Raw genomic sequence first — 243,859 nt, 5'->3', positions numbered from 1 at the left:
TGGCTTCAACGTGGGATCGGAATGAATCAGTGACTGAGTAGACCGACATGGGATAAGGATTTGGGCCTAGTCATTCCTACATCCCTGGGGGAGGAAGTAGGCAATAGAGGCATCGCCATGTTAACAATTATGAAAGAAGTCCACAAACGTAGGTATAAGAGAACAGCGTAAATTGTACACGCATCCGTGGCTCTGTGTCTTAGAGCCTAATGCAGGTTTCTTAGACCTGCTACCGCTGTCTAATAACACAGCTAGCAAATTCCCAACATTTACTGTCAAGTGTTGCTGTTGCCTTCACTTTCCTCTCAACATTCCTCTTAAGGTGCTCATGAGTTAAAAGTTAGGACTTGCCCACATACAGGTTAATTTTCTATTCTAGCTCACATCAGCCACATATAGTCACTGTCTTTCCAGAAGCCGTGAGTGTTCTTCATAGCTATCTCAAAAACAGCTGGTATGAAGGGAAAAACTCATAGAGCAAAATTATATTCCAGCTTAACCTCTACGCTCCCTGTATTCTCTCGTAAAAGCAGTGACTTGGTCTTGCATCCAAAGCACTTAGTTTGTTCCCATTAGTGAATTTTAGGACACTGCCTCTTATCTCTCAGATGTGGCCAACAAAAAGATTACTATGTGCCTCCAATAACCTCTAGTGATCAGAACAACCAAAGGAAATTTGTATCTTTAACTTGAATCTTGTATTAGTTTCCTGAGATTGCTGTAATTACCAAAAATCTGATTAATTAAAACAACAGAAACTTTTACTGTTCTGGAGCCAGAAATCGAAAATCAAGATGTCAGCAGGGACATCGTGTTCCCGCTGAAGGCTCTTCCAACTTCAGTGGCTCCAGGTTTTCTTGGCTTGTGGTAGCATCACTCCAGGCTCTACTATCATAGTCTCATTGCCTCCTCTTTTACTTAAAAAACAAAACAACCCCCCCCCCAAGAACAAACAAACAAAAAACCCTCCACAGACACAAGTTTATAAAGTAACAGAGCCTGTCCAGAAAACCATTAAAATTGGACTTTTTCCAGATTTTGTCTTAGATACGTATAAATAATATTTTCCCACAAAAATGGGTATAAAATATAAACAAAGCCTAAGCCCATTTTATTACCTCCTCCTCTTCTGTCTCAAAACTCCCCCTGCCTTTCTCTTACAAAGCATGTGATTGCACTCATGGCCCACCATCCAAACAATCCAAACAATCCAAGATAAATTCATCAAGATCTTTAACTTAGCCCTGACTGGTGTGGCTCAGTGGATTGAGTGCAGGCCTGCGAACCAAAGGGTCACCGGTTCAAGTGCCAGTCAAGCCACTATCTGGGTTGCAGGCCAGGTTCCCAGTTGGGGGTGCACAAGAGGCAACCACACATTGATGTTTCTCTCCTCCTCTTTCTTTCTCCCTTCCCCTCTCTTTAAAAATGAATAAAATCTTTTTTTTAAAAAAAAGCTTCTGTCATTTTCACCATCTAACAAAATTAGTAAGAATTTGGTAATACCATCTAATAATCAGTTCATATTAAAATTTCCCTGATTGTTTCAAAAGTAAATTTGTTTATAGTCTTCTAATCTGGATACACAATGGGCTGAATGGTGGCCTCCAAGAACTAAGTCCATATCAATCACTGGAACTTGTCATATGATTTTCTGTGGCTAAGGATGAATGCTAATTTCTATGGCAAGCAGTGTGATTAAGTTAAAGATCTTTTATTTTTTAATAGTATATTTTCTTAAGATTTTTAATTTATTTTTACCAGAGACCTAGCCCACAACCCAGGCATGTACCCTGACTGGGAATCAAACCACTGACCCTTTGGTTCTCAGGCTAGCACTCAACCACTGAGCCACACCAACCAGAGCTAACAAAGGTTTTTTAAAAGTTATTATTAGGGAAACATTCTTAAGTATTCAGGTACAATGACATGTCAGGGCTTTGCTTTATATACTCCAGACCTGGACTTCTGGTCAAGATGGTGGCTTAGGTAAACTCACCTTGCCTCCTCAAACAACCACATCAAGATTACAACTAAATATAGAACCATCACTCAGAACTGTCAGAAATCAAGTTGAATGGAAGTCCAACTACTATGAAATGAAAGAAACTATATCCATCCAGACTATTAGGGGAGCAGAGACATGGGACAGACTGGTCCCAGACCCACGTATGGTGGATAAAAATTTGGGAGGGAGAGCTTGGGAGCAAGGAGTCTCAGCTAGACACCAGGGTTCCAGTGCCAGGAAGATCAGTTCCCTAAACTTCAGGCTGCAAAAGCCAGCAAGGATTGAGTCAGTGGAAGAAACTTCTGGAGTCCCAAGGGGTTTCCCTTAAAGAACCTACACATGGACTTACTCAGACTCACTTCTAATATCCAGCATCAGAGTAGCTGCTTCAAAGGCACCAGTGTCATACAAGGAGAAGCTGAAATGTCTGGCATCAAGGTGAGAGCTGGGGGAGAGCTTTCTCCCAGACAAAAGGCAGGCAGAGGCCAATGTCCCTTTCCTTAACCCACCCCCCACAGAGCCACAGAGCTGGCAGGCAGGTGCCATATCTGAGACTCCATCAACCTGCCTAACACTGCCCCACCCTGGAGATCCCCAGAGACTCCCCCAGGTCCCACCCAACAGCTCACCGAAGCTGTTTTTCCATGTGAATGGCTGGTCTTGGCTCATACTTCACAAGTTCTTAAATCCTCTCAAACAAGCAACAGCTGGCCTCAGTGAGCCCCCAGCACCCTGCCCCCCCATCCCCTGTACCCTCTTGCTAATTGATCTGGGCCTGGCATTGCAGCAGCCAGCCTAGAGTCACAGCTTGGCTTCACCTGGGAATCTCCAAGCTCAGCACAAGTAGCAGCCTTCTCAGATTGTTTTATAGCCAAGGCAGGGTGGCCCCAGGCAAAACACAGGTGAGGGCTGACTTTGGCCTGCACCACCCAGGAAATCCCAGAGCCTTTGCACCCAGTGGACAGCTACAAACACGTTTGAGCACCTTCATCCTGCCCCTGCACATTGATCCTCCACAGAGGGCAGAGATTGGTGGTCACTGGTCACAGCCAGTCTTTCCAGCTGACTGGCCTGGACTGACCTGCCGACAGCAATGAAAGCTCAACTACAAGAGGAGGGTGCACTCAGCCCACACAAAGACTAGCTTGAGTAGCCAGCTTGGGTGATAGGGGAGGCTGTGCCACTGGATCCTACAGGACACCTACTACATTAGACCACACTAACAAGACACGGAGTCAAAGCAGTTCTACCTAATACATAGAAACAAACACAGGAAGGCTGCCAAAATGAGGAGACAAACATGGCCCAGCCTTTGGCTGGTGTGGCTCAGTGAATTGAGCACCAGCTTGCGAACCAAAGGGTCACAGGTTTGATTCTGAGTCAGGGTGCATGCCTGGGTTGCAGGCCAGGTCCCCAGTTCGGGGCCCATGAGAGGCAGCTACACATTGATGATTCCCTATCTCAATCCCTTCCTCTCTCTCTAAAAGTAAATAAATAAAATCTTTAAAAATTATATACATATTAAAAAAAAGAAACATGGCCCAAATGAAAGTACAGATCAAAACTCCAGAAAAAGAGCTAAAGGAAATGGAGATAAGCAATCTATCAGATGCAGAGTTCAAAACACTGGTTACAAGGATGCTCAAGGAACTTAGTGAGGACCTCAGCAGCATAAAAAAGATTCAGTCAAAAAGGAAGGATACATTAATTGAAATAAAGAACAATTTACAGGGAAACAACAGTAGAGTGGACGAAGCCGAGAGTCAAATAAATGATTTGGAACATAAGGAAGCAAAATACAACCAATCAGAACAAGAAAAAAGAAACAACAACAAAAAAACAAGGATAGTATAAGCAACCTGTGTGACAACTTCAAGCATTTCAATTTGCATCATAGGGATGCCAGAAAAGAACAAGAAATTGGAAATGTCTCTGAAAAAAAAAATGAAAGAAAAATTCCCTAATTTGGTGAAGGAAATAAACATACAAGTCCAGGAAGCACAGTGAGTCCCAAATGAGATGAATGCAAAGAGGCCCACTCCAAGACTCGTCATAATAAAATGCCAAAGGTTAAAGATAAAGAGAGAATCTTAAAGGCAGCAAAAGGAAAGCATTAGTTACCTACCGGGGGGTTCCCATAAGACTGTCAGCTGATTTCTCAAAAGAAACTTTGCAGGCTAGAAGGATTGGCAATAAACATTCAATGTCATGAAAAGCAGATACCTACGGCTAAGATTGCTGTACCCAGCAAAGCTATCATTTAGCATCAAAGTGCAGGCAGATCTTCCCAGACAAGAAAAAGCTAAAGGAGTTCATCCTCACCAAACCATTATTAAAAGAAATGTTAAAGGGGCTTATGTAAGAAAAGATCAAAACTATGAATAATAAAATGGCAATAAATATATACCTGTCAACATTTGAACCTAGAAAACAAACTAAGCAAACAAGAACAGAGACAGAATCATGGATAGTGAGAGTGCTTTGATGCTTGCCAGATGGGAGGCAGGTGTGGGGAAATGGTTGAAGAGGTGAGGGGATTAAGAAGTACAAATAGGTAGTTACTGAATAGCCATGGGGATGTTAAGATTAGTATAGGAAATGGAGTAGCCAAAGAACCTACATGCATTGTGGGGGAGCTTTGTCCAGCAGAGCACCCCCATCTCCCAAGGATGAGAAAAAGTCTACCAAGACATGATCTGCTTGGGGAGGAAAGGTGGCCCGATCTCTCAAAGTAGAAGGGCCAGGAGCCTGGTCCTCCATGGGTTTTTATTGGGTTCCATTTGCACAGGAATACAGGTAAAGCTCATCAATCATTGTCAGGCAGTAAGGATCAAACAACAGACAACATACAAAGAACTATGAGGGCTTATTCTGAGTCAGGGTCAGTTAGCTCAAGGGCCTTAAAACTTTGGGAAACAAACTCATTTCATGCTTGGACCCTTATCAGAAAATTGAGGACATTCTTAGCAAAGCAGGTTTCACAGGATTTTATACATTCTTTCTTAGGCCTGATCGCCCAGGGGAACCTCCTGTTCCTGCCCAGGGCTGCACCACCCTATGTCATTGTTTCAGGCTTAAGTCAGGGAGGGAAAGTAAAGGAACCAAAAGATTAGGAGACTTCTCACAGAGTGAGGACTCAGGCAATTCAAAGCCGATGGGTGAGGGTCCATCACCCCCTTTTTGCTAGCTCCCCAAGTCCTTCCCTGAGGGCCCTGCTTCACGACTATGCCTCTTTTAGGTCATCCCTCCCTTGAGGGATCTTTCCCATCATTGGCTAACCAGCCATCCGCCCGGGGCCAAACAGAATGAAGTAAAAGGCGCCCCTACCAGGAAGATAAGCTTTGTCTCCTTAGTGGCTTATGGTCCCAAGGTCTCTTTACTCAGCCTTAGCCATGGGGGATTACAGCTTCTGCAACCAGGCAGGGCGGTTCCCAACAATGCATGACTCATGGACACGAACAATGGTGTGGGATTGCCTGTGGGAGTGGGGGGACACTGGGTGGAGAGGGACAAAGGGGGGGAAATCAGGACAACTGTAATAGCATAATCAGTAACATATAATTAAAAAATAAAATACTCCAGACCTTCTCCTCCCCTCTGAAAAAAATGGTGAATCGAGGTGACCCGCATTTAGCCCTGACTGGTTAGGCATCATCCTCAAAGTGAAAGGTCACCAGTCGGCACACACACCTGGGTTGCAGGTTAGGTCAGCAGTCCAGGTTTCTTGGGAACAAGAAGCAAGTGATTGATGTTTCTCTCCCTTTTTCCCTCCCTTCCAATTAAAAAAAAAAAAAAAAAAGGAAGAAGAGCCACATTTAGACCTTGCCACGTAGCCTAGATGGTTGGGCATTGACCCTGATATGCTAAGGTTGTGAGTTCAATCCCCAGTCAGGGCACATACAGGAATCAACCACTGAATGCATAAATAAGTGGAACAACAAAATTGATGTTTCTCCCTTTCTACAATCAATACATACAAAAAAATTTTTAAAAAGATGAGCCACATTTAGTAACTGTTGAAAGAGGGTGACAACTGGGTTATAAAACTTCTTGTGCCCAAAGAAATGTCAAAATGTCAATGATTATTGTCCCTGATTTTTTTGTTATACATAACTTTAACTCAGAAATTTTAATTATAAGAATTCTCCTAAGTGAATAACCCAAACATTGTGCAGGATGGTATTTCCAACAGTACCAGGATGGTACTGTACTAAGTTAATGTTATAATCATTTGCTGGAACACTATGCTGCAATTAAAATGTCAATATTTAGACTTCTGGTAAATCACTTCTTGGCCTTTTGGCTAAGATTGTGTAGACTTCTGGTCAAGATGGAGGCGTAGGTAGACATGCTTCACCTCCTTGTGCAACCATTAAGGATCACAACCTCAAAACAACACCCAGAACTGCCACAAAATCGATCTGTATGGAAGTCTGACAACCAAGGATTTAAAGCAGCTGCATTCATCCAGATGGGTAGGAGGGGCAAATATGAGAAGCTGGGGCTGAGAGGACATGACGTGGTGGTGGTGAGGTGGTGGTCAGCAGAACGGGCGACCCCATATTCACGTGTGGTGGATAAAAATTGGGAGGGATACCTTAGGAGCAAGCCATCCTAGCCCCAGTCCAGACCATGCAGTCCAGTGTTCCAGGGCCTGGAAAACAAAGCCTCCTAAATTCTGGCTGTAAAAACCAGTTGGGGTGTAGTGGAAGAAGACACTTCTGGTCTCTCAGTAGAATCCACTTAAAGGGCCCAAATGGTTCTAAAACGTACCTAAACCCACTCACTCCAGGAACAACCACCAGGGCAACACCTAGAAGGTGGAATGGATGGGAAGTGAAGTGAGTGGAAATGGGGCAAGTGCTGATCATGCCTCCAGCAACCAGGCAGCAGCACTGTCACCTCACCGATCCCTCCCCCACATAGAGAGCCACAAAAAAGCAGGTTGCCCCACCTTGGTGAATACCAAAGACTCCTCCCCATACAACTTAACAGGTGCACTGAGACAGGCAGTCAAAGCAGCTCTGCTTAATACACAGAAACAAACAAAGGGAGGCTGCCAAATCGAGGACACAAAGAAATATGGCCCAGATGAAAGAATAGAACAAAACCCCAGAAAAAAATACTAAACAGAGATAGCCAACCTATCAGATGCAGAGTTCAAAACACTGGTGATAAGGATGCTCAGAGAACTCTGAGTACGGCAAAAGCATAAGGGAAGAAATGAAGGCTACAGTAGGTGAAATAAAGAAAAATCTGCAGGGAACCAACAATGAAGGGAAGGAAGCCAGGGTTCAAATTAACAATTTGGGGCAGAAGGAAGAAATAAACTTTCAACCAGAACAGAATGAAGAAACAAGAATTCAAACAAAACAAAAGAAAAAACGGAAAAAGAATAAAATTAGACTCTGGGACATCTTCAAAAGTGTCAACATCTGAATCACAGGGGTGCCAGAAGGTGAAGAGGAAAAGCAAGAAATTGAAAACTTATTTGAAAAAATAATGAAAAAATTTTCCTAACTTGGCAAGGGAAATAGACATACAAGTCCAGGAGGCACAGAGAATCCCAAACAAATTGGACTCAAAGAGGACCACACCAAGATACATCACAACTAAAGTGATAAATGTTCAAGATAAAGAATCTTAAAGCAAGAAGAGAAAAAGGCAGAGTTACCTACAAAGGAGTTCCCATGAGACAAGCAGCTGATTTCTCAAAAGATACTTTGCAGGCAAGAAGGGGCTAGCAAGCAGTACTCAAAATGATGAAAAGCCAGGACCTATAACCAAGATTACTCTATCCAGAAAAGCTATCATTTAGAATGGAAGGGCAGATAAAGTGCTTCACAGACAAGGTAAAGCTAAAGGAGCTCATCATCACAAAGCCATTACTATATGAATTGTTAAAGGCACTTAAATTAAGGAAAAGAAGATCCAAACTATGAACATTAAAATGACAGCAAACTCACAACTATCAACAACTGAATCTAAAAAAACAAAAACAAACTAAGCAAACAACTAGAACAGGAATGGAATCATAGATATGGAGATCATTTGGAGGGTTACCAGCTGGGAGGGGGAAAATGGGGAAAATGTACAGGGAATAAGTAGCATAAATGGTAGGTACAAAATAGACAGGGCGAGGTTAATAGTATAGGAAGTGGAGGGGCCAAAGAACTTATATGTATGACCCACGGACATGAACTAAGGGAGGGGAATGCTGGAGGGAATGAGGGTGCCAGGCGGAGGGTGGCAAAGGGAGAAAAATTGGGAGAACTGTAATAGCATAATCAATAAAATATACTTTAAAAAATGTCAATATTTATTGACATTAAATTATAGTCAAGATAAATTAAGTGGAAAGGATTATATAGCCATATATACATATCAGTCCATATTAATAATATACATGCTCAAGCATACACAACACACACTCATACACATATGAAGGAGTACATATCAAAGACCAGGATTTATACCAAATTATCAGTAAGTTATTAACTCTGGGTGGTGAGTTTATAAAATTCTTATTCTGTACCTTTTAGCAGTATTTTATTTTTCTACTATAAACACCTATTATAGGTAGAATTAAAGAAAATGTGGGTGAGTGGGGCAGGGGAGAGCAACAGGGAAAACTGGGAGAACTCTAATAAAACAATTTTAAAAATTTACAAAGAAAATGTAAGTGGGAACCGCAGACTTGAGTATTACCACGTGATCTTAAGGAGGCAGTACGCGTGCATGGTGGTGGGGTAAAGGAGGGTGCTCCCCCGGTACGTGTTTGAAGTGCATGCTTCCAAGAATTCTGTGTTGCTTCTCCTGACATTTTCTAAAGTGCTTCCATATAACAGCTCCACAGGTGTCACAGAGAAGGGCTTAATGTCCAAGTTTCAGAACTGCTAGAGTGACATGAATACATTGTGTTTACTACACATCACCTGGTACACACATTCATTGGGTCACAGAACCCTGTTTTATGTCTTACAGAGAAATATAATGGGACTTTTACTTAATGTACTTTAGGAAATGCCAGTGTAAAACCCTGAAAGATAAGGATTTTATACCACATATTTCCACCGAGCTTTGGGCTTATTTTCCTGGATTGATCATCTCAAAACAGCCCCTCATTTATCATATCTTTGTAGTCTCGAGCTTTAGTTTTGAACATAATTTGCACCTTGCTGTCAGTTCACTTAGAGCAGTGTTTTTCAAACTAGATTTCTACCCTCTAGTGGTTAGAAATCAATGTGGTCACAATGTACTTTATTTTAAATACCAAAATAAAATTCAGAGGGGAAGAAGTAATGCTTTTGTGCACATTATTTGTATGCCTGCATTGGTCACAGTACAAAATGCATTTATTACTGAGTCACAATCAAAAAAAAATTGAAAGCCACTTAATTAAAGAGATGGATTTATTGATAGATAAAATTGACACCTATTTCCAACACCCAAACCCTTTCCTTGTATATATTAAGAAAATTTAAAGAAAAAATATCAAAGCAATACAGCCAACTAGATCCCCAACGTACAAACAAGTACCAAACGTTTGTTTAATGGGTCCTTAGAGGTTTTCTCAAAGACACTATCATAAAGAAATTAGGCTGCCAATTAGTTCACAGAAGCCAATTTAAACGATGTGGATGAACTACAGTACTGAGTTACTAAATCTCTACTTCTTCATTCATATCACAGCTTCAGTGTGTCTCAAGCACACACTCCCCCCACACCCACAACCTTGGTCCCAGCACCAAGCAACCCCTCGCAGTGCTGGCAGCCACCCACCACTGGACAGGGCCGCCCCACGCTGTGCTTCGGGTTTCGGAGGAGGAAAGGCCAGAGGCTCTACCGGCCGTAGGTAGCTGAGGTAGAATACAGGGCTCTCCAGAGCATCTTCGCAAAGCCTGAGTCTGTTTCCCCGCCATCCGCATCCCGACTCCGGCACAAGGTCAAACATGACAAAGACATTTGCTCACCAGTGGTCTCTTTTTTCCACTTTAGTCCATCTTTAGGAGAGATTGCCTACTAAAGAAGATCAATGGTTCACTCCACCTTTTTTCAGAACCTCCAAACTACTATAAAATACAGGGTTATGGCAGAAGCAAGGCCTGCTTGAGTGGTCGGTAGGGTAATAATATGGGTGTGATAATTTAGTTTTAATTTGAACATTTCGCCTAAAATGTCATATGGTATGTTTGAGCGTGATATTGTTTAAACAATTACATGCTTAGGATTTTGTCATTTAAAAAGGGCGTTATTTGTGCCAGACCCTGTATTATGTCTCACCGGCTTTAATGTTGATGATTTCAATATTGCTATATACTGATACATAATGTTGATAGTCAATACCTGTTTTAAATTATGTGACTACTTTTCTCATAAACTGTTTAGATATAAAAATTCTATTAGTAACAAGTTTCTCTGCACCAGGAGACACACGCCTAGAGAAGCAGCACAGCCTAAACAAACTCAGGGTTAAGTAGAGTGCCATTTCTAACTCAACTCCCTGTTCTCATCAATGCCATCATGTCCCGGGAGATGGTGAAGAGCTACGCTGAAGAGTACGCATTAGGGGAACGCTCGGTGAGAGCTGCTCTACGAAGCCCCTCAAATGCAGTACAAATACCTTAACCCCCCGCCTCACCCACACGGCAGAACACAAACGGCCATTCCTGACAGGATTCCCCCCACGTGGAACAAACGTTAGCCAAGGCGCTAACATTCTCAGGTGAAACCTACTACTGCCCGGTGGGAACCAGGTTTTTAGTATGACTGCTGGCCCAGTAAGCCTCTTTTGGCTGCCTGGTCCCAGCATTCTCTGGCCCCACCCCAGCAGCCCCAGAAAAGGAACAGAAGCTGCAGGAAGGGTTCTCTGTGCAGCCTAACCCTGAGGGAGATGTACTACCACTGGCTCATTCTTCAATCATCACCCAGGCACATGTCCTCTGGTTTGGCCATCGAATAGGGACAGCAGTTTCAATCTGCATCACAGGCCCCAGGGCCCACACCATGTCTCAGGGAAAACTGGCCGCAAGGCACGCCTCTGTGGCCAGCAGCCTGGGCCCTCCAGATGGCAGACATGTTGATTCATAGCGAACACATGCCCAGTTTCTCCGGTCCTACCTCTTGCTTTTGTGTACCAGGCAGGACAGGTTCAGGAGTTTATTTCGGGAAAGGGTTAGAAATCATTTCAGCATATAGTTTTCAGGTTCTGCCAGGCAACCTTTTATTACGTTGGAAAAGCAACACTAGGCACTAGATCTTGCAAAATATGTTCTGACGAACTCTAAACTTTCTGAAATTAAAAATGCATAACCACTGTAAAGTTTTTAATGAACAAAAATGTTAAATACAAACTTTCATATGCAAAATAGATTATCGTATAACTGGTAACCTCAGAGCCAAGTACTAAATTTTCTTCCACAAATTTCAGTAGGGGTGGAGTGGGGGGGGTGCGGTAAATCCTAATGAGTACAAAACTTAATTTTAGCTTTCTATATAGAAAAAAAAAAAAACTTTGAGGAAAAATAGCTTTAAATTGAATAGCATCTTTTGAAATAAAACAGCTCAGGCCAGCCCTTACAATTCTGAGGTTGGTACTCTACCAGATCTGGGATGAAAATGAAAATTTAGGGTTTACGGTTATTTCAAATCCAGTTTCGAGAGTAGTCATCTCATTTCCAGAAAGGAAAGTCTCTGAAGGATGACCACGACACTCTTCTGAAGATGCCTGGATAGCCAGAGTTCCTTGGCCAGTTCCACTTTTCCATGACACAGTGCCAATGCCGCGTCTCAGGCTTCCTCTGAAAAGCAGTCAGAGCCCTACACCACGGCGTTTCTCCCCACATTTTCAAGCCTCAAAAAAAGACCTCGAGCTTCAAGTTGGCAGTTACTGCTCCAGCAATAGAGAAGTTAATTAACACTTCCTTCCTCCCTTCCTCCCCCCACTGAGTTCCCGCCCCATCTTCAATCAGGGAGTGGAAGCTTGATTAACATTCTTTTCAGAAATAAATAGTTCAAACAAGTAATTCCAAGTTAACTGTAAAAGAGCAGCAGAACAGTCACTGCCCATTATGTTTGCAAATGAGTCAGAGAATGAATACACGTGAACAAACACAGAAAAAAAACAACTCATAGAATAAATCCTGCATTTTACACATTCACAGGGGGAAAAATTCTTTAAAATAAAGTATTAATTAGTGTTTGTTCCTATGTGGGTTGAAGAGTCCAGGGCTCTGAGCAAGCATATCCTTTCAAACACGGTTGCAAGCAGCCCTCTGCATACCAAGTCAGGGCACTAGGGTGCAGGGCCTTCATGCTTGTCAGTACCTGTGACAGACCAGGCGATGCAGGGACTTTTTAACCCACAATGCATGAGGTATATGAAAATGTCCCTCCGAGAAAGAACCACCAGCAGCTAAGGGACTGGGTCGGGTGTTCTCACAGCAACTGCTGATGAAGGATTTCCCACACCATCTTCTTCCGGAAGAGAGGCATCTGGTGCTGCAAAGAATCCACCAACAACATAGACGTTACATTTCCTTGCACAGCCTCAGCAACCTCTAGGTGCAGTCATGTAAATACAGCAGGGCGCTCATATCCTTTAGGTAAGCCTTGACTTTTTACATCCTGGTACAGACTTGTGAAGCCATAAAAAAGGGTTATAGTGTTTCTTAGTGTGTACATTAGTATTTTTATATGTTAAGGAAACTAAAAGCAGGGTACAGAATTATATAATAGAGTCCAACAACCTGATAACAAAAACATATACTGAAAATGGGAATATCCAAGTGGTAGCACAATAGATATCTTTTCTACTTAAATCATGAATTCTATTTGAGTAAAGAAAAGAACACAAATCCACAGATTTCTTTCCGCCCTACGAAATGTGGCACACTGCCAGCACTGTTGGAGCAGCAACTTCTCCCCTTCACATATCAAGTCATTAGGTTCAGAAAAAATAACTGACTGTTAATGAGATGCTTTGCTTAATGTTTTTCTGCTTTAACTGATAATCACTATAGGGGCAATTTCAAAGCAGCAAACATACATGATAACTCCAAATTCACCTGTAGTTCAACTAGTCCTCTTTTTGATGAAACCAGAAGTTTGCACCTTTGAGGTTGTCCTGGTGTCTCATTATAAACAGCTGGACACACCTTCCTACAAAGTGATTTCCTACCTGAAGGGACCAGAAAGTCTTCATATGTGGATTTGTGCATTTTAAATAGCTCAAAACATGAAGTAAAAAACTGTACTCATTCTGAAACTAACCAATAGGAAGTGCCCTTTTTTAGACTGGTATTGTATTCATGCAGCGAGGGAGCCCTAGGTATTTCATGTTGCCCTGAAGCTCAGAAGGGGGTTACCAGTCCCTTTATTCAGTAAGTAGAATTTGGTAGACATCTATAAAATGAGGTCTTTTTAAGAAACATATTTTTAAAGGGGATTGTCCTCAGTTGTAAAACTGTTGAGAATCCACTATTACAAACATAAATTCTCAAGAGTTCCCAACATATTTCAATGTTCACTCAAATACAGAGCAATGGAAAACCAATAATAACTAGAACAGAAGGGAAAAGCAGTATTCATAGTTACATCTTACACTTGTGGCTTAAGTTCTCACAAAGCCTAATTTCCCCTTGCTGTTACATATTCTGACATGCCTCCTTCAGAAAAAACATCAGTAACACTCGGACAAACCAATGCACACTGGAGCTGAAAGACAGCAAATTGTCCCAATAGCACGAACGATTAGGGAGGATAAACCTGAGAGCAGGTGCAGTGACAAACCCTCACACCGGTGGGAGTGGGGCGACGGCCAAGGTTTATGGCAGCGGCTACTGCCATAAGCTACCATTATTAGGGTCTTCACATGTGCCAGGCCCTGTAACATGCTCTGAGTTTATCTTGTTTAGTAACAAGTGGATGAGGAAGGGTCTCCACTCACCTGAGTAAATGTGATAGGTTTGTCCCTAGACATATAATCTGCATATTTACAAGTAAACATTCCACAATCACTCCCATTCAACTGTTGAGGAATCTCCTGAAATTACAAAAAAAGATGAGAAGAAGAGGTAAAATTTCAACAAATGCAAACAAACTACTTTGACTTTTTCTAAATATTACTGTGGATCAACAATATTATAAGGTAAATGTTAATGTGGCAGTACACAATTAGTCTTTATGTGGCATTAAAAATCCTAACTATGACACAGAGTGTGTGACCCCACAGAAAATGTTTTTCAGAAGGAGAGACGAGAGTTTAACCCCTCCTCCCTAGCCAGAACAAGACCACCGCTTTGGACACACCCAGAGCACAAGCAGGAGAAAGACTGAAAAGCTTCTCGATAGGCTTTAACCTTTTTAGGATATCTTGCCTTGATTGCTCAGTTCTGTCCTGAGGCAAAAGTGCACCAAGAGCCAAAGCCAGTGGATTGCAAATGCACACATTCCCCAGGCCCAAGGCACTAATCTGTGCCAGCCCCTCACACACTTTGGCTCTCAGTTCCCATGAGCACAAGGTACTGAGAGTATAAGGTAGTTTGATTCCATGGCTGGAAACATACTCAATTTTTATTAAAAAAAAAAATTACTGATGATTTTTATGAAAAAAGATTGTTTAAACATGCACACTACCCATACATATGGTAGGTACTTCTTACTTTGTCCAAGCCCAGCATCTCTTACATGTGGGAGAGAAGTACAGACACCAATAGAAATATAAAAAGAATTTCGTTTTTTTCTTTTTAAAAAAATACAACCCAGCCTGGGCCCTGACCAGGAATGGGACGGGTGACCTTCTGGTCCATAGACTGGTGCTCAATCCACTGAGCCACACCAGCCAGGGCTATTTTCTTTGTTACATTTCCTAGAACACAGTATTCATCCTAGCAGACTCTCCTTTTTTTGTTTTTTTAAATATTTTTACGTATTTATATTTAGAGAGAAGAGAAGAGAGTGGGAGTGAGGGGGAGACAAACACCGATGGACTGCCTCTTGCACTCCACAATCCACGTACGTGCCCTGGCTGGGAATCAAACCAGAAACCCTTTGCGTTGCGGGATGATGCTAAACCAACTGAGCCACACCAGCCAGGGCCTAGCACACTCTTCCTGTGTCTGTGCTCTCCTCAGAAAATTCCAAAGTTTACATGTCTAATTATTCCACTTAGAAACAAAAATGCTTTTGGCTAGATGGACACAGGTTAGGGCTAAAACTGATTCATGTAGTTACTGTAAAAAGAAGCCATTAGGACTCAAAGATGCATGCATTTTTCAACCCTGAATGAGATTCAGACCTGGCCAGATCCAAAGCAGTCACAAACAGCATGCTTGACCCTTGAGGATGCATGGCATGGGACCCTTAAGAGATAAATACGGACTTCTGGTCGAGATGGAGGCATAGACATGCTTTGCCTCCTTGCACAACAGTAGACAGAATTACAACCAGATCTCAAAATCAAGTAACACCCAGAACCATCAGAAAATCAAACTGTATGGAAGTCTGACAAAAAAAGGATTTAAAGAAGCCACATTCATCCGGATGGGTAGGAGGGGCAAAAAGGTGGTGTGGCATGGAGAGGCGGTGGCAAAGGCAACACGCAGCATGGATGGTCTCACATTCACACATGGTGGATGAAAGTCAGGAGGGGTACCTTTGGGAGTGCACAATCCCCACCCCAGGCCAGACTACACAGCCCAGGGTTCCAGCTCTGGGTAGATAAACCCCCATTACCTCTGGCTGTAAAAACCAGTGGGGCTTGGGGAGGCAAAAGAAACTGATGATTTTCGCCATTTAAAGGGCCCACATGGACTTAGAATGTACCTTACTCAAACAACACAGGAGCAGCTGGAAAGGCGCCAGTTGCATACGGGAGGTGGGTGAGGTGACTAGAAGCCAGGTGAGTGCTACACAGGCTTCCAGAAGCCAGGCAGCAGCAATGTCCCCTCTCTGGGCCATCCCTCCCCTACACAGAGCCACTAAGCAGTGAAGTGGGTTGCCCCACCTTGGCAAATACCTAAGGCTCCACCCCACACAATTTACAGGTGCCTTTTCTACATAGGCCACACTACTAACACAAGGAGTAAAAGCATTTCTACCTAATACACTGAAACAAACACAGGGAGGCTGCCAAATTGAGGAGGCTAAGAAATATGGTTATAAGAACAGAACAAAACCCCAGAAAAAGAAATAAATGAAATGGAGATAAGCAATCTATCAGAGTTCAAAACATTGGTGATAAGAATGAAGGCAACAAAATAAAGGAAGAAATGAAGGTTACAATAAGTGAAATAAAGGAAAATATACAGGGAACCAACAGTGAAGGGGAGAAAGCCAGGATTAAAATCAAGGATTTGGAACAAAAGGAAGAAATAAACATTCAACCAGAACAGAATGAAGAAACAAGAATTCAAAAAAATGAGAGGCTTAGGAACCTCCGGGACAACTTTAAACGTTCTAACATCTGAATCATAGGGTTGACAGAAGGAGAAGAGGAAGAGCAAGAAATTGAAAACTGACTTGAACAAATAATGAAGGAGAACTTCCCCAATCTGCTGAAGGAAATAGACTTCCAGGAAGTCCAGGAAGCTCAGAGTCCCAAAGAGGTTGGACCTAAGGAAGCACATACCAAGGCACACCATAATTACATTACTCAAGATTAAAGATAAGGAGAGAATCTTAAAAGCAGCAAGAAAAAAGAAGATAGTTACCTACAAAGGAGTTCCCATAAGACTAGCAGCTGATTTCTCAAGAGAAACTTTGCAGGCAATAAGGGGCTAGCAAGAAGTACTCAAAATGATGAAAAGCAAGGTCCTATAACCAAGATTACTCTATCTAGCAAAGTTATCATTTAGAATGGGAGGGCAGATAAAGTGCTTCTCAGATAAGGTAAAGCTAAAGGAGTTCATCATCACAAAGCCATTATTACATGAAATGTTAAAGGGACTTAAGAAAAAGAAGATCAAAAGTATGAACATTAAAATGACAACGAACTCTCAACCAGCAACAACTGAACCTAAAAAACAAAAACAAACTAAGCAAACTAAACAACCAACTAGAACAGGAACAGAATCATAGATATAGAGATTATCTGGAGTAGTATCAGCTGGGAGGGGGAAGGGGAAGAATGGGGGAAAGGTGCAGGGATTAAGTACACACTAGTAGGCACAAAACAGACAGGGGCATGTTAAGAATAGTATAGGAAATGGAAGAGCCAAAGAACTCTTATCTGTGACCCATGGATGTGGACTAAGGCAGGGGATTGTTGGAGGAAGGGGGGTACCAGGAAGAGGGTGGCAAAGGGGGAAAAAATGGGACAACTGTAATAGCATAATCAATAAATTATACTTTATAAAAAAGAGCTAAATATACAAAATTTCCAGGTAAGTTTTTTTTTTCTCCTACCCTCTGTCCTCCCTAGATAAATATTGAACAAGAATTTCAAATTTTCATTACGGCCAACCAAGAAAAGTAGCTGACATGAACCTACTGAGTTTTTTAACATTTACAATTTAATGAATAAGATAAAAGCTAAGAAACAAACATCTTGGTTAAAAGAGTGAGAAGTGGATCATTCTTAAGATGTACATACAATGCACTTCAGGAGAACGTATGCCTAAGGGTGAATGTGTGAGGGAGGGAGGAAGGAAGGCGAGTCTAAGTAGTATCCCTCCGACAATGAATGCAACAAAGTGTCTGAAACATAGATGATCGCCACTTACATGTGGCTTCATGCTGTAGTCCGTCCACTCTGAGAGATTCAGATCAATATTTCTTTTGGTCTTACTTTCATCCTGTAAATACTGACTGAAAAAAACAACAAAGAATATAGTGATGAACCCCTGTGAAGACATTAAAATTAAACAGAACTTTGTGATGTTTAACATATGCCATTCTTAAATTCATCTCCATAAGTTTTGGTTTTAAATTTTAATTTTCAGTGTTTTTTTTTTTGCTTATAGAAATTACACACGATTTTTTAAAAATTAAAACATATAAATATAAAATGCAAAAGACCTCATAACAATCACCCTAGAATTAATTAACAGTAATATTTTGCTGTATATTCCTCTATTTCTCTACTCCACTCCTGTATATACAATTTAAAAACATATTTTGTTCTATAAAAAAAGGACTTCATTTACAACTTTTTTCTCACTTAAAAACATATAAAACAAGACAAGTGGCTTAGACTCTTAAAAAAAGAAAAAAGCTGTTACCATGAAAAACACAGAAAAGCAGGAAGACTATTCTAAATGAAAGGAGACTGAAGACATAAAATACATGCACGAACCCTGACTGGCTTCCTAGGTAAGAAAATAAATCAGAACATGAACCATAAGAGCCACACATTACGTATCGCTGATTACTAATTTTCTTAAGTGTGATAGTGACGTCGTGGTTACTTAATTTCCTCATTCTCATACTTAGGTATCGGGTGATTAATTTTATCAAATCTCCAGGGGGGTTTCAGATTTAACCCTGACATCTCAGTGCATACCCTAACCTGCACAGAAGGTAAACCTGCTTTATAGGTGGGCATGCACTTTCAATGGGAGCAGCAACATCACCCCCAGGGGTGAAAACGGGATCTCGGAAGGGAAAAATCAGGTATTTCCATGGCTTGTAGGTTTCTAAGCTCAAGTCAACAAACAAAAGTTCTCATTCCTTAATATTATTTTCTCCTGTAATGGAGAAACTAAATTTTTCTTGGGGTGGGAACAGGATGGGGTAGGGAGATAATAATCAAGTACAAAGTTGAGAAAAGCTGGAATGGGGTTATCAGAAAAGGAAGTGGGTTTCAGATATATCTATAGGAGTCAAACTCTTCATACTCTGAAAAATATTCAAGCCCTGCCTGGTGTGCCTCAGTGTGCTGGGCATCGTCCAGCAGACCGAAAGGTCACCAGTTCGATTCCCAGTCAGGGCACATATCTGGGTTGCAGGCCAGGTCCCTGGTTGGGGGTGTGCAAGAAGCAATAGGTAGATGTTTGTCTTGCACATGGATGTTTCTCTCCTTCTCTTTCTCCCTCCTTTCCCCCCTCTCTAAAAATAAATAAATAAAACTTTTTAAAAATTTCAGAAGTATAAATGTCATAGAAGTATGGGTTTTTAAATACCCTGTGATAAGCACTATACCAAACTTGCTGTATTATCCCCATGAGAACATTTCTGTGCATGTAATATATGTATATGTGCACACATAGGTATGTACATCACTGCTTTATAAACAACTTGGTGTATTTTAGGATTTAAAAAATTTTCTCTAATTTTCATTCAAGATAAACACCTATAAATGAAAACAGTAATTAAAACATTATTGAAAAAGAAAGAATTGAACTAATTAGTAACTTTTCTTCTTATCATTCATTTAACAAGTTCCTTACCAAAGTATCCTTATTAAAATTATCTTAGTATCCTTACTAAAATTAAAAAGAGTAACCTGCATTGGCTTCCAGTGAACAGCAGAGGTTCAAAACAGACTTGTCTTATGGATTTGCTGCCTCACTGTGAAATTCATGTCACCACTTTACACAGCTATGCTTTGAAGCCAGGTTTCTAGCAATTACTATTTGAAATAGTTGCCTACAAACGATATACTCTAACTTAAAAATTATCTCTGGGTTCTAAGAGATAAACTCAACCATCATAGAAAGCAGACAGACAGGAGTGGGTTTAAGAATTCAGAGAAACTGCCCTGGCTGGTGCAGCTCAGTGGATTGAGCACAGGCTGCAAGCCAAAGGGTCATCGGTTTGATTCCCAGTCAGGGCACATGCTTGGGTTGCAGGTCAGGTCCCCAGTGGGGGCCACCTGAGAGGCAACCACACATTGCTATTTCTCTCCCTCTGTTTCTCACTCCCTTCCCCTCTCTCTGAAAATAAATAAAATCTTAAAAAGAATTCAGAGAAATAATACTCCCCAGCTAAGAGTTCTAGAACATTCAGAATAATGTGTCAATCCCTAAGAAACCTAAATAAGACATATTTTACAGGATTCTAATAAGACGTATTTTACCTTATAACATATGACAAACTTGCTTTCAATGATGCTACTAGACAAGACTTCTCAGTTAAGATGAGTTACTAGGTTATTTTTAAACAAAAAGATGGATTCAAGTCAAGTCCTGAACAACTGGAAAGACAGTCTTCACCACATAGTAGACCACCACGACTAGACAGAAGGCCAGTCACCTAACAAGGGTTTAATGAGGTAACAGTGAAGTTTTTTAACCTTTACTTACAGGAGAATCTCACAGATCCTGCTGCCCTTTTGTCCCATAGAATCCAGATATTTAAGACACTTTTTTCTTAGGTCTATCACCTATAATGGAAAAATACAACATCTAGAAACAATCACAACAGGAGTGAGATTTTATATCTAAAAAGGAAAACCATCTTTGAAAAAAAATCAATACATGTATCAACATGAATGGATTTCAAAGACACAGTTTTCATAAAGTATCACAAATGATATGACCTTTATTTCTATAAAATGTATACCTGTATACTCTCATTCCTTCAGAAAGGTTTAGAAACTCAATCCCCAAATCATCAGGGGTCCTCTCAGAGTAATGAGATTTCTTTTTTCTTTTTTCTTTTTACTTTTACTTCTCTACAAGTAACCTGTACTATCTTATAAACAAAACTTATAAATAACCCATGTGTACTAAAACTCTTTCCTGTTAAAAATGAAAAGTCCTCAACACTAGCAACTCTCTATCTAAGTTGTTTGACTCGAGAACTAAGGGACTCTGTGGAGTAAGTATGCCTTTAACATTTAGTATGGACTTTCAATGGACAGAATAGGGTAGCCTTTGTTTAAGAAAATGGTCATTATCCAGGCCCTGGCTGGTGTGGCTCAGTGCACTGAGCACCAGCCTGCAAACCAAAGGGTCACTGGTTCAATTCCCAAGTCAGGGCACATGCTTGGGTTGCAGGCCAGGTTTCCAGTAGGGAGCATTTGAGAGGCAACCACACACTGATGTTTCTCCCCCTCTCTCTCACCCTTCCCCTCTCTTTAAAAATAAATAAATAAAATCTTTAAAAAAAGAAAGAAAGAAAATGGTCATTATCCAAACTCCAAAAATTAACCCTCTCAACTCACCACCAGGCTCCAGTGTACCTTCCGATGAATAGGCACCAGAATTAGTTCCTGTTCAAAGAGATTGACCCCTTTGGTCCATCTTTTCACTGCTTGGTAACCTCCAGACTTTAATTTGGGATAGAAGAAAGTACTGAATGCATGAAGTACTGGATAGCCTTGTTTTTTATTTCTTTCTACCAGAAGATTCATGTAAAAATTAATGACCTGTAATACCAAGAGAGTAAACATTGGAACATGGTGAGTACATTACCAAAACTGAATTTTTAACCTGAATGATTTAGGATTCATTAGATGATAAGAAGCCTAAAGAAGGGAAGGTACTGAAGAAGGGGATAAGAGGACGCTATGGTGGAAGATGGAAAATAAAAATGACCAGTACAAAATAGGAGGGATTAAGAAGGAATGAAATTGTCCTTTTGAAGCTTATGAGTAAGAGTCAAGCAAAGGAACTGAAGGAGGAAGTCTGCAATAATGAAAAGGTGGATGTAACCCTCCAGACACAAAAAATGCAGAAATAGTAACTGGAAGTAAATTTTACTATATATGAACTATACCTCAATTAAAAAATATTAACTGGAAGGACTATACCAAAACATTAATATTTTATTAATTCAATGGTAGCACTTTTGAACCATTCTTTACCTTTTCCTGTACTCTCTAAGTTTTATGTAATAGATATATTACACTTCCATACTAGTTTTATAAGAACGTGTTTATATGCCGCTAGTCATGGGGGCGGGGAGCAGGAAGGAAGGCAAAGAAAGAAAATGCAGCAACTGAGCAGGTGGCTAAAGGACCAACTGGAAAACTGGCAAGAACTAAAAGCTAGCTTTAGCTAAATATGTAAGGATATAAGATGACGGGCAAATTTTTGCAATTATCACTCAAATGAAATAAACAAAAAGATATATAGTAAATATATGTATATAGTGATTAATATATCCCTTTATTGTAAATAATAAAATGGCTTCTACAAGAATTCATCTAAAACAAATTGCTGCTTTCTTCCATTCATCACCTGCATCCAGGGTTTACAAAAATGTCATCGAAGATTAGTAAATGAAGTGGTGGATGAAATGAAGCAAAGATGCAAAGGAGGGAAACAATGCTAAGTAAAGGCAGCAAATAATCAGACAGCCTTTCTAAGGTTCAGATGCTTTGTTTTTAGATGTAACAAAAGCTGCTTTACTAACCCTTATGGTTAAATATCACTTTGGTTATGGACAGTAAATGGTAGCACAATGACATTAAAGGCGGGGAGAGACAACTTACTTCATCATTCAGCCAGTGATAGTTCCTCAAGGTCTGGATGTCTCCTCGAGTGATTCGCAATTTGAAAGCACTACTTAGGATCTCATCCTGTGGGCCATGACCTAACGCATTACTGATTTCCTTTTCCATGTCCTGAATTAGAAAATCCAGAGGTTGCTACTTTAATATAAAACCACTATCAGACACTAAAAGTCTGAGACTGTAAAAAGCCAATTTCACCTCTGTAACACCTGACCCCTTGAGAAAAATACATTATCAAAGATCTACTGGATTAAAGTATGAAAAGATTTAAACTTAGACTACAAAGCAGTCTTACTAAGGGTTATTAAAAATGCTAAATTATTAGTTTCTGAAAATAATTTGGTAATAATATTTATATTTAAGGTATAGTCTCAATTATCCCGCTAGCATTTACTGACCACTATGAGCCAAACATGGTGCCAGATGCCTGAAGCACATCACTGATCCCTGCTTGTGGGGAAAATATCACGATTTTACAGAAGAGGTAACAGAGAATTTAGGTTACATGCTCAAAGTCATAAGTTGCTACAAGACAGAGCTAAGACTTGAACCTAGGAGTGGCTAACTTATTAGCCTTTGCTCCTTTCAAAATACTTTATCAAAAGTATCTTCATACTTTCCTTATTTTCCTCCCACACTTTTCATTAAACACATCAAAGTAATAAATGACACTGAAGAGATCATACTGTCCATTTTGAACATGAAGTGAGTCAGTAAACAGGCAGTTAACTGGTAAACTAGGCAGCAAGCAGTCTAACACCTGAGTCCTTACTGAATAGACAGCTTCATCTAAAGAATTATGCAGATAAATGCATTTTTAAGCCAGCAGACTGAATCTATAAACCCAAAAGAAATTATTTCAGCCAAATTTTAATATTGCTTCCTCCCAACTGCACACAATTTTGTAATTTTATGGCTTTCTCTCTCCAACTGCATGCCCAATGTAGAACAAGTGCTCAAGAGATATTCCCTGGTGCTGGCCAGGTAGCTCAGTTGGTTAGAGCATCCTTCCAATATGCCAGGGTTGTGGGTTTGATCTCCAGTCAGGGCATCTATAAGAATCAACCAACGAATGCATAAATAAATGGAACAACAAACTGATGTTCCTCTCCCTCTCTCGCAAATCAATAAACAAACAAAACAAAACAAAAAGACAGCCCTGACTGGTCTGACTCAGTTGACTGAGCATCATCCCATAAAGTGTAAGGTTTGATTTCTTTCTGGTCAGGGCACATGCCTGGGTTGCAGCCAGGTCCCTGGATGGAGCACATGCAAGAGGCCACCGCCTTTTCTCCTTCCCTTCCCCTCTCTCTAAAAATAAATAAATAAAAACTTTTTTAAAAAAGAGAGATTCACTAAACAGGACTGACTACCACCTACTAAGACAACAATGAAAAAGGAGCCAAGATGTGGGCTCACCTTTAAAATGAGTTTTCAACTACTTCATTTTCTTGTTTTCTATAAGTTTTTACTATTTTCAAATGCAATAATCAACAGAAGGGGAATTTTAGTAAACCATAATCACTCAGAACTGCAATGAATTCATTCCTCATGCCAAACCCATCCTATGTATACAAAACATTTTAAGGTTAGAAAAAGACTATGATTTCTAAGAAGAATTCATTATATTCCGAGATACATGACAAGTCGTCTAGCCACATCTGTCAAACAGCAGTAACCTGACCCCTCAGGCCACCTTCACAGACCACAGTGATCAATGTAGCCAGGGATTGAACAGCCCGGAGGCCTGATTTCCTTCCTACACGTATCCTTAGCCTGGAGAAACTCTTCAAAACTGCCGCTCAAGTCTTGAATAACTGAGGTTATTTAAAAACGTATCTCTTATTCTGATCAACAGAAGAAATAATACCTCTGTAAGTTCAAGAAGGTCATCCATTTTTTTATCCCTCTCTTTGCTTGAGTAATTTTTTTCTTTTGTCTCAAGTATTGACATTTTCCTCCTGAATAAGCCATTACTTCCACTGCCCAGGCGGAGTCGGGCTGACACTTCTTCGGACAGGTCAGGTTCCAGCTGGTGTCCCCTCCTCTGATCAAAAAAGTTTCCACATTCTATTGGCTTGTTCAATGACTGTACATGTAAACATATATAATACATGAAATATAAAACAGTGACATTATCTTGAAAGAATAGAGAATTAGCAAATCCTCAAATGAGTAGATTTAGCATATTTGTTCCTACAAGAGGGACCAAAAAGTGTTCAAGAAATTAAGACTCACAGAACACCTCGGTTACAAAGCCACGAAAACAACACACATCATTTTCCCTGAAGGTAAAACAAGCAAAGTATTTTCAGTTCTCTTGGCTAAATTTTTAAAGCTTTGGTTAAAAAAAAAGTTATTAAAGTTTTAAAATAGCAAAAAATGTAACCCAAATCCCATCACTCAGAATAAACCACTGCTATCCTTATACTATGTAAACTTTTCTATTTCATCTTTTTTAAAAAAAATGTAATTATAAACTATAGAAAAATGCACAAAATATAAATTACAAAATTAACACCAATGTAATCACCATTCAGGTCAACAAGTAGAATTGTGCCAGCATCCCAGAAACTTTGATAAGATTCTTCCTTTTCATGACCCTATGTAACCCATAATACTGAATGAATCTGGTAGGCAAACTATTTTAAAATTAGGAAATTTATTTAGAAATAAAGCTTTGGACTAGTACCACACTCTCCACACACTTAGCCAATACTTTTCCCTCTAGCTAACTGCCAAATACACCAGTCCTAGGAAACCAGTAGCTGCTGGCCCTTCCCCCGGTCACAGACAGTAAAGCCTTCAGGCTTAGCAGAGCTAGAAGCAGGACGCAGTCTTCAGCCAGGTAGCACATTAGTACAGCCACCACCACCACCACCACCCCCCCATCAATCCTCTCTCAAGACTTAGTCACCCCCGCTTCTTTCAGTTTCTGTTCCACAGCCAATAAAATGATAATTAAACACAAAAGGCTTCACTCTGAGTCACTGGAAATGGGGAAATTACAGAAGGTAGTGTTCTAAGACGTATGACTTAAGACCATGGCTTAAGACTATGACTTACCCTTAAGACTAATTGTTATGAAGAAATCTAATGGGAGAAGAGAAATTTGATCAAACTGGTATAGTACACTTAACACAAAGTCCCCTACACTTCGGTATTTGTATGTAGCTAAGATATGAAATAATCTAAAACTTCAAGTTTACATTTAATTTAGCAATGTATTTCTTTCGGATATGCCATTATTGTTAAAGATGTTGGTATTGCTATGGAAATCTTTGGAACACTTCTTTTAAAAGATTTTATTTATTTATTATTTTAGAAAGAGGGGAAGAGAGGGAGAAAGAGAGGGAGAGAAACATTGATCAGTTGCTCCTCACTTGCCACCAATCGAGGACCTGACCCAAAACCCAGGCACGTGACCTTTCAGTATGCAGGACAAAGCCCAAACCACTAAGCTACACCAGTCACAGCTGGGACACTTATTATTCTAATACTTAATAGAAAAAAACCTAATTAAGCATAAGATTGATACTATTTTCAAGTAAATCTAAAATCCTGACTCTGAAAAATAAAGTCTTGAGCATCTCTCTCTCTTAGAGATGTATGGTCTTAAAGTGTTCTCTACAAGAAGCCAGGCAGCACATGTAAGGGCAGAGATGGAGGCAAACTGATCTCTCCTACAAACTAAGGTGATGCAGAGATAAAAATCTAGCAACTCAGAAGGAAGCTAAAGTTGTTTCTCTTCAATGCCTGCTTTTTCAAAGAAAACAGAATTAGGAATCAAATTAACATATCATCTTTCTTATTTTTCCTGGGCACCAAAATATTATTAGTAAGTCAGGTGAAAGAGTAAAAAGATATAAAATTTAGCTAGGGTTTCTACTTACACCTTCATTTTCAAGTCTGATTCCAACTGTCTTCTCTGTATCCAAAATTTTCCCCTTTGAATACCTAAGGGAAAAAAATATAGAGATTACAGACTGGATGATTTTAACCTGGTATGTGTCAGACTAGTTGTAGAAATAACGTATAATAATTTGCAAACAAAAATTGTCTTAAGTTTAATATAGTCCTCTAAACCAAGGGTCAGCAAAAATTTTCCAAAAAGGATTAGCTAGTATGCATGTCCTGTAGTTTGTTAAATATTTTCAACTTCCGTTAAGAGTTTAAAAGCAGCCATGAACAATAAGCAAATGAATGGGCACAACTGTGTTGTGATAAAACCTTAGTTAAAAAAAAACAGACAGGTGGACCAGATTTGGCCCATGGGCCATACATACTTTACCAACCAACCTATGCTATAAATGAACTATGATCCTAAAGCACGTAGAACTGCCTTCACTGTTCACATACTAGAGATGTCCACCACACCCACACTTGTCTAAATGGCACCTGCATCTCCCAACCCCAATGCCTAGGAGACAAAGGCGTTTCCCAAGTTACAGTGGGCATCTGACACAAAAGCTACCTATGTACCCATATATGCTGACCAGCTCCAGAGGTGAGGACAGTTCACAATTCCTTAGACATGGTTACTCATAAACAGCGTATAAAGTAAGAAAATAACGTCAAAAGAAAACTTAGAATAAACTGAACCAAGTACCTCTTTTCACTCCTTATTGGACATAGAGGCCCCCTTGTTTCAACAACTCTATCTGTGAGGACAGTAAAGAAAAAATAAAGTCTCTTCTTTATTAATCAATTTATAGCTAGAATTTCAACTTAGTTTCTAAAGTATCAAGACATTGACTTACATTGAAATGTTAGAATAATTTCCAAACAGTAGCCTCCTTACAAATCAAGTTGCTTAAAAATGCATAAATTGCTTTCTTCTTTAAATATAATCTTTAGGGTAAACTGACTGATATCTGCTCATTAGGTAAACTACCATTTAGTGGACAGCAAGTGGATAAATACAAGGAAATTAATATAAGGAATATAAAGAAATTAATTTTAGGCATATAAAATATGTACTACTACTATATATAGAAGCTAGGAATAATAACCAAGAGGTATTCTATAAATCTGCTTCATCTTAAAGTAGCTTTTTTACTAACCTACTGGTACTGGGGAAATTAGCGCCCGGGGTCTGATAAAGTTAAGGTCTGGTATACCATCTTTCACAAGCATGTCGCTTTTCAATTTCATATGCACATGAACCAAGTCCAGTATATTAAGATAGGGCTAAATCGGGAAACTCACATTGTTTTGGAACAAACTGAGTCGTCCTGACTCCATGACTCTGATCTTCCCCCCAGCCTTTGGTCTTTAATGTATCCATGTGACATCGTTGAGAACTTGGAAACACAAAAGTGAAGACAGTCAGATACAAAAGAAAAACCTACCATGAATACTCATTAGCTCTGACAAGTTTCTCCAAACAGGAGTTACTGATTATCCTGAATCATCAAATTACAAGAGGATGCCCCTGACCGTGGATTGGGCGCCGATGTTTCTCACACATTGATGTTTCTTGCCCTCTCTTTCTCCCTCCCTTCCCCTCTCTCTAAAATAAAAATAAATAAAACCTTTAAACAAAATTATGAGAGGATGCAACACTGCACCAACTGAGACTAGGGTAAAAGGACTCTAGTACTGATTCTAATATTTCAGCCAAGTTACCAACCTCCAGTTCTATCTGTAAAACTACATGTTCTCAATCCCCAGCAACACCTTGACTGAAAAATCTTTTGAGATAAAACTCAGGTTGAAAGATGGAAAATTTTACATAATACACTGAAATGGATCCTTAAACAACACATTAGAAGCAGGAATGTTAGAAACAAAATAGGCTGACACGACAAAACCAATAGTTCATGAAGTACTCCGCTGCTTTCAATAGTGGCTATTCAAAATGGAAAAAATATTAGCATTCTGACTGACAGAAGTTCACAACCAAAATTAAAATTCCCAGATAAATATTCCTTTGTTATTTCTGCAGTCAACAAGCTAGACAGTCTTGTGAATTTTTCACCTTCAACTTGCTGTTACATAATTTCTGGGACACCACTCTGTGTATTCTTATGTGTTAAAATAATCAAGTGTACCGCAATCCTGACCTCGCATATTCTTTGTCCCCTTTTTACAAGTGAATATAAGGCCAAACATCAACTCCTCTGTCATTCTCATCATTTGCTCAAATCATTAGAGTATTTAATTAACAAGGAGTCTTTTTTTTTTTTTAAATATATTTATTGATTATGCTATTACAGTTGTCCCATTCCCCCCCCACTCCACTCCATCCTGCCCAACCCCCTCCCTCCCACATTCCCCCCCCCATAGTTCATGTCCATGGGTCATACTTATAAGTTCTTTGGCTTCTACATTTCCTACACTATTTTTACCCTCCCCTGTCTATTTTCCACCTATCATCTATGCTACTTATTCTCTGTACCTTTACCCCCCTCTCCCCCTCCCACTCCCTTATTGACAACCCTCATGTTCTAGTTGTTTGCCTAGTTTGCTCTCGTTTTTGTTTTATGTGTGGTCGTTAATAACTGTGAGTTTGCTGTCATTTTTACTGTTCCTATTTTTGATCTTTTTCTTAGGTAACTCCCTTTAACATTTCATATAATAAGGGCTTGGTGATGATGAGCCTCTTCAACTTGACCTTATCTGAGAAGCACTTTATCCTCCCTTCCATTCTAAATGATAGCTTTGCTGGATACAGTAATCTTGGACGTAGGTCCTTGCGTTTAATCTTGGGTAATGTAATTATGATGTGTCTTGTTGTGTTCCTCCTTGGGTCCAGCTTCTTTGGGACTCTCTGAGCTTCCTGGACTTCCCGGAAGTCTATTTCCTTTGCCAGATCGGGGAAGTTCTCCATTATTTGTTCAAATAAGTTTTCAATTTTTTGTTCTTCCTCTTCTCCTTCTGGCACCCCTATAATTCGGATGTTGGAACGTTTCAAGGTGTCCTGGAGGTTCCTAAGCCTCTCCTCATTTTTCCAAGTTCTTGTTTCTTCATTCTTTTCTGGTTGAATGTTTGTTTCTTCCTTCTGGTCCATACCATTGATTTGAGTCCCAGTTTCCTTCTCATCACTATTGGTTCCCTGTACATTTTCCTTTGTTTCTCTTAGCATAGGCTTCATTTTTTCATCTGTTTTTCGAATAGATTCAACCAAGTCTGTGAGCATATTGATAACCAGTGCTTTGAACTGTGCATCCGATAGGTTGGCTATCTCTTCGTCGCTTAGTTGTATTTTTTCTGGAGCTTTGAAGTGTTCTGTCATTTGGGCCATTTTTTTTGTTTGTTTGTCTTGGCGCCTCTGTTACTTTAAGGGGCGGAGCCTTAGGTGTTCACCGGGGCGGGGTAATGCTGGTCTCTGTGCTGTGACGCTGTACGTGGGGGCGGGGCCGAGAGGGAGCAATGGCGCCCGCTTCACTCTCCTCCGGATTTCAGTCTTTCACTCCGCTACCCACAATCAAACTGGGCCCCTCTGGTGCTGGTTCCCGAGTAAGTGGGCCTGTGCACACTCTAGGCCCCTGTGGGTCTCTCCAACAACCTCTCCTGTGAGGCTGGGAGTCTCTCCTGCCGCCCCAACCCCCAGGGGCGCTTTCAATCAGAGGTTTGAGGCTTTATTTCCCCGAGCTGGAGCCCTGGGTTGCACGGTCTGCTTCTCTGCCCGCCCTTCGTCCGGTTTATCTGTGGGCGAATGTGGTGCCGCAATGTGCTATCCGCCACTCTGCCTGCCCCACTCTCCGCCACTCTGAGTCCGGCCCTCTGGGTTTATCTGTGCAAATGTGGGGCCGCAGGGTCTGCTAGTGCTCAGACTGCCTGCGCCATTTGTCCCACACTCCGCCAGTCTCAGTCCCGCCACAGCCACGCGAGTCCTCTCCACCCCAGTGCCGTCTCCGCCCCTCCTACCAGTCTGGATGAATGATTATTTTTTGTTTCCTTGGTGTTGGTCCCCCTTGCTGTTCGATTCTCTGTCAGTTCTGGTTGTGCGAGGAGGCGCAGTGTGTCTACCTACGCCGCCATCTTGGTTCTCCACCAACAAGGAGTCTTTTAAGAAAAACTTCTTATGACCTGGACGACTTTAATCTTATCTCTAAAGTGGAAGGTTTCCAATTGTGCTTAAGATGCATCCACTAAGATGACTCAGGAACTTTGTGTACATAGGAGAAGGGGGAAGAAGGGGAGGGAAGGAGGGAGGAGCAAGCAGGAAAGGAGAAAAGGGAGAAAGAGGCAGAGAGACAGAGATTATGGGAAATATGTATATTGTGGAGGTTGAAAAAACTCTGCTTCCTGATTTCAACTAGTGATTTCACTTTTCTATATCAGAGTTTCAAGTAAGAGTACACTTGAATAAAGAATTCGAAAGCTAACAGAAAATTGTATTTGCATAACCACTATTCTATATGATCCATTAGTAGATATAATTCGTTCAGACAAATTACAGGGCTAGTTCTCTCAATGTTAATTTTTCCCCCCCCAAACCCTTCCTACCAATTTCTTCTCCAAAAACAAGAGAAAAGACGTCTGGCAAAGCACTGCTCTTGTCAGCTCATCTTTACCTGTGATGAGGTGACGCTACAGGAGGAACAGGGTTTCCATGAACACCTTCTTTAAGTCGTTCCAATAACCTTCGGTATTTCTCTCTTTCCTCTTTTAGAACACCCTAAGTAAAAGAAAGCATGTTGGATAACTTCTAGCACATTAAACATATAATTAAATCATAAGCAAAGACTTAATAGGTCATAGGTATGTTTCAATTCTCAGCAGTGCTTTTTAAATTTCTTTAAATTAATTACTAACTTTATAAATTGAAAAGAAAATTCCAAAAATCTGGCCTCTTTTGAAAAACTAAATCAACAGTCTAGAGCTGGGTAGGGCTATTCCTTCAGATGGGCCACTCACTCCAGCTGGCATCACTCATTTACATTATCTCCTAGACCTTGAATGTATCTGAGTTTCTGACAGCAGAACTAGGTTAACCATAAAACAACTCAGTGGAATGATCAACTTGCATATCCAGAACATTCATTCAGCTTCCAAAATGTAACTGGTCTCACCAAAGTCACTGATGATGTTGTATGGCCAGATGCAACAGATACTTTCTCAGCCTTTGTATTACTTGACCTCTCTCTTCAGCATCTCGCCCTGGTGACTGCTCCTTGCCTTCCTGGACAATACACTCTTCTGATTTCTTCTTACCTTCTCAGTCTCCACTACAGATTGTTTCTTCTTCTGCCTGCCCAAAATGACAATGGTCCTGCCCATGATCTCTTCTTACACTACACACTCTCCCTGAATAATATCTCAGCTCCCTTGATTTATATAATACCAATAAGCAGAAGATTCAGGAATGTTCCTCTAACCCTGCCTTCCTCTCAAGACTCCATGGGCCAGGTCACTGTGCATGTTCCACAGGCACTTTAAACAATATCCCAAACTGAAGTCACTAACTTCCCCCTAGACATCCAGGGTTCTCTCGGTCAGTGGCACACAGGGTTGAGATCTGGGCCTCGGGCTCTTCCTGCTAACTTTATATTATGCTTAAACAATGAGTATGTCCTTGCTAATGTCACCTTTTAATATTTCAAGAATATATCCTGTGTATATATACCCTTTATGTCTCGGTCTCATCTCTTATTTCTCATCTAAGAGGCACTGAAGCCTACTTTATGATACCTCTCCTTAAACCCCTTCCATTCCTCTCTGCCTACCTCTGCTTGTTCAGTACAACTGTTTACGTGTAATATCCTAGAGGACAGAACCATATTTTATTCAATTCAAACTGCTGACCACGGGCACCCAAACAAGCGTTTCTAAGATGAGCAAAACCAAGTGGCCAAGAACACCACAGGTGATGGTCCCGGGGAATGCCAGATACAGGAATAATTCTAAATGCTCCTGGACTAAGTGAAGACTTCAAGAGGAAAGTGAAGAGAAGCTCGTTGATGAAGATATGCTAAGTGCCCTGAAAAGGGAAGGAAAGAGCAGACACGTACACCATTTGACTTCTCTTAGTCAGTTATTACAGCGTACAAAAGAAACCAGTTAGAACAATTCAGGCACCCAAATAGAATCTATAGTCTTATCTCTTCCTAACATGACTCCTTTTTATTTCTTATAGTGAAAATATTCTGGAAATCGACTAAATCACATATATATAGAATATCTCTAGAAGGATACATACAAGTTTCAGAGTCAAACAGGGTGGAGGGGCCAGGTACAGAAGGGAGATTGTGAAATTTATGGTCACTGTACATCCTTTTATACCTTTTAGATTTTGTACCACGGTACATACATTACTTACCCCCCAGAAATTCATAAAATAGTTTTCAAAAGAAACTGGGCCAGAAAGGCTTACCTCCTCCACAGTACAATGGGGACGCCTCAGACCCTTGCCACCCTCTTCAGTAATCATGTCTGTTGTGACCTGCTCCTGAGGTTTCCACGCTAAGGAACTCTCTGGATTGCTTCTGCTATGGCGGCGGCCACCTGGTCTTCTATTATAGCCTTCTGAGTTCAAAGTAAAACTGGGAGACAGAAAAGAATTTTTTATTTACCACCAAACTGCTTAAATTGCTGGAATCGAAGCTTCAGACCATTCTGTGATTAGGCTTCCCAGATTAAGCTTGCTCCTGGCAAATCAGACAACTGGCATTCACCAAAGTTAGATGCCTCTCTAGAGTAGAGGGCCCCCCAGAGCTGCACTGAGGAACATCTACTTCCGGGCACCAGGGCTGCCACTTAGAAGTCTCTGCCTTCTTCCTCAGGTTCCATTTTCTACCCCCAGCTCTGGAATTAGCTCCCCTACTACACATTCCCTCCTCTAGTACTCCACTTATCCTTCATTCACTAGGAATTATTGGTGTGATTAATGTCTATATCCCACACCCAACCTTAAATTCCATGAAGACAGGAAGTATATATCCTTTTATCACTGTATCCTAGAACATGACCTAAGAGGAAATAGCACTCAATATCTGCTGAATGCCAAGTTAATGAATGTAAATTAATGAGTGCTGAGCCCCAACCTAGTCAGTATTACTGGTGAAAGAGCCTGTCTCTCCTGCCATTACCAATAATGGGACAAATTGACATCATATCTTCTGGATTGATGTTTTAAAAAGGATATGCCATGTATATAATATTTTTACAAAAGGAGTTGCATAATCTAGCCCTGGCTGGTGTGGCTCAGTGGACTGAGCAGAGCCTGTGAATTGAAAGGTTACTGGTTCGATTCCCACTCAGGGTACATGCCTGGGTTTCCAGCCAGGTCCACAGTAGGAGGCAGGTGGAGGTAACCAATTGATTGATGTTTCTCTCACACATCGATGCTTCTCTCCCTCTCTTCCTCCCTCCCTCCCCCTCTCTCTAAAAATAAATAAAAATCTTAAAAAAAGAAAAAGTTGTATAATCTAAAACAAATAATGAATAAACATCAGACAAAATTGAAGAACATTCTACAAATGTTTTATGCAGGGTGGGGGCAAAAGTAGATTTATAGTTTGAGTATGTGAAACAGAGTTTATTCTTGTATAATTATTTATTAATTTAATTACTGTATTATTTTCCATAGGGACAGCTGTACACCTACTTTTGCCCCATCCTGTACCCTTTAAAAATATCCATGCTATCAAAGATAAAGGAAGTCTGAGGAGTTGCTCCAGATTAAAGGACATTAACAAGACATGAAAATTAAATGTAATACATGATCCTGCACTGAATTGTGGACCAGCAAAAAACAGTAATTACTACTATGGATAAATTTGAATAAGATTATAAAATAGCATTATTATTAAATTTTCTGAATTTTGTAATCTATGATTATGTAAGCAAATATCCTTTCTTTTTTAAAAATTTCATTTATTTATTTTTAGAGAGAGGGGAAAGAGAAGGAGAAAAACATCAATGTGTGGTTGCCCCTCACATGCCCCTAACAGGGGACCCAGCCCACAACCCAGGAACGTGCCCCAACTGGGAATTGAACTAGTGACCCCTTGGTTCGCAAGTCAGCACCCAATCCACCGAACCACACCACCCAAGGTTAAATATCCTCATTCTTAAGAAATAAGCACAAACACACTCAAGTACTTATAATTAAAATGTCTTAAATCTAAGACTCTCAAATGGTTCAGAAAAAATATTATGTATGTATGACAGAAAATAATAAAGAAATCAGCAAAATGATAATAACAACTGGTGAATCTGGGTCAAGTGAAGACAAAATATATGAAGCAGACCCTGATACAACTGGGCAAAAAAATAAACAAGTCCACAATTACAGTAGGAAACATCAATACTCCTTGTTCATTAATCAATAAAAAAGTAGACAGAAAACCAGTAGGACCTGTAAAATATCGAAAACTTGAGCTGACATTTATAACACTCCACTCAGCAAAAGCAAAATACACATTCTTTTCAAGTGCACACCGGGCATGACCCACATAGACCATATTCTAAGCCATGAAACATATTATAATTTAAAAGAACCAAAACCATACCAAGTATACTCTCTGACCATAATGGAATTGAATTAAATAACAGAAAGATTATTTAGTTTAATTAGTTTAACTCTCTGGAAAGTCCCAAATATCTGGATATCAAACAACAGACTTCTATACTTCTGAATCACTGTTTAAAGAAGTAGTAAAACAGAAATTAGAAAATATTTTTAAATTGCATAAAAATTAAAACCAATTATTTCAAATTGTGTGGGATGCAGCTAAAGCAATGCTTATAGAAAACAATTATCGCATTAAATGCTTAGAGAAGTTCACCTCCAAATATTTAAATATGTATCTCCCCAAAACAAGGACTTCTTTTATATAACCACAATATAATCATCAAATCCAGGCACGTTAGCAATCATGCAACATGTGACATGTAGGACATATTTAAATTTCCCTGAAGACATTAAAAATATCCTCCACCGCGCAATTTTCCCTATTCTGAATGCAGTGCAGGAGCCCATGTTGCATTTGGTTGCCAGGTATCTTTAGTCTCCTTTGAACTGAAACTGGTTTTCAGCCTTTCCTCATCATTATAATGAGGAATACAGGCCTTAATCAGCTTTCTCATTCTTAGATTCCTATTACTGACTTTGCAGGAATATGAATTAACTGATGATGTCCTTCTCAGTGCAATACATCTGGAGGCCATGATGTCCGTTTGTCTCGTTGTGGGTTGCCTTCAACATTGTTCCTTTGGTTAAGGTGGTATCAAGCAAGTTTCTTTAAAGTTACTATCTTTCCCTTTGTAATTAACAAGTAATTTGTGAGACATTTTGGGTTTATGTAAATACCGCATACTTCATCAAACTTTTACTTACTAACTTGAGCTCAATTAATTCCTGTATTTGTCATTTACTACTATGATAATTACAAAATGGTAACTAGTTCTAATTCTATCACCCCCCTCTACACTTACTAGTGGCACCCTACCATAAAGATCTTTCCCTCCCATGGTACACACTTATTAGCACCTGTATTCCTGTCTTTATTCATTTTAATGCTTAAATTGTCCCCAATTTGGCCAGTGGAAGCCCCTTCAAGTTTCCTCCTGTGTCGTGTTGACATGACCCCAGGTTCTGAGCACTCCTTTAATTTGTGGCACAGGATGTTCCAAATGCATTTTGCATTTTCTTTTCTAGTTGTAAAATCAACCATTTATCCAACTCCAGAGAGCTCCAGAGAGTTGTCAGTAAGTGTCCCATCCTCAAATATGAGTGGACGGCCAAGGATTACCAGGTATTTGAATAAAGACTCTAATATGAAAGTTAAGACCAAAAATAAACCAAAGTGGGGAGGGAATTCAGAGGAAGCAGACAAAGTAGAGAAGAAATTTTAAAATAATTAACAGCTTCAGACAAATAATAAAACATAGTGCATCCCTACAGTAAGAACAAGATGCCCGGAGAAAGAAAAACCATGGGGAGTAGGGGGTAGGAGGATGCTTACAACTTATAAACTATGAAGCACCTCCCTGACAAAAAAAAAAAAAATCAGTAAAAGATTTTTTTTTAAGGGCAAGGACAACAACAAAAAGAGAATATGCTTAAACATTATATCAATCCAAAAGGTCTAATATGCAAGCAGCAGAAATTCTATAAAGTGAAAACACAAGGAGGAGAAGAAAATTACTAATAAAAGAACAGTTCAGTGTATGAAAATTCATCAGGCTGGACTAGACACATGATTTCTGCACATTTCTGCATGCATACTATACTTTTTAAAAACTTCAGAAGTTAATGACAATTGTTTTTCAAAAGGTTTTCAAAATCAGATGCTATGGGCATATAAAATGGCAGAAAAGTAACAAGTTCAAGTTTCTCACTAGCTATATGATATTCGGTAAGCCACTAACCTCAGAGTACTTACTTAATGAGATTACATAATAGAGTAAGAGTAAGAATGCCTTGCTAGCGGGAGTGAGCCCCTAATAAGTGCCAAGTTCCCATTTAAAGAAGGCAGAGTGTAACACTTACCCAAAGGAAGGCAGGACTCTGCGAGGCTGATCGCGAGTTACTGTCACTCTGATCTTTGGATAGTCACTTATTCCATTGGGAGATTTATTACCTATTTTGAAAATTCATTTGTAATTGTAAAAAAGTAAATAAAACAAAACACTTATGAACAGCCTGCATTAGAAAAAAAACTGTGTGATCAGTCTACATTGTAGAACTCCATGTCGTATTTTTTCAGATTATATTACTATACAGCCCAGAGGTCCAGCGCAAACTTCGTAAAGTCAAAGGAAAAGCAATAGTGCTTAGTTTGTCTTTGATCTCAGATAAACAGTAACAATCACACGCAAACTTCTCTAAGTTTTGCTTGCTGGGACCGATAAGAGGCATGAAGAACTCAATGATTACAACACCCCCCCATAATCTAATCAAATTGAGTAAATTTGTCTAATTATTTCTTCTTCCCAAGAAAACAAGTATTTTTAAGTGAAAACCTGCCATATGTTACTACATTTCGCCGGAAGCTTCTAATACTTGTCAGATGGCTACCATACTTCAAAAAATGGTAACCAAATTTTCATCGGCCACATTTTCTGCTGGAGCCATTTACAGGGGCTTGGAGTTCCTGGGGACTCCAAAATGCAACAGAAAAACACTGAAAGTTTTTTCATAAGTCAATAGCAGCAAAACCTAAACTAACCTGAATTCATTTGTTTGCAAAACCTGAGTAGAGCCAATGTTTAATCCCAATGGGTATTTTTAAATAATATTCAATAAACACAATATATCTAAAATAGGATAAATTCAAAACCCCAAACACATTTCTAAGGGTTTCGTATTAGAGACTGTGGACTTCTTTCTGTAAGAAACCTGCCCTAGCAGTAATGCGCTTCTCTGACTAGGCTGTACAAACTTAGAGGAACACAGTGCCGGCACCTCCAGGCACAAGAGAAATCCACCATCCCTTCCCTATGGTAAATAACTTTAAACATTTATATATTCAAACAATGTGAATAGATTATGAAATTTAATTTGTATTAACTTTTAAAATAAGATTAAAGGCTTCAAAGAAGTATCATCTTTGTCCCAGGTCCCTTCGGAACTAGATTCTCGGACTCAGAGGTGCACAGTTACTCTCCTTCTCTCTTCTCTGCCACCAGCGGTACTTTACTTTAAAAAGTTTGTTTGAGAAGCACTGCTTGAAGGTTTTTATCACTTCCTTAGCTTCCTCCACTTCCGACTTCTGAACCCGCAACTTCCCTAAAAGCCCTTTTCCCCCTTCCTCTCAAACTTTACAAACCCACCTGCCTGGCAGAGATCACACCATTTTCAGGACTCTGACTTCTTCCTATTCCCCCACCACAGCATTGTGTGCGGTGTATTCAACAATGACATTGACATTCCGGGGCACGGGTGACACAGAGGTTCCTAATCCATAGAACTGTGAGAACTGGGAACCTCAGGTTTCTCCTCAATCACATGATGTCCCTCAGGCAGAGTTTTACTATTTTTATTATTGCTATTTGTCTTGTTATTAAAGGTTTTATTATTTTATTATTCCTGATAACCTAGCACAGTGCCTGACACTGAGTAAACTCTCAGGAAATGTTTATGTTTTTTGTTTTGTTTTGTTTTGTTTTAGAATGAATGAAACTTGATCTAAGTCACATTAAGGACACTGATAATACAAATAGAAAACACAGTAAATTCAAAGACAATTCCAAAGGAAAGCTGTTTGTTTTTAGAATGATGGACAAAATGTCTGTGTTCTCATCCCAACCCAAATCAGTGTTCTCCTTTCATTTTCTCAAAACCCAGAAAAAAGGGGCAGGAGGAGATGGGGAAACAGCAGTACTGTTGACCGCCTCACCCAGTTTCAGCATGTTGTTCCAGGATCCGGACCCTGTCAGTTCACAAGATGAAGAGTTCGAAAATACCTTAAAATCAAACAGAATGATCTCTGTAGTACATAATTTTAAAATTTAAGTTTCTAATAGAAAACAAACCATTCTATTGATTATTTAGCTAGCTCACAGAAGAAATATCATCAATAAGACCAGACGTTTAATTTGCAAAGACTCACAAATGATGTATAAAAATAACAATTCCAGGGTCTTCGAACATACTTATTATTTAGTAATTAGGCTCTTTATACGTATTTTTTAAGTATGTAATTTCTTAACTTCTAATATTTTTCCCTTTATATCAAGACCAATAAAGACATGAACATTTCTGGAAACAAGTCATTCTACACATTAATTGCTAAAATGAGAGCATTTCCCAAATTTAATTTCAATGATTAAGTACAAAACTCAGTAACCCCAGCAAAGCCCTAGCCCCACTGACCTCTCCTGAAGGGGCTGCATTCCGTGTTCCGTTCCAAGCAGAAGTTACCATGGGCTTTGTGGTCAGCTGGAGTGGGAATCCAAGTAAGCTGGCAGCATTATAGAGACTGTTTTTCACTTGGTGAATAAAGCAATCTGGAAAGTGTAATATAGATAATGTACAGATTAATATAAGTACAAAGTATTAAACTTCTGGCAAAACAGTAAGACTGTATCTTTAAAAAGGTCTTTCAATTTTTATTAGGAGTCCTATTTTCAATCATTGAAATAAAAAGGTATCTGTAAAAAAGTTTTTCTCTTGCCTGAATAACTGGAATTCCAGCACTGTGATTTTTTAAAGGATTTTATTTATTTATTTTAAGAGAGAGGAAGGGAAGGAGAAAGACAGGGAGGGAAATATCAATGTGTGGTTGCCTCTCAAGCCCCCCCCCACTGGGGACCCAACCTGCAACCCAGGCATGTGCCCTGACTGGGAATCAAATCAGTGACCCTCTGGTTCACAGGCCAGCACTCAATCCACTGAGCCAGGGCCCGGCACTGTGATTTTTGGGGTTTTTTTTAGTAAAATATCTGTGAAGCTACAAAAACATGAAACCATCAGTTTAACAAATCACACACTGATTCACACACAGAAAAGTCCTGAAACAAAAACTTTCAAGCAGTGAGTTCTCCTGGATATACAAAAAGAAATCTATATCCAAGAGACAGGGGCATAACTTAATAATGTGAAGCTTATAGTCACTATGTATGGCAGACTCCTGCAGGAAATACCATTTTGCTCACTGGTCTCTCCTTACTTCCTGGGCAAGTAACAATATAGTTGTCCTAAACAACTACTTACTAAGTGCCTACTGCATCTTGGCTACACCCAGGGTAAACATTAGTTAAGTATATCAAGATATGCAATTCTTAAACATCAATGATAAAACAAAGCTATCTCTCTACTGCAGATGTGTTGGAAGATCTCAGACTCACCCCTCCCTGCCAATCAAACACAAAGTTTACAAAATAAGTAAATAGCCCTGGATGCTGTGGCTCAGTGGATTGAGCATTGGCCCACAAACCAAAAGGCTGCCAGTTCAATTTCCAGCCAGGGACATGCCTGAGTTGTGGGCCAGGTTCCCAGTTGGGGGCGTGTGAGAGGCAACCGATGGATGTATCCCTCACACATCGACGTTTCTCTCTCTTTTTCCCTCCCTTACCCTCTCTCTAAAGTAAATAAAATCTTAAAAAAAAAATAAGGAAATAAACATGGGGGAGGGGTCCAACTTCCTCCTTTTCTCACTGTCCCTTTCTTAACTTCCTCCATTGATCATTTATTTTCTACAATTTCCTTTCTATGTCCTACTTAAGGGCATTCTAAAGCACCAGTTGAAAAGATCATCACTTCAGCCACATTCTGCTTTAGAGAAAAATAGTCTGAAGTTAAAATGATGGCTTTTAAGCAACAAGCACTCCAGAACATATAACACAAAATACTTTACAGAAAGGGAAATAACTTAAACAGCAGGGAAGACGTGATAGCTGGGTAAAGCAGAATCCAATTTGAAGTAATCTGTAACTAGAGAATAGTTGAAAGGATGACAGTTTACAAATAACCTGTTTCTTATTTTAGGAATTAGAAAGAGTTCCAGGTTATCCCTCTAACAATGTTGAATTTCACAGGGGAGAAAGAGAGCTTTCAAGACTGATGCTTAACCCACAGACAGTCATCCAAACCCAGAGGAAAAGAGGCACTCCTCTTAACAACGTAGTTCAATAGTGGACACTACAAAGTAATGTATTATTTATTTTCCTATAAATTTTGTCAAAATCTGAGTATGCCCAAGATTATGTCAAAAGTTCTCATTGAATGGGAAAAAAGGCAGGGGGCAGGGGGGTTACCTCATCTGTAAAGTGGGGATAAGACCACTTATTTTCCTGAGACTAAACTAAGTGGATCTCGTAAAACCCCTTTCTTCTACAAATCACGAGCCTGAAATTCTAAGGCCCTCCTTTTCTTTTACCCTTCCTGAAAAGCAACCAGGAGTTGTACTGCTTGTCATAGGAGCCAGCAGCCAAATGTAAGCTACCTAAATTTCAAGTTAACTAAAATTAAATTCAGTTCCTTAGTCACACTAACCCACTTCAAGTGCTTAGAAGCCATCACGGCACACAGCTCTGTTGGAGAGCACTGCTATACACCTTTACAAATCCTGCCAGTAAGAATTACCTCTGCTACTCACTGCTTCCCCCTGGGCTTAGGTTCCCCTCTAGTTTTCTACTCAGGGAAATCACGGAGGACGAGACCCTTAACACAGACGTCTATAAAGTGGATGATTGCCAAAATTGTTTCAGAAGACTCTAATTTCACTGTCAACGTTATTCTTTTTTTAACACATACTGTTATTTATTTATACTTTTCTGTAAAATTGACTTTTTTTGGCTAAACAGATGTATTTGAAAGGTAACTTTTTTAAAGTTTCAATTACAGTTTACATTCGGTATCATTCTGGATTAGTTTCACATGTACAGCATAGTGGTTATAAAAGTGTGCAGTTTACAGAGTTAATAACTGGCCCCACACAGTTATTAAGATACATACTCCTTATGCTATAATTTAATTTATATCTCTGTGACTATTCTGTAAGTACCAATTTGTACTTGCTTAGAGAGGGGAAGGGAAGGACAGAGGTAGGGAGAGAAACATCACTCAGTTGCCTCTGGCATGCACCCATCTGGGGACCAAACCTGCAACCCAGTCTTGTGCCCTCGGCCTACAGGACACTGATCCAACCAACTGAGCCACACTGGCCAGGGTCAATTTGTTCTCAATCCCTTTGCCTTTTTCACCCAGTCCCCTAATCTCCCTCCCCTCTGGCAACAGTCTCTTCTCTGTATCTATGAGCCTGTTTCTACTTTGTTTATTTTGTTCTTTAGAGTCCATGTAAGTGAAACCATACAGTATTTGTCTTTCTCTGTCTGACTTATTTCACTTAGTGTAACACCCTCTAGGTCCATCCATGCTGTCACAAATGATAAGATTTCATTCTTTTTTATGGCCAAGTAGTATTCCATTGTATAAATGTACCAAACCGTTTTTTATCCACTTGTTTACTGATGGACACTTGGGCTACTTCTGTATCTTGGCTACTATAAATAATGCTGCAATGAACAAGGGAGTGTGTATATTCTTTTGAGTTAGTACTTTGGGTTTCTTTGGATATTGAAAGATAATTTTATATTACTACTGTGAACGTAAAACAACATTATTTGCCTGGAAAACACTGCCCTAGCCCATGTGGCTCAGTTGGTTGGAGCGTCATCCCATAAACCAAAAGGTTGTGGGTTTGATTCCAGGTCAGGGCACATACCTAGGTTGCAGTTCAGTCCCCTGGTCAGGACACAAGCAAGAGGCAACCGACCAAAGTTTCTCTCTCACATCAATGTTCCTCTCCCTCTGTCTCCCTCTTTCACCCTCTCTCTCTAAAAGCAATGAAAAAAATGTGCCCTGGCTGATGTGGCTCAGTGGACTGAGCGGCAGCCTGCAAACCAGGGGGTCACGGGTTCAATTCCTGGTAGGGGCACATGCCTGGGTTGCAGGCCAGGTCCCCAGTGGGGGTGGGGTGGGGCGCAGGGGCAGAGACACATGAGGCAACCACACATTGATGTTTTTCTCCCTCTCTTTCTCCCTCCCTTCCCCTCTCTGAAAATAAAATATTTTTAAAAACTAAAAATAAAAGCAATGAAAAAATGTTCTCAGGTGAAGAATAAAAAAAGAAGAAATGAAAACACAACAGATTACGTTCTAGTTGACCCCTGAATAACAAAGGTTTGAACTGCGTAGGTCCACTTACACTCAGATTTTTTCAATACTGTAAATGTATTTTCCTCATGATTTTCTTTTCTTTAGCTTACCTTATTGTAAGAATACAGCATGTAATATATATTATAAAATAAATGTTAATCGACTATTTATCAGTAAGACTTCCAATCAACGTAAGTGGTTAAATTATTTTGGGGAAGTCCAGAGTTATATGTGGATTTGACTTTCTGGGGCAGTCAATTCCTCTAACCCCATGCTGTTCAAAGGTGAACTGTGTTAGACAAGTATGGAAGTCCAACTAAGCATTCAATCAAGATTTTCTCCTTAAAATAATCAGAAATTTAAAACAACTGAAAAGATTACAACTTTTTTAGTACATAATTCAAATGTTACTTAACATTATGAACACTGTACCTCCTACATCATTTCCTAACTGGTATTTATCCTGTGCTTCGGGAGGTATCATCCTAATGAATTTGGATATTCCTGGCATTCAAAGTGTTCCACAATTTGACCTTTCTCTTGCTAACTTTTCCCCCTAAGTTCTCTTCACTAGTGCCTGAACAGCACAACTTTCTAATCCTTTCCCCTCTCCCTGGAAAGCTTTTCCTTCCTATTGCTCTCTGCTGACATCCTATTCATCCTTCAAGATCCATCTCACCACATTCTAGCTCCTTCATCGAATATCCACTGAAACTATTAACTAGCTGAAAATTGGACAGTATTTTGTTACTACCTTTCTTATCTCATTATCACAGCCTCATTGGCATTGGTATTATTTATGTGCTTATTTTATATTCCCCACTATACAATCCTATACCCTTATAACTGTAAGGTTTTTAAAATAGAGATCCTGTCTTCTCATTTGTGTATTTCCTGTAGAACCAAAGTCAGCACTTAGCAGGAAGACATGCTCAGTAAGTACTCATCAGATTTAAATGAAATCTTAACACAGACTTGTCGACTCTTCACTACCACATCTGGAGGTACATCCAAATTCACATGCATTTTTGAAAAGAGGAAAATATTATTATAGTATCCCACTGTGCCTTTCCCCTTTACTATAATTTTATTCTCTTCTATCAAATGATGTCTAGCTCTTCAGATTATAAGGAAGAAGGAAGTAAACAATTTGGGGCAACACATTAATTAGATTGGTTCACTCAGCTATCCGAACCAGATGACAGTTTGAAGTAGTTTTTATAATGATTTCTCCTCAAATTTAAAAAGAAACTTTTCTTTATAGGAAGATTTAGAATTTTAGAATGTACATTTTTTAAAAAAGCTTTAAGAAAATGTATATTCAACCTATAAGGCTTATCTATCTAGAAAGACACTTAATCCCCTGGTAAAAGTGGTTACATCCAGAAAAGATAACTGAGTAGAAAAAGAACAGAAAGAGACTTTTCACTTCATATACTTTTTACCTTTTGAACTCTATTACATGCATATAGTTCTCTTATTAAAATACTAAGTTTTATGTGGGGACGAGGTGGCAAGTGGTTAAGGTAATGGACTGCTGCTAAAACACTAATTTTTAAAATTAATATTCAATACCTAATCTTGGTCTTTTGGCTGGTATTTCATCAGTGTCCACTGTAGATAACGAAGTGCTAAAAAAAGAGAAGAGATAAAAAAATGTATATATAGATATATATATACGCACGCATATACATGCCCATTTCTGTAAGCAAGCTTAGTGTTTATATGACACACCTCCACCTCCTTCTACCTACTTGGCCATAAAATGAGATCAAACTGAGGTTTTAGAAGAGAATGCTACTCCATAGTAGGACTTAACCCTATCGTTTCAACTATTTGAGAAAGCCCAAAACTCCCTACTATACAGTCATCTGTAATCTGGCTAAAGTACCAACTTGAAACTGGCCAGAAATCACTTCACTTAGTAAGTGAACAGAGGTAAGGGCACAGGTTCTTCTCTAAGGCAATGACTTAAAAACAACAAATAATTTCCCTTTGAAAGGTGACACCCCCGAACCCTGGTGGAGTAGCCCAGTTGGTTAGAGCATCATCCTGATGTACCAAGGTTGTGGGTTCAATCCCCAATCAGTGCACATATCAACCAATGAATGCGTAAGTAAGTGGAACAATAAATTGATGCCTCTCTCTCTCTCTAAAAATCAATAAATTAAAAAAAAGTTTTTTAAAAAGATGACACCTTGAAAATAGTGCTTAGCCAGAAAAGCTGTTATATATTTAACTGCATTTTTTGGAAATAGTGGTAACGAAGAATTTGAAAATTCAGAAAAGTTATTGGACCTATACCTCAACAATGTCAAAGGTTCATGGTACACTAATAATCACCTTTTTTATTTTTATTTTTTTACTGATGCTATTACAGATGTCCTCGTTTGCCCATCTCCTCCCATGATCACCTTTCTAAAGATGATTGTGATTGATCTTATTTACAAAAAATGAACAGAATAAATCCCAGGAATATACCACTCAGGTCATTATTTTAAACATCCCAACAAGACCTCCTGGCTTCATTTTGACTGAAAAATGGCTTACCTTGAGAAGAGTTGTTTTTGATTAAGGATGTGTGGTAAGAACAGGGTTTTTATCTCCAAACTAAAGTTTCCCTGGCTAGCAGGGAATTCAAAGCAAAAAGAGAGAGGACAGGGGAGAGCAAACTCACATTCCTTTATTTAACAAATATGTATCAAGTATGTATCATGCACCAACCTCTGCACAAGGCCCTCTAAATACTACCCGCATATATAGTAACCATTATTCTATTACAAGATGTCCTCAAATGATCATGGTATCAACCTTACAGAGAGGTAGAAAGGAAGACTAAATTGAAACCTTGCTCTCTCTGGAACACATCAACAGTCTATTTCTTTTTTTTATCCTCACTGGAGGATATATTGATTTTAGAGGGAGAGGAAGAAAGAGAAGGAGGGAGAGAGAAAGAGACCCCACTGGGAATGGAACCCACCACCTTTTTTCTATTTTAAAAAAAAAGAAAGTAAATTTGATCTAAAAGCTTGGGGGACGTATACGGAATTGGTATGGTATTTTATTCTCTCAATTCTTAAGGAAGGGGGCTCACACTATAAATAATGGGACAAACCAAGGAATAAATGCTAAGAACGAACAGCTTTTGGTTTCCCCAAAATTTTAACTTCAAATATAGAATAGTGATCTTTTTAAAGGAATGAAGTACCTTTTTTTCCCCCTCATACACTAATTCTAAAGCAAAGAACCACTCTCCCTACCTCTCTCCCCAAATACACACACAACACTGTTGGACAGCTGTTTCAGAACAAGACAGCTACTGTCTCGGTGCTAAGAGAACGGTATTTGCAGCCAAAACGGCTTTGGACAAGCTAGCAATCTAATTTCCCTTAACTGCAGTTATTGCCCAGATGACATTTGGGAGTGTGCTTTGTAAGCAGTGAGCCAAAACAAATTTTTAGTTCTCAACCTAAGAGCAGCAAAGTATGATAAAGCCCCATTTATTGACAGGAAGCAGCATGGGCTCCGAGAAAATAAAAAAATCCTAATCATTATCTGCCACTCCAAAGACAACTAGCTCCTTCCATCATCAGGGGCAGCATCCGCACAGGATGAAGGAAGCTACTACGTCACCAGGACACCCGCGACCAGCACCTCTACCACCCCGGCCCAGCTACGCATTTGGGCTGGGTTTAGGCTGAGCCGGGCCTGCCTGGCTGGATCAGCGCTATCGGCGGAGCCTGGGGTGGGGGAGGGGGACGGGGACAAACAGGCCCACACTCAGCCCTCTCCCCGCTCACCTGTTCGAGCGCCGCCTCTTCAGGAGGGCCCGGGCAGCGGGCACCGGCCGATCACAGAAGCGAAAAATGGTGCCGAGAATCCTAACCAGCCATTTGTACATACCAAGCCCAAGCAGCAGCGGCGGCCGACACACCCCGAGACACAAACCCCAGAGCTGTCGCCGCCGCTGCCGCTGCCGCCGCCTTCGCCGTCTCAGCCAACACAGCCAAGGTTCAGTCGCCGATTTGTGACGCGATCTGAAGGCCCACAGATATAACGTCCCCAGGGCTACGGGAGGACCCCGCCTGCCACCATCTTGACGTCACCGCCTCCCGCCCCACCGGAAGACATCTTCCTCCTCAATCTACGCACGCGCAACCTACGACTCACCTCCTGCAGGATGTCCCCAGCCCAATCATTGAAGAGACGGAAAGTGATGTGGGCGGGGTTTTCCCTTTGGCGGAGCCAATCCTGAGACGGCTCCCGGGACAAGGCCCACCATCTGCAGGTGAGGCTTCTACATTAGGGAGGGAGCGCTCCGAGGGCCTGAAATATAGTAGGTACCGAGTAAATGTTTGAATACGCAAAATAAAGGTAGGTCAGGATAATTGACAAATGTTTCCCGTGCTAGGAGTTCTCTATTTTGATTATACCTTGTACTTGAGGTGAACTGTAACCTTCATTTCTCTCAGCAACTGCAGGCAATGGAGAGTCTTGTGCCCATTTTTAATTAATAAGGAAATCGAGGCATAGAGCGGTTAAGTAATTTGCCTAAAGTCACAAAGCTACTAGCTAGTGGCTTAGCTGGAATTTGAACCGGGGTCTGAGAACCAGCGCCAATCACCCGCCCTAGAGGTCTACTGGTAGAGACAAGATTACAAATTACAAGACAATTGGCTGCTGTGATAAAGGTGTATAAAAAGTGCAGTAGGCGCCAGAGAAAGGAAAACCACACGCAGGGGAAAAGGGAAGGGCCAAACTCCAGGAAGGCTTCACAGAAGCTTAAGAATTAAAAGGTACCCGTGGCCTACAGGTAGCTACTAGTCCCCTCCCCTGGGCTGGCAGGGAGTGCTGTTAATTACTCTCTAGTATCTAGAAGTCACATTTCTGGTTAATTATCAACAACAGTAAAAGTACCACCCTACTCAGTGATTTAAAAAAATCTAATCCCCACCCCCAGTGCTGGGAATCTTCACAGATTTTCATACCAAAGTCCCTCCCAGATTGTGCTTGATCCTTACCTGTGATTCAGTTAAAGGCCAGACTTCGAGACTTGCTTTAACTTCAACACAGGCACTCCCCATTAATGCCTCGCCCTTTGTTCAATAATCAGTGTTCTGGAATTCTGCTGTAAGCCACCCCCCCTAGAGCCCTAGCTACCCACCTGTGGCTACTACCACTCTGTCTTGGGGGCAGGAGGCAGTTCCTACAGGATGGAAGCAAATCCTAAATGTGGACATAGGCCCACTCCCTTAATTCCCCAAAACACAGCTAACATCAAGATGTTGCTGAAAGTTTGAGATTATTATAATAGGATTACAAAGTCTAGAAGATTTACAAGTGGCTATCGCAAGTACAGACCTATAGCCCATTGGCTCCCAAGAGGACTCTCCTTCCCAAAGTCATCTCTCCACTCTTCTCAGCATCTTTTACAAACCACTAATATAAAAGAATGTCCCCTCCACATCCATCCCAACCCATTTCAGGCAGGGCCACCAGTTAACTTAAGACTAACGTTGGTATTATTACGCAGAGCAGTTTAGCTAGTTTAGCTGTGTGCCAAATGTCCATTCCATTTTAAGAGTTGGTCTTTGCTTTTGCTGAACTAAGACCACCACTCAAGCATTGGGAAGAGATTCCCCAAAACAAAACAGCAGTTTTCATTCAAAAAATAAATCAGAAAACTACAAGCTGCTTTAGAATAGCAGATTCTCCCACATTCTGACCACGAAGATTTTAAAAATACGAGCATCAAGTCTCAGAGCACTCTTGTACAACACAACACATTTTTTCTTCTTTTTCTGCCTCATCAGTAGCACCTGCACATGCCCAATACTGAAATGTGGGTCACCCACCATGAAAGGTGGAAACCTCAGTCTAAATCCCTGTGGCTAATCAGCAAACAGTTCCTAAGTGTGCCAGCCCCTACCTCAGAAAACGTTCACCCGCTCTGTGTCCTCTTAATGTCTCTAGTTGACCTTAGAAACAGAAAAGAAGGGGACTCAGCCTTACCATTGCTGCTGCCTGGGACTTGTCTGTTGGTTGATGCCTTTGCTGTCCTGTCGTCCATAATAGGGACATAAGCCACTGTCCATCCATTGGTCAAGGAATGAGATTATCCTTAACCCCAAACCCACCACTGCCACCACCATTCCTGGACCCAGAAACTCTTTAGCTGGGGGCCATAGAAGAATCCCAAAGCCATGTGAAATAACAAGAACAATGAGATTTCTGCCCTTGGTTTGGATAATTTGCACTCTTGTACTGCCAGAAGGACATAAGCTCATTACTTAAGTTTCCGTTGGGTATCCTAAAAGGTTAACCCAGTTTTCGAAAAAGATGTTTGTCTTGCTCTGGCTGAGATCTTCAGCTTCAAGCCTTTGCAAACCCCAGCCCCCTCCGTCTTCCTCAAACCCTCCCCCTCCTCTGCAGAACAATGTAGACCCAGCCCTCCAATCCAGTCTTTAGTCTTGCAAATTTTCCCTTTGTCATTATTATCAGGGTATTAAAAGATTTCCTCTCAACTTTGTTTTTGCTGACCCCTGTTAGAATGGAGTTGTGGGCCATTTGATAGAGTGGGGAAGGAGGCCCCAGATGAGATGTTGGTTTCATCCTAATGTCTCTAAAATCTAACATAGTTCACTAACCTTAAGATTCATTTCCTTCTGGAAACCAACTTCTCTGCCACTCAAGAAAAACATGTCCTTATAACACCACTTTGATCTTATTCAATCTGTCGTAATAATAACCTTGGCCTTACTATGCAAAAGCAAGTGCAGTTCTTTCTTGTCCTAGATTATATTATCAAATTTGCTCACGTTGACTACAAATGACTTGGCCTGCCTCATGTGGAGAAATAATAGCTAGCATCAGGCCCTACCTAAGCTTATTCAAACCTGCTTCTCAAATCTATGGGCTGATTAAATGTGTTTATATATGTGAAGGCCCAGCATAGCTAAGTGCTTAATGTTTTTCTTACCCCACCTCCCTTCTAATAAATCATTTAACTTGCCAATTCTGCATCCTACATTTTCCTCAGACCAGTCCTTTCCCCTCTGCAAACCCAAAGAGCTGCATTCATTCAGGGCCTGATCATTTCTCACACCATCGCAATAGCCATCTCCTTTTCTACCCTGCCCTCTTCTATGCTATTTTCAAGATGATTGTTCTTTGTTTCCTGGGGTGTTTTTTTTGTTTTTGTTTTTGCTGTTTTGTTGCCTTTTGTTGTTAAGGAAGGCAAATTTATATTGTTCTTATTTAGTAAGGACAGTAAATTATTTCTGTTATCACTGAATCACTAAAATTGGCTGGGTTGATTTACACCAAATTCCAGAGATTTGTTTGGGGTAGTGAAACTTAGGGTCCTTATAACTTTGATTAAGTTTAGGTTTAAATTTTAGCTCTAGAAATCATATCCTGTCTCTTTCTATATCCCTCAAAGACTGAGCCTTTCCCCTCGATAATCAGAAACCCCCGGGGCAGCAGAACACAGTAGTTGAGACCTCACTGTTGGTTACAAGGTCTGGGCATCTGGCAGGCTGAAGAAAACATCTCGACCTAAGTTATTTCAGTTCCCTCTGGCTACTTTCTCCTGAGGCCAGACCGAAGGATGCCTGAAAAGACCTCAGAGCTGTCTTCAAGACCTGAAGACATGATTTATTACCCTTACTTCACCTCTGACCAATCAGTTCCCAGCAGTACCGCAAACCCCAATAACCCACGGTATTTCATGATTTTGCCCTGTATAATCTGTAACCTACACACTACTGGGGAGTTGGGTCTTTAGCACATTAGGTTCCCATCTCCGAAATGGCCAATTTGAATATAAAACTTTTTTTTCTATACTGCAAACTCCTTGTGCATTCTTTTGGGCCACTGCGTGCAGACAGGCAGGCCCAAGGCAAAATTTTGGGTTTCTAGTAACAGTGGTCTGACTTAAATATGGGCAACCCTAAATTTTTCTTGGATAGTCCTAGTGAGAACTTCAAAAAGAGAAACAAGTAGCTCCAGGAGCATCTGAAAAGGTACAGCCAGAAGAGGAAAGAAAGACCCTGCTGAGTTAGCAGGAACCCCTCTTGGGGCTAAATATATCTATATACCTTTCCCCTTTGCACTCTTTAGATCGTCCCCTTCTAAATTCTTCTGGCTGGGCTAATAATCAAATTACCAGAGACGGATGAACAGAACAAAATCCAATTTTTAATACATGCACATGGGAAATTCACATAAGCATTAAAATTCCAAAGCCAGAGAGGTAAAATTGTGTATATATAATTTGGGACAAAAGATAAAAGTGGGGGATAGGTGTCTGAGATTTCAAAAGTGGGAATGGGAGATTCACAGGTAGCTGAGGAAGAACTGAAAGTGTGTGTTCACGGCAGGTAAATTTTTGCAAAGCAACAGAAACAATGAGATGGGGTAATCTAGTAAACAGGCCCCTGTTTGACACCCTCCCATTCACCATAATAATTCAAATTAGGCTGCTAAAACGAACATCCTAAGAATTTCTCCCCGGGGTAGGTGAGTCTCTCAGGCAGGAAAGAGGGGAGTGTCAAAGATTCTTTCTGAGTCTTTTCTTTTCATTTTGTTTTTTTTTAAATAATTGCAGCAAACCTGGCTGGTGTAGCTCAATGGATTGCGCATGGGCCTATGAACCAAAGGGTCGCTGGTTCAATTCCCAGTCAGGGCACATGCCTGGATTTAGGGCCAGGTCCCCAGTAGGGGGCATGCAAGAGGCAACCACATGTTGATGTTTCTCTCCCTCTCTTTCTCCCTCCCTTCCCCTCTCTCTAAAAATAAATAAATAAAATATTTAAAAAAAAAAAAGACCTGTGGGTAAGATGAACTTCCTGTTTGATAATCCCAGAACTACAAAAGATTTAAAATAATAATAATAATAATTGCAACAATGTTTTAAATTTTTTTAATTGATTGATGTTAGAGAGAGAGAAGGGAGATATGTATATATATATATAGAGAGAGAGAGAGAGAAACATCGATTTGTTGCTCCCCTTATTTATATATCCCTTGGTGGCTATTTGTATGTGCCCTGATTGGGGATCTAATCTGCAACCTTGGCTTTTGGGATGACGCTGTAACCAACTGAGCTAACTGGTCAGGGCCACTCTGAATCTTTTCTTAATAACCACCTTAAAAATCAATGTCCCGACATCCAGCACAATGTAGGTAGATACACTCTGCCTCCTCCCACAACCAAAAGAAGGGCAATAAGAAATTTAAAAACAAAAAACAATAAGAATTGCCATAAAATTGAACTCTATGGAAGTCTGACAACCAAGGAGTTAAAGAAGAAACATTCATCCAGACCGGTAGGAGGGGCGGAGATGGGCAGGCGGGGTGGAGAGTACTTGCAGCAAGGTGGTGGTGGGCAGACAGGACTAGGCAGTACCTTGCGGACCCAGCAAGGCAGTGGCTGGTGGAGCGGATGGTCCCACATTTGTGTGTGGATAAGCCGGGAGGAACAACTGGGAAGCGAGAAAGACCACACAACCCAGGGTTCCAGCCTGGGGAAATAAAGCCTCAAAAGCTCTGACTGAAAAAACCTGTGGGTGTTGCAGCAGCGGGAGAAACTCCAAACCTCACAGGAGAGTTCATTAGGACCCTAGACCCTTTCTAGGGTCCTAGAAAGTACACAAACCCACCCACTGGGAATCAGCACCAGAAGGGCCCAATGGGCTAGTGGGTAGCAGAGGAAGTGACTGAAAGCTGGCAAAGAGCCCAGTATGGGGCAATGTTCCCTCTCAGACCCCTCCCACACACACACAGCACCACAGCCACAACGTAATGGTTGAGTATGATTGCAAAATAGAGGAAAAAGTGAAGGCTATGAAAAATGAAATAAAGGAAAATGCACAGGGAACCAACAGTGACAGGAAGAAAACCGGGACTCGAATAAACAGTTTAGAGCAGAAAGAAGAAATAAACATTCAATTAGAACAGAATGAAGAAACAAGAATTCAAAAAAATGAGGAGAGGCTTAGGAACCTCTGGGACAATTTTAAACATTTCAACATCTGAATAATAGGGGTGCCAGAAGGAGAAGAGGAAGAACAAACAATCGAAAACTTATTTAAAAACATAATGAAGGAGAACTTCCCCAATCTGGCAAAGGAAATAGACTTCCAGGAAGTCCAGGAAGCTCAGAGAGTCCCGAAGAAGTTGGACCCAAGGAAGCACACACCAAGGCCCATCATAATTACATTAGCCAAGATTAAAGATAAGGAGAGAATATTAGAAGCAGCAGGAGAAAAGGACACAGTTACCTACAAAGGGGTTCCCATAAGACTGTCAGCTGATTTCTCAAAAGAGACCTTACAGGCAAGAAGGGGCTGGCAAGAAGTATTCCAAGTCATGAAAGGCAAGGGCCTACATCCAAGATTACTGTATCCAGCAAAGCTATCATTTAGAATGGAAGGGAAGATAAAGTGCTTCTCAGATAAGGTCAAATTAAAGGAGTTCATCATCACCAAGCCATTATTATATGAAATGTTAAAGGGACTTATCTAAGAAAAAGAAGATAAAAAATATGAACAGTAAAAATGACAGCAAACTCACAGTTATTAACAACCACACCTAAAAACAAAACAAAAGAAAACTAAGCAAACAACTAGAACAGAAACAGAACCACAGAAATGGAGATAACATGGAGGGTTATCAATAGGGGATTGGGAGGGGGAGAGAGGGGGGAAAGGTACAGAGAATAAGTAGCATAAATGATAGGTGGAAAATAGACAGGGGGAGGGTAAGAATAGTGTAGGAAATGTAGAAGCCAAAGAACTTATAAGTATGACCCATGGACATGAAATAAAGGGGGGAAATGTGGGAGGGAGGGGGTGGGCAGGATGGAGTGGAGTGAAGGGGGGGAAATGGGACAACTGTAATAGCATAATCAATAAAATATATTGAAATAAAAAAGAAAAAATACCAATATTCCAAAAGGTAAAACTTTTGGTCTTCTTCATCCCCAAATGGTTCACTATGGTTGGCTCCAAATGGGGGCCCAAGGCAGAAGTCATAAGGATAGACCTTCCAAATTACAGGGGTGGATTTTTCCATATTGTTGCTGCTCTGTGTGTACTCCAGGGAACCATTGTCTAATTCAGGTACAGAATTCTGCATTAGAAACCAGCAAAGTTAAAGTAAAAGCAGAAGTCTTGTTCTAATAACTATTTTAAAACAACAGCTTAAGACCCAAATAAATGTAAAATACATCATACTGATGGACATTAAATATTGCTCATTGCCCCCAAATTTTTGTTGACTTTTTTATAATGCAAGAGCAGAGCAAACTTTTTGGACTCCTTTGACAATTGAATATGGAATCACTGCTAGCCATGTCAGTTGTGTCAAATGCTATGTCAAGACTGAGGTAATCGAGTAATCGGGTATAATGGGAACGAATGTGTGGGAGGCCAAAACTCCCAAAACCACAAGTCTAGACATTTGGTTAAAGACTCCATTTGGACACCAATGTGAGCGAGACCTCCACCTCTTGTAGGCTGTAAAAACTCATTGCTCGCACCACCCAATGTGCAAGCTTGGCTCTACCACAGGTCACTCTCAGAGCCCTGCTGGACTTTTATTCCACCAGACATGTGCCACCACTATAACCGGTCTTGAGACTCAGGCCCACCTCGCCACCTGCAGACCCTGCCAGTGACCAGGACTTCGCCCCAGATGCTCTCTCTGCTCCCTTCTTTCACCTAAGCTCCCTCTCTCTATGTGTAACCTGCCTGCGACTCCATGGGCTTATTAAAGAGGAAGTCTCCCCTAATAAACCTGCCATTGTGGAAAGACACAATGTGGGTGAGTGACTCCTTTCAAGGATGCTCCCTTGCTCACAACAATTGTTTTTTTTAGGACTTGTAGTAAGTAAAACAATTTTGCTTTTGTCTCGCCAGTGTGCATACTGGCCTTGAGAAGGCCGTCTCTCTTTGAAACGTTCTGCGCGGCACTCTGAATATAAGCAGTTACCGAAAGCACTAGACCTGCCTCGATGTTGTGTAATACAGTGTGTGTAAGGAAGTCATGGTCTCTGGAACAAAGTAGTTCTCTTCCATGAAAAATATTTCCTGCTCTGGCTGGGTAGCTCAGTTGGTCAGAGCATCATCCTGATACGCCAAGGTTGCCATTCTATCCCCAGCCAGGGCACATAGAAGAATCAACCAATGAATGCATAAATTAGTGGAAAAAATAATCGATGCTTTTTTTCTCTCTCCCCCTCTCTCTAAAAATCAATAAGTAAAAACATTTTTAAAAACATGCTAAACATTAAAAAAAATACTTCTTGGGCCCCAAAACTAGTATGCTGACATTTTCCCTCTTGTTTTGTAATAAACTACCCTCATAAATTATTCACATAGTAATGTTAAGTTAATATAAGTATACTTATCTTATATATTTATGTTATTTATTATATATTATACATTATTTATTATATGCATTTTTATTATTGCATAATAGTAATACACTGACATATTAGTAAGTGAACAAGAAAAAAGTTAGGTTCCCACTCCCTTGAAGGTAAAATCCAACATCCTAGGAGCAACATACCAAGTTCTTTACAGCCTGTCTTCAAATTACTTTATCATTTCCTATTTCCACATGCCGAACTCTCAGTCCACACTTCTTTTGTGCTTCTAGGTCTGTTTCTTCTGCCTGGAATGCTTTTCCTCTACCTTCTTCACCTCACAGGCTCCTACCTAGTCTTTGGAACCCATATCAAAAGGTACCTCCTATGTGAAGCTTTTTCAATGGCATCTCTCTAAATTAACGTGTCTGTGTCCTTGAGGGAAGGAGCCGTCTCCTATTTTTCCCTTATTATTATTATTATTGGTTAGGTTTTATTTATTTATTTTTAGAGAGAGAGGAAGGGAGGGAGAAAGAGAGGGAGAGAAACATTGATGTGTGGTTGCCTCTCTCATGCCAGCCAGGGCTCCCTTATTATTTTTTAAAATGGAAGCTCAAAAAAAGTTCGATAAGTGATAGAATGAAGAATAAAACAAATATATGGATTTGGAGAAAGTTACCCTGATCTCCTTGTAGAATATTAATCAAGGAAACAGGCTTATCTTTCTCAGCTTGGATCACAAGTGAGAGGTGGCAGGCTCACTTAGTATGGATGAGAAGTTAAAGGGATGTTATAGTGAATCATATACTAGCTTGGAACCCTAGGTCAGGGCATGAGGGGACATAGGTCACCTTTCATGACTGTTGAAGCCAATGAGAATTATAAAACCACCTCCCTGCAGTTCCATACCTGTTTTTCCTGCTCTTGGAAACTTGCCTACTTCCTCTACCCTCCTCTCTGTAGCAAGTGATTTTTAGGTTTTTAAAGAAGTCTAGCCCTGGCTGTTGTTACTCAGTGGATTGAGTGCTGGCCTGCTAACGCAAGTGTCACAAGTTTGGTTCCCAGTCAGGGCACATGCCTGGGTTGCAGGCCAGGTCCCCAGTAGGGGTGTGCGAGAGGCAACCACACATTGATGTCTCTCTCCTTCTCCCTCCCTTCCTCTCTCTTGAAAAATAAATAAATAAAAATCTTTTGTTAAAAAAAGATATGTAGTACATAACAGTAGATTGGAAATGAGGAAAATTGTGATATTCTTGATCTGTGGTCATTTATCAGGGTCTGAGTATTGAGGAAATTGACCATTATTCACTCTTGACACCTTTGACAAAATGTTAACATTCAAGTTGGCCATCATCCGGAAAAGTTTTTTTTTAATTTTATTTATTTATTTTTAGAGAGAGAGGAAGGGAGGGAGAAAGAGAGGGAGAGAAACATCAATGTGCGGTTACCTCTCACACAACCCTCACTGGGGACCTGGCCTGCAAACCAGGCACATGCCCTGACTGGGAATCGAACTGGTGACCCTTTGGTTTGCAGGCCAGCGCTGGATCCACTGAACCACACCAGCCAGGGCAGAAAACTTTTATTTGGAAATAAATATAGGTTCACAGGAAGCTGCAAAAATTGTACAGGGATTTCCCATGTAGCCTTACCAAGTTTCCTCCAATTTCAACGTGTAACTAGGATGCACTTTCAAAACCAGAAAATTGACTTTGGTACAATCCACATACCTTATTTAGATTTTACCGGTTTTACATGCACTCATTTGTGTGTGTGTGTGTGCGTGTGTGTGTCTATGTGATCTTAATCATAGGTGTAGATTCTCGTAACCACCACCACAATTAAGAGATGGAATTACTCCACTTCTCAAAGATTCCTTTGCACTACCTCTTTGTAATCACACCCATTTTCAGGTCTTCCCTTCCCTTCCCTTCCCTTCCCTTCAGGTCTCCCATCCTTTTAAATGTTTATTCATTTTTTTATATCTGGTATTTCTCACTAACCCCCAAAAAGGAGACGGGTTTTCCTATTGATTCTTGTGCTGTTTTAAATGCTGGAAATAGAAAGGAGCATGGGTCTCGGAAACTAAGGGAGACTTCTGTGCCCACCAGTGGGAAAATCATTAATAGTAACCCAAAGATGTTGAAAGTAACACAAAGCCTACTCACAGAAATGATTTTTATTCCTGTAATTGGTTAGTTTCCAGGAAAATGTACATTGGCTCTGTGTAGATAAAACACAGGTACTAAAACTGGTAAGTGTTCAGCAAATATTTATCAGACAAGTACACTGATCCAACAGGGAGCAAAGCATTCCACAACCAGTTCCTCAGAGAGCATGAGGCAACTCTCCATTTGTTCCAGGGGGCGGTTGCTTTCAAATTAGTAAAGCTTTTTTGCAAATGGAACAGTAAAAAGCTAGCAGGTCACCTATTTGCTTTTCCTATTTATGTATCCCTGATTACTTCTCCAAGCAGCAGACAAAACACAAAAATAGACCTAAAGTACAGACTAAAGCCATTAACCTGAAACATCACGCTGTAAACTGCTTTCCATTCCTAAAATTTCAAAGATTCTCCACCAGGTCCCTCTGCTCAGTATTGTGTAGCCCACCTTTTAGGGGCAGGAAAGGTGCAGATCAGCTGGATAATAGCAATAGTTACCAAGAGGTGGGTGCACTTACCTTGGTAGTCAGCACAATGGTGAGAACTTCGATTTAATCCATAAAATAACCCTGTGAGATGCGTGGTTATTATCTCCATTTTACAGTTGAGAACACTAAGACTTAGAGAACTTAAATATTTTCCTTAAAGCCGCACAACTAGCGACTAAAGTGGTGGGATTGGAAACCAGGTCCGTCGGCCAGTGCCAGAAAGTCTTGGCATTCATTAGATCTGAGGCATGACACAGAAATATATACAGAATGCTGTTTACAGCCATCCCCCTCGTCCTTCCCCCGCCCCAGCCCCAGTAATTCTGATACACTGATTCCTTGGGATGCATTGCTAGAATCTACTTCCTATAAGGAATTCCCTGCAAATTGGGGTGCTGAAAACTTACAAACTTAGACCAGAGATGCTTTTACTTCATAAACGTGTGCTTCAGATAGACGATGCTAAGTGACTAGTGGCCTTTGCCTGCTGCTTTGGGTGAAAATCTGTTCTTAAATTGTTTGTGTCTTTACTCACTATTTTCAAGCTCATCAGACCCCCAGAAGTCTAAATGCTGCAAGCACTCCACCAGAAAGGGGATTACGGTAAATGACCTTGTAGCTATGGAGCGCAAGTTTAGTTACTTACTGCAGTGAGGTGGGTGGATTCTGACACAGTTCTCTAAAGTCTTTGCGTTTACTTTTCCTTTAAAAGAAGGAAGAAAGGGGAGGAGGAGAACTAATAGCTAGATGGTAACTCTGGATAAGAAGAAATAAAAATAAAGATATGTAATACCACAAAAAGGTTTCCTTTAATCTGAAGCATATTTTGGCAAATGTAGATATGGTTAGACTGAATATGGTTAGAATGAAATGTTCTTAATAAAATCTAAAGATTGCTCTATGAGGAATAAAAGTGTGAATTAACATAAAAAGTAGTTTTGTATACACAGGCCAAGAGAACACTAACTGAACTTGTTTCATTCACAAGAACATGTGAGGAAAGTATCTCAAATCACACTTGATTTCAACACACAAGCCAAAGGACTAATAAACCGCCCACAAAGAATGAACCTATTTTGAACTCGTCATTCTGCAAATATGTACTATTATATTAAGATATGCTTAAAATTGCGTAAGGTGGAGATGTACCTGACCTTTTATTGAAAAGAGGAGGAGTCAAGTATCCTGAAAGGGCTGGGACCTGCCTTCAGTCCCTCCGGAACTTCCTGTTGTCACCACACCTCTGGATTAGTTATCTGACCTGTCTCAGGGCAAAGCTCTCAGCAGAAACTCCAAGGCTCTGTGAAAGAAGTCACTCTTGTGAGTGTGACACGCAGTCTCTCCAGTTTCCACATGCTGGGATTGTGCTTCTTCATCGGCTTGTTGTGCCTGGCGAGATCAGGTAAGTCATCTATTGAATGGTTTCCTTCATTGTTCAAAAAACATTACTAGTATTAATGTCATTTTGCATGTTATCATCCCAGTTTCTTAATGTAGTTTTAAGTTTCATCCAGTCATTTTTAAGAAAGAAGATAGGGATTAAATAAATTTCCTAATTCTGAAAAAAACATTATTTTTTTCTCAGTAATAAAAGAAGCTCTTATTCCTTTGAATTAATTTGTTCTTCTGAGGTATAAAAATTTAATATGTTGAAAAATTTAGAATGATGTTCTTCATAGTTAAAATTTCTCTGTCTTTCCACCTCTGTGAAATAAGATTATTTATTTTCTGGAAATTTAAAATTTTATTTTATTTGAAGATCTAATATATAGAGGGTAGGTTTTCATAGCACTTGTGCATTAAGGATTTATTTAAATTGTTCTTACAGAAAAACATAATTTTTATATATGTAAACCCCTTAGAATGGTACTTGGCATATAGATAGCTTAAAATTATTAATCATAATTAAATAAAAATTAAAAAGTAACAAAAATAAAGTGAAAAGTTTTTAAAAAACTCAACACCTCTCAGTATTTTTAGGAATCCAGTTCTTTTTCACATAGTTATGATAATGTAGTACAATTTTTTTGAAGGAAAATATATATTAGGATCCATAAAAATGTTCCTGCCCTTTGAAGTAGTAAAACAACTTTTAAAAAAGAAAGAACTTATATACTAAGATGATTCTGTTATTTATAATACCTTGAAACTACATACAGCAGAAGTGTACCTACATACAGGAATGTGTTAAGTAAAACTAAAATTTTAACAATGTTAAAATCATGTATGTATACATGTAAATAAAGTTTAGATGGGAAGTAGAAAAGTTAAAGTAGTTGTATTAGAACTTCAGGCTTAGAAATAAATGTGTTTTTTGCTCATTCCCTGCACCCCTCCAAACCCAGCCTCCCAATCTATTCCCCTTCCCTCCACCTGTCAGCCTGCTTTCTCTGAGTCTGTTTCTATTTTGCTTGTTAGTTCATTTTGTTAATCAACTTTCACATATGAATGAAATCATATGGTACTTGTCCCTCTGACTGGCTTATTCCACTTAGCACGATGCTCCCTGTCACAAACGGTAAGATTTCCTTATTTTTTACAGATGAGTAGTATTCCATTGTGTAAATGTATCACAGGTGTTGTATCTGCTCATCTACTGATGGGCACTTGGGCTGCTTCCAAATCTTGGCTATTGTAAAAAATGCTGTAAAGAACACATGGGTGCGTATATTCTTTGGAAAGAGCATTTCAGGTTTCTTCGGATATATTGTGGAATCACTGGGTCAAGAAATAAATATTTCTTACTTTGTGCTTTTGAAGTTGATTTAACAGTAAGTTAAAATTTTACTAGTATGATATTTTTAACTGAGAATAAACATTTTAAAATGTGTTTATCATTTTTTTAATTTTAAAAATGAATATAAATTTAAGGGTAGCTTAAGGGGAGAGGGAGTTAACCATAACACAAAAGCCTGATGATAATTTGTGGTTACTTCTTCCAGTCTCCCATCATATATCTCTATTTACAAAGTAGGAATTTGATTTTTTTGTGACCTTTCTTTTTACTCAATTACTGCGTTAGTAAAGTCTTGTTTTAAATAGGTTTCAGAAGACTCATGGCTGCATGATAGAATCTCTGCAGACAGTGATACACAATACACTTCTGTAGTGAAGGAAAAGGTATAGTTATAGCTGTAAGGAAAACAAGGAAAAGGTACAGTTACAGCTGTAAGCTAAATCTGGACTTCTCAGTATCTGCAAAACTGTGAACTTGGAAATTCCATGAGGGAGGGAAGTGAATAATATGCATCCGATAGCAGAAACTATTAGTCACTTTTTGCTTTTGCTTTATTTGCCTTGCAGACCAAAAATTAGCAAGTGTTAGGATGTGATCAGAAAGCCCAAGGATACAAGTCATTCACTTTGGGAGATTTGTGCTTTGTTATTCTAGCCTCTATAAAACCATCAGGAGAATGTTGGCCATAACCTTACTAGTGTGCATGGCAAACTCTAGAGTGCACCAGAAATGCCTGGGAAATTAGTTAGAAAAGCAGAGACTCTCCCCCAAGAAATCCAGGCTCAGGGGGTCTGGTGTGAGACCCTAAAATATGCATCTTTAATAAACCCTCAAGGTTTTTCAACTACAGGTGGCCCAAAGAATACGGCTGATAATACTGTTTTAAATTAAGACTATTGTCCTAAATATTTTTTAAAGTTACTATGTTATCAATCTTTGGCTTATGGTAACTTGTATAAAACTAAGTAGATATTTTCCTAGAGAAAATAGCTTAGTGCTAAACATAGAGAATATTTCCTAGGATACTGGAAATCCTTTCCAAAGTGATTCATAATTCCATGTGTGTGATTCACCCTTCTCAAACACAAGATCATAGGTGAGTGAGGGGGTGGGGTGTGAATGCACATACTTTGCATATGATTAAGAGATGAGAGTGAAGAAACCTGGCATCTGATTTGTTTTCTAAATTGTATCCTAAAGAAATATAAGCCAGGGGTTAAAAGTCGAGCTATCATTCCAATCAAGAGGGCATTTTGCCCATAAGCTTCTTGCCTGCCTGCCCGTCCCCCTCTCCGCCCCCGCCGTGGGGATTGGGAAGGGGCACAGGGGAGGAAGAGAAACAACTGATATTTCCTGGCCAGCAATGAATGCTTCACATTCTAGCTCAGGACAGGTCTTTAATGCCAGATTCAGGTGGTCCTCTGCACAAAAATATACACTGAGTTACTTTTTTTTTAAACTTTATTTTTAAAGAGAGGGAAAGGGAGGGGGAAAGAGAGAGAGAGAAACATTGATGTGTGAGAGACACATCGATCAGTTGCCTTTCACATGCTCCCAACTGGAGACCCAGCCCACAAACCCAGGCATGTGCTATGACTGGGAATCAAACCAGCTACACTTACAGGTTTGCAGGCCCACACTCAATCCACTGAGCCACACCAGCCAGGGCTTCTTTTCATATTCAAAAAATCAAGTAGAATTTCATGGCAGTGACATGTCACCTCCCCGTTCTAATTTCTCTTAAAAAAAGGAGTCCAACTTTCTAATTTCTCCAAGGCAAACTTTCTGGCCTAAAGAGATTTTTATTTCTGAGACTTTTAGAAATTCCTTCAGAAAAGTGTTTTCAGGCAGCATAAGAGTATGCTCAGTGTGGGTTACTGGAAACATCTCGCCTCCATCAATTAACATTGGTGAGCAGTGTCCTAAACACTGACTGGCATTCATTGCCCAGCATGTAGAATACTAGACAAAGCATCTCTTAATCTTGGTCTGAATCTCAGTAAATATTTTCAGGCAGCATTGAGCTGGTCTACCTGACCTTGGACTTCTGTTCTAAAGAAGGTATTAACACACATCTGCGTCATATTAGGGGATGGTGGGAAACAATAGCTAGCTCGAGTACACCTTGGAACCCAAAACTTGAACCAAGAAAGTGTGAGCCAGAGCCATCTTGCTTTACTTCCTGTCTGGATACCATGCCTCAAGGTTACATTAGGTGGAATTTCACGGCTGTCACTTGGGTTTGGAAGTTAGTGGACTAAAGGTTACCGACTGTGGGTCTGAGAGAAACTGACACTTGGAATTTCAATAACTTAACTCAGCCACTTGAGCGGTATAATATGAACCTACCTTTGCTTATTGACTCTCATAGAATGTCAGAACTTTCTCCCTTCTTGCACATACTCAACACTTGCTTCATCAGTGGTATTTCTGTCCGCAACTCCATCATCTTCCTGGATGTGAATGAGGTGTTTCCTCTTTCTGTAGAAGTTTTCCCCCAATCAGAAATGTGGGGAATGTTATCAGTTCCTCCAAAAGCAGGTAGAAATGAAAAGGCCGAGACTGAGTGTGACACCAAGATAGCACGTGAGGCTTTATTCAGTGTCAGGGCAGGCAGTGTGTCTCGTGAAGACAGAGCAAAGGCTCCTTTGGAAGTTCCATCCAGGGTTGTCAGTGCTTAGTCTTATCTCAGGGACTGTCTGTCCAACTGGGACTCATGAAATAAATCAATCTCGGGAAACAGTGTCTCTTTTCTGGGCTGTCTTCTAGAGAAATATAGCTGGTGGTTAAAAGTGGAGACGTCTGCCTAAGTAAGAGGGCATTTTGTCCATCCAACCCAATTTTCTCTGGCAAAGAGAGAACAAAATAACAATTTTATTTAGTCCTTAAGCCTGAGAATAAGAGTAGTAGTTTATTTTTGCATGAATAGGTACAAACCTTCCCCCGCCCCCAAAACAGAGTGACCATGGTGTGGTGCTTTATTTAACCTTCCAGTGACAGAAATGGAAGTCCATTAACCTCAATCTCCATAGGGAAAGAAAACAAATTAGAAAATTGAGAGTCTGTTGTGATTTGGACAGAAAAAGTAAAATTTTTGCCCAGTCACTTTCAAAAGACTTTTAATTTTTTCACCCTGATCTTTCCATGAAAGTATGAAATTATAGGAACCTTCTTTTGTTTGTTTTTATTGAGCTATAATTCACATAACTTGCAATTCACCCATTTAAAATGTACAATTCAGTGGGGTTTTTATTGTATATTCACATCACCAATTTTAGAACATTTTTATAACTTCGAAAAGGAACCCAGTACCCTTAACTATTGCACCCTAATCTTCCTATCTCTTCCCATACCCCAGCCCTATGCAACTACTAGTTTGCTTCTTGTCTCTGTAGATTTAACTGTTCTGAACATGTCATATGAATGGAATTGCATATATGTGCTTTGTGTGTTTTTGTGTGTATGAGACTGGCTTTCACTTATCAAATTGTTTTCAAGATTTAACCTTCTTGGCCCTGGCTGGTGTAGCTGGATTGAGTGCTAACCTGTGGACCAAAGGGTCACTGGTTCGATTTCTGGTTAGGGCACATGCCTGGGTTGCAGGCCGAGTCCCCAGTAGGGAGCATGCAAGAGGCAACCACACATTGATGTTCCTTCCCTCTCTTTCTCCCTCCTTTACCCTCTCTCTAAAAATAAATGAATAAAATCTTTAAAAAAAAAAGATTTATCCTTCTTGTTGCATATGGAGCCATATTCATTAACTAAAGAATAGCAAAAAAAAAAAAAAAAAAAAAAAAAAGTCCTGCTTGAAATAACCATGTCAAAACACCTGTCTGGTCAACAATTCTAATTACAAGACAAAGAATGGTTCTTCTCAGGTCATTTAATTGAAATTAAAAGAAATTTTAATTTCTTCCTGTATTTATTTTTTTAGATTTGGGTTGTCTTTGCTTATAAGACAACCAAATTGGAAATTTGTTTTCCTGACTAGACACCTGTTATCTCTTCCAATCGGCTAGCTTGCAGATCTTAGAATTTTGTGTCCAAAAGGAATGCTTGAGCTTAGCTAAGTCTCTAAGGAATGAGGAACCAACCTCTCATTTTAATATGAGAAAACTGATGGCTCAAGCAGGCTGTTTGTTTTACCTTGTTCACGACAGAGCCAGAACCAGATCCAGTTCCATGGCCAGGCTGAAGCACTGCCATCTGTATACTGGCCAATACAATTCCCCTTTTTCCAAAATCCTTCCATAATGATGAAAGAAAGGGATTAATACTTACTGAGCACTTGCTTTATATCAAATCTCATACTAAGCGATTTTACTTATATTATTTCATTTAGTCTTCATAACCCTATGAGGATCAATACTATTGATAACCCAACTTATTGTTAACATCATCCACAATTACTAATTTTTTAGCATTTTCTATGTTCCAGGTAAGGCTTTAGCTAATTCATAGACATCTCCAACTCTCACAGAGGTCCTGCAGGAGTGTGAGTTAGACGGCCTGGGGTTAGTGTGAGGTGAGTGAGGCACTCACAGGGTGTAAAATTTAAGAGGAAGGGACAGCAAGATAAGTTATGTATATTTATAATTTTAATGAAGTAAAATGATATTTTATTCTCATGATATTTTAAAGTAATATTTAAATGATACCTTTAAAATAATTTATTGATTGATTTTTAGTGAGAGAGAAAAACATCAACTTGTTCCACTTATTTATGCATTCACTGATTGATTGTTTTTATTTTTTTTTAATTTTTATTGTTATTCAGTTACAGTTGTATGCCTTTTCTCCCCATCCCTCCACCCCACCCTGATTGATTGTTTTTAAATTTATTTTTTAATCCTCACCTGAGGACATACTTATTGATTTGAGAGAGAGAGAGAGGAAGGGAGGGAGGAAGAGAGGGATACCTAGGTATGTGGCCTGACCAGGAGTGGAAACTGCGACCTTTCGGTTTACGGGACAATGCTGCAAGCAACTGAGCCACACCAGCTGCAGCCATTGATTGATTTTTGTATGTGCCCTGATAGGGGATGGGACCCACCACCTTAGCTACCAAAGGCTCTAACCTACTAAGCTACCCGGGCAGGACCTAAATGATACTTTAATATAATTTAATACTTTAATGTAAATGATAATATGCATATTAATAATAAGGCATATTAAAATGCATTGTTCTAATAATGCATAAGTTATATGCATAAATAATATTCTAACATAATATTTTTATCTATTTACTTATTTCCCAGCTGAGGATTTATTGGCATAAATGTAACCATATAAAAATATGTTATGAGAAACAGTTGCCATGTGGCCTCCCCACAATCTCCCCATCCCGGGCCCAGGCCCCTAAGACTGTTTTCTAAGGCAGGAAGAGCAAAGGGGAGCCCCGAAACCTCCTAAGAAGGCCACAGCCCCCAGGTCTGTGTAGGGCCCACCTGGCTGGGGTGGGAGAAACCAGGCCTGGTCTCAGCACGTCTGGTAGTTGGTGGAGCAGGATAGCTCATACAGCTGGCCCTTGAAATCCAGGTCAGTGGTGAAATCCAGGCCCTGGTTATTGGCACTGGGCCGCATGCCAGTGGTGCCAAAGATCTCCTCGCTGGTCTTCACTGTCAGGTAGTCCTCCGTGTAGAACACCGTCTGCTTCCAGTGCGTGTATGGGGACTCGGGGCTGGTGGAGAAGCCGGGCCTCTTGTGGCAGCGGGTGAACTCCATGTTGAAGTGGGTCACCAGGGCATGCACATAGTCGTTCCACTTCACTTGCAGGGAGAAGGGAGAGGTGTAGGTTAGGTCTTCCACCTTCACAGTGTAAATGTCCAACTCCTTTATGAGGGAGGCATTGATAACCAGGTGTCTGGGGTCCACCACATTTACTGGGGGCTCCTTGATGGCCACGTCTTTGATGCAAGACATGTCAAAGCTGTACATGTTCTCCTACCAGTGTATCTTTTTTTTTTAATTTATTTTTTTATTTTATTTTTTTTTAGAGAGAGGGGAAGGGAAGGAGAAAGAGAGGGAGAGAAACATCAGTGTGTGGTTGCCTCTCGTGCATCCCAAACTGAGGACCTGGCCTGCAATCCAGGCATGTGCCCTGACTGGGAATTGAACTGGTGACCCTTTGGTTCGCAGGCCTGCACTCAGTCCACTGAGCTATACCAGCCTTGGCCTACCAGTGGATCTTGAATTCTTTGTATTGCTAGTCCTTGATGGCCCTCATGTACACTGTTCTACAGCGTGGCTCCATCTGGGAAGATGAGGCCATTGGGTGACAGCCTTTTGTCTTGGGCATAGAGCATGGTGTTGAGCATTGATGGGTAGAAGAGACAGAGGCCCATCCACTTGCTGATGATGATGTCAACCTTCTCCACCGGAGGCTCCACCTCCTCTACCTTCCCCTTGATAATGGTCACCACATGGTCTAACCTGTCAGCTTTGACGATCTTCATCGCATAATCAGAGGTACTGGAAAGCTCGATCCAGATGACTTGTAGACCTTGCCTTGGTAGCAAAAGTACAGAGAACCCATGTCTGAGCCCACATTCTTGTCCTTGAAGAGGTGCCGGTTATGAAACATGGAGTTGCAGTAGGTGAGGGTGTGTACCTTGTCTTTCAGCATCTCCTTGTGGGCATTGAGTCAAAGTAGTAATCTTTGGATGTCACATCTTCGGCGTTGGGCTTCTTGCTGCTTTCTGCTTGGCCAGGTGAGACCTCCGTGATGCAGCTGGTGGCCTCCGCTGCTGTCATCTTCACCTGCACCTACTCCTCGAGCCACCGAGACCACCCCCACCCCAATGCAACATTTTTAAAAGATGAAAATCAATGCAAATAAGTCCATGATGGACAAAATATCAAAATTCTAAATAAAGATAGACTGTTTTACAACTTTGTGTTATTATGCATTAGGAAAAGCACTTTCTAATCAGCAGCCGAATAATCCTGAGCCCATGCCACCTTCATTTCCTTGCTGGATGGTTTATGGGAGTTGACAATGCTGTGTGGACAGATTGAATGGTGGGAGGAGTATATCTATAGTTTTTATTTATTTATTTTAGAGCTTTTATAAAATTTCACACTTGGTTGAAAACATAGGAGGATATATATATGTGTATATATATATAGTGTTCTTTTGCTTCAGACTCAGTTTTCCTCTGGAAGCGCTGTGTAACAGATTGTCATTGTTATGATTTCACACATGGGAAAGTGAAGCCCAGACAGGTTAGGTAATTTAATGACTAGAGGTCACACAGCTAGTGGGGAATGCAGTTGGACCTCAGACCTAGATCTGACTCCAAAACCCGTGCTCCTTCTAAAATCATGTTGCATTTTTGTTTAAGACATTAGGCCATTTTTCTGTAAGTAGGAAAATAGTAACTATTTTCAGCTTTGTGGGCCATTAGTCCCTCAGCTCTGCCTAAGAGTAAGGAAGCAGCCAAAGACAGTACATAAATGGGCATAGCTGGGATGTGGCCCATGGGTGACCATGCATTTGATTGTAACAAAATATCTCAGGCACAAATATGTTATCTTTGAAGATGTTATGGCCAAGTTTCCCTTATATCCTAACTTGGATATGTTTCATTTAATGTAAAAGAGGGAAGACAATAAATGCTAATCAGGCCTGATCTACATAGGAGTCTGAATTCCTCATTGGATGGGAGACATCACTTATCCCATTGTAATTTTCCACTTGTCAACAGGAAATGGCATTTCAGAGAAACTGAATTTCAAAGTAGTCTGAAAAGGAAAGGCAAAGTTTCTCCTGTTTCACATAAACTCTGACAGAGAGGTGAAGCTTTAGAAACCAGTTTAACACGTTCTGTGTTTACTCGGGTTGGCTCTGTTGATGCTAACTCTTAGCAAACTGACTTTAACAAAACAAAAAAATAACCAAAAAGAGGTTTGCTTTCTAAAGGCATACAAATAGTTAATCATTTTAGTAATACCAACATAAAGTAGAACTTAAAAACTGTATTTATGAGGGTGAAGCAATTTAACAAATTTGCTATTCTCAAATATTTAGTTCTTGCATGCTCTCCAAATTACCTGAGATTTTAGGATTCAACAACAAGACAAGTTCCTATGTGCTGGGTACACTGGACAAAAAAATTATGCAGTGCCTGCCCTCAAGGAGCTTAAGCTAATTTGTAACAGGCCCAAAATAAGGTAAATTTCATGTTTCCTTAAAATGTTATTCTGAGACGAAAAGGGTTAATAATCCTAGGCAATTTTAAACTAAGAGCCGCAGAAATAGGATGCATAACCCATTTTTGTTTGCATGTTATTTTCCAAGCCTTGTCATCTGCAGATACATATTTTTGGCAGATATATTTTCATGTACTTTGTCATAATGCACATGTCATTTCATATCCATTTATTTTATTTAATTTATTTTTTGTAAAGATTTTATTTAGTTCGTTTTAAAGAGAAGGGAACGGAGGGAGAAAGAGAGGGAGAGAAACATCAATGTGTGGTTGCATCTCATGCGACCCCCCACTGGGGCCTGGCCCACAACCAAGACATGTGCCCTGACTGGGAATTGAACTGGTGACCCCTTATTTGCAGGCCAGCACTCAATCCACTGAGCCACACCAGCCAGAGCCACTTATTTTATAAATATCACATCATACATGGTTTTTAGTATTCATATGGATCATTGTGAATGGCTAAATACGTTAACAAGTTGATATTTATTCAGGAAACATTTATTAATGCCAACTCTGAGCCAGGACCCGTTCTTGGCAACACAACAATGGATAAACAGACAAATAGATCATTTATCTTGGAGCTTCTGTGCTAGAGGGAGAAATTATTTTAGAATGAGGAAAGAATGCTTCAGGTATGTGGTATGAGAAAAGCAAGTAACATTTAAGGTGAAACTCTCAAGTGTAATTCAATACAAGAAGAAAGTAGAATAATGCCCATAAATCCTGGGGGAAAGAATATTGTTCAATGTCAGGTCATCATTTAGGCTGAGGAATTCATTTACAGATATGAATGAACTTAGGAAATATATTATTCATTATTAGCTCTTCTTGAAAGGAGAGCAAGAACTTTTCACCCAGGAGCAAATGGAGAAGCCTAGGAAAGGGACTCACTGTAAGCAATGATTGTGTACATTACAGTAAAACTGTATAACTGGGGAACTATGTATGATTCCTGAAGATAATTTTTGTACACAGTGCATTCTCATTATTCATGGTAGTTATGTTCTATAAATTCTCTGTAAACCCTGGATTAGGGAATACTGGACCATGGTTCCTAGGGGAAATACAGGGCTATCTTCCCAGGAGCCTCTGGTTATGTTTTTGTTGACTGATCAATACATAACCTTATTTTATGTGCTTTTCTGTTTAAAGACACCTAATTTAATATATATTGTGATTCATAAACATTGATCTCACAGCCAACAACACTATAACTCATGCTTGAACAAAACTTATCTAACTTGTATTTTCTCTATAAGGCACATCATAGCCTTCTTGAGTTTAAGAACACCACACCAAAAAAATAAACAAACAAACATTAGACAGCATGTAAGGATTAGGCTTGGGGGCCATTTTAAACCGAAAAGTCAGCCCTGGCTGGCGTGGCTCAGTAGAAGGAGTGCCGGCCTGCGAACCGAGAGGTCACCAGTTTGATTCCCAGTCAGGGCACAAGCCTGGGTTGTGGGCCAAGGTTGCCGGTTGGGGGTGTGGTCAGAATTGTGCCAGAGACAACTGGCCAGTGTGTATCTCACACGCTGATATTTCTATCCCTCTCTCCCTCCCCTACCCTCTTTCTAAAAGTAAATAAATAAAATCTTGAAAAAGAAAAATCAGTCAGAAAAAGCACAAGAAGCAAAAAAACGTGGCAGTAAACAGACAGTGGAAAAGGTGTTTTTTTATGAGAGTTGAAATAAGAAGGCGGAGTGTTGTCATGTTTGACCTCAGTTGAGAGTGGATGTACGGGGCAACTGCAAGTTTTGCCACTCTGCAAATGTCTGTGAGTAACCACGGAAGCACCTCAAGTACTGATTTGGGGGGCAGGGGGGTATAAGTAAATTTCAGTGATAGGTACATTCGTAAATATGAAACCCACAGAGGGTTGACTGTATTTTGACAATGGGAAGAAAAAGCATACGTGTGAGTGTGTGTATGGCTGGAAGGTGTCAAGGAGATTACGAGACAGGGTAAGTGCCTTAATTTTCTCATCTTTCTTGGTAGGAATAAGGAAATACAACAGATTCAGTAAATACAACAGGTACTCTCTGTGATTGATACACCATTATAGAGGCTTAAATATCATTAAACTAAAAAAGGAATTGCTAGGTGAGCTAAAAATAATTTTACAACTAATAAAAGTCAGGAGGTGGAAGTCAGGTCAGTGGCGACAAGTACTGAGTGTGCTAATGCCCTCATCATGCATAACCAGGAATGCAAACCAGTTTTCAGAATCACTAGATACGGTTTCAAGTTACTAAAGCAAGGACTGGAGCAGAGTCGAGGAAATAAAGTGTTTTGACAAAGGTCAGCAGCAGGACGCATGGCAGAAGTCAGCAATATGCTCTACAACAGTCTGGGACAGTTTCCTGATGCCCCACAAATCGTTGCTAGGGGTTCACATTGGTGGATAATTAAGTCAGAATAAATATACCTAAGTTCGGAGCAGTTCTGCATAGTCTACTTGTGGCTTACAGTCCACCCATTTACATCCAATGAAATTGAAATTAAAAAATTTCATACAAAGTTATAAAGGTTAATACCAAAAGAATTAAAGCAGGCTATACACTTCCCAGTATGAGAAATAATACATAAATGAAACCGGCAATCCATACAGCAGAAGATAGCTACAGAAACCAAGGAAGCACTAAAATGAAAAAATATAGCATTACAGTGTTAAATCTAGTTGTGTCAGTTTGGGTCCTCCAGGAAGCAGACACCAAGATGAAATAGGACATGAGAAGGATTTACTGTAGGAAATGCACATGAAGGTTAAAGGAGGGGGCTGGAAGGAGGGGGCAGAGAGAGACTTCCCACCATGATACAGGTCTGACATCGGGGGCGGGGAAGGAGGGGTTGAGTAGGATGAGCGTCAGCACAGTTCTGAGATTATTTCAACTAGGCAATGGGGAGTTCCTGAGCCAAAGTCACCTGTTACTGGAATCCTACATGAGGCAGGAATGGCCTGCCTGGCCTGGCTCCAATACTCCACGGTGGCCAGTCACTGGCTGGGAGCAGCCCCGGGTAGTGATGGCTTCCGTGTGAATGTGGAGCATCCTGGAGGCACAGTCAAGTTCACTGCGCTCCCTGAAGGAGTTTCTCTTGAAGGCAGAGCTAAGTGAGGCCCTTCTGAGGGCTTCACCCCAGCTATATCTGGTATGCCAATAAATGTGAATTCCTCTATTTTTTTAAAAAAAGGCTCTCAGATTGGGTCATAAAATAAAACCTAGCTAGATGCTATATGTAAGACCTCTTAAAGGGACTCAAAGGTTTTAAAAGGATAAAAACATGCTAGGCAAACGCTAACAAAAAGGAAAAGCCAAGTTATGGCTGTACTGTCATTTGGTGGAATTCAAGGCAAATAAAACACATAATGAAAAAGGATATAATTCCAGAAACATTATGTGTAGGTAATAAAAGTAAAAACCTATGAAACTGAAATGTAATAGTTCGGGGAACTTGACTTTGCTCCTCAGTGTGACGTTATACTTTGCAAAAGAAATGCCCCATTGTTGGAATTTAGATGCATTACTTCCGGGTGATAAGGGAACAACATTCCTGATTCCCAGACCAGGCCATACTCCCTATTTAAATTCTCATTTTACACCATATCTCTCTTACATGGCTTAGATCAGAGGTTGCAGTTTTATATTTATTTGTATGTTTTATTTCATTAATGCCTGAGTCTCCCTTGGGAATGCCACCTGACACAGAACTTAGCATAGAGCAGACTCGTGTTGAGTGAACTGTACACGTCCCCTGAGGATGGGAGATCATACATGCAAAGCTGCTGTAACAATTAGCACTGAAGAGAGGAACTAGGAAAATCTTTTTTACACAGTACTTGGCAATGGACTTTTCCAGAGCACGATGCCATTGTAATAATAACTAGGACATTTAAAAATAGATGAAATCTGAATGGTTCTATCAAATGAAAAATAAAAATTGATTTGCACTGCTCTCTGTGTTTCACTAACTTTGCATTTTTAAGGACTTCTAATAAAGACTCAGCAAGTCAAGGAGGTTGGTTGAGCCATTCCATAGACGTGAAAGCTGGCAGCTGCTGCTGGTAAATAGCTCAGGCCCAAACTTCACAAGTCTTCTCTGAGTCTTCCAAGGACTCAGATATGTGCCTTTAGACACATTGGCTCATATTGCTCATTCACCTCAAAATAAACAGACACAATAAACAGCTCCCTTCTCTGGAATGGAATCTCTATTTTCCCCAGTAAGAACCCACTCGTAATTATCTCCACAGCATTCCTCTCTTGGGCAGGTAGACAATAAGTGAAAGATGACATAATTCCCCCAGGCTACCTGGTGAGTCAGTCCCACAACCAGGAATGAAACCAGTTTTACTGATGGCGAAGACCGAGAGGCTCAGCCCTACCTTCTCTGTGACCCCTCCTGTTCAATAAAGTGACTACATGGTCAATTATTTACTCTGGGTCTTGCTCTATAAGCACCACACATTTCAGTCTATGCTCTCCGGGAGCATGCAGTCCATAGGAAGAGCATGAAAGGGGCCGGCAGATGGAGAACTTATTCATATAGATGGATAAGTTCTGACATCTAATACCCAGGATAGTACCTGTAGTTAACAATACTGTATTGTATACTTGAACTTTGCTAAGAGAGTAGATCTTAACTGTTATCACCACACATACACACACACATACAAAGGTAAATGTGTGAGGTGAAGGATGTAAAGGTCCTGTCCCCTTTAATTTAAGCTTTTTATTTGGAAATAATTTTAAACTTGCAGAAAAGCTACAAGAGTAAATACACAGAACACCAATAATTCTTTATGCAGATTCACCTATTGTTAATATTTTACAAAAAACCGTAATGTGGTAATCATTTCACTATCTATATGATATATATATCAAATCATCACGCTGTATACCTTAAAGTTACACAATGTTATTTGTCAATTATATGTTAATGAAGCTTTGGGGGCAGATAAGGATATAGTATATTGTGAGCATGCCTCACTGCACATGCTACTTGACATTGTAGGGTAAAAGGAGGAATGTGTGAGTTTGGGGCTATTTTCTGGGGTCAGGAATCTCCAAGCTTCCTTAATTTTTAACCTTCTGTTTGAGTTTTAGCTCATTCTATTTTGGAACTTCACTGACTCCTGAGTACCAGAGCCTTTGCAAGAAGTTTCTAATAAAAGTGTACGTGAATGGGTCCAGGCAATTAAGAAAGGTATAGACCCCAGGACAAGGGCCACTCTGAGGCTTAGAATCAGGGGGCAGCAATTTCTGGGCAAGTGTAGCTCCCCTGAGAATAGGGGCGCAAGGCGAATGGTTTCTGAATTCCTGTTGGAGGAAGTCAGAACAGGTGTTTCCCAAGGCACTCTTGTCTTCTGTTGGTCAGTTGCAAGTCAACAGTCTTCCCCTCCTGTTCCCTCCCCCGAGAATGGCCATCGCAGGCCTTTGTCCACTCTCCCGAATGTCCTGAAGGACCATCTCCAGCTTACTTCACCTCCTACTTGGCTGTTTTCTCTCAGCCAAGCAGCATGTGGGAAAGTAGGTCACAACACAGTTCAAAGTAATTCTTACAATTAAAAATACAATATAGCCTTTCCAATCATTATATTGCTGTTATTACCAATGTTGAGCAGAGGTTTATTTTTAACTGTTATATGACCATGGTTCCTGACCAACGCCTTATATAAGGTTTCAATAGTAACACTCTGTCTCATTACCTACAGACTCCAAAGCCCTTCCTTCTACCACCTCTTTTGTTTTGCAAGGTGACCTTTAATTTATTTCTAACTCCTTATTCCCTTTCAAGCAGATGTCTTTAGCATTCTTATCTACTTTTGTTTTCTGGTATCAGAACTCAGAGTCTCCCTCTTGCTTTATATGAATATATGTGTCACTGATATGGTCCTGTCCCTTTTAATTTGAGCTTTTTATTTGGAAATAATTTTTAACTTGCAGAAAAGCTACAAGAGTAAATACACAGAACACCAATAATGCTTTGTGCAGATCCACCTATTGTTAATATTTTTCTACATGTGCTTTATCATTTGTTATCTCTCCACCCCCAATGTATTTTTCTGAACTATTTGAGACTAAGTTGGACATTTACTTATAAATACTTCAGTTGTATTTCCTAAGAATTAGAAGTTTTCTCTTACCCAACCATATATGATTGTCAACCTCAGTTAATTTAACATTATACCAAACTTTTATCTAATTTAGTGTCCATATCCCAATTTTGTCAACGATCCAATAATTTCTTTTATAGTATTTTTCTCTTCCATTACAGGATGTAGTCTAAGGCCAGCTATTACATTTATTTATCCCGTCTCTTTAGTCTTCGTGAATCTAGAACATTACCCCGGCCTTTGTTTGTCATTCATGATATTGACCTTTTTTAATAAATAGAATATTCCTTGTTTTGTGTTTGTCTGGTTTTCCCTAGTGGTTAGATTGAGGTTGTGCACCCCCCGCTGACACAGTGCACAGGTGAGGCCATGTCCTTCTCCGTGCATTATAGCTAGAGGTGCATGCTGTCCATCCGCCCCTCGCTGGTGGTACTCGTTTGGACAACCTACTCAAGCTGTTGTTCAGTTTCTCTACCATATGCTACTGCTTTTTCCCTAATCACTGACGAGCAATCTGTGGGAGACTGTTTAAGCCCATACACATACGCTCCTCCTCAGAACTCACCCCCTTTTGGTTCAGTATCCATTGATGATTCTTGCCTAACCAATCATTTTTTTTTAAAGAAAGTTTTAAAGAATGTTCTCCACTGCCACCTTAGGCAGGTGCATTGGACAAGCAGAGAGGCACTTAGACCACGTAGTTTCAATTGCTGAGTCCTGTACTGTGTGCTGGGATCAGTGAGGGGGACAGTTTGTAAGACACCATTCCAAGGAGACTGTGGTCTAGCAGGATAGACACATATGTACCTAAATACTCATGGTACCCCCCTGAAAGTATTTTCACCGTGCTGTCAGTGAGGCCTGGAAAGAGGTTTGGGGAGCCTAGGGATGAGGGACAGTTCTTAAAGCTGGGAGAAGGCTTCACTGAGGTGACTTTTGGGGTTAGACCTTGAAAGAGGTAGAATTTGGAAAGATGGTTTTCCTGGTGAAAAAGTCACTAAGTATGAACTCTGAACCGGGTATGACTTTGCAACTTCATGCAACTAGATCTTGCCGCTCACTAGGTGCTGTGAGTAAGGCACATGGAACTCCAGTGGGTATAGGACTTGACGCCCAGCTCAGGAAAGAACTGTCATGATGCCATCTAATTTTTGTTTTCAGATACAGATGAAACATGTCCTTCATTCACCAAACTGAGCTTTCACAGTGCAGTGGTTGGTACAGGACTAAATGTGAAGTTGATGCTCTACACAAGGAGAAACCTGACCTGCGCACAAATCGTCAACTCCGCATTTTTGGGGAACTTGAACGTGACCAGGAAAACCACCTTCATTGTCCATGGATTCAGGCCAACAGGCTCTGCTCCAGTTTGGATAGAGGACTTAGTAGAGGGTTTACTCTCTGTAGAAGACATGAACGTGGTCGTTGTCGATTGGAATCGAGGAGCTACAACTGTAATATACAACCATGCTTCTAGTAAGACCAAAAAAGTAGCAGCAGTCTTGAAGGAATTTATCGACCAAATGTTGGTAAGGGAGAATTCTCTTAGATGATTCAGGGCTCGATTGAAACTGGTCCATTGTCTGAAGAGTTAAAGCCAAGACATATCTGTAGTGAACTGGGGGGCCATTTTGCAGATCCACGTAAGCCCCAGGGAAGGTGGAGGGAAGTGCTGGAGGGACCTCCCACGAGTGTAGTTGTGCAGGTCGTTCCCTGCACCAGGCACCTGTCTAAGGGAGCATTATTGTCACTGTAGACATTGTAGATTTACATGTTTACTAAGATAATTTTCTAGCAAATGACAGCAAAGTGCCCTGAGGAAGGGGCATATTTTTCTAACTCACTAAAGGTGTCTTGTCCTATGGGTGGGAGAGGTTCTAAGGGTTTCCTGGCTTCAATGACTAGAGCTTCCTTAACTTCTGTAGCTGTTCCTTTTCCTCAAAACAGCAAAGTTTAGTGACCATGTTGTCTGAAACCAAAACTGATATGCATGGCCTGATGAGCAATTTTTGTGTATACATGATTTATGCCTTTAGAAGACTTACAAAGATTAAATAAATCTTAAATTTTACTTAGTGATCTCATGAATTGCCACTTTTATTTTTTTAAAAAGTGACTTCATATCACGACTATTTCACAGAGAGTCACTGTGGCCAGCAGTGACATAAGTTTTACAAGAGCTCCCCACCTAAGCCACAGCCCTGGAAAAGTAAATTTTTAAAAGACTTTATTTATTTATTTTTAGAGAGAGGGGAAGGGAAGGAGAAAGAGAGGGGGAGAAACAACAATGTCCAGGAGATGATCAATTGCCACTCACACTCCCCCAGCTGGGGACCTGGTCTGCAACCCAGGCATGTGCCCTGACTGGGAATAGAACCGGCAACCCTTTTGGTCTGCAGGCTGGCGCTCAATCCACCGAACCATACCAGCCAGGGCTGGAAAAATAAATATTAAAATGACTCATGACAGGCTATCTCAGCAGACTGTGGTCAATGTGATCCATTCCCACCCTACTTTCTTTCCTCCTTTCCTTCCCTCTCCATGGTGAATTTATATAACTGAGCCATCATGAAGATTAAAAAAAGTTCATCAAAATATTTTGTTGCCTTTCTTCCTAATTGAGAAGGTTTTAAAGATGTCTTGGCTTGGTTTCTAGAAGAAGCATGAAACGGAGACACTGTGGCCTAGAGGTTAAGGCATAGGTTTGGAGGTGGGCAGACTGGTATGAACCCTATTCTGACCTCTCCCCACGGCCTAACCTTGGGCAGATCACTTCAACTCTGGGCTTCAGTTTCTTCATCTGAGGAAATCTGTATAATCAAAAGAATAGTTTTGTATAATAGATCTGTATAATCAAAAGAATAGTTTTAACTTCGTAAGGGTATTGTGACATTTAAGTGAGATAATGGATATGAGGTGGTTAGAAACGGTTCCCCAAAATCAACAGATAAGACATTTCTCCAAATGTTGTTAATTCCTTGACCCCCGCAATTTATAATGATGAACTTCTTGAAATTCCAGAGAGAAGGAGCTTCTCTTGACAACATTTACATGATTGGAGTAAGTCTAGGAGCCCACATATCCGGGTTTGTCGGAAAGGAGTACAGTGGGCAGCTGGGGAGAATTACAGGTAAGGCTTCCTGTGAATGGGCAGGGGATGGTCAGCCTGGGCAGGGTGTTCACTGGCGGAGCATGATGCGGGCAATGCAAGTCCTTGGGTTGGAAGCCAGCTATTCCGGTTATGTAATGTCTCTGAGCTTGTGTCCTCTTGTGCAAAAGGAACACCATACTAACGTTGACCTCAGGTTATTTAATAAGATACATTCAAAGCACTTTGTAAATTGTATATGCTGTAGAAAAGGTTGGTGATGACTTTATTTCTCTTATGGTCTATGGGGATTTGATCTGTGTGCCTCAAGCAGATACCTTTCTTCCTTTTATTTTTTTCAGAATGGCTTGAACTACATACCTAATAAGTTTCTGTCCCCAGGCACAGCTGGAGTTTCATCATAGGAAATTGAGATGGGAATTTTGATGGCTGGGGCTTACTCTCTGAATATCAGCTTTCAAGCTAAAACCAAATAAAAACACTCAGCAACACAACAGGTCAAATCCCAAACAAACCCGTGCTGGGTTCTCTTGCCTAAAGTCCCAGTAACTTTCCTTTGCTGCAAATGGACTCGGAGAGGCTTTCTCTTTCCGAGACTTAAGCCTTCTTCCATTCATATCTTTCCCAGAATCCATCTTCATGTGGAAAGAGCTATTTTAATTCTAGGGAATCTGGAAGGTAGAAGAAGGAAGGAGGGAAGAGGTAAACAATGCAGACCAACTACATTTGGGAGATAAGCTTTTAGGGCTACAGGTCTGAATATGTTGCTTAACTGGACAGATAGCCCAGGGCAAATCATTCTCATTTTCTCTCTCTGTCTCTCTCTCACACACACCATTTGTTGGTGCTTGAGGTCACATTCTTTTTCCTGGCTGCTTTTTTCTCAATTTCATCCCAAAGGCCAAGCCTGCCCTCATATTCTTATTTACCTGCTTTCCTTAAAATTAGTGTTATGTTTTAGAAAGCAACATGTTTGTACTTTAAAAACAATTTCCTTTTCCCTTATGGGTACAAAGGACAGATAGCTTCGATTTGTTTGTGTCCCTTAAAAAGAAGGGAGGAAGCAAAAGCCCTGATGTGTAGTGTTTGCTGATTTCCATGGTATATACACACCCTACTGTGGCTGAATTCAAGCTAGCAATCTGACATCACTGACCACAAAGTTTGGGGAGGGATGAGCAAATCTGCTCTCCAGTACTAGTTCCAGACCACCACTTTCTTGTTCTACTTAACACTCCCTCCACCCAACCTGTTTTGTTCTTCAGCCTCCCAGCAAACCGGTTCCACAACTACTTTGAATGTGAATCCAATGTAACCTGGTCTCTGACTATGGAAATTTCCCCAACCAGCCTTCCTCCCACTCCCAGGCCCACGTGGCCTGATCTGTGAGCTAGATTCAGCCATTGGTTCACAGCTCAACTTTCTTTCTCCACTGACTCCCCCAAATTCTCCTGATTCCTCATCCTCTCTGAGCCCCAAGTTCAATCTCGGGTTGTAACCTAACGCAGGACTGGCTGGCTGCCTGCTGCTACGCAAGCCAATACTCAGGTGCTGAAAAGAAAATGGTTTATTTGCAGATGCTGGCCATCTAGAAGATGGTGGACTCCTGTCTCAAAGCCCATCTCCTCATCTCAGCGGAGGCAGAGGTTTTTGTAAGGAGGGAGAGAGGGACAGAACAAAGAGATTAAGGGAGGGGGTTGAAAGTTCTCTTCGTATGGATGAGTATGGATGAGCATCATCCATTCTGATGAGGCAAGTGCTGGTCTGGTGTGCAGAATCCTGGTTTAATCATCCTGACCTACATCATCCCGGCTTCATGTCATCCTGGCTCCATGGATGAAGGTCAGCAGATCTCCCAGAGCTGGGATGCCTCTATCTTTTGAAACTAGTTCCTAGGATTCTTAATATAAACATGCTGTTCCTCTACAAGCTTCGTATTAGTCAGAGCCAGCACTTACAGAAACAATGTCAAAAGAATAGTGGGGTGGGTTACGATTTCCCACCATTACAATTTTCCTCTGTGACAAGCTGTCCCTGAGAGCAGTTTCAGGGGTCAAGCATTTATTTCTCTTCTCTACTCACCTCCCACTGCCTTGCCAGAGTGGGCTCACTGGATTATGAGGTGGGAATTTGGCCCGCTCCCCAAAGGACACAATTCACTCCCACCTCCCTAGTATTGGATGGTTCTGCTTCTTAATTATCTAGGCTTGAATGGCTGCTTCGTCTCTTCCATGTCTCTCTCTTTCTCCTGCTCTTCCCTTTGCTTTTCCTGTCCAGGCACAGCTCCTGGATTTACTTTTCATTCACTTCTTCAACAGAAGATGGCAGAGAATGAACAGATTTTAAAATATCTCAAGTCTCTACATCATTTGATAATACATTAAATTTAATTCTCAACTTTAATGTGTGTGAAAATTACCTTGGGGTGCTGATACAACACCAGCTTGCTGAATTGGAATCTCTGGAGTTGGGGTCCAGGAGTCTATACTTTCTTGTTTTCATTTTTTTAAACACTGATTTATTGTTCCACTTATTTATGCATTCATTAGTTGCTTCTTGTATGTGCCCTGACTGGGGATCAAACCCGAAGCCTTGGTGTATTGGGACAACACTCCAACCGACTGAACTACCTGGCCAGGACAGGAGTGTATTCTTTTAATCAACAGATGCAGGTGGTCTGAACGTTACATCTTGAAAAAAACGACCACAGAGCTGGGCTGTCCCATACAGTAGTCACCAGCCACATGTGGCTGTTGATCTCTTGAAATGTTGCTAATGGAAATTGGGAGGCGCTGTAAGTGCAAAATACACACTGGATATTGAAGACTAAGTGCAAAAAATGTTTAAAAATGTCAAATTTTTAATGTTGATTACATGGCTAAATAGTAGTTTAGATATATTGGGTTAAATAGAATGCATTATTAAAATTAATTTTCCTTGTTTGATTTTTCCTTTTTGTTTTAAATGGCTGCTTGAAACTTAAATTATATATGTGGCTCCCATTCTATTTTTCTTGGCCAGCACTGCCTTAGAGAGTTCCTTGTGACCCTGGGGGGGGGGGGGGAGGAAGAGGCTCCAGAAACTGCACGCGACATGTTTGATGTCATCAAATTCTCAAACCAGTTAACGCTGCAGCAGAAGACAGGGGTCACTAGACACTTTTCTGGTGATCTTAGAGCAACAAGAAAAGCTCCATTTTTTTTTCATTTTGTTCCTAATCTATAATAATCTCAAAATGTTCTGAATTCAGATCTAGGAGTCCTTTTTTAAATCCTCTGAGGTAGCTATTAATTCTATCTCCATTTTGCAGATAAAGAAACTGAGGTTCAGAGAAATATAGTAACCTGCCTAAGGTCACACAGCTGGCTGGTGTTGGGTTTGGGGCTCCATATCACACCTATTTGACACAGCTTTTTAGGGCAACTTAACTAGGATTTCTGGCTGACATTATAAACTGATCATTTACTATGGCTTATCCCTAAGTAGATCATTATGTCCAAGGGTACTGTAACAGTCCCCATTTGCGCCTTCGTCCTGGTATAATTATTAATAGCACCCGCGTCACTCTTAAAATTGCCCTGGTTTGAACTTTATATAGTAATCCAGTCTACCCACCATGGATCTGGGGGCTGCTGTGAACTGGGCTCTCACTGTTTCTCTGTTCGTTTTCTTCACCAGAAGGGGTGCTGTCTCATGTGCAGAGGAGGCTTCTCCAGCAAAAACTCTTTCCAAAGTTATGAGTTGCTTTCTTTTGTTGTTGTTGTTGAGAATATCTTGTGAACTTGGTTGCCTGGGTGTTCATCCATCTCCTCCCACATCAGTTTCAGTGGGGAGCAGACAGAGGAATAAGAAAAGCTCCCGGTGTTGGGGGAGGAAGGAGATAAGGAAATGAAGCAGAGAAAGACAAGCCTCGGGGAAGCTAGAATGTTGGGAGAAGAGAAATGAGAGATTGAGGCTAGAACCAGGAATGTGGCGGCAAAGATGCTATCTTGGGTTTTGTACAGACACCAGGAATAGGGAGGTGTTATTTAAAATGAAATTCACAGATAAAATCTTCAATGTGTCCCTTGAAACCTTCCCTTAGGTTTCTAGTGAGCAGGGCCCATTTGAACCTCCCGTGTTTTGTTTTTATTTTTTAGTTTAAAGTTTTTATTTTGTGGTTACAGCATCATGGGAGCTGCCTTCTTGTTTTTACAGCTGTTTCACAACGATGGGGAGGAACGCCCAGCTAGCATTGACCAAGGGCAAGAAATCAGTTCAGGCATTTATGGGCTGGGTCAACTCCATGGGAACTGACACCCACTTTATTTTCCTCTTCAATACCTGGTCTGACCAGAGAGTTTCACTCTTTGCTGCTGAGCTTACCACGCTCAGTGGTGATTGCAGGGTGAGTCTGTGGCTCTGGTTAAGACATGTGATCTCCCTGCACCTCAGTTCATTCAACTGTAAAATGGGAATGATAATAGCTACCCTGCTTCCCTCAGGCTTGTGATGTGGAGCTTATGAGCTAGTACATATGAATAAAAATGGAAACTATTAAAACGGGATAAAGATAAGTATAGCATCTGTTTTTTACACGCACCCTTAGGTGCTTTTTCCTGAGGAACCAGTTTATCTCCACACCCCTGCTCCCCACATGTCTGCGAACCCTCTGCTGTTGAGCTGAGCACCACAGATATGCCTCCGGAGGGAGTTGGGACGCTGTTCTCAGCAGTCACTGCCAGGGAACTATCTCTACTGTGGGAAAAGGCTACAGGGCTGAGGCAAGTAGCCTGATGGAGCAGGATGGGAATGTGAGCGCTTGCCCACCTGAGGGTGCCCTGCAGCCTGTGAGCCATCCTCAAGAGGGCGGGGATCAAACGCTCAGCTGCAGGTGACTCAAGGCGTGGGGCTGCCAGACCCACTCTGTTTTCCTTCCAGGTCTCGACCCTGCTGGCCCTTTATTCAACGGGAGACCGCCTGAGGACAGATTAGATCCCAGTGATGCACAGTTCGTTGACGTCATCCATTCCGACATTGACGGTAACATTCCTGTCCTAGTGTGTCAGTGACCTCCCAGACTCCCATGGGGTCTGCTCCTGGGGGGGGGGGGGAGGGGGGAGGGGAGGGGGGCAGGGGGCAGGGGGCTGTCATGCAGGGGCAGATCAGGTTCCTCCAGATTCCTCCTTTTGGGGCAGGGTTCCAAATCCACAGAAATTTTGACGGGAAGCTGGCTTAATGCAGACTGATCGCTGCACCCAGGATCTCTTGCTGGAGTGGCGGTGCTTCCCCACGGCCTCTTCTTGTTTTTGCAGTGACCATCCTGGCCAGTCGAGCACAGGCTGGTTTGCACACTTTGTGGACAGGTGTTTCCATATGTACAACTGGATCCTGATGCATGATTTTCTGTTTTTGTTGGTTCTTTCTCATTCTTTCCTAAAGCAGAAATACATGGTCAAGGGCTGCATCTCACTACGGGGAGTGATTGATTCTGAGCTGCCACCTCCCTGTGGATCTTCCTGGCCGTTCTGGCTCTCTTGGTGCTGGTTTTCCTATCTGGAATTGGGTACACATCCTGGGGTTTGGGGTGGTGTTGAGGATAGGTCTTTATATCCAGATGTCTGGGAGAAGAGCTGGAGTAGGAACTTGGGGAGGGCTGAGGGGACAGAGCAGAGCGATCATTTAATTGTATACCCATTTTGTGATACAACCACCTAAAAAGAAAAAAACCAAACCCTTGACCACCTGTCTTGGGTACTCTGGTGTGGTATTCAGCAATTGTTTGCCTTAGAAAAATGTCCCTGAGAAACAGCTGAATTCTTAATGTGTTGTTGCAAAGTCTTATCTTACTTAAGTGCACTAAGTACCTCACTGACATTTTAATGCTTGATGGAATAGAGCAGTGTATTTTTTATTCTTGGAGAGAAAGTAAACTTTGAAGGAAAGTTTATAAACTTTTTTTTTAAAGATCTTATTTATCTTTTAGAGAGGGGGGAAGGGAGGGAGAAAGAGAGGGAGAGAAACATTGATCAGTTGCCTCTCCAACATCGCCAACTGGGCCAAACCAGCAACCTTTCAATTCACAGGCTGGTGCTCAACCCACAGAGCCGCACCAGCCAGGATAGAAAGTACTGACATATAAACTTTGTAGTAGGCAGAGATGGACTCAAGTCCCTGATTTTTTGTGTATTCTTTCTAGTGGGTTGTGTTTGTTCCTAAAGTCCTCTGAGCCTCAGTGTTTTCTCAGTTACTTCATCTCAGTTTACCAGTGTCTACTTTGCAGACATTGTGAAATTAGAAGGCGTGTAAAACACCTAGCATCATGCTCACAAATGTGTATAGGTTCTCAATATATAAAAACTATTATTATTACAATGATATATAAACTAAGTATACAAGGGGGACCCCCAAAATGGAATTTATTTACAAAAAACTGTGTATTTACTCTTACATGTTTAAACTTCAGTCACCTTTTTTTCAGTTTTTGAAATATATTTTATTGATTATGCTATTAAGTTGTCCTCTTTTTTCTCCTCTTTATCCCCCTCCACCCTGTACCTCCTCCCTCTAGCATTCTCCCCACCTTAGTTTATGTCCATGAGTCATACATATAAGTTCTTGGCTTCTCCATTTCCTATACTATCCTTAACCTCCCCCTGTCTATCTTGTACCTACCATTTATGCTTCATATTCCCTGTACTTTCTCCCCCATTCTTCTCCTTCCCCCTCCCCACTAATCTTCCTCTATGTAATCTCCTTTTCTGTGATTCTGTTCATTTTCTAGTTGTTTGCTTAGTTTCTTTTTGTTTTGTTTCTTATGTTCAGTTGTTGATAGTTTTGAGTTTATTGTCATTTTACTGTTCATAGTTTTGATCTTCTTCTTTTTCTTAGGTAAGTCCCTTTAACATTTCATGTAATAAGGGCTTGGTGATGATGAATTCCTTTAACTTGACCTTATCTGGGAAGCACTTTATCGGCCCTTCCATTCTAAATGATAGCTTTGGATAGAGCAATCTTGGATGTAGGTCCTTGCCTTTCATGACTTTGAATACTTCTTTCCAGCCCCTTCTTGCCTGTAAGGTGTCCTTTGAGAAATCAGCTGATAGTCTCATGGGAACTCCTTTGTAGGTAACTGTCTCCTTTTCTCTTGCTGCTTTTAAGATTCTCTCCTTATCTTTAATCTTGGGTAATTTAATTATGATGAGTCCTGTTGTGTACTTCCCTGGGACCAACTTCTTTGGGACTCTCTGAGCTTCCTGGACTTCCTGGAAGTCTATTTCCTTCACCAGATTGGGGAAGTTTTCCTTCATTATTTGTTCAAATAAGTTTTCAATTTCTTGCTCTTCCTCTTCTCCTTCTGTCAACCCTATGATTTGGATGTTGAAATGTTTTACGTTGTCCCAGAGATTGTCCCAGAGATTCCCAAGTCTTTCCTTATTTTTTTAAATTCTTGTTTTTTCATTCTGTTCTGGCTGAATGTTTATTTCATCCTTCTGCTCCAAACCATTGATTTGAGTCCCCGTTTCCTTCCCTTCACTGTTGGTTCCCCATATACATATTTTTTATTTCACTTTGTACAGCCCTCACTTCTTCCTTTATTTTGCAGACATACTCAATCATTTCTGTGAGCATCCTGATTACCAGTGGTTTGACCTCTGCATCTGATAGGTTGTCTATCTCCTTATCACTTAGTTCTTTTTCTGGAGTTTTGATTCGTTTTTTCATCTCTGCCATATTTCTTTGTCTTGGTGCACCTGTTACGTATAAGGGGTGGAGTGTTAGATATTCTCCAGGTGGGGCAACCCATGTCTCTGCGTTTGGTGCTATATGTAGGGGAGGGGTCAGAAAGGGAATGATGCTGCTTGCTTGGCTCTTGCCCTGCTTTCAGTTACTTCCCTCACTACCCACAAGCGAATTGGGCCCTTCTGGTGCTGATTCCCAGGTGGGTGGATTTCTGTATGTTCTAGGACCGTGTGGGTCCCTTCAATGAACTCTCTTGTGAGGCTGGGAGTTTCTCCTGCTGCCGCAACACCCACAGATTTTTTCAGTCAGAGGTTTTGAGGCTTTATTTCCCTGAGCTGGATCCCTGGGTTGTTTGGTCTGTCTTGCTCCCCCATTGTTCCTCCTGGTTTTATCTGCACAGAAATGTGGGACCACCCGGTCTGCCAGCCACTGCCTCACCCACCCAGTCTGCCAGTTGCAGTGGAGCCACACCTCTTCTCCGCCCCAGCTGCCCATCTCCATCCCTCCTACCAGTCTGGATGAATGTTTCTTCTTTAACTCCTTGGTTGTCGGACTTCCATATAGTTCAATTTTCTGGCAGTTCTGGTTGGTTTTGGTTTTTAAACTGGTTGTTGCCTTTCTTTTGTTTGTGTGAGGAAGCAAAGCCTCAATCTTGGCCAGAAGTTCCTAAACTTCAGTCACCTTCGAAGTACTCTCAACTTGATGCAATACACCTAACAAGACATTTTTTCAAAAAGTTTTTGAACTTGTCGATTTTAATGCCTGTTAGTGCTTCTGCCTTCTTTTGTTTGTTTGTTTTACCTCTTCTGTGGCAAACATTTCCCTTGGAGAACTTTTTTTCATGTGGGGAAACAAAAAATAGTCACTCAGGTGAGATCAGGTGACTAAGGAGGGTGGGACATGGAGGTCATGCCGTTTTTGGTCAAATACTGCTGAATACTCATTGCGGTGTGGGCAGGTAGGTGCGCTGGTAAATCACCCATCACGACATGGGCAAACATGTTGAAAGAGTCTCTAAAACAAGTTCACTGAAGCCAAGTGCAGTCTCTCACAATAACGCCAGCTGGTACACTGATACAGATGGGTTCCTAGAACACTCACCTAGCCGGGGAGCCTGTACTATAAGGTGCCTGCCTTCCAGAAGCTAATTCTGTTTTTTGGGGGTACCCCATTGTACATATATAAATAATCTTTTTAATCAAGCATTTTACTGATTATTTGGGGTTGCAAGGGTAAAGAGAATAGGCAATTATTAAATCTATCTATAGTTTTTTAGGTCCCTGTTTTCTAGAAAATTTTCCAATCTCTTTACCATACTAGATCCCAAAGTTTTAAAGTTTTTTTCTACTAAGTAAAAGTTTATTCTTCCCTGTTTCTTATTCATTAAAGATTTACACAGATGCAAGTAGAGGCTCAGGAAGCACCCAGAGAATAGAGGGCTCCAGAGAAATGTAATGAAGAAAACTATCTGCTTATCAGCCTTGCAGTGAATGAGTGACCAAACTCTCTTAGGTCTTCAGAAATACCAAAAATAAACTCCAAAGTCTCCTAGTTATTGTGTGCATATGTGTGTACAGCAATAATATTCTCTAAATAGCTGGGTAACTTTGGAAAAAAGTATTTAAACAAATAATAATAATAATAATAATAATAATAATAATAATAATACAACCCCTGTCCAAATCCTGCAGGCAAATGAGCTATGAGATGTGAACAGTTCAAAGCAGTCTAAAGCAGGTGTACTCTCTTTTAGCATTGGGCTACCGGGAACCATTAGGAAACATAGACTTCTACCCAAATGGAGGAGTGGATCAACCTGGTTGTCCCAAAACAATCTTTGGAGGTAAGTGCAAATACTTTATATTTTTTGTCTTTAAAAAGGCATATTTAAAAAACTTTGATATTCTGTGTGAGATAGTTTTTAATAACAAATATTCCTGAGCTCTGGCTGGTGTGGCTCAGTGGATTGAGTGCCAGCCTGTGAACCAAAGGGTTGCCAGTTCAATTCCCAGTCAGGTCACATCCCTCATTGCAGGCCAGATCCCCAGTGGGGGGTGCTCGAGAGACAACCACACACTGATGTTTCTCTCCCTCTCTTTCTCCCTCCATTCCTTTCTCTAAAAATAAATAAATAAAATCTTTAAAAAATATTCCTGAGAAGGTGGAGGTGGTATAAATATAAATTATAAATTAAAAACTGTTATTTATATACTTTTTTAAATAAAGATTTTATTTATTTTTAGAGAGAAGGGAAGGGAGGGAGAAAGAGAGGGTGAGAAACATTGATCGGGACCAAGGACCGAACCCACAACCTAGGTGTGTGCCCTCACTGAGAATGAAACCAGTGACCTTTTGCTTTGCAGGATGATGCCTAACCTGGTCAGGGTTCAAATATACTACTTTTAATAACCATAACTAAATAATTAAAAGCTATTATGAATTATTTGTCTCTCTTGGGAAGGTGTGTCTTTGACCTAGAAATTTCACATCTGGAAATTTCTTCTAGAGAAATAATAGGAAATATAGACAAAAATTAGAGGGGAAGGTGTTTAACACAGTGTCATTTATAATACAGGGTCTGGCAGAAGTAATGCCTGCTTAAATGTGGTTGGTAGGATAAGCACATGTCTCACATGAGATGGGCAGCAATTTGAACATTCCATCTAAAATGTCATATGGTGTGCTTGAGTGTGATATTACTACATTACAGAATTACATGCTTATGATTTTGTAATAAAATATTTTGTAATAAAAAAGGGGTATTATTTGTGCCATACCCTGTAGTTAGATTTTTAGAAGTAATCTAAATGTCCAACATAGGAAAATTATTAAATTAATGTGGTATACCCACAAAAAGGAATATAACTGTTAAAAATCTTATTTTCAGAGATTAATGAAAATGCTTAGTGTGATAGTAAGGGAAAAAGATACAAACTACACAGTATGATCCCCACTTATTTTTAAGTGTGAATTTATATATGTGTAAGTATAGAAAAGAAGACTAAATATAAGTGCTCCAAACAATTACAAGGGGATCTATGGATATTAGACTTCTATGTGATTTTTGCATCATTATTTTCTATTATTTTATGTTTTCTTAATGAGCATACGAGGTCTGTCCAGAAGGTGTCCAGCCATGTAATATGAAAGATAGAGACATTTAGTGAAGACAATATAAGATACCAGAAACATTGTACATAGGACAATGATGCCTCAGTTGCCTTCAAAGTAGGCACCTTGGGATCTCACACAGCTCTCCCAATCACCATCAGCTGCCCTGACATATTTTCCTGAATCTCACTGATGGTCTGAAATTTCTTCTCTTTCATAGTTGATTTTAGTTTTGGGAATAGCCAGAAGTTGCGGGGCGCCAAATCTGGGCTGTAGGAGGGCTGAATCACCTGGGTGATTTGATGTTTCTCAAAAAAACTTTGCATGAGACGTGATGCATGAGCAGATGCCTTGTTGTGATGAATCTGCCAATCACCAGTTGCCCATAGCTGTGGCCTTCAGAATCATCCGAATAGTTTCCATGGAGAAATGTTCAAGCTTAATGCAAAATTTGATGCAGAATTGTTGCTCTACTGCTCAGTCATTTTGAATGCGATGGCCACATAGTACTCATGCTCACTCACTGGTGTTTACCGCCCCCACTGACTAGTACAGTGAAGTTGTCATTGTTCACACATGCACATGAACACTCTCCTTGGCTGCCAGGTTACCTTGATGTTGTGCAAACTATTCTCATTATATTAACAATGGCTGGACTTTTTCTGGACAGACCTCACATATTACTTTATAATGAGAAAAAAAACTCACAAAATAAAAGTTGATGGTTGGCCCTGGGCATTGTAGCTCAGTTGGTTGGAGCAGCATCCTATAAACTGAATGGTTGCCAGTTTGATTCCTAGTCAGGGCACATGCCTGGATTGCAGGTTTGATCCCTGGTCAGGGCATATACAGGAGGAACTAATTGATGTTTCTCTTTCTCTCCCTTCTTCTCTAAAAGCAATGGAAAAATGTCTTCAGGTGAGGATAAAGAAAATGGATAATTGGAAAACAACATAAAAGGGGGGTTGGGGACCAAATTAAAAACCCATTCCTAAGTGCTCTAAATTTGTACTTCACCATTGCTAGAGAAAGTTAAACGGTCCTGGAAATAATTCTAGAAAAAGGTGATCTTGTTACAAAATGATAGCTTATATGGCCTCATGGGAAGGATGTGCTGTTTGAAAATGACTCCAATGAAATGGCACAATAGGGCCAACTGTATGGTACTGTAAATGGTAAGCAATCCACGAGCAGACAAAGATAGCATGCTCTGCTTATAAAGGACATCTCTGTATTGTTATTCATTGTTTTTGCAAGTGGAAGACCCAGAAACAGTAAATAAATATTGGCTTCTTAAGTGGGCCTAAGTGGAAACTTTGAAGAAAGAACATTGATCTGACTCCAGCATCCAGAGCTGTCCAAACCACTCGCTCACAGACATGGCTCCTCCATTCATTGGGTTCCCTGTTTCCTATTCAGATCCTTACCTCCACTGATTACTCATCTTTGGAACCTTGTCTGAGTAACTTCATCTGGACCCAGGATGGCGTCTCCCACCATCCTTTTTCAAAGCTATCTCCTCTGCTTGCCCTCCTTGGGGATCTTCCTCAACCAACCTCCCCCTCCCCTGCCATGGCTTCTTTTTTTGAGGTCTTCATTTAAATGTACTGGTCTTCTGCTGAAAAACTCTGGGGAATCTCTGACTACCATTGAATTTTTCTCCTCTGTTTCACTTGACAAAGGAAGGAATCTACCACATACTAGCTTGGCCAAGTCATTTAACCTCTCTGAGTCTCAGTGTCCTGCTAGGTCAAATGGGGACAGTCATGCCTATCTTCTTTTTCCCTCCTGTCACTCGCCAGCCTGACTCCTGATCTATGGGTTTTTATAAGGATTAAATGGAATAGAATATGTCAAAGCTGTTAGTAACAGTGCCTGGTATATAGGAGACATGATAAATTGTGTGGGTGTGCATATCATATGTAATATACTATTATTAAACACTACAGCTGCTCTATTCTTTTATTTTTGTTTTTATTTATTGATTTTAGAAAGAGAGAGATAGGAGAGAGAAAGACAGACAAATATCGATTTGTTTTTCCAACTTATTTATACATTCATTGGTTGATTCTCGTATGTGCCCTGATGGGGGATCAAACCTGCAACCTTGGCATATCCGTGCAACACTCTAACCAGCTGAGCTGCCCAGCCAAGGCGACTGCTCCCTTCTTTAACCATTCCTTTTACAACCCAGGATTTCAGTATTTTAAGTGTGACCACCAGAGGTCTGTGTACCTGTACCTCTCCTCTCTGAGAGAGGACTGTGCGGTCACCGCGTATCCCTGCGACTCCTACCGGGACTATAGGAACGGCAAGTGTGTCAGCTGTGGTGCCCTGCAGCAGGAGCCCTGTCCCGTTCCAGGTGAGTCCCACGAGCAGTCTCCCCTCTGGTTAACAAGGAGCAAGTCTTTGGTAGGAACCCCAGCATCATTTTAATATCTAGAACTGAGCCTCAAAATTGTGTGCTTTTTGAAAATTTACCTGGTCAGCCTTTCCTAGCCAGTTAGTTGCGTGAAGTCCTCTGGGGTCTCCTAACCAGTGTCAGAAAAGCCGTCTGTATCGGATTTCATCCAGTAGGCAGTGCAACCTCTCTGGACACTCTAGTCTAGGATGAAAAAGAAGGTTCCAGAAGACTTTCTAAGCCCATCCAGGACATGGTCACCTTATATAGCCTGCCCCCATGGGGACAGGAACACCCTCTCCTTGCACACAACCTCTCTGTTGGGGGAAAGTCACCGTGACCCCGTCTGTCAAATGAGCCTTGCAGAATGATCCCTTCCAACAAGTTGCGTCTGTAAGTGCCTTCGTGCCGTACTCTGGCTCTTGTGTGCATTGTGTGGGGGTGGGGTGCCGTGATAGATACTGTGGAGGCTGATTGGATGTTTGCTCAGGGGTAATAGAAACAGTTCAGGTGGTGAGGACTTTGGAACCAGATGGTCATAAGGATTTTCTAATTGCTCCCAAAGGAAAAACCTAAGCTAACATCCGGGCATGCTATAGACAAGGGTTTCTTAATCTCGGTTACGCATTGCAATCACCCAGAGAGCTTTTTAAAATTACTGATGCCTAGGTCCCACCCCCAATCATTTAAGTCAGAAGGCAGAGGCCATTTGCTAGGAGTGGGGACAGAGGAGAGAGAGGGGGACCCCATTTGTTTCTGCAGGCCCAGACATGAAGGAGGACCTTTATCTGCTTAGTGACATAGTCACATGGCAAACCCAGGTTCTGTGCAACTTAGAGGCCCATTTATAGTTCCACAAAGCAGGGGCCGAATGTAGTTCAAGAAAGCACATTGCTTTGCATGAGTGATGCTATTCTAGGTATAAACCTGAATCTGTTTTAACCATAAAATGAATGTATTACTGAAAAATATCAGTGCTATTTTTAGGCTGCTCCAGTTCCCCACCTCCGCTACCGAGAACCAGGGTTGGATGATATAATGTCAATAGAAAGAGGGGAAAGGCACTGTAGGGCCCTTTCTTCACGCCCCTGCTCTAAGGAACAGGAAACGGAGCAGGGTGTGGCGGGTGCTGGGTAGGCACTACCTGGAGGCTCTCTGGGTCCTCAGCGTGAGGGGGTGTGAGGGAGACTATCTCAGTGATGACAGTGGGGTAACTCGCTGTCCTCTGTACCGCCCCAGCTGCTCTTATATTTCCATAATACATGTGAGCATTACGCTTTTCCTGCTTGTTTTATAGGGTATTATGCTGATAACTGGAAAGACTATCTGAGGGAGAAGGACCCTCCTATGACTAAAGCATTCTTTGACACAGCTGAGGAGAAACCATTCTGCAGTGAGTGGTGAACGTGGTGGTTTGCTTTTTCCCAATCCTTTTATTTTCGGAATGGCTGAGTCTCAGCTCCTGGCTACTTTATAGCAAATGAAGGCCTTGGTGAAGCCTGGGCTTTGGCACTGGAAAGGCCTAGGTGTAATCCTGACTCTACCACATACTAGCTGTGTGGCCTTGGTTAAGACACTTGACTTCTCTGAATCTCAATGTCCTGATAGGTGAAATGGGGATAAAAAATGCCTATCTTCTGGGTTAGAAGGGTTAAAATCTCAACAAATCATAGTGGTTAGCTTCATCTTCCAGAAAATTCCTTGATCCTCAAGAGACATGAGATTGGGGCTAGGGAAAATCAGGTGGCGGCCACATTGATGGGTCAGTTCCAGCTCCAGCGCAGCCATGATGACCTGCTAAAGGCATTGAGAGGCTGAGTATTGCAGATGGGAGCTAAATGGGGTAGCAGATAATGATGCCCTGGGGAGCCAGCAGGGGTTTTCCTGGGCAGGTATATGTCTTGTAATCTTGCCTCCCATTTCACTTTTCTTGGAGGCAACCCTTGTACAAGAGGCCACAGATCCCTGGGTTTCCCTCCTTCTTTAGAGTCATGTGGCGTAGCCTAGGGGTTTGTGTCTGCCAGGTCCAAATGGGGCGAGCCCTTGAGCAATAATGGGTCATGAAATGGCAACTCCAGAGCTTACCTCACTCCCTTGTGGGACAGCCATCTCCCTGAGCCTTTCCCTTTCTCTGCAACTCTGACCAAGAGATAGTAAATCTGAGTATCATGGTGGGATCCCCATTTTCCCAAAGCATCCTTGACCTTAGGGAGCAAAGAGCAGAGAGGAAGAAGAGTTCTCTGAACACATCGTGTACTCTCATTTATCTGAACGGGACTTTAGTGGGTGCCTATAATGTGTTACTGCTGAAATGACAAAGAGGAGTAATCATCCCTTTACTCTTCCCCAGTTATTGCTGTAGTACATTTACCTTTTTTTGGTAACCCCATAAGACAGCATTCAGGCAATATTTGTATGGATGTATCCATTCATTGACCATTTTTTTGATTATCATTTTTTCTGACTTTTTGCAAATAAAGTGTGCTAATGATAGGAGAATCCCACATCTGACTTAGTCTGAGGGTCGATGAAGACCTCCTGGAGGAAATGACGTTAAACTGAAACCTGATAGATGAGTTGGCAAAGGCAGCAAAGTAAGAATGTTCAGGTCCAAGGGGTCTCTGGTTCGATTTCCAGGCAGGGCACATGCTTGGGTTGCGGGCCAGGTCCCCAGTGGGGGTCATGTGAGAGGCAACCACACACTAATGTTTCTCTCCCTCTTTTTCTCACTCCCTTCCCCTCTGTCTAAACATAAATAAATAAAATCTTTTTAAAAAATTAAAAACAAAAGAGAGAATGTTCAGGTGAGGGGAAGACCCAGGAGCAAGAGGGAGCTTGGCAGTGCAGGTGGTGTGGCATGACTGAGAAGTGACGAGGGAGGCTGGATGGGCTGGTGGACACGGCCCAGGCTGTGGAGGACCTTGCCAGCTGTGGAGGGTCTCTACATAGCCACCTTGCTGGTTTATTCCAAAATGGGCAGGGATTGGAGTGAACCGGTCATGGTCAGCAGTAGGCCACAAGACCGTGGTCAGTAAGGTGGGAACACTGATTCAACGGTGCTGCCTAAACATGGCGACTGGATACCACTGAATTCTGCTGTCACTCAAGCCATCTTTACCAAAGAGAATAGAAGGGAGTATTAGAAAATTCAGCCCTGGATATTTGCAGAGAAACTAGAAAGGAATTAAAAAAGAGACTCAGTTATTAGGGAGGTTGGGATTTTAGGAACTGACCCTTTAGGGGAGCAGTTGGGAATATTTCTCTCTTACCGTGTTTTCTCCTGGTTTTGCAGTATATCATTACTTTGTGGATATTATAACCTGGAACAAGAACATAAGAAGAGGGTCCATTATAATCAAATTGAGAGACAAAGCTGGAAACACCACAGAATCCAAAATCAATCAGTAAGTTGCGTCGGGTTAGTTTGTAGTTTGCTATTTTTCTTTTTGCTCAGAGAAATTAAATCCCAAATATACCTATTATTTTTATGTCAGTACTTTTCTTTGTTCTACAAAAGGTAGAAGAGGACATATTGTGTAATTGCTTCCCGTGGCTGTTTATCTCCCAGGTTTTTTACAAATGGAATTGGTGCAAGGATGACTCTGCCGTCCTTCCTTCTTCCTTCCCTACCCTCTTCCCCCTTCCCCCTTCCTTCTCTCACCCTCTCTCTTTCCCTTCCTTACTTTTCTCCCTCACCTCCTTCCTTCCTTTGTTTAAACATTTAATTACAAAAGTGATCTTCACTTGCTGTAAAAGACTTAAACAGTAAAGGACTATGTAAAACAAAAGTGCAACTTCTTGGGCCATCCCAACAATCCCACCCTGGCAGACACCCACCCCCATACATATATGTTTCTATTGTTTTATGAGCTCACTACACACACACACACGTATATACATATATATACATCCACATGTGTATGTTTGTGAAACTCAGAGAATGGAACTTGCAATAGAAAACTGGAAACTCCCTAAAAATCCCATAATGAGGAAATGGTTATTTAAAATATTCCCATATAATAGAATACTATTTATACATTAAGGTTTTTAGGAAACATTAAAAAAATGCTTATAATATGCTAAGTGAAAAGCTTCAGGATATAAAGTTATATTAAGTATAAAACTTAACAATGTATTCTCTATATATGAAGTTTTAGCTTAGCAAAATTCAAAAAGTGAAACAGAAACATGACAAAATATTAGATTTCCCTTTGGGTGGTAGAAATATGAGTGCTTTTTTCAGCTTCTCTTTACTTTTTCAATTTTTTATATATTGTGTGTATTATATATTTATATATGTTTTTTAAAAATTAATAATTTTTCATCTATACTTCTACATTTGAGAAAAAGAAAAAAAATACTGTAAACTCTTTACTTTAAGCAAAGGAACTTGAGGCTCATTTTATTCATTTACTCAGGAATTGTTTCCTGGGCCCTGTTGACTACGAGGCATTTGGGTTGTCTCTCGGCCTCACCCATAGAGGACCAAGTAGAATGTCATCTGAAACTGGCAAGCACCTTGTGGGTTCCCTGTGCAGGTCTAGAAAGTGTGGGTGGGTGGTTTAGAGGTAACTTTTTAAAATGCACCCTTGGATAATAATAATAATAGGCTTTGTTTATTGAAGTAAGCATGTTACACACATTGGCTAATGAAACTCTCACTAGAACCCTGTGAGGTAGTATTACCACCTCTATTTTATATATGAGGAAACTGAAGCTCAGAGAGGTCAAGCGATCTGGCCAATATCACACAGCTGGCTGATCAGGGCGAATTAGGTAAAACCAGAGGCAGGTCTGCCTAACCCCAAAGCCCATAGCTTTAATCACTACATTACATTCCTCCCACTGAGTGGCATTGCTCCCTCCGCCCACCACACTTACGGTTGTGAGTGGTGCATTTTTATTTTATTTTTTAGGGTTCTTCATGGCTCTGCTTCATAAACCTTCCTACAGTGTCAATGTCCTCAAACCCACAGTGGGGCAGCATTTTCAGGGAGAGCACCACTAGGGATAGCACACTTTGAGGAATCGGCCTCAGGCAGTTTGTGCTGTGACCTTCAGTGAGGAAGCTAGGCAGAGACCTCAGCTGGAGAGTCTAAGGAATAGCAAGGGAGATTGTGCAATTATGTAATGAGAAGCGTTCACCTAGCAAAATTTGAGGGTTCATGCCAGTAATTGCTTTACATGTCTTAAAAGTTTTAATTTTACATAGTAAATTTCTTCCAACTATGAACTCCTAAATTTGTTTGGAGGTTTTTTCCTTGAATATGATAGAGACCTTAACACGCTTATTTTAGTCCTGGTTAGTCATTCTCATTTTCGTCATGCTTGTGAGAAGGTCATCACCAATCAGAGAGTATATGGGAGAAAAAGGAAATACATGTTCTGTTTAATGGGAGATAATGGCTACTTCTTTTTTCAAGGCAAACTTTAACATTTTAGTGTTATTTTCACAATTTAAGGTAAAGGAAATGATAGTACGTACTTTGAGTTTATCCAGTCTTACCAGATTATGGGTACAAATGGAGTCTCATTCAAGGTCTGCCTGATGACTCTCTCTATATCCACGCTTTAGATGTATTTCTTTTTTTAACCTTTAAAAATACTGAGATATAATTCACATATGATAAAATTCATCCTTTTTCTTTCTTTTTTTAAAAGATTTTACCTATTGCCCTGGCTGGTGTGGCTCAGTGGATTGAGTGCCAGCCTGCAAACCAAAGGGTTGCTGGTTTGATTCCCAGTCAGGGCAAGTGCCTGGGTTGTGGGTGGGTCCCCAGCTGGGGGCGCATGAGGGACAACCACACATTGATGTTTCTCTCCTTCTCTTTCTCTAAAAATAAATAAAATCTTTAAAAAAAAGATTTTAACTATTTATTTTTAGCATGAGGGGAAGGGATGTAGAGAGAGGGAGAGAAACATCTATGCATGAGAGATCAATCAACTGCCTCTTGCTACGCCCCCAACCGGGGACCTGGCCCACAACCCAGGCATGGGCCCTGACCAGGAATCAAATCAACAGCCTTCAGGTTCACAGGCCAGCATTCAATCCACTGAGACACACCAGCCAGGGCTAAAATTTAACCTTTAAAAGCATCTGTTTCCTTGTCCTTAAAATCAAGATAATACTACTCACCTAGCAGAAGTTTTCAGGGGATTGGAGATATGTGTCAAGAGTTGATGCAGCCTGGAATATAGTAGGCAGCACACACATTTCTGAAGTCATAGCATTTCATCAGTCCTGGGGGCAGCAGCTTCACTTACACAGTCCTTTGGAATCCAGTGAACTTTGCCCACAATCATCGGCCATTGCAGGCTGTGGACTCAAGAGTTACTGCTCACTTGTGATTTGTAAGCTTCAAAAGTGTATTCTTTCACTGGTAATCTATGTTCACTTAAAAAATATTATTTCTTCCTTCTAGTGAACCTGCAACATTTCAGAAATACCACCAAGTGAGTTTGCTTGCAAGATTTAATCAAGATCTGGAGAAAGTGGCAGCCATTTCCTTGGTCTTCTCTACAGGATCTGTAGTAGGCCCGACGTACAAGCTCAGGATTCTCCGAATGAAGTTAAGGTCACTTGCCCATCCAGAGAGGTGAGCCATACATAGATAGGCTGGGATTGACAAGCTCCTGATTTCCAAAGATGCTGTAGGTTTTGGTCCAGTCTGCTTGGTCTAATGCTATAATTTGACTTCATCAATCACAATGAAGGAAATGAAGGGTTTTCTAAGAATAGGCCTTTTTTTTTAAGTATATTTTGATTATACTATTATAGTTGTCCCATTTTTCTCCCCCTTTGTCCTCCTCCACCTGGTGCCCCCATTCCATCCAGCATCCCCTACCTTAGTTCATGTCCATGGGTTGTACATATAAGTTCTTTGGCTTCTCCATTCCCTATATTATTCTTAACCTCCCCCTGTCTATTTTGTATCTACCAATTATGCTTCTTATTCCCTGTACCTTTTCCCCAATTCTCCCCCCTCCCAATCCCCACTGATCACCCTCCATGTGATTTCCATTTCTGTGGTTCTGTTCCTGTTATAGTTGTTTGCTTAGTTTGCTTTTGTTTTTGTTTTAGGTGTGGTTGTTAATAACTGTGAGTTTGCTGTCATTTTTACTGTTCATAATTTTTATCTTCTTTTTCTTAGATAAGACCCTTTAACATTTGATACAATAGTGGATTGGTGATGATAAACTCCTTAAACTTGGCCTTATCTGGGAAGCACTTATCTGCCCTTCCATTCTAAATGATAGCTTTGCTGGATAGAGCAATCTTGGATGGAGGTCCTTGCCTTTCATGACTTTGAATACTTCTTGCCAGCCCCTTCTTGCCTGCAAGGTCTCTTTTGAGAAATCAGCTGATAGTCTTATGGGAACTCCTTTGTAGGTAACTGTCTCCTTTTCTTTTGCTGCTTCTAAGATTCTCTCCTTCTGTTTAATCTTGGCTAATGTAATTATGATGTGCCTTGGTGTGTTTTTCCTTGGGTCCAACTTCTTTGCGACTCTGTGCTTCCTGGACTTGCATGTCTATTTCCTTCACCAGACTGGGGACGTTCTCCTTATGTTTTCAAATAAGTTTTCAATTTTTTGCTCTTCCTCTTCTCCTTCTGGCACCCCTATGATTTGGATGTTGGAACGTTTAAAGTTGTCCTGGAGGTTCCTAAGCTTCTCCTCATTTTTTCGAATTCTTGTTTCTTCATTCTGTTCTAGTTGAATGTTTGTTTGTAACTTTTGTTCCAAATTGTTGATTTGAGTCCCAGTTTCTTTCCTTTCACTGTTGGTTCACTGTTTATTTTTCTTTATGTCACTTTGCATAGCTTTCACTCCTTCCTTTATTTTGTGTCCGTACTCAACCATTTCTGTGAGCATCCTGATTATCACTGTTTTGAATTCTGCATCTGGTAGGTTGGCTATGTCTTCATTGCTTAGTTCTTTTTCTGGGGTTTTGATCTGTTCTTTCATCTCGGACATATTTCTTTGTTGGTACACCTGTTACATTATAAGGGGTGGAGCCTTAGGTATTTGCCACAGTGGGGCAACTGACTTCTCTGAGTTGTGGTGCTGTATGTGGGGGAGAGGTCCGAGAGGGAATGATGCCACTTGCTTGGCTCTCTCTCTGCTTTCAGTCACTTCCCCCACTTCCCACAAGTAATTGTGCCCTTTCAGGTGCCACCCTGGTGCTGATTCCCAGGTGGGTGGGCTTGTGCACATTCTAGGACCCCATGTGCCCCTCCCATGGAATCTCCTGTGATTGAGACAGGCAGTTTCTCCTGCCACTGCAACCCCCACAGGTTTTTACAGCCAGAGATTCTGAGGCTTTATTTTCCCACGCTGGAACCCTGGGCTACTTGGTCTGTCTTGCTCCCCAGTTGCTCCTCCTGGCTTATCCGCATGCAAATATGGGACTGCCTGGTCCACCAGCCACCACCTTGCTGCATATCCTCTCTGCCTGGGCTGTCCATCTCCACCCCTCCTACCAGTCTGGATGAATGTTTCTTCTTTAATTCCTTGGTTGTCAGACTTCCATACGGTTTGACTTTCTGGCAGCTCTGGTTGTTTTTGTTTTTTAAATTGGTTGTTATCCTTCTTTTGGTTGTGCAAGGAAGTGCAGTGTATCTATGTATGCCTCCATCTTGTCTGGAAGCCCTAGAGTTATTCCAAGAATAGTCTTGATAAAAACAAGTAGTCTAGTAATCCAAGAGAATTTTACTGTTATATACTTAAGGATAAATGACCTATTAATCTAAGGAAATAATATTCTTATGTTTAGAGTTATACAGTTCCTCCCTAACCACTCTAACCACATTGTTTTGCAAGCTGATAATTTGCTGTGAAAAAGAAAGCCTCATATAATTTGGCAAACTGATAGAACAGGGAGTTGTACCATAAAAAATGGTACAGAAAAATTGGAACATTGTATTCCATTGATACAGTATGAAAGTACCATATCAGTGTTAACTTTGAGAATTGCATTGAGAATATTGTTGTTCTTAGGAAATATACACTAAAGAATTAGGTGGTAAATGACCTATTCTCAGTTGGTTCAAAAAAAGTAAACAACTGTGTGTGTGTGTGTGTGTGTGTGTGTAGAGAGAGAGAGAGAGAGAGACAGCAACAAAGGAGAGAAGACAAGGCTATGATGGTATGTATGTTTTGTTACTAATGCCACATACGGTCCTAGTGTCTAGTCCATGGATGGAGAGAGTCAGGAAGTGATGTGAACAGTTAGTACTTTATAAATTCCTTTTTCCTGAAGGTTTAGACTACCCTAAAACATTTAATAATACAAGTTTCTCCTAAGAGAAGAGTCATTACATCCTAAAATTATAAGACTTCTTAATACTTTTTTCCATGATTACCAAAGGAATACATGTTCCTTTAAAAAATTGGGAAGTACAAAAAGTGTTGGGAAGCAGAGAAACATCCCACATAATGTCATTATGCAGAGGTAACCACTGTTAATATTTTTGGTTATTTCTTTCTAATCTGCTTTCTATCACTGGTTTTAAACATAGTTGAAGTTATGTGTCAAATAAAATTTTACATCCTGCTTTCTTCTCGTTGTTGGTGTTTATGGTGGTATTTACCATAAGCACGTTCCTATAACATTAGAAATATTGCTAACTCATTTTATATGCTAAGGATGTAATACAATTTATTTTGCTAGGTGAGGGTATTTGTATTATTTTATTGACAAGAATGTGTTATCCCCTTTTCACAGGCCCCAGCTGTGTCGGTACGATCTTGTACTGATGGAAAACATTGAAACAGTCTTCCAGCCTATTCTCTGCCCAAAGTTGCAGATGTAAATGTTGTCAGGACCCGTGAGCACCAGTAACATCAAGAAAGCTACGACAAGCTTTTTAAAAGCTTCACCACACCTTTTCCTCAAGGCACAAAAAGTACGGAAAAACCAGGGATTTTTCCGGTAGTGTCCTATGGATGTCACATTGCAAAATGTCACATGGCTTTGGATTATAGAGCGGTCCTGGGAAGGGAGCCCTTAAGTAGGGCAAGTCAGAAATAGCCAGGCTCCAGGGAGCCCAGTGGCCTTGTCTGGCTGTGTCCTGGGGCCTCGTTTGTTCCGCCCTGTGATTCTGCTGCCTCTCACTCGGGCAGTTCAGCCAGGCAAGCATCTCAAAGGGAAGGACTGCCTAGAGACCTCCCTTTGGGCTCGACTCCACTTTCCCTGTGCCAAATTCCTCCAGGTCCCCACATACGGAAGGGAATGGAGACTGACTTACCTCACAGGGCTGTTGCGTGGGTCTGGGGGGCAAGTGTGTAAAGGGTTCTTTGAAACCCCATGGGTGCCACATCCATGAGTGGTTTGATAAATGTGAATGTGCTTTTATTTATTTTGATATGGCTTATCTAATATGCAGTAAGAGAGCTATTCTTTATCAACAGCAGTTTCTCTCGGGCTGTGTGCTCTGGGAAGGCAAGAAAGCCACACCCCTGGCTTCCCACCTTCTCTAAAGTGGGAAAAATGTTTATTTCTCCTTATTACTAATGTGACCCATGATTATTAAAGGAAATTTAGAAAATGCATAGATGCAAAATGAATATATGCTATACACAATCCCACCTGTTAGGGGTAATTAATGTTAACCTTTTGGAATAACGCTAAATAACTTGTGTTGCTAACATGTGAATTCAAAGCATAAACTGTTTTTTTCTTGGAGCACTGGAAGCGTCCAGTTGGAGGAATTCTTAGGCTTTCCTGGAACTGTGTACGACCCATGAATCTGGAATGATTATAGCAGCCAAGCCAAGAGGCCCAGGGGGCCAAGGACAGAGAGGCCAGAACCAGGGAAGGGCCATCTGTGGGGCCAGATGCCCAGCACAGGGACAGAGACAAAGGGGTGGGCATCACATGTCCCACAGCTGTGGCCCTGTAGGAAGTTCTGTGATTCCTGAGTATCACAGGCCTGGTGACTTCCTCATCCAAGTGATTGTCCTGCTGCTTTCTGTGAGAACAGCCCGTATTGTAAAGAAATTGACTCTCTATTCCACAAATTATAGAATTTTGTAAATATATTTCCATGTGGCACATTTTTATATATGTAATACAGAGTTTTTCACTGAAGTGAGGGATGCCGGCAGTGAATGACTGAGCTGTGAAAGAAAGAAGTCTCAGTGACGGTCCTGCCCACTCGGACGTTTTATCACCCCTCCTCGTCCTTCCTACTTTGCCTCAGCCATTGTGGCTGGAGAGAGAAATACTCTATAGGCCCGGATTTGTTTTAGTTCTGCATTTCGTTGCTTAGCACAGTCACTTCTCCATCTTTCTTCCCTTGCCTGGTAGACAACAGGTCAAAAACAATAGCAAGAAATTATCAAGAATAGCATTTCTATCATTTATAAACTCCTCGGGCCAGTGGGTCTCCCTCAGCTTCGGCTGGTGTCTCCCACTTGGCAACTTGCCCACTGGGGATCGGTTGGATGGATGAATGAGTGGGTAAATGAATAAAGGAAGGAGGGGAGTTTGTTCACTGGAATGAAGATGACTTTCAGTGAGTTTCATAAAACAGTCCCAGGTGTGACCACTCTTCTCAGCATCTTTCTCCTAAGGCTCCTGGAACTTTGGATTCTGTCTCTTGTTATCCTTGCCCCTCTCCTCCTTTCTCTTTGTCAGTGTATCTGTCAGAATCCCAAATCCAAGCTACCCACTTCCCAACTATATTCACCAATTTTCTTCTACTTCGGGTGGGTCTTAGCTCAGTTGTCACTTTTTCAGGGGAAGTCTGCTCGGACCTCATTTCCCAGACAGCACAATGGACTTCTTCACAGCACCTTTTTAAGTTGTATTTTTGTACATTATTTGTGTGATTATTTGTTTAATACCTACTTTTCTTCGCTAGATCGCTCTGCGAGGCAGGAGCTGTGTGCCAGAGTGGTGCCTGAACTCAGGACACTGTGATTAAATGCACACTCTCCATTATCTCGTGAGCCTGTGGAACCAAATTCAGTTGTAAGTCAAGGCCTCCTCTCCTGCAGCCAGAGGGCATGCCGCTGGAGGCACCCACCTTCTCTTCCTTTGACTTCTCCCCCAGGCACTTTTGTTATTATTGTCTTCATTATCTCTGGAGACCCTTAGCCCTCTTCCCAGGCTCCCTGAGAAAAAGAGAGATAGGCTTGTTTTCCCACTCCTCTTTGAACCTTCCAAATGTTCCCAACGCCATTCTTGAGCATGCCTACAAGCCTGAAGCATGGGAGATTTTGCTCTCCCCGATTTTAGTGCCTTGGCTAAAACCCTCCAGGGCCCTTCAGCATTCCTGGATGACTCCAAGCTGTGGTTCAAAGACAGCCTTGCTTGCTTTCCCACAACGCCCTTCCCCCCCTTCTTTTCCACCGACTTTGTATGTGTGTTCTTTACCATCTTTATTATGCTGTGTCTGTGCCCCCTCTGGGACTGTGAGTGTCCCAAGAGCAGTGGCTATTCATTTTTCTTGGCCGCCCCAGCACCTAGCACCATGTCAGGCACAAGGCAGGTGCTCATTAAATGTTTGTTGAACAGAACGGAGTGGACTCAACCTTAGGACTTGACGGAGCCCCTCCACTGTGATTTAGACATTGACACACAACCATTATGCCCAAAACACTAAACTTAGAAGCTCCCGCCTTTGCACTCCTGCCCTGTGCTCTCAGTCCTGCGAAAGCCTATCTCAGCCAAGGAGATCTCGGATGCCAGCTACAGAAATCCACCTGTACTAACCCAAGTTTATTAAAGAGATTACTTGTAGAAACCCAGGAAGAGCTGAACCATCAGACCTCAGCAAGGGCAGGGATGGGGGCAGCTCCTAGCCTTCAGCAGCAAGAGTTCATTAGCCTTTGTTAACCCTAGTGCCCTGCCATGAGTCTCTCTGACTCAGCTTGGCTCTCACCACAGGGCAGCTGGACCACGGGGTCCTCAGCCACTCATTAGGTGGCCAAATCCCAAAGTTCAGGGAGAGGAACCAGCCGCTGGATTCTCTTGGGGAAGGTGGCCTTCCTGTTCCCAGCAGTTACCAGTTGGAGTGGGGTGGGGAAGCAAAATCATGTGGTCTTCAGAGCTGCTCCTTTCAATTGCTCTGTGCAGAGCTAATTAAGCCAGAAAAGGAGGTTGAGTGCTATTGACAAAGAGCCATGGTAAGTGCCTGGCTAATTCACTCTCACTGGAACCTCTTGCTTTTTCTTCCCTTCTATTTCCCTGAGCCATCCTGCTTCCCAGTCTAGCATGTGTCCCTCGTGGGGGGTGAAGCTGTCCTTTGTCATGCTGCCTGGGCATGTACTGTAAACGAATGGCCTTGATGGAGGCTGGTGCAGCCTGCAGGTGGTGCACTGGCTGGTTAGAGCTGGCTCTGCAGGTGTTGGGTTGAGGCCAGGAGAAATGGGGAGACTGAGTTTAGAGTGGAGGTGGATTGGGAGTGGGGAGCACAATCCAGGGCTTCTTTCCCAAGCAGACAAGTTGAGTAGGAGGAATCAGAACAGGAGTTGGGGTGAGGGGTGGTAAGTCAGGGGCAGCAAGCAGAGGCTTGGGTAGTGAGCCTGTAGGGAATTTTGCATTTCCCAAAATAGCTCTGTCAAAGGTTCTTTACCACCTCCTGTTGGCCGAATCCCACAACCTTCAGGTCTCCTTGCTGGATTTTTCCATGGGCTCTGACACTGAGCACTGGTCCTTTTTCTAACAGTCTTGCTTGGGCCCTCAGGGCACCTCTCCAGCCACCTCCATTTCTCACCCAACATCCCTGAATGAACCGCCTGGTTCTCTTTCACTGGTGCTACTATTTCCTAACCTGGCTTCTGACTCAGTCTTCTCTCACAAAGGTACAGGAGGGTAAGAGACTAGATGCTGTCTTTGCTGATGTTTGACCTCTGCTGACTTAACTCTTCCTAAGCTCCCATTTCCTGGACTATAAAGTGGGGGCTGTTAAGAGTCCCTGCTTCATACTATACAGAATAAACACATGTTTGCATGTAAAATGCTTACTGTGAGGTCTTGAGTGTGTTAAGTACTCAGTGAATGTCAGCTGCCACTACTTCTCCCCTCCCCTCATTTCAGCTCTCTCCTCTAGAGGCAGCTGATGTCCAAATCTGATGTTCAGCCTGAGCTCCGAATTTTCACCCGCTTGTTGAGAGGCAGCACAGGGCAGAGAGAAGTGCATGGGCTCAGGAGGGGCAGACAAGGGCTGAGCCCTGTTCAGCACTCCCAGCTCTGGACTCACAAAGTGACTTCATCTGAACACCTGTTCACCGACTCATCTATGAGTGGGATAACGATACTTGCTTCTCTGAAGTGGAATAAGCTTTGGTATGTCTATTTCCTCCATGGCACTTACCATGTTCTATAATTATATCTTTCTCCATGCCTCCCCCAACCAAGGGAAAGTAAAATCCCTAAGAGTAGGAGCCTTGCCTTCCCGTTCACTATTCTGTTCCTTGCTCCAGCACACTGCCGACACAAGCTCAGTAACACTGGTTTCTCATTCACTTTCTATATTCCGTTGACTTCTCAAAACCAACATGTATCAAACAACTAGTCATTTCCTTGCCAACTTACCACACTGGATGGAGCCCCTGCTTCTACACTGGCTGCGATTGGTTGGTGTTACAGCTGGCTGTGGACAAGGCTGTCTTGACCACTAGACTGCAAGCGCGCTGTGGGACGGGCTCGTGATTTGCCCCTGGATCTCCCAGCGCCTGGCAGAGAGCCTACAAATAACTGGAGAAAGAAACAGAAATAAACGTTTTTTTTTAAAAAAAAAAAGAGGGCTAAAGAAGGACATATACACAGGGAGAGGGGCCAGAAGAAAGGTTTCCTCTGGAATCTCCGCCCAGGGGCAGGGGGCGGAGCTTGCCTGGGTGGGGAGGGGCCTCGGTCTGGGGCGGGGCTTGGCGCGGGTCCGCCCCGGTCCGTCTGAGAACACCGTCCCCTGGCTCCGTCCGCGTGCGGTGTGGTCCTAAGGGCTGGCTCCAGGGTTCTCCGCGGCCTGGCGGGTCCGGGGGCGGGCATCGAAATGCGCTCCCTCCTCTGCCTATTCCTGGTCTTCGTTGGCTGTACCTTCACCTTGTACCTGCTGTCCACTCGACTGCCCCGCGTACCCACACGGGGCTCTGCCGAGGAGACTGAAGGCAGGTGAGTGGCGGGGACCGGGATTCGGGTCACAGGACAGGAGCCAGTTTCGAGGATGGGGTTTGGGAATCGGAGCTACGGATTCCCGGATGGGGGTGGCGGGGCCGAGAATTGGGGTTCAGTTTTAGGACAGGCAATAAGGGTCTGGAGCCCGCGGCCGGTTCCTTTCGGGTGGTGATTTGCGTAGGGAAACGCGGCACTTTATGGCAGGCAGAGGCTGGTCGCGCGGTGGCTTCAGCTGCCCATTGCGTTCCCATCGCTTTCCCAGGCTCCACCCAAACCCTTATTTGCAGGCGACCCTCGCCCCTGTTTGGACCTGCAGCCCCTTCTTCACGACTGCTGTCAGCTTCCCTCCATCGTCCTCTCTACCCCACCTCACTTAGGTCTGCCCTTGGGACTTCAAGGCAGTCGGTCTTCAGGTGAAACATTTCATGGACAACTTTAAATTATTCAGGAATTAATTTTAGGATCTGCCTGTCTTCCTGGCTGTCTCTACCTTTCCCCTTATTATTACCGACTGGGTGAGGCAGGAGGCCGTGTAATACCTACCAGGCTGGTTTGTCGTGAGTGCTCTGCTGTTTGTAAAGTTCATGGGAGTATGCCTGGCACAGAATTGCGTCAAGGATGTTACTGATATTTGAATATTATGACAATTGTTTCAATTACTGTATTTTTAAAAATTAAAAAATAATTTTTTGCTCTAGCTGAGAAGGCTTTGCTGTGGGTGTCAGATATGCTAAGAGAAACATTTTGATGAGAACTAGGAGGGTTTGCCCATATTTGATCACGGATGGATTCAAGGGTTCAGAGAGCAGAGACAAAGTGGCCTTTACACTGCAACCCTTGTACAGGACTCAGAGTACACTGAGGACCGGATAAAGAGCAGGGTGAAAAAGCAGGCTATTGGAAAGGGTTAGTTTCAAGCTTCACATATTATCAAGAGGTATGTTTATGATGCTGGACAAATATACTTTCCTGGAGAACTTTTAATTTTTTTTGTTACTATCTGGTAAAACAGCCATTTTACCTAGAAACTCAAGAGCAGGGTGAAATTTGAATTGTCCTTGGCCTAAAGTTTGTGGGGGAGGGGTGCTCCTTGAAAGGAAGGCAATTTAGGACATTTAGGACTTGCCTGGTAATTAACCATTTGCTTCTTAAGAGTAGATCATAAAACCTGAGAGCTGAATGGGACCCTAGTGATTATCCACCACCAGCACTCATTTTTCAGAGAAGGAGACTGAGGCCCAGGCACTAGGCCAAGATCGCATGGCTGGTAGTAGCAGAGTTCAGATGCTAACCCCGGTCTCTCGCTTCCAAACCAGGACCCCTCTGTCTGCTTTGCTGTGTTGTATCAGGTCGCCCATCACCTGGGGCACCCATTATGTGTATATTTTCAGAAGACCAGATGATGAGCTCATTTGTACACCTACTTTGGAAAGACACCACCACAAGTGATTTTCATAGGTACTAGGTTGATGTGGACTCAAGTTTCTATCTGCTTTTCCAAATCCCCAGGTCACTGTGGTTCCCCTCTGACCTGGCCGAGTTGCGGGAGCTCTCCGAGGTCCTTCGAGACTACCGGAAGGAGCACCAGGCCTACGTGTTCCTGCTCTTCTGCAGTGCCTACCTCTACAAACAGTGCTTTGCCATCCCTGGCTCCAGCTTCCTGGTCAGTGCCCCGTCCTCCATCTGTGCCTGTCAGGAAGCCACCTTCTATCTTTGTAGAGAGTCCCTTAGACTGCAAATCACGCAGTTCAGAGAACAGACTACTGGGACTACCATTGTTTGACAGCTTCCCTAGTGGTAGGCATTGCCCTAGTTGTTTTAGCTGCATGACCTTATTTAATGCTCCCAACAGCCTTATAATGTGGGGAGAGGTTGAGTAACTGTCCAAGGGGACAAGGTGAGGAGGGGTGGGGCTGGGGTCAGAGCCCACTGCCACCCAGCCCCAGAGCCTGCCTTTCCTCTCAGCTATGCTGCGTTTGTTTCTAAGGCGTTGAGAGCTGTGGAGCACTGTTCTTCAGAGAAACACACATGTACCCTGCACTGGGTCAGCTCTTCCCCGTCAGAGCTCCTGTGATATTGTGCGTTTTGGCACTGTTTTAGATGAAGAAGCAAATGCATTAAAGGAACAGCCAGGAAAAAACAAACCTGTTTTTAGGGAGCCCAGGTCCTTCTGATTGAAGCCCCCCCCCCAAAAAAAATCTGCTTTCTCCATTAGTTTGTGGGTTCTTGAGTTCCTTGAGGGTAGGGCCTGTTTGTTATTCTTAGTCCTTGTATTCCTTTGCCTGGCACAGCGAGGTGCCTTCATAAGTGTTTGATGAACAAATGCAAGTGGTAGTGTTAGGCTGTGGAGGATCGAGAAGTTTCCCTGGTGTGGAGAGAACAAGTCATTCTGATTTTCCAGGTGGCCCCTCTGGAGCCAAGTGTCCGACCTTAGCTTGTTCTCTGGCTGTTGGATGCTACTCATCCATTGCCATTGCAGGTTACACAGAATAATCTGTGCTCTCCTCCCAGCACCATTGCAAACTGGTTCACGTAAATGCGCGAGGATGTGTATGCTAGGGCATGGGGTGGGTTTGAACCCCAGCTGTGTAACCATGGGCAGGCCTTTTAACTTCTCCAACCCTGTTTCCTCGTATGGAACCCTCTAGGGTTGTTGTGTAGGACAATTAAATGAAACTGGGTGTCGAGTGGCTGGCATGGTGACAGTGCCTGGCACACAATGGTCCTCAAGCACTTGTTGAATGATTGAATAAGGAACGGGACATGATGGAACAGGAAATCCTGCTTCTGTCTCCTGCGCCAGCATCTTTTCCCTACTGCAGGCTTAGGCTGGATCTGCTTAAGCAGTTTCTTTGTTGGAAACTGAAAGAGAAGCAAATGTGGCCATGCCAAGAGAGACGGGGTGTGTGTGGGGTTTGAGGTCAGAGGCTGACTCCTTGGGTGCCTGCCTTCCCACCTGAGCTGATCCCTCTTTAGAGCAAACAGCCAGCTGCCTAGAGGTGAGTCTCGTCTCTGCCTAGTGTGATCTTGGGCACGATACTTAATCTCTCACGTATCTCTCACTGTGGAATGGGGTAAGGGTGGTATGTGACACAGGGTCATGGAGAGGATTGAATAAGGGTCCCACCTTTGGCAGAATGATGTTAACCAGCCAAATTGCATTTAGGAATTATTGGCTCACTTTGTCATTTTGGTTAGTCTAAGACTTTTTTGCATGTCACCTAGATCTCTGGTCAACATGAAACCCTCATCATTGGCATATCACATAGATGTAATTCCAGCAAAAAGCAAAGAAAGAAGATGTTTTATTTATTTATTTTTAAAGATTGTATTTGTTTATTTTTAGTGAGGGAAAGGAGGGGAGAAAGGAAGAGAAACATTGATGTGAGAGAGAAACATCAAAGGGTTGCTTCTTGTGTGTAACCTGGTCTCCAACTGGGGACTGAACCCACACCCCAGGCATGTGCCCGAACCAGGAATTGAACTGGTGACCTTAGCTTTGTGGAATGATGCCCAAGCAAGTGAACCACACCGGTCAGGGCAGAAACGAGACATTTTATATATAGTTTGTGTGATCTTACTGAAGGAAAATTCATGGTTTGTGTTCATTGAAAATGGTAAAAATAACTCATAAATTTCAGTTCTGCCTTCTTGGACACCCGAGTTTGCAGGACCTACCACAGCCCACGTGGCAAGCTGGGTGCTGTGTATTCCTATGTTCTCACTTAATTCTCTCCTGCCCTCTGAGCTTTTAATCCTCATCCCTGTTTTACAGGTGAAGAGAGCAAAGCCAGGGTTGTCGTTCTCAGCTCTTGGAATACCTGTCATTCTTTAAAATGGGAATTGGGTTTTGGCCAGGAGGGTAGAGGGAACCTATAGCTCTATTTTTTTTTAATCCTCACCCAGAGGTATGTTTATTGATTTTAGAGAGGGAGAGAGGGAGAGAGAGAAAGAGAGAGAGAAACATTGGCGTGAGAGAGAAACATTGATTGGCTGCCTCCCACATGGGGATCAAACCCGCAACCTAGGTATGTGCCTTGACCAGGGATTGAACCCACAACCTTTTGGTGTACAGAACAACGTTCCAGCCAACTGAGCAACCTGGCCAGGTTTGTTTTTTTAATTGAATTTATTGGAGTGACATTGGTTAATAAAATAAACAGGTTTCAAGCGCACAGTTCTGCAGCACATCATCTGCGTGTTGCCTTGTGTGTTCACACCCCAAGTCAAGTCTCCTTCCATCACCATTTACCCCTCTGGAACTTGTGACTCTTGACTTTCGGGATGAGGTGTCTGGCAGCTGCCAGATGTTCTCGGGACTGAGGGTTTGTTTTCTTTGCAGAACGTTTTAGCCGGTGCTTTGTTTGGGCCGTGGCTAGGGCTTCTGATGTGCTGTGTGTTGACATCGGTGGGTGCCACGTGCTGCTACCTGCTTTCCAGTATGTTTGGCAAACAACTGGTGGTCTCCTACTTTCCTGATAAAGTCGCCCCACTGCAGAGGAAGGTAAGAAGAAGTGGTACCTCTGAGAGCTGGACTCCCATAGAGTCACCTCATGGCCCTGAAGGGGGTGAGGGGCAGGGATTTCCCAGTGTTCCTCCTCTCTGCTTCTAGAAGCTCTAGGGGTTATTTTAATGGCTCCAAGAGGCACAGAGGTGGGATCAAATCCCAGTTCCATCATTACCAGTTCTGTGACTTTAGGCGAGTTCCAGATATCTCTGAGCCTTAGGTATCTCTGTTTTAAAAATGAGAAAAACAGTCTCTGCCCTGGAGGGCTGGTGGGAGGTTCAGGAACAGAATGTGTAAAGTGTCTAGAACGGTGCCCGGCACCGGCACATTTTCAGAGACACTTTCTGCTTCCTAATGGCCTTGTCTTCTTTGACTACAGGTGGAGGAGAACAGAAACAGCTTGTTTTTTTTCCTACTGTTTTTGAGACTTTTCCCTATGACACCAAACTGGTTCTTGAACCTCTCGGCCCCGATTCTGAACATCCCCATTGGGCAGTTCTTCTTCTCAGTCCTTATCGGTAAGAAGCTGATGGAGTACGTTTGAGTCTTTGAGTGGTCGGTCATGCTGGGGGACTGCCCTGGGCTCCCAGCCACGCGGCACTTGCCTGCCTCTGAGAGCAGCAGCTCAGGAGGAGCATCTTCAAACCTTACTGGCTAAAATCCTGATTTCAAGTCTAGTCAGGCTTCAACAAGAAACCTTATCAAAATACTTTCAGAAAAAATAGGACCGTTTATTCCACCACGCTGTTAGTACCTACTGTGTACCAGGCACTGTGCTAGGTACTGGGATTAGGGGAGCAATCTGAAGCATAGGACTTGGCCCATGGTAGGTGCTCAGCAAACACTAGCAGGAACTCAGGGTTGGAATAAGGGCATGTGGACAGAAGAAATGGCGGAGACAAAAGAAAGGAACAGAGCGAAGGACTTCCTGTCTGGCTTTGGCCCCTCTTTTAATTAAGATCTGCCTTAGGGAGAGCTGGCAACACTGAAATTCCTCTTACCTTCTGACAGTTGTGTGACCTTCAGCACACCACTTACCCTCAGTGGGCCACTTGGCCAGATGAGGGGCTAGCATGGAGGGGAAGAATAATCAGGGCTTTGATGTCAAACATAACCAATCTGTGGTCGAGCCGCTGCTGTTAATAGGGGATTTTGAGAAAAATTGAGATCTTAAAAAGAAGCAAAGTCTACCACAGTTGAGTCTGGTCATATCAGGTTTCATACAAAGTGCCTCAGTTAGCAGCCTGTAGTGACCTGGGTGGCACAAAGCTCGGAAAGCCCCCGGACACCAGAGTTCCAGGCCCCCGCTGGCAAGCTGTGCAGCACTGAGTGGTCAGTGATCTTGAGGCATCACCTGTGGGAGAGGGGTGGATTGCCGGGGGGTCCCAATCCAATCAGAGTGGGCTGGGGAGAGGCTTTTAAAATGCAGGTTCCTGTGAGAGGGTCTTCTTTAAGAAGATGAAGAATGAGAATCAAAAATATGAACAATAAAATGGCAATAGACACATATCTGTCAACAATTGAATCGAAAACAAATAAATGAACAAGCAGAACAGAAACGGACTCAGAGGTATGAGAACGATTTGATAGTTGCCAGATGGGAGGGGGGTTGGGGGCTGGGAGGATTAAGAAGGACAAATGGGTCATTGCAGAATAGCCATGGGGACGTAAAGTACAGCACAGGGACTGGGGTAAATAATATTCTAGTAACTGTATGGTGCCCACTGGGTGCGGGATTTACCGGGATGATCACTCAGTGAGTTATGTAATATCTAATCATTGGTATGTATACCTGAAACTAATATAATAATGTATGTTAACTATAATTGAAAATAAAACATGATAAATTTTAAAAAAAGGAAAAAAATGCAGGTCCCTGATGCTCTACTAGACCCGGGTGACCAGAGTCTGGGGTGGAGCCGGAGGACGAGTTCTCTGGCACTCACCAGAGGGCGGCCACGCCCCCAGCCTGTCTGGCCGCCCCTCATTCTTCTGAGATCCAGTGGGTCTGACGGCCTCTTAGAGACAGCACCGAACACAGGAAGTCGTTCTTCTGCGGAAGCCGTTGGTTTTTACGTGAGGCGTGCTGTGAATCTCACAATGCTGGAGGTCCTCCTCACTTGGCTCTTGGGTGCTCAAGCAAGTTTGGGACCTGCCTCTCCCAAATGGATGAACCTTATGTGTTTTTGTCCTAACTGTACTTCCTTATTTTATTCTTCACTCCTTTTGTTTTCCCTGTTAAGATCTTTTTAACCTTACTGTAGTGTATATATTTTTGTAAACCATCTCAAAGCAGGTGTATATGGAAAGTGAAGAAAGGAGGGGAAAAGTGGAGGAGACAGAGAAAGGGGTAATAGGTTTAGGGGTCAGGAGCTGGGGAGAAAGCCAGACCTGGGGGCCCTGCTGTGAATTCCTGGTGACATTTCTGAAGGGTCACTGTTCTTCCTCTTCCCGCCCCTCCAGTAACCAGCTGTTTCCTTTCCCTCCTTCCAGGTTTGATCCCCTACAACTTCCTCTGCGTGCAAACAGGCTCCATCCTGTCAACCCTCACCTCTCTGGATGCTCTTTTCTCCTGGGAAACTGTCTTCAAGCTGTTGGCCATCGCCCTGGTGGCTTTAGTTCCTGGAACCCTCATTAAAAAATTTAGTCAGAAAGACCTGCATTTGAATGAAGCAAGCAACACCAATCATCTAAGTCGCAGAAAGGGCATGTGATCCGGGGTTTTGGTTGCCTGTACGTGTAGCGGGTGCCGTCCTCGACAGCCCGGCACTGTTTTTTCATCGCCCGCAGCAGGGGGTGTGGACACTGTTCATCTGTGTGCAGTGTCTTGTCATAAAGGACACTGCTCGAGAAGGTGAATTGTATCAGGCAAGAGGACACTCTGTCAAATGGATAGCCTCTTAGAAAATGCAGTTTATGTTTTACTGGCTAACAAGGGACTCGGGGTGGTCGGCTGTATTTGCCTCTTGCCAAGCCCTGAGCTGCCTTGGGGGAGCATGCTGACCCTCCCTGTCCAGAGTGCCTCTTTTGCCATGTGATAGGCTGTTGTGACAGGTGTTCTGTGAAGTCCCTGGTGTTTGTTATTGGTGTAAATGATGGCCTGTGAACCCATGTCGCCGACCTCACTCTTCATCTCCTTAGTGCCGTGAAGAGTGTTTCTTCTGCACTTTTTTGCTGATGACCTACCTCTTCCGTAAACCAAGGGGAAGATGCTGCCAAACTGCTTAGCACTTCTGAGTGCAGCTCAAGTGCAGCGACTTCTGTAACGCCCTTTGTGTTCAGACACTGGTGTCCCCATGTGTGTCGCATTTCCCCTCGGTGGCCTGTCCTGACAATCCAGGTGGTTGCAGGCAATCCAGGTGGCTGCAGTATATCTCACAGTATACTAAAGAGCAGAGGCAGAATCACTAGGTTTCCAAGTATGTTCAATTTTGGACAATTTAGTTCCAGACTATTAAATGTGAGTGGAGCAAACTCTGTATTTTATGGGTATGTTCGGGAGAAATTCCTGGCCACCTGGACAGTGCAGGGCCCTCGACTCACCCGGACCAAGTGACCATCAGTACATTTTCTAATCTGTCCTTTTGGGGCGGCAGGCCCTTCTCCACCCTGCCGGGGGAATGTTTTCAGTACACTCAGATATTAGCCAGTGTACCCTCTGAGTGTTTTTCAGTTTGTCCTTTGCCAAGAATAACTTGAGGAATAATTATATTTTATCTTTTCATTCTAAGAGGAAAACTTGGTTTGGGGTCACTTTGTTCTGTAGTATTTCAATTACCTGTAGCCATCGTTGCTTCCTGTAGCAGCAGTATCGAATTGGTACAGACCTGGGTTAATACTTCCCAGGGCAGAAGGACCTCCGCACCTAAACTGACCAGCTCTGGGGTCCTGTCCCCTACAGGAATAGCTCAGTTCTCACCAGAACTGTTGCCCTTGGGCATGATCTGCTGGGGTTTTGATTTGGCTTGGCCAAGAGTCTTGCCAAGGCTTTAATCTAGGCCACATGTTCAACGTGAATGCTTGAGAATGAATTCCCACGTCGTGCTTTGGACTCGTATGATCCGAAACAACAAAAACCACAACAAAGAAGTGTTGCTTTAAAAGAAGTTTGATAGCAAGGGTGGGGTTGAAGAGGAGGCTAGCGGGACTTTGGAATCCGTGGCTGTGTGTTCCCGGAGTGGGGAAAGGGAGGGAGAAACAAGGAAGCTTTCCACACTTCTCCCTTTCCTGGGATCCTTAGATTGGTCTCTTTCCCTCACCCCCCATAATCCTGCAACAATGTGCCTTAGCAGTTGTGTTTACAGGCAAAGCAATTTCCCAAATAAATGGATGTAAATGTTCTGTGTAGTATGTGTTTGTACACGTTGCCAACTTTCAGTTCCCCTTGCCAGTGGGAATCAGGATTGGCTGAAAATCAGACACTCCAAAATGGTGTTTTAGCTCTCCCAGGCTAAATATTATTTTTCGGAAGCTAAATTTTCACTTCAGCCTTTTCCCTCTCTATGCTCACTTTATAGCAGGGTTGCTAATAATGCTTAAGAGCTGTAAGATGGGCAGCGGGAAAGCCGTAGGGAAAGAGCAGAGCGCCTACCTGGGCCATGCCCGAATAATCGGGAAGAGACTAAAACAAAACAATGGCGGTCTCTTCCTTTGTGGGTGTGTCTAATGAAAGAGCCACAGGAACGGCTTTCCCAGCACCTATTTTTTCCTGGCTGCAGGAAACCCAGGCATGTAAAGTCTTCCTTTCCCTAAAGTCCTGATAAATGCTGAGATTTGTGAAGGCAGCTCCCAGGACACAACTAGTGCCTTTAAGAAAAGATGAACATCCCTGGCTGGTGTGGCTCAGTGGATTGAGAGCGGGCCTGTGAAATGAAGGGTCGCAGGTTCGATTCCCAGTCACGGCACATGCCTGGGTTGTAGGCCAGGTCCCCCCAGTGTAGGGCGTGTGAGAGGCAACCCCACATTGATGTTTCTCTCCCTCTCTTCTCCCTCCCTCCCTCTCTGTCTAAAAATAAAATCTTTTTTAAAAAAGATGAACAAAGAAAACAGCAAAGTACACCTGTCATTGAATTCCATGAGTTCGCTTTGGTAGTCGCTCCGGCTTCCCTTGCTGTGCAGTCGTTGGACAACGAGAGTGGGCATCAGAGACCAACACAGTGCAGGGGAACTGTCAGTACCGGGGACCACAGGACCCAGATGAGGGAGGGCATTTTGAGACTTTACCACAAAAATGAAGTTAATGTGCTCCAAATTGATAGGGAACTCAAATTATTGCAATAAAGAATCGATCGAAGTGAGTCTTCCCATTTCCGGAGCCTGAGAAATGGTCACTAAGAGCTCCCCAGGTGATACGGTCAATGAGGGGCGTCTTCCTTGTAGCCTGCACGTTCTGACTGGGGTTTCCTTCGGAGGGGCAACCACCGGAGGACCCCGTCTGCCTGGTCACGCGGCAGCAGCCAGGAGCCAGCATTCCCCTGCGTGCTGTGAAATGGCTCTTGGGAGTAGGTCTGATTCTGCCAGAAGTTTCTGTACAGATGCCTTGCCATTTGCTTGGGGGTTGGCTCTGTGTGAAATCCTGCCATGTTGCTCTGGACACACGACAGTTCATCAAAGCCAGAGCTCCTTTGGAGTAACCCTCTTCCTCAGAGCTCCCCTCTTCTGCCACCTGTCCCTCAGAAGTGTTCCAAGTTCCGCGGGGTCCTCTACTCGGGTGCCCGGAGTACTGGCTGTAGCATGCAAACAAGCAGACCAGTGGATTCTCGTGTGCTAGTGTGTGAGGTTGGGAACACGGGGGGTGTGAATATGCTAGGACGTTTATTCGATGAAATCAGCAAAGAAAATCTTGCTGCCTGGCAAGTCACTGAATTCACACTGACAGTACAAGTCATGGTCTTAAAAAAAGAATGTTGCATTGTTTCAGTACATTAGTCTCACAGAGTCAAAGGAAAAAGCAAGTAACTGGGACTCAACATACTGTATTAACTTTCTGTTTATAGAAGGTGAGGGAGGAACATGCTTCTTTAACAATGAAATGATGTAAACGAAGAGACACATTTTGGAATTTAATTTGTCAGTGATTGGAGATAATTCAATTGGAATTGTAGTCCAAAAACGCAGTGGGTGAGTCAAGTGGTGCTGCCCCCTGAGAGCCAGAGGGTGGGGGATCCATAAGGAGAACTCGGGTGTGATCCTGCCGTTTTCCACCAGGGCGGACTCCAGATCTCCAGCCACCTTCTGGAAGTTAATTATGAGCACCCCAGTTCTAGTCTGTGGTAGCTGTGGCTTCCTGCACTGTGTTGTGAGAGGTTCTGAGGCTGTGCCCAGGCTCAGTGGGAAAGAATATGGTGATCAGAAAGTAACACTGGTCTTGGGTGTTGAGAATACAGGTTGCTAATGGTTGTATATGGTGGCATTTTGGTTTCTGGCTTAGTGGCAAAATATATATATAAAATCTCACAGTATACTGAAGAGCAGAGGCAGAATCACTAGGTTTCCAAGTATGTTCAATTTTGGAGAATTTAGTTCCAGGAACTTCAAGTAGGAACATTTTAAGGGGAAAACAGATGTGGGGGATGGGGAAAAAAGAGTAAATCATTTGACCAATAAGGACGCATTTACACCGAAAGGATGTCTGTGCTCCATGCCGGGGGAGGGCATTTAAAATTGGGTTGTTGCCAAGAAAACCCAAAGCCATCGAATCTATTACTTTGGGTATGAGGGAAATTTAGCACAAAGAGGCCCGGAAATGGATGTCTAGTACTTATTGAATTCTACTAAAAATATCCTTCATTCTTGAGGGATGGATTTGTTGATGCTAAAGTTTCAAACTATCTGAACCTCAAGCGGGCCAGACCAGATCATCTTACAACAGAGCCAGTATCCTCACCTTTAGCGGAGGTGCTCCCCACCGTCTTGCAAACTCTAAGCTCCGCTATAATTTCAAGTGGATGCAGGCTTCTCAGTGTGTCTGCTAAGCAATTTTTAAGAGGAATTGTTATTCAGCGCACATGATCGAGAAATAGATGGAATTCAGAAACAAAGGCCTACCTGCAACACAAATTGAAACTCATTATCTTGTAGTCAGTCACAAACATGCTAAATGAATGTGGACATTCATCCCAAGGGGGTTAAACTTCCGGCCAGCAATGAAGCTGAAAACCACAGTCCCATGGGGTTCCTTAAAGCGCTGGGGCTCAGTCATCAGGACTGAAGAATTAGCTCCTAAATTCCCTGAACTCCTGATTCAATGCTTTTCGGGTGACTGTGGAGTCCTCAAAGAAACACACCAATTCACTACCATCCTGGTAACCTCAGGCAGGCAGGGAAGGGCAGGGCTGGATAGAGAGGGCCTTTCTCTTTTTAACCTAAAGACACTGTTCTTCCCTGAAGCCTCTAGTCACTTCTGCTAAAAAGCAACTAAAAATGTTTAGTGTGGAACTTTATTCAACTCTCGATGATACGGTGAATGAGTAAAGATTCAACGCTGTATACTACTACCCTAGCATGCTCACAACAGTATATCCAGATAGGTATACGGCATTACCATAAGAATAGTGAAGATGGGAAATCAAGAAACGTATCAAAAGTTTGAGGTGTCAGGTGGGGTTTTCTAGGAAGGCCACGACTGAAAGGTGTAGGACAGACATTGACCGGCAGGATTCTCTTTTGCCAGCGTAGGTGGGCAAGACCCGGACCGGCTGAAGTGTCAGTGTGTCATATGGGACGGAAAGAGGGCACAGAGCTTCAGCCTCTCTGTTCCCAGCAGCACTGAACCAGAGAGGCTCACGGTGTCGTGTGCTCTGAAAATAGGGCTCTGATTCAGGGTGGCACCTTTCCAGCCCTATGAGCTTCTACCTAAGTGGCCAAGCCTCTCTAAAATGTCTCTAGTCTTGTTACAGGATGACGTCAATATATATGTATGTATTTTCTTTTTAGTTTCCTTGCTACCCCCAACTAGGAGAAAACAGGTTGGTTTTGTGGAATCTGGCAGGAACAAGATGACGAACTCTGCTAGCAGGTGTCGGAACTACCTAGCCCACGGGCCCCATGCGGAAATTCTCCAGGTCTGTTCCTCATAGGGCGTTAAATAACTCTATTTTGACTTCTAGTGTAGTCTCATCATTTTATTTCTTAAGAAACTTGAAGAAGGTTACAGCTTTTGAACTATTTGTCCATCCACTCAGGCATCTGCCCGCCCAGGTGTTGTCAGGCCAAGTCAGAATCCCCAAGTACCAACTGGGCTCTGGGGCAGAACTCGAGTCCTCAGGCGATTGTTGCTGAACACAGAGGATGAGGGGTGCACCTAAGGTGAGCACGGGAGAGCTCCCAAGGGGCAGTTCCATTTTCATAAAAATCATAAAAATTCGTGATAACTCATGGTTAGCAATAAACACAATCATTGTGCTACATTGTAAACCACACCTTCTGATCGACAGAAAATGAGAATAATTATTATAAAATAAAATAACAATGATAATAATGCCATAACTTAAGATCTTTCATGTAGTCCAGCTACAGAATTTATACAAAATGGAATAATTTAATGCAAACAATACTGCTCTCTGTATAAGTTACACATTTTTCCTTCATCTTACCTAAGATCTATAAATTATAGACACTAAATTTTAAATTAATTATCTCAACATAAATTGTAAACAAAAGGAGGGGTCAAATAAGCAAAAGGAACTGCTCTGAGTTCCCTCCTGCCGTTCCTGTTTGGCTGATGCCGTCAGCGACACCGGGGAGGGCAGTGTTTCCATGCGCGGTGGAAACGGTCTGACCCCTGTGTGTGCGAGTCTCTCCTAAGTGTGACTGTGCTGCTGTGTCAGAGTGGGGCCGCCTTCTGCAGATCTTGGGCCTGGAGACATTGTTTGACAGAGACAGGAACTAGGCCAGCATCTGTTTCTGTGTAAAATTCTATGGAAAAATTAGCTTAAAGCTAAGGTACCATGGAGTACTTTGGGATGCTTCTCAGAGCCCATGACCCTGGACAGAAAGGACCTCATGCCTTGGGCCAGGGAAAATCTTCCCAATTGCTGCTCAGCATCAGCTGTTCTTCCCACAAACTGCCAAATCCAATTATTAAAAACTGCACTGACCCAAAGAGAAGGAAAATACATTTTACAAACAGCACTGAACAAAAAATGCTATTGTGGTGGGGGGTTGCTGCCTTTTGCAAGTTGCTTGTTTTGCCTTTATTCTGACAGTGGCAGCCAGGCACGAAAGCTTACAGGATAGAATGAGTTGATGAATAAAACTAGGGCATGGTTTGGGATTAGACGTCGGGGAGACTCACACACGTCCTAGCTGCCTTCAGAGTCTGTTTTCCTGTTTGAATCAATATGATTCTACTAGACAAGCAACCTGGCTCCAGAGAGGGGCGATTCCAGCTTCCCCTGAAGTGGAACCCAGGCCGCCGGGCAACGCCCTCGTACAGACCCCGCACGTGCTTCTCTAACACTGCTGTCGGCTTCCGTCTTCTCTCACCCTCCCCTCCTCCGCAGCCCCCGCCTTCCTAAAGTCGAAGTGGTCAGCGGGTGGAAAGGAGATGGCTACAAGAAAATGGCACATTGGTCAAGGTAACACGTTTGTCAGGGCAATGACAATGACAGCCTGTAAAAGGTAAATATTTGTCGAGGAAGGTTTGACTCTATCCGTAAGTCTCGCAGCCAAATGCTGCTTAAAAGTGTAAAAGAATGAAACCAGTTCTCACATACTCAGTTTTCTTTTCAACCTAGAGGCAGCATGTGGCCTCAAAGACTTTGGGTGCAAGTATCTGGTCACCAAACTTTTCTAGGTCATTTCCATCACCCACTGGATAAGCTGGTTGAACCTACTGTGGTCTGTTCACAAGTTACCTGGGATGGCTTTTCCTTTGCTGTTCTTTGTTTCCTAAAATGCTCAACATGTCTTGCTCTGGCTCTTCTTCAGTCACTCTGGTCAAAAGAACTGGTCCCCTGTTCGAGTAGCAATAATACATCTTGGCCCCACAAATTTCCAAGAATGTAGCTCCTAAATTTCACTTCTTTCTTTTGGCCTTTCTTTCTCTCTCTTTTTTGCAAGAAATTATTGTGTCTCTTTCTATATATCATATATAGTTCAATCTTTACAGTACAAAGTGTTAAAATGTCAAACAAAAATAAATATCAATGTTACAGTAGCTAGAATATTCAATAAAATAGATCCCTGCCATTCTTGATTGAAATGTTCAGTGAGACTTAATCTCATTTGGATATTTTTTTCCAGAGATTTGCGAAGTCTCATGTTTCTGTTATTGCAGCTCGTTTCTAGGGATAAGAAAGGTGGGGCAGCTCTGTTCCCAGACCGAAAAAGCAGGGAGAGAGCGGGAGAATCGGGGGCGGGGTGGATTCGCAACGCCAGGGCGGTCATGGCGTCTTCAGGGCGGGTGCTCCCTCACTACCACGTAGCAGAGCTGTAGTGCTTGCTGGTCCTCACTGTGGCGTCAGAACACTCCCCATCTGAAGAGTCGCAGTCCGATTCTTCAAACTGCATAGGATTCTGTGAAGTCAAGACAGAATAAAGCCTTAACTCATTTCTGCAGTTGCTCAGCAAACATATATATGGAACACCTCCCACGTGACAGGCACTGACTGGGCTGGCGTGGTGGGGAAGGGGACTACACAGACGGAAGAGACCAAGTCCTGTCCTTGTGGGGCTTAGGGAGAAAAGAGATCTAAAGATGGCGATCGTGACAAAGACAATGACGATGACAGTTATAGCGGTGCCGCCCCAGCCCCATCGTATGGAGTTTACTCTGTTCCAGGCAGTGCTGTAAGTGCTTGACACCTATTAGTCCATTTACTCCTGACAGCACCCCTATGAGACAGGCGCTGTTATCAGGCCCAGTTTCCAGATGAGCGAACTGGCCGCGGAAAAGCTGAGTGGCTTGCCCAACCTCACGCAGTAAGGAGGTGAAGGCTGGGGTTTGCATCTAGGCAGTCAGATCCAGGGACACAATTTCAAGCACAGCGTTATCCTGCCTCTGGAAAGGCAGAACTGGGTACGAGCTGAAGTGTTGCACGGGCTCTGATGGCATCAGCAAGGGACAGTGGGGACACGGAGGGGGAGGCTCATGCCCTTAACCCGACTGGGAGGCGGGGTCAGGAGGAGGTGCTGTTTGAGTTAAATCTTGGAAAGAAGGGTTCCTGAGGAGTTCAACGTTTGTGCCTCATTTGGGGGAACTACCCTCATTCTGGGGAGCTCTGTTGGTCTGCGAACTTTCACTTACTTCATGGGGGCAGCTGCTGTATCACATACTAAATGATGTTTGTAAAGGGCCGAGGGACTTGAGCATATTGTAACTCGGAAGAGCGACAGGAGGGGAACCATGATGAGAGGAGAAGGGAGGAGAGGCCCCCACCTCATAGCCACGTTCCTCCACACACAGCTTGCCCAGGGACATCTGCGTCTTCACGCGGCGCACGGCACACTCCTTGTCAGAGAGCCCATCTGAATGCGAGGATATCTCAATGGGAATCTCTGGCGTCTGGGACAGCAGGTCATCTAGCTTCTCTGCCAGGCGGTCTTCCAGTTTATCAGCTAACTCATCGGGACTGTTTGAGTGGTCACTGGTATTTCCCTCCTCTCCATCAGACACTGAGAAATTCTCAGAGCTAAAGGTCGAATACGACTGGCAGCTTCTGATACAGCGGTGGGGCCTGGAACCGAAGAACCAGAGGAACTCAGTCACTGGAACAACTACTTTCTTTGCTGTGTCTGTGGATCTTAGTGCTGGTGGGAGGGCACCTAATTTTTTTTCTGCCCTTCAGGGAAATTCAAATTCAGATAGGTTGAAACTATTTAATTTTAAAGCAACCGAGAGGGAAATTAGTATGTTTATGTGGCTAAACGCCAAAGCCGATGGCTACCACTGGCCTAGAAAAAAGTCAGCCTTTCTAATCATACTGTGTATACCTGTGCGTGGCATGGAAATGTTCACATGAATTCTGCTTCTTATTCACAGAATCCCAGATTCCCACAGGTGAAAGAGACTTTGGAGATTTTCCGGTCTAACTCATTCCCCAGACCAGAAAACTAGAGCCAGAGAAGCGAAGTGACTTGTTCAAGGCCACACCATCAGCCAAGGCAGAGCTGCGGCTTGGGTGGGTCTGTTCACACCCACTCAGTGTCCTTCTCCACCTCACTCCGCCCCAGCTGCACTGCCCACTGGACATGGCAGTCCTGGAAAGACGGCCTTCACCGCCCTGTCAACCCAACAGAAATGAGCTGGAAGGGACGCTTGCTCTGCAGCCGTGGGCAACGCCCAGCCCTTCAGGGACTCATTGCAGTCAACTTCTGGGTTTTGCTCTGACAAGGCAAAGTTTGGGGTTGGGGCGGGGGGGGGAGAGGATTTGTAAAAGTTCCTCACACTTATACTGGTTTAAAAACAAAGCAGAACAAATAATAAAAGAAGACTGCCTTTTCTCTCTGGCATTGTCTGATCTTTCTGTATTTCTTAGTACAAAGTGATTTCAATGGCACATGATCTGAGCCGGGTTGATGACAGGCCAGGTGGTGGGCTGGGGGTGGGGGGTCAAGGTCACAGGAGAAGAGCCAATGTGGGAACGGGAAGTGGAGGTAAGACTCACACAGCTCCTCAAGGCTGGTAATCCAGAAGGGAGGCAGGGAGAAGAATGTTATAATATAAAAAGCAAAACCATGTGGTAAAAGCATACATATAATTTGCATCCCAGCCAATAAAGAAAGGTGGGAAGCCAGTAGTGGGCTGAGTTCATCGTGAGTCATGGGAACAAAAGCTGGCAGTAACATCATTGCGATGACAGTAGAACGAGTTCATTTTACTCAGGCTCAGTCCGGATGCGTAGGAGAAACCAGTGTCCAAGGGGACAACAGCACAGCAAGAGCTTCACGACAGGAGTAGCTCTGGAGATGAGAACAGATTTAGATTTTGTGCACTGCGTGGGGACCCAGAATACAATTTGCCAGAGGGTCAGGAGTCCCTTGCCCTCTGTTTCCTGTTTCCGGGCAGGTACATAAACCTTCCTAGAGCTTTACTCTTAAAGAACAAAATGCTCACTAACGGAAAAGGCCTCTTGGGAGGAAAACTACCTTCCCTCCTCCTACATAGGATTAGCTCTTTAATCCTACAAGAAAATTATTATTGCTGGTTAAGCAGGGAGTGCCTTCCAAGGCTAGTTGAAGGAGGACTCGACTCATCTAATCTAACTATAATTAATTTGAGGTGTAAAGTCCAAGGCCAGTCAGGTATAGAGTACCAGGGACTGACCTGTATACCCCCGCCCCAATTCATATGTTGAATCCCTAGGCTCCAATGTGACTAAATCTGCAGATAGGGTCTTTAGGAGGTAATTAAGGTTGAGATCACATAGCGAGGCCCTAATCCTAGGATCTGGCCTTAAAAAAAGAAGAGGGACAAGACAAGATGGAGGTGTAGACAGACATGTCTCACCTCTTTGCATAACCACATTAAAATTATAACTAAAATATAGAACAATCATGACTCAGGACCATCAGAAACCAAGCTGAATGGAAGTCTGACAACTACGGAATTAAACACATCCACCCAGACTGATAGGAAGGGCACAGACACAGAATGGGCTGGTCCCACACCCACGTGGATAAAAATTTGGGAGGGATATCTCAGGAGCAAGGAGTCCCAGCCCCATACCAGGCCCCCCAGCCCACGGTTCCAGTGCCAGGAAGATACGTCCCCATAACTTCTGGCTGCAAAAACCAGCAGGGATTGAGTGGGTGGAAGAAACTGCTAATGCCCCAAGCAGTTCCTCTTAAAGAACCCACACATGGACTGACCTACTCAGACTTACTCCCTCTGAGCTCTAGCACCAGAGTAGCAGCTTGAAAGGCACCAGTGGTATACAGGGAGAAACTGAAGTGTCTGCCATCAAGCAACTGCCACTCTGGGCAAAAGTCACTGCCCCTTTGCTCAACCCTCCCTGCACAGAGCTGGTAAGGTAGTGCCATATCTGAGACTCCATCAACCTGGCTAACACTGTGTGAATCACCTTGGAGATCCACAGAGGCTCTGCCCCACCCAACTTATGGTCCCACACAAGCTGCTTTTCCACAAGAATGGCTGGTTTGGGCTCCTAAAATCCTATCAAACAAGCAACAGCTGGCTTTAGTGAGCCCTAGCGGCAGCCACATAGATTCACAGCTTGGCTTTGCTTGTCAATCTCCAAGTCCAGAACAAGTAGCAGCCATCTCAGATTGCTTTAAGCCCAGGCAAAACAAAGGTGGGGGTGGACCTTGGTGTCCAACAACTGGGAAATTTCAGGGCCAGCACACCCAGTAGGCAGCTACAGACCACATCAGTGCACCACCACCCTGCCCCTGCATAGCTGATCCTCCATGGAGGGCAGAGGTTGGTGGTAAGTGGTCACAGCCAGTCTTTACAGCTGACTGGCCCGGGTAAATCCCTCCCACTGACCTGCCAAAAGCCCAACTACAAGAAGAGGGTGTACTCAGCCCACACAAAGGGCACACCTCCAGTATGCAGCTTGGATGGTAGTGGAGGCTGTGTGCCACTGGACCCTACAGGACACCTACTACATTAGGCCACACTACCAAGACACGGAGTCAAAGCAGCTCTACCTAATACATAGGAAAAAAAAAACACAGGGAGGCTGCCAAAATGAGGAGATAAAGAAACATGGCCCAAATGAAAGAACAGATCAAAACTCCAGAAAAAGAGCTAAAGGAAATGGAGATAAGCAATCTATCAGATGCAGAGTTCAAAACACTGGTTACAAGGATGCTCAAGGAACTTAGTGAGGACCTCAGCAGCATAAAAAAGACCCAGTCAGAAATGAAGGATACACTAACTGAAATAAAAAACAATTTACAGGGAAACAACAGTGGAGTGGATGAAGCTGAGAATCAAATTAATGATTTTGAACATAAGGAAGCAAAAAACAGCTAATCAGAATAACAAGAAGAAAAAAGAATAAAAAAAAAACGAGGATAGTATGAACAGCCCTGGGACAACTTCAAGAGGTCCAACATTCACATCATAGGGCTGCCAGAAGGAGAAGAGAAAGAGCAAGAAATCGGAAGTCTATCTGAAGAAATAGTGAAAGAAAACATCTGTAACTTGGCAAAGGAAATAGACAAGTCTGGGAAACACAGAGAGTCCCAAGTACGATGAATGCAAAGAGGACCATTCCAAGACACACCAAAATTAAAGGGCCAAAGGTTAAAGTTAAAGAGAGACTCTTAAAAGTAGCAAGAAAATGACTTAGTTACCAGATGGTTAACAGACAGGGGGTGGGGTGGGGGTGGGGAGAATGGGTGAAGAGGCGAGGGGATTAAGAAGTACAAATAGGTAGTTACAGAATAGCCATGGGGATATAAAGTTCAGTATAGGACATGGAGCAGCCAAACAACTCATACTGGTGACTCATGGACATGAACAATGGTGTAGAGCTTGCCTGAGGGAGTAGGGGGCGCTGGGAGGAGAGGGGCAAAGGGGAAAAAATCAGGACAACTGTAATAGCATAATCAATACAATATAATTAAAAAAAGAAGAAGATATCTCTTTGTTTCCTCCTCATCCGCTCCCAGCCCCCCACCCAAACATGTGAGGACACATTAAGAAGACTGTTGTCTGCAAGCCAGGAAGAGGGTTCTCACCAGCAACCTTGGGACTCCCCAGCCTCCAGAACTGTGAGAAATAAATTTGCATTGTTTAAGCCACCTAGTCTATGGTAGTTTGTTATGGCAGCCTGAGCAAATTAATTCAGAGAGGCACATTAGAAACCAATAAAATTATCCATAAAACACATGGCCATCCCTCATAAAGTGCCCACTATATTCTCAGTTGTAACCATGAATCTGTATTTGTGCTCATCTTGAAATGCCCATGGAGCGAATTCTGATAAACTGGGCCTGGCTGTGCATAGCCAGTTGTCAAATGTGGCAATGGGAAACCATAGACACGGTGAGTTCAAGTTTCCTTACAAGGTGGCTGTTAGAAAGCGACATGCAATTGAACAGGAAGTGGGGCGAACTGGGTTTCCCCGATTACACTGAAAGCAATCACATGTGTTTGATGGTTTTACCTCTGTCTTCGTGGGAATTCAACTTCACTATCCACTTCCCCTTCTTCCTCTTCTGAGGACTCATCTCCACTCTAAGGAAAACAGGAGAAAGAGTTTCATTTCTCTCTCTCTCTCTCTCTCTCACATACACACAGTCCTTGCAAAGATGTAATCATCAAAAGGCATTGAGTAGTGGCTTGCCGAGTGTCATCTTTAAACTCATACATCTTCACTCGTTCTTTTAGCAACTTTTCCTGGGTGTCCATGATGACAGACCCTGCACGAGATGCTGGAAGACATATAGAACTGAAATAAACATTATCTTTGCCCTCAGGGAGGTGAGTGATAGGGAGGGGAGGCGGGAGAAGAGGTCTTGGGTATTGGGGCAGTCTCACGTAACCATTGTCACTAGTGGTTCCAGGCTTTGTCGTAGAAACTCCACCAAGAACTGATCTTTCAATTGTTCAAATTGTTTTATGTACCAATCACTCTTTCACTGATACAGATATTATGCTCATCTCCATCTCCATACCATCTCTACTACTGAGACTACATCATTTGAGAGTCAGCCTATACCTTGTTGTATTGTACGCTTCACTCCACCATTAATACAACGCTGCATACGAAGTGGGTGTTAGGGCATTATTGAGTCAGCATGTTGGCAGGACAAGGGGCATCTGAGGCCTTGTGATTGTCAGGCTCTATGGTTGATCTGGAAGGCTGGGTAAGTGTCCTGGCTGAGCAGATGATCTGCCTTCACAGGGAAGGTTCCGTTTTTCTTCAAGTGCCTAGGAGCAGCCACATTAAGACCAACCGTCCCTAGCCACAGCATCATGGTGCGCTGGGTTGCTACAATCTCTTGAGAGGTGGGTAATCAGGTCCAAGTGACTGTAGCGAAGACTGAGGATAATTTACTTTGAAAGTCAGTTCTAAAATACCTTCACTCTTACCTACTTTGTACTCTGACATGCTTTCTGAGTAGGAACGACAGGGACAGAGATACCCTGGCTGCTGAGATGAGCCCCTTACCCCAGAAGTACACGTGGGAGTACAGGCCAGCGGAGAGAAGGTGCCCTGCTCTCTGGGAGGACAGGTCTAATGGCACCAAATGTGTAAGGTGTGTGCTCCGTGGCCTGCGGACCCACAGGTGGCATCCGACTGGAATCAGAATGGTTCAAAGATACATGTTACTTGGGAGGGGACCAGGGAATGGGTGACTGCTAAAGGGTGCAGGCTTTCTTTCTGGGGTGACAAAAATCCTCTAAAATTAGTTGTGGTAATGGTTGTACAAATCTGAATAAAGAGAACTGAGTTGTATAATTTAATGGAAGAACTGTTTGGTATGTGAATTATATCTCAATGACATTGTTACCGAAAAAATACATGTTACCAGTCACATGGGTGGGGGAGCGAGACTGGATTAGCCCAAACCCACTGCACCACCCAGAACACAATGTAACTTCTGGGACTATTCAGTCAGCGGCAGCACTCCCTGGGGCTGAGGAAATACAGCTCTGAGACAGTAGCCTTCAGCTTCAACATCTTTTTTTATTGAACGTCTAGTTGACCAAAACATTCTCAATTACATTTTAAACCCTTTCATTCCTTCAACTAAACTCCTGCTGAATAATGATGGTGATATGAAGCAATAATTGGAATTGTGTGGATATCTACCGTGTTTTAAATACTTTTCATACACAATCTTATTTTTAACTCATTAGCAAGATGAGCTCACATTTTTTAGAAGTTCGCTATGTACCAGGCCCTGTTCTAAATGCTTTGTATTTATTAACTCATTTAACCCTCCATCAACCAGAGAGGCAGGGCCCACTGTTATTAGCCCCATTTTAGAGACAAGGACACCAATGTTTACAGAGTATTAAGTGGGAGAGCCTGGCTTTGAACTCAGGTCTGTCTGACTCCCAAGCTGGTGCTGGTAACCATGGTGATACACTGCCCCCCCCCCCCCCCCCCCCAGCTAACAGGCCCCAGGCAGCCAGTGGGCAAGCAGCCAGGAAACAGATTTCAGTGACTGAGAACCTGCTAGCTCCTGATGGTTATTAATTAAGGCAATGTTTTCCAAAATACATTGTGAAGACAGTTAGTTCCATTGGGGGTGGGGGGGTTAATAGATATCTTTAAAAGGCAGTACGGTCAAATAGGTGAGGGAGTTGCTGGATTAAACAAGGTTACTACAGGATTCCTCAAATCTAGGATTTGTTAGTGTACACTAGGAACCGCCCAGAAGGGACAGAGAGTACTGTGTTAACCAAACCTGTTTTATGATGGGATCCTTTCTTCCTGCAACATCCCTCAGGACTAGGTCAGAATAGTGGTTTTCAAACTATTTTGATTACATATTCCTATTATGTGGTTATTTATCTACTTATAAATTATGCACATTTCAATCAATCCATTGGTTCAGTAGTTCTCAAAAGGTATTCATAAGTCCATCACTTAAGCACTATGAAAAGAAAAGTATTTGAAATAAAAGAAGCTTCTGTTTAAGCTTTTGTTAGCTCGTCCTTTTACGAACTGTGCACTTCCTATGTGTGTTTGATAAAGCACATCGCACAATAGGCTCGGACACCCCACGAAGGTGGTGACACACGCAGCTGGCATGACTGCCTACCTTTTGAAGGGGCCTTGCTTTTCGAGGTAGCACTGGCGGGGTGATGTGATGAGGGACGCCAAGGGACGAAGCAGACCTGCAGCTGTTGAATTCATTTTCTTCCATTTTCTCAGAACCCTGGGCATTTTCTGAGAGGAGATTGTGTGCTGGTGACTTGAAAAGGTCAGGGCTCCGCCCCACTGGCTCAGCAAAGGGAACGTCTGAGGACCCACACTGTTCTGGCCTGCACTGTGAGCAGGGGTCGTAAGGGTCAGCCTGACAGCAGCCCCAGGGGCTGGCCTGGCCCTTGTCCGGCTCAGAGCTTCTCCAGCAATCTGCGGCCATGGCGGTAGAGATGAGGTCAGGGCTAGAGCCAGGCATCTGTCTTTGAGCATGGTTGCTGAGGGGGCTCCGCAAGGCTGCCGCGGGGCCAAAATACCTCAGGTTGTTGGCGCAGGTTGCGATGTCCTGTCCGTGCGTGTTGAGCCTGGGCTGGTGGCTCTGAGACGTGGCGGGAGGGGGTTGCTGGTAGTGCTGCTGCAGAGAAGGGAACTGGGATTGAGCTTGGTGCAGATGAGTGGGGTGGGGTGAGTTCTCCTGGGCTGGCTGGTTTTTCAAGATTGCTGCAAAGTCATTATGGCTGCCTCTGCTACTCCCTCGGCGGTGGCGTGGTTTGCTCCGGTATCGGCTCTTGCTGCTTGAGGTGGACGTTTTGGGGCTTCCAGACAGAGGGGATGCAGTGGGAGCCATTTCCATGCTGGGGATACCTTCAGATTTCAACAGATCTGGCCTGAGAGAACAGACAGGTTTAGTTTTAAACGCACAAAAACATGTTAAAGTTTGGAGAACTGTGTATGAGCCTTAAAATACACACACCACTTCAATCTGCAGTCACATACAGGGACTTATCCAATAGAGATAATGGATGTCCACAAAAATCTGTGAAGACATTGTGTTAATGTATCGCTTAAAACGGCAGAAATTTAAACAACCGAGAAGTCCACTGATGGAGGATTCCCTCATGCCGTCTGGATTTTATTCTGTGCCCCACTGGCCGAGGTACTGAATCCCCTTGAAATTCTAATTCTGCCCTGCAGTCTTCTTGATCTCTTCCTTGTAGTATCAGCTCTTAGCTTGGTGCCAATAAGCCAGTACGGTCAGAAGTCTGTCTGATGATGGAACCGGATTCAAGGCATCACAAAGGAAGGAATTTGGGGTAGACATAGTCTTCTTGAGGGCTGGGACTATGTCATATTCATCTTTGTATGTGAAGGACACTAACAAGGAGTCTTGGTCACATAAGGGACTCGGTGTTTCAGGAACGGGGAGACATGGGGGTGGGGCCAGAGGACAGGAAAATAGTAGAGAGCCCAGGGCACTGAGCAGAGCCGGCAAGAGAAGGTCTCAGGAAGAGTGACCCCAGCATTGTCCTGTGCTCCTAAAGCACAGGTGGCAAACACAAGGCCCGTGGGCTGAATTCGGCCCCCCACCTTGTTTTATGCAGCCTGGTACCTTGTTTTTACCCTGCGGCAGCATGGAGCTCTTGCTTAACTGTTAAGGAGTAGTTACATTTATACAGTCCTAAAATTACATCCGGCCTTTTGAAGGCAACTGCCAGGCTGACATGGCCCCTGGTGAGAATGAGTTTGATACCCGTGCCCTATGCAGTATACAAAGCACTTGTTTCCTACTACACAATATCCATTTTACAGAGAAAGGCATCAAAGGATCAGAGAGGTTGGTTGTCTTGTGTCCACCACAAAGCAAGTCAAGGGCGGAACTCATAAACTGACCCTGCGTCTTAAGACACCAAGGAACAGTTCTTTCCCCATTCCAAGCTTCTCCTTCTTATGAGGGATTTAGTCCATCTTGCTGGACCCTACTCAGTTGTGACAGGTTTGCTGGACTGATAGTTGAACTCTGACTATCTTCTTTCTAGTACTTAACCAAACACACACTGCAGTATAGGCTAGGGGATGGCGGATGGTTTCTCCTCTCTGATCTCCCCAGAGGACACTGGACTTCTGATGTAGGGGCATTTCTTTCCTTTACATTAATTCAACTAGGAGAGGGTCACCTGTCCATTACCACAGAGGAATGAGGCTCTAGCAGAACTTGGTAATGACTGGAAGAGCATTTAAGGTTAAACTACTACAGGGTTTTAGATTTGTGGTGGGGAATCCGAGTTTTCCGTGGGCTGAATTAGGTTGCACATGGATTTCCCACTGAGCAGGTGGTCGGCACCCCTAATCTCCATGTTGTTCAAGGGGCAACTGTGTAAGGAAAATGTGTTATAATTAGGGAAAAAGGCAATCTTCAAAAAGAAGTATTAAAACCCCCCACTTCTTGAGCATTTTATTAGGTGATTTCACATACTGTTTTATTTAAAGCTCACACGAGTCCCATGCAAGGGTGGAATGAGGGGAACCGTATATATGGGTCGGCATCAAAGTCCTGGCTTTGGCGCTCGCTTCGCGGCGTGCACGCTAAAATTGGAACAGCACAGAGACGCGCACGGCTCCTGCGCGAGGATGACATGCAAATTTGCGAAGCAGAAAGAAAACAAAAACAAAAAACGAAACAAAAAAACTCCAAAGTCTCTGCTTTCCTTTTCGGTGGTGGATTTATAGGCACATTATTAAAAAGAACTAAATGAATAAATAAAAGTGGGTCATTTGTGAACCTTTTATGTGTTACATAAATCACGAATAATAACCCAATTCTGTGCATTAGGGGTTAAAAAAAGAAAAAAGAAATCTCATGTGCTACACTTATACCATTTTACTCACGGGGTGGAAAGAGGGCAAGTGACAGGAATCACACAGCTCATCACCAGCAGAGCCAGGATTTAAACCCAGGTCTGCTGGCTCCTGGTTTCTCTTTCACTACTCCATGCTAAGGTAATAAATGTCTATGCCTCAGATAGTAAAACAGGGATTCCTAGGGGCCATGACACACTTTCTCTCACCTTCCCACTCTGTTTTATCTGGAGTGCTCAGGACGAGGCAGAGCGGCCACACCCACTGTCATCTGATTATGAGCTTTTAGGGGGGTGTTTTTCCCATTTATCGGAGTATTAAGGTCAGCACCAGTGTCTCACCGTTTGGTCTGCATCCCCGGTTTGTGAGGCACACCTTTCCTTTTCATGAGCTTCTCCATGGCATTGGGGTGGATTATTGGACGGACAGGGTGCCGTTTGTAGGTCCCAGGATACTTCTTTTCCACGGCTTGCTCACGCCTGCGGAGTCAGAGAAAAAGGCCATCTCAGTCACCGCAGCCAGAAAAGAGGGGCAGACTGTTTCAGAGGCTGATTCCACCCACAGACTGTGGCCACACTTACCAGACGCAGGCTATTTGAATAACAGGCTGCGATCCAGGTTAAAAAGGGAAAAAAAGATAATGAACTCGCACTAATCTGACTGCATTGCTCCCTGAAGCTCACAGATGCACTCAGAGACTGGCTCCCCTCCCCGACACGTCACCTGAGCAGCACGATGCAGCTACTTATTTCAGTAGCTGCTGTTTTGGTCAAGACCCCGTGATTTTCTTGCCATTCTCAGGAATATCTTAAACCACTTGCAGAAGCCACCTCACTTCCCCAGGGGGAGTTAGCCCCCAAGCACCTACATCAAGCTGTTCATGAAATGAGGACCCCTTCTCTGAGCCATTCAGCAGGGTGAAGCTGCAAATATCTTTCAAGTGATGTTCCCCTAGACCCAGCTCTGTGGCAACTCCCCTCAACCGTAAACCTCCCCAGGGGTGGGGACGTGTGCACAGCACATCCCCGGAGGAATGTGGGTGAATGAATAAAACATCTGCCAGTTCTGAGCAGCAGCAACATGGAGGAGTAGTACGTTTCTGCTGACGGAGCGACTAAATCAATACGGGCCGACGGTGGTCTGGATACATACTTGATGAGCTCCTTCTCCCGCATTTCCAGCTGCAGCATGATGGCGCTCAGCTCCATGTATAAATTATTAGCCCGCTCAAGTTTTCTCTCATAGTGTTCGCGAATATCCAAGGCATGCCTAGCAAAGAAAACACAGGATCAGCAAAACCGACTAAAGTCAGCTCTAATGAAATGAGAACCAGGATGGCTTATCTCAAAAGCATTTGCCCAAGGGCCCTCTAGGTTAAAGTCTCCCTTGTCCAATGCAATGACTCAGCCAAGGTGCAGTGGGAGACGGAAAATTTAAGCTTTCCATCTGGTTTATCCTTACAGGCCATATCCAGTCATACAGAATAGCCAGGAGGGCCACAGATAAAACGTGACTATGATTTGAGTATAATTTGTAGCCTTTGTGTGGTGTTGGCAATGCCTTAAGAAGAATGCAGGATAACTCACTGTTCACAGAAATACGAGGTTAGAGCTGACACCGCGATCACTCCTTTATCCTCCTGCACGGAACAGACCCTGTGTAGTTACAGTGCTTATCTATGGACATGTCTGTAGCCCTTAATGGATTAAAAGCATCTTGAGACCAGGGACTACATCTTATCCGTTTCTGGCCCCCTGTGTCACCTCAGACAGGGCCCAAATGAACAAACAGCATTGTTCCGGGAATCTCTGTTACAGAGATATAATAAGAGGATGACAGAGTTGTGGGGAGAGGGTAAGACAGTAATACAAAAGAGGGCTAAATTTCAGGGCAAATTTTAAAGAGAATAAGGATGAACGGCACAGTGAAAGGGGTGTGGGAAGTGAGATGGTGATTCGCGAAGACAGCTCCTGATGATATCAGGACCTGGGCAAGAGGAGAGGTGGGGGAGAGATCAGCTGACCTGAGCTCTTCTCTGCGCCTTCTAATCAGCTCTTCATCTAATCGGTGTATGCAAGTTCCTTCACTTTTGATCTTCTCAAAGTGTTTCTTCACTTCGTCTCTCCATTCAGCCTGGGAGAGCATAAATCAGACTTTGTTAATATTCTAGGAGTTTCAATCCCTGGTACAGCCACAGGACCATGCATGAGATTTCTTTTTCCTGAATGCTTTTCCTGAAGAACTTTCTAGAATAGATGTTCTATTAATATTAGTTGATAGCAAAATATCTCATGAAGATGTATCTGCACACCCCACCCCACCCCATTTTCTGTATTGGCTCCGACATGGGATGCTGCCTCTTTTCCAGTTTTCTTGCAGTACAGGCTACCAGAAACCTCACAGCCAGCGCACCAGCTGTCACCTCTGGAGGTCAGGCCGGTAGCTGAGAATGCTTAGCCAGAAAGAACAGCTCTGATACCCATGTGGTACCAGTATGCACCAGTGAGAGTATGGCGTCTTTACAACTGATTCCTCTTAGGTTTTGTATATGAAAATGAAGAAATCTTTAGAGTAGAAGACCCCAAGGGGCATGTACAGCAGGTGATGGAAATAAAGATTCAGGGAATTATACAGGGATTTGGGAATGAGGGAATGAACACAAAAAGAGAAGAAGGAGGAGGAAGAAAACTAGTACAGCTGAATAACTGCGGAGGCTGACAAAATTCTTGGGACAGAAAAGATGTCTACTATGTGATTTAAGTTGTTCAAAATGTAAGACTCTTCCGATTTCCTAAAGCTTTCGTAACGTCTCTTGACATCCACTCTGACTTCGGGTGAATGTGTTTGCTTTCTTAGAAATCAAGGAAAGGTGCCAAACTGCATGTTTGGGTCAACGGCAGGACACGGGTAAAGGGACAACCACAGCACAGCAGGGTCAGGGGCCAAGAACCTGAGGAAGGCAGAGCCAGAGTGGAATTCCAAAACTGCAGGAATTCACAGGAGTGTTAGGGCACTGGACTTGCCACAGGGCGTGGAATTTCAAGAAGAATTTTATCTAAATTTTAGGGGGCAGGAAAACCTCTGCTGGAAGGTAGTCTATACAGGTAGTTTCTAGAAGAAAAGCTACAGGATATGTTTCCTCAAATTATGTATAGACTACCAACCCAGGAAGCTAATGAGATTAATACAGTTTCCAGAGAAGGCTAGATCTGTCATTAAATGTTTCTAATTGTATAATCTTCCTCGAGAGCTATTCTATTATGTTTAGATTCCTGTTGAAAATGATCTCTCTAGATCATGGAAGAAGTTACTCTTAGGTAATTGTGAAATTACAGAAGGTTTCTCTCCAAATTTGCCATTTCTCATTTATTTTTAAGTTTTATTTATTTACTTTTAGAGAGAGAGGAAGGAAGGGAGAAAGAAAGGGAGAAAACCATCAATGTGCTTCTCTCACGACACCCCCGACAGGGGACCTGGTTTGTAAGCCAGGCATGTGCTCTGACCAGGAACCGAACTGGTGACCTTTTGATTTGCAGGCTGGCACTCAATCCACTGAGCCACACCAGCCATGGCCATTTCTCATTTATTTCCGTAGAGGAAATTATAGTTATTTAGAAAGTGATTATCCTGCTTATCCATTTACACATATATATCTGTTGCTTGACCACGGGAGAAAGATTTTTGTCGTCAGCTGACTTTTGGGCACCAACTCTGCCAAACAAGGCATCAGAGAGCAGGGATCGGAATGTGCTGCCCGTTGTTTGGTCTGTGACAGTGTCTGAGCCTCTGAGCCCCAGGTACTGCTGCTCTCTCAATCATTAGATCAAAGTCATGAAGAAGGAAGAGTTATTGAGCTTTAAGAGGTCAAAGATTGACAAGAGTTGTTAGACTAAAAAAGAATAAGGGGAAGGGTCAAATTTGGGTCTTAAAGTGTCCTCTTTTGCACAAAAAACCCTCAGTGGATTCCAGGGCAATATTTATGGGAATCAGGAAAAGGCATACCTCCCTCTGGTGGTGAGGAATCAGATATCACGGATTTTTTTTCTGTTGTTGTTCAATTCTGGAGGAAATAACCCTCCTAATATTTAGCTTACAGGTTTGGGAAACTCAAAGAGAGCCTTCTGACGATTGAAACCTATTAAGAAAATGAATTTCTAAAAAGAAGTTCCCTCCTGTGATGAGGGAACAGGATGTGTGGGAAAACAGCAGGTACTGATTAATAATGTTTTCCCTAAAGGTATCATGTTACTGGTAGATGTTAATTTTGGAGTTCCAACACATACACTTAGAATCTTTATGTAACAGGAGTCCCAACTGGCACTTAATCTGCAATTCAGACATGTGTGGGCACATCTGAAGACAATTTGCTCAGAGACTGAAGAGCATCTGGGAGAACACAGTCATGCAGGAAGGAGTCGTCCCGCATGAACTTGGCCCTCATCGGAGAGGAGGGGCATTTTCCATTGTTTCACTAAAATACCTGTAACACAGGGGTGTCAAACTCATTTTCACCAGGGGCCACATCAGCCTGGAGGTTGCCTTCAAAGGGCCAAATGTAATTTTAAGACTGTATAAATGTAACTCCTCCTTAACAGTTAAGCGAGAGCTCAGTGCTGCCGCTGGTGGAAACAGGGTGCCTGGCCGGATAGAACAGGGTGGAGGACCGGATTCCGCCTGAGGGCCTTGTGTTTGCCACCTGTGCTGTGACACATTGCCACAAGCAGCGCTGCTCTGTTACTTTAACAAAGTGTTAACTCAACGGGGAAAGGAAGAGTTCATTGTGCCAACAGAACAATCGTACAGCTTTGGAATCTCATGAAGTCCAGAGCTTCAGTTACAGCAGGAAATGACAGCTCTCAGCAGGTGCCTTAAGGACAGTGACTTAAGGACAGGCAACACCCAGTGGATGACAGCTGGGGACTACAGGCTTTTAGAAGACAGTGCTATTCAATAATGTAACACCCAGCAGATGCTAGGCGGGAGACTGCTGTGTCTAGCCAGAGCCAGTGGAAAGCAGAGCAGATGTTGTTAATTTGAGGCTATTTGAGACCCTACTCTTTATGGGGATTTCCCCAAAAATGCATGTGGGGAGGGGAAGGAGGAAATAGGGGTACTTTCACAAGGAACTTACGTCCTGTGTAAGCAGGTACGGGAAAAACCCAGTGAAACTTGAGTTATCATTAATGAGATCCTCTTTAAGTCCCAGGTAAGGACTGGGAAAGGCCATAACATTTAGGTTTTTGTCTTCTCCAGCCTTCCAGTTATTCAGTCAGTAGAACTGAAGCTTTTGCACCCAAACCTCGCTTCTTTTTTCTCCCATAATATAGGTGTCAATGTGAGCTCTGGCTGGTGTAGCTCAGTGGACTGAGCACGGGCTGAGAATCAAAGGGTCACTGGTTCGATTCCCAGTCAGGGCACATATCTGGCCCCCTAGAGGGGGCTACGTGAGAGTCAACCACACATTGATGTTTCTCTCCCTATCTCCCTCCCTTCCCCTCTCTCTAAAAAGAAATAAATAAAATTAAAAATATATATACAGGTGTCATTAAATTAACAGAAGAATGAATAAACACAATGTGAGGATATCCACTCAACAGAATAGTATTCAGTCATATGAAGTCATAGAGGCAGAAGAGATTACCAGGAACTGCGGGGAGGAGAGAATGAGAAGTTACTGCTTAATGGGCTGATGAAAAAAATTTAAATATAGAAAAAAAATTAAATATAGTGTAGTTTCACAACATTGTGAATGTAATTAATGCTACTGAATTGTACACTTAAAATGGTTAAATGGCAAATTTTATATTACATACATTTTACTTTTTAAAAAGTAAAAAAAAAAAAGAGTGAGTTCCAGCCTTGCTTGAGGAAAAAGCTCAGTTTGGGGGGCTAAGTTGCAGGAAATCATAGGTTCTGAGTCAGAAAAGATCGATGTTGTAAGGCCGACTCTTGATTGGCAGAGTCCTGGTTCCTGCCTCACAGGCAAGTGCCCGGCCCCTGCCTGAGACCTACCTGCTCATGACCAGGTTCTCCTGAGGCAGCACAGTCCATCCGCACAATGAGCTTAGTGTCTGCGACTGCCCCGAGTTTCTGGGTGGTCATAGAGGCTCTCAAAAGGGAACTAGAGTGATGCACAGGCACGTGACCCACCTAGCAGCTGGGGTCTGGGACCAAGCCAAAATGGTTTCCATTTTCTTTTTTCCTGTTTATGCTCAGTCCCTCCACTCCCAAAGGAAAAAGGACTCAAGGACATGGACAACAGTGTGGTGATTGCTGAGGGGTAGGGGGCGGTGAGAGGGGTACAAGGGGACTACATGGTAATGGAAAAAAACACAATAAAGATAAAAAAATAAAATGGTTTCTAAAGACTTGTATCAATGTAATTAATATCAGGAGCGATAATTGCCTACTGGGAGAAGCGGGTATTGTTTAAGAACGAAGCAATAGCTGTGGCAGAATCTAACGTTGTACTGAAATTGGTTGCTTTGTTCATCTGTGCTATATATGCTGCATCTTTATACATGCGCTGAGACACAGATGAGTGAAGCTTCTCTCTTAGGCTGGGCTTGGGCAGCTCTCTTGACTGACAGTTTTGGTGGGAGGTGGAGGCCAGTGACCAGCAAACATTGATTGATAGCTGGTGCTGACAAGATTTTGTCAGCAGGCAGGAGGAGGCGAGAGAGGCCTCAGATATAAGACTGCTGTAGCAAAGCAAAACCAGTGCTTAATAACCAGTTCTTTCCCTATTGGGTGGCATGAAGTCAAAACACAATGATTAGGAGTTACTCCCTAGCTGTCATGTTGTCCATCTCAGGAGTTCACCAGAAAAAGCACCTAGAATGTAACAACCCAAAGGAAGCTTAAAAACAATATTTTTTAAAAATTTATTTACTTTTAGAGAGAGGGGAAGGGAGGGAGAAAGAGAGTGAGAGAAACATCGATGCGTGGTTGCCTCTTGCACGCCCCCTACTGAGGACCTGGCCTGTAACCCAGGCATATGTCCTGACTGGGAACTGAACCAGAGACCCTTGGATCACAGGCTGGTGCTCAATCCACTCAGCCACACTAGCCAGGGCCAAAGGCAGCTTAATTTTTGTAGCTTTATGGGAAGTTCTCTACAGTTTACAATACACTTGCATTTTTTAAATTGATTACTGTATTTTTCGGACTATAAGACGCACCCCCAAATTTGGGAGGAAAAGGGGGGTGCGTCTTATAGTCTGAATGTAGCTTACCTGGCTCTCTGGGGCGGTGGAGTGAGTTTTTTTTTCTATTTTCCTCCTCTAAAACCTAGGTGCATCTTATGGTCTGAAAAATATGGCGTGCTATTACAGTTGTCCCAATTTTTCCCCCTTTGCCCTCTTCCACCCAGCACCCTCGACTCCCTCCAGGGATCCCCCCTCCTATGTTCATGTCCATGGGTTGTGCATGTAAGTTCTTTGGCAACTCCATTTCCTACACTTGTTCTTAACATGCCCCTGCCTATTCTGTAACTACCAATTTGTACTTCTTAATCCCTTCACCTTTTCCCCCATTTCCCCAGACCCCCCTACACTGGCTACCACCCCAATGTTCTCCATGTCTATGATTCTGTTTCTCTTCTGCTTATTTGCTTATTTTGTTTTTTAGATTCAGTTGTTGATAGTTATATGTTTACTGCATTTTAATGTTCATAGTTTTGATCTTCTTTTTCTTATATAATTTCCTTTAACTATTCATGTACTAATGGTTTGGTGATGATGAACTCCTTTAGCTTTACCTTGTCTGGGAAGCACTTTATCTGCCCTTTAATTTTAAATGATACTTTTTTGGATAGAGTAAGCTAGGTTGTACGTTCTTGCTTTTCATCACTTTGAATACTTCTTGCCAGTCCCTTATAGCCTGCAAAGTTTCTTTTGAGAAATCAGCTGAGAGTCTTATGGGAACTCCTTTGTAGATAATGATCTGTTTTTCTCTTGTTGCTTTTAAGATTCTGTCTTTATCTTTAACCTATGGCATTTTAATTGTGATGTGTCTTGGTGTGGTCTTCTTTGGGTCCAGCTTGTTTGGGACTCTCTATGGATCCTGGACTTGCATGTCTATTTCCTTCACCAAATTAGGGAAGTTTTCTTTTATTGTTTTTTTCACATAGATTTCCAATTTCTTGCTCTTTCTCTTCTCCTGGCACCCAATGATGTGAGGGTTGGAATGTTTGAAGTTGTCCTAGAGGCTCCTTACATTATCCTCGATTTTTTGGATTCTTTTTTCTTCTTGCTGTACTGATTGGATGTCTTTCTCTTCCTCATGTTCCAAATCATTGATTTGATTCTTGGCTTCATCCACTCCACTGTTGATTCCCTAATTGTAAATTGTTCTTTATTTCTTTTTAAAAAAGATTTTATATATTTATTTTTAGAGAGAGGGGAGGGGAAGGAGAAAGACGGGGAGAGAAACATCAATGTGTGGTTGCCTCCGGTGCACCCCCACTTGGGGACCTGGCCTGCAACCCGGGCATGTGCTTTGACTGGGAATCGAACCATGACCCTTTGGTTCGCAGGCCTGCACTCAATCCACTGAACCACAGCCAGGGCTGTTCTTTATTTCAATTAGTATATACTTCATTTCTGTCTGGGTCTCTTTATGCTGTTGAAGTATTCATTGAGTTCCTTGAGTATCCTTATAACCAGTGTTTTGAACTCTGTATCTGATGGATTGCTTATCTCCATTTTGTTTAGTTCTTCTTATGGAGTTTTGTTCTGTTCTTCCATCTGGGCCATGTTACTCTGTCTCCTCATTTTGGCAGTCTCCCTGTGTTTGTTTCTGTGTATTAGGTAGAGCTGCTTTGACTCCGTGTCTTGGTAGTGCAGCCTAATGTAGTAGGTGTCCTGTAGGGTCCAGTGGCACAGCTTCCCCTATCTCCCAAGTTGTGTACTCTAGGTACACCCTCCATGTGGTCTGAATACTCTCTCCTCTTGTAGATGAGTCTTGATTGCTGTCAGCAGTTCGATGGGAGGGATTTACCCGGTACAGACATCTGTAGGATTGACTCTGATGCCTGGCCAGCAACCACTTCCCTCCATGGCTTGTGGAGGTGATTGAGTGATGCTCCAATGTGGTCTGTAAATGCCCACTGCAGGTGCAGGCTCTGGAGTTTCCTGGGTGGTGCAGGCCAAGGCCAGCTTCCACCTGTGTTCTGTCTGGGGCCCTTTGGCATAAGTTATAAAGTGATCTGCAGATAGCTTCTAGTCCTGGGCCTGGGGCTACTCAGCAAGAGGTATGGGGGCTTGGCTCAGCTATTGCTTGTTTGAGTGGATTTAGGAATGTCTGAAGCCTATTTCTACCCCAAACCTTCATATGGAAAAGGACTGTTACCAGCTTGAGTAGGCCTATAAGTTGGATGGGGCAGACCCTTAGGTAATAGGGTGGGGCTTACCATGGGAGCTAGGTTGATGGAGAGTCAGATATGGTCTGCAGTACTGTGGCTCTGTGTGGGGGAGGGCTCAGAAAAGGTACGGTGGCTACTGTCTGCAGTTCTGTCTGGGAGGAAGCTGTCCCTCAGCCCTTGCCCTGATGCCAGACACGTTAGTTCCTCCGCATATGCCACTGGTGTCCTTCAATGTGCTGCCCCAGTGCTGCAGCCCAGAGGGAGGGAGTCTGAGTATGTCTGTATGCAGTGAAAGGCTCTTTAAGAGGAGAGGCCCGAGAATCTTGCAGTTTCTTCCACTGACTCAACCCCCACTGGTTTTTATAGCAAGAAGTTTTGGGGACTTATCTTCTTGGCAATGAAACCCTGGGCTGGTTGGTCTGGTGTGGGGCTGGGATCTCTTGCTCCCAAGATATCCCTCTGTTTTATATCCACCACAGGAGGGTTTGTGATCAGCTGGTCCCGCATCTCCGATCTCCACCCCCTCCGTCCCTTCGTCCCTATACCTGTCTGCATGAATGTGGTTTCTTTAATTCCTTTGTTGTTGGACTTCCATACACCTTGATTTTCTTACAGTTCTGAGTGATATTTGCTCTGTAACTTAGCTGTGTGTGCGAGGAGCCGAGTTGCGTTTACCTTCTTCTTGACTGGAAGTTGCATTCACACTTGCATTTGTACTGCCTCACTTGATCCATAAGGAAGGAAATATATGATTGTCTTCATTGTTTAGATGAGTAAGCTGAGGTTTAGAGAATTTTGTGTTATCCAACATCATAGGACAGGGGTTTCAACTCAAGGCCTAATTCTAGGAACTATCAAAGATAGCAGATTTGGGGCTACTTAAGGAGGGGTGAAATTTTATGTTGGGAGAAAAATGTGGAAAAATTAATGAATACCAAAAGATGTCCAATGTACTAAATGTTTCCTCTCTCTTCCTTCCCTTCCCCTCCCTTTCCTCTCCCTTTCATATTCTTCCTCCGAAAGAACCTTTTCTGAGTTCAGTTTCAGCACCGCTTGGGTTGGTAAAAGTGAGCGTGTACAAGGGACGATACCGGTGGTGTGTGCTCAGTTGCACTATTCCGTGCTTTGTGTATGGTGGGGGCTCAGGACTTGTTGCACTGGCTAAGAAGTGATATTCTGGGAGCACTCAAGTAAAATCTGCTTACAACTTCAGTTTTCTAAGTATATATAGTTATACTGTCTCAATAGCTGTGACCTAGCATGCTCACAAAAACTGCTTTTCAAAATCGTGATATGTATATTTTATTGTAAAGGAAGCAAAGCTGTGATTGTAGCCACATCCTACAGTTCGAAAGATTTCCTAGAGAGTATTCACTATTCTTCTCTCTCATTTCACAAACGAACCTAGGTTTTTTCTGAATACTAACAGAAGTTATTTGAGATTTCTTCTCCTGTGCCACACCTACATGTATTTGAATGGATAAGCAATAGTTTTAATAGTTCAAAGGGAGTTTATCTGAATGCAAATCAAAGAACATAGGAAATGGTATGAAGTTAGCCCCCTACATCCTCTTATTTCCTCTAAGATCAAACACTTTACTTACATAGTAATTCCTCAGAAACACTAAAAAACTATAGGGGCAAGTCTGACTAAATATTTAAAGGCACAGCTGGGGGGAGAGATAAGGTTGTGCTCCCAGAAAGCATGCTGGAACTTTGGGCGACAGGGTGACAGTCTCTGATACATCATTCTCCAGACACTGCCAAAGGCCGGGCGGTTTTACTAAGATATTCCCAGTGTCTGATGGGCAGAGTGTCTCAGTGTTTATCAGACACCTGTGAGGCCTGTACTCTGCGCCTTGGGCTGAGACAGGTACTAAAGTGTATTGGAGGACTTGTTTAACTCCCAGGACGATGCCCTTCCCATCCAGTACTCTTCCCAACACAGACTTTCCTGGTAGGTAAAAAGTCATCACCAACCGCACGCAGATGGGGGGCTGGAGGGTAGACTGAAACACCAATTGGTGACAAAATATCTTCTCTGAGGGTTAATCTTTAAAGTGGTATGGGAAAATAATGTGGAGATGGAATTCACCTTACAAAAATTCATTTAGAAGCGCAGTAACATGAGCGAGACAAGCTATGTGGTGAGCAATTAGGTAATACTGTTGTGGAATCCTGCAGGTGTAAAGCTATAATTTAGGATCATCACATTTACTTCAAAAGCCATAGTTTCATCCCATTTACCTCCTTTTGCTGTTGCCTGTGTCCGGCAGGGATAAGGGTACACCTACCTCCAACTACCTATCCATATTGATGTTGATTGGATCACCAATCTTTTAAAAATAATTTCGAAAAAGGTGTTTATTTTATCCTCATTTCAGAAAGAGGGGAAGGAACAGAGAGAGAGAGGGAGAAATATCAGTGATGGATGTGGGAGAGAAACATTGATTGGTTGCCTCCCCACATACACCCCGACTGGGGATCAAATCCACAACCTCGGCATGTGCCCTGACCTGGAATCAAATCGGCATCCTTTCAGTTTACAGACCAACTGAGCCACACCAGCCGCGGGTGGACCACCAATCCTTATGACAGTTCACAGTATTTTAATTTAATAGTCACCTCTTCTTTCCTTCTCTGCACCCAAGCTTACAATCTGCTATGGTAGATTCTCTCATCAAGAGGTGATGTCTGTTTCTCCATCTGGGTTGGCCGGGCCACGTGGAGGAGGACGGAGGTGCTCTAGCTACCAGCCAAACAGTCACCAGACTTGTGAATGAGGCCATCTGGAACCTGACAGCCACCCAACTGACCTGGCGACTGACTGCAGACATGTGAGTGAGCCCAGAGCCAGCAGAAGAACCGTCTCGCCTGAATTCCCAACCCACTAAATTGTGAGCTCAACAAAAGCTTATTGCTTTAAGCCATAAGTTTTGGAATGGCTTGTAATGCAGTAAAAGCTAACAGATACATTAAATAGCATTTTATTTGGTACTATTAAGTGACATACAACGTTAGAGAAAAGGTTCTCTCTGGGTCTAATTGTATCATGGGCTCTTTCTGGTATTTAACTTCCCTACTCTGTACTTTAGTTTTTCTGCTTCAAAGACAGTAATGGTTTCATGAAGTTCAATAATAATTCTAATTCGAATATGTGCACATTACAGGTTTTTCATATCTTCTTTTCCTCTTTTCTCTTCAACAGTTTCACCAGAACCCACATAAAAATCAGATTCTGATACATGTCCTTTTCATATGAGATAATAATGTATGTGCTTAAAAACTCCAAAATGTCACATGTACGAGTATCATAGTTACTGTTTCACAATGAATAGAGTTATATCATTGTTATAAGAATCAGAACAGCCCTCTTCTAAGAATTACTTTTTCTCAATGAGAGCTCCCTGTCTGTCTGTTCAGTAGCACCTGGTAGAGAGTTTCCAGACCCACCTGAGACTTGAAGTAAGTTTCTTGTGGTGTGGCAAGAACATCTGCAGACGCGATGTCTAGATGCATGAGCGTCTGCCGAAAAGAAGGTCTGTTGCGAGGTTTACTTTGCCTAGAAGTAAAAAGAGGCAGCTTGTGAATTTCAGAAGTTATATCCAGGAGGAGAGAGATTTTATTCTACTTTATTTATTTTTTATTGATTTTAAAGAGAGGAACATTACTTTGTTGTTCCACTTACTCATGCATTCATTGGTTGATTTCTTGTACATGCCCTGACCGGGGATCAAACCTGCAACCTTGGTATACAGGGATGATGTTCTAACCAACTGAGCTACCCGGCCAGGGCTTTATTCTACTTCATGAAAAACATTTCTGACTCCACGCATGGCCCTATCTCAGGTAGTGTTGATGAAATGAAAATCTCCAGGATCAGTGACCTGTTTGATAATGATTCCTTAGGACTGGTAAAGCAATAATAACTATCATTTACTAAGGTCTACTATTTTGAGTTGTACTAAATTCTTTATTTATAAATAATTCCAAGGCTCCTTGTCTTTATACTACCAGGTGATCCATTCCCAATACACATTAGAGACTTCTCTACAGTTTTAGAGAAATTTCAAATATGGTTTTGAGGAAGAAAGTAAAAGAGAATATTGTGAGAAATATATTCCTTACCATGTCTGTTTCATAAGGATTTTGAATCCATCAGGGCAAGTGGAAGGAACCGGGAGGTGTAGACTGTTGCTTCCAACACCCCAAATAATGGCGGAAGAGTCTACATCTTTGTACGGGATCTCTCCTGTCAGCAGCTCCCAAAGCACCACTCCAAAGGACCTGCAGCGGTGGCACAGCAGACATTTCAGAAGGACTGACTGGTATGCTAGTTCTTTATTAATTTTTAATCAAATTACCCAGTTTTAAAATTCTATTACTGCTACACGAAAAATGGAAACAGCCAGGAAAACTCTAAAAAAGGAAGTCAGTGAGGGGTAACCAACACTACCTACCAGACAGTAAGACATTTTATAAGGCATGGTAGGTAAGTGCATGGAGAGACAGCCAGACTAACGGAATGGAACAGAAATCCAGGAATAGGCCAGATGCATCCAGGAATTGCGTATATGATAAAAGTGACGTCTCAAACCAGTGGGGGAAAATTGATTATTCAGTAAATGCTGTTGGGACAGCTGAGGAGAAACATTAAATGTATATGTCATCTTACATAAAGATGAATTCCTAATGAATCAAAGATTTAGATATAAAAAATGAAACCATAAAAATCCTGAAAAAATACATGGGAAATTAAAAAAAAAAAAACCCTAAGAGTGTTGAAGGCTTTTTGAATTATGAAATCCAGAAGGCTTAAAAGATGAGAATGATAAGCTAAACTGCATAAAAAAAATTCTGGCATAGAAAAAATCTCCACCATAAGCAAAATAACAAAATGTAAAAGGTATCTGTAATTCGAATACGCAAAAGGCTTATCTTTTCAATATAGAATATACTTTTATAATTGATAAATAAGAGTAGAGATCAGAAAGCTTAACAAAGAATAAGAATAGTTTACAAATAAGAAATTACAAATGGTTTGTAACCATGAAAAATATACAACCTTACTTTTAAGAAAAGGAATGCAAATTAAATTTCACCAAGGATACCTTTTTTTACCTACATGGTTGGCAAAAATCTAAAAGTTTAACTTTGTTGGTGAAACTGAGAAAACACTCATATGTTTCTGTTGGGAACATAAATTGGCACAATCCCTAAAGAGGGCACATTTGTAATAATGACCCAAATTACAAGTGCTCCCACATTTCTTTTTTATCTTATTTACTTTGGTGTCATATGAAATTTTAATATATGCTATTATTTTGATTTTAAGCCTAAAGATATTGGTAGTCAATTTTAAGAACGCAAGAAAAGCAAACTACAGGGAAATACACTGTTCATAGCAAATATTTGGAGGAAAAATTGATATAGATTAAAAAAGTCCAATAACAACCACCACAACAAAGCATAGCCCATGGGGCTGCTCAATGAAAGGGCAAACCGTGCTGTGCAACTCAGACAGGTCTGAAGCACATGACTCCATCACATCAGTAGGTCACTGATGCACCAGCGATGGTCTGCGTCACCAAGAACGGGTAACCTTTGCTTAAAGTACTTTATTTAAGGAGGTGGGAATTATGTAACGTATTTCAGGAAGACTTTTATACTAAATGGTTATTTAAAGTAAACTTTCTATTTTCCAGAAAGTTCAACATGGTCTCTGACGGTCCCAAACACTGATGGTTTACCGAATGGATAGTCACCCTAATTCCCATCTCAACTCTTCTCACCAGGTTATCATTACACTGGGTAGCACCTCAACTAATATGAGATTGCAATCAACCAGAAGTGAGTAACACGAAAGAATATTTGAGGGAGTAGAAATGTTGATGGAGAAAAATGCTAACAGGGTAAAAGTGGGAAGACTTTCTACTTCGCACAGATGGTGCACTCACCATATATCAACTTTTTCAGAGACGGGCTCATTTCGTATCACCTCTGGTGCCATCCATGCGACTGTGCCAGCGAAGGACATCTTGGTACTTTTATCACTGAGTTCCTTAGAGGTACCAAAATCTGAAATTTTCACTGCATCTGTGTGAGTCACTAAAACACTTTAAAAAGAAATAAGAGAACATCCAGATCATTAGTATTAATGAAAAAACATGACTCAAATTGGCAACCGAAGAGTTTGCTGCCCCTACCTTGTAGAATTCAGCTTACCAGTTCCAACATTACTGGAACATTAGCAATCCACTAGAAACATCACCATTCATACTCATGAGGCAGCATAGAATAGTGGGCTTTTCCACCTGGTTTTATCCCGCCTCCACCACTGTGTGAGCTTTGCCAACTTAATTCTTCTAAGCTAGTTTTCTCATCTATAAGATGGAGACAATTCAGTTCCTACTATCTTATCCACAATTCAAAAATGCAAAACACTCTGAAAACAGTGTATACTAATTTATATATATATATATATATATATAAAGCAAACTCACTTTATTTATCCACTTTGTGTGACCATCATAGGTTCTGCTACAGACGTACGAATGCAGCTGATTACAGGGTGTGTCCCGGTCTTCTCTGGGGGTGTGTAGGGTAAGGTACTGTTACCTTCTTGAAATCACCTGACTCCAAGAGTTTTGGATAAGGGATATGGGCCTGTAATAATGGCTTCGTAGAATTTTTGTTTAAATTAAATGAGATAAGTAAAACACCCATGCTCAATAAATATTGGTTTCCACCCTGCCAGACTTAGATAACCCCCTAGGAAAACACTTTTTTAAAAACACTGTTTAAATGATGGCCAACTGAAATCATGCATGGGGTCGTGATACTCAGGAGTCGTTACATTAAAAGGCTGATAAGTATCCTGGGATTCCACTAATGCTGATGAGGACAAGCAGGAATAGATTTAACCTTGAGTAGATTCCACACAGCTCATGTTTTAATTTTCACAGAGGTTATCTGAAATGTGACTTGGGGCAAACTGCTTTTTCTAGCTTTAAAGATGAATATACCCTAGTACCAGTCAAATCCAACAAGTTAACATCCTCACGCACCAGACTGACTTCACTTGAAACAGGCTATTTAGAACTTCAGATGTCAGTGAGTTAGGGTTTAGGAGGCTTAATGATCTAGAGACCTACTTTTAACAATAAGAAGGACTAATATTCAAATAGTATCAGAATCAAGGCAACGAGAAAATAGGAAACTTCTCAGCCTATCTCCTCCCTTCTCATTCGAACCAGAGACTTCCCTCCCCACCAATGTCAACTAGCTCTCTGTTTACCAAACAGCTCAGTGTTTACAATTGTTTTAGAACACCTTCATCCACATCCAAGTCCTGGTTTTGTACCTGATATTAAAATTCACATATTTAGGAATTTTGATTTTGATGGTGTTAGTCTTAGTGAAAATGCATGAGGATTAAAATATTATGGGCAACTTGAGATCATTGGAGAACTGATGGTATCCATAAACCATGACATTCAGAAAAGGTGATAAGCCCCTAGAGAAAAAAAAACCCACTGGAAACGGACGCTCCTGTGTCTCCTGTGCCACTCACTGTGTGACCTGTGGGAATGACAAGAGGGAGTGGACATGGGAGTGGATTAGAGGAGATACAATGTTGGAACTTTTCTGAAATCTTCTCTGAGACAAAGATCACACGGCTTAAATATTTCATGTAGGTAATAAAATCTCTCTCCACAGCAAGCCAGACTGATCTTTGTTTTTTCAAAGTTAGCTGGGAACCCAAGGAGAACCAGCCTGCCTGGGGCTCAGGCGAGTACTGATAACACAGGGAGAAGCTTACTGGGTAACCAACTTCTATTCTCTACTTGCCAGGAGTTAAAGAGAGTAGCACATGGCTTCTACATATTCTAAAATCTCCTGACGTCTTCCTCTACAATTAGTTCCCAAGGAGAATAAGGTGATTCAAAAGAAGACCATTCAAAGAGGCCTTTGGCAAGTATTTTATGTGTACGTAGTGGATGATAAAAGCAACAGGCTGGGTTAAGACCATAGACAGAAGGAATGAACGCTATATGATAAAGTTATTTGCAAATAAAGCAAGAGGGAGGCTGTTCAGTGAGCTGTTGCTTGTAATAAACATTGTTGAGAACTATGGTGACAAATAAGAACCACTGGAGTTTATAATCAGGGACCGATTTGTGCCTTCCATGGAGAAGAGGAGGGACTCCTTGCGAATCCCTCACCTTCACACGATGATGTAGGAGGCAGTGGTCTTTGGTCCAAAAGTTCTGAGTTCAACTCCTAGCTCCATGACTTTGGGCTCTGAGCTCTAGTTTCTCTTATATAAAATAAGAATAATAATACTTGCCATGCCTATTCCATACAGTTTTCACCAAGATCAAAGCAGGTGTGATAATGGATATAAAAATATGCTGTAAATCATAAAAGCACATGTAAATATATTTTGGAGAAAAGATTAATCCTTTTCTGGTTCTCCAAACCAAATGTGATGAGAAATAATAAAAATAATGTTTTCAAATGGGAGCTACACTGAAATAAACAATTTTTTAAAAGAGTTTATTTATTTACTTTTAGAGGGTAAGGGAGGGAGAAGGAGAGAGAAACACCCCCAACTGGGAACCCAGCCTGTAACTGGGCATGTACCCTGTCTGGGAATCGAACCGGTAACCTTTGGGTTCATGTTAGCACTCAATCCACTGAGCCACACCAGTCAAGGATGAAATATACCACTTTATCAACCCCTTTCTTTCCTTTATAAAATTTGAAGACCTGAATAAACACTCCTCTTAAAGTGGTTATTAGTAGCCAAGGTATCATTTTGACAACAGAGATTATTAGAAACAGCTTGCTTCTCTTAAATCATCCGTTTGTATTTTTCTTATGGACACTATGAACCATATGCGTCTTTCTTTTCTTTTCTTTTCTTTTCTTTTCTTTTCTTTTCTTTTCTTTTCTTTTCTTTCCTTTACTCTTCTCTTCCCTTCCTTCCTTCCTTCCTCCCTCCCTCCCTTCTTTCTCTCTCTCTCTCTCTCTCTCTCTCTTTGCTTAGACTCTAAAAAATTCGAAGCTATTTACTCTACCACTAACAACTATACAGAATCTTATACATTTTGTGAACAAGTTTTAGTTCTAATGTTTTTATTTTCTCTTTGCTTTTGTTTCTTATTCCTTCACTTTTATATGATTGTATTAAATACATTTCTGAAATTCAATTTTTAAAAAATGGCTTTTTTTGGAAACACATAGGAAAACAACAAATTAAGCCTTGACGCAAGGAAGTTTGGCATTAATCATTCAAAATGATAGAAGGTGAGTACTCCAGATAATGAATTGTTTCATAATTGCACAATCAAAAGGCAACAAAATGGGAAAACTAGTGTCAGGCGCCTGAACATATCTGCCATGCAGATAAGTAAGTAGGTCGCAATAATCCAAAAGGTATGTGAATAGCACCACCCATTGTGCTGATTTAAACTGAACCAAAAGTGCAATGTCTGAAAACCTCAGCTGTGGTTGATGGAATTCCTCGTTTCAAAGCAATAAAACAAAGTGGCTGAAAAATTAGCTCCATTACTCACTTGGGTGATTTGAGATCACGATGAATAATTTTGTGAAGGTGCAAATAATTCATTCCACTTGCAATTCCCGTGGACCAGTCTACTAGCAACCGAGGCGTGATCTTCCTGCCAGCCCGTAGCACCTCGTAGAGCTGCCCATGGGCGCAGTATTCCATGATGATGCAGTAGCACGGGGCCTGAGTACACACACCTCTGTCAAGGAAACACAAACATGTTTGTAAATATAGTACACACATAGAAACAAACATACATGTATATGTATTTATATTTTAGGAATATTTCATAAATTTAATCGGGACCAATTCTCTATCAAAATTACTTTTAATATATATATATAGATAATCTTTCCTGATTCTTTTGATGACACAATTTTAAATTGAATTTATTGGGATGACATTTGTTAATAAAATTATATAAGTTTAAGGTGTATAATTCTATGACACATCATCTGTATATTGTACTGTGTGTTCACTTCTGATTCTCAAATTAGCATTAAAAGCCCTTTAGTCTACAGGTTTTTCTATTATACGTATAGACAATTTTGGGTTGTTTTGCTCCCTTTAGGTATCTATATGCTATGCTGTATCTGGTGCTTTTCCTGTGGGGCCATTCCATTCTGGGGCAAAGAGCACCCTTTCACAAGGCTTTGTACGGGCTGGATATTCTGTTGTTTTAGATTGTTAAGAATAATATAAATATCCTCCTTTTAGATTAAATAGAGGATTTTAACACAGTGTGCCAAAAAATAGAATTTAAATAAAATATTACTCTTTTTTTGGTTACTCTTTATTTGTTACTCTTCATTTGTATTACTCTTTACTTGTTAACTTTTAAATTATTCAAATTTAAGACAACTAACTAGACTGAGGATCAAAGAAAGAAATTTCTATATTAGACAGGCTTTAAAAAGCGCTTGTGTTCGGAATAAAAATAACACGACACAGTGTGTGCTATATCTCTGCAGCCTGCATCTCCATCTATTCCTACATCTTGCACGAAGCCCCTCCTGATCATTCTGCTCTAAAAATGTCTTTCTCTTCTCTGAATGTCAGTGCTACATAGCAGCCATCGGGTTTTTCTATGCGATTTTTTCTCTCCTGATACAGATTCCAGGCTCCTTGAAGGGAGAGGTCTTTGCGTCCTTTTCTGTCTACCGCAAGGCCTGGATGTTCCCAGCAAGGCCCTGACAAATGGTTCTTAACTTCCCCTTAAGTTTCTTTTGCTGACAAAGCCTTCCCACACACATGTGCAGAAGCCAGGGGTAAGAGAAGGGGCAGTAACATGAAAGAACATCTGTTTGTCAGGAATATCGACATGTTTATTTGTTTTATTTGGTCTGCTCCAAACCATTGTGAGATAGATATTACCTTTTCCATTTTCACAGGTCATGTTCAGAGAGGGGCTTGTTCTACATCAGACCACTAAGAAGCGACAGAGCTGGTATTCAAATCCAGTATGTTTAACTGCAAAGCCACGTTCTTTCCACTCCGTACGCCACACCGCCTCTCTTTACCTCTTTAACATCAGTGTAGACAAGCATGTTGGGAATTCCTACATTAATATTGTTACCTTATAAAGTGGAAATAATCATATTAACTCGAATTCACAGTTCGTTTCTGAGGGTGAGCAAAGAGAAGAAAAATGGCCACGTGCAATTCTCTGTGTCCCATCCTTAATGGTGTGGATGTCTTCCTATGACACTTTCTAGAGTTGTCTACCTACAAGGCACCCAGCTGAAGTCCTCCGCCAGCTCTTACTCCATGTCCTGCATCTCTTAGGCTGCTGTATGTGATGAGCAATTCAGAGGCCATGATGGTTTGTGATCATGTGCCAGTCTAAAGAAATATAATAATTAGTCATTTTTCCTGGTTTGATATGCCTGTCAAATGTCATGAAGCTCTTTCTATTACTCTCCATCATTTTCTAAGCTACCCAGAATTCTCATCTTGGATTTTACTGAAAAACTTTTTTCCGGTTTCCATTACTTGACTTAGGAAATGTCAGTGGAGCAGGAGTGTATGGCAGCAGCACAGACAAGTTAATTTTCATCACAGAGAAACAGTGAGTAAGGCAGAAAAAATGTAATATGCTTAAGAATATAAAAAATAAATATTTGTTTGAAGCTATTCAGTATCCTGTTCTAGTATGTCTTAACTTGTCACACAAACACGGGCAGAAAGGGTCTAGCAGTGACATGTTAGGCACATTTCATCTTCCCTGACTGACGAGTGAGGAGCAATCATTCCGTCAGCCCTGTAATATGACAAGGCTTCTTACTAGCTATAAATAACAGCTCCATAATCACTTCTAATTGCTACCTTTTCTTCCCCTTGGCACTTAATTCCATTAGGAAGAGTCAGGCTGAGTTTTCTTAAAAGATTGCTTAAAAAATTGGAAAAAAAATATGGTATTCTTTCCTTGCTCTTTCCCTTTGTACATAGTTTTTACTTCAAAAGAAGCTGTAAGCACGAAAAAGCAGTATCCAGAGAGACGTACTATAATCTAATCTTGCCTGTATGTCTTCCAGACGGTCCTGAATGATTCATTGGCCAAGCAACACATGGCACAGATGGCTGCAAACATAACACTGCACAAAGCCTCAAGAGCGTGGTGTGATGGGCCAGGGACACAGGCTCACTATTGTTTCCCGTGTAGAGGTAAAAACTATTCAAGCATCGTCAGCCTAAGAGTTGGGCACCAACATGGCAATATTTGTCCAATATGCTGAAAAGTGCCTATGCAGGCAGGCAAGTCAGAGGGTGAGGTGGGGGAAAGGACTGTGAAGAAAAAGGAAGCAGCAAAAGAAAGGAAGGAAAAATAAGGCTTCTCATACCCATCCTCTGAGGACACAATTCTACCTGGGAAGCCCTCTGACCTGAGAGACAGCCTATTTCGTTTCAGGAGGCCAAAAGGCCATTCTAATCTACGGAATGTTCTGTGTCTCAAACCCAGCAGCCTAGTGATTGAAGCTGCAGTGTAATTAAATGGCCGTTAAATAGAAGGCCCTTCCTCCCATTTAGGATAGTGTAGCATACAGGGAGTGAAGATCCTCTCAGGTAAAATGAGAGAAAGCAATGTGTTTCTGGCAGTCTGCTTAAAAATAACCCTCCTATTGTCTTCTGAAATTATCATCTTTGGAAAGGTCAGAGTTGGTCTCCAGAGCATTTTGTTTTAGTCTCACATCCTCTTGGCCCAACTAGGGCAACCAGTGATAGGATCCCTACAGCAGCTGAAGCTCCATCCCACGCGCTCTGCGAGGATGTTCCTCCCACAAGGAAATGAATCCAAGCACTTTGTTTAGCCTCCCAGTTAAATGCTTCTCTTCTTTCTCTTTCCATGAGGGGTCTTGCTTAGGAATCAAAACTCAGCCTTAATACTCATTTAAACTCATTCTATAAAACCTGTACCTACGATTTCTATTCCTTACTTTGGGGATGTGGTTCCAATGAAAAATTATCACATTACAAGTTTAGCTTTATAATGAGAATTTTATTAAGAAAGGATCCCCTCTTGGGGGCTAGGAGACGTTCCTTCCAGTTTAGAGAAGGGGGATTTGTAAGTTATTCCACTTCTAACTGTAGCCTCTAATACTACACACACACACGCACACACACACAGTATTATATGTGTAGTAATACATATATATATATAAAGAAGTACCAGTTTCTACACTCTCATCTCACCTAAAGACTATCTTTCCTGTTCTTCCTTTCTCTAATGCCACTCACCATTCATTTGTTCATTTGTTCAAGCCCAGAGCAAATGTGAAGGCTGGTAAGAGAGGGAACTCACAATAGAAAAGATGACACGTATTTAGACCTCAGCGCTGCCAAACTTGGTGATTCCAAAATTTACCTTTGAGCTTTCCCCCTTTTGCTAGGGATCCCCACCAATATTGTGAAAATAATACTCTGAACTATAAAGATCTTGAAAATGACTACTTTGTGAAATAAAAATAGCACATAACTTACTATCATCAATGACTCTGTATCATTATATTTAGAAAGCTGAGTGTTTGCAATCACTTGAAAAGTGACCCAGCAAACAATGAGGCAGGGAGAAATACTCTGAAGGTACCTGTTATTACAAGCTTATATTTAAGAAGGGATGCTAACAGAACTAATAAAAAGCATATCTATGACACAGGGACTAATTGTTCTCTGATCACGTGGATGTTAGCTTTGTTTCCTTAACTGAACTTTAGGATGGTCAGGTTATCTGGAGGTGACCTTTGTCATCTTACTGGTAACCAAGGTTGATGCAGCAGATCTGACTGCTTGGCAGGAACCCACTCTCCCCCTCTCTGCCCCATCCGCATCCCTTCCAAGAAGGGCATCCTCTGGTAAAAAAGAACCTCTAGACTATAAACTCCTAAGACATGATTCTAATTTAGTAGTCCTTTGGTATCCTATCAAAGCACCTAGCACAGTACTTAGTCTATAGCATGTTCTTAACATGTCTTTCAAAGCAGGAATTTATCTGTATCTATTAAGGGAAAGAAAATCTATTTCTTAAAAAAAAAAAGCCTTGACCTACTTGAAAGCGATGATGTTAGGGTGCTTCAACTTCCTCAAATGCTTGATATCCGTCTCATTCTGCTCTCTCACTTTCTTGATGGCCACCTCCTCCGCTCGGAACTTGCCCAGGAAGACAGCTCCCTGGGCTCCACTACCCAGCCACTGCAGCTCTGAGATCTCCTCAAATGGTACTTCCCAAGTATCTAGGCACACAAGTGAGAAACAAGCTTAAAAGGGTCTTGGAGTTTGAGCAGGGATCATTCTACAAGGCCACTCTGAAGGTACCAAATTTACATCACCCAAAATGACCTCTACCCTTTGTTTCCCACCAGTAACTCATCAAAAGACAGGCCCTTTCAATGGGCCTTTGTACTGTAGATCAGATTTCCCATGTATTAGTTTGTATCAGTTTTTAGCCAGTGAAATCAAGCAGATCAGAGATCTCCACTACACTCTCCTCCAAACAAAATATACACTGACACGCCCACCTCCTCAGTTCAAGCTTGCATGTCCATTGATTCCCCTATCTGTCTCCACGCCACTATCCCCACCCCATCACCCATGGTAAGTGTTGTTTTATTTTTCTTTGCACTTGTTGTCAGATGGTCAGTTAATCCTTGCCGAATGAATCTGCAATGATACTGTCCTAAAGACCTAATTATGCATAATGCCTGCATTAGTATTTACCTTTTACTTAGTAGTTATTATGCCAGACACTAGCATAGTGCTTTACATGCCTTACAACGACCCTACAAGTTCAGCCTTACTATGGTTATTTAACGATAGAAAACCAAGAAACAGGGTGGTTGAGTTACCCAAGGCCATACAGACGGTGAGTGGCAGAACTCCAGAACTGGCTGAGTCCAGGGACAGCGCTTTCTGCACTATACCACATTGCCTCCCCTGAATTAATGGACAATGTCATTAGTCATGACACATTTACTCATACAGATCCAGTATTTTCCAGTTTCTCTTTTTCTCAGAGTTTGATTTTTTTTTCCCACCACAAACGTAACAGGTCATTTCTAAGTAGTGGTATTATTAGTGATTCATGTTGCTCTTTATCCTTTTCTGCTTAAAAAAATTTTAACTATAAGTGCATATTACTTTTCTAATGAATTACATGCTATTTAAAATAAACCACTTCAAAAATTCAATCAATATGTGCTTTGATCTTGTGAAACTTAAAAAGAAGAATATAATCCATTGATCCTTTTCCTTGTCCCCCTTTCTGCCAGCGCATTATCACTACACTGGTAACAAATGAACATCAAAGAGCCAGGAGCCCCGTGGAATGAGAAGCGGGTGATAACAATGTTAAAGGGTATGAGAAATTCTTGTTGGATCTGATCACTAAAAGGCTGCTATTTGCAGAACACTGAACAAGGTGGTGTTGAGGTAGCTTTGAAGATATTCTGGTCTTGAAAGCAAATCAACTCACCATTTACCACAGGAAGTAAGGGCAGAAAAGAGTTCATCAGTGTATAGAAGGGAACTCCATTTCCCTCTTCTCTAATTTTCTCTACTTTAAAAGAAATTCTGTAGAAGCTTCATAAAATGTGGCTTCTCATCACAATGGTTAAAACATGACCAAAATAGAACCATGTAGAGCAGAAAAAATGATATGAGGGTCATTATATCATGGGCATTCATCCTATTCAGCATTATTAAAGATTTCTGCTCTACTGGAAGGGATTATATGCTCTATAAAAGAAAATCTCTCTAAAATATAAATAACTTATAAATAAGAAATCACCAGAGGAATAAATAATATCAAGTGAGATTTGGGAGGAAGGAGTAGGGTATGGACTTGATTGCTCTCAATATCTTTATGGCTTCTAATGATGGACAAGCATTAGGTGTGTCAGGCAGTCTCGCTTTCACCCCCCTGGGCTTATTCGCGCCGCACACACGGGGCGCAGACATTGATGGCACACGCCAAGAGAGTTTACTATTCGGGGTCCAGTGAAGAACTCAACGCAGTGTCATTTTGACCATTCCGAGGGCGGTATAAGGAACTATGACAGGATATGGGGCAAGAACATAACTGGGTGGCCCTGGTCAGCACGGCTCAGTTGGTTGGACGGTGTCCCACAAACCAAGAAGTCGCAGGTTGATTGGGATACGTGCTTGGGGCGCCCCGACTGGGGGAAGGCAGAAGGCAGAAGGCAACCAATCAATGTTTCTCGCCCTCTCTTTCTTCCTCCCTTCCCCCTCTCTAAAACAAAATAAAAATTTAAGAACATAAGTAGGTAATATTTCTCTGAATAACTTCATAGAAGTCCAAGTTACCCCAACTTTTATTACAATAACTATTAAAATTACACAATCTTTGGGTGTCTTTTTTCCCCTATCTATTCAATCTTTATTTATTGTTAAATACTAGAAACATTAGAAAATATCAGAAAAACACTCATTTTATCTGATATCCCATCCCAAACTCAGTTTTATCTTCTCTTTTAGTCTTTGTTCATATGTCTACAGTTATGTAAAAGTTGCATGTGATGTATAATTTTTCTTTTTCATGCATTCTGTATTCACCATGCATTTATATGGTTTTTATTATAAGCTTTGCTAATTGTTTACTGTATCATTTTTTGGTACTTATGTGTTTGTATCTTTTTGTTTGGTAATTTAAATTTGAGATTTAAATACTTTTTCTTTCTTTATATTATTTCCTCAAACTCAGCCCTTCGGTTTAAGAGTACAGCTTCCTGGCTCTCGGTATACATCCCGCATCGCTCTCCAAAGGGCCTCGCGAGTTTTTGCTGACAGCAGCCGCGCGTGTGTGTCTCTTTTACAGCAACTTGGCCAGCCGTGAATATTGCCAATTATTCTTTGGTGCTCATTTATCCAGGTATAAAATAATGTTTTATAAGTTCGTACTACTTTAATTGCCAGTGATGACGAATATTTCCTTTACGTTTGTTTAATGCTCACACCGGCTTTGTGGGAATTGTCAAATTTATCCTTGGTCCACTTATCCAGCAGGGTCTTGTAGTTCTCATAACTTTGAAGGAGGTTCCTTGCTATTTGAAAATATGAAGAGAATTTCTTTCTTACAAAAGACTTTTTCTTTTAATTTTATTATTTTTTGAAAAAAAATGTTTTTGTGGTTGCCTGAAATTTCTTCTACTGGTTACTCTGTCTTCTATGAGTTGATCTATAGTTGATTTTTTAAAAAGTTTAACCCTTACATCCATCTTGAGCTTATTTTGGTGTAGGATGTGAGGACTGATTTAATTTTTTTCCATATTGTTAGTGATTCCAAAACAATTTGTTAAATAACCCTTTCTTTTCCTATCATTTTATAATGCTTACATTGCAGTTTATTATATTTTAAATAAACAATGCCATTTATTAAGTATTTTTATAAAATGAGAAATAAATGAATTATTAAAATACAAATTTGGCACTTGAATACCAAAGGCTGAGGATATAAGGAATGAAATAGCCCTCTGCCAATAGCAGCCCTGCCTGTGTTATTCGACCGAGTCGTAATTATCTATGGAAAACAAAGGGGATAGCACTGGTAATGCAAAAACACGGAGTATAAAATAAAGTAATCCTTCTACCACTTTGAATCAACCTTATTACTAGAACTGATTACCAGCAGTAAAGCTGATGGATGTGATTTAGTTTTCTCATCCTGTCCCAATGTCCCTGTCAATATCTAGGAAGGAGGCAAGGATCAGAAAAATGGCAGGGAAAATAAACAGCAATAAGAGTTATAAGAGCCCTGGCTGGTGTGGCTCAGTAGGCTGAGCGCTGGCCTGAGAACCAAAGAATTAGGAGAAATTGAGCCCTGGCTGGTGTGGCCCAGTGGATTGAGCACAGGCCTGAGAACCAAAGAATTATGAGAAATTGATGAATGAGATCATTAACCTCATAATAGTGACAACTGGCTGTGCTCCCTCCAGGGTTAGTCCCAGACTTTCTGCTGCTTTTACATCTGTCCCATTGGTACTCTTCCCCAGCTTTTATCTTCTCTCTGATTCATCACTGTGACTACTATCTTAATTCCAATATCCACCATGATTCTTAAGACAGCAAAAGAGCCACATGCCCACCCGTTGTAATGCGTAAGTTCTCCTTTGTTTATTCAAACATGTCTATGACAACACTTGCTTTGAGACTGGGAACTATTTGGAGATAAAGGATTTCAATTACACATAGTACTACCTTACTTGGCCTTGACTACCAACAAACTAAATGGGAGATGAAGACATCATTAAAATTTTTAAAAATCTAGTGAAATTCCTCATAAGTACCAAATGCAGGGGTACATCTGTTACATGTGCTATCCTTTGGTTGACTGTAATCCAGGATTAAAGATTATCTCCCTGATCCCAGAGCTGACAAGGAAAAATCTACACGTAGGTCCTGGAGGCTAGCAAATCTCCTTTACAGCCTACAGCAGCACCAGCCCACAACAGGACGTCTGGTCGTCTGCTGAAGAATTAGGCAGCTGCTGCATCCTGGTAAGCGTATGCTGACCAGGCCTGTTTCTTTTTTATTCTTGCAATGAGCCTTTCTGCAAGTCGCACAATCCGTTGGAAGGCAAATTAAATAGAAGTTCATAGAACAAGATAAAAATGTCAAGGCTCCTTTTCACAAACACAGAATATGTCTTTTACTCTTTTTATGTGTCTGAACCTCAACGCTGTGTTTGGATCCTGAGACCTTTAAATTACCACCAAAATAATTGACAGACTGGACAAGTTAAGATCCTAAAAACCAAATGCAGTTTATCACGTAAGCAGATATTTGTAGGTTTTGTGTCTAAGCAAAGAAGAGGGAACTTTTAAAAAAGAATTAAGGGTGGTTATCTCTGGATTGTGGGATGATAAGTCATTTTTATTTTCCTCTTTATGCTTATCTTTACTCCCAATTTAAAAAATAATATGACTGCTTAACATAGGAGTTCCCAATATTTGTGTGACAAGGAATAATTTTTTAATTTCCTTGAAGCCTTAAGATCATGGAGGGGGGAAATGTGAGATGTACAGAGTATGGGATTATGTGTGTGAAAAAGAGAGACTCAGATGGAGAGACAGACAGGCAAAGTCCAGGTACTGACAAAGAATTTCTGCATGTAGCTGGAATGGAGACTGTGGCTGACAAATCCTGAAAAGTACACCTAGAATTGGCAGATATACCAGCAAATCCCAATGCGCCTTCGGATAAGGGGTATAGGGGGAGGTGCTGGTATTCGTTTAGGGTGGGTATTTCACAAATGGGAAAAACAGAATGTATGAGAAAGTGGTTAATGGTAACCAATGTCGACTGGCTGTGGTGGAGAAGCGTGAAGAGTCCTGATGAAAAGGGATGAATATATTTTTAACGGAGGGACATAGAGTCCAACATTCAGTTATAAAATAAATAAAACAGAATCTTACTTCTGGCCCATATTTTTCCTTTCCAAAATTTAAAAATGAGAGATCTCATAACAACTGAGTCACTTACACAAGGCTACACAGATATGTATCAAAGGCCTTAAAAACAACAAACCCTTTGAACCCAAGTATCCCTCTTCTAGGAATTTACCCCAAGGGATAAGCAAAGATCTGTGCAGAAATTAAGGAACAGACAGATGTTAACTGAAGTGCGGCTTATCATCACTAAACACAGCCAACAAATTGTCGAGCAATACAAGATTCCTTAAATGAATATTGGCCTGTTCACATAATTTAATATTATGCAGCCATTACAAGTGATGCTGATGAAATATATTTGAGAATATGGGAAATACTCACATTATGAAGTGAGAAACAGTGTGACTTTTTTAAGGGCACACATACCCACACAAAGAGACTAATGTAATATTTGCCAGAAACATGAGTGGTGGTTATGCTCAGGACACTGGGGGTCACAGAGTATTTTAACTTTTTTGGAGGGACTTACCTGTAGGTCCCAAATTTCCTACATATATTACTTTTGTTTTCAGAAATAAAAGTTCTTTTAAAGAATGTAAACGAAGTTAGAAAGAACACCAGGGCCATGTGATGTTCCATTACTTCAAAATCACAATGCTTGAATTGGAATACAGAAATATACAGTTATACAATGATGGGAGTTAAAAATTTACTTTTTAAAAAGCAGTGGGACCTAAAAATAATAATGCCCCTCAAGAACTCAGGAATGGTTAGATATTTTGTCTTTCCTCAGAACGTGAGCTTTCTGTGCCTTGATTGTACAAAAAACCCCTCCTTTTCCTGCAACCCAAGGCAGGCCTGCGATCATAGGGCAGTAAGTACCATGTGGCTTCTGTCTGGTTTTGGATTAGTTTGGTGGCCATCGGAGTTTTTGATTCTATAAACTTTCAAGTAGAAAATTTTAAATCTGCAAATATTATGTGATTTATTGATAAATTAGATATCTCCTCAGGTTTATTAAAATACCAGGTTATATATATAAAATATACATGAAAATAGAAATTCAAAATGACGGTATAAAAGAAACAGAAGCTCTAACATTTTCTTCCTTACAACACCATGGATTGTTTTATCTGTATTCTACTTCGGATACCACTGGACTGGACAATCATAGAACATGGGCTTTGACCAAAACAACGCCAACCAAATGTGCATCTGTTCCACTCAGAAGGTCTATGGGAAACTGATACAGGTATGCATTTGGCACTAGGTCTTTAATTTCCCCATTAAGGTTATCAGGTCAAAGGTTATCCAGTTACTGACCACGGTGTGCTTACCCAAGAAATATCTTCAGGTTCATGCTATCGCTCACCTTGCTGCTGTAACTTGTAATCGGTGGAATACGCCTTCCCGATGATGTTCCACACAGGCTTCAAGCATCCGAACAGTCCTTCGAGGAACCCACCACTGCCGCCGCCCGAGCTGCTGAACTGAACCTTGACGTCGTCGGTTCCACTCACGCTCTCTCCACCTGCGGTGTTGCTGTTCCCCTGAGACGCGGCCACGTCTGATTCATCTTGTTCCCTCAGCTGCAGCACGCTGTTCTCAAACTGGTCCCTGGAGTCCTCGCTTACACTCGTCAGCACTGTCGTGGCCGTGGGGCTGTGCAGGCCCTCCGCTCGCTCGGTTTGCGCCGCCCCCTTCTCCTGCTGGTCCTTAGGGAGTTTGGGCGGCGGGTGGCTCCCCGCCGGGGCGAGCTCATCGCGCAGTCCCCCGAAGGTTCTGCTTTCGCTCGCGGGCCCGTGCGGGGAGGAGGAGCAGCTCAGGGGCTCCTGAGGGCCGGCCATCGTGCCATGAGTGTGCCCGCGGGCCTGAGATGGCACTCAGAGGACTATCCGAATGGAGGTCTGACGCGAGAGAGGGCTCGGAAACCTGGGGAAACAGGAGGAGGCCGTGAGAGCGCCCTTTCCTTAGCCATCGCACTTCCGCACCCCCGTTTGTAAGAATGAAACACTGAGGCGACGGCAGTGGTTAAACAGCGCTGTGCAGCAACTACAAATCATGCCGTGGGACAGTATTTACTCCCGGGAGAAAACGTCCGTCACACAGTACTATAAAAACGGGTTTGAATAATGTGTACACTATGAATTGTTTTTAAATTTGTTTTAAAAGGATACACAAACACATATGTAAGGAAAAAGACTAGAAGGATACATCTCAAGAATTAACAACAGTTAATTCTAGGTGGTTAGGTTGGGCGTGGCAGGGGGCGGGGCATTATAGTGCCATGTTTTTCAAGATATTCCAGGTGTTCTGCATTAATATGTTGCTCCAAATTGAATATTTGTGCCTCCACAAATTCATATGTTGAAACGCAATCCCCAGTGCACTGATATTTGGTGGTGGGGCCTTTGGCAGGTGATTAGGTCATGAGGGTGAAGCCCTCATGAATGGGATTAGTGCCCTTATTACAAGAGGCGGCGCAGAGCTCCCGTGTCTTCCCTGCCCTGTGAGGGCACAGTGGGAAGGCGCCTGTCTGTGAGCCAGGAAGCAGGCAGTGAAGATGAGGGGACAGAGGGGAGAGGTAGAATTGGTAAGACCTAGTGACTGATTGGACATAGAGTGGGTAAGGGGGAGGGAAAGGGGAGGAATACCTTTCAGGTAACTTACTTGGGGTAATGGATAGAGGGGCAATGTCATCAACTGAGATATGAAATATCAGAAGAAAAGCAGATTTGGAAAGAAGGTCATGAGCTCAGTTATAGACACAGAGGTTTGAAGGCCTACTGTGTGTGCTGTGCACTGAACCAGGCTTTTATTTTTATCTGATTTAAAAAAGACACTTTGTAGAAAGGGGTTTGAAGAGAGGTAAAGATGGGTATTCCTTCAGCTCTGGGGAAGAAGTATCAAAATAATACAAGGGTGAACACAAGTTAAATTAAAGATGTATCTATTAAATATGTGCGAAGAGCTGTGCCCTGCCATAGGCTAGTTTCTGGGGACACAGAACATCGCTTGTCGTCGTTACTACTTTTAACGATAATGAAGACAGCGAGCTGTACAGTTTACAGAGCCCTGTTTACACAATTCAGTGATGTGCTGGCCAGCCAGCTCCCCAGAAAAAAACCCCAACAGTCCAATTTGTGGTGTTTGTGATTTCCCTGGGGTAAATACTCCCACCATGGCAGATTTCAAGCTAATAACAGTTTAACAATCTGCTTGCAAAGTTACTAATATTTGATAACTTGCTCTGACAAATTGGTGTATAAGTCAGCTCCAGCGCTAATGATTCTTGTAAGAGTGTCTTGTCATTTTACAGGGCAGTAGGAAAAATTTCTAAGATCAGATATGGAGTAAGCAGTAGAGCAAGAATTAAAATCTAACTCAAAATTCAGATTCCTAAATTCCCTTGCCTTTTTTATAACACGAGGGTACCTCTTATGATAACCCGTTCCTTTCCTAGAGTGCTCCACAGGTTAAAAAGTACTGTTGCCTCTGATCTTGATCTAAAGGTTTGCTCCCCTGTATGTGAAGGCCAGAGCATGGAGCCATTATCCCTGTTTTTCAGAGAAGGACACCAAGGCCCGCAGACAGGCACATGCTAAACACCCCAGAGCCAGGGTCGAATGCTGGGCTATTTTTGCTCATTCCCAAAGTCTCTCCTGTACCACACAGAGTGTGTAAGACACAGCTCATTCCGCTCAATGCTTACAAACTAGTTAAGGAGTTAATAATTGCATCCAGGGCATCACCTCCTGATTGCCGTGTCCCCCCTACCCTGAGAAATGTGCCACCTTCTGTTACAAAGAGCCATAAGAAGAGAATCAATAATGGAGGGGGGAGTAGTTAACTTGGGCTGAAGGAAGGAGGCAGGACTTGAGATGAACCTTTGAAAGACAGGTATGTTTCAGACAGACAGAAGAAGGAAGTCAGGGGGGAATAATAGCTTTCATTAGCAGAAGCAGAGAGGCAGAAATAGCCAGGACATGTAAGGGGTCAGTAACTTAAATTCTGTATCAAGGAGAAATTTAGAGATGGGGCAGCTGCTTGGGAATATAAGGTTGGGGAAAAAGGGAAAGAAAGAAAGAAAAAAACCAAACTGGATTCATCTGGTACAGCAATACCTATTTGCTGAATGGACCCCCACTCCCCTGGCCCCAGCCTCCCCACTTCATCCCCTGTGTGCTTATCTCTAAGCTTTGACATTACTGATTCTCTCATTTTGCTTTCTCACTGATCTCCTGCCGCAACCTTGAGCTGTGTCTTGCCTTTGGCCTCTCCAACCTTGCTCTGCCTTTGATCTCTTTGAAGACTGCTGACATCAGACTGTCTGACCTGGCCACTGCCTCAGCAGTTCCTTCCAGTCTGCCTTTGCCGTGGGGACTCGTGGTTATCCTATACAGCACAGGGCGTCCATTATGCTCTTGGCTCACGTTAGACCTGAGGATAATGCAAATACCCAAATGTATATGTGAATTTCAGCCAAACACCTACTTGTGCAATTTGTTTCTTTGAATCAAACTGCAGGACTTTGAATTCTTGGTAAATTTCCGTTCTGTCCATTTTTATCCTGAGTTTCTCCCTGATGACATCATATTGGAATCAGCTCATGTACAAAAAGTTAGAAAAAAACGTGTTTGTTTTGTAATCTCTTCCCGTTTCTAAGAGGTGTACATGAAGTGGCCCTGTTCCCATTGGGCCTGGGAATGAGTCAAAGAAGAGAGCTTCAGCACAGTCATCACAGGCAATTTGACAGCAAAGAGATCAAGGAATAACAGGACCTTCAAGGAACACAATCCAACCTACTTGTTTTACATATAAGAAGGAAATCTCAGAGTGATTATTGACTTTCTCAATACAACAACTAATTAGTGGCAGATCTGGGATGAGTTTTCTTCCTCATCCTAAGCTCTTCCCCTAGTCTGATCATTTACTAAGATAAGATAAGCAAATAGCCCTGAAAGCTTGAGCACTGATGAGGAACACAATAGTCATTCACAGTGTTATTCTAGAACTAAAGCTCCTCCCAAGGAAGCAGAAGCACTCACCTACCCAAAGAGCTAACCCTGCCCCTGTCAACAGAGCAGTGGGAGGCCACACAGCCATTGGTGACTGAGCACTCCTCTGGAAGTGGGCAGAGGCAAGGGACCCCTCACGGTGTGTATAAAGAGGCTTGCCTCTGCTCACCAAGAGTACCAAGTCCACTCTCAACCAACAAAGGCAGGGAAATGGAGAGACATAAGAACAAAAGGAAAGAAATCATTGCCATTACTATATTCAAATATGATCAGAACTGATGCCACATTTAAGAAGAGTGTGGGAGGATAAAAATATCTCGATTTTACCTGTGTTCGGTGCACACCCACTCTGCCACTGCACAGTGAAGGAGCTGGCAGGTGGAAACCGAGGGAAGGCAAGCAGCCCCACCACCGCTGCCTCTGTCTCTGCCCTCTCAGGTCCTCTCTCCCTGCCCACATTTGGCTCAGGTACCCTCAGGGGAGCTGACTGGATCTTTTAATTCATGAGGAGTCAAAGCTAGTATTTATTAGGAGGGGACAAAAAGGGAATGAGGCAAGCTTTTTAAACATTGAGAGTCAAATGGAAAAAGATGAGGAAGAGCAGATTGGTAAAGGGGCAAGGTGGGCAGGGCTGCAGGTGAGGTGATGCTGCTGCCCCCCACAGGGGCTCTGAACCTGCCCAGAGTAGGGACTTCTGCCCTCTAGGCACACTCCCCCTGCCCTGTGACTTTCTCAGCACCAAGAGGAGGAGGAAGTGGTGTGTGCAAAATTAGTAGGCAAGAATTGGAGACAGCAGCAGCTGTGCACTTGCCAGGGCACTGCCAAATTCTGGAAATTACCTTGGCTTCATGCCAAGATGGATCGGCACAGAGAGAAAGAGGAATGGAAGAGGCAGTGTGGCCATATGGCCTTCAAATTCTTGTGTTTATCATATAACACAAATTTCCCATGTTGCTAATAGAGAATAATTTTATAATAGATCATATCAGGAACATGAGTAAATCAAAGGTATTGGAAAATTTTTTCCCATAAAGTTTTTAGTATGATTAAAATTGAATAAAATGTTAACTTAAGCATTATTGCTGAGATTTCTTGATTGATGATGAGTGCTTCCCAAGCTGTCTTCTTTTTTTTAATCCTCACCCGAGGACATATTTTTATTGCTTTTTTTTTTAGAAAGAGAGAAGGAGGGGGAGAGAGAGAGAGAGAGAGAGAGAGAGAGAGAGAAAGTCATTGATTGGTTGCCTTCTCATACATGTCCGGGTGGAGGATAGAACACACAACCTGGATGTGTGCCCTGACCAGGAATCGAACCTGTGACCCTTAGGTCTATGGGACGATGCCCCAACCAACTGAGCCACAGCAGCCAGGGCCAAGGTGTCTTCTCTTCATTTGGGGTTTTCTTGCCTTAAAATAAACACAGCCCTGCCACACTAATCTTTTGGTCGTTTCTCTGAAATTCTTACAGTAGTATTTCGGGCATGGGAAAGATTTCTGCCATTAGGGCATCACTCCCATTTTAAAACTGGGGTTAAGTTACTCGTTCATAGTAATAATACACAATGATCTTTCCAGAACTGAGTCTGTCATGAGATCTTGATTTGAATTTTGAAAAACTTAGATGGCTTTTTAATGAAATTAAATTGTAAGTACCGTATATGATTTAAAATCAGATCAAGAGAATGGCCTACAGTCACGCTTTTACTCCTAACCTGCTCTCATAACCATGAAGCATCTACTAAAACTTCTATTTGCAAGGATAAGGCCCTGGCTGGTGTGGCTCAGCGCACTGGGCACCGGCCTGCAAACCAAAGGGTCGCTGGTTGGATCTCTAGCTGGGGCACAAGCCTGGGTTGTGGGCAAAGTCCCCAGTTGGGGGCGTGTGAAAAGTACGTACATGTTTCTCTTCCTCTCTTTCTCCCTTCTCTTCTGTCTAAAATATATATAAATACAATCTTTTTTTAAAAAAAGGATAATAATAACCTCACATCAACCAAATCTACTTACCTACCTCATCTCATATTCTTTATAACATTTCACCCAACAATCATTCATTCAAAAATGTTGATTCAGTGCTTACCATATAACTATGTTTTTGGTTAAGACTATGAATGTTTAATAATACTGAAGTAAACTGGAGCCAGCAAAAACCAAAAATTATAAAAAGGCAAATATCCCTTGCTGATGGATCACTTTCTGAGTACTGATACTTATAAATACAACCATGATTAAAGTTAAAATAAGTTTAAAATGTAGGTTTTAAAATAAGTAAAGATGCTTCATTTTAAGAGTTGTAACTATAAGCTCATCAAGAAATAGAAACCTGTGGGTTTCAAATATAACTTAAGTCAAAGGCTATGCATATTTCTTGACCAAGGAAATGATTTCTCTGTAACCTCTATAAATCTACAACAAATGGTACACACAGTGGGACAAAAGTAGGTTTACAGTGGTGAGCACATGAAATACAGAGTTTATTCTTGTATTATTATTTATTAATTATTGTATTATCTCCCATAGGAACAACTGTAAACCTATTTCTGCCCCACTCTGTGTGCTATTTTTAGTGTTAATATTCCAGAACGGAATCAACATTTCCTGACCAATGTCTGACTTGCCACATGAAAAAGGTTGGTAACTAAATAAAGTCACTTAAAATGTCTTAAAAAATAAAATACAGACATATTGCATTTAAATGTACAAATATTAATAAGTATAAAAATAATTATATAACATTATAAGAAAATAGAAAAACTGTTTTAAATGGTCAACAATGGTTATTACTGTTGTTCTTTTAAATTTTCTCTATTTTTCTTAAATTTCTATTATTAGCATGTATTACTTATTTAATCAGAAATTTTTGATCCAAATCTTTATTGCTTTAAACATATATACTAATGAGCCAAATTACCTGCATTTGCATATGTCACAAATGATATGATATGTTAAGGATATTGTCAGAAAACCTAATTGTCAGTGTGTGCTGAGGTTTGCAAACATGTTTAAGAGCAATTATAAATCAAAATGAAAAGCAGATGGTAATGAGGAAACAAACATTGACTACTCCTATTTTGCTTTTCTCTTTCCCAGTGTTAAGAACCATGTTTGCGCAGGAGAAGTAGTGGAACGGTCGTGACTGAGAGAGCGAAACTCACAACAGACGAAGAGACAGAAAGTCGATCTGACCCTAGGCGCTACACCAGTGGAGACCCTGCTGCCAAAGGCAGAGACATCACGGCTAAGCCTGGAAATGCAACTGCAGAGCTGAGCCTCAGCTACTAAGAGGTCTATTTCTGGCTTCTGGATCTCTGGGTTTGGAGAGAAAACTTGAAGTCTGGTGTCTGTCATAGGCTTCCTAGCAGTTTGGTACCCATTGGACAATCCGTTCTTCTTGCCTAGGCTGAAATATGGGGGAACATTTTCCCTTCTGGATATGTAAAATACTGTTTATTACGGTTGGGTCATCCATGAGTATCAATATCATGTAATATGTTGCAAAAAAGCAGCTCAGCAATGAAAAGTAAATGCTATCCATATTATGATTACATACTGGTAGTGGAGAAGCTTGCCACACATGGCTTCTGAAAGATGGGCTTCCTCATGAGATTTGTGTGAGTATTCAATGAGCTAATGGACGTGAAAGTGCTTTTCAAGCTATGACGTAGTATCCTGATGTTAACTATTACTATTAAAATATATGCCTCCACGAGGTGATGATGCAAGCGTACTTCTTAAGTGTACTGCTTAAGAAGAATCGGGTGTCTCTGCACTGTTCATGAATCTAAGTAAATGAGAGAGCAGTGAACACACTTTTGAGTGAAGTTATATTATGGAAGTTCTCTTTTCCCATTAAATTAACTGTCAGTATTCGGACTGTAGAGTTGGACGGTAAAATATTTATGAAGTAGAGATGCGAATATAATCTATTCTGCACTTGTCTTATACTACATACATTAAAACCAAGTAACTCATCGCCAGCTTAGTATAATAGAACTACTGAAGAGCATCAGTAACAGCCTTCCAGTGATATATCTGGAATTTCCCACAAAGCTGCATATCCTAGACTGTTCCTGGGCAAGTCCTACATGTACTTCGCAAGTAAGTAGGTATCAAGGGTCCCTCGGCCATCTCGCATGGTTTTTTCAGGTGTTGCTTAGGAATGATAGAATCAGATTGTTAGAATTGGAGGGAGCAATGAGTGAGTCCTGACTTCTATATTTCAAGAGAAATAACTCATTCTCATCAGTTTATAAATTTACTAGGAGTAGAATCCAAATATTATTTCTCTGAACCTTGTCCCTCTTCTTTTCCTTCCTATCCAGCCTCTGCACCTAGTACAGGACCTGATACAATACGAAGCAATCTACTTTTTGGATGAGAGAATTTTACGTGTGGGCGCCACACACACACAGAGCAATGTGATAACACATAAATAACATAGCTAACATTCACTGAGACTATTGCCACTCACTGCCCTAAACACTTTTCTTATGTAACTTCTTTAATCCTCATATCAGTTCCTTGAGAAAGGCACTATTATTATCTCTGATAGCTGAAGAAATTGGGGCACAGAGTTTAAATAACTGGCCTACAACTCTTCAGTGGTAAAGACCAGAGTTGAACCCAGTTCTACTTCTGTTCCAGAGCCTGAGGCTGAGGACAAGTCCAGCCAAGACCCTTGGTCACAACACCCTACAGCTGGTATTATAATGGGCTTCCACTTAATTAAGAAAGGTCTAAGAAAAATATGGACTAGACTCACATCTTACCTTGAACTTCAGTTCTATACTTAGGATGAAAGGTAAAAATTCCTAGCAACAAATAAAAGTAAGTGGAGAATTCTAAAATATGCCCACTTTTTGTAGGTTTTACTTCATTCTGTTTTAACATTAAACCTCATCCCTGTACTGTCCAATATGGTAACTTTTAGTCATAGGTGACTATGTAACTTAAAATTAATTAACATTAAACAAAATAAAAAATTCAGTTTCTCAGACGCATGAGTCTGCTTCAAGTGCGCAGTAGCCATGTGCGGCTAAGGCAAGCATGCCGGGTAGTACACAGTACAACCTCTCCATCATTGGAGAAAGTTCTATTGGACTGCAGAGCTGTGCTTGCTTTATTCATATCAACACATTTTTTTTTGTTGTGAGGATTAATAAAAACTGTGGCTTCCTTTTGTACATGAGGATAAGCTAAATGCACAGAGCTCCATTGCCTCCTTTAAAATAACAAGTTTGCTACCAAATTTCAGTAATGCCTGTAGGTGAAATGATTGAAGCACAGCTCATTGTAAAGATGGTCTGTCAGGACCAAATTAAAGCAGAGACTTTTTTTTAAAGATTTTATTTATTTATTTTTAGAGAGGGGAAGGGAAGGAGAAAGAGAGGGAGAGAAACATCAATGTGCAGTTGCCTCTCTTGCACCCCCTTCTGGGGATCCAGCCCACAACCCAGGCATGTGCCCTCACTGGGAATTGAACCCGTGACCCTTTGATTCACAGGCCAGCACTCAATCCACTGAGTCACACTAGCCAGGTAAAGCAGAGATTTTTAAAAAAGGATTTTTCCAAGGGGCTATAGCCAGGTATCTAAAACTATCAGAAAGACCCAAAGGAATGATTTCAAATACCTAAGTAGTTTCAACAGTCGTTTATGGAGAATACATAAACTGCAATTCAATTTTTGCTTTTCTCATAATTACACTTCCTGGAAGCTCTTAATCACAGTACTAGTGTAGGTGAAAGGCAAAAAAACTAGGGGAAGACTAATGGAGGGAAGAAGAAATGGGACCAGAATTTTCTGCCAAATTACCAATAGTTCTTGTTATTTCCCAGAGAAGCCTATATTACAGATAACTGGGAAAAAAACTCCAGGAGGAACAAGGAACTCTAGACTCTGGATCCAATGTCCAATTATTATTTTAATTTTAATTTAATTTAATTTTTAAAATTATTGTTGTTCAACTACAGTTGTCTGCATTTTCTCCCTAACTTAATTTTTTTATTGTCATTCAAGTACAGTTGTCTGCATTTCCCCTCCATAACTCCCCCCACCCCAGTTATCCCCACCTCCCTCCCCTGATCCCATCCCCCACCCTTGCTTTTATCCAAGTGTCCTTTATAGTTGTTCCTGAAAACCCTTCCCCCTTTCCCCCCATTATTCCCTCCCACAACCCCTCCGGTTACTGTCAGTTTGTTCTTAATTTCAATGTCTCTGGTTATATTTTGCTTGAGTACAATGTCCAATTTTTATAGTGAAGTAATTAAAACCATATTAGTGAAAGACTTATTGCTTTAGACTTTTACAGTTCTCCTAAGCATTGTTCTTGCTCACAGAAGCAGTCCTAAGTTTTAATTTAAAAATAATTTTTAAATTGATTTGAGAGAGAAAGAGAGAGACACCAATTTGTTCTTCCACTTATCTATGAATTCATTGGTTGCTTCTTGTTTGTGCCCTGACAGGGAATCAAACCCACAACCTTGGCCTGTCAGGACAACGCTCTAACCAACTGAGTTACCCAGCCAGGCTCTAAGTTTTAATTTAAAAAAAAAAAATTTTATTATATTTTTCTTTTTATTCATCTTTGGAGACAGGGGAAAGGAAGGAGAAAGAGAGGGAGAGAAACAACAATGTGTGGTTGCTTCTTGCACACCCCTCACTGGGGACCTAGCCTGCAACCCAGGCACATGCCCTGACTGGGAATCGAACCAGCAAACCTTTGGTTTGCAGGCCGGCACTCAATCCACTGAGCCAAATCAACCAGGGCCCTAAGTCTTAATTCTTGAAGGTAATGACTCAATCAACATGATATTCTAGAAAACGTATGATGAACATTTTGAGTTGTACTCAGAATAGAAATTTGAAATTGACGAAGATCAATCACTTTTTCACCTCTTGTCACTGTTTTGGAATGTGAGTTTGACTTTGTGCTAGAGAGTAACCCAAACCCATTATTTAATTATTCATTGGTATAGTTTCCATTTCTACTCCCAACATATAGCTGAAATTTGCAGATTACTAAAGGATCCTTGATAAGTCCTTTCTGTCCAAGATGAGGATGACAAGGAGAACATCAATTTATATTAAATATTTATTTTAAGTGTCAAAAGTTATAAATGTACAAGACACTTCTAATAAAAAGAAAAATAAATGCAGAATAACAAACTATTTGTGATAGAAAACACTATGAGTGCCTCAATACAAAAAGATTACTCTTACGGAGGATGGAATTTAAAGACATATTTAGCTGCTTCCCTTCAGAAATTATAATTGTAACTCATTACAAGCACACATGTTTTCAGTGCATGTGTCCCTAAAGGGTTGCATATAAATCATATATTTTAAAAAGCTAACATGTAAAAATTCCCAGTGAAAGTGACTACTTGGAGTAACACTGATAAGTCTGTTTGCAAAATCTTTTTGAAATGCTAATGATTTTATTATTGCACTTGTTTAGTTAATTTGAATTTTCTTGTGTCTCAATATCTGGTATACAGCCACTAGTCAACTCATTAGCCATCACTTCTCATATCTATTAGTAAATCGGCTTGAATAATGAATTTGTCCTGGACTTGGAAACCAGAGAAGCTTGCTCAAAGGTCTTGTACAAAGGCTTGAAGAATCTTCTTATGAGTGAACTATGAGGGTGTGGTCATGGACTTTATGATGTCTACTCTGGTGATGTGAGAATGTTTTCCTCCTAATTTTCTGGTTCTGAATAACTGTTTGCAAGTTTATGTATATTATGTCTGGCTGTTTTTAAAAGCAGAGCGTGAACTGCAGTCACAATACCCTGAAAGTGAAGACAAGAAGAGACAACTATTCCTGACGAACCTACGAAATGACAGAGGCTCTTTTCGTGGTATGCTGCCTATACCATAGCTTTGGAGGCGGTGTAATTGCTTTTTGTAACTTCTACTTCCAAAAGGAATGGATATAACATAAACATCACTTGCTTCTCTTCACAATGCATTAAAGAATTATTCTTGTTTTGAACTTATATTTATATTAAACCTTAATGCCTTTATTTTATCACCAACATTTAATATTGTAAATGATCTCCGCAGCACATATGTTTCACTAGAAGAGGAGCTTGCTGACGGTAGGAACTATCTTAGTACAGTTTTTTTCCCCACATCTAGCACGGAATCTAACATTAATAGAGGCCCTATCAATTAATGAACTGAGATTTTAAAAAATGCTTTTTCAAAATTTAAAAGTAACATTTAAAAAAGTTTATTCCAGAACACTTTCAAGTTTCATCTGATGTTCTTAAAGTCTAGAACTCCAGAGTTTGTGCACAACGACTTTATATATATCAACTTTTTCCTTTAACACTGACGGGTCTTAAAAGTTCCAGGCTGCACCCTGAGGCAGGACACACATCCCTCGAAACATTCCAGTTGTTGTTGCTTATCCATCTCCAACGTCACCTCCTCTTCCCCAGAACTTTGCTGGGAATGTCACTGCTCCTTGGTTGTGGATTAAAGAGAGAAAACCCCTTCTGGCGATGCTCAGCACATTAGTGAGCTGGCCGTGCACAGCACACTGAGCAAATCTCATCAGTGAATAGCCAACCATTATGTCAAATTTCCTCCCAGAACTGTAATGAACCTGACGGTAATGAAGCTCAGTATAGTACACATAGTTGCTTCCCCATGTTGATTGCATTATGCTTATGATGTGTTGTTACAGGAAAGAATCTGGGATTTCAAGTCAGAAAGACCTCTTTGATTTGAGTCCTGATGCTGCCACTTCCCAGCTGTGAATTCTTCAACAAGTTATAAAAATACCTCATTTGTAAGCTGGAGATGACATAACACTCCCTTTTGGGGTTGTTGTGGATACAAATCAAAGTGACAGACATTTTATTGAGTGTTTACTATAAACAAGACCTCAAAATCTTCTAATGGGTTCTCTCTGTCTCGGCACCTCAAGTCTAACTTCAGCTGCAAAATTGGAAGATTTAACTCTATACTCACATTTTCTGATTTATTTCCTAAAATTATTAAATAAGATTTCTAGTTAAACGTGGTAGATTGAACATAAACATTTTATCTCGGGTTCATCTGTTCCCCCACCAAATTCCACTAAGATGACAGCAAGGCAAACGAGAATAAAAGGTTATAGTACTCAACGATATGGACGACTCTTGAAAGTGCAATGCTAGGAGAAAAACGCCAAACACAAAAGGCTACATACTGTATAATTCCATTTATATGAAATACGTTTACAGAAAAGGACACAAGGACAGAAAACAGTACAATAGGTACCACGGGCAGGGTAGGGGGACAGGGGACCTGAAGACTTGAGCTTTTCTTCCCCCATCTCCAATACTGAGATCCGCCAATGGCATTCTGAAGGCTAAGTCCCCAAGCTGTCCTGAGCCAACAGTAGAATGGCCAACAGGCTCTTTCAATACTACCAGTGTTCCAAGGACATGGATACTTTTCCTGACACTTTTACTAGGATGCCCTTGACAAAGACAAAGCCCATTGAGTTGTCTAAGTTGTGGTAAGCTTTGTTAAAATGTAATCACACTGCTTTACAGTTAAAATTTTTCATTTATGTGTACATTAGAATTCACTTTGTGTTTATAACCTTAATACCTTTTGAGCCAGAGGTACCTCTGGGTGTGTCTAAGTGAAAGTTAACAAACATGAATCTAGAGAATATTGGGTTGGCCAATAAGTCCGCTTAGCTTTTTTCATAAAATAAAAGAGACATTTTTCATTTTCACCAATAACTTTCTGATTTGTCTATTTGAGTATGCCGGTTATCTCCTGCTATTGGCTTCTAGCGGGTAGAGGCCAGGGGTGCTGCTAAACATCTTCCAATGCATAAGACAGCCCCACAGCATAGAATTATTTGGCCAAAATGTCAATAGTACCAAGAAACTTCACAAACCATTTTTGACACATTTGATCAGTCACAGTACCTTCTCCATACATTGAACAAATCTTTTTGTGTGTTTCAGTTGCATTTTTACCATTCTTGAAATAATAAAGCATAATATGCCAAAAATGCTGCTTATTTTCTTCCATCTTCAATATTAAAATGGCTACACAAAAATTCACCAATTTTGATGTTTTTTAAATGCATACTGATGTGACAGCTGTCACAATACAATCTAAAAAAATTGTTTCAAATGAAGTTAATGACACCTAAGTACTACTAGAACCACTGTACAGAAAAGAACAAACTTTTTTTTAAGGTTTAACCTACTAGTTTTTTAAGGATTTTTATTTTATTTTATTTTTAGAGAGAGGGGAAGGGAGAGAGAAAGAGAGGGAGAGAAACATCACTGTGTGGTTGCCTCTCACATACCCTGTACTGGGGACTTGGCCTCCAACCCAGGCATGTACCCTGACTGGGAACCTAACTGGCAACCCTTTGGTTCACAGGCCAGTACTCAATCTGCTGAGCCACACCAGCCAGGGCCAAACAAACTTTTTGGCCAACTCATAAAAGGAGGTAAGAGTTTAGCACAGTCAAGGTTATATGTCCTTAGAATCTAAAACCTATCTCTAGAGTTTCCCATGCCAGAAGCAGTGCTGAGTTAAAGGCGGAGGTAAAGATCCAGGGTCTGTTGGCAGAAAATGGTTAAGGAAAGAGACATTACTTGTATCCTGAGGGGTCGCAAACACATGGTCAGCTCGAGTCCTTTCTCTCACCTATTGAGGCAAATCAAAGCGTCCTTCTCATAAAATCTCTAATGTTTCTCTTATCTTTTAAAATTTTCTTTCCTTTCCAGGCATGCTTTCAGTATTAATTTTTAATCTTCATTTTACTGTATACAAACTTGTGGGAACATACCCCACTTCTCTTCTGGGATGATCCCACCCTACTCTATAATTTCCAACTTTTATTTGACAGATTTTTCTACAGAGCTCTTTTTTACTTGCCACCATAAAAACAAGTGGATTCATTAGAGTGGGTTTTGAATTGGGGCTTCCATTCGACCTCACTAGACTGACATGAATTGAGCACCAAAATTTAAAATATGAAAGTAAATCATTAATTACCTTTCAGGAATCACAGGGTCCTTATACATAGTGTACTAAGTGGTCTTCTCATATCACTGAAATGGCAATAGGACTAGGATGGTCCACCAATGGTACCAGTGACTTGTCGGAATTAGTGACTTTTTCCTTTAGCTTACATATGCTAATCCCATGGGACAAAATTAAAGGCATGATTGGCTGTGGTCACAGAGAAGTTCAAACAAAAGTCTATTTCTTAACCCCAGTAGATTCAGATTCTGATTCTGGTTTGTTCTCTGTTTTGCTCCTTCCTTACTCACACAGCCTAGGCAGGATCAAAAGCAAAGACTGAAATTCCTCAATAGCTAGCATTTAGTTTCAGAGTCAAAGTGGAAGAATACAAAATGTATTTGGAATACTCCTAAATAGGCCTACCATGCTACTGGCTTTATTTCAAACCTTTTCTTGACATGCCATTATAATTTAATTAAGGGAAGGTGCTACAAAAACAAAAATTGAGAGCTAAATTGCTGGCTCGGAATGGCTAAATTGAGAGTCAAGTGGTACCCTAGGCTTCCTGTTTTTCTGACTTCAAACTGTGTCAGGTCATTTTCTCTGACTCAACAAGGGCCCTCCAGTCTTTTTTAACTTTGCCACTACTGGACTCTCACTACTCCTTCACCCAGGATCACAACCTTATACAGTTCTAGGGGGCCTCATTCTCAGTAACAGCTTTGCTTTTATTATTTCTCTCCACAAACAATTCTCAAAGTCAGAACTATTTCCAATAAGATCAACTGATGTTAACTGGTTGTTTCCTTTTAGAGAATTACAACCAAGTTCTTTAACATACAAGATAAGTAGAGTAGTCCTCCCAATCCACTCAATGCCATTGTTGAAATGTTTGTGTCTCCCCCAAATTCATATATTGAAACCCTAACCCCCATATAGGTGATGATATTAGTAGGTGGGGTCTTTGAGAGGTACTTACGTCATGAGAAGGGAGTCCCTATAAATGGGATCAGTGCTGTCATAAAAAGAAGTTCAAGATCCCTTGCCCTTCCGCTGTGTGAATACAAGGAGAAGCCTAGGACCTAGAAGAGGGCCCATTCAACCATGGTGGCATTGTGATGTCAGACTTCCAGCTTCCAGCAGTGTGAGCAACAAATTTCTGTTGTTTATAAGCTACCCAGTCTGTGGTATTTGGTTACAGCAGCCATAATGGTCAAAGACACTCAGTAAACATGCACTGAGCACGTGCCGGATATTGTGTAACGATGCTGTGGATGGCAATCCTGCGCTCAAGGAGTATGCAACAGATATCAAGTGAGCAGAACTGCAACGCAAAGCAGAATTAAGCAAGCCTTTAAGAGCTGCATGAGCCGTGGCAGAGCAGAGATGGCAGTGACTTCCATACTTTGCCGTGTATAATACGCACCCACATTTTTGTGCGCATTATACACGGGACTATTATACCCATTATTATACCCATGTATAATGCGCATCCTTATTTTTCCCTCAAAAATTTGGGCAAAAGTGCTCATTATACACAGCAAAATGTGGTAACCGTGATTGAGAGTATCAGGGGAAAACTTCATAGAGGGAGAGACATTCAAGCAACAAAGTAGGACCTTGGAGAATGAATAAGAGTCACACCAGTGGAGAAAGAGTGGAGGGCAGTGGAGGCAAGGGTGGTATTTGGACTGAGGCATCCATATTTATACAAAATAATTTCAAAAGAAAAGAATAAAAGGCAAGAAAAAAAAGGCATCTTCCAGAAATAGCAAGCAGTCTGGGACAGTTGAAACATAAGGTGCACGGGGGGTGATGGGAAGGACAGCTATAACTGTAGGGTGGTGTCACATCATGAAAGAGTGTGAATGCTGGGCTGCGAGTCTTTTTTCCTCTGAGCAGAAGAATCTGGCTTCATAAAACTATTATTCATTACTTGTGCAATGATCAGAAAACTTTTGTTCAAGACCACAGTTATTGGAATGAGCAGAATATGTAGTTTCTGAAATCATACTATTACATTAAATCATGCATATGTACCTTATTAGCCAAATAGCATTGTTTGGGGGCATAAAATTAAGGCAGAGTTTTCCTTAATTCATTGATCAGCACACACACATTCTTCAGAGCCAACTCTAGAAATCTAACAGTATCCAGGATGAAATAAACATGCTGGCCTTTGAGCTAAAAGGGGCATGCTGCCCTGAGTGGGTGGCTTAGTTAGTTGGAAGTTGTCCTGTACACCAAAAAAACCCCCCAAAAACAAAAAACGTTGCAAGTTCGATCCCCAGTTGTATGTGTATGGGAAGCAACCAATGGATGTTTCCCTCTCCCCCTCTCCCCCTCTCTCTAACAATCACATCAATAGCCCTGGCACTGTGTCTCAGTTGGTTGGAGCATCGTCCCATACACCAAAAAGTTGGGGGTTCAATTCCCCAGTCAGGGCACACACCTAGGTTGTGGGTTGGATCCCCAGTTGGGATGCTATGGGAGGCAACCAATTTGATGTTGTTTTCTTTCTGTCTCCGATTCCCTTCCTCTCTCTTTAAAATCAATGAACATACAAAAATATTTTTTAAAAAGCCAAGAGAAGTAGTCTGCAGATATCTTTTAAAAAATCAAACCAACAAACCATATCCTCAGGTGAGGAGTGACAAAAAGGAGGGGGAATGCCACAGGAAACACTCTATGTGCGGAGACACATTGCCGGTGAGGGCAACACCGCCTAAGGGCTTATGGCAATTTTATATACTGTCAATAGGACTGGCTACAAAATGTGCAAGTCTAGTACAAAATAAAAATACAAGGTCCTTTGTTCAAGAACTATTCAGAATTTCAAGATAGAAACAGCAGAGCGTCAAACCCAACACAGGATCATGCGCAGTAGCACAGGTTACCCACCCACTAAAGTGGCTTTGTTGTCAGCTCTTTCTTCTTTTAAATTCTCACCTGAGGACATTTCTTTTTCATTGCTTTTTAGAGAGAGGGGAAGGGAGAGAGGAAGGAAGAGAGAAAATGGATGAGAGAAAAGCAACGGTTGGTTGCCTCCCGTACCATCCAGACCGGGGATTGGCGCCTGGACCAGGGATTGTGAGCATCTGGACTTGGGTTGTAGGTTCCCACAACCCCAGGATCAGGACCAGAACTGGGATCATTCAACAACCTACTTATGTGTCCTGACAACCTACATATGTGAATCAAACCCTCAACCTTTCAGTTATAGGACAATGCTCCAACCAGCTGAGCCACTCGGCTAGGGGGCCAACTCTAAGTTTTAATGATAATCCACCTCGTTTCTACAGTCTGATATGTGTAAAGCACTCCTCACATTCAAGTGTGGATTTTTCCCACCATGTTACCCCAAGAATTTAACCCATCCCTACCAGTGTGTTTCCTTTCTGCCTCCACTCACAATAGTAACAGGAGGAGAGCGCTTTTTAGAGAACTGCTACCTCTTTCACCTGTTTTCCAATGCCATTCTGCTGCTCACTGAAAATTCAGGCTCTCTCCTTAATCTTTTCTTTAAAATATACATACATATTTATTTACTTTTTTATTTACTTTTTTAATTTACTTTTAGAGAGAGGGGAAGAGAGGGAGAAAGAGAGAGAGAGAAACATCAATGTGTGGTTGCCTTTCATGTGCCCCCTACTGGGGACCTGGCCTGCAGCCCAGGCGTGTGCCCTGACTGGGAATGGAACTGGCGACTCTTTGTTTTGCAGGCCAGTGTTCAATCCACTGAGCTGCATGAGCCACGGCACCAATTATGCTTCTTAATCCCTGCACCTTTTCCTCCATTCTCCCCCTTCTCTCTCCCAACTGATAACCTTCCAAATGATCTCCATGTCTATGATTCTGTTCCTGTTCTGGTTGTTTGCTTATTTTGTTTTTTTTTTAGATTCAGTTGCTGATAGTTGTGAACTTGTTGCCATTTTAATGTTCATAGTTTTGATCGTATTTTTCTTAAAGAAGTCCCTTTAACATTTCATGTAATAATGGCTTGGTAATGATGAACTCCCTTAGCTTTACCTTGTCTGGGAAGCACTTAATCTGCCCTGCCATTCTAAGTGATAGCTTTGCTGGGAAGAGTAATATTGGTTATACATCCTTGCTTTTTGTCCCTTTGTATACTTCAGGGGTGTCAAACTCATTTTCACCGGGGGCCACATCAGCCTTGTGGTTGCCTTCAAAGGGCCAAATATAATTTCAACTCCTTAACAGTTAATGAGTAGGTACATTTATACAGTCCTAAAATTATTTCAGCCCTTTGAAGGCAACCATAAGGCTGATGTGGCTCCTGGTGAAAATGAGTTTGACACCCCTGGAACACTTCCTGCTAGTCCCTTATTGCCTACAAAGTTTCTTTTGAGAAATCTGCTGCTAGTCTTATGGGAACTCCTTTGTAGGTAACTCCTTTTCTCTTGCTGTTTTTAAGATCCTCTCTTCATCTTTAACTTTTAGCATTTTAATTATGTCTTGGTGTGGTCCTCTTTGGGTCCAACTTGTTTGGGACTCTCTGTGCCTCCTGGACTTTTATGACTATTTCCTTTGCCAAATTAGGAAAGTTTTCTTTCATTATTTTTTCAAATAAGTTTTCGATTTCTTGCTCTTCCTCTTCACCTTCTGGCGTTCCTATGATTTGGATGTCAGAACATTTGGAGATGTCCCAGAGGGTCCTTACACAACCCTCGTTTTTTTAAAATTCTTGTTTCATTTTTTCTGTTCTGGTTGAATGCTTATTTCTTCCTTATGTTCTAAGTTGTTGATTTGAATTCTGGCATCCTCCCCACCACTGATGGTGCCCTGTAGATTGTTCTTAATTTCACTCAGTGTAAACTTCATTTCTTCTTTTTGTTGTTGCCGTGCTCAGTGAGTTCTTTGAACATCTGATCACCAGTGTTTTTAACTCCGCATCTGATAGGTTGGTTATCTCCATTTTGTTTAGCTCTTTTGCTGGGGTTTTGTTCTGTTCTTTCATTTGGGCCATACTTTTTTGTCTCCTCAATTTGGCAGCCTCCCTGTGTTTGTTTCTGTGAATTAGGTAGAGCTGCTTTGACTGCCTGTCTTAGTAGCGTGGCCTATTGAAGAAAACACACCTGTAAATTGTGTAGGGTGGAGCCTTACGTAGTTGCCAGGGTGGGGCAAAATGCTTCACTGCTTTGTGGCTCTGTGTAGGGGGAGGGTTTGTAGAGGGGACTGTGCTGCTGCCTGGCTTCTAGAGGCTTGCCCAGGGCTCACCCTGTTTCCAGTCACTCCATCCACTTCCTGTATGAGATCGGCACCCTTCCAGCTGTTGCCCTGGTGGTGAATCCCAGAGTGGGTGGGTTTGTATATGTTCTAAGTCCATGCAGGCCCATTAAACGGAGTCTCCTGAAAATCTGGCAGTTTTTTCCACTGCTCCAACTCCTGCTGGTTTTTAGCTAGAATTTATGGGGATTTATCTTCCTGGCACTGGAACTCTGGGCTGTGTGGTCTGGCCTGGGGCTGGGATCACTCACTCCCAAGGTATCCCTCCTGATTTTTATCACCACATGTGAATGTGGGACCTTCTGTTCTTTTCCAGACACCAGCTCTCTGCGCCACACTCTTTTGTGTTTCTGCACCTTTCTGCCCGTCTCCACGAATCTGCCCTTCCTACCCATCTGGATGAATGTGGCTTCTTTAAATCCTTGGTTGTCAGACTTCCATACAGCTCACTTTTTTGACAGTTCTAGGTGTTATTTGTTTTGAGATCTAGTTGTAATTCTTTCTATGGTTGCATGAGGAGGCAAAGCATGTCTATCTATGCCTCCCTATTGACCACAAGTGTCTCTCCTTAGTCTTTTGTATTTAAAATCTCCCATCTGGATAGGGATGGCTGGTGGGGGGGGGCGGGGCAGGGAGTGGTGGGAAGGTAAATGTAAACAATTGTACTTGAACAACAATAAAATAATTAAAAAAATAAAATAAAATCTCCCCTCTTCCTAAAGTCTTCACAAATAGGAAATAAGTAATCAATTCTCAGTCACATCCATTATTTAATATTAAATTGATACATTATTTGGGCGGCTGCTATTTATGCAGAGTGTAAGCATAGCTGCTGTGGCCACTGCCGATATTGATGGTGACCAAGCGACTAGGTACTGTGTCGGTTTACAGTCCCGAAGACTGATCAGGGGATGCTCCCACTGCTATCTGACTTCCTGTCCTACAGGAAATAGCCCTACTTCTCATCCTATTAAAATGTTCTCCAAAGGAAAAGCAAATGAAGAAGGAAGGGAAACTCCATTTAGGTCAGACAATTTTGTTACTTGTTAATAGGCTTGGTAAGAAAAAAACTTAATGGCTTTAAAAAAACATTTAAAACAATCAATTACAGTTCCTCTATTATCTGTGCATTTAATTTATTCTCCCTGACCTTCAGTGGATAAACTGACCATTTGGCTTATCCGTGTCAATAAGTTGGCTGTCCTAGGCAATAAAATCACAGAAAAAAGACACCACACCCTTTCTGAACTGGATTTTAGTACAACACGCACATAGCCTTGTCAACAGAAAAACTGAAACAGATCACTTACTGCAGCTGTGAATGCTGCTCAATCAATTGATATGTATAGCATGCTAAGCCTTGTGCTTCATGCAATATTGAAAATGTGCATGTTTTCATATTAGTGTACCGTTGTTGCCGAAGAACTTCAGACAAGACCCTTGTGTGGCCCTGAACCTGGATTTGGTTCAGAGTGCCAGGTGGGGTTAATTTGCTTAGAGTTCACCAATTTCAGAGCAGCAGCAGACCTAAAGTCAGATACTCTCAACTGGTCCAAATTAAACTCTTAGGATTAGGTTACTCCTATTTGCCTCAGCGGAGCAGAAATTAATTTAGTCTACTACCAATTTTCAAAGTACTGTATGTGCAGCTAAGTTTGGCACGCAGTTTGTGTTTTTTTCCATTTTGCCTTTTTATTTTTAACTTGAGAAGTCTATGTACCACTATCCTGTGAATACGAGGAGAAAGGTTTTTCTTTTTATGTGAATAAGATATATCTATAAGATCTATCAGGACATTTTGCCTCTTGAGCCACAGCTTAACAGCATTAGCACACGCGGTTCAGCCAGAGGGGAACTGAACAGCAGCTGAGTCTCTCATAATTTACACTGGGGAAGCCCTTGGAATTCAGAGGCACATTGCCCAGCTGGAGAGACAAATCTAATCTCTGCTAATGATGTGCCTCCCTCTCTTTCCTGTCAGGATTGGGCTTTTTTACACATGCGCACATAATTACATATGCGCACTTGGTGTCCAGTGAAGCCAAACAACACGGCACCCAGGATTAAATTACACAGTAAGACTTCTAGGCGTCATCTGGCCTCTACATCCTGTCTAATCGATGCGTCCAGGGTTCACATTGTGGAGCTCTTAAAGATCTTAAGGGTTCAAAAACACAGCGGCATACTAGAATTTGAAAGTCATGATATAATGGTTTTATTTGAGACTGACTATACTAAGCTCAATTTCTTAAATTGATTTCATTGAACAAATACATATTAGGAGACAGACACATGGACTCTGTCCTAAAAAGCACTTGAGGCTACTGACAAAAATGCACACAGTACAATAGGTAAATAGGTAAAGGGAAAATAGGAATAAAATGCCAAAAACAAAACAAAACAAAACAAAGCAGAAAAATCCAAGGTAAAAACCAGTGGACAAAAATAATTTGCATGCTAACAACTGTTAAAGGTGGTCTACAAGTCTGGACCAGAATCCGCGTGGATCAAAAGATACGATTAATTTTCATGTAAGATAGAAACATACCCATTGCCCAGCAGAAACAGTTTTCACTCATACTAAAGCCTGAGAGGTCAGCGTCTTTCACTGAACCATAAAAAATGGTGAAATAGGCTCAACAATACCCTCCCCACAAATACAGTAGCATCTTTCCCAGGAGAGTGTTGAGAGTACCTCTCCACACAGGGTGAGATTCCCAAATATTCCAGAAAAGAAATGCTTACCGTCAGAGATTCTAAGTAAAATAATAGCTCTTTGAAAGTCTGATTTAATCCAGAAGGGCAGGGACTACATCTCCTTCAGGAAATCTGCATTGACCATTATTTATCACATTCAAGCTTTCAAAAAAAAAAAAAAAAACTGAGTAGCTAAGAATTGTTAAATCCTATCAGCAGGAGCCTGGCATGCATGTAAGATGTACATCCATAAGCTTTAACAACCAGCCAAGAAGAAGAGCATGCTGACACCCTCCTGTGAAGATTCTCCTATGAAAATACAGCAATCTGACCAGAATTTGTGCCTTAAAACCTCATTTCCACACAGAGGGAGACCAAGAAAAATAAATGTTACCATGTGTTTTTTTTTAAATAATGCATAATGTTCTTCACATTCTGATGAAACTTAATTTTTTCAATGTTTTTAATAAGTATTTTTATATAGAGCCCTTGGAAAATAGCATCAGCTATTTTAAAAAGAGGGAAGCAATTTAATAGTTAATACCTCTGCCACTTTACTAAAGTAAATAGGGAGTGGTGGGGTAGTCAGTCACCATCTGGGCTGTAAATTATAATCCTGCTCCATGGTAATGGACGGAGGGCTGATCCATGAGGCTCCCCTAGGAGAGTCCATCTATCAGTGCAGCCGTCCATAGAAGGGACTGAGGAACCGGGCAGCCCCGAGTCCAGGCAAGGGACTCTGCTCTCAGATTTTCAAAAGGGACTCTCAGGAGCAACCCTCCCCCCGCAACCCTGCATCCAAAGCCCCATAGCCAATTTCTGAACTCAGGAACTTTTAGGGAAAATTCTCACACTTTAAATATTGGCAACTAGAAGGGATGCTATGATTCAAGAAGCTCTGGGCAAAAAGAAGAAAGAACAAACAATAGGTTTAGAGCTGCTTCATCTATTCTTAATGTTTTGAAAAGTAAAAGGTGATGTTATTTACCATAGAATGAAAACCGAGACGTTAGCCTAGCAAGAAGCTGTGTGACTTGGCACGCGTGTGCTTGTATGAAATGGCACAGCCCAGACACTGCGCTAGGGGCTGCTTACTCTCCTCTGCCTCCTATTGAAAGCTTAGCTGCTTTGGGCTGCTTCCTCCAAAGGTGAGCATTGTAAGGATGGCATAACCAGGTGAAAAGGAGACAGAAGACAGGAATGATCCTATTAAGAAGGAAACAATGCAGAAAATCAAGTTTATAAAAATAATCAGAAAATTATAAGCTGAAAGGAAAATTCAGTTAGGATACTTTCTGAGGTCTTACATTAAGCATTAGTGGGCACCTGGGATTATTCTTAGAAAGAGAATACAAGTCAGAAAAGGTAAAACAATTTTTTTTTGTATGCCGCTTAAATACCTAGAGCTCAGGCCTGACACATCTTCTTAGATATTCAAAGACTTTTATAGACATTCTCACATCAGTTCCCACCACAGCCATGTGAGAAAGGCAGTCATCAGATGTGCTACTGAAATCACAAGACTAAAAAAACTCCCTTATCTGTGAGGAAGGTGGTTGCTTATCAGTATTTTCTATTCAGCTCATTCACTGATTCAATAAATGCTTCACTAATCTCCAAGGGTGCGGGCTCTGTGTTAAGCAATAAGGATGATGCAAAGATAAACAAAACAGTGGACCCCTCCCTGCTCTGGAGGAGTTCACAATCTATTAGAGGAGAAACATACAAATAAATGATTCCTGTGTATCAGAAGCTCTCTAGGGGAAATGGGCACACATTTCTGAAGTCCATGGAAGGGGAAATTGCTGTCCAGGATGGATAGGAAAGGGGTATAAGGAAGAGGAAGACCCTGCACAAATGCACAGGGGTGTAAAGGAAATCACGCGGTTCTTTGGGAAGAGGGAGAAATGTCTGCAAAGCTGGTAGGAGGTGATGAGGGATGTAAATCATTGGGCTAGAAAGGTAGATGAGAGGACTTTCTTTTCTCCTATGGGCAGAGAAGTATGGAGAGGTGAAGGGAAGTGACATGTTAGATTTGAAAGATAATTCTGTCTAAGGATAGACTATAGATGGATGGAGGACAGAAAAAAGCTACGATGCAGTGAATGGGAAGAATCCGAGAGATATTTAGAAGACAGAATTGGTCGGATATAGTCGCTGGCTGGACGTGATGGTGAGGGAGAGTTTTCCAGTGGAGATGACAAGATGCTACCACTAATCAAAGCAGGGTAGGTGCCCTCTAGGGAACCGCAGTGAGGAGGGAGCTGGCTGCGGTTTCCAGTTTCACATACACTCTATCAGGCACGGCAGTTTGGAATGGAATAAGGAAGTAGTTCAACTAAAACTGGGACAAAGGACCACATGCTGTTGGGGAGACAAACATGAGGGAAAACTTTCACTTAATTATTATACTCACATCAGGACAGTTATACATTTTACCGACTCACTTTATTCTTAGGCTGGTGATCAGTATTATTCTTAAGGGTTATATTTGTCATTTTCCTTTGTCTCTTTCACAACCCTCCTGAATCCACCACCAGGCTCCCTCCCCTCCCCCTCACCACACAAGCGCACACACACACAAATAATCTCCTCCTGTCCTTTCCCTGCCTGGACAGTGTTCCTCCCTTCCAACCCCTCCGTCTTCCACGAGCCACTTCTTGCCTCTCCTCAAAAAATCAGTCATGGCTAAAGGATGCAACAGCGGACACAGATAACAAACCCATTCTACCATTTAAAGCCACATTCACATTCCCGTTAGCTATTTATACCTTTATTTTGTTTCCTCCCTTTATTTAAAATTTAAGTCTTCTGAATAGAACACTTCACCACTTCTGAGTTCTAACACCATTAACAAGCAGAACTGTCCAATGTGGGCACCAGTGTTCCAAAGGCTTTGCAGAACAGCTACCATTTCCATGAATATGGGAGTGTATGGGCTGTGACCCCGAGAGCTTGGGCCCCCAGAAAAAACGATTCCGATTCCACATAGGCTGCCAGGGAAAGAAAGAAAGGGTGACTGCACGTGTGTAAGAAGGAGGGAAGTGAGTGCTACAATTGACAACCTTTCCTGAGTGCCTGCCGTATGCCAGGTGCTGTGCAGTGCTTCCCAGAAGCCTCATGGGAATATAAAAGCATAAAGATGGCATCCTCTTTAGCTCTGGGTATGCCTTACATATTCCATGATTTTTTTTAAAAAAGTTCCTGTTCCTTAGAACACAAGTCTAACAGGGGAGTTAGCCACAAACAGAAATGAAGACAAGCAATGATACCTGTTTATAATATAGGGAGATAGATTAATAAATAGATTGTAACAACTGATGAGGCTTTGTGCTTTTGGGAAAGGAGTTTGGTCATCTGTCTTTACGAGGGTAAGAGGCCAAAGGTCTGACATTTTGAGAGAAAATGCCTTTCTTGCTGGTGCCTCTGCTAAGCCTGAAATAAATATTTAACTAAAACTGAAAGACATGAAGCCTAGACCACTGGATCACAGGCTCAAAGCTGTGCCAGGTCCTCTTTCTAAAGCTCTTGGTTATTTCTCCGAAGAGACAGCATTGCTCGTCAGCTCTCTAGATTTCACCGTTTCCAACTCCCGGCCCCCCCTCGGTCTGTCCACACACCTCGACCCCTCTCAGAGTCGCTCGGCTTCTCCCATCATAGCCAACCAGTGTGGTGTCCTCCTCTTCACGACCCCCAACACACACACACACGCACACACGGCAAGGGGTGACCCTACAGCTTCCCACGAGTGATTTCACAGGACAAAAGGCTGCAGATTCCCTAGAAGGGCAGCCCTTCCAGAAGGCAGGCAGAGGCCAGGCGACCTTTCCAAGCCCCCCGGCATATGGGCAGGCTCTACCTCGTCTCATCTGTGCTGCCACTGACAGGCGTGGGACCAAAGCCTGACAGGAATACTAAAGAGCCTCTGGCTCCAGTCCACTCCACAGCCCTCATGTCAGGCAGAAAAGGTGTTTTTGTGTCTTTTTTGGCCACATGACTTAGATATGCTGTAAGACTCAGACTGATGACTTCTTCCTCCCCAAAAAAGAAAAGCAAAGGAAAAATGGCCTTTCTAAAGCAGGGTATTTCTCATGAAGTTTTAAGGAGCTAATTGTACATAATTTTTTTAAAAAGATTTAAATTTTCTCCATCAAAATAAAAACAAGTTCATAACACAACATAAATATTTGCTAGGCTAAAGTACACTGCACACTACAGCACTTCTACACTGCATAATAGCATCTGATACCATTCACGCACTTGACTTCAGTGATGCTGCGGTTCAGTGATTGGGAAATAAGCTCCCAGGAGGCAGCTGTGTCACAAATTGGTCGTTTGGCCTTGGACAAGTCACCTAACCTCTCTGGGCCTCAATTTCCTCATCTGCAAACTGAAGGAATTGGAGTAATGGTTTCTAAATCTCTTGTTTGTTTGTTTTTTAAAGATTTTATTTATTAATTCTTTTTAGAGAGAAGAGAAGGGAAGGAGAAAGAGGAAAAGAAACATCTCGCATTGATTTTCTTTCATTGCGAGAGGCACGCCCCCAACTGGAGACCTAAGGTCCTTTTTAATGATTAAAAAAACATTCTGTGACTATAAGGAATCAGAACAATCTAACAATAGAAAAGGATCTCTCAGAACTGATTAGCTCTCGCATTACTGAAAAAGCCCTCTCCACCAGAAAGATTATAAGGCTCCTGCTGGGGTGAAGATGATTGAACCAAATGCCCTCTGCTATGTAAGATTCCCTCATTTGACAGATTAGTTCCACAGACCATAAAACAAGTACAGAAACGAATTTAACAGTTAAAGAGGGGGAGGGCAACTCCATCTTCTAGCTAGAGCATATGTTTGCTGTTACATTAACAGGGCTATGACAGGTATAGCAAGTCACTGGGTGGCTAGTAGGGACTGTTTGTCTTGGGCCAGGTTGCTAGGTGGTGTAAATAACTCTGCAAACACAACACCCAGCAATGAAAAGGTCTGAATGCCTTTAGTCACTGCAAGTGAACATATAGGGTTTCATCGGAGAAAGCCTTATGATTGCCAGTCAGAAAAACGAACAGAAGGAGGGAAGGAATCACAATCAGCTGTTATTTGTTTGGGGGCATACAGATACTTCCTGTGTGGGGTGCTCCACTGGCCTGCGTTCTTGGGGACATACAAGAAGAGTGTAAATAACAATAATCATTGGTATCTTACATTTATATCCTGGGTTTCCAAAGTAATTCCATATATTTTAATCTCATTTGAGTCTCATAATAGCCCTGTGAGGTTGGCTGAGCAGGAATTGACTCTTCTTGGAGGAAAATTCAGATTTAACACAATTTATTAACGTTCCCTTTCCTCAACAAAGGGAAACTGATTAAGTCCTTATTGTAGCACTTTAAACTCCCTTAAATACTTTGACCACGATAGGTCTGACAGAATGTGTCTCTCCATTTATGATTTTAGCATATTTGCATATATTCCATAAATGTCAGAGGAATATAATATTGTATGGACTTTCAACAAGTTCCTTTAAAAAAGGAAAATCACAATGATGTTGAATTATAATGGCATTTTGAAGGCTGAATTAGAAATAGATGTTGAATTAGAAATGACTGTTGTACCTGAGAAGTAATAAATGGGACCTAAAAAACTATAACAAACCAAAGCCAATTGGAGTTGTAATTCAGCAATGTGATTCTGAAAATAGGTAATGGCAAAGCTTAGCATACTGAAAAGAAAGAGCAAAGCCAGTACACTGGGAAGACAGGGAGAAAAGCGAAGTACTTGAAAGAGGTGATAAACATATCAAGAAATAAAGATCTTTGTACAGAAATTATATTGAAAAAGATAAATTTAGATTGATCAAGAATTAAGCAAAAGAGCTAAGTGTTAAATATAGTCACGTCAAATAAAAGCAGATTTGGGATAAAGTGAGTGTGCAAAACCTTTAAGCCTTAGGAGAAAAAAAATGCCAGTGTCTGTTAAAGCATCAATTGTGCTTATACTTTTTTTTATGCTTCATCTCAATCAATCTTCGTACCTTCACAGAGGCGAATATTAGCATCACTTCATAGATGAGAAAGCTGAGGGTCACAGAGGTTAAATAACTTGTCCAAGTTTACACAGTTAGTAGATGGCTTGTCAGGTCCATCTAATTTCAAACTAGGTCCTTTTTGAAAGTTATCTCTCCTTCGAAAAAGTATATCTAAATTTCGCAGTTATATTTAGTTACTGGAAACATGATAAATTAAAAAAATAAAAAATACCTTTTCATCTTTCTTAATAATTGCTAGGCTGGAAATTCCACAAGGTGTTCTAAGGTAACTCACTCATCCTCGTGATGTGAGCTTTAACGTCAGAAGAATTGAGTATGAACCCTAGAATCCTTACTTTAAGCAGTTACATGATCTGGGGTAAGCCTGTGAACTCTTTTAGGCTTTAATCCAATACATTAGTCTTTCATTATGAAATATAATTACTGGATGTTATGCTAGGTATCCAAGGCACAGAGAGATACACAAGACATGGTTCTCCATCCTCAGAGTGTATTTTCTTTAAAACAATTTAGTTACATCAAAATCACCTTCTGCATTCTTAACCAACGTCATTCTTTAGGGTTTTACTCCAAGCAAGCAGATGTTAGGGGCAAGTGCACAGAGGGGCACAGGATAAATGAGGAGTTCTAACACTGGCACTATAGATCAGAGGACTACTGGGAATAATTCTTCAGACCTTGTCGCCAGCTAATCCCACCTTGCATCACACTCCTGTCCTCCTCTGTTACTGCCCACAATATAAGCATCTCTGGTTTAGCCTCCAGCCTGTATTTCCCTGTGCATCCCTTCCCTGGCCCCATCTCCTATTACTCCTCCCCTCCAAAACTTTCCCATTGTACCCTTCTGTTTCATGTTCAAAATCTTGGCTGACTGTTCCCCCAGTCTCCTTGAACAAATGGTCACAGTTGATTTTTCTCTCTCTTTTCCTCCATGCTCACCACTACTATGTCAAACCAGTCACCAAAATCCTGTGCATATTTTCTTGTCGGGGAATATTGCCAAAGACTGAAATAGGCAAAAAAGATTACTGAGTATCCTTGCCTACCACACCATTCCCACTGTGTACGAGGCTTTCCTTGTTTTTGAGATATTTGCAATTCTAAAAATTGTAGCACACTAGTAATGCAACTGATTCTTGTCCATATAAATGCAAATGAATTGTATCTGGTGAAACGCAATGAATTATTAATGCCCTGTGGACACTGGTTTTGCACATTAATTTCAGCATTCTCTGTTGCCTACACATATGTGTGTTCTCTGAATTTTTCTTATAACATTTTACTGGTTCCCTCATTAATTAATGAGTTAAATAAAATCTTTGATACCTAATTCTTTTGTGTGTATGAATTACTACTCTACCTTTAAAAAGTATCCTGTAGCATTCTGAGCACCTCTTTAATTTGCGCACTTCTCTCCATCACAATAATCCTCTCCAGCACAGTTCGTCATCTTTGTCTCCATTATTTTAACAATCCCCTATCGCTGGTCTCTCCATCCTATTCCATTCTCTCCATAGCCAGAGCGCTTTTCCTAGCATGTAATTCTGAACACACTGCTCAACTTTATAAAATCTGGTCCTAGAATGAAGTCCAGTCCTCTTTGCACACTTTGCTGCTCCAGCCTCATGTTGGCTAGGGCCCTGCAATCCAGCAATCAGAATTTTTCACTTCTCTGAATTCACTGCTCTCTCTCTCTCACCTCTGGAATTCAGCACGTGCAGTGCTCTTTGCGTGCCACACACTCTGTATAGCTCTTTCCACCCAACTCTTGCTTGCTTTTTAGGGTTCACGTCTGTAGTCACTCTCTGCGGGAAGCCTTCCTGGATCCCTCACATCTGAGTTAGATGCTCTGTTTTACATCCTCCGCTAGCTGCCTGTGCTCCTTCCCCCTCCCTAACCTGCCCTCCCCTAAGAGATTCACTGTATCACTGTATATTACAACTGTCTCTAACTGTCTCCTCTACTAGTCTGTAAATTCTGTGAGGGCAGTGCCATGACTAGGCTGTTCACCACTACACCCGGTGCACACTCCAGCACATGCTAATCGTTCCAGAACATTCTGAAAGCTGAGTTCTCTGCATGGTCCCAGGATAACAACAAAAACTTTCCTCTACAAGCCCTTCTCAAGGACCATGACCCACAGCAGCTCCTCTACCCCCCACCCCTCACGAAAGAAGCTCCAGTTATGCTCAAATAGAATGTACTTTAGTTTCTTTAGGCTTTTATGTTATAGAGTTAGAGTAAAATATTCAACTCATCTGCTCTTGAAACTGGACAGTTCCATAAAATGGCTGTTACTAGAAAGAGCATTTTGTCTCCCTGTCTCTGGGATGGGGCAAAGGGAATGGGATCAGGAAAAGCAGCAGAGAGGGAAAGAAGGCCAGCACCCTGAGACCTGGCTATGGCACACACGGTGCACACACAGCGGTCCCAGCTCCTGCCCAGAGACGTTCTCCCCTTCTTATCTCCTGCTGAGTGCTTCCTGTCCAGGGAACCGTCCGGCTCTTAGGGTAATTGCTGAAAACAGCTTTGCAATAAGGCATAGCAGCAGTTCATTATGAGTTTATGTTACTTTCTTTAAGTTCCATAGTATTGTATGTTCTTTTTCTCTTTTAATTAACTATTTCTTTAGGCCATGTGATTATGATTTATCCCTAACAAACAAAACTTGACTTCATTATTCAGCCTTAAAAAGGAAGGACATTCTGACACATAACGTGGATGAACTTTGAAGACGCTATGCTAAATGAAATAGGTCAGTCACGAAAGGACAAATGGCTAATGATTTCACTAATGTGAGGCACCTAGAGTCAAATTCACAGAGACAGAAAGTAGAATGTGAATTGAGAGTGACTGGGGGAGGGCACGGGGATCGGGGCTATATTTCTCAATGGGGACAGCAGTTCAGTTTGGGAAAATGTCCAAGTTCTGGAGGTGGATGGTGGTGATGGCTGGAAAGCCACACAGATGTACCCAGTGCCACCGAAGTATGCACTGCAACATGGTTACAATTGTAAACTATGTAATTTATGTTTTATCGCAATAAAAATGGGGGGAAATCCTGCTTGTAGCCTTGAAGCTGCATTAACTGGCAGCTACTGTTGGAACCCTGGGCAGACTGGGGTGCATAGGACGGTGTTATTGATGCAGTTGGGAGAAAGGAAAAAAATCTGAATGTAAAGTGATTTAGAAGAAACTAGTTAGTTAAAGCTGAAGGCTGTAAACTTTCCCAAGAAAAAAATCCTGCTCGATGTTTAGCAACAGGAAGTGTTCTCCCAAGATTGTCTAAAAGAACCCCTATTGCCTATCCCTTAAGAAAAACATTGTCTTCTCCATGAAATCTAACTCAGTTCCCAACTAGGAAGCAGCACAGCGGCGCAGGACAGAGGTCAGACCCGCGGCCAGACTATCTGAAATCACATGCTGGCTCCACTTTGAGGAATTCACCCTCTTTGTGGTTTGGTGTCATCTGCAAACTGGGGAAAATAATAGCACCTTCCTCATAGAGTCGTCATGAGGTTTGGGTACGTAAATCACTGCGAACAGTACCTGGCACAACAGCAGACGTTATCTGTGAGCACAATACAGAGGTTAGCGATTCTTCCTGTTTCTTCCTCACACTCACATCCAATGCAGCGGTGCTCAGTGTGTGGCCCTGCTGGGGTCCCCGGGACCTTTGAGGGGGTCTGCGAGGTCAGAGCTATTTTTGTAATAAGATGTTATGGATAAAGGGACCCTCATTCACCGCTGGTGGGAATGTAAACTGGTACGGCCACTACGGAAAAGAGGATGGACGCTCCTCGAAAAACTAAGATGAGAGTTACCCACGACTCAGCGACCCCGGAGGAGAAAACGGTGTGGTGGTTACCAGAGAGGTGGTTACCCAGAGTTGGAGTACTAGAGGGTAGAGGGGGCCAAATACATGGAGACAGAGGATGATTTGACTCTTGGTGGGGAGCGCACAATGCAATACACTGATCGTGTACCATAGAAATGTACACCAAACCTATGTGACCTTATTAACCAAAGTCACCCCAATAAATTTAATTTAAAAATCCTCTTAAAAAAATACAGAGGCACCATGTCTGGCCACAAAGGTGCCAAGAAGAAGTCCCTGAGGCAGCCCAAGGAATAAATGAGGAAGATGAGGTATTTGAGCAGAAGCAAAAAGAGGAGCAGAAGAAACTTGAGGAGCTAGAAGCGAAGGCCGCAGGGAAGGGCCCTCTGGCCATGGTGGAATTAAGAAACCTGGCAAAAAGTGAGCTGTTCCTTGTGCCTGGGGCCATGGCGATCCTTCATTCCATTCCTGTTTGAACACCCTCATTCCCTGATATACCATCTCTTGCCACCTATAGCTAGAATGAAGTGTTGTCTGGAAGCCTGTTGTACATTTAAAAACAAACTTTTGGAAAGATATTAATAATAATCATGCAGTGGCTCATCTCTTTAGTTCTTCTCACTCTGCTGTTTCACCCTTAGCCGTGAGGTCAGAGAAACCCAGTCCAGAACCCTGTCCCTGTTCTTTCCTGAATTCTGTATCGTCTGGAACTAAACAAACTCATTAAAAAAAAAAAAAGACAAAGAAATATTTTCAATCAAAAGACATTATCTTCCTTTTAATTTACACTCTCTCACAAGTACACAATGAAATTTCCCAGCAGTTACTATATGCCACTCAACACCACAATAGACGGAAGCAGAAGAGAGCTGAGACTCTAGCTATCATCTAATTTCTTGTGTCGGACACTGAAGAAACTTGCAAAGGTCTTTTCTCCTAATGCTTGTTTCCTACGAGAAGTTGGAGGTTTGGTAACTATGGTTATTCTTCATTAAAAAGTTCTTTATGTTAATGTGCAATGGTTTTGTTAAAAAATAAATCATCTTTAATTTTCCCCTCAGTTTGAATTTTGACAATGGTAAATAGAGAAGATACAACTCATAGAAACAAAAGCCCTTGGGGTGAGCCTTCAATAACTTTTTTGGTCCTAAGAGCAAAAAGTTTGAAAACCACAGCTCTGTTGTAACATTGTGGGTGTATGCATCAGTCTGTCCAAGTTGACTGGGGATGTTTGTGGACAGGAATACTATTTTTCCTTTCTCTTTTTAAAAGATTTTACTTATTTATTTTTGGAGAGGGCATTTTTTTCATTGCTTTTTAGAGAGGCAGTAAGGGAGAGAGAGAAACACATAGGTGCGAGAGAAAAACATTGACTGATCTCGTGCCAGGGACTGAGTCTTCAACCTAGGTCTATGCCCTGATCAGGAATCAAAACCTCAGCCTTTTGGTTAGGGGGAGACGTTCCTGAGCCACCCCAGCCAGGGCTGGGACAGTTACAGCTTTGATAGAGCCGACCTAATGCAGTCGTTCTTGGAGTGGCTTGTGCGTGTCTTTCAGATTCTCGCTACTTGCAAAGTGTGGTCCGAGGACCGGTAGCATCTTCACTACCTGGTAGTGAATCAGATGCTAACAAAGTTATCCCAGCCTGAGTGAATCAGAATCTGGTTTTCAACAAAATCTCAAGTGTTTCTTACGCACATTACAAGTCTAAGAAGCTCTGCTATACATCAAGCATGCTCAAACTTTCATATGCATCAGTATCACCTAGCCAGCTTGTTAGAACAGATGCTTGGGCCCTACTCTGAAACTTTCTGGGGTGAGACCTGAGAATTTGCATTTCTAACAAGTCTCCAGGTGAGGCTGGTGCTCCTGGTCCTGGGACCACACTTTGGGAACCACTGCGTAAGCTGGTCCATGGGTTAAGTCTCTTACAGAATTTATGTTTTTAAACTGCTAATGCATCTTTTTTTTTGTAGATGAGAGGGAAAAAGTAATTGAGTTATACAGTTTATCAAAAGAAGTCTTCACTGAATAGGGCCAAGTTTCGTGGAGGTGGGTTAGGTAATCAGAATTGTTGGTCCTAGTCATGGCTGGCGGAGAGAGGCCAGTAGGGATGGGTCAACTGAGAAACAAAAATGTTTTCTCTTTTCTATTTAGGAATACTTTATAAAACAATCTACCATTAAGGTATCTGAAAAAATTCTTACTGAGTAGTTTTTCATAAACATGTTATGTTTTATGAATTATATTCAAAAATAAGAGAATCTGAAGAATTGGCTTTGGTAGAAAGTGTCAAAGAAACATTTATTTATTTATTTTTTTACTTTTTCAGTTTCCTGTGATAATATACAGCAATGAAAGAATAGGTTTCAAAGACCCCAAAGCTTCGTTTCCTAGCCTTTGGCAAATCCCTGGTTATGACCACCCAGGAGTGAACCGGAGGTGATTTCTCTTAGAAGAGGAAGCCTCAAGCCTAAGTTTCCTCACCCTAAACCTTCTAGTCCAGCACTCAGTCAGTTCCAGTGCATAACTATTTTCCCGAGTGAAGACCTTTCTGACTACAAATCGTATGCATTTCAGGTAAAGCACATTACGGTTCATATCCATCAGGAACTTGGCAAATGATTTTCATAATAATAAGACATTTTCTTTTGTAGTCACCTCCTTTTCCTTACCTTAGGAGCCCTTTTGCTCTGCATTAATAATGAGGCTCTCTTGGTCATTTTTATTTTCCAGACTTGGTCCAAAGCTTTTAGAATCTGGTTGGCTAGCTGGTTTTTGTTTTTATAACTATTCCATGGCCTTTCAGATAGCAGGAAAAAGAGAAAGCCTACTTATAAAACAAGCCAAGGCAAAGGCAGTTTCACGCTAACAAAAGCCAGTATCAAAGGTATAAAATTTAGTTGAAGAAATCCTTATCAATGTAGATAACTGATCAAAGGAGAGCAGGTAATGGGGAGTGAGTACTGTTTCAATGTGTTGTGCCAGGAGCCCTGATTGGAAAAAAGATCATTACAGAAAACACAAAGGATTATGTGATTGTTTTTCTTTCTCAAAAAAAAAAAAAATCTCTGGTCTCCAAGTCTGTGAGAATATTTAAGGATGAGATTAGGGCTCCGCTTTGATAATTAACACAAGCAGTACAAAGCAAATGTTCAGTTATTTTTGATTAGACAAGCAGATGGAAGGAATTCTGTTCAAAAATGGCCAGAAATAGGCGGGGAGGCAGGCTGAGAGGAGAGGAGGGAGAACCTGGCAAAACAGTACAATTGCTTTTCAAATTGGCTCTTGACCCTAGCAGCTGCGATATCAGGTGGGTATTTCCCAGGAGCTTCTAGGCTTAGCAAAGGTTTTTAATGAGTCTGTAATTTAGATCTAGAAAGTAGTGACTAGAGCTATCCAAAGGTATGTTGCATCTGTTTCTTTTTAGTGTACATATGCATTTGAATTTCCTATATGAGAGGAAACAATTGGACAATAATTAGTGAAATGCTTAATCTCACTTTCATCAAAAGATTATTTTTCCTGGAAAAAGCAATCATGGCTTTGTATTTTGGTGGGCTTGATCTCAATTATCCATGCCTGCAGATAGCCTGATGTGTCCCATCAAAGGCAGGCAGGCCAGCTACTAGAAATGCAGGCACAGTGCCTCAGGGGTAATAAGAAGCCCAGTGGGCTTATTTTGCAAATTGAGCCCTCTTTTGTAATAGCAACTGTGACAGCCCTCCTTAGGACTCTCAAAGAGTCTTTTTCAGTCTGGGTCCCAGACCCACTTTCTTTGGTTGAAGGTGCAAACTGCCATCCTGGCTGCTGCCTGCCTGAACCCGTGAGGGCAGCCCGGCTCCCTGGGCTCCACCTCCCTTTCTTCCCAGCACCTTTCTCCAGTGCTTTGTCTTTGACTACTTCCTGAGCTCTTCGCCCTGGGAACCTAGAGTTTCACTCACATATCCTCCCAGTACTGTTCAGTTCTTCTATTATCGCCAGCCCAGGAATTCACAGTACAAATATACACACTGGAAATTACCGTCTGTCAGTGGGAAGTCCTGAATTGTTCTTCCTTAAAATTTTTCAACAGTTAAAATTGCACAGTTACTACACATTCTCTTAGGATTGCCCTGCAATACATGATTGCTTTTTGCAAGATGTTTTTACCACACTGCTACATATGTGAGTATTAATACTAAATGGAACCACTATATGAAATTATTGTAGATGTTAGGACTAGCATTAGCCCTCTTTGCTTGCCTCTTTACACAAATATAAGGAAAATTCTAGACTGATGGACACAAAAATGAAAAAGAAGTTTTCTGTTTTGTGATATTTTTCACTTATATTTTTTCTTTTATAAAATCTACGAACTCAAAACAACAATTGATCAACCAACTTGTTATTTGGAGAATTCTGAAAAGAATAATTTTCAAAAGCTAGCAACTCTCATGCAAAATTAACACAATCTTATTTTTTTCAAAGACTGGTAATACACATTTATGGATTTAATGGGTCTTCATTTTCTTATTTACTACAGTCTCTCATCCTTTGCCGTGATTCAGCCTGAGCTAGAGAATGATAGGAGTAGTGCAAGGTGGACAGAAGGAGCCAATATAGATTTTGATTCTCTTTTTTATAGCACCAATAAAAGTCATTTTTGTTGGTGCTATTAAGGAAGAGGCTACAATATACAACCAAACTGAACTTATCAGGCAGATTATCTGTTCCCACATCACATATTAGCCCAGACTCCCAATCACTCATCTAATGAAAGCTCTCTCTTGACTGCAAAGAACAATGGCCAAGACAGATGACATTTATAATGGGCATGCCCAAAGATGGCAAGGTCAGACCTCATCAGGACTCTATTTCCTGCTTAGAAGGAAGTCCCTGGGCAAATCTGAAAGTGATTTAACTTTTTTATGTCTCACCCAGTTATCTCCTGACACTTCTGACACTTTCTCCGCCTCCTTAACTAGGCAGCATCCCGTGGGACTCGAGCTTCTACAAAGGTACTATGAAAGACTGGAGTGAAGATAGATTCTAACCAAATTGTCTTAGAGATTGTCACGTGTCTACTGATCTTGGTAATAACCAGATTCCAGGAACCCTACCATGTTGGAGTTAGAAAGGACATCTGACATAACTAAAAACAATTTTTTCGGCCTTGGCTGGTATGGCTCAGTGGATTGAGTGCCGGCCTACAAACCAAAGAGTCACCAGTTCGATTACCTGTCAGGACCCATGCCTGGGTGGTGGGCCAGGTCCGCAGCTGGGGGTGTGCAAGAGGCAGCCAATTGATGTTTCCCTCCCTCTCTTTCTCTCTCCCTTTCCCTCTCTCTAAAAAAAAATAATAATAATACCTTTTAGAAAAACAATGTTTTCATCTCGTATGTTAAAACCAAAGCTGAGGATAAATTTTTAAAAAGTTGAGAAAATCGTGTTGCAGCTTGAGACTTCTACATAGTCCCTTACAGTCTTAGGCCAATTCTTTTCTCATTGCATCATAGTGCCTTACAGAAGGTAAACAGATGAGATGTAGATAAAGAAAAAAGGCAGGTAAATGTTTGCTTAATAGAACTTCATTATACTTTCACCCTTTATTAAAGGTGGCACATGTGAATCTCCTGCTAAAATGTAAAAAGCAAAAGAAATTTAAGTGTCTTCTATATCGCTTATACTGGTGGTTCTCTGCCCATTCATCTGGGAACTAGACAAATGCTCCTCATTTAACTGTCACTCACTATGCAGTGACCCTCTCAGTGGTGACATGATGAAGGACACCCCCATGGGCACACACGCATACTTAGAAAAATCTATCTGAATAGGGCAGCAAGCAGGGTTTGAAAAAGTCTCCCAAGCACTACCCCTGCCCTGCCCTCCACCCAGAGGAAAACTCACTAATCCAAAAAAAAAAAAAAGGCACCACACAATAAACAAATGTTTATGAGTGTCCGCTCTGCCAGATGTGGTATAAAGTGGTAAATAAAAAATTAATACTGAATATTAACTTGGCATTTTAGTAATTAGAAGGTACTCTACGTACCCAAAGTGCCCGACTTGGTCAACCAACCAGCCCCTCACTTACAGGGTTCCTTGTCTGTTTGAGGAATCTGTATCTGTCTAAAGACTATACAATGAAAAAGCCCCTTTCTGACTTTACCCCGCCCCCAGTACTCTCTATTCCCCTCCCACTTTTATTTTGCTCCCTAACATTTATCACTGTCTAAACATAATTTACTTATTCATTGTTTGCCTTCCCCAATAAAATAAATGCAAGAGGGCAAGAATTTTTGTCTGTTTTTTCCACTGCTGTGTACCTAGTACCTAAAACACATAGTAAATGCTCAATAAATATTTGTTGATGAAATAAATGTCAACACTTTTACACCTGCAAATTCTATTTGATATATCCTCTTTTCCATCATGGTTTCCCAACTATTCCCTTCGATCATTCTTGCATGCCTACTCTATTGGCCCTCCATCCTCTTAGAATTTTTCCTGCCAGCTGCTAGGCAGAGTATAGCCAGACTTGGATTCATGATGAGGTGTCACATGATAATCTTCTTTTACCCCCACACTCTTCCACTGTCCCTGCTGTGCCAACACTTATCCCTGTATTACCCCCACCATCAAACTTATCTTACTGTCTGTCCAGTCCAGCGCATTGCTAGAGAAGATCTAAGATTCATGCTGGCCTGGACCAATAACAATTCCTGGTAGAACTCAATGCTCAAAATCCACGGTAAACAGAAGAAAACGAATGGGATGAGGAATTAGAGCTGAATTTGAAAACCGGGCATCACGTGCACTACCCGGTATCTTTGGCTGAGTCAGACCCTTTCTGAACCTGTTTTCTCATCTGTGAAATGGGGGCAATAATTCCTACTTCATATTCATGAGGATTCTATTTTAAATGAAATAATGTACATAAAAGCTCTGAGCAGATTTATAGGCATGTAGAATGTGCTTAATAAATGTTAGCTCCTTCTCTTCCTTTAATTTAACATATTTCACTAACTTCCAGTGATGCCCTCACTCTTTGAAAATGACTAACAGCTACTTAGTAAGAAAATTCATGCTTTCTGGTGTGAATCTTAACTCTCCTCCCCTTTCATTTCCGTATCAGAGTTCTATGTCTTCACTCATCCTCTCTCTTCTTTGCTAAGACTAACCCTTTGTCTATGCCAATAGTTTTTTTAATAAGATTTTATTTACTTACTTTTAGAGAGAGGGGAATGGAGAAAGAAAGATAGGGAGAGAAACATCAGTGTGTGGTTTCCTCTCACACGCTCTCCACCAGGGACCTGGCCTGCAACCCAGGCATGTGCCCTGACTGGGAATCGAGCAGGTGACCTTTTGGTTCGCAGGCCAGTGCTCAATCCACTGAGCCCATGGCAATATATTGTTTTTAACCCTGGCTGCACATTAGAATCATCTGGGGAGCTTTAAAAATGCAGATGTCTGGGCCCATCAAAGACCAATTACATATGAATCTCTGGAGGTGGGAACACAGCACCAGTATTTTTTTAAGTTCTGTGATAGGATGACAAGACAATTCAATTGGTGGGGAGGGGAAAGAACAGTCTTTTCAACAAATACTGCTGGAACTGTGGTGGATATACTCCTTCAATGAAATTGAGCCCATGAACAAAAATGAACTCAAAATGGATCATAGACTTAAATGTAAGAGCTAAAACTATAAAACTCTTAGAAAAAACAAATAAACAAACCAGGAGTGCGTCTTCATAACCTTGGCTTAGGCAAAGCCTTCTTAGATGCGACACAAAAAGCACAAGTAACAAAAGAGCAAGATAAATTGAACTTTACCAAAATTAAAAATTTTGTGCTGCAAACAATATCAAGAAAGTGAAAAGACAACTCACAGACTAAAATAAAATATTCGCAAGCGATATATTTGGTAAAGAACTCATATCCAGATTATATAAAGTACACTTAATCTCAATAATCAAAAGATAAATAATCTAATTTTTTACATGGGCAAAAGATGTGAATGGACATTTCTTCAAAGGAGAAATACAGATGGCCAATAAATACATGAAAAGATGCTCAATGTCATCAGCCATTAGGGAAATGTAAACCCAAACCACAGGAGTTACCACTTCAAACTCACTAAGATGCCTCTAATCAAAATAATAACAATGTGTTGATGAGGATGTGGAGAAATGGAAACCCTCATTGCTTGTGGGAGTGTAAAATGGTACAGCTGGTTTTGGAAAACAGTTTGCATTTCCTGAAAAGGTTAAACATAAAGTTATCATATGACCAAGCAATTCCACTTCTAGGAATATAACCGAGAGGAATAAAAACATATCTTGACACAAAAACTTGTTCACAAATTTGCATAGCAGCATTATTCATAACAGCCAAAAGGTGAAAACAATTCAAATATCCAGCAATTGAATGGATAAATAAAATGTGGTATATTTGTACAATTTTATATGAATTAGTCAGTGATAGAGAGGAATGAAGCCCCAATATATTGTACAACATGGATGAACTTTGAAAACTTCATACTAAGTGAGGAAAGCTAGTCACACACACAAAAAACGTATCTTGCATGATTTCATTGATATGAAATGATCTGGATAGGCAAATCTTTGTATAGAGAAGGCAGATTACTGGTTGCCTAGGGCTGGGGGTGGTGAGGGGAAATGAGGGACTGCTAATGGGTACAGGGTTTCCTTCTGCAATGATGAAAACGTTCTAAAATTGATTGTGGTGAGGGCTGAACAACTCTGAACACACTAAAAACCACTGAAGAGGAGAGAGGGAAGGAGGAGAGAGAGAGAGAGAGAGAGAGAGAGAGAGAGAGAGAGAGAGAGAGAACACTAGCATCTGTTCCCCAGGTAATTCTAAAGTCTATTTACAGGCACCAGCTTCTGAACCACAACACCATTATCTTGTGTGGTGACTTACCTTCTAGAGTCCTCAGGGGTAAAGATGGCATCTTATCTCAGTCTTTCTCTCCCCCATCTCCTTAAGGAATAATACCCGACACAGAGCAGAAATGTGTTATCTTTAATTTTTTTAAGTAAAAGAGTGTTGTTGTTGGGGGAACATTGTTTATTTTAATTAAAATGTTTAGAGTCAGGCTGCCACCTGGAAGAATTGATCATCTTGTCTATCTCAATACATTTGAACTCTTCAAGTAATTAATTCAGCTGTAGCACAAGAGAGAGCGTAGGTAGACGGTACAAACCAAACGGACCGGTTCTGCCATCCAAAGCACGGCTGCTTTGTCGTATACCAGTGGATGTGGCCTCCGGCCCTTAGGAACCATTCTTTTGACAGTTCCCCAGGACATGGCTCTGGTTTGACTGACTTTGTTTACTAAATAAATTAATTCCTACTTCTGGAGCAGCTTCAATTTTTAAACAGAAAGCCATCTATTTACAGTCACTGATACACAGGATTTTATTGTTTGATATTAAACAATTAAGAGTTATTGTTTTTTCCCTACAAGTACACTATACATGAAAATAAATATAATCTAGAATACAGCCACTAGGAGTGGAGAGAGAAGGAGGTTCTATAGCCACTCTCGGTCTTAAAGGGATAGTTTTACTTTACTAAATCCATACTGCAGACTGTTTTTCTTGCAAGGAAATAAAGCTCTCTCTTGGCAAGATGTACATAAAAAAACCGAGTCTGATCAACAGTGATCTAGGAGATTTCAGTAATTTAAAATAACTGAAATTGCTACTTTCAACAAAGTCTCTGAAGATACACACAAATTTAAATAAGTCTAGGTGTTTATAAATATAGGGGACTATGTCATTTGTTTAACGCAGCACATAAAAAATAGCAAAATGTGAAACCACAGTTGTCTGAAATAGGACAAAGATCTGGTTCAGAATTAGGCAGAAGTTTTCCTTTCTATAACACTAGTGAGTTTAAATGCACTCAGAAAAAAAATGAGTGAGGGAAATGCCAAGATTTAAAACAAAAGAGAATTCTAAATCCTCAGGTAATTTTGACATGAAATGAGTTTACAGTTGGAAAATTCCTTAATAAAAACATTCAAAAGATATCAGTAGAGCCATAATTTAGAAGTCTGGTTTCATGAGAAAAGATCAGAAACATGAAATTCTCAAAAGTAAGTACTGACGATACAAGGTAAACATGACGAAGCTAGATGATGAGAAATAACAGACATTTTGCTTCCCCCTCATTCGAAAGGGCACCAGACGCACGCTACCTACAGACTAGGACACAAATTGCTGAACGTGAGGCGGTCGGAAAATGCTGCTGGGCTGTTGGGGTTGAGGAGCTGCCCAGAGGCAGGACATGTCACAATGTCACATCTCTCTTCTTCACTATCACAATTTTCACCAGAATAAACCAGAGCCTTGGAAAACAAATTCAATCACAAACACATAACTTTTGGTAAAACTCCAAACTACCAAACCAACTTAATACACTGAACATGTCAGAACTTTTCCACGTTTCCCAAACACTGCGGAATAAACTATTTTCATTACCTTAGAAAAATGGTCACGTGCTTTTCTACACAATTATGGAATGTATTAAGAAACCACGTCTTACTTTTCATTTAGGGGATATTAAAAAGTCAGAATTTAAGGATAATTCACTTTTTGCCTCTGGTGTAGGCTTTCAGGTTTTTGAAAATACAAATAAAATGTACAGAGTGACATAAAGAGCTGCAAATATATATAACTGCACCACTACAGCTCCCATAATAAAAGCTTGTGGGGACAATGGATGAATGAGTATTCATCTACCCCAAATTGCAATCCCAAGGTTTCGGCTGTCACCCAATTATGAAACAAAAGCAAGGTGAAGGGTGAGAAACAACAGAAAGGACAGCAGGAAGACAAGTGCTGGGCTGGATAAATCCTGCTCCTTCTAGCTGGCTGGGCTTCTCCCAGCACCTTTCTGGTATCAGTTCCGGGGTTTTCCTCCAAGACAATCCACATCACCTCTCAGAGAAATGAAACTCCCTTCCAGGAAAGCCAGACCAGCATCCAGGGGTAACGTGCAGAGCCGCAAAAGAAAAATGTCCACGTCTAGCAGGCAGACAAGCAAAGGAAAACCAGCTGTCAGTTCCAGAGGCTCCTAGCTGTAACGGGGTTTCAGGTTTCCGTCTGTCTGTCTCTCTCACCTTGCCTCCCTCAATAATATCAGCTTTCTAATCACCTCCAATCACAAATACATTCTCCATCTGTCCTTATGAAATACACGCTGAGGGAACAGAAAAAAAGAGTGCGATACTCACAACAATGAAGAATTCCTACACATGCCGTTCCATTTTCTTGCTTTTGAAAAGATGAAAGGTTAATTTAAAAAGCCTTGCAGGATTAGAAAAATAAAGGGGAGGGGGATTCCACCCACACAATCCAACAGCCCACCGCAAAGGAGCCCGGAGGCTTGCTGACGTCACAGATTCATGAATGGATGTAAATTGGGCTGGTTTAGGATTCCGCACAGACTTCGCTGTGGTGTGTGCCATGAAAAAGAAAGGGCGGGCCCGGGGCAATTCCGGCCAATAGGCTTCCGGCAGGCATGGCCTGCCTCCGTTTAGAAGGAATCTGGTCACAGAATAAACAGAGCCCGCCAATCAGGTGGCTGCCACAGCCTCAACACAGAGTGGCTGGCAGCTTGAGAAGAGGGTGTGTGTGTGTGTGTGTGTGTGTGTGTGCGCGCGCGCGCTGTTATAGTCGGGTGTGTTTCAAGCTGTGATAGTCACGAAAACATTATTATTGCTATTGAAATGAGGGGATCAAAACAGAATTTCAGCAGAATCAGTGCTACCAAAAATGCATACAGGAAATGACAAGCTTTTATCCGTTAGAGGTGTTTTCTTGAACGCTTTTCCTGCTGTTCAGCAATGTGCGTGATCTGATGAGATTTTTTTAAAAATCAGAGTGAGGGAAATAGTTTCCAAAACTGATGACCAGGGGACACGTTTGCCCTGCACACCAAGACTTGTCAAAGCAAAATAGTAGGGAAATAACCAAGTGATTGAGGAAATTAAAAAAAGACAATATTACATAAATGTAATTGTTTTGTAGAACAATATCATCTTATTGATCTTGTGATGATTCAAAAGTGGGTGTGGAAGAGTAATTTATTGCTACCTTTAAATATGGTAGGGCATTTCCTCATTTGTTTATTAAACTTCTGACACTGAACTAAGACACAGCTCCCAAAAAGCTCTTAATGAATCTTAGAGAAAATTTTGATTTTAGTAAGATGCCTTATTATCAACAGCAAAAACAACTGTATTAAATTCACTCAAAGAGCTCATGACATTTGTAAAAAAAACAAACTTTAACAGCTTTATTAAAGTATAATCAATACACAAAGAACTGTACATATTTACTGTGTACAGTTTGGTCAGTTTGGAGACACGGAAACATCTGGGATACTGTCACCACAGTCAAGGCAGGAGACATATCCAACATCTCCAAGAGTTTCCTTCTATTCCTCTGTGGGGTTTTTGTTGGTTTTGGTTTTGGTTTTGGTGGTAAGAACACCTAGCATGAGCTCTACTCTTTTAGCAAATTTTGAAGTACCACGCACAGCACACTACGGTACCGTTAACTACAGGCACTGTGCATACAGCATGTCTGTAGAACTTACTCACCCCGCATAACTGAAACTTTACAGCCATGGAATAACAACTCCCCACTCCCCCTTCCCCCAGCCCTTGGCAACCACTATTGTATTCTCTGTTTCTATGAGTTTGCCTGTACAATTTTTCATATAAGCAGAATCATGCAGTATTTGTCTTTTTGTGACTGGCTTATTTCACTTTACATAGTATCTTCCAGGGTCATCCATGTTGTCACAAATGGCTGAGTAATATTGCTTGGTATATGTATATCCTACATTTTCGTTATCCATTCATCTGTCATTGATACTTGGGTTATTTTCACGTCTTAGTTATTGTGAATAAGGCTTCAATGAGCGTAGGAGTACAGATATTTCTTTAAGATCCCAAATTCAACTATTTTGAATATATACCCAGAAGTGAGATAGTTGGATCACATGGCACTTGTTTTTAATTTTATGAGGACCCTCCATACTGTTTTCCATAGCTGCTACACCATTTACCTTCCCAACAACCTTGTCAGCAAGGGTGTACAAGGGTTCCAGTTTCTCCACAACCTTGCCAACATTTATCTTTTATTTTTAAATACCAGTTAACGTATGAGCTGATATCTCATTGTAGTTTTGATTTGCATTTTAAAAAATGTTTATTTATTTTTAGAGAGAGGGGAAGGGAGGGAGAAAGAGGGGGAGAGAGACACTGAAGTGAGAGAGAAACATTGATCTTTGCCTCTTGTATGCCTCTGACCGGGGACTGAACCCACAATGTGGGCACATGCCCTGACTGGGAATCAAACCAGCGACCTTTCACTTTGTGGTGAGCCACACTGGTCAGGGCTGATTTGTGTTTTCTTGATAATTAATGGTGTTGGGCATCTTTTCATATACATGTTGGCCATTTGTATGTCTTCTTTGAAGAAATGTCTATTCAACTTCTTTGCCCATCTTTCACATTGGTCTTGGCAATGATTTTTTGGATATAACACCAAAGCACAGGCAACAAAAACAAAAATATACACATATGGCTACATCAAAGTAAAAAGCTTCTGCACAGCAAAGGAAACAATCAGAATGAAAAGGGCACTACAAAGGGAGGAAATATTTGCAAACCATGTATCTGATAAGGGGTGAATTTCCAAAATGTATAAAGAAGTCCTACAACTAAATAGCACAAACACAAATAACTCAGGACATTTTTTACTATTTAAAGAAGTTCAAAGTTATACAAAAGTATATTAATAAAAGTATATTAATAAAGTATATTAATAAAAGTATATTAATATAATTTACTGCCCTTGTGTCCCATCACTTTGCTTTGCAATTAAAAATAGTTTACTAATACTGATCACAACATTTCTGGAGGTGAGAAATGGTATTAAGTCCTTCAAAATGGAACAACAGTGGTTTATATAAGGCCTCAGATGTGAAGTGTTCAGTGACCAGGAACATTCTGAACAGTGACCTGTTCACTCACTCAGATTATTTGTGCAGCTGAGGGAAGAAAAGCACTTGCCCCTTCTTCTGGCGAGTTCGAACCCTACACTAGTAACTGTTGCACACTGCTTAGCTCATTTGGAAAAAGAAAACTTTCCAGGATTACTGCACACACAGCAAACATGTTCAGTGTGCTGTTCCATATACTAAAACAATAGAATATCATTGGCAAATGGCATATTCAATAAATTTCTACAGGACCCTACTGTGGGATATTACGACAGAAAAAAATAGACCCAAGAACGTTACCCATGTAAGATGGGGGAGCTCAAGACCAGTCCAGTGCTGGTATATTCCTCACAGGCCTGAGCGCACCACGGTGGCCTATATCAATATGTCCGTGTACCCAGATTATTTTGGAACCCACAAATGAAAAGACAATGAAAACAATACATCTGTTTCTTTTAACAGCAATCAAAAGCAACCAGGACACGCTAAAAGAATCAGACTTACAAAAAACATTTTTTCTTCCAAAATAATACAGACTAACTCATAGAAGGCAGCAAGCTCTTTGTGGAACACGTCAATAATACGGCCAATCTGTTAGAGAAGCTTACATTTGCTGTAAGGTTTGATGGCAACATCCTTAGGAAGAATAAGTTCACCAGGGATCAGGGTAGTTTCTGAAGCAGTAATTCAACAAAACAGTCTATAAATGCTTCAAATATCTGCCACCTAACATTGACTCAGTATGTAATCTGGCAACAACTAAAACCTAGTTTGTTCTATGGATTTGCCATTTTAGGAAGCTGAACTCAGTCTCAGGATGCTTCCCTGTACTGCAGAAATATCACCTGTGCCAACAAAACTTTCTCCATGTCAAATATCATTGGGAAGATAAGTTGTCTCTCCAGATCACAAAAGCTGTAGAAGCAATTCTTGGAGGAAGCCATTGTTGTCTTAGGGACAGAGGAAGGCAGGGAGAGGGGGCCATGAAAGTGTACATTCCACAGCAGCACTGCTGGGAGACTCCTGTGATGATGGAAATGCTCTATCATGTGCACTGTCTACTAGAGTAGCCACATGTGGCTACTTAGCATTTGAATATCTCTAGGAACTGAATTTTAAATTTTATTTAATTTAAATTAACTTAAATTTAAAAATAAATAGGAGACAAAAATATATGGCCCAAATGAAAGAACAGATCAAAGCTCCAGAAAAAATACAACTAAGTGATGAAGAGATAGCTAATCTATCAGATGCAGAGTTAAAAATACATAGTCACGTGTGGCTGGTGGTTACTGTATGGGACACAGCAACTTGAGATATATTAAGCCAAGTCTCATCACCACAAGTCATTTTTTATTTCAGCATGTGGGCAGGCTACGTGTGGAAGAGTACAAAGTCACTATCAAGGTGACTAAGCTCTTTGAAGAACCAAACAAAACTGTTTAACTTTCAATAATGACTGGAAGATGACTGTGGTCTCACTCCAAAGAAGATACTAGAGCCCTGACCAGTGGGGCTCAGTTGGTTGGATGTTGGCCTGCAAAGCAAGGGGTTGCCGGTTAGATTCCCAGTGTGGGGCACGTGCATGGGTTGTAGGTTGGTCTCGATCACAAGAGGCAACCCATTGATGTTTCTCTCATTCTCTTTCTCCCTGCCTGCCACTCTCTCTAAAAATAAATAAAATCTTAAAGAAAAACTCATTATTAGAAAAAAAATCCCTAAGAACAGAAGTTAAGGGGCTTCTGGTCAAGATGGCGGTATAGGCAAACGTGGCTCACCTCCTCACACAACCACATCAAAATTACAACTAAATTATAGAACAGCCATCATTCAAAACCATCAGAAATTGAGTTGAATGGAGGGCTGATAACAATGGGATTAAAGAAACCATGCCCATCCAGACTGGTATGAGGGGTAGAGACACAGAACAGGCTGGTCCCACATCCACGTGTGGTGGGTAAAAGTTCAGGAGGGATATCTCAGGAGTGAGGAACCTCAGTCCCACACCAGGCTCCCCAACCCAGGGTTTCAGTGCCACGAAGATATGTTCCCATAACTTCTAGCTGCAAAAACCAGCAGAAACTGAGCCGGTGGAAGAAACTTCTGGAGTCCCAAGTAGTTCCTCTTAACAAACCCATACACAGGCTTACTCAGACTCACTGCCCCTGAATTCTACCACTGTGGTAGCAGTTTGAAAGGCACCAATAGCATACAAGGAGAAACTGAACTGTCTGGCATCAAGGCAAGAGCTGGGGGACAGCTATCTCCCAGACAGAAAGACAGGCAGAGGCCATTGTGCCTTTTCCAAACCCCCCATCCCCACTCCCCACAGAGCCACAGAGCCAGCAGGCAGGTGCCATATCTGACACTCCATCAACTGGGCCAACACTGTTTGCCCTGCCCTGAAAATCCCCTGACACTTTGTCCTACCCAACTTACCAGCCCACCCAAGCTGTCAACAGACAATTTTCCATATGAATGGCTGTTTTTGGCTCATGCTTCACAACTTCCTAAATCCTATCAAACAAGTAATGGCTGGCCTCAGTGAGACCCAAGACCCGTACTTCTTGCTAAGTGGCCCCAGGCCGGGAACTACCAGCAACCAGCCCAGATTCACAGCTTGGCTTTGCCTGGGAACCTCCAAGCCCAGCGCAAGTGGCAGCCATCTCAGATTGCTTTATGACCGAAGCAGGGAGGCCCAGAAAACAACACAGGTAGGGGCTGACCTTGGCCTGCACCACCCAGGAAACTCCAGAGTCTGCACACCCAGTGGACAGCTACAGACCACATCAGAGCACCACCACCCTGCCCCTGCACTGCTGATCCTCCACAGAGGGTGGAGGTTAGTGGTCTGTGGTCACAGCCAGTCCCTGCAGCTGGCTGGCCTAGGTAAAGCCCTCCATTGACCTGCCAACAGCAAACAAGGCTCAACTACAAGAGGAGGGTGCACTCAGCCCACACAAAGGGCATACCTCGAGTACGCACCCTGGGTGATAGGGGAGGCTGTGCCACTGGACCCCACAGTACACCTACTATATTAGACCACACTACCAAGACACAGAGTCATAGTAGCTCTGTGCAATACATAGAGACAAAGAGAGGCTGCCAAAATGAGAAGATAAAGAAACATGGCCCAATGAAAGAACGGATCAAAACTCCAGAAAAAGAGCTAAATAAAATGGAAATAAGCAATCTATCAGATGAAGAATTCAAAACACTGGTTATAAGCATGCTCCAGGAACTTAGTGGGGGTCTCAACAGCATAAAAAAGATCCAGTCAGAACAAAGCATACACTAATTGAAATAAAGAACAATTTACAGGGAAACAACAGTAGAGTGGATGAAGCTGAGAATCAAATCAATGATTTGGAACATAGGGAAGCAAAAAACAACCAATCAGAACAATGAGAAGAAATAAGAATACAAAAAAAAAATGAGGATAGTGTAAGCAGCCTCTGGGACAACTTCAAGAATTCTAACTTTCCCATCATATGGGGTGTGTGAAGGAGAAGAGAAAGAGCAAGAAATTAGAAATCTATTTGAAAAAACAATGAAAGAAAACTTCCCTAATTTGGTAAAGAAAATAGACACGCAAGTCCAGGAAACACAGAGTCCCAAACAAGATGGATGCAAAGAGGCCCACTCTAAGACTCATCATAATTAAGATGCCAAAGGTTAAAGATAAAGAGAGAATCTTAAAAGCAGAAAGAGAAAAGAAGTTAGTTACCTACAGGGGAGTTCCCATAAGACTGTTGGCTAATTTCTCAAAAGAAACTTTGCAAGCTAGAAGAGATTGACAAGAAATATTGAACATTATGAAAGGCAAGGACCTACAGCCAGGACTGCTCTACCCAGCAAAGATATCATTTAGAATTGAAGGGCAGATAAAGAGCTTCCCAGACAAGAACAAACTAAAGGAGTTCATCATCACCAAACCATTATTATATGAAATGTTAAAGGGACTTAAGAAAAGGAATAAGGTCAAAACTATGAATAAAATGGCAATAAATACATATCTATCAACAACTGAATCTAAAAAACAAACTAAGCAAACAAGAAAAACAGAGACAGAACCATGAATAAGGTGAACATTTTAATGGTTGCCAGATGCTAGGGGAGTGAGGGGAATTGGGTGAAGAGGTGAGGGGATTAAGACGTACAAACAGGTAGTTACAGAATAGCCATGGAGATGTAAAGTACAGTATAGGAAATAAAGTAGCCAAAGAACTTATACACATGACCCATGGACATGAACAATGGTGTGAGGATTGCCTGAGGAAGTGGTGGGTGTTCTGTGGAGGAAGGCAGAGGGGGAAAAATTGGGACAACTGTAATAACATAATCAATACATTTTTAAAAAGAAGTTAAAGTAAAATTATTCTGCTATAAAAATATTGACTATTCTAGATTGGGTTTTTATTTTTAGAAAAATCATGTTTTTTAAGAAAAACAACTTATTTAAAACAGAATCCAAGAGAAGTCCAAAGTATTATGACCCTGTAGCAGTTTTGTCAGAAACACTAAGATAAAGAAATAATATAATGACCTCAAATGCCAGTGCATTAAGATTCGGATTTCCTTTACAGTCATCACTGTATAGTTAAAAGCCAGTAAAGATTTGGGTTCAAATACTGATGCTACCACTTATTAGTAAGTCATATAAGTTCAAGGAAACTTGAGTTTCATTTCCTCATTATTAAAATGAGGAGTCCTGGCTGGTATGGCTCACTGGATTGAACACAGGCCTGTGAACCAAAAGGCTGCTGTTTCGATTCCCAGTCAGGGCACGTGCCTGTGCTGTGGGCCAGGTCCCCAGTGGAGGGTGCATGAGAGGCAACCGCACATTGATGTTTCTCCCCCTCTCTTTCTTCTTCCCTTCGCCCCTCTCTAAAAATAAATAAATGAAATCCTAAAAAAATGAATAAATAAAGTGAGGATAATAATGGGCTCTGCCTACTTGTGAAAGTAAAATGAAGTAACACATGTAAAGAGTCTAGCACAATACCTGCATATAGAAGATACTCTGTGAAGGATACTGGTAGCAGTTTCTGTTTTGTTGTTATTGTTCAAACACCACGTGCCCTTCTACTCTCTCAACAAGAAAAAATTCAACTGTACAGATTCAAGAATAAAAACTACAGAAAATAATACAACATCTTTGTTTTGCTTCTAATAAAGCTTTAACAGATCCTTGCAAGAAATTAAGAAAACATACATATCAGTGACACATCCTTCCAGAAAAAGCTTAGCCACATCATTTTTGGGGGGGGGGTTGGAGAGTACTCTATGAGGTTCTAAAGCAGAGTTGGGGAAACCTTCAGGAAAACCTACTTGACCGAAATCTCCCTTTATAAAAACTAAATAATCAATAAAAAAGAAAGCTAAATTTTTCTACGTAAAAATGTAGTCTATATATAATAGTATGAACTAATATAGAAAACTATCTACAACACGGGTCAGGATTTTCCACTTCCATACCAGAATATTAACCCTACCTTCCCCTGTTTTCACAGCATATGGATCCTTAGTCAATGATTTCAATATTCAACATTCAAACTTCAATATTCGAAGACCTCAGTAGACTATTACTTCAATTTTCCATTGTTCTTGCTGTCTAACTCCTATTAAATGCCTATCTGAGAAAGTGATTTTTCAGAAACATCTAAGGAAAAACATTCTTGTAAATATCACTAAAAATCTATCCTTGTATCGAGAGAGATCATCGGACAGCTGCATGCTACCTACATATTATTAGCGCAGTACCCCTTAGCAGAACCACTATCATTAAGTCAGTTACATCTTAATGTTATGGTTTGTTGTTTTCAAGAGTTATTATAAGGAACAGTCATACTGCTTCTGCGTTGTCCATTATCCCGCATGATGTCTCCCATGTAAGAAATTCCCAGGCAGAGTTCATTTTAGAACTTACTACCAGGGGAAAGATTTTTGTTCTTGAAGACTTATTAGACATCCACCTTTTTAGATGACAACAGCGGGATCCACTGAATTTCCATTGTTTTGTCCCTGCTTCTGGGAAGCTCAGAGCCAACCTTGTGCTCAAGCCAATCTATCTGTCTGTCTATCTATCTATCTATCTATCTATCTATCTATCTATCTATCGATCATCTATCTATCTATCTATCATCTATCTATCTATCATCTATCTATACTTCATTTTAGGAGTATTTATTTGGGGTATACTTAGTATATTTGTTGTTTTATCCTTGTTTGGGGTTTGATTTCCTTTTTGTTAGCCTTATTGTACAAATACTTTTTGATAAGCACTTCAAATCTCTTTTGAAAAGATGGAGTATAAATAAAAATCTATATTAAATATGTATCTATTAACTTTTTTAAAAAGGCAAGTCTCATGTTGGTAAATTCTATAATCATCCTTCATGATAAAATAAAACCCTAAAGGTACACACAATTACAGCAAGTTTTGAAGAATATCATGAGTTAAGTGGAATATTCAATTTTTTAAATCAAAGGATAATAAAACATACAGTCAGCTGGAGAAAAGCAATTGCTTAGAGATTTTTTATGCTATTTAGAATAAATCTTAATATTAAGCTTAATGAAGTTTTAGTGTGTTATCCTGTCAAAAGGATGACTAAAAATGAGGGATTTAAGAATTCTTCTCTGATCAATAATGAAAACACAAGAAATCAAAAGCAAATGGATTTCTCAATTAATAAAATATTTAACATTCCAGACATACGCCACTCATGATATAGAAATTCTGGCATGGTACCACAAACCAAACCTTTGGCAGACTAAAAATATCTTGAGTTTATAAAGGCACTTCACATATTGAAGGAATAAAAGGAAATTTTAAACATTCTTTTATTCATTCCCATAGAATTTGTACTCCTTTGAGAGGTCATGTAAAAAAACCTTAGCCATCTAATTTCTGTTCCTCTGATCCTGTTTTGATTCCCCTCTTCTTTAGCCAGAGACAACTTGACATTTCCACTTTAGCCTCATAGTGCAGGCAACATAATTGGAAGGTCAACCTTCCACTGTTGGGACTGGTGGACATCTGCCTGTTTTTCCCTTCAGTCTGCCCCTGTATCTTTTCCATCTGGGCAGGTGTCTCTCCCTAACTTTCATTCCAAGTGGTTCAGATGGTGCCAACCCCACCTGCAGCTAGGGCTCCAAGAGTGACCATTTGGCACAAGGCTGGCCAACTCACCTGCTTGGTCATATGATGAGTAAAATGATAGACACATGACACCAGCCAGCAAATGAGATTTATCCAAATCATCCCCAGAAGTTTGCTACAACTGTTGGAGGTGGGGGAGCATGTCTGTCTCATCAGGATACTCTGTATGATGTAAGCAGAGAGCTGTCAACTTTATCCATACATAAGACAGAGAAAGTCAGACTTGAGAAGTAAAGAGAAGACAGATTTCTGACAATAGTAACCGAGCACCTAATTTCAGTAATGTCTGAAGCTAGTTACTCTGCTGGAGCTCCCAACTACATAAGTCTATCAGTCCCTTCCCTCCCTCCTTTCTTTTGGGGGGAGTCAAACCAGTTTGATATAGTTATATTAACTTTCATCCAAAAGAGCCCTGTAAACTCGATGTCATTAACTGATTCTCTTCTGCCATGCTCAGGACACCCCAACTACAATCACATTGCTTGTACTATGAGAGTTCATTCTCTGACGCTAATAATTTCAATCCATTGGTAGATTGTCTTTCAAACTCTGTTTTCTAACTATCAGATACTGTTTGTACATCATTATTGTCTTTGTCATCCTCAAATGTTCAACATTCTTAAGACCCAATAACTTTCAATAGCAAGCTCTAGCTTTGGTATTTTAAAGTCAGCGACTTCTACCTATTTGTACTATATGTCAAGCATTGTGCTAAGAGCCCTATATACATATCTCATTTAACGCACACAGTGATTTGAGGTATTCCCCCTTTAAGATGAGGAATGTGAGGCACCAAAAGGCTAAACAATTCGAAGTTACAAAACCAGTTTAAACAAGGACAGCAGCCTCTAGTCTCTAGAACATAGGTTTTTACTCTGCTAGTCTGTTTGTAAGAAAAAAGATAATTTCACTGGGAGTCTTACACAAGAAATATTAAAACAATTGGATATATTTTCAGAGATATATGTATAATCATTGTTTAAAAAGTTATGCTACAGCAATTATTAAAGAGGCCATTTTAAGGGTATGATCCACAGCCTCTGCGTAACGCACGGGCCTGGCAGCATCATCTACGATAGTGGTAAGGCCACTAACAGTCAAATGAAAAAGCAACGCGTTAGGACCCATTTTATAAAGTCAATTGTTCAGGACTACCCAGGCAGACCATGCATGAGCATAGAACTCCAGGAAAAAAGGGACACCTGGAATATTCATTTTTGATAGTAAGAGATTTGATGCATTTGTTTTAAAGCATCAAAGTTGTTACTGTGGAGAAAATAAGAATTTAACAAACCTCATTATATGTATTATATACTCAGCATTGTTTTAATGGTTTTGACTAAATGTTTGGGCAAAAGGTTTTTCCCGGTGTTTGGGGTCATAAAGTTCTTAATTTAGTCTCGGGTTTTAACACATAATAATCTCATAAATTTACAGAACAAAGGCCACTGTCTCCTCTTCAGCAGGAGGTACTCCAGGCACACCATCTGCAGGAGCAAGGCAAACTAGAAGTGTGGCACTAGGAAGACAACTACCTCGTCAGTCTTTTCAAAAGAACTGCTGTCCCAGCTTCTCCTTCAACAGAAGCTGTTCAGCATAGCCAGCGTGTCTTAAAATGTTAAACATATACCTACCATATGATGTAGCCATTTCACTTCTAGATAATTTACGCAAAGGGAATGAAAGTATACACCCAAATGAAGACTTGTACACAAATGTTCATAGCAGATTGCTCTACAGTAGCCCCAAAATGAAAAACAGAAGTGAATGAATAAACAGTAAATCCATATAATGGAAATACTCCTCAGCAATAAAAAAGAACGTACTATTGATGCATGCTACAACACTGATGAATCTCAAAGAAATTATGCGAAGCGAAAAAAGCCAGACAAAAGAGTGTACACTCTATGATTCCATCTATAGAAAACACTAGGAAATAAAAACTAGTGCACTGTGACAGAAAACACTCAACAGTGGCAGCAAAGGGGCTGGTGGCAGAGAGGGAAAAGGGCCCAAAGCAGCTTTGGGGTGCTGCATATGTTCATTATCTGGATTTTGGTGATGAGTTTATGGGTGCATACTTATAGCACAACATATCAAATTATACAGTTTATATATGTGAAACTCATTGTATATACATTTCACCTTAATAAAGCTGTTTAAAATTGTTTAAAGAACAAACACATCTAAAATTTTTAATGTACTTTTAAAAATTATTGCACGATGCTTTTTGATACTTTAAGGTGCAAAGACTAAGCATTACAAACAATAATTTTCAGCGGGAGAACTAAGTATAACAAATGTGTTCCCATCCCTTTGTGTAATATACTTTTTGCATTTTAAGGTGAACAAAAATTTGACAGACTTAAAAGAATGATAGAAAATACAATCTTTAGTAGACTCTAAAGACAAAACGACTTTTAAGGAAGTGCTTTTCAAACTGCAGTTGCTACCCATTCGTGGGCTGTGAAGTTGACGTAGTGGGTCGTGACCATCGGTTACTGAATGAGGTTAAATAGAACAGAATAGAAAATAGTGTGCCCCGTGTGGTGAGGCGAAGTGGGTCATTTCAGGAAACTTGCTGTATGTGTGTAGGTAATGGGACACTATGAAAGCTGTATTTCTTACTGTGAGTCATGGTACAAAAGTTTTAAAATTCTATAATATACATATTTAACACATATCTGTTTCTTGTTGTTTTTATGTCCCATATTATATATCAGGCCTTTTGTGATAAAATGTCTTCTTTATACAGTTGTGTTCTTTTGGGATTTCAGGTATCTAAATTCCAGAAATAATAATTGGGAACAAATCTGGCTCTAGACATACTTTTATAAACAATCTCATACTTCACTTTACAATTTGCAAAGTAGCTTAAAACAGGGTAGGTGTTAGCTCCACGTTATAGGTGAGAAATCAAATTCAGGAAGACTGGTGCATCGAACCTACCTCTATGTACACTCTGTCACCCCCTCTGTCATCCACTGACTCTACAGCAGTCCTCCCTTATGCACAGGGGACGTGTTCCAAGGTGTCCTGTGGAAGTCTGAAATCACAGATACCACTGAACCCTACGTGTACCGTGTTTTTTCCTGTACACACACACACCTTTTCACTACAAGGAAGCACTTTATGATTTTTCTTTGGCATTTCTGAATTGCCAGCATCACACTCTTGTGCCAACGTTGGGGCCACGATTAAGTAAAATAATGGTCACTTGGACACGAGCACTGCAATACCGAGACAGCCAATCTGATAACCCAGGCAGCTACTAAGTGATCAGTGGGCAGACAACATACATGGTAGAGACGCTGGGCTAAGGGATGATTCACGGTCAGGGCAGCACAGAGAGCTGGACAGCAAGAAATCTCATCACACTACCCAGATTGGTGCACTATTTAAGACTTATGAACTGTTTATTTCTGAAATTTTCCATTTAATATATTCAGACCACAGTTAACTGTGGGTAACTGAAACCACAGAAAGCAAAACTGTGGATAAAGGGGAACTACTGTACTTTTAAATTCTATCCACTACCCGTGACCCTCCCCCAGTTAAAGACCTGTCTATAACCATCCAATGACTACAAATTAAAAGTGAATTTAAGAAGTGCCAACGCAAAGACGAAAAGGCCAGCTCTTGGAATCGCAGCATTGGTGAGGCGAACACAAGATGGTGAGAGTGCTAAATTAGCGAGGCGGGCGGAGTGTTTACTTGAGGCTGGAGAGAGAACTAGAAGGAAGTTAAGTGACATTTTGGGGTAAGGATATTCTTCCTTGCATGGGACTTTTCTACATAATGCAAAGGATTTAGCACTCCCCATGCCTGTAATAGCTCCTGTCTTTGTCATAAGTTAAAAAAAAAAAAAAAAATCTCCCAGGCATCTGTCTTCCTAGGAACCAGGGGATGGGGACTGCCCCAGTTTGAGACCTACAGGTTAGGCTACCTGGTGGTGCTCTCTGCCGCCCTCTGTTGATATTTAGAGAGAATAGCAAGTCCTTAACAGGAAAAAACGTGTCTTGTCCCTTAGAGAAAAAATGTAAGTTCCTTGGAGAAATATGTACCAACAACAAAGATTCCTAGAATTGAGGCTAAGTAAGAGCTCTGGGAATGTGGGGTAAGGCTGAGTACAGGCTGGAAGCCGCTCTTCCTGGTGCAGACTATAAACAGCCTGTTCTGGCCGTTCGCTTTGTTTTTGGCAAGTTGGCATGTTTGTAAAGGGAATAAAGGCTTGTCCTTATACAAACACACCCTGTTGTTATGCTTCGGTTCTTTCCAGGGCTTGAATTAAGTCTTCTGCTTTCTCTGATAGAATGATCTTTTGGGGCTGAGTGGTTTTAGTCATATGGTTATGAAAGGAGGTAAACTGGACTGGACCTTGAGGGGGACTGGATGTGAGAGAGCGAGGACAATCCTTTGGAGGTTGTCTAAAGCGAATGTGAAACTGGTGAGGCACGTACAGTACTCCTCATTCCAGTTTAGGGTTACAGTGTACGTGTGCGGCAGCTAAAGAACTGAGTCCAGAATGGAAACGATGTTAAAACTGAGTCAGTAAACTGGGGCCTGCTTTTAAAGTGAGCCCTGTGACTACTCATAAATAGGCCCATACTATATAAATTCACACTCTGCACTCCACTGGCTCTTTATTATTATTAACACCAAAAAGGAAGCCGAGAGACAGAAACCAAAACTCTCTCAGGGAAAGATGTATTTCAAAGTTTACTCGTAAATACAATTAATTATAGGTCCAGGAAGTCCACTTAGAGCCAAATGATGCTGCTGCACCAGAAAGCACTTGGGTTTCCATTACAGTCAATCGTGCTGCCCCCGAATAGGCCAGTACTATCTTTACTAGTAGCAGTAAAAGACAGTAGTTGCTATGAGTTGCAACCTGCCCCAAATCAATCGCTTTATAATATATTTTAAAATTTTATTACTTCATAGGTTCTGATATAGTCTCCTGAACTGGGTTAAGAGTAGAAGTTTTACATGGAACATTCACTGAACACACAATATGTAGACAGAGCAGGGAGTAGGAGGGAGTATGCTGGATATAGTAGTTAATTAGATGCCCTGAAAAACCAATATATAAATTAAATAGATGTATGTTATTGAATGACATCTATGTTCAAGATACCTTGGTACGTGCTGTGGGGTATACATATAGGCATAAATTACAGATCCTCATCTCAGCCGTTACCATTAGATAAGAAAACACAATTAACAGTAAAAGTTGTTACAGTGACTTAAAATCATAAGAGAAGGCATAGTGATGAGGCTGTCCCCCTGTGTCCAATCTCTGTCTCCTTTTTGTTATGGAACCCTTACCCCTACACCCACTCTTAACGCTTTAGGTGGGTACATGCCGTGCTGCTAAAGACTTTCCTGTTCTCCTCGCTGTAGATGTGACACGTGACTAAGTTGTAGACAATGGGATGTGAATGGAAGTGATGCCAGAAACTCCCAGGTCTCCTTGGAAATGAAGCTGCTTGTCCTAGACTCTGGTTCTTCCTTCCCATGCTGAGCCAGCTTCTCGCATGCAGTTGATGACCATACCCCAGGCAATGGCAGAGAAACAAAACAGACGTAGCCTCGGGCTTTGGCTGTTTCAGAAAATTGGAGTTGTCTCTCTGTCCTGCAATACCTGCCTACTTTAGGCCAGTCTGTGAAGACTGTAACATTCTTCCCTTTTTGAGCCACCAACTTTTTTGAGACTTGTTACTGCTGCTTAGTTTGTAGCGCAGCTAATCCACCCTGTTGGTAGGTAGCATATAGCTGTTTTCTAAATGAGATAAATAAGCAATATTGTTTCAGACATCCTGAGAAGAAATACTGACTTAGAATCAAGGACCTGGGAGAAACCTTAAAATTCAAATCTATTGTTTTCTTTTTTTTTACATATGAAGAAACTGCAGTTGAAAGAGTTGTCCACAGTCTTGGAATTTGTGGCAGAGCCAGGACTTGATCCCAGGTCCCCTGCGTGTTTTTGTGTGACCCCATCCTGTGTATCTGTGCGCTAGCAGTGACCACGAACGTTGCCTCTTTCTTTCCCTGACACAGTCAAGATTTACTTAGTACTCCCGGGGCATAGGATACTGTCCTCAGTTCTAAAGGAGGGCCAACGAGAATTTTTAAAATCACATGTTTAGTCTCAAAAGTATCTGCAATCTAACACAAGAGAAAATACTAGCACAAGTATGCGGTGCTATTAAACTAAGGACAACCAAACAAGAACAGACCCAGGCAATCAGAGATCCAATAACCTTCCAGTGGAAATGGTCATAAAAGTGTTATAGAAGCAGATCTCTTCCCGATAACAAGTGCTTTGGAAACACAGAACATACAATTCGAGAATACTTGCATCAATGTTGAAGTGCTCTTAACTCAACCTACCAGGTCCTGGGAATATATTTTTAATTCTCATCAAATTACTTCCTTTTCTTTAGCCTAGAAAGTTTTAATGCTTTAATCTTTTAAAAACCACCCCAAACACCTTCCGCCTAGATTTCTCTTCCCTATTGGCTGGTCCACAATAGCCATTCTCTAGCAGAAACTCCTCTTCTGAGCTGTACTCTTGCTGAGAGGAGGAGTTAACGCGCACCTTGCTGTAAGCAAGCACACACCCTGCTGCGGAGCAGATGAAGAAAGCACAGCTTTAGGAAATTATGGAAGGAAAGAACGAGCAGAGAGGGTCACTACGAGGCAGTTATCTCCATTTATTCACCCATACAAACTTGCTGGGCACCCAGTGTGTGCTGGAGCTGAGCTGAGATCTGGTGACAAATGGATAGTCCCTGAAGGACCATACAGTCCAGAACTGGAAACTTTCCTTTATTAATACATGTTCACATACAGACTTTGAGCTAGGATGGAATTAAGAATGAGAGAATGCTTTAGTGTCCCTACCCCCGGCAACCCCTTAACTTTGGAGTAGGAAAATCCACTCCAGACCACCTGCACTTTGTTCCTGTGTCCTAATACGTTCTTCATTCTGAGGCACTCCTGAGAAAGGGCAAAAGCAAAAGCCAGTGCTTACAGTTTCATGTTTTTTCTATAGCCTCTGGGTGTTCAGAACAATCTGGTTTTCCTGCCATCAAAATCATGGTTAGCTTTCAATTGGCCCGAGCAGCAAATGTGCCCCTTTCCCCTCAAAACCCACGACCTCTAGGCCTATCTTACAGCCTCCTCCCCGCCTGCGGCACACACCATCCACCATCGTTGTAGTCTGCAGACAAAAGCAGGTGTGCTTGACCCTGTTGTGAATGGACTCCAGACAATGCTTATCCAACTTTAGAGGGCATATTTGATCTAAAGATAATTATCATAAAAACTCTTGAGATATATGTATTGGCCCTGAATTTTAAAAGGAGCAAAATGAGGCCCCATTGAAGACCAACCATAATGGAAACTGTGCTCTCAAAAGGCCACATTTTCTTAGGATGTCTTTTCAGTTGTTAAGTCACTGACGGCCCTGTATGAAACGGTCCTCATTCAAAAGGCCACTCCTCTGGAAAAGAGGCTGGTGCCTTGAAGTGGCTTTCACTATCAATATAAAATGAGGTAGGGGGAGAACACAACGTTCCAGAAAAATGCTAAAACACACTATAAGTAGGGAACATTGCAACATTTGAAGAATAAAATGCACTTTCCTGAGAAGAGTATTTGTTGGAGCTTACTTCTTAGCTGGGCTATAAAATACTCACAAGTTTCATGCAGAATTAACATTTCTGGAGGCATTTCCTGAAATGCCTGATTACATTCGAGCCAAATGAAAGAATGCTTTCTGCTGCTGCCACCTACTGAACACTTGAAAAATAAGCTCGAAGAGAAAGTGTAATATAATGCTATCACTGAAGAATAATTGATAAGTCAGAGAAGTAGACAGATCAATGTCATTATTTTGTACTTTTAATTAAGCTACCAGTTATTCCAGGACCCTGAACGATGACCAGTAAGATAATGGTGCAGAAAGAGAGTAAATAAGCTGCACAGAACGGTACTAAGTGGCTTGGTCAAGTTACAGTTTGACATCATTATCATCATATATCATCGGTCATTTTCTATGTTATATCATAATGTCATTTTTATCATATATCATATACATCATTTTTTTCCTCTAGTCTGTCTCATGTGCAAAAATCAGTCTACCCTTTGTGTTGAGAAAAACCCAATTCAGAGCTACCAGAAAAATGAAGTACAAAACAGACTTTTACCAATTTGAACAACTGTGAGTTCTAAAATTACCAAGGGAGATACACATACAAATAATGGTGGGGGAGGGAGAAAAGGTTTGTGAACAAGAAATTCACACACAAAAAATGTAATGGCCAATAAGAACATGCAAGTTCGGTATCAAAGAAACGCAAATCACAGCACAAGGAGACACCGGTCCCTCCTTGCAAAAGTGGCTAAGACTGCTGTTTTAAATTGTAATACACAGCTTTGGAAAGGGTTTGGGAAACAGGCACTCTCTGACACTCGGATGGTTCAATAATGATTGCAACTTTTTTGAAGTACATTTGGCAAAAGGTATCAGTAGTCTTAAAATGTGAGCATCCTTTGATCCAAAATTCAACTTCAAGGAATTTATTCTAAACAAGTAATCAAAAATTTGCAAAAAAAAGGATCTAGTTATAAAGATTTATCACATAATTATTTAAAACAAAACCAAATGGGGACATTACAATACTCCTAATGGGAGTATTTCCAACACCCTCCTGGGTATTGTCCATTTGCAATATAGAGGAGAAAAAACCACCCAGAACAACACATTATACTCCCTTCTTAGATACAGCAATCTTTGGCAGAGCATTAATTCTACCCTGCGCAGAGGGCTTGCGTGATCTCCAAGTACCCTGTGGTAGACACTCACTCAAGGTGCTCTGTGACCCCACCTCCTGATGAGCACACCTTGTGTGGTCCTGCCCCTTGAGTGTGAGTGGGCTGCTTCTAAACAACAGAATACTACAAAGGGGCTGGGATGTATGTGATCACATGCACGCAATTATTCGAGGTTGTTATATAAACCTAGGGGGTGCCTGTCTCACTGGAGTCTCTCCCTTGACAGCCCCAAGGAAGCGAGTGGCCATTTGGGGAATCCCACATGGCGAGGAAGTTTGGGTGACCTCTGTGAGCTGAGCGCAGCCTCTGGCCAACAGGCCATAAGGGCCGAGAAACAAAAAAGTGGTTGCTCTCAGTCCAACAACCACAAGGAACTAAATACTGTCAACAACCACAGGAGCTCCCCAGCGGAGCTTTCAGGTGAGAACTGAGCCCTAGGCAGCACCTTGCTGAGTAACTTGTAAGGCCCTAAGCAGAGGGCCCAGCTGGGCCATGTTCAGACTCCTGACCCTCAGAAATTGAGGTAGTAAATGTGTGTTGTTTTAAGCCACTAAGTTTGTGATGCTGTTGCTATGCAGCAATAGAACAACCACAGAATGTAATGCCATCCCAACTAGAGACAATTTGTTTTTTTTTACGGGAAGCAACTAACGCCCTTGAGGCACACTGAGTAAAGATTATAATGGCATACTTAAATACTCCTTTTTATATAAATAATAGTGATTAAATAATAACTAGTAACGAGTATTTATTAAATACACCATCGACATAATAAACTAGCAACGAGTATTTTAAATAAACATTCTGCCGGATGACTCAAATAAGCATGGTTTAGAAGCCTAATTATTTTGTCAGTGATAGTCAAAATCTCTAACTGGCAATGACCATGGTCAGTGCTGTTAGTGAGGAGAATTATGAAAACTATAGTAGATAGAGCCCTTGCTTTCCAATATCCTCTGTTTCCTAAAAGTCTTGTCCAGTCATCTAGGAGTTTCATTATATTGAGTAGAAATGTCTCATTTCCCAGTCTGTTCCTAAAATAGCAAAAGCTTGTGACGTAGATAAGACACACGGGGCAGCTTGCAGACTCAGGGTCTCTTTGAAGCTGTGGACCAGGGACGCAGTCATCCGAAAGCTTAACTTCTAAGAGTGTTCACTTACGTGGCTGTGTGCGGGAGGCCGCAGTTCCTTGCCCTGCGGGCCTTTCATCCGGACCATCTGACTTTCCTTGTGACAAGGCAGCTGGGTTTCCCTGCAGCAAGTTAAGAGCAAGCAGAAACCTGCAGTACATTTTATGACCTAGTTCAGGGATCTGCAAACTTACTTAAAGGGATAGATTACAAATATTGGCTTTGCATGTCAATAAAGGCTTATATGCTACTCACCTCAGTTGTTTTAGTGCAAAAACCGCCATGTACAATATGTAAACAAATGAGCATGGCATGTTCCAATATAATTTTATTTATAAAAGTAGGCAGTCAGCCCATAGGCTCTAGTTTGCCAACCCCTGCCTGGTCTCCAAAGCTGCTCGCCCTCATTTCCCCTATATTCTGCTCATCAGAAGTAAGTCATCACTCTGGGGGAGAGGAATTAGTCTCTACCTCTTGAGGGGAAGAATAAAAAAAATGTGTAGACATATCTTAAACCACTACAATGGTCTTCACACACAGAAAGCAGAATGTGGTTTCAATATTGCATTCGTTTCCTAGGGCTACTGTAACAAATTATATAAACTGGGTAGCTTAACGCAACAGCAATTTATTCCCTCACAGTTCTTGAGACTAGGTGTCAATAGGGCCATTCTCCCTCTGAAGGCTCTAGGGAAGAACCCTTCTTTGACTCTATCTTATTTCCAGGGTTTTCTCACAATCCTTGGCAGTTCCTGGCTTGTACCCGCTTCACTCCAGTCCCTACCTCTGTCTTCACATGGCCTTATTCTCTATGACTGTCTCTGTGGGTCTTCTCCTCTTCTTACAAGGACACCAGGCATTGGATTTAGAGCACACCCTATCCAGCATGACCTCGTATTAACTTAAATAATCATATCTACAAAGACCCTATTTCCAAATAAGGTCACCTTCTGGGGTTCCAGGTGAATATGAATTTTGTGGGGAATACCCACCGCAACCCAGTATTGTGTTCCCTCAAAATTCATAACCAGCTGTAACCTAGGAAGGTGATCTTATTTGGAAATAGGGTCTTAGTAGATGTAATTAAGTCAATATGAGGTCATAGTGGGCATGGCGGGCCCTGAATCTGATGACTAGTATCCTTATAAGAGGAGAGGATACCCACGTAAGCCCTGAAATGTGTAAGGGAAGTGCCTTGTAGTCCTCAGGACGAAGTACAATCTCCTTAACTCGGCACACACAGCCATTCTGATGTGATCCACCAACTTCTCTGTCCTCATGTCCTGCCAGTCCTCGCTCTAGGCTCTAGTCAAAGTGAACCGCTTGTTCTCCTAACCTGCTGGGCTACCTGGCCTTGCTGTCGCCTCTCCCTCGAGTGCCTGTCACCTCTTCCTTGCCTCCAGTTATCCTTTAAGACTCTGTTCAAATGTCTCTTCCTCAGAAGCCCTTGCGGACTCCCTCGAATCTGCAGAAGGCCCTTTCTGCACGTTTCCACAGCCCCCTGTGCACGTTTCTAGCACCTCTGCGGAGTAATAACAAGGGCGTAAGTTTGTATTCTGCATTAAAACCCTAGGCTGCTTCACGTCAGTAACTGTTATTTTCATTCCTGTTTCTTCAGCATCTAGCAGAGTACTTGGATAAGTAGGTGTTCAAGAAACATTTGTTGATTAAACAAAGTTACAGAATTCTCTTCTTGTAAATTCTTAAATGTGGATAAATCTCTTTGGGCTAGGATAATTTTAACCGAGTCCTGCATGAACACAGGAGGCTGGGTTTGGTATTTCACTAATTACTTTTCTGAGAGTCTCTTGAGCCTGGGCCTTGGCAAAGAAGGGCTGTAGTTCCGCAGCCAGCCCACATCCGGCACATGTAAGTGCAGGCAAGTTGATAAACACCGTTCTGAATCCCTCCCACCATTCTCTACCAGCCAGGCATCAGGAACCGTAGAGCAGCGTTGGATAGTCTACTTTTACAATATATGAGTAAAAGCAGGACTCCTGATACTTGAAAGGCCCCTTACTTTAAGCAATCAAGTTTGGTTACCTTATAGCAAGAACATTTTTTTAAGCTGAAATTTCTATTGAGATCGTCGTAGATTCACACACAGTTACAAGAAATAATAGAGAGATCCCTTGTAAACTTTGCCCATTTTTCCCCAGTGGTTAACATTTTATAAATCTATAATATAATATCACAATCAGGACAGTGGTATTAATATGATCCATGGGTCTTATTCAGATTTTCCCAGTTTTATTTGTACTCACTTGCACGTGCATTGCATTCTATACAATTTTGTCATGTGTGTAGGTTCATTTATCCTTCCCCACAGTCAAGATGCTGAAGTTTTAATATTGCAAGTATCCCTCAGATATCCTAACACAACACAATTCTACTACATCCCTTCTTTTGTATTCTTATTGTCGTAACACTTACGTCAAATTTTCACATTTTACATGTCAATACTGTAAGTAGAATGTGGTAAGTTAAGGATACACAGTGAACTCTCTGGAGCAAGTATTAAAGTATATAATAAAGATACAGCTAAAGAGTCCTTAGAGCAATTAAAATGGGGTACTACAAAATACTCGATAAACTAAAATCAATCGATCGTTCAATCAAAGTGAAGCCGTAGGAAACAAAGCCTAGAGGGGTAGAGAGAAACAAACGGAACTGTACACCTCAGTGCGGCCACATTGATCGACTCGTTAAAAGTAGATGGACTGAAAGGTAGAGACTGTGAGACTGAATAAAAAGCAAGGCTCAGCTCTATGTATGTATAAGAAATACACTTCAGATAGAAGAAGACAATTTAAAAGCAAAAGAGGGTGGGGTGGGGAATGATATACCTTGCAAATATTAAGTATAAGAGAGCTTTGGTGACTGAATTATCAGGCAAAGCAGACTTCAAGACATTAGCAGAGATAAAGAGGGATATTTAAGGGTAATAAAACGGCCACTTCATTAAGAAGATATAGCAACCGAAACCAATGGATGTTCAACCACAGAGCTTCAAAGTAAAAAACTGACAGAACTAAAGAGAGAAACAGGTAAGTCCCCAATAAGAGATTTTAAAACTCCTTTATCAGCAGTAGATAGAACTAGACAAAAAGTGCAAAAGTTCACTAATAAAGACCTTATTCTAGACCTTAAAATGAGTCTCAATAAATTTCAAAGACTGAAATCTTACTGAGCATGTACATTGATCACATATAAATCAAATTAGACAGCAATAAGATATGTATTTTTTAAATATAGGGATTTACAAAAATCCCTATAATATTTGGATACTGAAAAACACATCTAATAACCCATGGGTGAAATAACAAATCTCAAGGGAAATTAGAAAATATTTCCAGCTAAATAAAAAATTTAAAAACAACATACCAAATTGCGAGAGGAATTTTTATAGCTTTAAATGTGTACTTTAGAGAAGAAGGATTGAAAAGAATGATCTTGTTGCCACCAAAAAAAGCTAGAAAAAGTAGAATATACTGAACACAAAATAAGAAGTAGAAAAAGTAGAACAATCTAATCCCAAAGAAAGGAGAGGAAATAATAAAGAACAGAAACCAATGAAACAAAAAAATATATAGAAAAAATCAGTACAACCTACAGATAATTAAAAAATAATGAAACTGTTAATACCTTAGCAAGACTGATGGGGGGATGGAAAAGAGGAAAACAATTTGTGTTAAATGAAAAAGCCAGTATGAGGTTTACATACGTATGATTAGAACTATATGACACTCTGGAAAAGGGCAAAACTATGGAGACAGTAAGAACGTCAGTGGTTGCCAGGGACTCGGAGGAGGAAGGGAAGGATGAAGGGGTGGAGCACAGGGGATTTTCAAGGCAGGGAAACTATTCTGCATGGTACTGTAATGATGAATACATGTCATTACACATTTTTCCAAAACATGCAGAATCTACAACATAAAGAATGAACCCTAATGTAAACTGTGGACTTTAGTTAATACTAATGTTCTCAATATTGGCTCATCAGTTCTGAGAAATGTACCACACTACTGCATGACATTAGAACAGGGAAAACTGGGTTGGGATGAGCAGGAATATGGGAACTCTTCTTACTTTCTGCTCATTTTTGTATAAATCTAAAACTGCTTAAAATTAATAAGGTCTATTATTTTTAAGAAAACAAAAATTAAACATTGCCAATATTAGGAAAGAAACAGGAGAGACCACATCAGATACTGAAGACCCCAAGAATAATACAGATATGAGTGTCATGCCAGTATGTGCAACAATTTAGATGACATAAACAGATTTGGAAAAATACAAATGACTTAAACTGATTTAAAAAGTCCCCATGTCTATTAAAGAACTCATAATGAATCAAATTCATAATAAAAATCTCTCTAGCTACAGCAAAGGAAATCAACTGAATGAGAAGGCTACTGAATGGGAGAAAATATTTGCAGATCATGTATCTCATAAGGGGTCAATATCCAAAATATATGAGGAACACATATAACTCGATAGCAAAAAAAACAAAAAAAATGACTAAAAACAGGCAGATGATCTGAATAGACACTTTCCCAGAAACATACAAAAGACCAACAGGTACATGAGAAGATGCTCAATATCATGAATCATCAGGGAAATACAAACCGAAACCAATGAGCTGTCACCTCACACCTGTTAGCGTTGGTATTATCAAAATGACAAGAAATAACAAGTGCCGGAGAGGATGTGGGGAAAGAACGCTTGTGCACGGTTGGTGGGAAGGTAAATTGGCACAGCCACTGCGGAAAACAGTTCAAAGCTTCCTCAAAACATTAAAAATTGAACACCCATATATTCCAGTAATTCCACATCCAGGTATTTATCTAAAGGGAACTAAAACACTAACTCAAAAAGATTTATGTACCTCCATGTTCATTGCAACATTATTTTCAAGAGCCAAGATACAGAAACAACCTAACTGTGGATGAATGGATAGAGATGCCCCCGCCCCCCAACACACACTGCAATACTATCTAACCATAAAAAATAATAAAATCTTGCCATTTGTGACAACATGAATGGAGCTTGACAGTGCTATACTAAGTGAAATAAGTTAGACAAGGACAAATACTGTATGATTTTATTTATATGTAGAATTAAGACAAAAACAACAGCAGCAGAAAACTGAGCCCATAGATATGGAGAGCAGATTGGTGGTGGTCAGATGTTGGGGGTGGGAGTGGGAGAAATGAGTGAATGGAGCCAAAAGCACAAACTGCCGGTTACAAAAATGATTGAGTCTTGGGGATGAAATGTGCAGCACGGTGCTCACAGTTAATAACACATTGCATATTTGAAAGTTGCTAAGAGCAGGTCTTAAAAGTCCTCATCATAAGAAAAAAAATTTTGTAACACTGTATGGTGACAGATATTAACTAGACTTACTGTGGTGACCATTTTGCAAATATATATCAAATCATTATGTTGTACACCTGAAACAAAGATAGTGTTATATATCCTTTCCACTCCAATTAAAAAAAGAAAAAAGAAAACTCTGGGCTCACGTGGCTTCCCCAGGGGTAAGACCCAGTATTTACTACCACACCCCCACCAACTATTACTACTAAATAATACTGACTCTACACACACTCAGGAAACAGGGGAGGAGGAACATTGTCTAATTCACTCTAGAACGTCAGCATAACCCTGGTACCGAAACATGACAAAGACATTATAAAAAAGGAGTGTTGCACCAGTATCTCTCATAGATCCGATATTCCTATTTGCGTCCCACACAGATGTAAAAACGCTTCAGCCAGCACTAGTAAATGGAAACCAGTGAATTTTTAAACACTTGGTACAACATAACCAAAGTGGCATTTTTCCCACGAATGCAAAGTTGGTTTAATGTTAGGAAAATCGAACAATGTAATATATAAAGAATAAAAGAGAAAAAACATATGGTCATCTCAATAGATACAACAAAATCATTTGATAAAGTTTAACACCATTTCATGATAAAAATACTTATAAAATTAAGAATATAAGAGAACCTCCTAAAACTGATAAAATGTATCCACGAAAAAACTCACAACAATACCATACTTCAGAAGAATCATGAAATTCTTTCCCCTCGAGCTTGGGAACAAGGCAAGGGTGTCCACCCTCACCACTTCAATTCCACGTTCGCGCACACATCAAGTGTTCGGGATAAGGCCTGACACGCAGGAAATGTTCAGTAAGCGTTAGTAGCTTCTGGGCCCGCTCTGATAGCTATCACCAGTTTCCAAAGAGGTTGGCTCTGACTCTCTGTTTAAAATGATGTGTTTTTTTTCTGTTTTTAAAAATTAAAAGAAAATATTAAAAATAGTTTCCCACAATACCCATGATTAATGTCTTTGTACATTATCTTTCTGTCTTTTTAGTGCATGTTTATTAATTATTTAGGGTCATAGTTTTTATGTAGTTTTATATTCTGCTTTGAAAACTTAGCATTAAAATATAAGCATTTCCCATGGTTCAAAAAATTGAATGTAAAGGTATATACACGTGTGATTTTAATAAATCGAGAAACTTACTTTGTTCTTATTTACAAAATCTGAAAATCCATTTTGTAGTCAAACATTCTTAAGCATCATTTATCATTTTAAATAAATCATTATAAAATTAATATCCTTACTTTTCTTTTTAAAATATTTCCCCAGCTCGACTGAGGTATAATTGACAAATAAAATCATATGTATTTAATGTATACAATGGGATGGTTTGATACACATATACATTGTGAAATGATTACCATAATCAAGTTAATTAACACGTCCATACCCTCACTTCCAGTTACCATTTTTGTGTGTATGACGAGAACATTTAAGATCTACTCTCTTGGCAAATTTCAAGAATAAAATATAGTATTACTAACTATAGTCCCCACGCTGTATATTATATCTCCAGAATTATTCACCTTGCGACTGAAAGTTTGAACCTATTATTATTTAATCCTCACCCAAGGTTATATTTTTATTGATTTTTTAGGGAGAGAGAGAGAGAGAAACATCAGTGTGAGAGAGAAACAGTGACCGGTTGCTTCCCTTCGGTATGTGCCCCTTCTGGGATCAAAGCACAGCCTAGGTCTGTGCCCTGACTGAGGGTCCAACCCGCAGCCTTTTGGTGTAAGGGCGGATCCAACCAACAACCAAGCCACCCAGCCAGGGCAGTTTGTGCCCTTCAAACCACATCTTCCATTTTCCCCACATCCCAGTCCCTGGTAACCACTCGTCTAGTCTAGTTCTGTGAGTCCAGTATTTTTAGATTCCACACTTAAGTGAGGTAATGCAGTATTTGTCTTTCTCATATTTATTTTACTTAACATAATGGCCTCCAGGTTCATCTGTGTCGTCAGAAATGGCAGGATTTCCTTTTTGTGGTTGAATAGTATTCCACCATGTATACGCACCCCATTTTCTTTATCCGTTCACCCACAGTGGACATACAGGCTGTTGTGAACGATGCTGCAGTGAACGCGGGAGGGCAGACATCCCCTCAGGTCCTGATCTCATTTTCTCTGGGTGCGCCGCCGGCAGTGGGCTTGCTGGTTGTGCTGTGCTTCCACGTCTAATGTTTTGAGGGTCTCCATACTGTTTTCCATAATGATCGGACACCCTACTTTTTCCTGATATTGAGCCACCTTCTACTGTTCGGTATAACTCTAGTTTTCACCAGTGAGTGTATATTTGTTAGAGATATTGAATGCTAGTTTACTTGGTAACATGTTTTAATCTGAGGACCATTAAAAATAATTTGAAAATTTTATTGGGTAATAATTTTGGGGGTAATATTTTTTTAATTCTATTGTTAAAATATTAAAATTCGTCAGTGTCATTGATTTGGATTTTCTTTTTGAGGAACTTAATGTATGTAGTTTTCTTTTAGCAATGCTAAGGAGCCTTTCCATATGGTTTTAAATTTAGTCTCTGGTTTATAATATTTCTAAACATCATGGCACTTATGACAAGTATTTTTATATTTTATGTGAAAAAATATTGCATTCTAACAACGTTGGAATATGATTTCAATTTTGTTTTTTCTTATGTATACTAATAAACTTAATATTTGCTGCTAAAGATTTATGAGGAATATTAATATGTACAGAAAAATATACTTACATGAAATTCTAATTGTTTCTTTGAAAATATGGCATAGATTGTGTTTGAATGATTAGATTTAAGTCAAATATTTCTTTTGATTTTACAATTTTCTTGACTTTTCTCCATTTGGTCATGAAATTAGTTTTCCAATATTGTTTTCCTCTTTTTATGTGAGCAATTTTGGACATAAATTATCTTAAAATGTTTGCGATTTATTACTGAGAAATTGTACATTATAAACCAAGGCTCTGCTACTTTCAGGCTGTATGGCATTGGGCAAATGACCCAGCATTACCTGTAAAATGGAGATGATCAACCGTATGTGGTTGATCATGTGGTTATTGTAAAGGGTGAATGAGAGCAAGGCAGCGCTTAGCATAGTGCCTAGCTCACAACTGTTTGCTAATTTTTAATAAGTCTAGTCATCAAATCCAATTGATCCCATCTAAATGTCATTCCCCTTCACTCCCTACTCTTGAATCCCAGTCTTTGCCTTAGTTTCTTTTCAACTCTCATCTGTACTGTAACAACAGCCTCTAAACAGATCTCCCTATTTCAAAGCTCTTTCTCCTTCAGTTCATATAGGAGCGACCTACCTAAAATACAGTCTGATTTTTCACTCCCTGATGAAATTGTTTGATAGTTTCCCTTCACATAAAGCAGTGTTCTGAACTTCATTCTTTCCCATACCTCCTCGCAAATGTTACTGTTTCCACCGCCTAGACCTTCTTCCCCACCTCTCTTCCTGAAGAATTTATATTTACTCCCCATAACTTACCTGATTTTATCTGCAGTAAGGACATCACCTAATGTGAATGGCAGATTTTATTCCAGACCACTATTTTGTACTTAAAAATCTTCAATTGACATATAATTTACACACATAAAATGCACGGGTCTCAAGTGTTTAGTTTAATGAATCAATAATTCTATAAGTCCATGCAGTGACCACCCAAAACCAGATCTAGAACATTTTTATAACTCTAGAAAGTTCACTGATGCCCCTTACCAGTCAATAAAATACCCTCCTTCCCCCCAAAATTGTTGACAAAAGTATTTTACAGGTCACAGAAAATCATAATTTTCCCCCTTGATATTAAAAAGGCCTTGCGTGATTCCCACTTGCATGATCTTTTTTGCGGTCCCCCATTACTCTGCAAAGTGAGGACCGTCTGTACTTTTAACATTGCACTGTGTTTCCATTTGGCATTTTAGCTGTACGTGCGTACATGTACGTGTGCGCGTGCTGTCACTATTAATGGCTGCTCTAAAGCAGAAGTCAGCAAACCACAGCACAGGGGCTAAATCCAGATTGTTGCCTGTTTCATAAATAACACTTTATTAGAAGACAGCCACACTGTGTTCTATGCTTGCCGCCTATGGCTACTTCCAGGCTACAATGGCAGAGGTAAGTAATTGCTCCAAGACCACGTGGTCCACAAAGCCTAAAATACTTATCTGGCCCTTTACAGAAAAAGTTCCCCATCCCTTGCTCTAAAGTGCTGGTTCTTATGCAGCGTGCATCAGAATCACAGAAAGACTGCTGTGCCATACCCCGGGGCTTCTGATTCGGAGAGGTCTGCAGCAGAGCCGGGGAATCTCACGCCTAGCAAGATCCCAGGTGCTGCTGCTGCTGCTGCTCAGACCACAAGCTGAGGACCACTGTTTCAGACGTTGCCTTATATAACTTTAACTCATTACAGTCTACTTCATTATATTATACAACTTCATTCCCAGCCTTTTTGCTCTTGTGCTGTGTTTTACTTATTTGTATGCTTTTAATTCTATGGTGCATTGTCACTATTTTTGCTTTAAACCGTTCAGCTATGTGGATTCTTGTAACCGCCGCCACAATGACACCCTCTGTTAAATCTAGTAGAAAAGAGGAACTGGCCCAAATGAAGAATTTGACCACAGAGATGGAAAGGCTAACAGAAGAATCAAAAGAAAATGCTAGCAATAAAAATATATATATATACACACACACATATATACATATTAAAATTGAATAATTCACTCGATGGGCACAAGGGGCATGTTATCGAGTGAAGGTAACTTGGCTACTGGGTTGTAAGGTTTGCACGTTTTCTTTAGTCGGTGAACCAGCATCAGTGACACCCACCTACAAGTTGGTGCTTTCCAATTTGCTACTTCTTGCTTCCAATGTGTGTTGTGAATGATTTCTTAAGTGTGTTGTTTGAACACATTATTATTAAACCTTTCAACAGGAAAAAGTTCTGGCAAAATTATTTTCTCTTTTACAGTTTCTCAAAGCAGGCATATAAGCCACTTTTTCATGTCCTATAGACCTTATTATCTTATCATTTTCTAGATAATAGATTACATAGGCAGGCTTTTTCAATTAGTAACTTTTTATGGTCTTTCTTTGATGAGTTTTTTTTGCCAGTTTATGATCCCCTAGTTATTTGGGGAACTTTAGGGAGGAAAGCTTATAGTTTCCTAGACCTGTGGTAGCCAGTGTCCCCGACCTCCATCACCTTGTAAAATTCTGAAAGCTCTAAGAACACTGGAAAGACAACCTAGACGTGGGGTTCAGTAACCCTTAAACCTCCCATGCTGATTATAATAAAGGAGCAGGCTGCTTGAAAAGAGGTCAGGTGTCTTTCGGCTCCCAGATCCAGGTTAATGAGCAATCAAGTTATAGAAGTGTCAGTCCAATTGACCCCTATGCTCCAGGTGCCCGGCTGTGGGACTTCTCATCCTTCTGTTTATCCTATCTTAATACAGGCTGAAAATTGGTTTTGGATTTCTAATGTAAAATTCTTTTTATTTTCATTTCTGTCATTGTCCTGCCCCTATTTTTTTGTCTAAGTATCTCTCCTATTTTTCTTCAGTGAGGTGTGCCATAAAGTACTGTGAAGTGTGTGTTTACTTTGTCATATTTATTGAGAAGCAGAAAAAAGGTTGTTCTATGCTTCCCAGGTGTCTTTGACGTCTGTGAAACATCCTGTGTAAATAGTTTCTGCTAAGTTTGTATTGCAAATGTATTTTGAAATAAATTTTACTAGGATCCATCCCACCACGTTGCTATGGAAACACTGTTATGCATCTCTCAACATGGCGTTCGTGATTTAGTCCTTAAATTCTAGAGTGATGCCGAAAGTAGTGTTTTTATTATCTGGTTATGGCTACATGTGTGGTCCTGTGAGGAAGGCAGGGTGAGATGTTATCTCACTTCCCAGACGAGGACGGTGGGGCATGGACGGAGGGGTTAAGTGAGACAGCACATGGGCAAGTGTCTGGGACAAAGCCTGGCGTGCATGTAGGCGTGTGCATATACACAGACACAGACACACATCATTTTTCTTTGCAAAGAGGGGAGGTCAATAATTTTTTCTCTTTAAAAGAATATATTTACTTACTATTACAAAGCAAATTAGTGGAAGATCTAAAACTAAAGCTTCTTGTAACGTCTAGTCATGTATAGCCTTCCTAGGAAGCTCAATTCAGGTGACGTTTCCATGTCTGGTTATTAGCTTCTCACATTCATGACGAGCTACTATCTATTACGGTAGGTCAATTTTTAAAATACAATCAGAGATAATATAGGGGCACTCCCTTAGGCTCTCTTTATATGCTTCTACTGGTATTACATACCATTTTGACTTCTTCCTAACACCTGAACAGGAAAAGTGGGCCAAATTCTGGTTTAGGTGAAGTTTCGCTTGGGCTTCCTTCCACTTTTCCTGTTTTTTCCTACTATTTCTCATGTGACAACTCATATTCCATAACAATCAGTTCATGGGCAGCAACAGTAGGTAGAGGAATCTTATTTGGATGCTGAACTATGAGTCAGAGACTAGGAATGCTAGGAATGCCACAGAAAAGGGGCCTTCAGCAAGCGTTGGCAGGTGCGGCTCAGGTGCTTGGAGTGCCATCCCGTAAACCTGAAGGTCACGGTTCAATTCCTGGTCAGGCCACATACCTGGGGTGTGTGCAAGGGGCAACTGATGGATGTTTCTCATGTTTCTCTCCCTCTCTCTCTCCTTCGCTGCCCCTCCCTCTCTCTAAAGTTAATAAGCATGTCCTTGGGTGAGGATAAAAAAAACAAGAGGTATTTCAGCAATTAGGAGCTGAGAGAACTATGAGAGATGAGCAATCTGAGAGAAGCAAGGGGCTAACCACTTAGAGACTGACAGGCAGGGAGGGAGTAGGGCAGAGCAGGCCTATTACGTATCTGGATCCAGCAGCAGGGGAAATGCAAAATGCTTTGCACCTTTAATCACTTTTTATTCCTCTTACCGTGCCAAATTCCAGTCTAATGTGACACTGGCCTAGGATCCTACTAGTAAGTAACAACTGCAGCAGTTGGCTAGCTGACCAGTCAGTCTGGAGTGGGGAATGATCACAATTCTTTTGGAAGACTTGGTTTTCTTTACTCTGGTTGTTGAAATGGATGCAGTAACGTTAACTCACACTAAGAGGGAGAAACTGATCATTAACTTATTCCATCTCTCAAAAACTGCATGTTTTGAGGAGAGAACCGAAGCAATGCTTCTCCAAGTATGGCATACTCACGCCTGCATTTAGGTGAATGCTCCAGACAAAAATAGGATGCCACAGCCACGCAGTCTGGGAAATGCTGCGTGACCCTCTTACTAGAAATATTAACATGTTAAGAGTCTTGAGAAGTCTTACAGTAAGTACATAAGCTCATTTGATTTTATTTGCTTTTATGGTTAGTGCTTCAGTGTCCTGCTCAAGAGGTCTTTACACACCTCGAGAGTACATAGGTATTTTCTTCTTTGTTTTCTAGCTTTCTGGTCCTCAGTTTCAGGTTTAGATCTACAACCCCCATCTATTCAACTTTTTGTGTGAAGTGAAAAGGTGTGAAGGTTCTTTTTTTTTTTCATAAGAAAATCCACTCTTTTTCCAACATGTTTGAAAAGACTTCTTTTCCCATTGAATTGATTCAGCACTTTGATCAAAAATCAATTAACCTTATATGTGTGGGTCTGTTTCTGGACACACCATTCTCTTCCATTGCCCTACCTGTCTCTTCTTAGGGCAACACTTGATTATTGTAGCTTTACAGTTAAGTCTTAAAATCACATATTACAAATCACCCTCCTGTTTCTTTTCAAGATTCTTTTAGCTATTTTATATCAGTTGCATTTCCAGATCAATTCTAGAATCATTTGACAGTTCCTTCAAAAGTGCCTGTTGGAATTTGGATGGGGATTGCATTGGATACATAGATTAATTTAGGGAGAACTGGCATCTTAACAATTTCGAGTTTAATAGTCCACGATCACGGTGCAAACATTGTATTTTTTATTTTGGTCAAAGAAATTCTTACCCTCACAGAAATTATGTTTTAGTGGGAAGCACTATACATATATTGAATAAAATAAATTAAATAATGTCAGGTGGCTATTTTTCTTTTTTAAAGTTTATCAGGGTAAATGAAAAGGAGAAATGTAGTGGAAGTGGGGTAGTGGTGTCTCCAAGGAAGAGGCATTTGAGTCGTGATCTGAATGAAGGGAAGGAAGAAATACAATGCAGGGGAAGAGCTTTCCAGGCAGCGAAGGACTTGAAGCAGGAACAAGCTTAATGTCCTCCAGAAACAACAAAAACACCTATGTACCTGAAGCAAACTGAGTGAGGAGAATAACGCTAGGCAATGATGTTAAGCAAATGATCAGAAGAACATGAGCAAGGGTTTGGATGTTAGAGGCAGCTATTGGAAGTTTTTAAAGAAAATCTGAAAGGGTCTTGGTTAAGATTCAGCCAGTACACACCTGTATGGCCTTCCAGGTTGTTAAAATGCTGAAATATTTCAAATCCGGTTAGGAAACAGCTGCTTCCAGGGTAGCAGTCTCCCCTGCCGTGCTGGCTCCTTTCCCAGGAACCCCCAGCCCCCAATGCCTGCCCCATGAACCAGCGACTAAGGAACCTAGCCTAGCCCAGCAGAGGCTATTGAGTTGGGCAAGTTAATCAGGTCAGGAACTTAAAATCATTGAAATTCATTAATCTGAGGATGAGTAAAGTTTCAGGTTATTATAGCCCTTGATGCCCTGGCTGGGTAGCTCAGTTCATTACAGCATCATCCTCCTATGCCAAGGTTGCAGGTTCAATTCCCAGTTAGGGCACATGAAAGAATCAATCAGTAAATGAATAAACAAGAGGAACAACAAATTGATGTTTCTCTCTCTCTCCCCTTCTCTAAAATCAATAAATTAAAACACACACACACAGTCCTAGAGCCTGCGTAGGACAGAGGGCCATGAGATCCCATTCCATTGAGGGTCAGCTGGGGCCCAATACCACCACCTGGGCTTCCGCTCAGTCCAGCAGGAACAAGAGGCAGACTAGAGAAATAGACTGAATGTCCCTGAGGTCTGAGATGAAGACAGAGGAGAAGGGAAATCTACTGTACTTCTACATACACAATTTCCTCAGAACTTCCTCAGTTGATTTGAAAGGCTGCTGACCAACAGACAGCCTTTATAATTTTTATATATTAACAATATCAAACTATGTTTCTATATGCAATGTCATAAAATTGTGGAGTACCAGGAGGTTTGTTTTTTTTTTTTAAATACATTGTGGCAAAAGGGAAATAGAAAATACCAACCTCTCAACACCAAATGCAACCTTAACATTCTCAAAGCTGCACTCAATAAAATCAATGCTTCTGTAACAGTGTGTAGTTCCTGGAATCCTAATCTCAACACAGAAATACAACAGCTGAAATAAAAAAATTCTGATTTCAATATATAAAATTTATTTTACACACTATAGTACTAGAAAATTAGCACATACGTCAAAATCTTAAAAACAGGTTTCTCCAAAGTTCCATGAAATTTGTAAGGTTGCTTGCCACTTCCATCCTTTCCACAACACTCCTCCTCTTTGCGAACACATTCCGCTGCTCTCACATCTAGGGTCCCAACATCTCATTACATAGTATCAAAGTTTTACTTTATTCTCATTTATTTCATTTATTTGAACATCAGCAGGTTCAGTTTAATTACCTGAGAGACTACTAAATATTTGCTAACAGAAATGTGTAACGTGAACCTCAACAAAGGAAAAGCAACTGGAAAGAACATCAGGGAGAAATCTGAGGACTACTCAGAAATAATCAATCTCTGGGCGCCAGACATATATTCACTTTTACTTTCCGATTGTGAACAACTTCACTCAACCAAAGATAAGATATTAAAAAGCATCTTATATGCACAGGACCTGCTTTACAATAACACTTGCTAAAAAAAAAGTCATAGCTTTTTCCTTTTCACTATTTAACATAAACTGCTTGTGAAATGCCAAAACTTTCTTTTAAGTAGGTCATTAGTATACGAGATTTAGGGCCAGGCAGGGCCTTAATTTAATCTTAGATGGAAAGTATTCCTACAATCCTTTTTATATTTAAATATTGTAAATTCTTAAAATCAAAACTACTTACACCACAGCAAGCTGAAGTCTGAACAGACAGCAGGAAACTACCAGCAAGCCACCTATTTCTTCACAGACTAAACTTTGTTCCCTCGCTGGCTGTTGCTGGATTGGGTTCATGCAGATACACATTTACTGTGGCCTTGGGAGCTACCACCCCATGAGGGAGGTGGGAGGGCTTGTTAACTTAACTCCTGCTTGATAACCACCGATCGGCAGCGTCTTAAAGGTCCATTTCAATACATTTAAAGAGACAAATTTAAGGAAGATTATTGGGAAAGCCTGAAAAATATCTCAATAATCCCTAATGGCTGGGCTTTGGCTTCAGAGGGGATTTTGTTCCTATATGTTTCTGGAAAACAAAACAAAACAAAACAAAAAACTGATAGTCCGCTGAGCTTCAAAAATCTTGCTTTCTCCCTTTGATAAAAGTTTTCCCAATTCCTCAGAATCTGTACATTGTGCAATCATGGCCAGAAAAAAAGTCCAGAAAGTTGCTTCTCTAGTGCAAATCTCATCACCCCATTGTCCCCAATTTTTACTAGTTAGGAAAATCAGAGTTCTTATTAAATTTAGTGCTTCCTGACATTTAAACTACCTGCCAATCTAATGTAAAGTGAGAACTTGGATCCCCAATTCTGTTCTTTGCCAGCAAAATGTTATGCTGCCTCATCCCCTTTCACATCCCTAAGCTTCTTTCCCTTCTGAGCTAGTATATGCCTGTAATTTGTAGCATTAGCCTTCAAAGCAAAAACCATTTATTATGTACTTAGTGCACTAATCGTTTTACAAACATTATCTCGTTCTGTCCTAGGCATGAAATTTTAGGATCATCTTCAATTCTTCTTCATCTGATTCTCTGTATCCAGTTTAGCTCCTTCACTATTCCTGGTGATTCTCTGTAATAAGCACTGAGTAGGTTTAACCATCCATTCCTCTCAAAGATGTGCATGCCCTTATCACTAGAATCTGTGAATGCGTTACTTTGCATGACAAAAGAGACTTTGCAGATGTGATTAAGGGTAAGGATTTGAGATGGAGAGATTATCCAGATGGGTGCAAAGTAGTCACATGAGTCCTCTCAAAGTAGCAAAGCTTTCCCAGCTGTGGTCAGAGAGAGGCAAAGTGAGGACTGGACTTGCTCTTGCTGGCTCCTGCAGAGGGAGGAAGGAGGCTACCTGAAGCCGAAACAGGCAAGGAAACAAATTGAGCTCTAGAGCCTCCAGAAGGGGACACAGCCCAGCGACACCTCCGCTTTCGTCCAGTTAGATCCAGGCTGGACTTTTGATCTACAGATTGTAAGATAATACATTGGCATTGTTTTAACCCATTAATTTGTGATAATTTGTTATGGCGGCAATAGAAAAATAATACAGGTGCTTTAATTTCAAAAATGTCCCTTTGAAATACAACACAGTACCTGGAACTAAGTATTTTTACTCCAACTGAGGTCTAATGAAGAACAAAATAATTGTCCAACTATCAAATTCTTTAATCTGGATACTATACTTTTATAAATGCAACTTAAGATTGTTTTATTTTTTAAATGTTTATTTACTGATTTTAGAGAGAGAGGAGGGGGAAAGAAAGAGAGAGAAAGATTGATTTGTTGTTCCACTTACTGATTGATTCTTGTACGCGCCTTGACTGGGGATTGAACCCGCAACCTTGGCATATGAGGACGACGCCCTAAACAACTGAGCTACCCAAAAGCTCTGCATTTCATCTCCAAAATTAGTTGGGGACAAAAAGGTTGTTGAGTCAGGCACCTTGCTGGTTTGTGTGTCCAAAGATGCGTGACTCTACTCTCATTTTTTTTCCAACTAATTTTGGAGATGAAATGCAGAGCTTTACATTCAATGCTTTTAAATTCCACCTTATTGGTTTTAGCACATCCGCCTAAACTATTAAGATAATTTTGAATCATGCCTGTGTACTTTGTTATAGGAAGTATCCTTCTTGAGCCTAACTGCATCTACACAATTCTCGTGCACTCACCACGTGACCAGCAGAGGGCCTCGGAGCAGCCACTGTCAGGAACAG

General features: G+C 41.4%; 4 protein-coding genes, 1 long non-coding RNA gene, 1 other non-coding gene and 1 pseudogene across 14 annotated transcripts; 3 read left to right on the top strand and 4 right to left on the bottom strand.

Annotated features, from left to right (window-relative positions):
• Positions 1–11,316: 11,316 nt before the first annotated feature.
• Positions 11,317–47,104, bottom strand: SENP2 (SUMO specific peptidase 2). 3 transcript variants are annotated; one of them, XM_024564399.3, is made up of 17 exons: positions 46,758–47,104; positions 44,533–44,588; positions 39,172–39,305; positions 38,696–38,762; positions 36,847–36,937; positions 32,725–32,893; positions 30,926–31,029; positions 27,612–27,706; positions 27,013–27,064; positions 26,297–26,360; positions 24,274–24,450; positions 22,383–22,514; positions 21,111–21,314; positions 20,248–20,327; positions 17,728–17,812; positions 13,953–14,048; positions 11,317–12,505 (listed from the first exon to the last, which is right to left on the bottom strand). In XM_024564399.3, exons 1-17 carry the CDS (start codon positions 46,856–46,858, stop codon positions 12,443–12,445), a joined length of 1,770 nt encoding a protein of 589 aa, XP_024420167.1. In that variant the 5' UTR covers positions 46,859–47,104; the 3' UTR covers positions 11,317–12,442. The 3 variants fall into 3 exon arrangements, with proteins under 3 accessions (XP_024420167.1, XP_024420161.1, XP_024420173.1); XM_024564393.3 differs by having other exon boundaries at positions 24,274–24,492; positions 46,758–47,073; XM_024564405.4 differs by lacking the exon at positions 44,533–44,588 and having other exon boundaries at positions 24,274–24,492; positions 46,758–47,073.
• Positions 47,105–58,946: 11,842 nt separating this feature from the next.
• Positions 58,947–108,150, top strand: LIPH (lipase H). Of its 3 annotated transcripts, none has more exons than XR_002975145.4 (11): positions 58,947–59,381; positions 76,206–76,573; positions 78,066–78,174; positions 83,074–83,175; positions 87,629–87,718; positions 91,181–91,348; positions 92,685–92,780; positions 94,680–94,791; positions 97,810–97,983; positions 101,112–101,292; positions 108,018–108,150. XR_002975145.4 is itself a non-coding variant. In XM_024564361.4 (10 exons), exons 1-10 carry the CDS (start codon positions 59,333–59,335, stop codon positions 101,197–101,199), a joined length of 1,356 nt encoding a protein of 451 aa, XP_024420129.1. In that variant the 5' UTR covers positions 58,947–59,332; the 3' UTR covers positions 101,200–102,427. The 3 variants fall into 3 exon arrangements, 1 of the variants encoding a protein (XP_024420129.1); XR_006656128.3 differs by lacking the exon at positions 108,018–108,150 and adding an exon at positions 103,252–105,409; XM_024564361.4 differs by lacking the exon at positions 108,018–108,150 and having other exon boundaries at positions 101,112–102,427.
• Positions 66,168–67,469, bottom strand: LOC123480248 (protein arginine N-methyltransferase 1-like; annotated as a pseudogene). Its single transcript, XR_011650859.1, has 2 exons — positions 66,892–67,469; positions 66,168–66,659 (listed from the first exon to the last, which is right to left on the bottom strand). The product of XR_011650859.1 is annotated as a protein arginine N-methyltransferase 1-like (transcript).
• On the bottom strand, positions 83,308–106,272 carry LOC123480212 (uncharacterized). The gene is made up of 4 exons (XR_006656129.3): positions 105,930–106,272; positions 94,657–94,707; positions 91,468–91,591; positions 83,308–83,568 (listed from the first exon to the last, which is right to left on the bottom strand). It is a non-coding gene; the product is annotated as an uncharacterized lncRNA (long non-coding RNA).
• Positions 106,284–115,355, top strand: TMEM41A (transmembrane protein 41A). The gene is made up of 5 exons (XM_024564380.3): positions 106,284–106,505; positions 108,018–108,171; positions 110,851–111,012; positions 111,395–111,533; positions 113,509–115,355. The coding sequence occupies exons 1-5, from the start codon at positions 106,387–106,389 to the stop codon at positions 113,727–113,729; spliced, it is 795 nt and encodes a 264-aa protein (XP_024420148.1). The 5' UTR covers positions 106,284–106,386; the 3' UTR covers positions 113,730–115,355.
• Positions 115,356–121,037: 5,682 nt separating this feature from the next.
• MAP3K13 (mitogen-activated protein kinase kinase kinase 13) lies at positions 121,038–241,934 on the bottom strand. Of its 4 annotated transcripts, none has more exons than XM_045198924.2 (14): positions 241,827–241,934; positions 162,653–163,212; positions 155,925–156,108; positions 151,389–151,580; positions 147,765–147,923; positions 145,936–146,094; positions 145,261–145,369; positions 134,467–134,576; positions 133,596–133,712; positions 132,785–132,922; positions 129,706–130,474; positions 127,095–127,165; positions 122,396–122,693; positions 121,038–121,533 (listed from the first exon to the last, which is right to left on the bottom strand). In XM_045198924.2, exons 2-14 carry the CDS (start codon positions 163,125–163,127, stop codon positions 121,432–121,434), a joined length of 2,883 nt encoding a protein of 960 aa, XP_045054859.2. In that variant the 5' UTR covers positions 163,128–163,212; positions 241,827–241,934; the 3' UTR covers positions 121,038–121,431. The 4 variants fall into 4 exon arrangements, with proteins under 4 accessions (XP_045054859.2, XP_024420122.2, XP_024420120.3 ...); XM_024564354.2 differs by lacking the exon at positions 241,827–241,934 and adding an exon at positions 206,371–206,614; XM_024564352.3 differs by lacking the exon at positions 241,827–241,934 and adding an exon at positions 206,504–206,582.
• On the top strand, positions 132,148–132,250 carry LOC112309806 (U6 spliceosomal RNA). Its single transcript, XR_002975307.1, has one exon. It is a non-coding gene; the product is annotated as a U6 spliceosomal RNA (small nuclear RNA).
• Positions 241,935–243,859: the final 1,925 nt, after the last annotated feature.

The sequence above is a fragment of the Desmodus rotundus genome, chromosome 2, assembly GCF_022682495.2.
Source record: "Desmodus rotundus isolate HL8 chromosome 2, HLdesRot8A.1, whole genome shotgun sequence".
NCBI lineage: Eukaryota > Metazoa > Chordata > Mammalia > Chiroptera > Phyllostomidae > Desmodus > Desmodus rotundus.
Note: the sequence above shows the minus strand (reverse complement) of the source record. Positions and strands in the feature narration are given on the sequence as shown.

Excerpts from the sequence above, each read along its gene's own strand:
- SENP2 (XM_024564393.3), bottom strand. The coding sequence starts at position 46,858 with ATGTACAAATGGCTGGTTAGGATTCTCGGCACCATTTTTCGCTTCTGT. Across the intron at positions 22,515-24,273 it reads ACCTTCTTGAACTTACAGAG|GACATGGAAAAGGAAATCAG; the intron begins GTATTATTTCTT and ends TTTCTAATTCAG. Across the intron at positions 14,049-17,727 it reads ACTACAGCATGAAGCCACAT|GAGATTCCTCAACAGTTGAA; the intron begins GTAAGTGGCGAT and ends TTGTAATTTCAG.
- LIPH (XM_024564361.4), top strand. The coding sequence starts at position 59,333 with ATGCTGGGATTGTGCTTCTTCATCGGCTTGTTGTGCCTGGCGAGATCA. Across the intron at positions 91,349-92,684 it reads GGAGCCCTGTCCCGTTCCAG|GGTATTATGCTGATAACTGG; the intron begins GTGAGTCCCACG and ends CTTGTTTTATAG. Across the intron at positions 92,781-94,679 it reads TGAGGAGAAACCATTCTGCA|TATATCATTACTTTGTGGAT; the intron begins GTGAGTGGTGAA and ends CTGGTTTTGCAG.
- TMEM41A (XM_024564380.3), top strand. The coding sequence starts at position 106,387 with ATGCGCTCCCTCCTCTGCCTATTCCTGGTCTTCGTTGGCTGTACCTTC. Across the intron at positions 106,506-108,017 it reads GCCGAGGAGACTGAAGGCAG|GTCACTGTGGTTCCCCTCTG; the intron begins GTGAGTGGCGGG and ends CCAAATCCCCAG. Across the intron at positions 111,534-113,508 it reads CTTCTTCTCAGTCCTTATCG|GTTTGATCCCCTACAACTTC; the intron begins GTAAGAAGCTGA and ends CCCTCCTTCCAG.
- MAP3K13 (XM_045198924.2), bottom strand. The coding sequence starts at position 163,127 with ATGGCCGGCCCTCAGGAGCCCCTGAGCTGCTCCTCCTCCCCGCACGGG. Across the intron at positions 134,577-145,260 it reads AAACTTACTTCAAGTCTCAG|GCTGAATGGAGAGACGAAGT; the intron begins GTGGGTCTGGAA and ends ATGCTCTCCCAG. Across the intron at positions 130,475-132,784 it reads CCGGGGATGCAGACCAAACG|GCCAGATCTGTTGAAATCTG; the intron begins GTGAGACACTGG and ends CTGTTCTCTCAG.